Here is a 288,358-nt window from a genome sequence, read left to right on the forward strand (position 1 = left end):
GAGCCATGGCTCTCTTCTCTGGAGTCATGGAAGAGAAAAAAACCCATGGCCTGTTGGACAAAAAACCATATGACAAACTTGTGCGAAATGAAAATTACATGGTAAACAATGAAAGAACCATATGACAAACATTAACAATGATAAACAACAATGGTAAACCATATCACTTTGCACCTGCACTAGTGATTATGACGGTAAACATTAACAATGGTAAACAATGAAAGAACCATATGACAAACATTAACTTCCCTAAACAACAATGGTAAACCATATCACTTTGCACCTTCAATGTCATAAAATCATTACAAATATGTCATAACTATTTGCATAATCATTAAGATACATCATTTTAAAAATCATTGTCTATTCTATCATCCTCATTAAGATCAGTAGCCCCAAAGAGATCTATTTCTATGTACATTTTAGCATCCTCATCATTAAAAGTCCCTTGATGAAGGATGTCCTCATCATCTATGTCTTCTTCCTCAACAGGTTTTCCAGCTTCATTGGTTTGCACCTCTTCATTTGGATCTTGCGCTAGTTGCTCCTCTTCATTTGCTTGCTCCTCTTCATTGTTGATATCGGCTTGTTCTTGTTGCTCCCCACCACCCTGTGAATCCACATCACCATGTTGTAGCTCTAATTCTTCACAAATTTGCTTCTGCGGGGGGCAACTTGAACCACAAATAGCTAGCATGGATCTTTTGGATCCGCTTTAACGATAACCTACTCACAATGCTCTGGGCACACAAAAGTATCTTGTTGATCGGTCCATACCTTTGTGGAGTCCACTTGGATGAGGCCACTCTTGTCTCTACGTACAGTTGCATGTGGCCCATTTGTGATTACCTTGAACCACTTCATATCAAAGATAAACAACTCAAAACTTCTAAAGCCAACCTTTAATATGTCTTGAATGGTTCCAAAGTAATCAAGCATTCCACTAATTGTATTATCATCACTTGCACTTGCACGACTTTCTTGAACAAATTGTGCTGTGACACCACAATCAAAGGTTGCTCTTCTTTGGTCTATTCGTTCTACTCGAAAATGACGTCCATGTGACCAAAACGCCCCATATTTGTGATACTACAAATAGCACATAAAGATTGTTGATGGATAAACAAAAACTGAGACATGTAGAGAAAAAAAAGAGAGACATGTAGCACTTAAACACTTACATGCCAATCGCATCCTTTTGTAAGCTCCTCCTCCTCCTCTGTTATAGTTAAACCAGCACGTTTGGCTTCTAAAATTGTAGCTTCTAGTCATCTACCTATGGGAAAGTTTGGAAGAGCTTGCAGACCTTCTGGATATGGGAGATTTCTTATAGTGCGATTCCTTCTGAAACTTAAACGATCTTGTACTCGCTGTCGCTTGAGAGCTTCATATGTCTCAATCCACTTCTCCATTACATGTGAGTTCAAGATGCAAAATTTGTTGATTTTTTCCCTCAAATTGTTATCCATCTTTCTCTTAATGCCTTGGCCTTGAGGTTCCTCACCAATGACTCGCCTGTTAGACTCTTGAGACCATAGTCGAGGTATCTCTGGATCTGATGAACTTAAATATTCAGTGATGTAAACAAGGGACTCTTGTATTAGCCACCCTTCTGACATACTTCCCTCCGGGCAAGCCATTTGGCGAACAAATCCCTTTAATGTCTTCATAAACCTCTCCAAAAAGAACATCCATCTTGAATGGACTGTTCCAGCAACCTCATCTACAACATGAACTAGCAGATGCATCTGGATTGTTAATAAACTTGTAGGGAAAAACTTCTCTACCATGCAGAGTGCCTCTATGGAGTTTAAACGCGCTGTCTCCAAAGTGTCTCTCTTTATCTCTTTTGAAGAAATCCAACACACCAATGTGCTAATCTTATAGATAGTAGCTCTAATGTCTTCAGTGAGGCAATCCTTTATTGCTATGGGGAGCACAAATTGTAGAAACTTGTGCCAATCATGACTCTTGAGGCCACTAAGATCATCATCCTTTGTAAATGCACTTTTCAAGCAATGCATACAACCTGTAGGAGTCCGAAACTCTGAAATTGTCCTCTTCACTTGTTGTTCCTCCATCTTACTAAAAACCCATGGGGCTCTTGGAAGTAGCACCTTTCCATTGGGTCTAGTGCGAGCCCACAACTCTTGCATGCAACTATCTCTTCTAAGTCGTCCCTTTGGCCTTTAGTCTCCTTTTTTCCTGTCATGGTCTTCCACAGAATGTCAACTACATTCTTGAAAATATGCATAGGGTCAAGCAAATGGTTTATAAGAAGATCACCCCAATAGGGGAGTTGGTGAAAGATAGAGAGCCTCTTCATCCCAGGACATGCCAAGTTGCCACATTCCTCCCATTTGATCTTCCAATCGCTTGCGTGCACTTGGAGGAGGTCTTCCTAGATTACCATCCCACAATTCATGATTTTCTAGAAGATACCTAACATGTCCTTGGTAGACATTCTTTCGTAATGCTTTTGAGTATATTGAATCAAGTCGAGGACCAAATAGAGGACATGCATTATAACCTGATATAGACAAACTTGAGCATTCTCCATAGCCAGGCCAATCATGCATTGTCCACATGAGAATACCTTGCACAGTTGCAAGTCTTTGGCTACTCTGCTGCTTTGACATGTCCTTCACTTCAATTCCATTCCACAAGGTGCGTAACTCATCAATAAGTGGTGCCAAATATACATCCATGTTCTTCACCTTGTACTTTCCTGGAACTATTAATGAGAGCAATAAATGACCTTTCTTTATTGCTAACCATGGTGGAAGATTATAATTCACAAGGCAAACAGGCCATGTGCTCCATGAAGAGCTCCGTAAACCAAAAGGGTTTACACCATCCATTGCTAGGCCAAGACGGAGGGTACGAGGATCTTCCCTAAAAGCCGGCCATTTCTCTTCAATGTGTCTCCATGTAGGTGAATCAGCAGGCACACGCATCACTTCATCTGTGGATCGAGTTGTGGCATGCCATGTCATCAAGCTTGCTATATATTTGCACCTGAACATGCTTTTTATTCTTGGGATGATTGGAAAGTGCCTAAGAACCTTTACTGGGACAGCTTCCCCCTGAACATCTTCTCTATATCTGTTAGAGCCACAATGGGGACATTCTTGCAAATGCTCGTATTCATGGCGGAAGAGAATACAATCATTGCGACAAGCATGAATATTATGGTAATCCATGCCTATGGATTTCAATAACTTCTTAGCATCTGCACGAGATGGAGGCATCTCGTTGCCGTATGGCAATATCTGGTCTTTCAAAAGCCTGCAAGTATGGCATTATCTGATCGTTACTATTAAGATTTAGTCAAATACAAGTTGAAAATTTATCATTTCAACATTAGGTGTAATCTCCATAAATCCCTTACTTGAAGAGTTCAGTGACACTTGTATTAGACCATCCAAAAATTGACTCTGTAAATTTAGCATCGTAAGAGATGCACGCAATACAGATATCTTGGCACCATTGTATAATGGAAGGCGTGCAAGTTTATGCATGGCCTCTTCCTCTGGTTCATAATTTGACCGTTGAGAATGTCATGGTTGATGATCTTCATGTTCATGCTCCTCGAAGACACCTTCTTGTTGCTCGATAAAGGCATCCAACATTTCCTCCATTGGACCTTCTTCCATTCCCTGACCTTCTTCCATTTCCTCGGGTGCTGTTAATTGAGCTCCATCTGTCACTCCCTCCTTCGATATTCTCATCCTTTGTTGGGGACGAGAATTCATAGGCGCAATGTTATCAAGATGCGGTCGCACACTTGCTTGGTTGTACGATTGAAACCGTAAATTTTGTAAGCGCTCCATTGGAAATATGCTAGCGCCATGAATATGCTGGTTGCAAATCCTTCGTTTTCGAAATATTTGGCACTTACATCGCATGCATGGACACGCTATTCTCTCTTCAAGATTGAGAGGCTCCATCTAGCAGGATAACATGTATATGTAGCTCATTAAATGCAAATCATTACGCATTACACAAAGCATTATGTAAACCATAAAACAGGGCTTCTTTTCCCTAGCCGTGAGGGACATTTTAAAAATAACATTTAAAGCATCAAACGGGCTTCTTTTCCCCAGCCGTTGTGAGGGAGATTTTAAAAATAACATTTAAAGCGTCAAAACGGGCTTCTTTTCCCGAGCCGTTGAGGGAGATTTTAAAAATAACTTTTAAAGCGTCAAACGGGCTTCTTTTCCCCAGCCGTTGAGGGAGATCAAGTATACATTAGCGATGTTTAGGCATATACATTAGCTTATGGATATGTGCTTTAGGCAATTACATTAGAGTATATACATATAGACATAGCGTTGACATGCATGTCTTAGACATTAGATTTCAAGTCGAAAAAGAGACCGAAACGCCTTGGGTATGCACCAAAAAGAAAATCTCTCTCTCTCTCTCTCTCTCTTGCAAAGTGTGTGTGTGTGTGTGTAAAGACAAATAAGCACATACATTAATTTCTTATGCACTCACATATATGCTAATATTAGCATATATGTGCATAAAACAACAAGCTTGCATACTCAATTTCAATTAATAATTACAAATTGAGAACAAATTAAAACATAACAAAAAGAGAAGTAATAAAACAACATAATTGGTAATGTGCGTACCTCTCAAATGTGGATTGGATAGTGCGTGTTCGAAGCAGATCTGCAAGCTAGGACACACGTGGGAGAAACAAACCTACACACACATTGCATACATTAGTAATAGATTCACATACACAAGCTCTCTCACTCTCTACATCTCTCACAACACACACATATAAATCTTCTCTCCATACATAATTAAGAAGGTAAGAAGAAGGATGGAGAGAGGGGAATGAGATATACACACACATCACACATTTACCCTAATCTCTCCACACACACACACACACACACACACACACATAAGAAGATGAGGAGAGAGGGAGAGGCAAAATGCCATAAGAAGATGAGGAGATGGGGAGAGGCAAACCGCCCAAGGAGAGAGAGAGAGAGAGGGAGATCTACACACACACTTCACTAATTCTCTCCACACACACACACACACACACTTCACTAATTCTCTCCACACACACACACACACACACTTCACTAATTCTCTCCACACACACACACACACACACACACACAATAAAAGTGGGTTGAATGGAAGAAGGCGAACGCTTGAGGGAGATGGACGCATACCTTGTCTGGATGCAGTTCGACGCCGTGCAAAACAGAGAACAATAGGTTCTCGGCTGTAAAAAAGTTACGGGCGTCGGTATATCTTTCGGTATATCCGTTCGGTATGTGCGTCGGTATATGCGTCAGTATACGCACTTGTGAAAATTACCCGCCCGACTTTTCGCCTCCAAGTTTAGGGCGTACATACCGACGTTCGACATTTGCGTCGGTGTTCTACGTCGGTATGCCCTAAACCTCTAGTAGTGTATGTGGAATTTGTTTTTGAAATTTTATTTGCACATGAAGTCCGGTTTATGCGTGATGGCGTGAAACAGCAGTTCATGCGAAGGGAAAAAAAATCAAAATTTGATTTTCACGTGAAGTCCAGTTCACGCGGGGTAATTCATGTGAAAAAAGAAAAAAGAAAAAAAAAGAAAAAAAGAAAATTTAATTTTCACGTGAAGTTTGGTTCACGGGTGACGGCGTGAAATAGTAGTTCACGTGGGAAAAAAAAATCAAAATTTAATTTCCACATAAAGTCCAGTTTATGCATGACGACGTGAAACAGTAGTTCTTGTGGGAAAAAAATAAAAAAGAAAATTAAAATTTAATTCCTACGTAAAGTCCGGTTCACGCGTGATGGCGTGAAACAGCAGTTCACGTGGAGAAAAAAATAGAAATTTAATTTCCACGTGAACTCCAGTTCACGCGTGGCGTCGTATGAAACAACAATTCACATAGAAAAAGAAAAAAAGAAAAAGAAAAAACAAAATTTAATTTCCACGTGAAGTCTAGTTCACGCATGACGGCGTGAAACAACCGTCCACACAAAAAATTTTTTAAATCAAAATTTAATTTCCACGTGAAATCCGGTTAACGTATGACGGCGTGAAACAGCTGTTCACGTAAAAAAAGAAAAAGAAAAAATCAAAATTTAATTTCCACGTGAAGTCTTGTTCACGTGTGGCGGCGTGAAACAGTAGTTCACAAAGGAAGACGAAAAAAATTCCAAATTTCATTTCCATGCGAAGTCCGGATCACATGTGAGGACGGCATGAAATAATAGTTCATGCGAAGAAAAAAAAAAGTAAAATTTAATTTCCACGTGAAGTCCGATTCATGCTTGACGGCGTGAAACAACAGTTCACATGAAAAAAAGTGAAAGAAAGAAAGAGAAAAAATCAAAATTTAATCTCCACATGAAGTCTAGTTCACGTGTGATGGCGTGAAATAACAGTTCACGCGTGACAGCATGAAACAATAGTTCATGCAAAAAAAAAGGTAAAATTTAATTTTCACGTGAATTTCGGTTCACGCGTGATGGCGCGAAACAACAGTTCACGAGGAAAAAAATAAAAATTTGAAATTTAATTTCAACGTGAAGTTCGGTTCAAGCACGATAGAGTGAAACAGCACTTCATGCGGGAAAAAAAGAAAAAAATTAAAATTTAATTTCCACATGAAGCTTGGTTCACGCGTGATGGCGTGAAAAAGCAGTTCACGTGAAAATTATTTTTTTGAAATTTAATTTCCACGTGAAGTCCGGTTTACGCGTGACGGCATGAAACAACAGTTCACGTGGAGAATAAGAAATTCAAAATTTAATTTCCATGTGAAGTCGTGTTTATGCATGACGGTGTGAAACAATAGTTCACACGAGAAAAAAAAATAAAAATTTAATTTCCATGTTCAGTCCGGTTCACGCGTGGATGACATGAAACATGAGTTCACGCGTAGATAAAAATAAAATTAAAATTAAAATTTTATTTCCACGTGAAGTTCGGTTCATGCATGAGTAACGCATGAAACATTAGTTCACGCGAGAAAAACAAAATCAAAATTTAATTTCCACGTGACAGTTTATGCATGACGTGTGAAACAACAGTTCACGCGAAAAAAATAGAAAAAAGAAGAAAAAGAAAAAATCAAAATTTAATTTTCACATGAAGTTCGATTCATGCGTGATGGAGTGAAACAGCAGTTCACGAGAGAAAACAAATAAAAATCGAAATTTAAATTCGACCTGAAGTCCGGTTCATACATGACGGCTTGAAATAACAGTTCAGGAGGGGAAAAAACATTTTCGAAAGTTAATTTCAACATGAAGTCCGGTTCACGCGTTGTTGCGTAAAACAGCACTTTCACGCGTTGTTGCGTGAAACAGCACTTTGTGAAAAAAAAAATCAAAATTTAATTTTCACGTGAAGTCCGGTTCATGCATGACGGCGTGAAACACCAGTTCACATGGAGAAAAAAGAGAGTGAAATTTAATTTCAATGTGAAGTCCGGCTCACGCATACGACATGAAAGTGCAGTTCACGTGCAAAAAAAAATAAAAAAAAAAATTTAGTTTCCACGTGAAGTCCGGTTGACGCATGACGGCGTGAAACAGCACTTCACGGGGAAAAAAAATGAAAAAGAAAAAAAAATCAAAAATTAATTAACTTGTGAAGTCCGCTTCACGCATGACAGCATGAAAAAGCAGTTCACGAGGGAAAACAAAATAAAAATTGAAATTTAATTTCCACGTGAAGTCCGATTCACGCATGAAGGCATGAAATAGTAGTTCACGCGGAAAAAGAAAATCAAAATTTAATTTCCACGTGAAGTCTGCAGAGTTCACGTGTGACGGCGTGAAACAACAGTTCACGAGGGAAAACAAAATAAAAATCAAATTTTAATTTTCACGTGAAGTCTGGTTTACGCATGACGGCGTGAAACAACAGTTCACGCCGAAAAAAAGAATTAAAAAAATCAAAATTTAATTTCCACGTGTAAAGTCTAGTTCACGTGTGACAACGTGAAACATGAGTTCATGCGTAGAAAAGAAATGCAGACTTTAATTTCACGTAATGTCCGGTTCTCGCGTGACAACGTGAAACAGCAGGTCACACACAGAAAAATAAAAAAAATCGAAATTAAATTTCCACGTGAAGTCTGGTTTACGCATGATGGCGTGAAACAGCAGTTCACGAAGGAAAAAAAATAAAATAATCAAAATTTAATTTTCACGTGAAGTCTGGTTCACGTGTGACGGCGTGAAACAATAGTTCACACTATCGAAATTTAATTTCCACCTGAAGTCCAGTTCACGCGTGTGATGGCCAAAAACATAAGTTTACGCGAAAAAAAATTAAAATTTAATTTCCACGTGAACTTCGCGGAGTTCACGTGTGACGACGTCAATGAAACAGCAGTTCATGATGTTGCGAAGAAAAAAAAAGTAAAATTTAATTTAATATGAGGTCTGATTCACGCGTGTTGGCGTGAAAAAGCAGTTTACGCGAAAAAAAAGCAAGAGAATAAATCAAAATTTAATTTCCACGTGAAGTTCGCGAAATTCACGCGTGAGTGACGGCATAAAACATCTGTTTACGCGAAAAAAAAGGAATCAAAATTTAATTTCCAGGCGAAGTCCGGTTCACATATGATGCATGAAATAGCAGTTCATGCGAAAAAATTAGAAAAAAGAAGAAAAAGAAAAAATTGAAATATAATTTCCACGTGAAGTCCGGTTCATACGTGATGGCGTGAAACAGCAGTTCACGAGGGAAAACAAATAAAAATCGAAATTTAAATTTGATGTGAAGTTCGGTTCACGCGAAATGACGTGAAACAGTAGTTCACGAGGGAAAAAAAACATTTTTAAAATTTAATTTCAACATAAAGTCTAGTTCACGTGTGTGACTGCTTGAAATAATACTTTGCAAAAAAAAAATCACAATTTAATTTTCACGTGAAGTTCGGTTCACGCGTGACGGTGTGAAACACCAGTTCACGCGGAGAAAAAAAACGAAATTTAATTTCAACGTGAAGTCCGGTGCCATGAAACAGCACTTCACGCGAAAAAAAGGGAAAAAAAATTCAAAATTTACTTTCCACGTGAAGTCCGATTCACACGTGACGGCGTGAAACAACGGTTCACGACGAGGGAAAAAAAAATTTAAAATTTAATTTCAACGTGAAGTTCGGTTCATGCATGATGGCGTAAACAGGACTTCACGACACAGAAAAAAAAAGTAAACAAGGAAAAGAAAATTAATTTCCACATAATGTTCGGTTCACGCATGAAAAAGCAGTTCATGCGAAAATTTTCTTTAAAGATTTATTTTCCTTGTGAAGTCCGGTTTACGCATGACGGCATGAAACAGCAGTTCACGTGGAGAAAAAAAATCAAAATTTTATTTCCACATGAAGTTTGTCTGATTTACGCATGACGATGTGAAACATCACTTCACGCAGAAAAAAAAGAAAAAGAAAAAATAAAAATTTAATTTCCATGTGAAGTTCAGTTCACGCTGTGTGATAGTGTGAAACAACAGTTTACGAGAAAAAACAAAAAAAAAATCAAAATTTAATTTCCATGTGAAGTCCACTTCACGCGTGACGACGTGAAACAGTAGTTCATTGGCGGAGAAGAAAAAGGGAAAAAAATAAAAAAATTAAAATTTAATTTTCATGTGAAGTCTGTTGCATGTGTGACAGCGTGAAATAGCAGTTCACATGTAGAAAAAAAAAGCAAAATTTAATTTCAAAGTGAAGTCCGGTTCATGCGTGATAGCTTGAAACCGTAGTTCACGCGAAAAAAAGGAAAAAAATTTGAAGTTTAATTTCCACGTGAAGTCCGGTTCATGCCATGACGGTGTGAAACGGGAGTTCACGCAAAAAAAAAAGAAAACAAAGGAACAAGAAAAAATCCAAATGTAATTTCCACGTGAAGTCTGCTTCACGCGTGACGACGTGAAACAGCACTTCACAAAAAACAAAATAAATATTGAAATTTAAATTCCACGTGAAGTTCGGTTCATGCGTGACGGTGTGAAATACCAGTTTACGCGAAAAAAAGGAATAAAAATTGAAATATAATTTCCACGTGAAGTTCGAAGTTCACGCGTGATGTCGTGAAACAGCAGTTCATGCGAAAAAAAAGTAAAATTTAATTTCAACGTGAAGTCCAGTTCACGTGAGCAGGACGCTGTGAAACATCAGTTCAGCGAAAAAGAAATAAAGAAAAAAAAAGAAAGAGTAAAAATCAAAATTTAATTTTCACATGAAGTCCAATTCACGCGTGACGGCGTGATATAGCAGTTAAAGTGAGAAAAAAAACAAAGAAATTTGAAATTTAATTTTCACGTGAAGTCCGATTCATGCGTGACAGCGTGAAATAGCAGTTCACGAGGGGAAAAAAATATTTTCAAATTTAATTTTCACGTAAATTTTGGTTCACGCGCGTGATGGCATGAAACAACACTTTACGTGGGAAAAATAAAATAAAATTTAATTTCCACGTGAAGTCCGGTTCACGCGTGATGATGGAGTGAAAAAGCAGTTCACGAAGATTTTTTTTTGAGATTTAGTTTCCACTTGAAGTCCGATTCACGCGTGATGGCGTGATAGAGTAGTTCACGTGGGGAAAAAAAGCATGATGGCGTAAAACAGCAGTTCATGCGGAGGAAAAAAAGTGAAATTTAATTTCCACGTGAAGTCCGGTTCACGAGTGATGGCGTGAAACAAAAGTTCACGTGAAGAAAAAACAGTTAGAGAAAAAAAACTAAATTTAATTTCCACGTGAAGTCGGATTCACACGTGACGGCGTGAAACAACAGTTCACACGAAAAAAGAAAAAAAAAGTAATTTAATTTCCACGTGATGTCCGGTTCACGCGTGATGGCATGACATGATAGTTCACGCGAAAAAAAATTTCAAAATTTAAGTTCCACGTGAAGTTTGGTTCACGCATGACGGCGTGAAACAATAGTTCACGTGGAAACAAAAAAAAATAAAAATAAAATTTAATTTCCACGTGAAGTCCGGTTCATGTTGTGTGATGGCGTGAAACAATAGTTCAGGCAAGAAAAAAAATAAAATTTAAATTTAATTTCCACGTGAAGTTCGGTTCACACGTGACGGCATGAAATAGCAGTTCACGAGGGAAAAATATTTTTGAAATTCAATTTCAACGTGAAGTTTGATTCATGACCGAGTGATGGCATAAAACAGCACTTCATGTGGAAAAAAAAAGAAAAAGAAGAAAAAATCAAAATTTAATTTTCACGTGAAGTTCGATTCACGCGTGACGGTGTGAAACAACACTTCATGAGAGAATTTTTTTTTTCAAAATTTAATTTCATCGTGAAGTCCAGTTCACGCGTGACGGCGCGAAAAAAAGAATGGAAAAAAAGAAAAAATCAAAATTTATTTTTAAGTGAAGTCAGGTTCACGCGTGACGGCGTGAAACAGAAGTTCACGAGAGGGGAAAAAAAGTTTCTGAACTTAATTTCAGCGTGAAGTCCGGTTCACATGTGATGGCGTGAAACAGCACTTGATGGAAAAAAAGAAAGGGAAAAAAAGAACAAAATCAAAATTTAATTTCCACATGAAGTCCGGTTCACACGTGAAGGCGTGAAACAGCAGTTCATGAGGGAAAAAAAACATTTCGAAATTTAATTTCAGCGTGAAGTCCAGTTCATGCGTGCAACGTGAAACAGCACTTCACGTAGAAAAAAAAAAGAAAAAAAGGAAAAAAATATCAAAATTTCATTTCCACATGAAGTCCAGTTCATGCGTGACGGCCTGAAAAATCAGTTCACATGGATTTTTTTTAAAAATTTAGTTTCCACGTGAAGTCCCATTTACGCACGACGCCATGAAATAGCAGTTCACGTGGAGGAAAAAAAGTTGAAAATTAAATTTCCACGTGAAGTCCGACTCTGGTTCACGCATGACTGCGTGAAACAGCAGTTCACGCATGACTGCGTGAAACAGCAGTTCACCGTGGGAAAAAAAAGAGAAAAAGGAAAAAAAAATTAATTTCCACCTGAAGTCCGATTCATGCGTGAGCGTGAAACAGTAGTTCACGAGGGAAAACAAAAAAAAAATGAAATGTAATCTACGAACTACCTTTTCATCAAAAAATAAAATCATGCATACTACCATCATCATGCAAAATAGTGAGATCGTTTCCATTAATAGATTCTTTCATACAAAGCAAAGAGTGAGAAGTGATTGAAGTACCTGTCGATCTGCTTTACGTAGCCACTTCTTCATTGTTGATTTGATCTTCCGTCCAATCTAGAGTTGTATCACCATCACCATCGTAGTATGTGTTGTCTTCGATATTGTGAAGTTGTGCCACTTGAGTAGGATAAAAAGTACACTTGTCGGCTCGATGTCCCATTCAATGACACTTGAAGCATGTAGGCACATTACCGCCTTGACGAGGTTGGATAGGGCGAGGAGTGGGTGCATTACTATTGTGACTAGAATTGGGTTTGGGGTGTACATTTCTTGGGGTGACATTAAAATTGTTCTTTACATTTGAATTGGTAAAAGTGTGTGCATTGCTACTACCATTACCAAAATTACCATTATTACCATTCCATAGATGTCGTTGTTATATGAAGGAGATTGATAAAATTGAGGGCATCGAAAAGAAGATTTGAAACCTTGATTCTCCATGAAAGAAGATTGTCGATTGGGTGGAGAAGCATACTGACCATTGCGAGGTAATTGATGACGCAAACCTTTCTTGTGCTCGGAATCATGAGCAAGAGAGATTGCGTCATCAAGAGAAGTTGGCTTGAACATGTTCACATCCACTTGAATAGTTGTCTTAAGACCATCTTCATACTTTTGTTGGAGTGACTCTTCAGGAACATCCTCCAGCATACGAAGAATAAGAATTGATTGCCAAACTCTCTCCGTGTATTGGAAGCAGTATCACGATCTTTCATGCAAAGAAGATTCCATGCTTGATGAGTGTTAAGATGGAATTGTGGACGAAGAAAAGCACATTTGAACTTGTCTTGGAATTGATCCCATGTGAGAGGCTTGGTAGGACCCATATGAAGTACGTTCTGCCACAACGAAGCTCGATCACTCAAATGATTAGTAGCACACTTTATTTTATCTTCCTTGGAGAAGCATTTGCCAGCAAAATAATCATCAAATTGAGTCAACCAAGAAAGAACTAAATGACCATCTTTTTTACCGTCAAATTTAGAGAACATGAATGCATGACGGCTGATCTTGGAGTCCGTTTGCGAGTCGAAAATGGATTTGAGAATCTTGCTTAAGCGATCATCTTCGGAGAGTCATGACATCAGGAGATTGATTCTTCATGAACGCGCTAGCGTTTGCATTGTTCTTCAAGTTCCATTTGGAGTAGAAGAATGTGCTCTTCCAAAGTAGGAGCAGGAAGAGGTGACATTTGAAATCGTTGGTGGTTGAGTGCCATCATCGGCGGAATCCATGGTTGTAGATGCTTGGAAGAAATCGAAGATGTTGAACCAAACAAAGATTCGAAAGATCTTTGAAAAAAAAAGACCCCTTCAAAAAGATGAAAGAGATTTTTTTTCTTCTTCTTCTTCTCTTCTCTCTCTCTTCTTCTTCTCTCTTCTTCCTCTTCTCTTCTCTTTTTTCTTCTTCTCTCTTCTTCTTCTTCTTCTTCTCTTATTTCTTCTTCTCTTTTTCTCTCCTTCTTCTTCTTCTCTTCTCTCACAGCCTTACCAGGGGTTGCCACACAGGTGCCTTATAATCCCACATAGTGTAGGGAATGTGACATGGGTATAAAGGGGAGAAAAGAGAGATATTTACCCTTGTCTCTTAGGAGACATCCACGCTTACCTTGTGGGGGAGGTGAGGTGCACCGGCGGTTTCGTTGCTATCAAATCTGTCGTCGATGCTTGTTGCCGGTGCGTCCACAGGTCTAACATGGCATCATGATGCTCCTCAGTGGTTGAAATCACCTTACATATTGGGGTGATTCTATTCTCTTCCGGCTTATAGCTGTGATTGTTGTATGTTTTTCTCATACTTAATAGAAGTCTCTTTCTGAAAAAAAACCACCCTTCTTCTTCCCAAAACCATCTTCCTAAATTTTAATCCTCTTCAAGATCCATTTGTATGGATGAATCAACAAATTGGGGAAATCAAAGGTTTAATTTCGCTATTGCTAAAGCATGAAGTATGTACAGAATCTATAATGGAGGGCTCTTAACTTTCCTTTCCCCTTCTTCAAAAAAAAAAACCATGTGTGCTAATGGTTTCTTTTTCTTAAGGAACAAAGAAAAATTCCCTTTTCAATGATTTGTCATCCTTGTCTTCCATCCACCACACGGGCGTGGCTGGTAGCAAATTCAGAGAGGGGCGTGGTAAATTTTTCCCCTCTTGGGTGGCGGTAGCAAAACGAATGGCGGCCTTCTTTTTGTTTTCTTTGTTGTTTCTCATTGTTGTGCACCGTGGAGAACTTTATTAAAAGCTTAAGTTTTTTTAAAAAGCTTTGTAATGTTGGAAAGCTTACTAATATAAGCTTAAAAAGCTTATAACTATGCTCAATATATATGTGCATGCCCAATATTATAAGCTTGCTTGTCTTACCTAATGCATAAGCTTCTTATTCTTTTTTAAAGCTTATATTTTTACAAGCCTTAAAGCCCCATATTAACCTAAGTCTTAAAAGTCTGTTAACCACCAAAAAGCCTTTATCAATTTCAAAGCTTTGAGAGCTTCTAATTTCCCTCAATCCCTCAAACCTTACAACATTCATTGGTTTCAAAAGAAAAGAGAGGGAAACTTCCCCAAGCTAAGGTTATTCGCTAATAGAATAGTTATTCCAAGTTATTAAACTTAGCTTCTAGGGTAATAAAATTAAAAAACCTTGTTATTCAAACCGCTCCAAAAGTTTTTAATCTTGCTCGAATTTAACCTTTGTGGAGTCAAAAATTTACGTGGCCTAAAACCTTAAACATATTTTTATGCGAGGGTGTAAAAAGCTTATGTATAGGTATAATATTATTTCCTTTGCGAAAGCATGAATCAAGACCTTTTAAAAACCAAAAGATGGTGGAACAATTGGGATAATTTTCCATCATGGGACATTAGGAGCAAAACTTATTAGAGATTTCTTTTTCAACTTATATGATAATTGGGAAAATATGACTAAAAGGTTGCTTTCCTCAAGTTTGAGAGGAGACACTTGCTATAAATATCTTATGAAGGTATTTATATAAGATTCAACGAAATTTATGCCATAGATTTTATCCATTGCTAAAAAGAATAACATGTATAAGTTTATTCCGTTTGGCCTAGTTTGAATTAGAGACACTAGAAAATGTGTTATAAATTTTTATCTTGTTTGTGTACATATGAGTTCGCATGGAAGTCCACTAACACAAGTGCATGATCACAATGCTTTCATTGAAAGTTTATATAAACCTTAAGTCTTATTTAGTTTAAAGACCTTCTTTATGACCTTAACACGTGCTTGGTGATGAGCAATTGATCTCTCCGACTCAAGGCCAGATGGTACTCCAACCTGAGAAAATCCTTGACATTCGGGAGAAGATTCTCAGAAGTAGAGTCCTTATAGAATTCTTAGTAAAGTGGAAGTTCTTCCCTCTAGAAGACGCCACCTGGGAGAAAGAAGAAGAGTTGGCGAAGGATTACCCTCACTTTGCGAGATGAGGACATCTCGCGTTTTTCAAGTGGGAGAGGATGTAAGATTCCTCCTCAGCCTGAATATCAAATAAGCCTCTACTTCAATCCCTTGTAATCATTCTATGATTCTGAATACAAGAAAATATCATTTTTTCTTGTTTTGCCTAGTGAGATAAAAAATTCTAGAGAGTGGTAAATCAAAATTGGGATATTTTTCGATAAATAAATTCTTCAAATATAAAAAAAATGTTTCCCTGAAACAAAAAATCAAAATAGATTTTCCAAAGTACAATTGAAATTAATTAAAATTGATTTAGAAGACCTTAGCCTAAGGGTCCAGATTTTCGAATTTTTTTTGATTATGGTCTAGTTAAGGTTCCTATGGACCAATAAGATTAATCCAAGTGTTGGGATAAGATAAATCCAAAGAATAAAAGAAAATACCCAAAAATGAGTAAACACCCACATAAGATGAAGAGTTGACCAAGTACTAGGTTTATTAGTTAAAAATTATGGTGTATTAATTAAAAAATGAGATCATTTTTGACACATGTGTAAGGAAAAGGGAGACCTTCAAGGAGGTGCCTATTTCACATGCTTGGATGAGTTTAAAACTCAAAAATAATAAGATATTTTTATCTCTCCTCTCTCCTAAATTAAACCAAATAAAAAAGGGAGCCAAACTGGTCCAAAACTTGTCCAAATTCAGCCAAACTGGTCCAAAACTTGTCCAAATTTAGCCAAATTGAAGCTAGAAAATTCTAGAACTCAGTTGGACTCAGTTAGTGGCCTCCCTCTCCTATAAATAGACCCTCATTCCTTTGTATTATTATCTGTGAACTAAACTATGCCGGTATTACTCTAAACTAAGCTTAATTTCTATTACCCTCTAAAAACCTCTATAAAATTGAAGAGATTGGAGCTTCTATCTCTCTTCAATCTTCGTTGGTGACACTTACGACATACCAAATCAATTGATTGGTTGGGAGCCTCTACAGACTAAAGAATCAAGCATTTTAGGAGGTAAAGAGTGGATTATGGTCTTTTTTCTATAATTTCTAAATGTTTCTTTCTTCTCAAACCCTCTCAAGCTTGAGAAGCTTTAATTTGAATGGCTTTTGAATATTATTGAAATGTTTTAATGTATTGTAATAAAGAAACACAAATTTTTATTTATGCTTAATTTTAATGATTTTTAAGCATTTCTCTCTTTCCTCCCAAGGAAAGGTCATTCCTATGATCTATTCTCAATCCAAATGAAGCTTCTCATGAAGCATTTCTCTAATCCAAAAGTAATTTTTATGCTTGTTTAATTGGAGGCCAAAATAATGGCTTTTTAATGTTATTATGATATTTATTTCATAGAGAAATTATGAATCAATCCATAATTGGATAATGATCAAATTAGTGGTCATTCTAATCATACTAATCATATTAAACTTCATTCTTTCAATTAAATTGAGAATTATTAGTAATAGCAGCGGAGCTATGGTAAAATTTCTGTAAAATAAACACATAAAATATTTTCATTCATAATATGAAAAGAGCACTTCCTACCATATTCTAGGAATTATCATTCTAGATTAATTGAATGATTCTCATTGTAATCACGAAGAAATTTATTTTTATGATTATGCATAAGTAGTAAATTAGAAAAAAGAGAATTTTTTGGTAATTTATTTTTATGTTATAAGAGCAATCCCCAAGACATTGGAAATCCATGTATTTCAATGATTTAGAGAATAAAATTGGAATGCTAAAATAATGTATAATTTATGAAAGATTTTAGTTAAATTTATCTTTTTGTATAGATAAACTTTTATGATGAAAGAGAAATTCCCACCATATTGGAATCCAATTAATTAAATGAAGAAAGTGTAATTCCTAGTGCAAAGTAATTAATGAAGATTTTTATTTAATTTTTAAGAGAAAATATAATCTTTTTGTATAGATAAATTTTTATGATGAAAGAGGAATTCCCACCATATTGGAATCCAATTAATTAAATGAAGAAAGTGTAATTCCTAGTGCAAAGTAATTAATGGAGATTTTTATTTAAATATTAAGAGAAAAATTTAATTAAACTTATCTTTTTGCATAGATAAGTTTAATCGATAAAAGCGGAATTCCTACTATATTGGAATTAAAATGTTTAGATGAGAAAGTGAAATTTTTAGCTTAAAGGAATTAATGGTTATTTTTATGTAATTTTTAAGAAGAATTTTAATAGATATGATTTAGGGAAAAGAGGAATTCCCATGATAATTGGATTGCACTCATTGAAATGAGAAAAAGAAGGATTTCAAGTTTATTCAAAAAAATAGGTATTGATATTTTAGTTAAAAGATGAATTTCCATGATAATTGAGAAAAGATGGATTTGAATTAAATTCTAATTTCAAAAGATGAATTTTCATCATAATTCTACCTAATGAATTAAGGTTGAGAATTTATGTGGAAAAAAGAAAATCTTGGATAATTGAATTGGTAAAATCACTAAATGGATATTTACCCAAAAACCTAGATGTTTAGTTGAAGGGAATCCTGGTAGAACTAAAGTGAATGAATTTAGTTAGACTACGTGAGGTCAGACAGTAAACCTAATTGTACTCTCGAATTAAATCAGACAAAAACTTCATGACCAATTCCAGTTACTAAATCCAAAGAATAGACTACCAGAACTAATCTAGTTTTTCCCTGACCAATCTCACCAAGAATCTAGTTGGATAAATGGATAAAATGACGGGTAGATTACCCTCATGAGAGATCAAGGATCCTTATTATTGAAACTGGGAATTATTGGAAAAAGGGTCTTTGAAACCGATCTCAAACTGGAATCTCACTTGCATTGGAAACTCTGTTTTTCATTCAAAGGACTGTTTTACGCGGAGGAAGCATTTGGCTTATGTTTTTCTAAAGGAGGTTCGTTGGAATAGTTGGCGGGGAGCCGTCAAGGGACGTTGCCCGCGGCAAAGCCTGTCGAGGTCTTGACTAGCCTCGATATGGTTAAAATGGTGCACTTCCGGTACGATGGGCGAGGGCTGACAAAGCGGTCCCTGAGTGAAGTGCTAGGACTCCTAAGGAGGATCCTAGAGGGTTCTGACCAGGCGATGCACGGGCTCGCGGTTGCTAGGACACCCAGGCGTACGTCGAGGAAGATATCTGATGGACAAAAAGGAAAGGTTTTTGGGAACAAAAATTTGATACTAGATCTCGTTGGTTGGCCAGCTGGTCTTCAACGGAGAGTTTAGATGATGCATTTTTGTAATACAATGGACTTGGAATTTTGGAAAACTTGAATCTTGCCATGCAGGCTATTCAAAGCCAAGTGAGAAGGCCGCAACAAAGAAACAGGTTGAAACATGTCCAATGTTATAATTGTGGAGAGAGAGGCCATATAGCACCTCAATGTCCTCAACCAGGAAGAGAACCTGGAGGTATGTATCCTATTATAAAGAGACCCGAGGATAATTGAGATGCAGGAAATAGAGATGGCAATCAAGGACAAGGTCAACCTCGAATTCCGCAAGGTAATGTGGGTATGATTAAGGTAGTTGTAGAAGATGAGGAAGTGGCTGATATACTTGCACAAAAAAGGTCAAGGGTTCAAAGGTCAAATGCTAAGGATGCAGGTAGAGAGATATACTTGCACAAAAAAGGTCAAGGGTTCAAAGGTCAAATGCTGAGGATGCAGGTAGAGAGACTAGGGCCACAAAGAGACAAGAAAAAGGAAAGCAGACTATGGAAGAGGGGGAATCTAGCAAGCAAGGACCAGGGCCAGGAGAAGGAATCAAGCAAGCAAGGACTAGGGCCAGGAGAAGGAAGATTGGTATGGATGGCTTCCTATTGGGCGAAGGGCAACCTCCTTATAGCCTTTTGAATGATGTGAAGCATAAGAAGGCTGATATCACTTATGCTCAACTTTTACAGCAGTTGAGTTCTAGCATGAGGAGACAGTGGCATAAGCTTGCTAGTGTCAAGAGAGTTAGATTCAAATTGCCTCAGGCTAATGTTGTTCAATTGAATAAGGTGTCTGATATATTACCTATTGTTGATGTTTGGATTCATGGCACGAAGGTGAGCAAGGTCTATATTGATGGGGGAGCTCAAGTTTGCATCATCATAACTAAAGAGGCTATGCATGAGCTTGGATTGAAGATCACGAGGAAGTCAATTTTCAGTGTGAAAATGACTAATAGCTCATCGGTGAAGTGTCTTGGTGTGATTAAGGATTTGGAATTGAATGTTCTTGGTCAAAAGGTGGCGATTGATATGCATGTGATGCCAACAGGGGTTGGGGCACACCCCATCATTTTAGGAAGGCCTTGGTTGATTGCTATAAGGTCAAGACAGGATTGGTACAGGGGTTGTATTGACTTGTTTGTTGATAATCCCAAAGAGAACAAGATAATGTTTGATTTGAAGAGTAGAAGGATTTAAGACATGGGAGAAAAGATAGAAACGGACACACGAGTTGATTCGAGCTCTTTTGATCATTATGATTCATATTCTACAGGGTCTTTAGATGTCACTGATAATGACATGGAATTTGACCAAAGATTATTGGAGCTTGATGTGACATCTGTGCAGTGCAAATAAGTGGAGTTAAAGATGGTGATGTGGCTGAAAATTCTCATCTTCATAGTGGTGTGGAGCCAAATGCACCGAAAAGCTGAGTTGATGCAGATGCTAGCTTTAGTGATCTCACTAGTGAGGAGAAAGAACAATATGGAGCTTTGTTTGACAGGTACCCAAAGCTTTTTGCTAAAGATTGCACTCAAATGAGAGGAACATCAAGTGTAGTTCATGAGATAAAGCTGAAGATAGGGGCAAAACCGGTGGCTCAAAAACTGCGAAGACTAGGAACTATTCAGAGACAAGTTTTGGAGGTAGAAATCACCAAGTTATTATAGGTTGGTTTTATATATCATGTTGATGATGCAAAGTGGGTTTCTCCAGTGGTAGTTGTGCCTAAGAAGGGTAATAAGTGGAGGGTTTGTGTGGATTACAAACCTCTTAATGCACCTACAAAAAGACATCACTATCCTCTCCCTTTTTAGGATGACATACTAGACCAAGTTGCAGGACATGAGAGGTATTCGGTATGTGATGGTTTTAGTGGTTATTTTCAAATCAAAATAGCCCCAGAGGATCAGAAAAAGACCAGCTTTATCACTCCTTGGGGGGTGTTTTGCTACAAGGTTATGCCTTTTGGGCTTCTTAATGCATATGCTAGATTTCAGAGTGGGGTTGTCAAGGTTCTTGGCCCTTATCTTGGATCTTTTGTTAGAATATTCATGGATTATTTTTGTGTTTATAGTGATAGGCGGATACATATAGAAAGGTTGGACATGGTCTTCAAGAAGCTTGATGATGATGGTGCTCAACTTAATCCAGCCAAATGTAAACTAGAGCAAGAGTCGGGGTAATACTCTTGGGATGTGAGATTAGTGAGAATGGCATAGCTCCAGATCCTACAAAGGTGGAGAGTTTATTGCTGTGAAGGATAGCCCAAAATAAACAAAGGAGCTCATGAGTTTTGTTCAAAATCTCAGGTATTTATCAAGGTCTTTTTGTATGTTAGTAGAGCAGGTTTATCCTTTGCAAAAAGCTAATCAACAGGATCCATTCATGTGGAGTCAAGTGGAAGAGGATGCTTTTAAGAACATCAAAAATATGCTTTTCATTCTTCCTATCATGATGCCCTCAGATTGGAACCACGTATTCTACTTAAGCCTCAGTGTTGGTGGGAAGCATACAGTAGGAGCGGTGCTTATGTAGAAGGGGAGGAAACAGTCATACATGAGGCCTGTCTACTACATTAGCAAAATGATGGGTGAAGTGGAGAGGTCATGGCATGAGATTGAGTTGCTGATTTGGACTCTTGTTTATGCTACTAAGAGGCTGAAATCATATTTGATTTATAGGCCTTTTGTGGTACTTACTTTTTGTGTTTTGTTGCCTCATGTGTTGAGATTTCCATGTGACAATCCAAAGGTGCAAAAATGGGTTATGTTGCTTCAAGAATTTGATATGAGCTTCATCAAGGAGGATAGTATGAGGGCACATATGGCTGATATGCTCACTTATAAGGAGATACAGATAAAATCCAAGCCTATAAAGGATGTTGAGAAGCAGATTGTTCCCAATTCTACAATGCATGAAGAATTACAGGACATAGATGGTATTTTGTTTTTTGATGAGGAGTATTGGCAAAGGAGGAGCTGGTTTTGTTTTTGTGGATAAGCAGCTTTGGTATGGATGCCAAGAGATAGTGGTGAAGAGCAACAATGAGGCATGTAAAAGAAGAGGAGTTCGGAGGCTGATTGTAAAGGGTGATGCTATGCTCGTTATAAGGCAAGTACAGGGCAGTTGGAAGGTCAACAACAAGCATGAGATGAAGGGCTGGTTCTTCAAGGTAAGGATGCTTCTTAACAGTTTTCAAGCTTACAATGATTTGAAAGTATTGCGCCACAAAAATGATGCGCACTTAATACTGAAGTTGAAAGTTTCCTTGAGATACATGAGTACACACATTGTTGCTTCCCATTGTGGCTCTTTCTTTAGCCATAAGTTGACTTATGCTACTCACAACATAAGTTGATTTGGCTCTTTCAAAACATAGTGAAAATAATTGTCTCCCAACTTTGCAAGACTCTTTCAAACACATGTACATATATTTTTACCCATTGACCATCACATGTATAGACATTAAATCAAGTGATATTACATTTTGGAAAGAGCATTGAGAGAGTATGAAAAATGCTGCCATATGTGCATTAGAAAGGTAAACATCTTGACTACCCTATGCGGCACATAGACTTGATCTACAAGAAAGTGTGACACATATGATAGTACATAGTATATGTTATGTACTAATGTGGGGATTATGTGTCATAGAGAAACATTTGGGTTACCTATGTCATGCACCTTTCCTTTGATGATTCAAAATCCCAATTGCATTTATCACTTTCATGATTGATAAAAACATCTAAAATATTTAAGTATGTGTGATCTCTTATTCCATTTCATGGGAGGTTTTCAACTTCTTGTATGTGCTATATAAGCAAGTTCATGAGGATTTCTCCTTTAAAACTTTTCTTACATATTTTAGTTCTCAAGCAATAAAAGTACTTACTTATTTGGTATTTTCAACCTCTTTATGGTAGTTTTATAATCCAGTCTCAAAGGTTTTATTATTGAGCACATTGCAAATCCTAGTGATGGCATGTAAACCCGAAATTACACGTATGGGATTGTCTATGAAATGATTGCTAGGGTGATGACGTATCCGTGTATCATTCACAACAAAATGGGATGCAACGAGGGTGTGGCATTGTGTATGAAATGATTACTAGGGTGATGACATATCCATGTATCATGTTATAGCACTGTGGGTGCAAACGAGGGTGAATGAGGTGGTGTACGATTTAAACGTAGCCCTATACAAGAGAGAAAAGAGAGACTTGAGAGAAAGACTTGAGAGAATTTAACCCCCATGGAAAGTATCTAAATCTTAACATGAGTGGGTTTCCCCTTGAAACTTTTGTAGGGCACCTTGAATCTTGATGTCAGTGCTTAATAATATATAATGTAGTTTGAAAGGCCATACTTTTCTTTGTATGTCATGTGATTGCAAAAGGCAAGAAAAGTGATGTAAGGATCTTAGCATTTCAAACTTGATCCTTTATAAATATGGGCCATGGAATGAGACATGATGCAAGTCTTTGCCATGAGGTATTTAACAAGTGCCTCTTTCTTTTCTTGTTTTAATTATCTAGTGCAACTACCTTTTTGTTTAAAACTTTGGATTTAGCTACAATACTACCTTTGAAACTTTTGTTTAAAACTTTGGATTTAGCTACAATACTACCTTTGAAACTTTTGTCTTTAATTACTTATTTTGCTTCTTTTTCTTTTCCCAATCTAGAGACTTGTGGCTTGTTGATAAGGAAGTAGATACACACATGCAAATTTCTCAAATCAATAAAGGTAAAATTATACATTATCTTTTGATTTCCACTTGTAAATTTGTATGATGGTGTTTCATATTGTAATAAATAAGTGATAGGATCATTCTCTTGAGACCCTTTTTTGTTGTTGTAAAATGTGCTTGCGTTGAGATTTTTCATGTTTTGATATGTTAGTGTCAAACTTTATTACATTCATTGTGGGATGGTACCACATAAGTGCCATTAATCCAATGTAAGTTAAAAATGATGGGTGGACATGTAGATGGATAAGCACTTAGGGTAATGAAGCCATTTCATCTTCAACATGAAGAATAACACCTTGGTGACTAGGTGTGATAGGTTATATTCAAATCATGAATGTTGCATTGATCATGGCTAGGCAAGGGATAAAAGTTGGTGTACATGAGGGCTACACTCGACCACTAACAGCTAAAGAACAACCACAACCAATAATTGTTGTTATGCCTAGCGTTAAGGTGGGTATTCGAGTAGTCCGATGATTTTCTTGGCATGCATGGGCATATTTCAAGGTTGTGAAGCTGCCCTTTGGCTTTACATTTTTCTTTGAACTTGCATAGATTATTGCAAGGAGGTTTATAAACCCCACACCTTATGGTGTAGGATGGGGACGCTTATGTTTTGGTTTGATTAATCTAGAATGCAAGGAATGAACCCTTTGGATAGGTGTGGTGTTCCTTTGCATAGGTGTTCCTTGGCAAAGGAATGAACCTTGTTAAGCTCCTTGGGTGGCACTTAAAGCATGTGATATGTGATTGCAATATGAATAGCGAGGTGAGTAGTAGTAAGAAGTACTACTTTGTCGCCTATTGTGTAGGGGGTTGGGGTCCGAGGTTAGAGGTCTCAAGTTCGATCCGTGCTTGCTACATAAGAATTGGATGTGGCATCTCAATCCGTAGGGGAAGGGCCCAATAATGGGTGCATGGGCATGTGTGTGAAAACACTATCCAAAATAAAAGTATGCACCCTTGGGTGTGTAAACATCTATCCAAAACAAAAGTATGCACCCATGGTGGTGTAAACATCTATCCAAAACAAAAGTACTGCTTTTAATTAGCCTCAAGAGGTGTCCATTACCATGTGCTTTGGTGCATGGGAATGTGTGTGAAACATCTATCCAAATACTTACTCAAGCTGTAAAAATACTTACTTATTTGGTATTTGCAACCTCTTTATTAGTAGTTTTATAATCGAGTCTTAAAGGTTTTTTTATTGAATATTTTGGAGCACATCGCAGTTAATCCTAGTGATGGCATGCAAATCTAAAATTACATGTATGGGATTGTCTATGAAATGATTGCTAGGGTGATGATGTATCCATGTATCATTCACAACAATATGGGATGCAACAATGAGGGTGTGGCGTTGTGTATGAAATGATTGCTAGGGTGATGACATATCCATGTATCATGTCACAGCACTATGGGTGCAAATGAGGGTGAATGAGGTGGTGTAAGATTCAAAAGTTACCCTATACAAGAGAGAAAAGAGGGTGAATGAGGTGGTGTAAGATTCAAAAGTTACCCTATACAAGAGAGAAAAGAGAGACTCCAGAGAATTTAACGCCCATGGAAAGTATCTAAATCTTAACATGTGTGGGTTTCCCCTTGAAACTTCTGTAGGGCACCTTGAATCTTGATGTCGGTGCTCAATAATATATAATGTAGTTCTAAAGGTCATTTTTTTCTTTGTATCTCATGTGATTGCAAAATTTGACTTAAGGCAAGAAAAGTGATGTAACGATCTTGGCATTTCAAACTTGATCCTTTATAAATACGGGCCATGGAATGAGACATGATGCAAGTCTTTCCATCATGAGGTATTTAATAAGTGTCTCTTTTTTTTCTTGTTTTGAATATCTAGTGCAACTACCTTTTTGTTTAAAACTTTGGATTTAGCTACAATACTACCTTTGAAACTTTTGTCTTTAATTACTTATTTTGCTTCTTTTTCTTTTCCCAATCTAGAGACTTGTGGCTTGTTGATAAGGAAGTAGATACACACATGCAAATTTCTCAAATCAATAAAGGTAAAATTATACATTATCTTTTGATTTCCACTTGTAAAGTTGTATGATGGAGTTTCATATTGTAATAAATAAGTGATAGGATCATTCTCTTGAGACCCTTTTTTGTTGTTGTAAAATGTGCTTGCGTTGAGATTTTTCATGTTTTGATATGTTAGTGTCAAACTTTATTACATTCATCGTGGCATGGTACCACATAAGTGCCATTAATCCAATGTAAGTTAAAAATGATGGGTGGACATGTAGATGGATAAGCACTTAGGGTAATGAAGCCATTTCATCTTCAACATGAAGAATAACACCTTGGTGACTAGGTGTGATAGGTTATATTCAAATCATGAATGTTGCATTGATCATGGCTAGGCAAGGGATAAAAGTTGGTGTACATGAGGGCTACACTCGACCACTAGCAGCTAAAGAACAACCACAACCAATAATTGTTGTTATGCCTAGCGTTAAGGTGGGTATTCGAGTAGTCCGATGATTTTCTTGGCATGCATGGGCATATTTCAAGGTTGTGAAGCTGCCCTTTGGCTTTACATTTTTCTTTGAACTTGCATAGATTATTGCAAGGAGGTTTATAAACCCCACACCTTATGGTGTAGGATGGGGACGCTTATGTTTTGGTTTGATTAATCTAGAATGCAAGGAATGAACCCTTTGGATAGGTGTGGTGTTCCTTTGCATAGGTGTTCCTTGGCAAAGGAATGAACCTTGTTAAGCTCCTTGGGTGGCACTTAAAGCATGTGATATGCGATTGCAATATGAATAGCGAGGTGAGTAGTAGTAAGAAGTACTACTTTGTCACCTATTGTGTAGGGGGTTGGGGTCCGAGGTTAGAGGTCTCAAGTTCGATCCGTGCTTGCTACATAAGAATTGGATGTGGCATCTCAAACCGTAGGGGAAGGGCCCAATAATGGGTGCATGGGCATGTGTGTGAAAACACTATCCAAAATAAAAGTATGCACCCTTGGGTGTGTAAACATCTATCCAAAACAAAAGTATGCACCCATGGTGGTGTAAACATCTATCCAAAACAAAAGTACTGCTTTTAATTAGCCTCAAGAGGTGTCCATTACCATGTGCTTTGGTGCATGGGAATGTGTGTGAAACATCTATCCAAATACTTACTCAAGCTGTAAAAATACTTACTTATTTGGTATTTGCAACCTCTTTATTAGTAGTTTTATAATCGAGTCTTAAAGGTTTTTTTATTGAATATTTTGGAGCACATCGCAGTTAATCCTAGTGATGGCATGCAAATCTAAAATTACATGTATGGGATTGTCTATGAAATGATTGCTAGGGTGATGATGTATCCATGTATCATTCACAACAATATGGGATGCAACAATGAGGGTGTGGCGTTGTGTATGAAATGATTGCTAGGGTGATGACATATCCATGTATCATGTCACAGCACTATGGGTGCAAATGAGGGTGAATGAGGTGGTGTAAGATTCAAAAGTTACCCTATACAAGAGAGAAAAGAGAGACTCCAGAGAATTTAACGCCCATGGAAAGTATCTAAATCTTAACATGTGTGGGTTTCCCCTTGAAACTTCTGTAGGGCACCTTGAATCTTGATGTCGGTGCTCAATAATATATAATGTAGTTCTAAAGGTCATTTTTTTCTTTGTATCTCATGTGATTGCAAAATTTGACTTAAGGCAAGAAAAGTGATGTAACGATCTTGGCATTTCAAACTTGATCCTTTATAAATACGGGCCATGGAATGAGAAATGATGTAAGTCTTTGCCATGAGGTATTTAATAAGTGTCTCTTTTTTTATTCTTGTTTTGAATATCTTGTGCAACTACCTTTTTGTTTAAAACTTTGGATTTAGCTACAATACTACCTTTGAAACTTTTGTCTTTAATTACTTATTTTGCTTCTTTTTCTTTTCCCAATCTAGAGACTTGTGGCTTGTTGATAAGGAAGTAGATACACACGTGCAAATTTCTCAAATCAATAAAGGTAAAATTATACATTATCTTTTGATTTCCACTTGTAAAGTTGTATGATGGAGTATCATATTGTAATAAATAAGTGATAGGATCATTCTCTTGAGACCCCTTTCTTTGTTGTAAAATGTGCGTGTGTTGAGATTTTTCATGTTTTGATATGTTAGTGTCAAACTTTTCTTTGAACTGGCATAGATTATTGCAAGAAGGTTTATAAACCCCACACCTTATGGTGTAGGACGGGGGATGCTTATGTTTTGGTTTGATTAATCTAGAATGCAAGGAAGGAACCCTTTGGATAGGTGCGGTGTTCCTTTACAAGAAATGAACCCTGTTAAGCTCATTGGGTGGGACTTACAGCATGTGATATGTGATTGTAATATGAATAGTGGGGTGAGTAGTAGTAAGAAGTACTACTTTGTCGCCCATTGTGTAGCTTAGTGGTGAGGGGCTTGGGGTCTGAGGTTAGAGGTCTCAAGTTCGATCCCTGCTTGTTGGAAGAACTGGGTGTAACATCTCAAAGCGTAGGGGAAGGGCCCAATAATGGGTGCATGGATGGGCATGTGTGTGAAAACATCTATCCAAAACAAAAGTAGGCACCCTTGGGTGTGTAAACATCTATCCAAAACAAAAGTACTGCTTTTAATTAGCCTCAAGGGGTGTCCATTGTCATGTGCTTTGGTGTATGGGCATGTGTGTGAAAACATCTATCCAAAATAAAATAGCCTCAGGTGGTGTCCATATTCATGTGCTTTGGTGGGACTCAAAGGTGTGTAAATTTCAATGTCTCCAGCCTTCAGGAATAGCTGCTGGCGATTGTGATGTAGTAGAAGTAGTCTTTGGAGGAGCTAGGGACCATCTAAGGTATGGCGGAGTGCCCACAATTACTGTACAACAAGAAGTTCATCATCTACACTTCTCTTGTATAGCATTCTCTGTGTGTGTGTGTGTGTGTGTGTGTGTGTGTCTGCTATGGCTCCTTGCCCTTGTGGTGTCTCTCCTTTAACTCGCTTCTTGTTGCTCAGTATCTCTTTCCTATCATCATCTGTGGCTGTAGCTTTGCCTTTGCCCTTGGTCTACAACACCTCGTCCGGGCCAGTTTCAGACAAGCTCAACGTCCACTTGGTCCCCCACACCCACGATGATGTGGGCTGGCTCAAGACTGTGGATCAATACTACACTGGCTCCAACAATTCCATCCAGGTCTTCTATCTAGGAACAATTAACACAATGCATTGTGCAGAAATTAGCACAATCCATTATTTCAATATCATTTTAATTAATCTTTCCAATTATTTCAATAGGGTAGCAATACTTAACACATTTCACTAACTCTGGGCAGCACTTATTTCATTAAGTTATGGGCAGCAATTGAACTTTTTGATTTTAATTAGAGTGTGGTTCTGCTTTAACCTTATGTTTTGGTTTGATTAATCTAGAATGCAGCTGTGAACTTGATATTGGACAATGTGATAACTGCACTACAGGATAATCCCAACAGGAAGTTCATTTATGTTGAGCAGGTAATTAATTCTAACTTTATATCAATTTACACTAAGGTAAGGTAGGCGGAAGCGGGAAGTTCATTTACGTTGAGCAGGTAACAGATTCTACCGTTATATTAACATACACTAAGGTAGGGAAGGCGGAAGCTTGTAACTTGCTACTGCAGAGAGTAAGCTAAACTAAAGGTTGGTTAGCCACCCTAACTAGCATCAATTAGGACCTTAACAGCTGATCAGTCACCTTAATTGGCTACTCGCTAACTCCCCACTTAGCATCAATCAAGTTCTTAACCACCTTAATTTTGCATCAATCAAGTTCTTAATCACCTTAATTTTGCATCAAAAAATAAGGTAAACATACACCCTCTAATTTGAAAATACAGGCACTATATTTATATTTAACCTGTGTCATTCTGAAGGCCGTCAAAAATCATCCTTGGATGCGGTAAACGCCACGCCCCGTGTAGAAGAGAGACTTCTTCGTCCAAGGCAACTAACTAGCTACAACACCTGTTGTTACTTAGAGCCACGCCCCACGACGACGGAGGAGGTCTATTAAAAAAAAGGAGAAGAAGAAGGTCTTTTGTTTATCCAAAATAGGAGAAGAGGAAGGTCTTTTGTTTTCTCATGTGTCCCATGTGACTGGCATAGAGGTATTTGTCAGGCAAAATTCTGTAAAGGTGTTGTGAGTCCGTGTACATATGGGATGCATGGTGTGCAATAAAACTTTGCCCTGAATGCCCTGGCAAATGTACAGACTGAATGGCTTTGGAGTGAGTTAGTCCATGCATTTTTCTTTGGAGCAGCTGTTGGAGACTTGAAGTTTTTATTGTATGAGCTTTTTATTTGTCAAGAAGGTGTCTTGGATGTGTGTAAATAAGAGGTGGAAGGGCATGACGATGTCAATGATAGGGATGAGCCTCTGGTGAAAATAAATGTAGATATGCTGGTTATGTAGAGAGAGCCTCAGGTTCGGAAGCAAGGTAATGAGAGGGATGGTAGCCATTAGTGAGGCTTTGGAAAATAATTAAAATATATATATACATTAAGTGTGGCCAACTTATGGGCCATGTGGAAGCCTCGGTGGCTGCCACCAGCACGTCGTCTAGAAGCTGGCGAAGAAGCGAGAAGGTGGCCGCCTAGAGATGAAACTGCCGGGGTCCAGAAGGAGAGGTTTTTTTGCTGCTGGGTGTGAGGCGCGAAGACAGAAAAGAGAAGGTGACCGCCTCGTGAGGGACGCTGGTGGAAAAGAGATCGTTTGCTGAGGGTCGTCAGGGTGCAGAAAAAGAAAAGCTAGCCGCCTTGTGTGTGTGAAGCATCGGGGGGAATTTTGCAGCCACGACAGCGTGGAGAAGTTGGTCGCCAGAGCCCGGGTCGCCGAGTAGAAGGTAGGAATGGTCTTGTAGGTGCAAAAGGGACAGAGGAAAGCCTTGTGGAGATAGTCGGGTGGTGCTGCTGACAAGTGCAGAGGGTGACTCTGACGGGCGTGAAGAGTGGACTGGTCGCCGTCCAGAAGGGAGTCGGCCTTGAAAAGGCGCTGCAGCAGACAGCGTAAAGAAGGATAGGAGCCGCTTGGTGCTCAAAGGTGACTCTGCAGAGCTGGCGAGAAGGCGTGGTGGTCGCCAAGGGGACGAGTGTGAAGTGTCGGCTGGTGTGGTTGCTGCTGGGTGCACCGGTGTGGTCAGCGACAGAGAAAGCAGCCGCCTGGTGTGAAGGGAGCGCAGTGCAAATAGCCATTTGGGTACAAGGGCTAGTCGTCAGCAATGGTGGCCGTCAAGGGCTCTGGGCAGCGTAGCGTGGAGCCGCCTTGTGGAAAAAAACAGCCTAGCTGGAGTACAGCAGCAAGGAGAAGGGATATAGCCGCCTTGTGAAAAGAGAGAAAGGTCTCTTGGGTCGTTGAGCAGAGCAAAGGTGAAGAAAGAGAGAGAGAGCCTCGGGATGGGAAGCAAGGAGAGCAGAGGCGAGGGCTGCTGAACATACAGGACAGCAAGCTGGCAGCGAAGTGGAGAGTTTGAAAGTTTTTCTTTTCAGAAGCTTTGGATTGTGAAGGTGCTGTAAAAGGAGAGCCATGGCCGAAAGGAGTGAAGGAAGCCGAGTGGAGCCAGCTGATTTGTGAAAAAGGGATCTTCTTTTTGCATTATTTGTGGATAAGTGTGCGGGTTTTCATTATCTTGTGGAATACAGGGTTTTTTTTGAGGTATCTCTGTGTGGTATTTTGAGAAATTTCTGTCTCCAGCATTGTGCTGGTGGTGCCCCTTATGTTTGTTGTGTCTTCCAAGGCTGCTGGGTAGGTAGCTATAGAGGCATTTCTTCTTTTTCCAGCCTCCCGACAGTTTTCTGGTGCCCCCATTGAGGATAGCTCTAGTATTTTCTTCAGTTTACAAGGGTGTATGCCCTAGGAGTTGAGGGTTTCAGGGAAGGTGTTTTCTTGGGATTTGAGGTGAAGTTTGGAGATTAAAATGATGTCTTATCCAGAGTTTTATGGTGGTCCTAATGAGGATGTGGCAGATTTTCTGGAAAGGATGGAGGTTGCATGCATAAGCAACCACATCAATGAGTCGGTACAGGTGTTGCGGCTACTGAGCATCTGCTTGAAAGGGGATGCAAGGACCTGGTACAGAGCTTATGAGGAGTCATTGAGGGTTGCTGTTCCACGTGCCGATATGACGGAAAATGGATTAAAGACAACACTTAGCAACAGGTTCAAGAAGATAGAAGACCCCGACAAGGTTTGGCATGAGGTGCAAGCTCTGACACAAGGTGAGTTGGAATCAATTGATGATTATGTGAAGAAATTCTCTTTGCTGTGGGAGACCTTATGCAGGGCTTTAGGGGAAGACGAGGTACCTCCTGACATGATGAAGAAAAACAAGTTTGTAGCCGGGCTTAAGAGGAGTATTCGCTGGAAGGTGGAATTGAAGAAGCCCAGGTCTTATGAGGATGCGGTGGAAATTGCCAAATCAAAGGATTGGAAGTTGCAACGGATGAATCAGCTGGGGATGATTCCAGTTGTAGCACAGCCGGAGATTCGTAGAGTGGAGGCTACACCCATGAATGCCGTGATTGAGAGGATGAAGCCCACTGAAGCCCAGACTATGCAGATGGTACCACAAGCTAGTCAAGGAGTACCTATGGTTCCGGTAAGTTCTGATGAGGGATTGCGATAGGATATGAAACAGATGGTTGATCTTATGAAGAATTTGAGCTTAAATTTAATGGAAAGTACAGGTGGTGGACGTGGTAGAGGCAGAGACAATAATCATGAAGGGGGAGATGGACAAGCACGGTATGGACGTGGTCGTGGTAGGGGCCGTCGTTTCATCCCTACATGCTGGAACTGTGGTGAGCTTGGTCATCTAAGTACAGATTGTGATAAGCCTCAGCGAATGGGTGGTGATATGTATCCACTACCTTCACAGTTACCTGACAGGTCAAATGATTATGGTATTAATATTAGGGATCAAGCAGGTCCCAGTGGAATCACAGCTGAGGAGAAGGGGAAGGCAAAGGTCGTGAATGTTGTTACTCCGGAGAATGTTCAGGTGAGAGAAGAAGGGGATGTGATGCCCGTTGGCAAGCGCACAACGGATGAAAGAGAAGGAAAAGGGGTGGCTGGACCCAGCCGTAAGAAGGGGAAGCAGCAGGAAGGAGAAGATGTGAAAGCCAAAAGGAAACGGAAGCCTCGTAGAAGGTTCCAGGTGTCAGACTTCCCATTGGGGGATGGGCAAACCAGCTATGACTTGAAATCTGATTTGGTGAACACGAAGGCCAACATCACCTTTGGGTAGTTAGTGGAGATGGTGCCAAAATTGAGAAGGCAATGGAAGGGACTTGTGAATCCAATGGAAAAGGAGTCAGAGAAGAGGTCAGTCAAAGTACTATCTTTAGAAGAGCTTCCAGATATTTGCCCTATTGTGGAGGTGTGGAGTAAAGGTAGGAACCTTGGTCAGGCCTATATAGATGTAGGAGCTCAAATCTGTGTGATTACCCAGTCATGTGTGGAGCAGTCAGGCTTGAGGGTGTCTGGGGTTTCTGGTTTTCGAATCAGGATGGCTAATCATCAAAAGGTAAAATGTCTTGGTATGGTAAAGGAGTTGGAAATTGAAGCTTTTAATGTCAAAGCTATTGTAGATTTTCATGTGATGCCTGCGGGTCTTGGTGCTTTTCCAATTATTCTTGGACGACCCTGATTGCGAGTGGTGGGTGCAGTACAAGACTGGAGGTATGGGACCATTTCTTTGCATAATAAGCGGGGTAATAAAAAATCTTTTGAGATGCATAGTAGGAGATCTTTGAATGATGTGTGGGAGAGGCCACAGGATTCGAGTGAAGAGGAAACTACCACCAGTACTTCTGAATCGGAGATGGATTCATCGACTACTGCTTCTAGTGAAGAAGAGGCAGATGTGGCTTTCCTAATATCAGAGCAACAAGGTAATGAACATAAAGAAGTGCATGAAGTGGGTGCTGAGGGAGAAGATACCTTGGGGTCGTATGAAGTGATCGAGGAATTACTGCAGCCAAAGATAGAAGTGAAGAAGAAGCAGGAGCTGATTGAAGGAATGCTGAGTCCGGATCTCTCGAGTGGAGAAAAGGTTAGATATGTTAATATGCTGTCTCATTTTCCAGAATTGTTCATCACCTCTTATAGGGAGATTTGAGGATTTAAAGGGCCAGACTTGAGGATTGAATTAAAAGAAGGTGTAAAAACAGTTAGGCAGAAGCTTCGCAGGATGGGACGAGAACAAATGCAAGCCCTGAGAGAGGAAGTTGATAAGCTGTTGAGTGCAGGTTTCATTACACAAGTGGATACAGCTGAGTGGGTAAGTCCTACAGTGGTAAGTCGAAAGAAGGATGGCAGGTGGCGTATATGTGTGGATTTTAAGCCTTTGAATGCTGCTACAAAGAAGGATTCTTACCCCCTACCTTTTTTGGATGAGATCTTGGATACTATAGCTGGATATGAAAGGTATAGCGTTTGTGATGGGTTTTCAGGTTATTTCCAGTTAAAGATTGCAGAAGAAGATCAGCGCAAGACGACTTTCATTACACCGTGGGGTGTTTCTGCTACAAAGTTCTTCCTTTTGGATTGATGAATGGGCCAGCCTACTATCAGAAAAGGGCAAATTGGGTATTATCTCCTTTTTTGAACAAGTTTGTGAAGGATTTTATTGATGATTTTTGTATATACAGCTCCAGGCAAGAGCATTGTGATAGGCTGGCTACAGTTTTTCAGCGTTATGATGAGTGTGGTGGTCAATTAAATCCAAAAAGGTGTTTTTTGGCTCAACCGAGGGTGAAGCCCTTGGGCCATGTTGTTTCAGAGAATGGTATTGATCCAGATCCTAATAAAGTCAAGTCTCTTCTTCTTCTTCCTACACCAATGAATACAAGGCAACTGACTACTTTTGCGCAAAAGGTGAAGTATATGGCTCGATTCATCTCTCTATCTTCACAGTTGTTATATCCTTTGCAGCAAGCAGCAAAACATGATCCTTTACATTGGTCGGAGGAGTGTGAGGTAGTTTTCCAAAAAGTGAAAGAGGTGTTGGGAGCTATTCCTACAATGCAGGCGCCTAACTGGGAACAGGTATTTTATGTCAACCCTTTTGTAGGTGAAGATGCTATTGGAGCTATGTTGTTACAGAAGGGGAGAGAATCACATTATATGCAACCAGTCTACTGTGCTAGCAGAGTAAAACTTGCTAGAGAAAGGTTGTTATCAGAGGTGGAACTTGTTATGGTTAGTGTGATGTATGCATGTAGGCGGTTCCGCCACTACTTGTTGCCTCGCCCCTTTGTGTTTTTGACGAGCTACACTTTTTTGCCTCAGTCGATAAATGGCACAAATTTATCTAAGGCTATGATGAAGTGGGTGATTGAGTTGCAGGAGTTTACTTTCTCATTCTTGGTGGAAGAGAGTACCAGGGCTACCTTAGCTGATCTATTGACATATAGGGAGAGTCCTCTTCTTATTAAGGAGGAGACCATCAAGAAGCCAGTTGAGGATGCGGCTGAATTGGTGAATGCACACTTATTATATTTTGATGGTTCCTACAGGAAAAGCCATGATGCAGCCTCAGGAGGTCTGGTGTTGTATGATCCACAGGGTTGCCTTGTTTTTAAGAAGGGTGTTAAGGTGGATGCACATAGCAACAATGAAGCGGAGTATCTGACTTTGGAAGTTGGATTGCAAATATGTTTGAAGCATGGTGTACACAGGATTCGCATTCGAGGAGATGCATTGCTTGTAGTAAAACAGGTATTGGGAGTTTGGAAGTCAAAGAATATGTCACTCAAAGAGATGTGTTTCAAGATTAAAGGTTTGTTGAAGGAGTTTGAAGCTTGGAGTCTTAAGCATGTGGATCGAGGCCATAATGAGGAGGCTCATGAAGTAGCCCAGGGAATGATTGGTGAAGTTTTTGTTCTTAAAGCTCATGCATCATTTTATTGTGGCAGGGAGAATTTACAGGATATTGAGGAGTTCTTGTTAACAGGGATGATTCCTAATGGTATTGACAAATCAAAAAAATATGGTTTCATCAGGAAAGCTACAAGGTATGTGATGGTTGGTGATGCTTTGTATTTGAAGGGAATTGACTTGATAATGCGACGGGTACCTTGGAAGGAAGAAATCTACAAAATTCTTAAGGAAAACCATGAAGGAGCATGCGGTGGACATTTTGCCTCAAAGATTACTTTGCATAAGGTATTGCAGGAAGGTTATGTATGGCCAAGTGTACATAAGGAGGTTAATCATTGGTGCAAGTCATGCAAACAATGCCAAGCTCATAGTAGACGGATATTAAGGCCTGAAATGAGGAAGACAATTCTTGCTTATGATGTTTTTGAAAAATGGGGAATTGATGCTGTGGGACCATTGCCTATTACCAGCCGAGGGAAGTGCTACATCTTGACTGCAGTTGATTACCTTTCTAGATGGGCGGAAGCAAAGGCAGTGAAACAAATTACTGCTAAGGAAGTAGCAAAGTTTGTATATCAGGATATTTGGTGTGCCATTGGAATTGCTTTCTGATCAGGGTCCAGGTTTCAGAGCAGAGCTTATGGACTATTTGTGTACAAAGATGAAAATCAGTCGTCGCAGTTTTACCACACCTTACTATCCACAGTGTAATGGCCTAAATGAGCGTTTCAATGGTGAATTGATCAAGATTTTATCTAAGATGACAGAACAACAAAGCAAGAATTGGGATCTGGAGTTGCCTGCTGCCTTGTGGGCATACAGGACAACAATTAAGATTGGTACGGGTTTCACTCCATTTCATCTTGTTTATGGGAAGGAAGCCTTATTGCCTATTGAGGTGGAGATACCAGCTGTTAAAATGTTGGAAAAGCTTTTGGAAGAGCCTAAAGATGCCCTTAAAGAACGGCTGTTATATTTACAAGAAGCACAGCTGAACAGGGATAATGCTTTGAAGCATTATGAAGATATGCAGGCAAGGACGTTGGCGAAGATCAACAAGAAAATTAAAAGCAAAGGAATTATGAAGGATGACTTGGTATTACGTTATAATAGCAGGCTGGATAATTCCTTTCATAAGAAGTTTCAAATTAAGTGGGAGGGACCTTTCTTGGTGATGCAAAGATTTGCAAATGGTACCTATCAATTGGCAGATTTAGATGGAACTTTACATGCTTCCAGGGTAAATGGATACAGGCTGAAGAAGTATTATGCACGTTTGATGGTGATTGTACAGGATGCAGTGTTTGAAGATGCGATTTCCAATGAAGGGTAGTTTTTAGATATGGATTTAGGTCTTGATATGCTTTTTACTGCTGATCATGAATGATTCAGCAGGCTGGGGGTTGGGCAAAGTATGTCAGGCAAAATTATGTAAAGGTGTTTTGAGTCCGTGTACATATGGGATGCATGGTGTGCAATAAAACTTTGCCCTGAATGCCCTGGCAAATGTACAGACTGAATGGCTTTGGAGTGAGTTAGTGCATGCATTTTTCTTTGGAGCAGCTGCTGGAGACTTGAAGTTTTTATTGTATGAGCTTTTTATTTGTCAAGAAGGTGTCTTGGATGTGTGTAAATAAGAGGTGGAAGGGCATGAGGATGTCAATGATAGGGTTTTGATGAGCCTCTGGTGGAAATAAATGTAGATATGCTGGTTATGTAGAGAGAGCCTCAGGTTGGGAAGCAAGGTAATGAGAGGGATGGTAGCCATTAGTGAGGCTTTGGAAAATAATTAAAATATATATATACATTAAGTGTGGCCAACTTGTGGGCCATGTGGAAACCTCGGTGGCTGCCAGCACGTCGTCTAGAAGCTGGCGAAGAAGCGAGAAGGTGGCCGCCTAGAGATGAAACTGCCGCCGGGGTCCAGAAGGAGAGGTTTTTTTGCTGCTGGGTGTGGGGCGCGAAGACAGAAAAGAGAAGGTGACCGCCTCGTGAGGGACGCTGGTGGAAAAGAGATCGTTTGCTGAGGGCCGTCAGGGTGCAGAAAAAGAAAAGCTAGCCGCCTTGTGTGTGTGAAGCATCGGGGGGAATTCTGCAGCCACGACAGGGTGGAGAAGTTGGTCGCCAGAGCCCGGGTCGCCGAGTAGAAGGTAGGAATGGTCTTGTAGGTGCAAAAGGGACAGAGGAAAGCCTTGTGGAGATAGTCGGGTGGTGCTGCTGATAAGTGCAGAGGGTGACTCTGACGGGCGTGAAGAGTGGACTGGTCGTCGTCCAGAAGGGAGTCGGCCTTGAAAAGGTGCTGCAGCAGACAGCGTAAAGAAGGATAGGAGCCGCCTGGTGCTCAAAGGTGACTCTGCAGAGCTGGCGAGAAGGCGTGGTGGTCGCCAAGGGGACGAGTGTGAAGTGTCGGCTGGTGTGGTAGCTGCTGGGTGCGCCGGTGTGGTCAGCGACAGAGAAAGCAGCCGCCTGGTGTGAAGGGAGCGCAGTGCAAATAGCCATTTGGGTACAAGGGCTAGTCGTCAGCAACGGTGGCCGTCAAGGGCTCTGGGGAGCGTAGCGTGGAGCCGCCTTGTGGAAAAAAACAGCCTGGCTGGAGTACAGCAGCAAGGAGAAGGGATATAGCCGCCTTGTGAAAAGAGAGAAAGGTCTCTTGGGTCGTTGAGCAGAGCAAAGGTGAAGAAAGAGATGTTGTGGAGAGAAGAAGGCACCAGGTGGTAGACCAAGACTAGGCGTGCAAGGTTGGGGCAATAGAACACAGGCGTGAGCAGAGAAAAGGAGGGGCGTGAGCTATCGAAAATTGAGAGAGGAGAGCAATTCGTAGGTTGGGGGAAATAGCCATACGATTTGTAATGTTGGCCTTTTATTCAAGTGACTTTAAAAATAATGTGGTCATGTCCAATGTGAACATGGCCAAGGCTTTAAATGTTCTAAGCCTTTAAAATACATGTACAATATACACATTGAGGGGTCATTTAGGGCTTTAATCCAACAACCTCCCACTTAAAGGCATAAATGATGCCTTTAAGCTATCCAACTCCCACCATCTGTATGCAATGCTCATGTTGAGCCTTAGCAAGACTCTTGGTGAGAACATCTGCAGGGTTATCCTGTGTGTTGATCTTAGTCAAGGTGACTAGACCATCCTCCAATACCTGTCGTATGAAGTGGTACCGCACATCAATGTGCTTGGTACGAGCATGAAACATGGCATTCTTGGCCAAATAGACAGGACTCTGGCTATCACATCCCAAGACTGGAGTACTCACAAGCATGCCAAGCTCCTTTGCAAGTCTGCCCAGCCATATGGCTTCTTTTGAAGCTTCAGTAGCTGAAATATATTCAGCTTCAGTAGTACTCAATGCCACAATTTTCTGCAACCTAGAACACCAAGAGACTGCACCACCAGCAATAGTAAAGACATAGCCACTGGTAGATTTCCTGGTGTCCAAGTCACCTGCCATGTCTGCATCACAATATCCCTGCAACTTTAGGTCACTTTTGCCATAAGAGATACACTTTGATTGTGTACCTAACAAGTATCTCAAAATGCATTTGACAGCTTCCCAATGTGCTTTGCCAGGATTCGACATGTATCTACTGACAACTCCCACTGCATGAGCAATGTCAGGACGAGTAGCAACCATGGCATACATGAGGGAACCACAAGCTGATGCATAAGGGATTCCCTTCATAGCTTTCACTGCCATATCATCCTTCGGGCAATCTGCTTTGCTAAGCTTAGTGTATGGAGGTAAAGGTACTCCAAGAGGCTTAACATCAGCCATATTAAACCTGTCAAGTACTTTAGCAATGTACTTCTCTTGAGATAAAAACAGCAATTTTAGCTTTCTATCTCTTTTAACACGCATGCCCAAAATATGCTCTGCATCACCTAAATCCTTCATAGCAAAAGCTGAATTCAGCTTGCGTTTGAGAGCATCAAGACTGGTCTTATGTTTCCCAGCAATCAACATATCATCCACATAAAGAACAAGGATAATAGGACTTCCATCCTCATCCTTTTTTGTATACAAACAATGATCTGCATGGCTGCGTTTAAAGCCTTGAGACAGCATAAAAGTGTCAAACTTCTTATACCACTGCCGTGATGACTGTCTCAAACCATACAGTGCTCTTTTCAGCTTGCATACCAATTCCTCTCTTCCAGGAACAACAAAACCCTCAGGTTGCTTCATGTAGATGTCCTCTTCAATGTCACCATGAAGAAAAGCTGTCTTCACATCCATTTGATTCAATTCCAAATCAAGTATTGCAGCGAGAGCAAAAAGGACACGCAATGTGGTAAGCTTCACAACAGGGGAAAAGATTTCTTGAAAATCAATCCCTTCCTTCTGTGCATATCCTTTGGCAACCTTGTACTTGGGTTTTCCATCAACACACTTGACTTTGTACACCCATTTGTTAGGAAGAGCCTTTCTCCCTTTGGGCAATGGTACAAGATCCCAAGTATCATTTGCATGCAAAGATTTCATTTCTTCTTGCATTGCAAGCTCCCACTTGCTACTCAACTCACATGACTTTGCCTCCTTGTAAGTAAGAGGCTCACCCTCATCTGACAACATTATATGATGCAAAGAGGGATCAAAACGTTGCGGTTGCCTTCTCAAACGAGTGGACCTGCGTACCCAATGATCTACATTCTCAGGCAATGGTTCCACATCGAGAGGCAACTCATTTTCAGCTTGTTCATGTTGCTGAAAATCATTTTCAGCCAATGCAGGTGGCTGTCCATCCTCATTCGGAGCATCAATATCATGTCCTACCTCTTCTGGCTCAAGGTTAACCGGCTGATTATCAATTTCAGCCTGTGGTAATGCATCATGAGGCTGTGTTTCAACACCAATGGGTGGCACAAGAGGCTGAAATTTGACTAGATGGAGGAGCTCAAATCTGTGTGATTACCCAGTCATGTGTGGAGCAGTCAGGCTTGAGGGTGTCTGGGGTTTCTGGTTTTCGAATCAGGATGGCTAATCATCAAAAGGTAAAATGTCTTGGTATGGTAAAGGAGTTGGAAATTGAAGCTTTTAATGTCAAAGCTACTGTAGATTTTCATGTGATGCCTGCGGGTCTTGGTGCTTTTCCAATTATTCTTGGACGACCCTGGTTGCGAGTGGTGGGTGCAGTACAAGACTGGAGGTATGGGACCATTTCTTTGCATAATAAGCGGGGTAATAAAAAATCTTTTGAGATGCATAGTAGGAGATCTTTGAATGATGTGTGGGAGAGGCCACAGGATTCGAGTGAAGAGGAAACTACCACCAGTACTTCTGAATCGGAGATGGATTCATCGACTACTGCTTCTAGTGAAGAAGAGGCAGATGTGGCTTTCCTAATATCAGAGCAACAAGGTAATGAACATAAAGAAGTGCATGAAGTGGGTGCTGAGGGAGAAGATACCTTGGGGTCGTATGAAGTGATCGAGGAATTACTGCAGCCAAAGATAGAAGTGAAGAAGAAGCAGGAGCTGATTGAAGGAATGCTGAGTCCGGATCTCTCGAGTGGAGAAAAGGTTAGATATGTTAATATGCTGTCTCATTTTCCAGAATTGTTCATCACCTCTTATAGGGAGATTTGAGGATTTAAAGGGCCAGACTTGAGGATTGAATTGAAAGAAGGTGTAAAAACAGTTAGGCAGAAGCTTCGCAGGATGGGACGAGAACAAATGCAAGCCCTGAGAGAGGAAGTTGATAAGCTGTTGAGTGCAGGTTTCATTACACAAGTGGATACAGCTGAGTGGGTAAGTCCTACAGTGGTAAGTCGAAAGAAGGATGGCAGGTGGCGTATATGTGTGGATTTTAAGCCTTTGAATGCTGCTACAAAGAAGGATTCTTACCCCCTACCTTTTTTGGATGAGATCTTGGATACTATAGCTGGATATGAAAGGTATAGCGTTTGTGATGGGTTTTCAGGTTATTTCCAGTTAAAGATTGCAGAAGAAGATCAGCGCAAGACGACTTTCATTACACCGTGGGGTGTTTCTGCTACAAAGTTCTTCCTTTTGGATTGATGAATGGGCCAGCCTACTATCAGAAAAGGGCAAATTGGGTATTATCTCCTTTTTTGAACAAGTTTGTGAAGGATTTTATTGATGATTTTTGTATATACAGCTCCAGGCAAGAGCATTGTGATAGGCTGGCTACAGTTTTTCAGCGTTATGATGAGTGTGGTGGTCAATTAAATCCAAAAAAGTGTTTTTTGGCTCAACCGAGGGTGAAGCCCTTGGGCCATGTTGTTTCAGAGAATGGTATTGATCCAGATCCTAATAAAGTCAAGTCTCTTCTTCTTCTTCCTACACCAATGAATACAAGGCAACTGACTACTTTTGCGCAAAAGGTGAAGTATATGGCTCGATTCATCTCTCTATCTTCACAGTTGTTATATCCTTTGCGGCAAGCAGCAAAACATGATCCTTTACATTGGTCGGAGGAGTGTGAGGTAGTTTTCCAAAAAGTGAAAGAGGTGTTGGGAGCTATTCCTACAATGCAGGCGCCTAACTGGGAACAGGTATTTTATGTCAACCCTTTTGTAGGTGAAGATGCTATTGGAGCTATGTTGTTACAGAAGGGGAGAGAATCACATTATATGCAACCAGTCTACTGTGCTAGCAGAGTAAAACTTGCTAGAGAAAGGTTGTTATCAGAGGTGGAACTTGTTATGGTTAGTGTGATGTATGCATGTAGGCGGTTCCGCCACTACTTGTTGCCTCGTCCCTTTGTGTTTTTGACGAGCTACACTTTTTTGCCTCAGTTGATAAATGACACAAATTTATCTAAGGCTATGATGAAGTGGGTGATTGAGTTGCAGGAGTTTACTTTCTCATTCTTGGTGGAAGAGAGTACCAGGGCTACCTTAGCTGATCTATTGACATATAGGGAGAGTCCTCTTCTTATTAAGGAGGAGACCATCAAGAAGCCACTTGAGGATGCGGCTGAATTGGTGAATGCACACTTATTATATTTTGATGGTTCCTACAAGAAAAGCCATGATGCAGCCTCAGGAGGTTTGGTGCTGTATGATCCACAGGGTTGCCTTGTTTTTAAGAAGGGTGTTAAGGTGGATGCACATAGCAACAATGAAGCGGAGTATCTGACTTTGGAAGTTGGATTGCAAATATGTTTGAAGCATGGTGTACACAGGATTCACATTCGAGGAGATGCATTGCTTGTAGTAAAACAGGTATTGGGAGTTTGGAAGTCAAAGAATATGTCACTCAAAGAGATGTGTTTCAAGATTAAAGGTTTGTTGAAGGAGTTTGAAGCTTGGAGTCTTAAGCATGTGGATCGAGGCCATAATGAGGAGGCTCATGAAGTAGCCCAGGGAATGATTGGTGAAGTTTTTGTTCTTAAAGCTCATGCATCATTTTATTGTGGCAGGGAGAATTTACAGGATATTGAGGAGTTCTTGTTAACAGGGATGATTCCTAATGGTATTGACAAATCAAAAAAATATGGTTTCATCAGGAAAGCTGCAAGGTATGTGATGGTTGGTGATGCTTTGTATTTGAAGGGAATTGACTTGATAATGCGACTGGTACCTTGGAAGGAAGAAATCTACAAAATTCTTAAGGAAAACCATGAAGGAGCATGCGGTGGACTTTTTGCCTCAAAGATTACTTTGCATAAGGTATTGCAGGAAGGTTATGTATGGCCAAGTGTACATAAGGAGGTTAATCATTGGTGCAGGTCATGCAAACAATGCCAAGCTCATAGTAGACGGATATTAAGGCCTGAAATGAGGAAGACAATTCTTGCTTATGATGTTTTTGAAAAATGGGGAATTGATGCTGTGGGACCATTGCCTATTACCAGCCGAGGGAAGTGCTACATCTTGACTGCAGTTGATTACCTTTCTAGATGGGCGGAAGCAAAGGCAGTGAAACAAATTACTGCTAAGGAAGTAGCAAAGTTTGTATATCAGGATATTTGGTGTGCCATTGGAATTGCTTTCTGATCAGGGTCCAGGTTTCAGAGCAGAGCTTATGGACTATTTGTGTACAAAGATGAAAATCAGTCGTCGCAGTTTTACCACACCTTACTATCCACAATGTAATGGCCTAAATGAGCGTTTCAATGGTGAATTGATCAAGATTTTATCTAAGATGACAGAACAACAAAGCAAGAATTGGGATCTGGAGTTGACTGCTGCCTTGTGGGCATATAGGACAGCAATTAAGATTGGTACGGGTTTCACTCCATTTCATCTTGTTTATGGGAAGGAAGCCTTATTGCCTATTGAGGTGGAGATACCAGCTGTTAAAATGTTGGAAAAGCTTTTGGAAGAGCCTAAAGATGCCCTTAAAGAACGTCTGTTATATTTACAAGAAGCACAGTTGAACAGGGATAATGCTTTGAAGCATTATGAAGATATGCAGGTAAGGACGTTGGCGAAGATCAACAAGAAAATTAAAAGCAAAGGAATTATGAAGAATGACTTGGTATTACGTTATAATAGCAGGCTGGATAATTCCTTTCATAAGAAGTTTCAAATTAAGTGGGAGGGACCTTTCTTGGTGATGCAAAGATTTGCAAATGGTACCTATCAAATTGGCAGATGTAGATGGAACTTTACATGCTTCCAAGGTAAATGGATACAGGCTGAAGAAGTATTATGCACGTTTGATGGTGATTGTACAGGATGCAGTGTTTGAAGATGCGATTTCCAATGAAGGGCAGTTTTTAGATATGGATTTAGGTCTTGAAATGCTTTTTACTGCTAATCATGAATGATTCAGCAGGTTGGGGGTTGGGCAAAGTATGTCAGGCAAAATTCTGTAAAGGTGTTTTGAGTCCGTGTACATATGGGATGCATGGTGTGCAATAAAACTTTGCCCTGAATGCCCTGGCAAATGTACAGACTGAATGGCTTTGGAGTGAGTTAGTGCATGCATTTTTCTTTGGAGCAGCTACTGGAGACTTGAAGTTTTTATTGTATGAGCTTTTTATTTGTTAAGAAGGTGTCTTGGATGTGTGTAAATAAGAGGTGGAAGGGCATGAGGATGTCAATGATAGGGTTTTGATGAGCCTCTGGTGGAAATAAATGTAGATATGCTGGTTATGTAGAGAGAGCCTCAGGTTGGGAAGCAAGGTAATGAGAGGGATGGTAGCCATTAGTGAGGCTTTGGAAAATAATTAAAATATATATATACATTAAGTGTGGCCAACTTGTGGGCCATGTGGAAGCCTCGGTGGCTGCCAGCACGTCGTCTAGAAGCTGGCGAAGAAGCGAGATGGTGGCCGCCTAGAGATGAAACCGCCGGGGTCCAGAAGGAGAGGTTTTTTTGCTGCTGGGTGTGAGGCGCGAAGACAGAAAAGAGAGACGTTGGTGGAAAAGAGATCGTTTGCTGAGGGTCGTCAGGGTGCAGAAAAAGAAAAGCTAGCCGCCTTGTGTGTGTGAAGCATCGGGGGGAATTTTGCAGCCACGACAACGTGGATAAGTTGGTCGCCAGAGCCCGGGTCGCCGAGTAGAAGGTAGGAATGGTCTTGTAGGCGCAAAAGGGACAGAGGAAAGCCTTGTGGAGATAGTCGGGTGGTGCTGCTGACAAGTGCAGAGGGTGACTCTGACGGGCGTGAAGAGTGGACTGGTCGCCGTCCAGAAGGGAGTCGGCCTTGAAAAGGCGCTGCAGCAGACAGCGTAAAGAAGGATAGGAGCCGCCTGGTGCTCAAAGGTGACTCTGCAGAGCTGGCGAGAAGGCGTGGTGGTCGCCAAGGGGACGAGTGTGAAGTGTCGGCTGGTGTGGTAGCTGCTGGGTGCGCTGGTGTGGTCAACGACAGAGAAAGCAACCGCCTGGTGTGAAGGGAGCGCAGTGCAAATAGCCATTTGGGTACAAGGGCTAGTCGTCAACAACGGTGGCCGTCAAGGGCTCTGGGGAGCGTAGCGTGGAGCCGCCTTGTGGAAAGAAACAGCCTGGCTAGAGTACAACAGCAAGGAGAAGGGATATAGCCGCCTTGTGAAAAGAGAGAAAGGTCTCTTGGGTCGTTGAGCAGAGCAAAGGTGAAGAAAGAGAGAGAGAGCCTCGAGATGGGAAGCAAGGAGAGCAGAGGCGAGGACTGCTGAACATATAGGACAGCAAGCTGGCAGCGAAGTGGAGAGTTTGAAAGTTTTTCTTTTTAGAAGCTTTGGATTGTGAAGGTGCTGTAAAAGGAGAGCCATGGCCGAAAGGAGTGAAGGAAGCCGAGTGGAGCTTGCTGATTTGTGAAAAAGGGATCTTCTTTTTGCATTATTTGTGGATAAGTGTGCGGGTTTTCATTATCTTGTGGAATACAGGATTTTTTTTTGAGGTATCTCTGTGTGGTATTTTGAGAAATTTCTGTCTCCAGCATTGTGCTAGTGGTGCCCCTTATGTTTGTTGTGTCTTCCAAGGCTGCTGGGTAGGTAGCTATAGAGGCATTTCTTCTTTTCCTAGCCTCCCGACAGTATTCACCTCAAAATCCATTGGCTACTCAAAGCGATTGTCTCGCATGCAATACAAAGTGCAATATATCATTCATTGTCCCTCCTATTTATTCGTATATGTAGGCATTTTGCAATGGTTTGTAGGGCTTCGAATTTTGTGGAGGAGGGGAGATATTCCCACAAGACTGCCTTTGGGCATTTGTGTAGCAGGAGCAATGAACCTCTGCAACCCTTGCTGTCCCGCCGCACGACGTGGCTCTTAGTCCACTGGTACACATATATTAGTCCACTAGTACACATATATTATGTGAGGAGAGCTTTCATGTTGTACCTAATATGATAATATAATATTATCATATTGCTCTCGGTTGGAGCACAAAGGGAGCCTTGGTGGATAGATCCAAAGCTCCCTAGCTTGTCCTTTGTGACACATCGGATCAGGATAGATATCGAGGGCTTGCTCATATCTATCCCTTTGCTATTGTCTCATTCAAAAAAGTAATGGGGTTAGGGGAAGAATCTCACGAAAAAGTTGTCCAACCAATCGGATCACCACAATCACCCACCTGTTTGACATTTCTTTACAAATTGTGATCACACCCATGCATCCTCAGCACTGATGTGTTTGTTGACTGGAGCCCAGCAACCACCGTTCTAGTTCCGGGCGGAATAGCTTGCCCACAGCTCTCAGTCGTCGCAAGACTCCTTTTCTGTAGGCATGCTCACGGTTTGTAAAGGGTATTGTCGCCCAGCAATTGTTTATCAAAAAGATGCTTTCCCACAGCTCTCAACCTTTTTCGTGGGCAAGTCCATAGTCTGTAAACACCCTTAATGTCATTATTGGCCTTGTTCTTTTCCGACGACCTTCGACAACCCAAGAGCTAGGTCGACAATGAGACTTTTTAAAATTTTTATAAACCCCACGGACAAAGGGCACAAGAATAGCACTTCCATATCATGATACGAGATTCAAACTTGGATGTGTCGCAAATAAAAACCCACTTATGCCTCTTAAAAAAGGACAACTCATTAAATCAACCTTTTTTATTTTAAAAAAAGAATTTTCAAACCAAAACATAAGAAAATCCATCAATTAAACAAGGATTAAGGGAGTCGGTAAAACTATAACTTTCTTGGGAAAAAAATTGTATAATCCTTTTTTTAAAATTTTTTTCTGATGAAGTGGCACTTCAATGTTAACAAACGCAATATGAGGGCAACTCCATCTCTATAGAGAATGTTAGTGGTAGCAAAGGAGCTATGGGCAAGAGATGAGAATACATGCTTAGATTTCTTGAAAAGAGAACCCCTTGTTCTTTTCCTGTGAAAAAGATCCTTCTATTACTTAGCAAGAAAACAACCATAATGGCTAAATACAAACCCCACTCCCCTAGGAAGATTTGAACTGAGGCCGGGCAGGGGGGCCATTGGAGGCTCCTAGGACAAGCTCCAACGAGATATCTCATTGGTCAGCAGATGCAACATTGACCTAGGAGGCCAAAGTACTCAACTCTCGGCAAAATAGGGTCAATATGACATGCTGCATTGACTCCTGAGAGGCAATGCAAATACGAATGGGACGGAATCCCAGCTGTCCGAGCAAGAACCGAAGCAGTGGTGGGAGGGATTTCATCACTCTCCTGATCGCACCACCTATCACTAGGAGGAAGGTGTTCCTTCCGAAGACCTAGAAAGCAAATTGTCATGGGAAACAAATTGTTATGGGAAAGCCTGAGACACCGGTCAATGGATAGCATCGCCTATCACTGGGAGGATCCTTCCGAAGACCTGGATAGCACCACATATCACTAGGAGGAGAGGAAGGTATTCCTTTCCAAGAGCTGGAAAGCAGACCCTCATAGGAAAGCCTGAGATGCCAACAATGGATCGGATGCTGGGTCAAAGCTGTGCTACCACCTTGCTAAGAAGGCCTGGGCCATATCAGACGAATCGAACTCAACGTGATAGTAGCCTTGCAGTGCGACAAGGCTCAGCTGCATGACACTGTTTGAAGGTGCAAGCGAATCGAACTCAACGTGATAGTAGCGGATGAATGTCAGTAATCTTTTCAGGTGCGCCAAAAAGGCTTGCTTGTAACAGATCCCTGAACTGTCCGCGTGCCGGGCAGCTATCCACAATCTTGGTAGAAGCCTCAAAAGAAGCGATAGTTGAAGTGAGAAGTTCTTCTGAAAAGGAGAGGCACGGGACGCTGGCCCTCCTAGGTTCAAGACCAGAAGAAGATGCGGAGTCTTCCAGAAAAAAAAAAAGCCCAGAAGCTAAAAGCACCTGATGGGGAAAAGGGTAGCGGATAGCTGGGCTAGGCGAGGGCAGCTATGGCTATTAGGGGCGGAAATGGGGAGCAAAGACAGAGTTGAGGCGGGGGGGGGACAGCGGGCGGCCGAAGACGAAGAGGGAGCGAGGAAGGTGGAGGCGTAAGGCAGACGAGGTTAGGCGGGCCTAGGGGGCGGGAGGCGAAGGAGAATGCCAAGGGGCACAGGCGGGGAGGGCCAAGGGGCAGGCGGGCGAAGGCAAGGAGCGCAGGCGCGAAGCACACTGTAGCGGGGAGGGCGATGGTGGGTAAGGCACGGACGCGCAGGGGGGAGCTCCAGCTCTCGATGAGAACTCTCCGAGTTCGTGTAGCTGCTCAGAGGGGCGATGGCGGGTCAGGCGCGGACGCATAGGGGGGACCTCCATCTCCCGACGTGAACTGTCCGAGTTCGTGTAGCTGCTCAAGAGCCCTTGTTGGTAACAACTTGGTTGACAATGTTGGAATGTGAACACACGTAGCGTGAACACACACGGTGCATGCCTCCTATTATCAGCGTCTCTATTCGCCTAATTTCTTGTCTCTCATCTCTACGGATCTGTGTGTGTTACCTCTGTGGCTGTCCTTACGTCTGCCTAGAATATGGCATTTCTATGTAATCTAGTGGGCCTATACTTGAATCCCACTTGAATCCCTACATGGTATCAGATATTGCCATCGATCCTTGTGCCTGTGATGAGCTCTCCGCCTCTGCTGTGCTCAAACCTGATGCTGTACTGGCCCTCTTCGATGGTTTCCCTCAGCCGCACAAACCTGCAAACGGTGCCCATCAAATCATGGAAGGCTCTACAGCCTTGTGTGCACCAGGTGAACTAGCAGGGGCTTCCCAAATGGGAGCCGACAAGGCAACAATGGGGCCGTTACAACCTGCTCCTGCATGCGCCTTCCTCTGTTGGACAGACCGGTGATTCAATGCTCATGAGTGATCCTGTGACTGCACCAATGGCCATTGGCTCAACCCTCTGCCGTCGGCACCTAATAGCTCCGATGAGTTTTCAACGAACGGCCACGATGCGCCTGAGATTACCGGTGTACGTGTATCCAAAATGGTCCGGATTCGCCCAAAATTGACAGCCGAGATTATCAAAAAAAGGATGGCCATGATGCACATGTATCCCATGGCCAAGATCAGCCTGGAAGCAACTTGTAATGTGCACGAGCTTGAGGACTACGTCGTCAAGTTGCACGGAGGGCCGTCAAGAGCAGAATCATGACGACCATTGCTGGCGAGCACAACCGGCCACCAAACGGTGCATGCAACCGTCACCTCCTATTTATGAGGATGTAATCTATTCATCTAAATTCTCGTCTCTCATCTCTACGCATGTGTGTGTGTGTTATCTCTGTGGTGGCTGTGCTTATGTCTCTCTAGAATATGGCATTTCTGTGCAATCTACCGAGGCCTCCAGGCCTATACAAATAAGACGTGGCTTGTTTGCAAATTTTAAACATCTACGCTGGTATGCAATTGGGGCATCTTCCTTGCCCAACATGCCACAGGCAAGTGATCATGATGGATGCCTAAGTTGAGTTACTGCTCAGGCGGTCATCCATTCGCAGGTGGTTATTGACTTTGCTAAATACACTCGACCATGACCTCTCCAGTCAAGTCAGGCAGCCGGCGCCTATATGGTTGGCAAAATAGAGAGAAACAACTCAATTCCTCATAGGGCAAGGTGAGTGAGCTCACAATAGGCTGAGGTGTCCCTCCGAATCTTCAGAGACCTATAAATTTCTCATGAGACTCAAAAGAACACTTTGACTCTCTACATCCATCAAGTAGTCCCAAGCAGCGCTGATCCTGATAGTAAATGACCTTGCGACAATGGAAAAATCTTTCCTTGAAGAGACAGTGGAACATCCTAGTACACTGGGCATGTGAAAAAGACATGATACTCTCTCTCAGCCTCCCTAGTGGAGCAGAACCTACAGATTTTGCCCTCTGCTCCCCTAGTCCCCACTCTTAAGATAGTTGGATGAGACTCGAATTTGTTTGAGTGCTATCCGCATGGCTCGTGACATGTGTATATGTATATGCGAGAGTGTGTGTGTGCAGAGAGAGAAAAATCATTGCATTACTTAATTGACAGGGAATGCGTGGCACATTTCCAATTAGTTTTTGCTACACCACGTCACTTCTCGCGAGAAAAGAGTTGAAAGTGAAATCCAGGATGCTAATAAATGTGACACCAATTCTTAATCAACAAGCAGCTGCACAAAGGGAATCCCCTTTCACAAATATGGAATTGTAAAGTGCTCTTGCCAAACTGGGTAAGTGGAAGTTATCACGATGGGATGGATTGATTGTGGAAATTTTTCAACATTTTTGAGAGGAATCGGAAGACATTCTATTGGCAATGATAAATGTTACATGGTTACAAAGAGTGAGGCCTACTTCCTAGCAAGGCCTTGTGAAATTGGTTCAAAAAAAGAATGTATGCATAAATTTGGATGATTGGAGATCTATAACTTTAATGCCAATGCTATACAAATTGGTGACAAAGATCATCTCCAATAGAATAGCCAATGTGCTTGACAAAGGGTTACATTTTTCCCAATACGGGTTCATTCCTAGACGCATATGCAATGCTTATGTGGGAATGGAGTATGCCAAATATGCTGGTCGGGAGGTGTTGCTATTACAGGTAGACATTGCCAAAGCATTTGATACGGTGCATTGGGACTTTATTGCTACCACAATGAAACGCCCGGGGTTTGGTCTGAAAATGACAGAAGTTATCTACTGGTTGTATGCACGTAGCACAATTAGATGTGTCATTGGGAAAGGATTATCATCACCTTGGACTTTGGGAAAATCTGTTAGGCAGGGCTGCCTACTAAGTGTGATGTTGTATGCAATTAGCACTTATCCTCTGCTGATGTATATGGATATTCTTACTCAGGAAGGAGAATTACATGGACTGGTGTAGCGAAGCACAATGTTGTATGCAATTGCCACTCATCCTTTGCTAATGTATATGGATATTCTTACTCAGGAAGGAGAATTACATGGATTGGTGTAGTGAGATGGGTCATCAATGGTTGCACATGCATATGCTGGTGACTCTTTTTTCTTCCCGGTAGATACTCCAAGGGATTTGACAATGATTATGAATGTTTTACAATTGTTTGGGACAATAGCATCGGGGGGCTGAAAATCAACTTTAGAAAGTTGAAATTTCTACCACTAAAACAAGCTGGTTGCAAGACTTGAAGTCTGTGCTCATACATTTGCATTGGGCACATAGGCCAATGCCTCCTGGAAACACATTGGTAGCTGAAAATGTTCATTGGAGTAGAGCATTTAATACACCATTGGTTGTGGCTGAGCCAAGAAAATCTTATTTTTTAGCACAAAAAGGAATTTTCAGGGGGAGAGATGTTATATTAGCTGAAGGCAGACCATTATTGTTTCCACAAGCACGATGACGGTGGAAATTGGGAGTCCATTACCACACTGTATAGAGAGTTGTTGCTGCTCAGCTAGCAGGACATGGTGATATGTCCTATATATCGATTGGTCAATGACAGGATGATTGGCTGCTAAAGAACAGCCGACTACGTTATATTACTTAGTTTCCATTTTATGGAATGACAGTGGCAAGGGCATATAGATTATTGCTTCCATAGCCATGGATAAAGGAACATGCGTATTGGGTGTGGCATATGAACAAGTCCTCAGGTTGGGGGAAAAGTAATTTGGAAATGATATGGCAAATCAAATTGCCTTTAAAACAGATTTTTTTTTAATGGAGATGCCTCATGGGAATGCTCCCAGTATGAGAGAATTTGGCAAAGCAGAAAATTGCGACCCCAAATTGTTTGTGGTGCCATCATCACATGGAGAGTACTTATCATTTGTTATGGGCATGCACTAACACAAGGGATTTTCTGAATCATCTATTCTTGGATATGTGAATAAGATTCCTTAGGAGTGATTTGGGAAAGTGTTTTGAATGTTTGGAAGATATCTTGCCAGACTATAGGAATATGCCCTTTTCTTTGCTTGAGCGAGATATTGGGCTATATGGACAATATGGCTGTATCGTAATTATGAGGTGTTTGCACCACCTCGGATCGACAAGTATATATACTTGCGTCGTTCATTATGTCAGTCATTGCATGACAATTTTGAGCTGCAATAGAGTGATCAGTAGAATTATGAAGTGTTTTTCCACTATTTTTAGATGTACTTTGATGAGAGCCTCTCACTTTGAGGGTTCTCGAATATAAAATAAAATAGTGAAAGAAAGTTATATTAATGTCTACAGAAGACCCCAAGGGCCTATGAGACCAAAAGTAATACAATGGTACCATGGATATATAGAGCCATGGAAAATTGAAAGAAAAAGCACAATGAAAACATCTGACATTACATGTGATCAACAGATGATCTTGTGTAGAGTGAGATATGCTGTTATCAGTTAATGACGATACCCGCCTCGGCCAGGACTGATCTGATGGTGGAGTGAATGTCAGACCTCTATGACGGGAGAGTGTCGTGTCTACGGAGAACCTCACGAATCTCTCTGTGTGTGGTGGAGGGACCTGATGCTCTGAGTGGGGGATGTCTGGCTCGTAGAATGGGTCGAGCTCTCTCGGTAAGAACTCCTCTGGGGCGTGGATTTGCAGCGTGATGTCGTAGTAGAAAAACTGTTGTGGGCAGTGGATTCCGATGTGGATGTGTGTACCACAAAGAAATCTGTGATGGCTCTTTGTGAGGTGTCCTGACGGAGCTGGGGCTCTCTCTCAGCATGCTGCCTCAACACTACATCCCTGTGTCGTCTGAGCTCCATCAAGTACCTCAAACTGAATTACCCGTGTGAGTGGTCCAAATCCCTCTCGGAAGAGGCAGTGGAATCTCCCCCGTATCTCGTGGGTAAGCCGGGAAACTGAACATATAATGGGCCTCATCCTCTGATCCTCAAACTGTATTACCCGTGTGAGTGGTCTAAATCCCTCTCGGAAGAGGCAGTGGAATCTCCCCCGTATCTCGTGGGTAAGCCGGGCAACTGAACATATAATGGGCCTCATCCTATACTACTCCTGTGGTGCATATTGTGCATGTCCTCTCCTCATGTGGGATATCCTATACTACTCCTGTGGTGCATATTGTGCATGTCCTCTCCTCATGTGGAGTACTAGCTGTGCCATTGGTTGTACTAGAGTATCAAAGAGCCAACACTTAGTTTGAGGCTCTTGGAAATGTGCCTGGAAACACTGTCTCTCCATACGGGCTAGGGAGGCATGCCCCCTCGCAAGTCGGTCAGTGGTGGCAGCTATGGTCATGAAGAACAAAGGGCCTGTAAAAGTGACTCCTAGATACACATACTTCTACACAATCTCCACTGGGGCATCTCTGTATATGAAAGAAAATCGTGAAGTGACTGCATAAGATGTGTTGAAGACCATAACCTTGGTTTTGCCCAAATTGATCGTAAGGTCTCTCTCCCTGCAAAATCTATCCAATGCATTTAAGTGTTTCTGTAAACCCTCGTTTGAATCTGAGATGTGTTGCATCTTATGTGTTGAAATCAGCCCATGTTCCCGCTCGCGTAAGAGGCGAAGCCTGGTGGTTTTGCACTCTTCATCATACCATCCATTCTGGGGTTGGGATCCCACTGGCAAACTTGCTGTGGAGCATGTGGTGTAGGGGAAGCTGGCATTGCCGGAGTCATGCATGATGGAGGAGAGCTGGGATGTAATGGTGGAGATAGGGAGGGATAAGTTGAGAGCTGAAATGTGGCGGGAGAGGTAGTCCTCATAGATGTGGTCAAGATCATGATGGAAATGAATCTAGGTGAAGGTGGTGGCACGGGGTGTGGGTGTGGGCGGTAAGGTGGGGCATGAGATCGTGAAAGAAAGTAATGAGTGGTCAGCTAGTATGGGGGGAGGAGGGATGGTGAAGTGTGGGATGTGCGGTATAAGAGCGGGAGACCCCATGAGGTAATCCACCGTACTAGTGCCTCCCCCATGCGGAAAAGATATAAGGCTGTCTGCGACTATGGCCATCTGGACAGCCCATTATATAAAACCAGCTCATGCATAGCCCCCATCTCCAAGAAGTGTCTACCATATGGTGTTGCGTTCCCCATATCCTGGTTGGCCCTCTGGAGGCCCATCTCAGCCAAGTCAATTTGTGACAACATAATGGCATCTCCCTAGCAGTCATATGTCTACACTTGCTCCCCTTTTGTCCGTACATTAAAATCTCCTAATAGGAGGACCTCTCCTTGTTGGGAGAACTCTGCAAATAATGGCGTATATGGAGTCTCCCCTTTCTCTGTCAACCTGCATGCATATTCTGATTTCTCTGGTGGGAAGTAGCATACTGCAATATGCATCACTCTCAAGCTAGGTCTGGCTAATTGCATCCACATAAAGCAAGCCTCCTCATTGTGTCTAACCATTGTGAGCATGCCTCTCAAATGAGGGCGAAACAAGCATGCCACTCCTCCCGAGCCATGCACGTCCCCAATGGTGCGTGTTTGTCCTCTGAAAGCTGACTCCCATGCCTCCCTGCTTGAAAAGGTCTTCTCCATCTCTACCATGGATCCCTCAAACCCTTTCCCAAACAGCATAAGGGCTGTACCAAACCATATGTCCTTCCCTATAGTCACAGCTTGCATGTAACCTCGAGAAAACTACAACCTGTTCACATGAATCCAAAGACATGCTTTCCACATGAAACTAAAGACCTGTATCTGATAAACCAAAGACCTGTATCCCATAAACCATAGGCCTGTTTCCTCAATACCAAAGTCCTGTATCCTCTCGAAAAACCAATGTCCTGTCTCCATAATAGATATACCATCAAATCACGGTTGCCAAAACCTAGAGAGAGAAAGATAGAGGACGTGTCAAGCAATCCCTGAATACACATAAGTCCAAGATGAAGAGCAACACACATCTCTTCCAAGAACATCATCTTGTGCATCTTAACTTGATCCTTTGTATCCCAATCTCGTAAACAAGGCCTGCATTCCACGATGAGAGAGAGAGAGAGAAAAAGGTCTCTCAGCTGTGTATTTCCTGCAACCCCACCTGCTCGCGAAAAGAGAGAGAGAAAACCCCTTGGCTGTTAGCCCCTCGGCGCCTCCTTCAACTCGCCTCCTTCCAAGAGAGAGATAGAGTCGTGCTGTTCAGCCCTTGCGCCTCTGTGGCTGCCCGTTGTTGCCCGCCTAGTCGCTTGTTGTTGCTGGTTGTAGCCCATATGCGCAGCCTGTCTGGCGCCCTCTGCTAGCTGCAGCCCGCCTGGCTGTAGCCCATGTGCAGCCTGCCTAGCGCTCCTTGCTGGCTGTAGCCCATGTGCAGCCTGCCTGGCGCTCCTGGCTGCATCCCGCCTGGCTGTAGCCCAAGCAGAGCATGCATGGCGCTAAGGTGAGGCGCACATGACCTGCTCTCGAAGTGATGCGCCCGCATGAACAACCTGACGACCACACCACCATGGCCCACCATAGTCACGACCACAAACCGAGAGGTGTGCCTAAAGCCACTCGACGACTCAACGATGACCACCCAGCGACCTGCCCTCGAATCCGCCACCCTTCGCCCTTTATAGAGAGGCGATTCGCTTTTCTCAAAAACGCCAAAAGCAAAAGCAGATACCAAGAATGCATGCTTCCAATAAAATAATATTTTTAAGTCATCAAAGGTTTTAAAAACCTTATAAACTTAAAAATCCTTTTGTCCCTTTCTTTAAAACCTTTTGTCCCCTTCACACTTGGGCTGGCCACATACATGGGACACCCTTTCATATCCAAACTGATGCCTTTCACACTGTCCATCGCGTGCCCGTGCCCACCTGCTTGTTATCCAGAGGGAAAAACACAGGGTCGTAACATACCCTTCTCTTGAAAAAAATAGCAAGCGTCCTCGATTGCACTCAATAACACAGTAGGCATCCAATGAAGAAAGGGTCCTCGAAAGCAATGTCCCTCCAGTGCATCTGGGTGATGAAACAATCATCCTGGACAATAAGGCCACACTTTCACATCGAAGTGACAAACAACTCTTGCTTGTTCCTTTAGAACCTAGAGCAAAAGTCTAAAACCAAGTGGAAACACGTAACCTGTGTTAGCCAAAAACAAAACCATGCATCATTCTACACATGACAAACATATGCATGACACATATATGCATTCGCAAACAATATGCTCGTGAAGATGCTCTACCCACTCCAAAATATCAGTCTCAGGGTTGCTCGCAAGCCTTACACCCATGGATATCCACGACTGATGGTACAACATGAGCATATGAAAGCACTCAATGCATCCAAACAGTACATCCACTAAGTACTTCCCACATATGTCCCTCTTGATGCTTTACCCACTCTGCACAGTGCACATGGCCATCCCGCAGGAGAACACTCAGTGATGCATCCATGAACATAATAAAGTACTTGATGTATCATATCAATATACATGCATCTCATCCTGACGCATCCAGAGTATTACCCATGTATTCCCAAGGGTACGAGGATCCAATGGCACCAGAATAAAATAATACCTCGGAAAGTGTATAAATACATGCATAGATAGAGTTCAATCCATATATGAACCAAACCAACTCTAGGACTGCTCGCAAGACTTATGCCCTTCATAGAGTCTCGAAGTGTTAGCTCAGGTTGCTGCAGACTTTGAACTAAACCAAACCATGTCATTCCAAAGGAAACCAACTCTAGAAATAGCATCATCTCATGTGACTAGTACACAATATCATAGAAGTCCCATAAGCAGATGTACTGTCGGTCTCAGTACCTTTGGATGAATACAAAGATGTCACCAAGCGACTCCTAGATGATAAACTGAGCGTGTCTATAACAAGGGAGCGGAGGTGCTACCCCCCTCTTGAGCATCAGGCAATGCTCTAGACCGATGCTCCAGACCGATGCTCTGCTGAATGAGCCGTAGCAAGAGTCGGCTCCAACTCAACGGCATCAAGATAAAGCTACAATACCTTAGGTGAATCTGCTAAGTCACCCTCCTCCATCCACTTCGCATCCATCAGTGAACAGTTCTTGAACTTCAGAAGATAGCGACGGGAAACTTTACCTTGTACCTTTCTTTCCTTGTGTGCCAGTATCTGCTCGGGAATAAGAACCTCATCAAGTTCCTCCGCTTCCGTCTGAGCCTCATCTGATACATCCTCAGGCACCCAAAACTTGATTGCACTCCACCCAAGTGGTAAGCACAAGTTCCTGAAAAGCATAGTAGACCACCACTGCTAAACATCGAAAGAAGCTGCCTTCCGAATCCATGAAGCCTCCGTGAAGATACCACTGGTGACAAAGTGTCAAAAGCCATAACCTTCAACCCATCTCTTGCACCATAACACTTCAACTGCTTCTTGTTCCTGGCCGACTACTTCCTGTCCTTGGTGTCTTTTCTTCTGAGCCTCATCTTTAGCTTTTGCTCTTCACCTCATATAGGCAAAGACTGCACTGTCTCCTGCACTTCCTTTTCACCTTCCACATGTTGAAGCTTTTGATATGACAACCACAGGCTCGCCTCCTTGAGAAAGTCGACGATATCCCGGCAATGGAACCATGAAATTGGCCTTCAAAAATCTAACGGGCGGTGAAACAGACACTCGCACACAAAACACTTCATCACCCATGGGGACCTGGAAAAGGAAACAAACAGGGGGAGCTAGAGTGCTCTTGCAAATAGTACGAGGACACCGATTGGCCCCAAAATGCAGTGGCGCCCCTTGCAGTATTTCTTTACTTGATAAAAATTTGAGTACAAAGTACAACTTGTAGAATCCTCTACCAATAGGATCCCTTGAAGCTTTCACCCAGGACTTCCAAATAAGAACTCTTGTTATTACAACACTTCATTCCATGGAGAAGGCACACCTGTACAACACCTCCCTTCTTGAAAAGGTCTTCTCCATCTCTACCATGGATCCCTCAAACCCTTTCCCAAACAGCAGTAGGGCTGTACCAAACCATATGTCCTTCCCTATAGTCACAGTTTGCATGTAACCTCGAGAAAACGACAACCTGTTCACATGAATCCAAAGACATGCTTTCCACATGAAACCAAAGACCTGTGTCCGATAAACCAAAGACCTATATCCCATAAACCATAGGCCTGTTTCCTCGATACCAAAGTCCTGTATCCTCTCGAAAAACCAATGTCCTGTCTCCATGACAGATATACCATCAAATCACGGCTGCCAAAACCTAGAGAGAGAAAGATAGAGAGGACGTGTCAAGCAATCCCTGAATACACATAAGTCCAAGATGAGAGCAACACACATCTCTTCCAAGAACATCATCCTGTGCATCTTAACTTGATCCTCTGTATCCCAATCTCGTAAACAAGGCCTGCAATCCACGATGAGAGAAAGAGAGAGAAAAAGGTCTCTCGGCTGTGTATTTCCTGCAACCCCACCTGCTCGCGAAGAGAGAGAGAGAGAAACCCCTTGGCTGTTAGCCCCTTGGCGCCTCCTTCAGCTCGCCTCCTTCCAAGAGAGAGATAGAGTCGTGCTATTCAGCCCTTGCACCTCTGTGTGTGGCCGCCTGCAGTCCTCCTGGCTGCCCGTTGCTGCCCGCCTGGTCGCCTGTTGCTGGCTGTAGCCCATATGTGCAGCCCATCTAGCGCCCTTTGCTGGTTGCAGCCCGCTTGGCTGTAGCCCATGTGCAGCCTGCCTAGCGCTCCTTGCTGGCTGCCTGCCTGGCTGTATGCGCAGCCTGCCTGGCGCTCCTTGCTGGCTGCCTTTGGCTATAGCCCAAGCGCAGCCTGCCTGGCGCTAAGGTGATGCGCCCGCATGAACCACCTGATGACCACACCACCATGGCCCACCATAGTCACGACCACAAACCGAGAGAAGCACCTAAAGCCACTCGATGACTCAACGATGACCACCCGGCGACCTGCCCTCGCATCTGCCACCCTTCGCCCTTTATAAAGAGGCGATTCGCTTTTCTCCAAAACGCCAAAAGCAAAAGCAAATACCAAGAACGCATGCTTCCAATAAAATAATATTTTTAAGTCATCAAAGGTTTTAAAAACCGTATAAACTTAAAAATCCTTTTGTCCCTTTCTTTAAAACCTTTTGTCCCCTTCACACTTGGGCTGGCCACATACATGGGACACCCATTCATATCCAAACTGATGCCTTTCACACTGTCCATCCTGTGCCCATGCCACCTGCTTGTTGTCCCCAGAGGGAAAAACACAGGGTCGTAATAGAGAGAGAGAGTCATTAACGTCTATGGAAGACCCCAAGGGTCTATGAGACCATAAGTAATACAATAGTACCATGGATATACTGAGATCATAAGTAATACAATAGTACCTTGGATATACAAGCCATCGAAGAACTGGAAAAGGAAATGAAAAAATGGAAAAAACACCAATGTGTGTATACATCTAGATAGCAAATGGTTATCCTATGATCCTTCCTCAGCCAGTACCAATCTCATGGCAGAAAGAGGGTCAGGCCTTTGTGATGGGAGCATGTCATGTTGGCAGACAACCTCCCGAATCTTTCTCTTTGTTGTGGAGGGTCCTGATGCTCTACGTTGGGGGAGTCTGGCTTGTAGAATGGATTGGGCTCTCTTGCTAAGAACTCCTTTGGGGTGTGGAGCTGGAGCGCGGGTATGGGTGAAAGGTTGTGAAGTTGGAGCAGAGGCACTAATATGGGTGGTGGACTCTGATGTGGATGCGTGTATCACAAAGAAATCTCATGGTGTGCTAGTTGAGTGTTTCCATCTATGACCTGTTGGAAGAAACTTGTGCTAGGGGACTGTGAGGTGTCCTAGGCTTGGGCCCTACAGAGAGTTTCTAGTTTGGTGCAGATCCATCTAGTAGTCCCAAGCAGTGGTGGTTCTAATAGGTAATGCCTTGCGACAATTCTTTCCTTTAAGGGACAGTGCAATATCTCATAGTACAGTGGGCATCTGAAAAAGTAGTGCTCCTCTATCTCAACCTTCCCTATGGAGCAGTGCCTACAGATTTTGTCCTCCCTTGCAATGTTGTTTGCTTCCCTAGTCTCCACTACAAGACGATGGGACGAGACTCAAATTTGTTCGAGTGCTATCTGCATGGCTTGTGACATGTGCCTGCATAGATAGCTGAGCTTTTAAAAGAAGCCATCATCTTTTTTGTGTGTAAAAAGTGTGTACGTTAAATTGGGGAACAAAAGATGTGGAAGAAGTTCACAGGAGATTGGCTGGTGGCGTTCCACAAGACCCAAGGGGAATGGCGGTCCTGTGAGTCGGGTGCCACTGGGGGCACACTAGGAAAGGCTTTTAGCAGGCAATGGTTCCAAGGGAGGATGATCCTCCAAGGGGTGGAGTGAGAGTAACAGACTCAATACTTAGGAAAAGAAGACCAGAGAAAGTGTTCAGGGACAGGGCATGAAGGGATAGGGGACAGGATGGAACAAATGCATAGATCTTCATCAGAGTTGGAGTGGATTTGGAGACCGGGCAGGGTTTTCAGTGAAAAGGTTGCCATGAAGGGAAGGATGACAGGTTTGGGACTCTAGGAATGGACAAAGGGATGATGACAGTCATCCAAGAATAGAAGTTGGAATCCCGTCATCAAGTTTAGCAGAGGGGGATGTCATGTGCATGCACATGTACATGTTGATCCCAAGGTTGATTCTTGAAGGGCAACAAGATAAAGAACCAGAGTAGAACGAGATTTTGGAGCATATACTACTAATATTGGTAGGAGTACCTTGTGGAGGGGCACAGGCGGCTTTCGGCTAGTTTATGAATGAGTATATCTCTGTCGGCTGCAGCATGTTGTGGAATATTTTTGTCCAAGATCTGGCTGACAGCAGGTCGGCCAGTCCATAAGGTATTCAAGGGCCTATATAAGGCATGTTTGCTCATTGTTAGTCATTTAGTTCCCAATGGACTGAGTCATAGAATAGGAACTAGGTTAGGTTTCTACCTTTTTGATGGGGGAGCCATGGGCTAGCCAAGACTTGTACACCTTTTTGTACATTATGAATATACGGAATACTCAGCTATCTCGCTCTCTTCTCTCCTTCTTCTGTATTTGTTTTGCATCAAGCATGTTCCAGGATGGTGTTTAGGGCTGAAAGAAAACTCCTAGAGCTTCCGCATGTGACATTAATGTACAAACAATGTTTTGCAGGCCATGTATTACCTGATAGCCACCCTAAAGTGACCTGTCTTCCCACCTGTGCAACACTTTGAACAGGGTGCGCTTGCTGCTCTTTGCACACCCACTATGTAGGCTGGAAAACAGCCGTCATCAGTCTTCCTGCCCACTCTTTGCCACCCCTTCATACTTACGTATCAAACATACGCAAAGGGCAGGTACCTAAGTAGAGGTTCACAAGGCAAGAGAGAACTTCGGGTTGCCTCTCTACCCATCGGCTCAGCTCCGACTTCAATATAGAGCCATATAATTTGGCCAAGTAATGACCGATCATGATTGTCCTGTAGTTGCCTGGTATCATGGGGTCCCCACTCTTAAAGAGTGGTACAATGATATGCTCTGTCCAGCTTGTTGGGAAACCCTCGCAAATGGCACGATTAAACACATGTACGATGAGCGGAGGCAAAGTGTCTCGTGCATATGAGAAGTGCTCTCCAACTAGCCCATCATGATCCTGTGCCTTTCCATTCTGTAACCTGTCTATCGCACCATCCGCATAGTAAAAAAGGTGCTGCTAGCCAGTCTAGCTCCCAGTGGAGGGGGGGTGGGGGCTGTCCTGGTGCATCATATAGCTCTCTAGCATAAGTATGCCATGCCTCAGGTGCAGTAATCGGAGTACCAGGCTATCTCTCCTGAAACATCTTCCATGCCCTCTTGCAGTCCTTCCCTAGGAAGAGTTGGTAGATCTCCTCCTCTAGCTTAGCCAAAGAGGCTCGTTTCTTCTTGCACACAAGGTGCCGAAAGATCATCCTGGTCTGTCTATGCGTGTGAGACCCAATGGCAATCTCATGCTGTAGCTGTGCTCGTGTCTCACGACACTCATCATCATACCAATTGTTCTGTGGGGCAGTGCTGCGGGGGTGGGTAGAAGGGATCATAGTGCAGGGAAACGCATATGAGGCGGAGGGGAGAGAGAAATGAAATGAAATGAAATGTTATATTAACGTCTTCAAAAGGCCATAATGACCTATGAGACCAAAAGTTACATCATGGTGGATCTGATACAATGTCTGGATAAAAAACCCAGAAAATGAAAAATAAAGATGATACTACTGGCACCTAGAAAATGAAACTGGAAATGGAAGGTAAACAGAAACCCTTATAGGGTGTGAATATAGTGAGGGGGGGGGGTACGCTATGGAGGTGAGTGGAATATAGTGAGGGGATACAATATCATGTGGCACGGAGGGGTACACTATGGAGGTGCCTCCATCTCATAATATCTGCCGCATCGGACGCTGGCGGATCTCCTCAATATCCTCTGTGGTCAGCACCCTGACTGGGTGTCTCGCATGCCTCGCAAGAATAATCCGAATCCGCCGCTGCAACCTCCGTCTATGCTGGGATGCCCTCCTCCGTAGTCGTGGGCGTCTGGACCACCCAAGCTCAATCGCACGATCAATTAGTGTATCTCTGGTGTGGGCGGTATCCATGTCCTGCTACTGCTGTGGTCCATCTGGCGCAGTGATGGCTGGACTAAAGAAATCTGTAATGTGCCTCTGAGTTTGGCTCTCTGTGCGCCTAAGCAGGCTATCTCTATGTCTCCGCAACTCAAGCAAGAACAATCCCAAACATCTCTGGTCCTGGTACCCCATGACTTTGGAAAGTGGTCCAAAACCCTCTCTGAATAAACAGTGGAAACGACCCGGTATCTCATAGTATGCAGTACAATGGCATATATAATGCAGCTCTGTCTCTGGCTCCCCATGGCATACTCGGCATATCTTGGCCTCAGCTGGTATACCTCTATATCGGCCAATCTCAATCTCAAGCTGGTGTGAGGATGTGCGAATCTGACCAATAGCACATCGTACTGCATGAGGCAAGTGTACATGCATGTAACTGGGTCTGATCACAAAACCATCTGCTGTGAGCTGAAGAAAATGCTCTCTGTAGAAAGCCATCTTCGTGCCCAGCTCCTCAGTCGGCTGTATCCATGTCCTCCTAATGTCCAGCTGAACTAAATCCTGACGGATGAGTCTGGTATACTCTGTCCGTGTGAGAGTGAGAGAGGGTGCCTCCAGAGAATACTCGAAGGGAGGCAATCTGTCCATGCTAAAACCATGTGCCTGGAACCAAGATGTCATCTGTCCATACCAACAAGCCGTGTCTCCTTGTAAAGCTAACTGTCGGGAGGACTCCAGGGCGAGGCGTGCATATCTGTCTCGGGGGAGATCCCACAAGCCATGTATGTAGGAGACTGATCTCGTAAGAGCCTCAATCACCAGAGGGGCAGCCGCCAGCTCTGCTCGAATAATCTCATGAGGTACCACGGCCTTGGCTCTAATAATCCTAGCAATCATAGATACCAAAGGCCTCTCCATACCTCTCCACCCGCCTGCGCTGTGATGGCCCACTGAAGGTCCCCATATCTGCACTCCATAAAGCATAGCTGATGTCACTAGAGTGTCAAAAAGCCAAAGTTTCGTTCGAGGTTCCTGAAACTGAACCTGCGAACACATCCTCTCCAAACCACCCAGGGCTGCATGTGCTCTAGTCAATCTAGTCTCTGCTGCTCTCCTCATCGAAAACACTGGCCCACTGAATACTACCCCAAGATATGTATATGCATCTGTATACTCCACAATCTCCTGCCCATATGTAAATGTGGAAGCTGATCGCCTAACCCACTTTGGCGTGGTGTTAAACACCATAACCTTGGTTTTGCCAAGGTTGAGAGACAATCCACTATCATGTGCAAACTCATGTAAAGCATCCAGATGAGAGAGAGAGAGAGAGAGAGAGAGAGAGAGAACGGAGGGAGGCGAAACGTTCGAAACAGCAGGCGGGAGGGAGGCGACACGTTCGAAACAGCGAGGCGACACGTTCGAAACAGCAAGCAGGAGAGGGAGGCGACAGAGGTCAGCAGGCGGGAGGGAGGTGACACACGTTCGATAGAGGTCAGCGGGAGAGGGAGGCGACAGAGGTCAGCAGGGTTCCGGCTCTAGGGTTTCAGGCAGCAGTGGAAGAAAAAAAAATAAAAAATAAAAAAAAAATAAAAAAAATAAAAAAAAATCAGGTTTGCAGGTTTTCTCAAGGGTGCAGCAATGGTTCAAGCAACTATTTAAGGGTTTGCAGGTGCTGAATTAGGGTTTTCAGGTGCTGAATTAGGGTTTTTGAGAAAGGGTTTTCTTTGCTTTTGTACATGGATTTGGATGACCCGGCTGCTGCTGTTGGTGGCATGGCTGCCAATAGCCTTAACATGGATCTTATTAAGGAGATGATCGAGAAGGATGTGGGTTATGCTTCAGATGCCTCGGAGCAACAAAAACGTCAAAGGCTTGATGTTGATGCAAGTTACACTCTGGTGAATGTTGGAGAGAATGCAGAGGAAAGTTCTCAGGTACCTTCTCCGGAGTTTGCACGTTTGCTGCAGATCACTGGTGAGCTTCTGCAAGAATATGTGAAGGCAAATAGCGTGCAAATGGCTGCAGTAGATAATGATGGTGTGGCTGATGTATGCATGGAGACTCCTTTGTTGCTACAACAGCTAGCAGATTTTCATGATCGTGCTGCTATCTTCTTCTTTACTGGGCGTATTCTGTTGTTGCCTCGTCTTAGAGCATGGTTGGGCCGCTTGGTGTCGCCTGAGGCACTTGAGGAGATTTATGATGGTCCGAGAGGCTTTTATGAAATACTTTTTCGCACTTCGGAAGCCTGTACGGCAGTCTTGGAGCAGGTGCCACTCTTTTTGGATGGGCAGTTGGTTCATGTGGTTCCGTGGAAGCCTATGGCAGAGTACCAAGATATGTTGCGCCAGGCTTGCCCAGTTTGGGTTGAAGTGAAACAATTCCCACCAATGTTTTGGCGTGTTTTACCAGATCTCATGCGAGGTATCGGTGATGTCTTGGTGGTACCTCAAATGACATCTAGAAACCGAAATCGTCTATGCATGTTATGGGATACTGGGAGACCTAGGCCGACACATTTGCGTGTCAATATGGCTGGGCTGCAACCTTTAATGTATGAATTGAGGTGGGATACATTTGCTGGCCACTGTTTCAAATGTGGTAAGATGGGCCACTTTGTCTCCGAATGTCCTAAGAAAGAACAAGTTGTTGCTACCAAGGATATCGTTGATGGGCAGTTGCCCGTGGAAGATGAGCATGATGCTCCTTTACATGATGCACAGCACATGGATGTACATGCGGATGTTCAGAATGAGGTTGAGCAGCCATGGGTGGAAGTACGTGGTAAAAAGACACGATTTATTGCCCCGCGGGGGGATTTCTCAGATGCTGTTTGGCGGGGGCCTTTGCGTACTCATCAGGGGCCCTTACATACATATGCTCGTTGCCCTTTGGGTTCAGGTGCCCAGCAACAGACCAGGATTGAGAGGCCGGGAGGCCAACTTTCTCAGAGTTCAGGGGCTCTTGGGGTGGATAGAGTAGAACACTATCCTATTAGAAGTCGCCTAACAAAAGAAGCACAACAACAATTGCCTCGTATGTTTGGTTCGAAGGGTGAGGTAATCTCACCATGGGATGGTCATTACCCTTTGGCTCGTGCTCAGGAACTCCAAGGGCAGTCTGAGATCACAAATACCATGTCTAAAAATGCAATGCTTCAAAAGGTTCGTGATTTGGCAGATTGTCTTGGGCCTAGTACACGGCCTTGTTGATTCCTTTTCTGGGAAGGCTTATGAAAATTGTACAATGGAATGTAAAGGGCATTTCTTTGCGCCAAAAGCAGTTTAGGCTTTGGCGTACAACTTTTTATCATGGTTGGGATGTTTTGTGTGCAGTTGAACATAAGCAGCATAAGTTGGCTGGCAAAGCCTATGTATATAAGGGGTTTCATGTTTTCTACAGCGGACATCCTGCTTTGCAGTCAGGTGTTATGTTTGCTGTTCGTTCGCAGTGTCAGCCTTCTCTTGTGATTCAAGATGTTCATGGAAGATTTCTAGTGATACAAATTGTTTGGGATGATACGCCTTTATGGTTATTAGGGGTGTATGCTCCAAATAATGCTCGTGCACGCCGTTTGCTGTGGAATGACTTGTGTGCTCTTTCAATCTCTCATCCTGGCTTTGTGATGGGAGACTTTAATACGTGTGTCTCCGGGGAGCAAGCCACGTCGCCTCATTCTGTAATGGATGGCCTGGAGAGAATGGCGTGGGAAGCTTTTGCAGCAAGGTCGCTAAAACAAGACATGTCGTCTTGGTTGCATCCAGATGAAAGGGGTTACACTTATGCCTCACAACAGTTTCGGGACACTTATGCTAGATTGGATAGGATGTATATTTTACATTAAGATCTCTTTTTGCCAGAGGTTCTTACTATGATGGTTGATCAGCAACAGGTTTTGTCGGATCATTGGCCGCTTGTGTTTTAAATGGTCTATCATCCTGTGGATGCATATAAAGGCTTGTTGGGATGCTTGCCTTTGCGCTTAAATCACACTTTTTTGGAGCATGAAGTTTTTGATGTTTATATGCGTCAGTTGATACGACATTTCTCCACAAGAGTGTCCATGGCTGATTATCATGCTTGGCTAGTGTTCCTTACCAACACTCGAAAATTGGCGCGGCATTATGGTCTTGCTAATGCCTCTATACAAAAACAGCATGTGGCTCTTCTTGAGTCGCTTTTAAAGGGCTTGCAGGCGTTCATGTTTACTGACTCTATGGATGCTGAAGTTGTGGATGCCATAGAATGGCTGAAAAAGGAGCTATCTAGGGTGCAGGAAGCACAATATGTTCGCTTTAAACTACTTGCACGTCTTGATGCTTTGCGGGATGCTAACTGTCAATCTCATCGCTTCTATGATAAGTTGCATCAAAAACATATGCATGAGAATATTGTTAGGCTGTGATGGATGCGCAAGGCAACCTTGTTACTCAACCTTCTGAGGTTATTCAGCATTGCATCAGGTTTTATGAAGATTTGCTTGCCCCTCGAGAGGATGTCTCGCCGGCTGTCCTGGCTGCAAGGGAGTCATTGTTTGCTGAAGTACGATATCAAGTTGACCCTGATGTGGTGGTTCAGCTTGATGCTCCTGTTACTCAAGGGGAAGTGGAAGCTGTTCTCTCCAAACTTCCCATGGGAAAGAGCCCTGGTTGGGATGGTTTGACAAATGAGTTTTTCTGAAAATATGCTAATCAGCTTGCAGAGCCTTTGACACTTATTTGTCAAAGGGTTTGGGATGAGGGATATATGCCTGCCGATTGGAAGTTGGGCATACTTCGTTTGTTGCCCAAAGTCCCTTCGCCTACTTCTTTGGCTCAATGGCGCCCAATCTCACTTATGGGTATTATGTATAAAATCTTTACAAAGATTTTTGCCAATCGCTTGCAGAAGGTGCTTCCTACTCTTATTCATCCATATCAATATGGATTTGTGCATGGCAGGAATATTTTGCATAATATTCTTAATGTTCAAATTTAAGTGGATTATGCCAAGGCAAAGAAGCAAGAGATTGTGATGGTGCAGTTGGATCTTGAAAAAGCTTTTGATCATGTCAGCTGGTCTTTCCTTTCTTAGTTAATGACAGCCATGGGCTTTGGTCCCAAAATGGCTAATTTGGTGCATTGACTTGGCTCTGGCTCTATCACGCAGATTATGCTCAACGGAGGACTTTCGGATGGTATTTCTCTCACTCGTTCTCTCCGGCAGGGCTGTCCTCTTAGCCCTCTTTTCTTTGCCATTGCCACTCATCCTATGTTATCTCGCCTAGATGCTATGGCATCGCATGGTGAAGTGGTTGGTTTGCTCAAGCCCTTGCGGATGACACTTTTATGTTTCTCAGGGCCGAAAAAGCCAATATAGATCGAGCAATGGAAGCTTGGAATAATTTTGCATTGGCTTCTGGGCTGAAAATAAATTCAACAAAATCAGCCCTCATTATATGCACGGAATTTGATCTTGAGGCATTAGGGTGGCAAGGCCGTGTGGTGCATACAGGAGACATTGTTCGTCATATTGGGTATCCGGTGGGTGTGGATGTGGACTACCAAGCGCTTCTTGCTTGGATTTCTACTCGGATCTCGGATAAATTTATGTATTGGAAAGCTCAAGGGTGGCCTATGCACGTGAGGGTTAAGGTAGCTCAGGTTATTATGCTTAGCATGATTTCCTATTTTTTGCCTTTGCTACCTTGGACGCACAAATCTCTTCTCCGTTTGGTTGCTCCCATTCGGTTTATGCTCTGGAAGAGGCAAGGAAATGTTATGGGTCAAACATGGATAGCTTGGAATCACATTACGACGCCCAAAAGAATGGGTGGGGCTGCTTTACTGGATGTCCGCTTGCATATGGTGGCGCGTAGGTGGGCGCTTTTTCAGAATATGTGTTTGCAGGAGCAGCCTTGGGTATTCATGGCTCGTCACTTGATTGAGTTGGAGGGATTGTCACATGGACGGACACGTGTGCAGGCTTCATGGTGGGACATTGTGAATGCTGTCCGTATTCGCTCATCTCACATTTTATCGCATATTCTCCTTTCTTGGCATGAAGTTCTACTATTGGCTCAGTGGGATCCTGGTCATGAAAGACTACTTTTGAACTCTTTGCAGTTCGAAACATTTGTGGAGTCGCGTGTCATTGTTTGGCCAGACAGAGATGCTTCACGCATACGACTCAACCGCATAGTCAGGTTAGGCTTGGTTAGAATCCGAGATGCTGTGATACCTAGTCGTGACAGGCCATATTCGTTTCGTCGTATTCGGCAGCACTTTAGGGTTCCTCGGACATTTCAGCCACTATGGGTTGACATCATGCATGCAGTTGAGCCTTTTACTCCATTGCCTCGGCCATCTGCAGATCAGCCTTGGCTTGATTGGGCACTATGTAAATCTGGTGACTTGATATCACTTTCAGCTAACCAGGTCTATCATAAGCTCGTATCAGAGAAAGATTGGGTTTCAGCCAAGGCCAATAAGGTGTGGGGATTGCACAAGTCTAAATCATGGTGGCAGAAAACTCTTATGCGTGGTTGGCAGTCTAAACTCCCTTACAAAGGTAAGGTTTTCATTTGGAGGATGTTGGTGGGAGGGTTACCTACACGGGATCAGCTCAGCCGTCGTAAAATTACATTGGCCTCTTGCTTCTTCTGCACGACATGCACTGAAACAGTTATGCATCTGTTCATGAGTTGTCCAGTGGCCCGTCAGATTTGGTCTTTTGTCTCTCGCGTTTGGGAGGTAGTAGAGAGGTCTACTGTTTCGGCTCATCAGTGGATATTTGGGATTTGTCCTCAAGCCATTACTTCGGACAGTCACCTTCTGATATTCCATTTCCTTAGATGGACAGGACTTTGGCATATTTGGTCTACACGGAATGGGTTCATCTTTGATTCCTTGTTTGGAATACATGGGCACGTTCTACGTATCCGCGGTTTGCTGCTTTGGTAGTTTTCTTCACTTCTCTCAGCTCAGCTACTGGATGCAGATGCTATTTCGTTATGGTCTACGGCGGCTCGGCTGGCTCATCTTTGATGCTTTTATCTGGGATGCTTATTTGGCTAGGAGGCTTTCTTATTAGTGTACAGGTTAGAGGATCTTTTGTGGGGGGTTTTTTGGGGCCATAGGTTCTGTGTGAGCCATGTGGCTGATGTACATTTTTACATATAATATAAAACACCATTTCACGAAAAAAAAAAAGAGAGAGAGAGAGATGCAATGGAAGACTCACTAACACATTCGCACAAGTAACCTAACTTAATCCTTGTATTATATTTGTACAACCAAATGTTATGAAGTACAATGGTTGATCAGACTTTTCTAGTCCCAATCTAAGTTGTGGTAGTAATCCAGCTGGTCCTTTTCACATGTTGGTTCCACATGTGCTTCCCAGCTCTCCCAATTGCTAGATCGCTGCTTGCTAGGGATGGAAACTTGCAATACTTTGTTGATTAAAGCTGGAGGTTTGGGTGCCTATTTATAGGCCCCTATGGATCCCATGTGGGTGAGAGTACAAGCCTTTCTCAGGATTGTGCTTTCCATGGCTAAGGATACTCAACGGACTCCAATGTTTTTTCTTGTACCGTTGGACAGATAGAAAGTGCTGGATTAGGCACGAGTTGGTTATCTACAGGTTTATTTGCATGTCGGGAACTTTATATGGACACCGTATAGCTGAGGGGTGTGCAGCTGAGGGCAGCTGCAATGCAAGTGGGGGAGAATGTGACACACCTCACCTATTATACAGGTCGGCCAGCCTTGGGCAGAGGCGGACAACGCAGGTGCCATGTCGCAGGCATGATGTGGCAGCAATGGCATGGTGATGACACATGGCAGGTCGGGCAGAGCAGGCCAACAAAGGTAGTCCAATACATATATATATATATGAGTAGCAAAATCTTCATATACATCGGCATTCCTTAGCGGTCAAGCCTACAGAGAGCGCCTCTCTACAGCACAGGCTGATCAAGGACATCTCAGGCAGTGTGGGGGTGCGTTTTGACGTCTTCATTCTGAGCCACATCATTTGTACTTGAATTTCAGTTGAAAATACTTTTTTCTTATACATAATACAGAGCAGTAGTTTTGGCCTCTTGTGTATGCTGTATGTTTGATTCTGCCTCAGTCTTTTCTATCTCTAAAAACCCTAGCACATAGGCACGAGTGTTCTACATGATCATTGAGGGAGAAGGTTTCTTATAAGATTTATTTTCAATAAACTTCAAATATTTTCGACACATTATACTAATTGTTTTTACATGTTGTGAAGTGATGTTAATTAGTTTGTCTCTGATTTTTTTTTTGGTCAGGCATTTTTTCAGCGTTGGTGGAGAGAGCAGACATCAAAGAAACAGAAAGCTGTGAAGAAGCTTGTTAAGGCAGGCCAGCTTGAATTTATGTAAGTCATGATAGCTTGTTATTTAAAAGCTTAAAACAATGAAAATAAACTGATTATTATGGCATGTGGTGTTGAGATTTCAGAAATGGAGGATGGTGTATGCATGATGAGGCCACAACACACTATATTGATATGATAGACCAGACAACTCTTGGGCACAGATACATCAAAGAACAATTTGGAAAAGTTCCACGAATGGGATGGCAAATAGATCCTTTTGGGCACTCTGCAGTTCAAGGATACCTGCTTAGTGCAGAGGTTGGTTTAACATTTTCTACTACATTTTTAAAAAACCTCTTGCTTCTACATTGCCTACTTTCACAAAAGTTTTTCAGATTACTCTTGATTCTCCCCTTTTGTGCGTCTGTGATTTCTTGTAATTCCTATTTAGATCAAGCTGTTCATGCCAAGGCATCCCAAGAATTACAACACTACTCAATATTGCTATAAGGAAGTCTTCATTGTCCAAATACGGCTGTATATTAATGTGAAGCTTCCCTATCACACCATATCTCTTCCTTACTTTTTGAAATCCACTCTAGGTTCCCTAGGCAATCCCATTCTTCAAGACATGTCAAGCCCAAGGGCGCAGTTACCATTGCCATAGATATGAAATTGTAGAGGCTGCATCACCATCAAGTTTGGATTGTTATGACAGCCTTACTTTTTTTCTGCATGATTTTGTTAGAGGCTTTCGTAGGAGTTTATCCTGGATTCTTTTGTAATTTTGTGATAGAAGTTCATTATCTCGCGTAAGAAAGATTGATTTTGGACCTGTCCTCAGGACTTTATCCTGGATTCTTTTGTAATTTTGTGATAGAAGTTCATTATCTCGCTAAGAAAGATTGATTTTGGACTTGTCCTCAAGTCTTGTAGACTCTGTGAAATTCCTTGGATTGTCATATATCCTTGTACCTCTGCTTTCTACTCTTCACCTTGTGGACACTTAGTATATACATGAATCTTGCTTCCATACTTGCTCATTGCTCTTGGGAAAGACTTGGCAGAAAAGACATAGCCCTCTTCTTCTCTTTCTTACCATCCCCCGAAGGGCTGGCCTCTTGTCATTTATTGCTTTTATATTTTCACTTTTGAGCATTGGAGGTTGATTTAAACTGGTTAGTCCTTTTGTGAAGTCTCTTCGCTGTCTTGGCTGTCATGAATGCAATAAAGTACACTTTAGTCCAACTTGAATGGTTCTATGTAGTCTGGTCTCATATTTTCTCTTCTCTTCTCTTCCATAGACACAAGAAGGAAAAAATCCACTTTAACCAAGACTCTTCAAAATTTTCCATTGTAGTTACAAACACTTAAAGCTCTCAGTCTTCATCTTCTCTTCTCTTCTCTTAGTCCTTTTGTGAAGTCTCTTCGCTGTCTTGGCTGTCATGAATGCAATAAAGTACACTTTAGTCCAACTTGGATGGTTCTATGTAGTCTGGTCTCATATTTTCTCTTCTCTTCTCTTCCATAGACACAAGAAGGAAAAAATCCACTTTAACCAAGACTCTTCAAAATTTTCCATTGTAGTTACAAACACTTAAAGATCTCAGTCTTCATCTTTGTAACTCTTTGTCTCTTTGATCTCCAAGAAGGGCTTTGTGGACTCTTAGAAAGGAGGAGGAGCAGGGCTTCTGGAGCGATGAGCTGGAGCAATCCCGCCTGTTCATGAACCTGCGTCCCTTCCCTCAGTCTTTCATCATGCTGCCCCCGCCTCCCTTCTCTGTTCGTTGCCGCCACCCTGCGCCATCTCCCTCCCTCCCCTTCCCGTGGGCAGCGGTTCTCTCAGCCTCTTGCCCACCTGTCTCTAAGTGCACCCCCACCTCAGCATAGATCGGCATGCCAAAGGCCTTTATGGGGTAGGCTGGGATGGATTTGTGGGAGCCATACCTTGGCCCTTGGCTTGGGGGTGGTTCGAAGCATAGAACCTACGGTTGGGAGGTGAGCTAGCCTGCACCTGGTAACACCCTCATGACTTTCTTCATGGGGCCACAAGGCAGATTGAGCCGATCCCCCCCCTCGACAGATGACCTCAGCAGCTGCACTTTACAGAGAGTGAGATTGATTGGGTTTCATGACCACAAGGGGCATGTTGACCCTCCCTGAGCCAAAGTGGCCAGAGAGAGTTTGTGGATGTTATGGTTATGAAGGGCCAACCACTGATGCGTGTGCAATGGGATCCAGGTTAGTGGTAGTGGCATGATCCCTTCGCCCCTGAGGAGGCCTGCATCATCCCATCTTTGAGTACACAGTCGGCTTGGGCCGCAGGATTCAGATGCCAAAGGTTGCTAATACCATAGTCACCAGAAACGAGAAATGGGAATGGAAACGTTCGAGGAATGGAAATGGGGAAACGAGTTTTGAGGGGTGGAAACGGCCATTTCCTGTGACAATATCACTTCAGAAACGAGAAACGGCCATGGAAACGGATGAGGTCCAAAGAAACACGTTTCTCGGGGCTGAAACGGCCCTTTCTTGTGGCTATGGATAATACGCGAATGGCAACAGTACATTGGCATACTCAGGGCATTCCCATGCATTTTCTCCATGATTCTTGGAAATGGTTGTGGGTTAGCTTCCGGTCACGAATGATTACTCTTTTCCTTTGGCAGACAGCTCATAGGACCTTGGCAGTGGGCATTTGGCTAGTAGTTGGAGGTCAGCCAGCCCTCTGCTCTAGGTGTGGACACCCCTAGGAGTCACAGCGGCATTGCCTTTGGGATTGTCCCAAGGTGCCGATTTGGTTGCGGATCCTCCATATATTAACCATGGACATCTACCCGCACCATCACTTGGGAAAGGTAGCATTGGTTTGTGAGTCAGCACCAGCCCTAGCATACTACTAGCATATGAGGAGACGGGATAGGACCTTACCCTTCTCCTTGCTCACCACAATATCATGGCAGCCTTGCTATCAGCAACCCCAATTGGGAGCAGGACCACAGTCCCCTGTCAAAGGTGGGAGATCATCAATAGTATAGCAACACGGCACATTTGGCATGTTGTTGCAGCGAGGCCATAGAGGGGCACAACCATGCCACCCGCTGAGTCCATCCAGAGCATATGGGACATCATACACACCCACCGGTGCAGTGGGAGAATCTGTGAGGTAGCTTTGAGCGTATGTCAATAGGCTTTTCTATGGATTTGGATCAGCGGTCCTTTCCTTAGGGTCAGAGACAGCAAGGCTACTTGGCATTATAGGCCACGTGTCCCCCCCCCCCATCCCACAATTGTATGAGATAGCCTTCCTCCTTGAGTGGCCAGCTGAAGCGGAAGAGCCCTTCTCTGTCTCCAACTGTTTTTTTTCATCTCCCTTGATTGAGACTTGGTCATGTACTTAGCTATTTTGGCTGTATTTTTGGTAACGAATGGAAGAATCTTTTCTTTGAAAAAGAAAAAAAGAAACGAATAAAGGAGAAGGAGCTATTATAACCATACCATGGCAAGTTTTGTCCTTTTGTTGAGTAGGACAAATTGTATGCCAACTGTATCGTCATTTACTAGGGGCTTTGGCCTTCCCCTTGGGTTTGGCGTATGATTTGCCTTTTTTTTTTCTCTCTCTTTTTTTTTTTTTTTCCCCCAGAAAGAGACTTCTATTAAGTATGAGAAAAACATAGAACAATCACAGCTATAAGCCAGAAAAGAATAGAATCCCCCAATATGTAAGGTGATTTCAACCACTGAGGAGCATCATGATGCCATGTAAGACTTGTGGTACTAGAGGAAAAGAAGATGCCATGGTCCCACTCCCGCATAAATATCACGCGCTTTGCCTGCGCAGAACGAGAGGGCCCCTAAATGCGAGCCCAAGTAGCCATAAGAGTATGGATGATATCACCCCATATAGTACTAATGCACTGAGACCCAAAAATCTGGACACCCTCAATAGCCTCCGTGCATCTAGCTCTCCAGATCCGCGATGCTGTAATACTGGCAGCAATCTCCCAATTAGTGTCAATCCTCTGTCTGGGGCGTGTATAATCAGAGTGAGGAACATCCTGCAATAAATCATGCTGGGCAATACCTCTACGAATGAAAATAGCAGAATATGTACCATTGCCCTCATAAAAAAGCTGCGGACGGCGGACTGGGAGAGCCAAGCAACTACCCCCCAAGTCACATGCATGGTTCGGCCACTCAATTTTCCTTTTCTTCTTTTGAGGAGTGATTCTGGCAAAACTGTGTGTGTCTCATCTCCTCTCAAAACCCCTTGAGAGAACATGTATGACATAGCAAGATCTATCAAGTTTACTTCTGTTTCCTCCACATGCTTCACAAAAGCACTATTGCTTGTTGTCTTCTTTTTCTCCAACAAGTACCTTTAATATCCTAGGTTGGCTTCATGACTCATTGGTTGATAAATTTTGGCATGGATTTCTACTTATCGAGGCAAACTTTTCTTGTCTTCCTCAAGGCTGTGACCTGATTCTTTTCTACGTTACTCTGGCTGTGTGACTCTACTGTTGTGCGAGGTAGTCATGTGTTGGGCAGCAAAAACTTGGATGTAGTCATTTATGAAGTTGTAAGTAGAAATGATGATGAAGCAGGAAAAAGAATGATTAAAGTGATGATCTGAACACAAACTGGAACCTCTCCCCCATTCTCCTCCTCTCCTAGGTGATCTTTTTGGGTGATTGCATAGGTTATTTGTCATGAGAAATCTTCAAAAGAGAAAGGTTTTAATCCTTGCATATATTGACATGTTTTGCAGATGGGATTTGATGCTCTTTACTTTGCAAGGATTGATTATCAAGACAAAATGAAGCGTCTTAATGAGAAGACATTGGAGATGGTTTGGCAGGCTTCTAAAACTCTGGGCAGCTCTGCTCAGGTGGTTATGTTGGTCTTACTATTCATCTTATGAAGTTTTTGTCATGAATAGATAGTGTTCATATAGATGCACTATGATATGTTATTATATGCACAACTTACAGCTATAGGTTGATATGCATCTTTGGCAGTTTAGATTTTTACAGGTGCTTTGTATGACGGTTATGGGCCACCCACTGGATTTGACTTTGACATGGATTCTACAGACACACCTATCCAGGTACTCATCTACACACACACACACACACACACTTACTTTTTTTTTTTTGAGTGAAATCATTCATTGATAAAAGTAATGTACAATCATGGCTGTCCCAGAGTAGGACAGCCAGGGCTTAGATCAGAAACAGTGGGAAAACACCTCAAGCTACTGAAAAGCAAGCTCTCCAAGATCATAAGAATCTATGAGAGATTGGTGAAGAGATCTATGGAAGAAGGAAAAAGGGTCGACATGAACAACAGAAAAAAGCAGCTGATTCCAGACATGATAGATAGTCCAGAAAGCCTAGAATCTCATCCAATCCAAGAAGACTACATAAGCTGGCAATGTAGGAGAGAGTCCACCAAAAAGCCAAACTGTCTCCCAAAAAGTCTGCTTGGAAATCGTACCCGCAGGCCCCCTGACAATCTGTCCAGGAGAGCTCGAGACTGGGAGTAGTACCACCACAGAAGATGGGGCACCGTCTCATATGGGTGAGAGCATCGCCTACAAGAGGCTGAAGCAATGTGTCTATGTGCCAAAAGAACCCCCACCGGAAAAACACCCATAATATATCTCCATAGAAACAGGCGTTGCTTCAAAGGCAATTTGCTCATCCATATCCTTCCCAATGTTGCTCTCCACCAAGGCAAGGATTTAGACATCCTCCAAAGATGATTCTCATGCTCATGAATCCATGGAGGGGGGGGGGGGGGGGGGGGAGGTGGGGATGCAAAAGGAACTTGTATGCCCTAGAATTTGAGAGCTGATGAAAAGGGAGAGGTGTATATCCAAGAAGCTGCCTGTCAAAAAGCCATCCCCCCCCTCCCCCCCCCCCACACACACACACATTTTTTTTTTGGGGGTAAAAACCAGTGTTCTATTACTTCATTGTACAAGGAAAGAAGCCCTCAAAAGTGAGGAAAACTATTAAGATCACAAAATACGAGTACTTGTCAATCTGTGTAGAGTGAAAGATCACATGATTGCGGCCAATCCTGAGTGTCCAAAGTGCCCAAAAGCAAGGAAATGTGCATACTCAGCTAGTCTTCGATGATCTCTCCCAAAGATCCGACCTCCTAGAAATGTGGCAGCCAAAGAAAGAGATAATCTATGCAAGCAGTCTCTGGTATCAAAACAAGCCCATAGTAAATGAGACACGGTCTCATTTACAATGGGCATCTAGAGGCAGATGCTATCCTTCTTTTAGCTAGAGTTTCACCGACAAGTAGCACTCCAACCAGGCAGTCCAACCAGGCATCGACAAAGAAAACTCTCTGCTTTAAAATGGCAATTTATTTTTTGGAGATTTTATTTCCACCACTTGGCTGTCTTATCCATATTCCAAAGCCTGTTCGATTGAGCTCCACGGCTCGAGAAAAATCAATTCGTGCAACAGTGAGCTGTGACATAGGTACTTTGGAAAAACCGGCTTCATCTCTCTGCAACATCCAATGCAACAATCTGTTCTCTTGAATAATAAGTGTAGTCACTTCAAATTGCTACAACAAAGCTCTAATTTTTTGCAAGACGGGCCTGTAATGCATGCCCAAATTCTATATCCTCTACGCTTGTGACATGTGGAAGCTCTAGGTAGTCTTCTTTTAGCCCTAAATACTGCATAGGAACTCTTGATGCAAGAACAACTCAAATTAGATAGAGAATTGAGAGAGAGTACTGTAATTTCAGCATATTTCTGTGGTACAAAAAGGTACATCATTCTGTGGGCTTTGGCCTTCCCTACAAAAAGTTACTCTCCCAAACATGTTATTGGTGCTTGCCTAGCATGCCCTAGATGTGTAGGAGTTTCGGAGTCAGTTTACCATTGTTTATGGGAATGCAGGGAAGCACAGAGGGTTTGGTCTGCGATTGCACACCTCTTTGGTAGGACTAAGAGGGATGCTATCATTTCTTTTGGTTCTATCATTTGGTTGACACAGTCTGGGCCTCAGCTGAGATTCGAGGGGACTGACAGGAGCTTGGCCATTATGGTTAGGCAAGGAGTTGCTCGGCAGTGTTGTCTTCAAGATTTGCCACTTCACACTTTGTCCCCAGAGGTTAGACAGCTCTTGGGAGATTATTGCTCGCATCTCAGCTTGGAATATCTGGAAGGCTAGATGCACCGAGGCCATTGAGGGTACTCCCGGTCTTGTTTCTCAATGTCTTTGCAGGATTTGGAGTGATATTATTCACACCATTATGGCTACCTGGGCCAAAATCCAGGGATCTTCGAGGGCTGCGGAGAGGAAGCGCGTCCAGTTTATGAGAGAGTGGGACATTGGTATCTTTTTCACATCCTCTCATTCGGGACCCTATTGGCAGCACAGGGCTCCTGATTGGTTGAGATCTCCACCTTGCTTGGTGTGAACTCTCCACTTTGTAAAAATTTTTCATACGTAATAGAAGTTTCCTTTCTGAAAAAAAAAAAAGGAAACATAATACCTAATCTATGACCTTCTCCACCTTGCGGGGAGATAACAAACAATGCCCAAGGTTATGCCTTTTATAGGCTCTCGGCACACAAAATCAACTGGCTGACCTGCTGCTGTCGGCCAATACCATGGACAACAAAATTAATATATGTTGCCGACTTCATCTGTAGGCTGTCCTCCACTTGGCCAACCACTGTTCTTGCTCATGTGGAGGTATTCTGCATAAATCTAAGCCCTAATCTAATGTTTAGCTACTACAAAGTAGGGATTAGCTTGGGGTTAAGCATGTCCATGTGCATGCACATGGCAACGCCTACGTGAATGTAAGTATTCTGCCATCCAGAGAAACGACATCCTAGATTAGACATATGTTTTTAGTGGAAGGAAAATAGACTTTCCTTGGCTCCTGAGTGAACAACTAGATGTTCGAGAAAAACTCTGCTCCAGTGAATGCTCTCCAATCTAAGTGAGCTACCTATCTCTGAAGGTATTCAAGACCAATGCAAGTACAGGGAGGACTTTTTTCTCATCAGCTATTAGTCTAGTAGTGAAAGGACAACATGGTATCTTCCCTTGCAGCTTTCCAAGTAGCAAATCCCAATGTGTACATTGCCACATGCCAAAAGAATCTGTTTTTAAGTGTATTACACATAGTGGCAATCATCACTGTCCAAGACTGCTCTTGGCAAAAAAGGTGGACAATAGAGTTGCTTTTCTTGCCAAAACATGATAATGAATATTGAGAATATTCAGCCCTCCATGCATCTTGAACAAATCCATTCACATCTCAAGAGCCTAAGAGCTTTCTGTAGGAGATGGACTCAAGATAAGCCCATCTTCAAAGAACTTTAGAAGCAGTGGAAAAACACCTCGAACTAGCTAAAAGCAATGTCCTCCAACTATAATCAATCATGGAGGCATTGTCGCAAATTCATCTTAAAGTAAGCATATGCCTCTAGAGGCGTTTGTCCAAACATAGAATTGTTTCTCGTCTTCCATATTGTCCATAGAGCTCAATATCTAGTCCATAGAAAGAAAACATCAAAATCAGAAGAGTTGGGCACACCAGTCCCAAATATCCAGAATTGCTTTCCATATCGTCTGCCTCTGGAAAGTGTCCTGTGATATCATCGGCCAATTGTGGAAGAAACTCCCTTGTCTGCAAACAATGCCATAACACATGGGGTACATTTTCAGAATGAGCTCCACATCTGCAGTAAGTGGCTCCAGCTATTCCATTTTTAGTGAGCATCTCCGCAATAGGGAGGACACCCGCTATACAACGCCAAAGAAATAATCTTTTCTTTTAAGGCAGCTTACTTTTCCATATACTCCGGAGGTGTTTTTTCCACCATCTTTCACTCTTTTGCATACCCCATAGAGTGTTGCCATGTGCATGAATCCAAGGTGGTGAAAGCAAATGGTTATACATGCTAGCTGTAGTTATCTTATCCAAATGTAATCCCCGAGCATTGTCGGTTTGCCCTTTCACTTTCCAGTCATGTAGCCTATCATTTTTAGCAAGCGGAGGCAATGGTTCATATGGTTGCAATAACCTTTTAATCTTCCTCCAAATCGGTCTATGATGCAAATCCAAGTTATGCTCACTGCACACCTACAGATATGATAGCACATTCCTTGTATCATCCACAACATCCTATAGCATGCATATATCCAAGGATGCCAAAAAGCATGCTTTACCTGGCTCTTGCATAGCTAGTAGTTCCGCAAACAAAGAGGACTAGTGCAGACTTTCTAATCTCATAGGGTTACCGATAGTTGCCCCAACATGGAGCAGCTACTACGGGAAAACTAGAAACAGTGATAAAACACGTCCAACTGGGCCGTGGAAAGGTCTCCAAGAAAGTGGGTATCTTGGAGAGACTGGAGCAAGGAGAATCTGAAAAAGGCGAAGACATCCACCGAAGTGTGCCCAAACAACTGAGTGTTGCGGGCATGGTATAAACTCCATAAGGCCCAATAACGGCACCACGAAAAAAAGAGAGCATAATCGGGGGTAGAGGGATATCTACCAAACAGGCAAAATTTCCTGCCAAAGGAAAGGCTGGGAAACCAGACATGGAGAAGAACTGTCAAACGAGCAAGGAAATCTCGAGTGGCAGGACAAGCCCAGAGAAGATGCAGGACTGTCTTGCGCGGATGCGAACAAGTAGGGCAAAGTGAGGAGGCAATACGTCGGGCAGCCCTTCCAGAGCAGATCTCCTTGCCACATCCTCATCGAGCTCATCGTATCGTTTGGAGTCTCGACAACCTCTCGGCTGATCTTCGTATCTACTCTGCATACCTCACCGACTACATTTTTGAGCACTCCAATGATCACTGCCACTAGAGGGATCGCATTCGCCAGGCTGCGGACACCATCCGTAGTCTCTAAGTTCAGGTGTGCACATTAGAGCAACACTTGCAGGACACAGAGTGCAAGCTCACCCACCTCCACTCTTGATCTTCCCACAGCACTCAAGAGGCGGTGGGATTACGTGATCTTGTGGAGTAGCAGAATTGGGAGCTGGTCTCTTTATGGGCCCAAGCAACTGAGTTGGATACCCTTCAAGCATCCCTCGGCCCTTTCCAGTGTTGAGAAATGTGGTGCCAAAGAGCACAAGGAAGAGGTAGGGAGTGAGTTGAGCAACCCAAGAAAGTGCAAAGCCTAGCATGAAGCCGAGAAAATGGATTTATCCCACATTGATGTACAAGCCCAAGGGTTTACCTCATATAAAAGGGGGCTATTTCAAGCAATGAATCATATCACTTGCACACATCTCAAGACGGAGGATCGGAGAGCTGCATCCATTTAGCATCTTAGGGGCTCTCGCATTCATATTGATCAGATTGATGTAGCTATTCCGCATGAGTGGCTTTCTGGGACCTTTCACGGAGACTATCATCCAAGTTGGCTGGGAGGTTTTTCGAGGATAGGCATACCTCTGCAGGTCATTGCTCTCCCGGGCCAGGAGGCTACAGATTGCATCATTTACTCTATCATGCCCAGAGGGAGATTTGAGGAGATGTGGTATGGAGGAGATCATCCTAGATACTAGGCTTAGTCCAGTGAGGATTGTTGGTCCGTTAGGGGAAGCATTGGTTCATTGACCCTTCTCCTCAGATAGTGACTCATGGCTCTTGGTGTTTGTGGCTATATGGTGGTAGTCCTATCAGATATCTTCAGTGGGATCTAGGAGAGTGGAAGTGGATTGATGCCTTTGATCCTTTGAAAAGCCTTCCTTTTTTCAGTTTCACTGTCCTGAATGCCAGGCTTGTCCTCACTCGACAGATCCATAGGATCCCTACTCTTAGGCCTCATTGGGAGAGCTATGATATTTCTCCAGTGATACAGCGCAGATATTCGCATAGACTTTGGCACTCATACAGAAGGAGCCAGATCTCTCATTTCTTTTGGTTATTCTTACATGGTGGTCTCCCCACCAATCAGTGGAGATCGGTTTTTGGTGTAGCACCTTCCTGTCCTAGGTGTGCGGCAGATTCTGAGACTGTACAACATTTTTTATAGGGATGTAGCACTGCACATCAGATTTGGGGTTCTGTGGCCCAACTTATGGGCAAATTGAGTGGCTGAGCCATGCATGTGACTTGGGAGGCATTTGCTTGGCTCTCCCAGTCCGGTCCGCAGCTTTTTTATGAGGGTAGTGGTATAGATTTTGCTATTTTCATTTGTAGAGGTATTGCCTAGCATGATTTATTGCAGGATGTTCCTCACTTTGATTATACACCCCCCAGACAGAGGATTGACACCAATTGGGAGATTGTTGCCAGTATTATAGCATGGCAGATTTGGAGAGCTAGATGCACGGAGGCTATTGAGGGTGTCCAGATTTTTGGGTCTCAGTGCATTAGTACTATATGGGGTGATATCATCCATACTCTTATGGCTACTTGGGCTCGCATTCAGGGGCCCTCTCGTTCTGTGTAGGCGAAGCACGTGATATTTATGCGGGAGTGGCACCATGGCATCTTCTTTTCTCTAGTACCACAGGTCTTACATGGCATCATGATGCTCCTGAGTGGTTGAAATCACCTTACATATTGGGGTGATTCTATTCTTTTCCGGCTTATAGTTATGATTGTTGTATGCTTTTCTCATACTTAATAGAAGTCTCTTTCTGAAAAAAATAATAATCTTAATCTTATAACTTAATTGTGATGGAGTCTATTTCACATACTCATCATCACATGAGTAAACTTAGATTACATCCACCTTAGATTAATCATCTTAATCATGTTTAATCTTAATCTTATAACTTAATTGTGCTGGAGTCTATTTCACATACTCATCATCACATGAGTAAACTTAGATTACATCCACCTTAGATTAATCATCTTAATCATGTTTAATTAGTATAGGATCAGGTTTGATTAGGTAGATTTTTTGCTAGTAGGAGAGTTTGATCCATAGTTTTTAACATGGTATCAGAGCCTAGGTCTAGCTCTCCTTGCTTAGCTTAGTTGTAGTTTTCTAGCAAATGATTATCTTATGTGATTAGAGAATGATTAGTATTAATAGTATGCTCTAGATTTGAGACACTCCTCACTCCTTTCCTTCATTCCCACATTACTTCCAGATAGAGAGGGTAGCCCAAGCAAAGAGAGGAGGGATGCATAACCCCTTGTGCAGACCAAGATAAGAGATTGGTTAACCCTGTGGAGACCTAGCAAAAGAAAGGTGCTGCCTCGTGTGTGCTGCCAGCCCAAAGCAAGGAGAAGAGAGAGGCCAGCTTGGTATAGCTAGCTAAGCAAGCGAACTCGCCTGTCAGTTGGCAACCTAAAAATGAGAGAAGCCCACGTTTAGAAACTCAATGCAGAAAGCCATGAAAGGAAAAAGAAGATTTTTGGTGTCTAAAGTTTCAAAGAGAAAGGCAATGTGAGATTTGCAGAGGGTTCAAAGGGATTGTGTGTTTGAAGAGCTTGCGCACAACGAGTGTTTTCTGATCAGACGGAGTAGTCAGGTGAGCTGGTTGCAGTGACTGCGTCTGCCTTCTCCACCTTTGTCGTGGCCCTAACCTAGCTGGTGGCTCCTTGAAATCAGAGTTGTTGCACTACATGGTGTGCCGGCCGTGGTCGTCAAGGGCCCATCTCACGTAGAGGCTAGTGGTACCAAGAACATCCGTGTCAACAAGGGTCACCAGCAGCCATAGAATAGCCATCGAGATATTCACCAGGCATCACTGACCAGACACCAGGCAACAATTGCATCATCGCTAGCAAGCAACCACCGCTGATCTAACAATATTAGAAAAGCTTTATTTTTATTGTCTTTTTTTGTATGGTGCAAGTCTTATCTTCTCCTAAGGGTGTGTTCACACCAAAGGAAAGGGGATCACTACAAAATCCTAAAAATTGGGTGTAAAATATCTCATGTAAGAGGTATTCATACGCTTTGCAAAGCCAAGACAAAAATGCACTCCTTCATGGGCATCAACACCGTATTTAATGGTTGGATTATCAACGACAAAACTCGTTCATCAAACCAAAATTACACTAAACCTTTCGTGTTAAACCATAAGTCAAAGGTGGATGTAAAATGCGGCCAAATGAGCATGCTTACATGTGTTTGTGTAAAAAAGAAGACAGCAACTCCTGTAAAGATGCTGCAATCAAATGAGTATGCAAGTGTAGGTGTGCACAAGCAAAGACCAAAGAGACGACAAGAAGGAGACATGGTGGGGGAAAAAATGGACGGGATGGCCTCTACACCCTAGCCACCTCCCTGACTCACTAAGGGCTACTAGGGGAAGGGCTTCCCTAGCAACCAAGGAAAAAGGAGGCACCACCTAGCCAAAGGAAGGTGGGCTAGGACACCTACACAAGGACGTGATTACTCATAACGAGAAAAAATGAGCAATAAGATGGGACATGATCTCAAATGACATCAACTCTAATACATAACTCAAATTTCTCCCAACAAAGAAAAAAGAATGCTAAGAACAGATGAGAGTCATGAAGAGGAAAGGAGTGATCTCATTAAAAAGGATTCCTCATGTACAAAGGTTATCATAGGAGAAAGAGGATGGGAGAGAGTGAGGTTTTTTTTTTTTTTTTTCCAGAAAGGAGACTTCTATTAAGTATGAAAAAATTTTACAAAATGGAGATTTCACACCAAGTAAGGTGGAGATCTCAACCAATCTGGAGCCCTGTGCTGCCAATAGGGTCCCGAATGATAGGACGTGAAAAAGATACCAATGTCCCACTCTCTCATAATCTGGCCGTGCTTTCTTTCCGCAGCCCTCGAAGATCCCTGGATTCTGGCCCAGGTAGCCATGATGGTGTGAATAATATCACTCCAAATCCTGCAAAGACACTGAGAAACAAGAACAGGAGTATCCTCAATGGCCTCGGTGCATCTAGCCTTCCAGATATTCCAGGCTGAGATGCTAGCAATAATCTCCCAAGAGCTGTCTAACCTCTGTGCCGGAGGGACAAAGTGTGAAAGTGGCAAATCCTGAAGACAACACTACCGAGCAACTCCTTGCCTAACCATAATGGCCAAGCTTCTGTCAGTCCCCTCAGATCTCAGCTGAGGCCCAGAGTGTGTCAACCAAATTATAGAACCAAAAGAAATGATAGCATCCCTCTTAATCCTACCAAAAAGGTGTGCAATCGCAGACCAAACCCTCTGCACTTCCCTGCATACCCATAAACAATGGTAAACTGACTCGGAAACTCCTGCACATCTAGGGCATGCTGGGCAAGCACCAATAACAGACCTCCACTGATTGGTGGCCAGACCACCATGAAGAGAAACCCAGATAAAGGAGGAAATCTGTGGCTGCCTATAAGAATGCCACAATCTCCGCCAAAAAACCCTCTGAATGTCAGTCGAAATGCCGTAAGATTCCCAATGAGCGTGAGCTGAGAGTCCAGTCACCTCCGCGAACAGGGACACTTCGTGATCTGATGCATGAGAAAGTCCTTCCATGGCTGAGTGCCTAGAAGAAAGCCCCTAACAACCAGCTTACAAAGCAAAGCCTTACATTGCACCTCAGGGTCAATGATATTCAATCCCCCTTCATGCTTAGGCCCGATAATGGTTTCCCAAGCAACTCTAGCCCTGGTGTGTGCATTTCCATCAAGCCCTGACCAAAGAAATTTCCGAATAAGGCGACGAGGCTGGTCATTGCAGCCCTTATAAAAAATCCAACATGAAGCGATAAACCAAGTCGTGGCTAGTGAAACTTGGTTAACCACCAAATCTCTAGAGGCCAAGTCGAGCTTCCTCCTACTCTAGTGATGAAGTTTGCTTTTGATGCTTAAGAGTAGTGGAGCAAAGTGTTGTGCGGGGGAGATGTCAATGCCCACCTGACAACCAAGGTATCTGGCAGAGCATCCTCTCTCAATGCAAGTAAAACCAACATCTATACCCCAATCTGCAAGAGGAGAATCATTGATCCAAAAACCAACTGACTTATCTCAATTGATAATAGCTCCTGCTGCCAAACAAAAGGCCTCCAAGGCTGTCCGGAAAGAACATAAACAAGCATTTGAAGCCTCAAGGAACAACGCCGTATCATCTGCTAACTCAGAGTCCAAAAACTCTTCCTCTGTGCATAAAGGCAGCCTGAGACCCACAACACTAGGGGAAGCCCGATGCCTCACTGAACGGGAAATCTGAAAACGCTCACCGTGCCCCCCACAGGCTAAAACAGTGCTATGAGCCTCCCTGTATAGGCAAGACACCCCTTTGATCCAGTTTTGGGAAAACCCCATGTGTGCCATAGTGCCCTCCAAAAAATCCCAATCCACTCTGTCATAAGCTTTTTCAAAATCAAGCAAAAGAATGGCAAGAGGCTGTTGACTAGACTTTGCCCACTCGACAGCTTCCCAGAAAGAGAAAATGTTATCAATTATACTCCTTCCTTGGAGGAAACCATTCTGGGTATCATGGATAGTCCTTTGGAGAATCGGCTGCAACCTTATATTGAAGGCTTTAGCTAAGATTTTATATGTAGATCCAAGGAGGGTGATGGGCCTCCATTGCTTGATGTCAGTCTTGTCCCCACTCTTGGGGATAAGGTGAATCAGCCCCTCCGTGAGGTATGGAGGCATCATACCTGACAACCACATTTCCTGAAGGGTAACAGTGATAGCATCTCCAATATGATCCCAAAAAAGAATAAAGAAGGCGGGAGAAAGACCATCATCCCCTGGGCATGAACCACTGGAAAGAGCATGCAGTGTGTGTGAAGGAATTCATCCTTCGAGAAAGGGGCATCCAAGGAAGAACACATAGCATCTGTAATGAGCCTGGGCATGCACTCCCAAACTTTCTTCCGGGCCACATCTTTCTGAGGAGAGGGCACCTCTGCAGTCAACAAAGACCGATAAGATTCTGAAGCAATACCCCTCACCTTATCAGGCTCAATTTGAACCTCACCCTATAAGTCCTACAAGTACCTCACAGAATCCCTGTTATGGGAAGGCCTGTGTGCTGAAAAAAACTTTTTGTTGCATCTGCCACCCATATGAGTCCAAAACGCCTCGTTCACATGAAAGGTGAACTCAGCCCTCCTGTCCATGCCTAACTGCAGCTCTGCTCTAACTGTGGTCAAGAGGTCTGTAATCCAAGTCGCATATGGATGCTTTTCATATTCCCTCTGAAGAGCAACAATCCTATGCCTAATAGCTCTCTCCTTGTCCAGAGCCTCCTTCTTCTTAGACAAGGCAGTGCTATGATAATGATGGCTGGTCCTCTCAAGAGCTAGCGCAATATTATGACGAGGATGAGGACCATCACAAGATCTTCATATCTCTATGATCTCAAGGGAAATGTTAGCATCAAGATAAAGAGAGTCAGGGATACGGACATGGGGAGAGGCCGAGCGAGCCCCAGGCTCCCTGAGAGAAAACGACGGGGCAATGATCGGATTTGTTGGTGCTAGGCATAATAGCAATGGTGTCTCCTCTATCCAAGGACCAATCATCCACATAAAACCTGTCCAGACGTGCAGAGATGCTCTCATCCCCGCTCCTGCGGTTATGCCAAGAGAAAGATAAGGAATTTGGCCTTCTCTGGAAATCATCCTCAGTCTAGCAATCCCTGCCAAAAAAGGAAAGCGTGAACCTCTGCCATGAGGTTCGCTCCAAAGGGTGTAAACCCCCTTCGCGTCCACCCTTCTTGTCAGAAGGTTGCTCAACCATATTAAAATCTCCTCCCACTATCCAATGATCAACCTAGGGAATGACATTTGTAATAGTGTCCCAAAAGGCCACCCTTTCACCTCTCACGTTAGGTGCATAGATATTCAAGATTCCCAATTTCTAACCTTCATGCATGATCAAGATCCAGTGGGCTCTAGCAGGGATGATAACACCGTGCCCAATAACATGAGGTATAATAGATGCTGCCACTGAAATACAAACACCCCCTCTAGTCCCAATTGCCGAGGACCAGAAGGTGTGGCCAGAAAGCATCTTACCTGTTTTGCCACACTGAGATCTATCCAATTTGTGTTCCTGCAACAAAAGCACATCCATAGACCCTCCTGTAACAGTAGGGTGCAGCTGGTCCTTCAGAAGGCGCTTCCTACCATGATACGAAGGCCCTGAACATTCCATGATACGATTCTCATGGAAGAGAAGAGGGTTTGACCCCCGATCTAAGAAGAACATGGGCAGAGTGTGAGGACGCCTCTCATAATGCTGGAGAACGGGAAAATCCACAGGGCAAAGTCCACTGACATGCCCTTGTCTGAGGCCCTGCACAGTACCTGCATATGTACGAGAAACTTGTTCGCCCTGCGGAGCATCAAGGGCAATGGCATCATGCTGAAAATCCTGCAATACATGATGCCCACTGTGCTAAACATCCTGCAGATCACCCCCTCCACAAGTAGAGAGGACTCAACAAAATCATCTTGATCTGAGATATCATCTCTCTACAAAGATGCATTAGCTGACACATCCCTCTGACCAGAAACATCATCTATCTGTACATGATCCGAGGAGGCCTTACCATCAATCGCACCAGGGGAGCGGGCATGAGAGACAGCTCGCCACACCTGGCGGATTGAAGGACGGGAAGGAACCAAGGGAGGCGCCTGGGAAGCACGCTTACGAGGCCTCCTGCGACCTCGAGCTCGAGGACAATCTCGAGCAAAGTGACCCTGTTGGTGACAAACCCGGCACTGATCGGGTTTACCTGCAATCTCCATACGTTGCTTCAAAGGGCCACAAGGACCCAAAAGCAAAACATAGTCCTCAAAGAGCTCAATGTCACGGGCAAGCACCATTACCCTAGGGACGGCATCCGCCGAGGCAGTGACCACTTGGGCAGAAGATGTCGGCAAGGCGTGAAGTGGGGGACACTTGAAGAACCAGCCCAAAGGCAGACCCGATGGCCTCTAACATAGGCCAATATGCGCGAGGAAGACCTGGGAATCTGAGAGTAATCGGGAAACGGTTCCGGTCTTCCTCAACAGGATCAAAATACCTGGAGTAGGGAAGAAAGAATATCTTCCTCGGGTCCAATGGCAAAGGGCTGCCCTTCAAAACCTCAGAGGCTACGTAATCAGAATCAAAATCCACTTGGAAGAAACCTCTTCTAAGCAACCTAACATCTTGAAAGTGTAGAGCGAGGTCGGAGGGCAGAGCTGCCAGGACCGAATCCCGAGCCTGGAGATGGGATGGGTGAGGTCCAAAGATTCTGGCAATGAGGGTCGTTTTGGAGTCTTTCTCTATTTCGGCGTAGAGGACCGCAAGCTCGGCTTCGGAAAAAACAATGGTTCGCCCGGCCGAGGGAGAATGATTAGCCATGATGCTAATTGAAGAAAAAGGCCGACTTGAACCTGGATGAGGAGCAATCCGAACCAAGGGGAAGAGGTAGGAAAGGAGGCGGAGGAAAGGAAGGGAGGGTGGAAAAGGGAAAAGCAAAGAGGAAAGGGAAGCAAGGGGAAGATGGCTAGACGCAAAGGCGAAGAAGGGCGGGGGAAGGGCAGCATAACAGGGCTGCACAGAGGGAAGGGGTGGAGGAAGGAGGGGAGGCCGGGAGAGGAGGGGAGGCGAAACAGCGCGAACTGGAGGGCGAAGAAGGGCGGGCAGAGGTAGGGGCGAACAGGGGAAAGGATGAGGCAAAGAAGGGCGGGCAGAGGCAGGGGCAAATGGCGATGGAGGAAGGATGGGAGGTGGAGTGTGGATGTGGGCAAAGCAGGCACAGAGGCGGAGGGGTGCAGTGATGGAGAAACGAAGGGAGGCGGAGGAAGGAGGGGACGAAGTAGCCACAGAGGCGGAGGGGCGCAGGTCAGGGTTCGGGGAGCTAGGCGGTCCTCTCTCAGTTTATCGGCTTATTAAAAAATAGAGTGAGGTTATTCACATCCTACCGAACCATTTGATGACTCCATAGTTGATGGATGCTCCATGATGTGCAAAATGCAAAAGAGTAGTGGATACTTGGATGTACTAGGGATTGTATTGGGTAAGAGGGATGTGACTTGGGGGTGGTATTGGGAGTGGGATTTGGTTCTTGAGGACTACTTTTGGGTGTGCTCATGGGGGGAAAGGGGGGCGGTGGTGGCTTTGTTGAGATTATGGGATATGGGGTGTACTTGAGAGGGAAAGAGGGGGGGTATTTATAGCTCCATGAAGCCATGGGTTGGGGCTTGGGTTGAGCTTCTAACCATGTTGGGGAAGTTATGAAGGGGGCCATGGAAGTGGACCTTTAGGATGAGTACAAGTCCCACCCAAAGTTCTCATGATAGAGCTAAGGGTGGTGAGGAAGAAGCTAGAGAGGAGTGAAATGTTATTTACAAAGGTGATGTCATAGGCATAAAATTGACTAGACATGAAATTTATACAGGTGGATTTACAAGGCTCTTAAGAGGGGAAAAGTCGATGTGAGGATACCATGCCATCCTCAACGCCGAGAGCTTCCAAATGGAAGAGACTCCTAGTCCGTGGTTGTGATGCTGCTTCACTTGTTAAAAAAAAAAAACTGTTGGAGAGTATTCATTCACCATGACCTAACCGTGCACTGGAGCACATCACCATTTTATGCATGGGTGGATGGATGCCTCAAAAGCATAGGAGTAGCATGCATCATAGCTCATATATATATATATACAACTATGGATTGCATGAGAACAATGTTACTCTTAGCATAGTTAGCACTTATCATCATATGCACATGCTATAGAATTGGTAGGCATGGACGGTTTTGCTTTACTCCACTTGTTTTGTGCCAATTCGTAATCTTTGTAAACTTCATATGGAAATTGAATTTCCAGATTCTATGCAAGTTTGGCTCGTTTCGCTTCTGTTTCCTTGGGATCAAAGTGGTGGCTAGTATATACATTATGAATCTGCTCAACAGAACCCATCTCTATATAGTCACTAGAAAATAAACATTGATTGCTGTAGAATTGTTGTACCCGCTTGCTCAGCCCACCTGCCTGCTTGACAAGCGCTGATTATTTAGCTGGTTTTAATTGAGATACTCTGCTCGTTGCCTGACCACCTATTGTTCATTGCTGCTTGATGCTGCTAGTGCTCATAGTCTTGCTGCCTATGGTGCTGCCTTGTCGACTCCAACAACCACGTGAATAGTAAGGCGCTACCCGCCACCTCACAACCACATAGAAGAAGAAACATTGATGATCGCTCTCCTTTATGCACAACGCACACGACTACACACACATGACGAAAACACACACACGTGCATGTGGGTGACGCGTGCACAGGGCACATACGACACAGGACTTCGCTTGAGACTCCTCGCCAACGCTCCGCTATGCACAGTCAGCACACACTGTTCTTCCACAGACCACACACACACACACATCAGAAAAATGATAATTAATGCTCACCACACACACACACACATTTTTTTTTGTGAAAACCACTATTTCATATACTTTTTTTTTTTTGGTGAAACCATTGTTTCATACACACATTTTTTTTTTTTTTGGGTGAAACCACTCTTTATATTAAATAGTAAACTGTATAGTCATAGTCACCCGAAGCGGGTGGAACTATGAGAACGAACAAAAAAAATTGGGAAAATTCTTCAAACTGCTAGAGAGAAAACTCACCAAGATCATAACAATATTGAAGAGACTAGAGTAGGGTAGCACGAAAATAGGGGAAGGGATGAACAACATCACCAGAAAAGTGCAGATGATTTCTGGTGGAATAGATGGTCCAAAGAGCCCAGAAGCACACCCATGCGAAGAAATCATCATACCCTGGTAAGGCTGGGGACAATCTGCCAAAAATCCAAAAAAGTCGCCCAAAGCGTTGTCGAGGGAATCTATAGTGTAGCAGTGCTGTCAAGTGTTGAAGAAAATCGTGGGAATGCAAGCATTTCCACAATAAGTGAGGTACGGTCGCGGGCATAAGGCGGCAGCACCGACATAAAGCTGGAGCAATACGCCTTTGAGCCAGTAGAGTATCAACTGGTAGCGTGCCCGTAATGCATCGCCAAAAAAAGACCCGCTGCTTAAGTGGCAACTTTGACTTCCACACCTTTTTTAAAGTCAATTTCCACCAGGGCAAAGGCTTATCCAAGTGCCATAGCCCGTTCCCATGTTCCACTATCCAAGGCTGAGGAATAAGGAAACGGTAGGCCTTGGAAGCAGTGAGGAGATGGAATGAGGAATGACGATCAAAATGCCAATCCTGTAACGAATCCTCCTCCTCAAGAGGGGGTACTGGCTGAAATGGAGCTAGAAGTTCAGCTATGGCATGCCATATTGGCCTATGATGCATGCCCAGATGCCATTGCCTGGTGGGCCGGTGGCCCTAGGGAAAGAACGAACCATACCATGCTCATCAATCACATCCTGCACCATACGTATTCCCAAAGTCGATAGATGATAAACCTTTACCATGCTCATCAACCACATGCTGTACCATACGTATTCCCAAAGTCGATAGATGATAAGCCTTTCTTGGGTGATCCAGCTCTAAAGGCCAAGGAAAGGCTCGACTCCAATGAATGCTCTGAGATCAGAGTGAGTTCCCTGTATGTGGAGGTCTACCTGACCAATGAATGAAACATAAGATCTGCTGCCAAGCTGTCATCAAAGAAGTGGCATAAGGGCAACCTGGTATGCGCCCAGTAAGATGACCAAAAATGACATCCGAGTGATCCAAAACCCAATGACCATAAGCATCTACTTTCACGTCTGGACACATTTCACACACACACACACACACACACACACACACACACACACAAAAACACGCACACGTGCATGCACACACACACACACATGCTTTTACATATGCATGCATCGATGTATTTATGTAAATACATCTGTCTGTTTGTGAATTGTGTAGTTTTGTTTTTGACTTGATGGTTGTTTTTTTCTGCAATAAAACAGGATGATCCCCTGCTCTTTGACTACAATGTCCAAGACAGGATTGATGCATTTGTACTATCTGCACAAACTCAAGTATGATTTCTTGAACCATACGACACTGGCATACTATTCAACATTCGTAATTCGGATCTGAATCCCCTGCTTTACATCATGTCAGGCTAGCTCTATCCGGACAAACCATATCATGTGGACTATGGGGAGTGATTTCAACTACCAAAATGCACATGGCTGGTTCAAACAGATGGACAAGTTTATCAACTGGGTAAACCAGGCAAGTATTTTCTCTGTGAGGCATCAAGCTTTCTGTGTTGGGATTGCATGCATCTTGTAGAGCGTCAATTCTGTTTTTTGGTGGGCTGGCTGAACCTGAGAGTGTTTTCGTATGCTGGTTTTAGTTGATACTTTATTGCTAATGAGATTTCTATATGTCAGTTGATAAAGATTCACAATTGATTATGTTTCTATTCCTTTTTGCGACAATGTGGTATTCTTTTCTCTGCCTAATGATATTGTTCCCCCCAAACTGATTGAAAGATGGGGCTGTTCCACATGGCCTGGATTTGAGGAGGAGTTGTCAAACTCTCAATAATCTTTGAAGCTGAGTCTACTGCCAAGTGATGCGCTTTGAAGAGAATCAGAAGCTGCCCCCGCTTCCCTGCTGCCCCCCTCACCCCCCCCCCCGCCCCCACGGCCAAAAAAAAACCCAGCGGCCCCACTTACCTGCCCTCGCTTCCCTACTGCCCCCATTTTCCTGCTGCCCCCGCTTTCCTCTGCTGCCGCGATGCCTGGTCTCCTCTTCTGCCCCTGCTTTCCTCTGCTGCCCATGCTGCCTGGCCTCCTCTTCTGCCCTCGCCCGATATATGCAGTAAAGAAATTTTGTCACTACTTGTTAGCAAAGAAATTTTGTCACTACTTGTTAGCAAACAAGTTCGTTTTCTTTATAGACCACCAAGCATTGCTATATTTGGTCAATAAACCATGTAGTACAGGACGTATAGTGAGATGGTTTATCATCTTACTAGAGTTTGACTTCATAGTTGTTGTAAAGAAAGGGACTACACACCAAAGGGCAGACCATTTGTCTCGCTTATTGAGTGGTGAAGTGCCAACAGAAGTGGATGATGATTTGCTAGATGCATATCTGTTCAACATCAAAATGGTTCCACGCTGGAGCGAGGACTATGTCCCGCTAATGACTATTGGATAGCTAGATATTCCTCTACCGCTTAAAGAGAAGCAAGCCTTAGTTCAAAGAACAACACCTTTCACTATGCTTGCTGGACTAATGTATCACATGGGAAATGATGGGGTTTTACGCTTATGTATTGAACCGTCAGAAAAGTCTCCATACTTAGAGAGCGCTCATGTAACCACTGGTGATATCCACATGGCTGGAAACCAAACTTTAAAGAGAGTGCTATGGGCAGGAGTATGGTGGCCTACTATGAACCTGCCCTTCCCTTCCTGCTTTCCCCTCTGCCTCCCTTTTCTTCGCTGCACTTTCCTCTGCATCGCTCAAGAACGGATTACTCTTAAAAAGTTGGCCTTTCTCTTCGATTAGCATCATGGCTAATGAACCCCCTCTGGCCAGGCGAACCATCGAGTTTTCACAACAAGAGCTTGCGACCCTCTTCACCGAAATTGAGAAAGACTCCAAGAGGACACTTATTGGAAAAATCTTTGGCTCTCACCCCTCTTCTATTCAGGCCCTGTGATTGGGTACTAGTGGCGTTGCCTTCCAACTCGGTACTCCATTTTAGAGATGTAAGGCTACTTGGGAGAGGATTCTTCCAAGTAGACTTTCAAGCAGAGGAGGCAGCCTTAGAAGTGCTCAAGGGCAGTCCCTTCCCTTTGGAAGATTTTCTTCCTACCCTACACTAGATACTTCGGCCCTATCGCGGAAGACTGGAACCGTTACCCTATTACACTCAGATTCCCAGGTCTTCCTTATGCTTACTGGCCATTGTTGGAGGCATTGGGGCAGCCTTTGGGCTGGTCCTACAGGTGCCCACCATCCCGGCTTTTTCCACTTCTACTGCCCATGCCGAGGTAGTCACTACCTCGGGCTGATGCTGTTCCCATGGTTATGTTGGCACAGTGGTTATGATAGGCCACTTTGCGCGGGATGGCCCAAGGGCTAGGGATCATAGGAGGCGGCACAAATGCCCTCCCCAAGCGACACAGCCTAATGCTCCACCTTGGCCAGCCTTTTGCTAGGAGTGGCAGGTCATCTTTCATGGCCGCCCTCTAGCAAGGAACGTTGGGGCACAAGATGAGGCCTTACCAAAGACAATGTACACATGATTATGTATTGGGTCAAAGAGATGAGTTTGTAGATTCATCCTCACAGAAGGATGTTACATCACGGCATAATGACTATGTTGAGTTCTCCTTGCTTGGGATGGACAATATGCAGGATGCACTTGGTGGATGCATAGGACACGTTGCCAGCTTATGAGGCCTTACAAGATGTGCAGCAAGATATATGCCATGGTGTCTTGCAGGGCGCCCATGAATTGCGCACGTATGGAGAGACTGTGTAGACTCCAGGATAGGGTGAGCATGTTGACATTGGAATTCGCTCCAAGGATTACTCCCTTCTACAACATTATGAGAGGCGGGGCTAGACTCTGGCCAAGTGGTTGCTCAAGTCCGGAATCAAAACCTCCTCTTTACCATGAGGATTATCTCATGGAATGTGTAGGGTTTATGGAGGCTTCCCACACGTTTTAGGAAGCGCCTTGTCAAGGATCAACTCCACCTTGCCATTACAGGTGGACCTATGGATGTGTTGCTTTTGTAGGAGCACAAATTGGATATGTTTTAGTGTGGTAAAGCTGGTAAGATCCTTTCTGGGCACACTTTTTGGTCCTGTGCACAAGGGACCAAAGGTAGGGTATGCATTTCAGTTTCAGCATCACTTTTGCCTCATGTTATTGGCCATGGTGTTATCATACCTGCTAGAGTACAGTGGATTATGGTTATGTAGGAGAGACAGAAGTTGGGTATGTTGAATATCTATGTGCCTAATGTATAGGGAGAGAGGGTGGCCCTCTGTGGCAACATCACATAACTGCTACCCCTGGCTGATCATTGGATTGTTGGAGGAGACTTCAACATGGATTGTTGTAGGTTCAACAAACCATTTTTTTCATCACATGGACCTATGCATAGTAAGGACAGTTTGGGATGCCGTATGGCTGAGACAGCCGTATGCGAAGGCCTGCCGTATGGCTGAGACAGCCTCCACCTCAGCAGGTCATCCATGAGGATCATCTCATGGAATGTACAGGGCCTTGGCGGTGCACACTATGTACGTTATCGTGGTTGCTTGAGGCAGGAGCTTCAGAGATGCCTGGTTGGGGGCAGTATTGATATTCTGATGATGCAGGAACACCATTTGAGTGAGAGTAGAATTCGGAGATATGGTTTGGTGACGCCTGGTAGATGGGACACATTTTGGTCTGCAGGTTTTGGCCCCTTGGGTGGGCAGGGAGGAGTATGTATGGTCATTGCGGATGTATGGCGGCGGCAGGCCATTGTGGATCGCGGAGTCATTGTGCCTGGTAGAGCACAGTATGTTATTCTGAGGATGCACGATGAGCACTTTGGTGTGCTCAATGTCTATGCGCCCAACCATGCTAGTTCCAGAGCAGAGTTCTGGACCCTTGTTACAGATGCATTGCCCGAGGCCGCACATTGGTGTGTCGGGGGAGACTTCAACATGCTTGAGGACTTGGCGGATAGGGTGGGAGGCAGTCATGTTACAGTGCACGGCACGGAGCTTGCAGCTTGGGAGCGATTTTGTATGACACTGCCGATCATTGATGCATGGCAGCATGAGGCTTTCTCCCATTCTCAGGACAGTCTTAGTTTTTCTCGGTCGGATCGCCGACAGGGAGGGACTAATCTATCACGGATTGATCGCTTCTATGTGGGCGACAGGTTCGGGGAACGTGGTGGCTCCGTTGGCATTCTCGCTGGCACCTCTTTTTCAGACCATGCGCCAGTTATTTTGTCACTTGAGGAGAGGACACGGGAGACCAGCTTGCAGTTGAGGATCCCAGAGAGGATACTTACAGATCCCAGTCTTTGTGAGTACATTGAGAGGATATGGCATGATAGCCAAAGCTCTCACTTGGATGCAGCAGGCCAGTAGTGTGCCCAGGGACTCATCGAGCTCAGCTCTTTTTTGCACGCTACAGCCTGTTGGAAATAAGTGCACACTAGGTGTACTATTTCTCTAGTCTAGTTTCAGTCTTTGTGTCTTGAGTCTAGTGCCATGTGGCACCTCTACATTTATCCCATAAGTCAGTCTACTCAATCTTGTACTTCTCACCTATATATTGTAGGTGTCACATCAATGAAAGTATCAATCTTGTGTCTTGTCTACACTCATCTCAAGGTAACTCTTTGTCTTTCATTTTTGTTCTTGTTTCATTTCTAGTCTGCTCTAGCTTTCATATTTTCTACATGGTATCAGAGCCATGGTTTTAGGGTTTCCCTGTTTTTCCTATGAGCTTTCGCCATTCTCTCCAAGTTGTCCCACTCAATTCAGCGCAGCCGCCGCTGGTGTTTGCTTGGTTCAATACTCTCTCTCTCTCTCTCTCTCTCTCTCTCTCTCTCTCTCTCTCGTCTGAGCTCCTCGTTGCCATGGTGGGATACACGCTCACGACAGCCACCTTGCCGCAGAAGCCAGAGTGGCTAGAAGCTTTGCTTTCCGAGAAGTTCTTTGCAGCTTGCGCTAACGATCACCTTCATCTCAAGAAAAATAAGAGGAATATCTTCTGCGTGGATTGCAGCGTGGGCATCTGCCAACACTGCCTTCCAAACCACCCGCCGCCTGCACACCGCCTTCTGCAGATCCGCCGCTACGTATACCACGATGTCATCAGATTGCACGATATAGAGAAGCTCGTGGACCGCTCATCCTTCGCCAAGCCAGACTCTCTGGCCGAAGCAAGCAGCCGGACACGCAAGAACGGAGCCTACTTCCGCCTCAATTATTACGCCCTTCTCTTCACTGCGGTACTCGCCTTAACCCTAATCTCTAATCCTGTCTCTCTTTTCTTGCTCTGTGGCCTCCTTCAGCTTGGGTCTTCGCCTACCTCATCAGAACCACTCCCCTCATCCTCTTCAACAGAACTTTCAGTGAAAGGGAAGTCAATGTCGGATCTGTTCTCATCTCTGCTGCCATGTTAGGGTTTGCAATCATCTGCATCCATGCCACTCTCTTCTTCATCAACATGTGGGTTAGCTGTCCATTGGACCAGCCAGACCTACAGCAGCAAATTTAAAGCAGAAATCAAGTGTCTGTTGTGTTCTATTTTCAGTCTACTCTCTATCTCTTGAAAAATTAAAAATTAAAAATAAAAATCTCAATACTGAATTTCATTTACTTCTCTATCTTGTACGAGATTAGACACTGCCAAATCTGGTAAGACCTTCCCATCTCTCTCATAATTATCTATGTTTTTCATGCTATCTACCACCATTGATCACCAATGAAGTAGATCATGGGGTAATGTCATGTCTACATGGACTTATCTTTGTCCCTATCCAAGAGGCATCCCTGCATTACTCACTCTAGCAGGAGGATTGACCTTGAGGAGGGATTATCTATCAAGGTCCATCTCTCTGTCTATCTACAGTCAGTCAGTTTCTCTGTCTATGTGTCTAATCTTGTGTGATCTTACAGTCATATATCTCTGACACTCTGTCTATCAGTCTATATGCCTATCTTTTGTGGATTAGCTACCCACATTCTCTTGGCATTTTCTGTCTATGTCCCCATTTATCTTCTATCTGTCAGACTCTCTCATGTCTATCTGACATTCTCCTCTCTGTGGGACCACTCTACTGGTTGATTGTCTCTCTCTCTGTCTGTCTATGATCCACTCTTGTCCCTACCCTTGTGGACCCATATGAGGATATCACTTGAGGAGGGGTGTCTCAGGATCTTTTGTCTCTCTGTCTTGGTCTTATCTTTTGTCATGTCATAGTCTTGTCTTTTGTCTTCCTCCTAGTGTCCACTTAAGGAGGGTGTTGGAAATAAGTGCACACTAGGTGTACTATTTCTCTAGTCTAGTTTCAGTCTTTGTGTCTTGAGTCTAGTGCTATGTGGCACCTCTACATTTATCCCATAAGTCAGTCTACTCAATCTTGTACTTCTCACCTATATATTGTAGGTGTCACATCAATGAAAGTATCAATCTTGTGTCTTGTCTACACTCATCTCAAGGTAACTCTTTGTCTTTCATTTTTGTTCTTGTTTCATTTCTAGTCTGCTCTAGCTTTCATATTTTCTACACAGCCTTGACACGGCTGGGAGAGACACGAGAGCGGGAGCGTCGCTTGAGACGTAGCCTTGCTTCGCTCTAGCGTCTTGAGGAGCAGCTGCCTACATGTGAGTGGGTGGAGTCCTAGCTGAGCCAGGCACGCCAGGAGGTTAGAGAGGTAGAGGAGCAGAGACATGAGTTCTACTATCATCGCCAGGCCTCTCAGTGGACGCAGCTTAGTGATAGTGTGATTGGGGAGTTTTTTGAGATCACCGGACCCCGCCATGCTCGAGCAGGGGTACGCCAGCTCAGGAGGCAGGATGGATCGCAGCCACTGAGCGCGGGGAGATTAGAGCCATTGCCACTGAGTTCTATAGAGACCTGCTTTCAGCGGAGCCAGCCACGGAGGCACGTGATGCTTGCAGACAGACTGTGTGGGCCCATGTGCAGAGGAGGGTCACAGATCGTATGCGCACAGTTTTGGGTGAGCCCCTTTCAGAGGATGAGCTTGTTGAGGCTTTGAGGTCCTTCCGCGTCATAGTTGCCCTGGGGAGGACAGATTGACGCCTGCCTTTTTTATGCGCTATTGGGACCTTTTGGGGTCAGGCCTCCGCAGGGGCTTTTTGTATGTTTTGGACACTGGGGTGATGCCACAGAGCTTTTCAGAGGGCTTGATCTTTCTTATCCCCACCAAGGGGGAGGGAGTGTCAGATGATATTCGGCATTGGAGGCCTATTATGATCCTCAATACTGTCTACAAGGTCCTAGCAAAGGCCTTGAGTTTGAGGATCCAGCCCTTCCTTGGGGAGTTGATTCATGCTACCCAGACAGGATTCGTCAAGGAGCGCAATATCCTTGACAACATTTTCACCTTCTGGGAGGCGACGGCCCGAGCTAGATTTCTCGGTGAGGACTTGGTCGTGATGCTTCTCGATTTTGAGAAGGCATACGATAGAGTCGATTGGGGTTTCCTAGAGGGCACTATGCTTCGCTTGGGTTTTGAGCCAGACTGGATTATTCGAGGAGCGGCGGCTCTATATTCCATAGCTCGTAGCCAGGTGTTGATGGCAGGGGGACGGGGGCCGAGTTTTGAGTTGACTAGATCAGTCCGTCAGGGATGCCCTCTCGCCCCGTTCCTTTTTCTCTTCTTTGTAGAGGCTATGAGCATGTATCTAACAGCAGAGGAGGTTGGTTTGAGAGGACTCCAGCTTCCAGTCGGGGGTGAGGACCTGCTCGATTCTGAGTTTGCTGATGACATGGGATTGTTTCTGCATGGCCAGGAGGCCAATCTACAGAGGGCAGAGCAATCGCTACAGGTTTTTGGTGTGGCTTCCGGAGCATTGATCAATTGGCACAAGACAGTGGCTTTTTGGATCAGTAGCGCTCCTGCTCCGGCATGGAGCCCATACCCGGGTTTTAGATGGATTCCTCCTGGCACAGCAGTGCGGTATTTGGGATGCCAGATTGGACTTGATTTGTCACCTGAGCAGCAGATAGCCCCGCTTCTTCTGAGCATTCGGAAGAAGCTTTTATATTGGAGTACAGCTCGGCTATCCTTGGCTGGGAGGGTGGTGGTGACAAATCAGGTGCTTTTAGCGACTATGTGGTACATCACGTCTTGCTGGATCTTCTCGAGCTCTTGCATCAGCCAGGTACAGAGGCTAATCAGGAACTTTCTTTGGTCTGGGCAGGATGGTTAGCCGGCCCGGGCTAAGGTTGCTTGGGCAGTTATTACTCTTCCGCTGGCCCAGGGGGGCTTGGGCATTATAGATCCAGCTGATCAGAGTAGAGCCTTGTTGGGGAAGCTTATTGTTCGGGGGTTGCTTCCAGGCGCTGAGCCTTGGAAGGAGCTTCTTTTTCAGCGGCTGCAGGCTAGAGCTCCCCCAGCAGGGGGCACTTGGGCACCACAGATATGGTGGATCTTCATAGAGATGAGGAGGATAGGCCTCAGTAGAGGATGGGAGGACAGATTTGCCTTGAGCATCCTGCGAGCTTGGGAGCGGGGTTTTCTGAGAGACCTCCCACTTGTGATGAGGAGCGGGCTAGACAGCCGCTCATCTGGAGCCCCGCGGTACGCACAGAGCAGGGTCATATGTTGGGTTCTCGGCCTCGTCTAGCCTGGGGACCATTGGCAGCAGGCCCTGCACGCAGTTTTGGAGATTGGCAGGCCTTTTGCAGTCTCCCAGAGGAGATCCAGGCCGAGAGGCTGAGTCACTTCAGAGGGGGGCTGATTATGAGGGATGACATTCAGGAGGCACTCACTGAGGAGTGGTTCACGCCTTTCGAGCCAGCGGCTCCACGGTGGATGGGAGCCTTTACACAGTTGGAGATCCTGATTGCTGTCAGAGCTTGCACTGAGGATGGTAGATGCCTCTACTATGAGATACAGGATGAAGGCAGACTTCAGAGAGTGGAGGCGGAGTCGCCTTTGGTTGCAGAGAGCATCTTTCAGAGGATACGGGTAGTGGCCGTCGCTTCTCGGAAGTGGCATATTGATCCAGACCCTGCAGATGTGGACTCTGATTGGCGCATATGGGCATTACGCGCCCCTTGGCGCGGCTCTAGTGGGACCCTGGCGAGTACGAGTGGCATGATCCTTATGCGTCCCCCGAGGCCACAGAGATCACCTTTTGCCAGTACACTTCGGTTGGGGAGGCATATTTTGACTACGAGGAGGATGGTCTCTCCAGCTGCATCGGAGCATTGGCAGCTACAGGGACTCTCACAAGAGTTCCTGGAGGATTTTTGGACTAGGCTCTGGGCTAGCCGACAGGCACGCAGGATCTCGACTTTCCAGTGGCTGGTTGCCCACAGGGGCTCTGCAGTTGGCACCTGGCTTGTCTACAGTGGCCTTCCGTCGGCCTGCGTCCGATGCGGCCACCCATTGGAGACACAGAGACATTGCCTATGGGACTGTCCACAGGCGCAGCAGATTTGGCTGAGGATGCTGCGCATTTTGGCCCCCCTCTCTCCAGAGGGCATGTATACGTGGGGAGCCGCTGCTTGGTTGCCTTCGTCAGGGCCTGCTCTGGGATACGAGACGGAGCAGGACAGCCAGGCCATCAGATTCATTAGGGGCCAGCCTTGCCTTGTTCCTTCACCGGATTTCTCGTCCGCCGGCTGGACACAGGAGAGGGATCTACGATGGGAGCTCCTCAGCAGCCTCACCATATGGTTCACTTGGAGAGCCCGTTGTTTCAGGGTCTTCGAGGGGAGACTGGAGCCACCAGCAGAGACTGTTCGGGGTATATGGCAGGAGTTGATTGACACCCTGTGAGGACAGTATGACCGCATCCGCCGGGGTGACTCGGATCGAGCGATCTTGCGGCGCCAGGCCTTCCACACCACTTGGCGCAGTGGCCCCTTCTATACTCTACACGCGGGTACCCCCCGCTAGCACTACAAGCCACCTGTTTGGATTTTCCCCCCTCCTATTGTATGATATAGCCTCTCAGTTATTTGTACTTTTATTTGTACTTTTTTGCACCTAGGGAGAGTCTCCCTAGCTGCCTTGATTGGATCTCTGCTCTGCCTTCTTATGAGTAGGAGAGGGTTTTGTAGCCCAGTGGGCGTTTTTCATAACTAATGAAAGGATCTTTTCTCGGAAAAAAAAAGGAGCGAGGTATCAGACGCAGGTTGGTTGTGCTTGAGAGGGAACATGAGAAGCATCCTGTGTCCTCTTGGATCTGAGATCTCTTGTCCATTGTTAGAGCTGAGTTACAACAGGTGGCCATGGATAGGTAGCTGAGTTTGCATTTCATGATAATCAGGCATTTTGGACACACATGGGTGGTAGGTGCAACAAACCATTTTTTTCATCACATGGACCTATGCATAGTAAGGACAGTTTCTTAGGGAGAATTTCGTATTAATCCAAGTAAGGTGAGGAGTATTTCCTCAGATTTTTGTCAAACCTTGCTCTCTGCAGAGGCCCACTCTTTGGATAGAGATGGTGCACAACAGAAAGTCTGGGAGCGCATGCCTAGGCTTATTACAGATGATATGTGCACTTCTTTCGATGCCCCCTTTTCGAAGGATGAGCTGAGACATGCTTTGCACATCCTTTCGAAAGGCAAATGCCTAGGGGATGATGGCCTTTCTCCACCCTTCATTTTTTGCAGTTTTGGGATTACATTGGTGATGATGTTACTATTGCTCTGCAGGAGATGTGGTGTATTGGTATGATGCTCCCTTTATCATGGAGGGGCTTATCCACCTTGTCCCGAAAGGTGGGGACAAGACCAATATTAGAAAATGGAGGCCCATAACTTTGCTTGGATCTATCCCTTGAGGCCACAGAGATTACCTTTTTCCAGTATACTGTTCGGCTGGGGCGGCATATTTTGACGGCGAGGAGGACGGTCTCTCCATCGGCAGCGGGCATTGGCGTCTACAGGGACTCTCACAGGAGTTCCTGGAGGATTTTTGGGCTCGGCTCTGGGCTAGTCGACAGGTCCGCAGGATCTCGACTTTTCAGTGGTGGCTGGTCGCCCACAGGGGCTCAGCAGTTAGCACTTGGCTTGTTTACAGCGGTCTTCCGGCGGCCTGCATCCGATGCGGCCACCCTATGGAGACACAGAGACACTGCCTTTGGGATTGCCCTCAGGCGCAGCAGATTTGGCTGCGGATGCTGCGTATTTCTGGCTCCCCTCTCTCCAGAGGGTATGTTTACGTGGGGTGCCGCTGCTTGGTCGACTTCGTCAGGGCCTGCTATGGGCTATGAGATGGAGCAGGGCAGTCAGGCCATCAGATTTATTAGGGGCCAGCCTCGCCTGGTTCCGGCACCGGATTTCTCGTCCGCCAGTTGGACACAGGAGCGGGGTTTACGATGGGAGCTTCTCAGCAGCCTCACCATCTGGTTCACCTGGAGGGCCCGGTGCGTTACGGCCTTTGAGGGGAGATTGGAGCCACCAGCAGAGACTGTACGTGGGATTTGGCAGGAGTTGATCCACACCCTGCGAGGACAGTACGACCACATCCGGGGAGACTCGGATGAGGCGATCTTGCGGCGCCAGGCCTTTCACACCACTTGGCGTTGTGGCCCCTTCTACACCTTACACACGGGATCCCCCCGTTGGCACTATAGGCCACCTGTTTGGCTCTTCCCCCCCCCTATTGTATGATTTAGCCTCTCAGTCCTTTGTACTGATGCTTGTATTTTGCAGCACCTAGGGAGAGTCTCCCGGGCTGCCATGCTGTATTCACTGCTCTGTTTCTCTTATGAGCAGGAGAGATCTTTTGTAGCCCTACGGGCGTTTTTTCTATAACTAATGAAGGATCTTTTCTCTGAAAAAAAAAAAAAACTTTGCTTGGATCTGCTTACAAATCTTAGCGAAGGCAATGAGTGTGAGCTGCTCTTTAGAAAGTTATTCATGATGCACAAAATGGCTTCCTCCAAGGAAGGAGTATTTTTTGATAACATCTTTTCATTCTGGGAAGCTGTGGAGTGGGATAAATCTAGCCAAAAACCCCTTGCCATTCTCTTGCTAGACTTTGAAAAAGCTTATGACTGAGTGGATTGAGACTTCTTTGAAGGCACGATGGCATGGATGGATTTTTCCCAGGAGTGGATCAGAGTGGTCTCTTGCATGTATAGGGAGGCCCACAACACAATTTTTTTTTTCAGAAAGGAGACTTCTATTAAGTATGAAAAAATTTAAAAAAATGGAAATTTCACACCAAGCAAGGTGGAGATCTCAACCAATCAGGAGCCTTGTGCTGCCAATAGGGTCCGGAATGAGAGGATGTGAAAAAGATACCAATGTCCCACTCTCTCATAAACTAGCCGCACTTCTTCTCCGCAGCCCTCGAAGATTCCTCGATTCTGGCCCAGGTAGCCATAATGGTGTGAATAATATCTCTCCAAATTCTGCAAAGACACTGAGAAACAAGAACGGGAGTACCCTCAATGGCCTCGGTGCATCTAGCCTTCCAGATACTCCAGGCTGAGATGCTAGCAGTAATCTCCCAAGACCTGTCTAACCTTTGTGTTGGAGGGACAAAGTGTGAAAGTGGCAAATCCTGAAAACAACACTGCCGAGCAACTCCTTGCCCAACCATAATGGCCAAGCTTGTGTCAGTCCCCTCGAATCTCAGCTGAGGCCCAGACTGTGTCAACCAAATGATAGAACCAAAAGAAATGATACCATCCCTCTTAATCCTAACAAAGAGGTGTGCAATCACAGACCAAACCCTCTGTGCTTCCCTGCATTCCCATAAACAATGGTAAACTGACTCGGAAACTCCTGCACATCTAGGGCATGCTGGGCAAGCACTAGTAACAAACCTCCACTGATTGGTGGCCAGACCACCATGAAGAGAAACCTAGATAAAGGAGGAAATCTGTGGCTTCCTATAAGAATGCCACAATCTCCGCCAAAATACCCTATGAATGTCAGTCGAAATGCCATAAGATTCCCAATGGGGACAAAGAGTAGGGACACTCTGAATGTGTCCCAAGATAAGATGTCTTGCATTCCGCACCGTATAACTGAAAAAAGGCATGCTTTTCAAAGGGTTACAAGGATCCTTCCACTCCCATTCACCGGGGTCCCAATGCAAATGTCTGATAGGGCAGCCACCATAGAACCAAAGGCTAACACTCTCTGTGATCATCTCTGGGGGGGGGGGGGGGGGTGTCAACAAAGACGTGCTTCCCTAACCTGCCAACAACTTTGACTGCACGAATCTGGGGGCCCTCAACAAGGTCCTACACGTCACATCTCTCCAGCTGCCATCCACCTGTATAGAAAAAAAGACCGGTACATCATCCTCCCTAGGCAAGGGGAGACCCATAACCTGAAGAGGAACACCTGCCCCAGAAAAAAACCCCAAACCAAGAATGATGACGGCCTTGCAAGAAAGATCCACTAAACTAGTGGTTGGGAATGGCTGCATCAATGTGTGCAATCCTCCGGCTAGAACCTCTCAAATGCTACATGAAATCCAATCTCTATACCTCGGTGAGGCTTTGAAGCCTCTTCCAAGCCAGCACTGTGGGGCATAGGGTCTCCCAACCAGCCCAAAGAATATGCATAGCTGCCCCAAGAGGCCTACCATGCACATCTAAGATCAAATCATTCCACAGAATGGGCTGCCGGTTAACTTCCTCCGCTGAACGCGGGGGGATGTGTATTAAAAAACTCCTCAAGCAGTCCCAGGCCCATAGGAGGGACCTAACTAGGGGGTATGAAGGGGAGCGGTGAACTGCATCCGAAAAATAAAGCGTGAGCTGAGAGTCCAGTCACCTCCGCGAACAGGGACACACTTCGTGATTTGTTGCATGAGAAAGTCCTTCCACGGCTCAGTGCCTAGAAGAAAGCCCCTAACAACAAGCTTACAAAGCAAAGCCTTACATTGCACCTCGGGGTCAATGGTATTCAATCCCCTGCCTGCTTAGGCCTGATAATGGTTTCCCAAGCAACTCTAGCCCTGGTGTGTGCATTTCCATCAAGCCCTGACCAAAGAAAGTTCGGAATAAGGCGACGAAGCTGTCCAATGCAGCCCTTATGAAAAATCCAGCACGAAGCAATAAACCAAGTCGTGGCTAGCAAAACTTGGTTAACCACCAAAGCTCTAGATGCCAAGTCGAGCTTCCTCCTACTCCAGTGATGAAGTTTGCTTTTTATGCTTAAGAGCACTGGAGCAAACTGTTGTGCAGGGGAGATGTCAACACCCACCCGGACAACCAAGGTATCTAGCAGAGCATCCTCTCTCAATCCAACTAAAACCAACATCTGTACCCCAATCTGCAAGAGAAGAATCACTGATCCAAAAACCAACTGACTTATGCCAATTGATAGTAGCTCATGCTGCCAACAAACAAAAGGCCTCCAAGGCTGTCCGGAAAGCACATAAACAAGCATGTGAACCCTCAAGGAACAACGTCGTATCATCTGCTAACTCAGAGTCTAATAACTCTTCCTCCGTACATAAAGGTAGCCTGACACCCACAACACAAGGGGCAGCCCGAAGAATCCTGCTCATAGCCTCAGCTACAATGAGATACAGTAAAGGGGCGAGGGGACAGCCGTGCCTCACTGAATGGGAAATCTGAAAACGCTCACCACGCCCCCCATGGGCTAAAATAGTGCTATGAGCCTCCCTGTATAGGCAAGACACACCTCTGATCCAGTTTTGGGAAAACCCCCATGTGTGCCATAGTGCCCTCCAAAAAATCCCAATCCACTCTGTCATAAGCTTTTTCAAAATCAAGCAAAAGAATGGCAAGAGGCTGCTGACTAGCCTTTGCCCACTCGACAGCTTCCCAGAAAGAAAAGATGTTATCAAATATACTCCTTCCTTGGAGGAACCCATTCTGGGTATCATGGATAGTCCTTTGGAGAATCGGCTGCAACCTTATATTGAAGGCTTTAGCTAAGATTTTATATGCAGATCCAAGGAGGGTGATGGGCCTCCATTCCTTGATGTCAGTCTTGTCCCCACTCTTGGGGATAAGGTGAATCAGCCCTCTGTGAGGTATGGAGGCATCATACCCGACACCCACATTTTTTGAAGGGCAACAGTGATAGCATCTCCAATATGATCCCAAAAAAGAATAAAGAAGGCGGGAGAAAGACCATCATCCCCGGGGCATGAACCACTGGAAAGATCATGCAGTGCGTGAAGGAATTCATCCTTCGAGAAATGGGCATCCAGGGAAGAACACATAGCATCTGTAATGAGCCTGGGCATGCACTCCCAAACTTTCTGCCATGCCACATCTCTCTGAGGGGAGGGCACCTCTGCAGTCAACAAAGACAGATAAAAATTTGAAGCAATATCCCTCACCTTATCAGGCTCAATCTTAACCTCACCCTATGAATCGTGCAAGTATCTCATAGAGTCCCTGCTAAGGGAAGGCCTGTGTGGTGAAAAAAACTCTTTGTTGCATCTGCCACCCATCTGAGTCCAAAAGGTCTCATTCGCATGAAAGGCGAACTCAGCCCTCCTGTTCATGGCCAACTGCAGCTCTGCTCTAACTGTGGTCAAGAGATCTGTAATCCAAGTCACATGTGGATGCTTTTCATGTTCCCTCTGAAGAGCTGCAATCCTACACCTAATAGCTCTCTCCTTGTCCAGAGCCTCTTGCTTTTTAGACAAGGCAATGCCATGATAATGATGGCTGGTCCTCTCAAGAGCTAGCGCAATATTATGACGAGGATCAAGACCGTCACAAGATCTCCATATCTCTATGATCTCAAGGGAAATGTCAGCATCTAGATAAAGAGAGTCAGGGATACGGATACGAGGAGAGGCCGAGCGAGCCTAGGCTCCCTGAGACACAAAACGACGGAGAAAGGATCGGATTTGGTGGTGCCAGGCACAATAGCAATTGTGCCTCCTCTGTCTAAGAACCAATCATCCACATAAACCTGTCCAGGCGTGCAAAGATGCTCTCATCCCCGCTCGTGCGGTTATGCCAAAAGAAAGATAAGGAATTTGGCCTTCTCTAGAAGTCATCCTCACTCAGTCCAGCAATCCCTGCGAAAAAAGGAAAGCGTGAACCTCTCCCATGAGGCTGGCTCCAAAGGGTGTAAACCCCCTTCGCGTCCACCCTTCTTGTCAGAAGGTTTGCTCAACCATATTAAAATCTCCTCACACTATCCAATGATCAACCTGGGGAATGACATTTGTAATGGTGTCCCAAAAGGCCACCCTTTCACCTCTCACGTTAGGTGCATAGATATTCAAGATTCCCAATTTCTGACCCTCATACATGATCTAGATCTACTGCGCTCTAGCAGGGATGATAACACGGTGCCCAATTACATGAGAGGTATAATAGATGCTTCCACTGAAATACAAACACCCCCTCTAGTCCCAATTGCCGAGGACCAGAAGGTGTGGCCAGAAAGCATCTTACCAGTTTTGCCACACTGAGATCTATCCAATTTGTGTTCCTGCCAACAAAAGCACATCCAAAGACCCTCCTGTAACAGCAGGGTGAAGCTGGTCCTTCAGAAGGCACTTCCTGCCACGGGTGGGAAGCCCTCAAGGCCCTGAACATTCCATGAGACGATTCTCATGGAAGAGAAGAGGGTTTGTCCCCCGATCTAAGAAGACGATGGGCAGCCTAAGGACGCCTCTCATAATGCTGGAGGACGGGAAAATCCACAGGGCAAAGTCCACTGACATGCGCTTGTCCGAGGCTTGCACCGTGCCTGCATATGTACGAGAAACGTGTTCGCCCTGCAGGGCATCAAGGGCAATGGCATCATGCTGAAAATCTTGCAATATTTGATCCCCAGTGTGCTCAACATCCTGCATATCGCCCCCTCCAAGTTGAGAGGACTCCACAAAGTTTTCCTGATCTGAAATATCATCTCTCTGCAAAGATGCATAAGCTGACACATCCCTCTGACCAGAACCATCATCTATCTGTACATGATCCGAGGAAGCCTTCCCATCAATCGCACTAGGGGGGCGGGCGTGAGAGACAGCACGCGACAGTTGGCGGACTGAAGGATGGGAAGGAACCAAGGGATGTGGCGCCTGAGAGGCACGCTTACGAGGCCTCCTGCGACCTCGAGCCTGAGGAGAATCTCGAGCAAAGTGACCATGTTGGTGACAAACCCGGCACTGATTGGGTTTACCTGCAATCTCCATACGTTGCTTCAAAGGGCCACAAGGGCCCGGAAGCAAAACATAGTCCTCAAAGAGCTCAATGTCACGGGCAAGCACCATTACCCTGGGGACAGCATCCGCCGAGGCAGTGACCACGTGGGTAGAAGATGTTGGCAAGGGTGAAGGGGGGGCACTTGAAGGACAAGCCCAAAGGCAGACCCGATGGCCTCTAACATAGGCCAATATGCGCGGAATGTAGGAGAAATGGGGTAGAGACAAAACTGAAACTGAAACTGAAATGAAAGCAAGACTAAAAAGGAAACACAAAGCTTAGACATACCTTGAGATGAGTGTAGACAAGACACAAGATTGATACTTTCATTGATGTGACACCCACAATATATAGGTGAGAAGTACAAGATAGAGTAGACTGACTTATGGGACAATTATAGAGGTGCCACGTGGCACACACTCAAGACAAAACTCAAACTAGACAAATGTAGGCTAGAGAAATAGTACACCTAGTGTGCACTTATTTCCAACACCCTCCTTAAGTGGACACTAGGAGGAAGACAAAAAGACAAGACTATGACATGACAAAAGATAAGACCAAGACAGAGAGACTAGACAAGGATTGAGAGACAAGCTAGAAGACAAGATGGACAAGACTAGAAGACAGACATAAAGACTGATAGACTGTGAAACAAGACATGAGAGACAAAAGATCCTAAGACACCCCTCCTCAAGTGATATCCTCATATGGGTCCACAAGGGTAGGGACAAGAGTGGATCATAGACAGATAGAGAGAGAGACAATCAGCCAGTAGAGTGGTCCCACAGAGAGAGAGACTTTCAGATAGACGTGAGAGAGACTGACAAATAGAAGATAAATGGGGACATAGACAAAAAATGCCAAGAGAATGTGGGTAGCTAATCCACAAAAGAGAGGCATATAGACTGATAGATAGAGTGTCAAGGACATGTGACAGGATAGACACATAGACAGAGAGACTGACTGATTGTAGATAGATAGAGAGATTGACCTAGATAGATAATCCCTCCTCAAGGGCAATCCTCTTGCTAGAGTGGGTAATGCAGGGGTGCCTCTTGGATAGGGACAAGATAAGTCCATGTAGACAAATAGACATGATATTACCCCATGATCTACATCATTGGTGATCAATGGTGGTAGATAGCATGAAAGCATAGACAAATGAGAGAGATGGGAAGGTCTTACCATATTTGGCAGTGTCTAATCCCGTACAAGATAAGAGATAAATGAATTTCAGAACCTTTTATTTATTTATTTATTTATTTATTTTTTATAAGAAATAGAGAGTAGACTGAAAATACTTCTTAGATGGAGAGCGCCTTGAGCTGCTGCTGTAGAGGTTGCTGGAGTAGAAGATGGAGACATGGAAGTTGGAGTGGAGGCCGGAGGAGAAGATGATGAGGCACAAACTGACTGAACAGCAGCACCCGGCCTGGTATAGACAGCAGCTCCACGAACACATAGCAACGAGAGAATGACGTGGCAGATAGGAGCGGCCAGAGGCTGAGGAGACAAGCGGGCAGTTCCAGCAGATGCAGATGTCGGAGCAGATGGGGAAGCTCAAGTAGAGAGACGACAGCACCATGATGAACCCCCGCAGCAGCAAGAAGGAGAAGACGGGCAGTTGTTGGCGCAGATCTTGAGTTGCAAGCTGGAGCAGAATCAATAGGCGGAGCAGAGGCAAACAGGGCAGCGATGAGGGTAGGGGCAGCACGGGCTGCACCTAGAGAGATGCCATCGAGAGAAAGAGTCGCCCAGCTGAAGGAAAAGATTCGCACCATAATGAAGAGCCTTATGCTGATGGAGTAGATGAAGAACATCATCAGGAAGAAACAGGAACCCTTCAATTGGAGTATGGCGAGGCAGAACTTGATGAAAACAGGGGCGGTCAGAATTCTGTGGCGGGCAGAAAAAAAAACGCAGCTATGGCTGCAGCAGACTGAGGCAAGGATGAGGGGAGCCAGGATAAACCTGCTCTGATACCATGTAGGAGAAATGGGGTAGAGACAAAACTGAAACTGAAACTGAAATGAAAGCAAGACTAAAAAGGAAACGCAAAGCTTAGACATACCTTGAGATGAGTGTAGACAAGACACAAGATTGATACTTTCATTGATGTGACACCCACAATATATAGGTGAGAAGTACAAGATAGAGTAGACTGACTTATGGGACAATTATAGAGGTGCCATGTGGCACACACTCAAGACAAAACTCAAACTAGACAAATGTAGGCTAGAGAAATAGTACACCTAGTGTGCACTTATTTCCAACACGGAAGGAAATCCGAGAGTAATCCGGAAACGGTTCCGGTCTTCCTCAACAGGGTCAAAATAGCTGGAGTAGGGAAGAAAGAATATCTTCCTTAGGCCCAATGGCAAAGGGCTGCCCTTCAAAACCTCTGAGGCTTCGTCCTTAGAATCAAAATCCACCCGGAAGAAACCTCTTCCACGCAACTTGACATCTTGAAAGTGTAGAGCGAGGTCAGAGGGCAGAGCCGCCAGGACCCAATCCCAAGCCTGGAGACAGGACAGGTGAGATCCAAAGATTCTCGCAATGAGGGTCGTTTTGGAGTCTTTCTCTATATCGGCGTAGAGGACCGCGAGCTCGGCTTCGGAGAAAACAATGGTTCGCCCGGCCGAGGGAGAATGATTAGCCATGATGCTAATCGAAGAAAAAGGCCAACTTGAACCCGGATGAGGAGCAATCCGAACCAAGGGGAAGAGGAAGGCGATGAGGCGGAGGAAAGGAAAGGAGGGTGGAAAAGGGAACAGCAAAGAAAAAGGGAAGAAAGGGGGAGAGGCTGGACACAAAGGCGAAGAGGGGTGGGGGAGGGGCAGCACAACAGCGCTACGCTGAGGGAAGAGGCAGAGGAAGGAAGGGAGGCGATTAGAGGAGGGGAGGCGAAATGATCAACAGGAGGGCTAGGGCGGGAAAAGGCAAGGAGGGGAGGCGGAGGAGGAAAGGGGGCGAAGCAAGAAGAAAAGCGAATGGGCGCAACGAAGGAGGAAGGAAACGAGGAAGGAGGGGGCAGCGATGAAGGAAGGAAGCGAAGGCAGAGAGGATCAGAGGCGGAAGGGAACGATTCAGGCAGCGATGGAGGAAGGAGGGGCGCAGCGAGGGAGGAATAAGGGGCGCAGCGATGGAGGAAAGAAGCGATTCAGGGTTCGGGGAGCTCGTGGTCATTCATCTTACGAGTTTTGCCACACTGAGATCTATCCAATTTTTGTTCCTACAACAAAAGTACATCCATAGACCCTCCTGTAACAGTAAGGTGAAGTTGTGGTCCTTCAGAAGGCGCTTGCTACCACGGGTGGAAAGCCTTGCAAGGCCCTGAATATTCCATGAGACGATTCTCATGGAAGAGAAGAGGGTTTGACCCCCGATCTAAGAAGACGATTGGCAGCTTGAGGATGCCTCTCATAATGCTGGAGGATGGGAAAATCCTCGGGGAAAAGTCCACTGACATGCCCTTGTCCGAGGCCCTGCATAGTACCTGCATATGTTCGAGAAACCTGTTCGCCCTGCGGGGCATCAAGGGCAATGGCATCATGCTGAAAATCCTACAATACATGATCCCCACTGCGCTGAACATCCTCCATATCGCCCCCTCCAAGTAGAGAGGACTCAACAAAATCATGCTGATCTGAGATATCATCTCTCTGCAAAGATGCATCAGCTGATACATCCCTCTGACCAGAAACATCATCTATCTGTACATGATCCGAGGAGGCCTTCCCATCAATCGCAACAGGGTGCGGGCGTGAGAGACAGCTCGCCACACCTGGCGGATTGAAGGAGGGGGAGGAACCAAGGGAGGTGGCGCCTGAGAAGCACGTTTACGAGGCCTCCTGCGACCTCGAGCTCGAGGGCAATCTCGAGCAAAGTGACCCTGTTGGTGACAAACCCGGCACTGATCGGGTTTACCTGCAATCTCCATATGTTGCTTCAAAGGGCCACAAGGGCCCGGAAGCAAAACATAGTCCTCAAAGAGCTCAATGTCACGGGCAAGAACCATGACCCTGGGGAAAGCCTCCGCCAAGGCACAGTGACCACCTGGGCAGAAGATGTCGGCAAGGCGTGGAGGGGGGGCACTTGAAGCAAAGAAAACATGAAGCCACTAGTAGATCTTCTATCTGAGATACAACTAGCCCAATCAGCATCTGTGTACCCATGTACACATATCTCTGTCCCAGTTTCATAAAATAGTCCACAATGCAAAGTAAACCTCACATATCTCAGTATGCATCTCAATGCATCCAAATGCGGCTTCCGAGGAACCTACATAAACTGACTCACCAACCCAACAGCATAGCTCAAATTTGGCCTGGTGATCGTCATGTAGATCAAGCTTCCTACTATGTGCCTATATATAGTAGGATCCTCCAAAATCTCTCCTGAATCTGCACACTCAACTTGCCATTTTGATCCAATGGCACTGAGATAGGCTTACAGCCTGTCATACCATACTTGGACAACATGTCCAAGCCATACTGTCTCTGCAAAAGCAGTAATCCAATACCATTTGGTGACCTAATCACCTCAATGCCCAAGAAATATTTGAGCTCCCCCAGATCCTTCATCTCAAACTTCTGTCTAAGCAAGATCTTTACATCAAAGATCTCTGCATCATGGCCTGCAGTCAACTTGTCCTTCTAGGCTTTGCGTGCACTTATAGAAGAGAGTGGGTCTCTATCCCATCTATACTGGAATTAATTCGTGCAATCCTCCTCTAGACATTACACAGTCCTGTAGTCAACCTGTCCCTTAGTTTTTAAGGGCTTTCCATACACTCATAGAAGAGATTTGCTCTCTATCCCATCTGGGCTCACTGCATATATCCACACTAGTTTCTAAGGTTCACCCCATCTCATCACGAAAAAAGTCATTCCACATAATCAGCTGCTCATCTAGGTCATCATGGGAGAACCCTTGCAGACCAACTGTGAATCTGTACCATGCCCTGATGATAAGCCAGGAAAACAGAGGAGACCATCCTACCTTGGTGAAGATTCATCTCAAATGGGGTTCCCACTGCCCACACTGGCTAGGTGTGCTTTGCATAAGGTGCTAAGAGAGTGCATTCTTTCATGGCTGATCCCCTAGAAAAAGGCCATTTCTCTTCTCTGTACATCAGTATCAATGATTCCAAAACCTCCTTTATACTTGGGTAGCTGTGCCAAATATGTCACAACCTCATAGGATAATGAAATCTCTTTGAGGGATCAACAATATCCCACTTTTTGCATGTCGAATGCAATACCTTAATCATGTTGTATGTTGAACTTAATTACAGTTTTCTTCTTTCTTCACAAATTTCTGCACAAGAATTTATCATAAGCTACATGGAATTGATGTTTTTGAACCTGCAGGATGGTCGTGTAAACACTTTCTATTCTACTCCATCTATTTACACTGATGCAAAGTTTGCAGCAAATGAATCATGGCCTTTGAAGCAAGACGACTTTTTCCCGTGAGTAGAAAAAGCATGTACTGAAGTCTGCCAATAAATAAGCTTTCGAATCTGGTTAAACCTTCGCATTGTAAAAGTCCAACCTACGTTTTAGGTATGCAGAGTGCCCACACTGTTACTATACTGGATACTACACTAGTCGGCCGGCTTTGAAAGGCTATGTAAGAATGTTGAGCAACTACTATTTGGTGAGGCTTTGCAACCCTCCTATGCTGGACAAAAGATGGTTTACCTGTCTTTAGGGTGAGGTCTCAAAGTCAAGTCACATCAAATCTTATGGTCAGATGGCAAGGCAGCTGGAGGTTCTAGTGGGAAGAAGGTCGTCTGGTCCCAATACAGATTCTTTAGGGGAGGCCATGGCTATTTCCCAACATCACGATGCAGTCAGTGGAACAGAGAAACAACACACGGCGAATGATTATGCTAAAAGGCTTTCTATAGGAGCCTCAGAGGTAAGCACTCCTTGTGTAAAAATCCTTAAAAACCTATTTATTCTTATGACAGTAAGAAAAGAAGGTTAAAAAAAACTCTGAAAAACACTAAAATTCCTTGCTTTAGAAGTCATTGTGGTAAAGGAGTATTAACAAAGGCAGCACATGTCCAGATTTCTTAAGCCCAGGTTTTGATATCTCAGGCAATAAAGGTGGTGAACTTTGCCCTTGGATGTTTGGTTGAGATGTCCAAGAGCAGCAATTGTCAGAACACAAACACATTTTTGTTTCAGGTATGTGCCACACAATTCTTAGTTTTGGAAAGTTTATGAACTTTGCTTCTGCAGGATATAAGGAAGCAGGCGAGTAGCCATGCCCAGAGATAGCATTTATGGGTTCTTCACACCAGTTGGAATCAAATATAGTTGGCAGGTCTTGAATTGCCAACCATGTATCCATAACCATCTGCCCATCTGTAATCCACTGGAGGAATAATGCCTTCTTGGAATGGGTGCATGATGCTTGTGAGGAAGCTGAATCTACTGTGGATTGTGGAAGGGGCATACATGATTTTCTCACTCATGCATGGGTCAGTTGATGAGGCTTATTAGGAATCGCCTCTAGTTGGAGCTCAATGATTTTGCTTATGCTAGAGCAAGAGTGGCTTGGAGCTTTCAAAACATGAGCCATGCCTGGGCATGCAGTATTGAGCTTTATTCTCAAAGTTGATAGTTTGAGGATACCTTCCAGGAGAGTAGCTCTAGAAAATATTTGGATAAATCAATTTACGAAATGTATTCCTTTGCATGGTACTGGCTGGATGCCCAGTTCCATTCAGTTTAGACAGGTAAAACATCAAAATGCCATCTCCCTTTCTATCTCTCGAGTGTGACGTGGACATGCTTCTACCCATTGGCCAGCTCGAAGGTCGAGTACGTGGCTTATTGTAGAAGGAATCTTGTGAAATCAACAATGCGTTCATTTGAATTTGAACTTTCTATTTAAAACAAATGGAGATGCATGTGGGGATACTAGGGCCTCTTGTTATGCATGTTATTTGGATTTTGGGGTACATTTATGTAAATCTAATTTAGACAAAATGTTTTTTGGGCTGTTTTAATGAGTACGTGCAAGAGGGTCTATGGACATTTTATGCATCCTTAGGTGACCTATTGATTCTCATGGGCAAGGTATGTATGTGATCCAGGCTTCAGCCATGTGATGTGCAGATTTGAGTATGGAATGAATATGCTCAGATGCTTGAAGCTTTTGACACATAACAGGGTCCTGCAAGTACATGATGACTCACTTTTTTTTCCAAAGAAAGATCCTACTATTAGTTATAAAGAAAAACCAGATGTACGGCTGAATACAACACTTCTAAAAAGTACTCCAAATATACATATGAGATAAGGAAGGGGGGGCTCCGTCCTCGGCTGGCCGCTCTATAGGAGGGAGGCTACAACTGGAGGCAGAGGGAAAAGACATGGGGGGCACGTAGTGTCAAGAAGCTTCACCGTTCTCTCTGGATAGGAAGGGTCCGGGAGGTCAAGGCATGGAAGAAAGCCTTACGCTGCTGTTGCAAGTGCTCAAAACACCTTCGGAGGGTGTGTTTGAGATCCACCGAAATGTAACGGATGATCTCAGCTGGGTGTGGGGAGGGATCAAGCCATCAATTATCGGGCTCGCCATATGTGCCAAGCTGCTATGATGCTGATGATCTCCCATTGCGAACTAGTGTGTGACTTTTAAGTCCAGGGCCGTATTGGAATTGCTGCTATGGTTGTCACAGAGATGCGCATGTGAGTGAGACTCAATGCAAGGCCTCATCCATCATCCTTGTAAATAAAGGCCTCACTCGCCTCTGCAACCCAAGCTACAACCCCCCATGTGACGGTGCGGGCAGTGCTCGGATCGGAGGTGAATAGGCAGAGGATGTGCTGCCATACCTGTTGTGCCTAGGGCCAGCCTCACAGGCAATGTCTCTGGCTCTCCGCAGGGCTGCCACAACGGTACCAGCTCGCTGGTCTACCTACGATCGCCAGCCATATGCCAAGAACTACGCTTGGATGGGCTAAGAGCCAGAGAAAGTATATCTTCCTGTTGGGACGAAAGCGGCTCTAAAGTCTGCACCAAAAATCCTTGATGAAAGTAGCCGGCCGAGACTCCCATGGCCTGCCAACTTCGCCGCGATGCCTGGGTGCCATATGTGGTCTCGATTAGGATCCGATGGTCGATACGGGCGGAGTAATCAAAGAATGGGATGGCCTCCTCGGGATCCTGAATCAATGGGTCTCTCCACTGCTACTCTTCGGTGTCCCACTGTTGTATGTGAACCAACGGGCTGTTCTCCCAAAGCCATAAGTGCCAGGATGTGATGCCTCTAACCTGAAGAGGAGGGGGGGGATCTTTGGTCCAGCTCCACCCCTTGCAGCCCACAGTGTAGACCCGCTGAGGAGGGGAGGGGAGGTCATCACCGATCTGCCACTGGGACACTGTCAGGAGGCTGCCCGGTCCGACCTCACGAGTGTTGATGAGGCGCCAGCAGGTGTGGAAGAGGCTCGCTGCAAACGGGTGTGTCCAGGGGCCTCCGCAAGTAGGAAGGCGATGAATTGCGGCTGATCAACAAATCATTCCATGGCTCCTCCCTGGGTTGCAGACCTCGCACAATCAGCTTTGCCCGAAAGGGCCTTACTCTGGGTTGTGGGATCTATCAAGTCCAGGCCTCCCTAAGCCCGAGGCTGAATAGGTGTGGAAGAGGTTCATTGCAAACTGGTCCTCAAAGCTAGTGCCGAGATCGTCCAGGGGGGCCTCTGAGAAGATACATTGAGTCCCCGGTGTCCAGGGGCTTCCGTGGGTAGGAAGGTGCAAGGAAATGCGGCTGATCAAGAAATCATCCATGACTCCTCCACGGTCTGCACGCCTCGCACAATCAGCTTGCCCAAAAGTACCCTGCTCTGGGTCGTGGGATCTATCAATTTCCGGCCTCCCTAAGGCAGAGGCTGAATCAATACATGACAGGCCACCTTTGCCCGAGCTGGGCGACCATCTCCTCCTGACCAAAGAAAGTTCGGATCAAATGCTACACCTGCCCAATGCGAGAACGATGGAAGGTCCATCATGAAGTGATGTACCACATGGTAACCAGAAGAACCTGGTTGGCTACCACCACTCACCCTACAAGTGATAACTGGGCACAACTTTAATAAAAGGTTCCTCCGAATGCTCAGGAGGAGCGGGGCTATCTGCTGCTTTGCTGAACCACCTCGCATCCAAGATACCACACAGCCATGCCATGAGGGATCCATCTCAACTCATCAACTGGGCATGCCAAGTCGGGATGGGAGTGTTAGCCACTTGATCCTCCTCCTGAAGCTAGGTAGAATTCCTCAACTGCTGATGCAAAGCGGTGGAGGTTCCCTTCTGACCCTGTGAGGTATGTAGCAGTATCATCTGCAAACTCTGTATCCAGCAACTCTTTCATGGTGCGAATGGACAACGCAACCCCTTGAGGCCTGTATCCTATGCTCGATGAAAGGAACTCATGGCCTCAGGCAGGAAAAAGAAGAGGAATGGTGCAGGCAAGCAGTCCTGGTGCACCGAGTGGGAAATGGCAAAACACTGTCCTCGGCTGCCCTGAAGGACCTGGCTGTGGGCTCCCATGTAGAGGGCTGCAAGTCTCCGGATCCAGGAGGCAAAAATCCAAGTCTCAGCATTAACCCCTCAAAAAATGGCAAATCAACTCTGTCATATGCCTTCTCGAAGTTGAGAGGCAAAATGGCCATGTCCTCCCCCCTAAGTTTGGCTGTGGGGTTGTCACCTCCCAAAAGGTGAAGATGTTATCCACTAGGATGTTGCAGTCCTGGATGAAGCCAGTCTGAGTAGCATGGTTCAAATTTGGGAGGGAAGGCTGAAGGCACTGGCTGATCGCCTTGGCTGAATCTTGTACGCTGTCCCTAAGAGGGTAATGGGTCTCCACTGTTGGATCTCAAGGCGATCGTACCTGACTCTTCCACCAAGGGGCCAAGAGTTCAACTCACAGAGATGCATACTGCTCCCTAGTTCCCCTGGGGCCCAAAAGTTGGGGACCAAACTGTGTGGCTCCTGCCAGGAAGGATCTTCCCGCGCCTGCTGTGAGATGATGCTCCCGAACGATGAGTGCTCTCTGAGCTCCTCTCAGATCCTCTGTGTGCCTCGTCAAAAGTAGGCACTGCCCAGGCCCTGGATGTTCTATGAGGCAACCTTCATGACGGGACGCTGAGGTGGTGTGCAACAGCTAGAGACTCTATCAGCCACTGCACCTAGGGGGGTAGTAGTGGGTGTCCTCCCATGGGCGAAGCCGCTCCAAGTAACCTTGAACAGTGGTGGCTAGCTGGCTCCACAGCATAAGGGCTTATGCTCGTGCCTTCTCAGTCGAGATCTCGGGCAGTGAAGGTGCTTGTATGTGCCCTTCTCAGTAAGAAAGGTGAGGTGAAAGTAGATGAATAGATGAAGCCCCTTCCACTTCACGAGAAGGCACTGAAGCTCCATCCTAGCCATAGGTCAGGCCGCCCGGGGCTGGTCCCACACTGGCAAGCATATCGATCCCCCTACTACTTTATGCACATGACAATGTCCTCCTTTCAGATTCAGCCGAGGGGCTTCAGAGATATTTGGATGCCTTACATGACTTTTTTTTTTCCCCCTGAAAGGAGACTTCTATTAAGTATGAAAAATTTTACAAAATGGAGGAAATTTTACAAAATGGAGATTTCACACCAAGCAAGGTGGAGATCTCAACAAATCAGGAGCCCTGTTCTGCCAATAGGGTCCCGAATGAGAGAATGTGAAAAAGATACCAATGTCCCACTCTCTCATAAATTGTGCGTGCTTCCTAGACCTCGAAGATCCCTGGATTCTAGCCCAGGTAGCCATAATGGTGTGAATAATATCACTCCAAATCCTGCAAAGACACTGAGAAACAAGAACGGGAGTACCCTCAATGGCCTCAGTGCATCTAGCCTTCCAGATATTCCAAGCTGAGATGCTAGCAATAATCTCCCAAGACCTGTCTAACCTCTATGCCGGAGGGACAAAGTGCAAATCCTGAAGACAACACTGCCGAGCAATTCCTTGCCTAACCATAATGGCCGAGCTCCTGCCAGTCCCCTCGAACCTCAGCTGAGGCCCAGACTATGTCAACCAAATGATAGAGCCAAAAGAAATGATAGCATCCCTCTTAATCCTACCAAAGAGGTGTGCAATCGCTGACCAAACCCTCTATGCTTCCCTGCATTCCCATAAACAATGGTAAACTGACTCCGAAACTCCTGCACATCTACGGCATGCTAGGCAAGCACTAGTAACAAACCTCCACTGGTTGGTGGCCAGACCACCATGAAGGGAAACCCAGATAAAGGAGGAAATCTGTGGCTTCCTATAAGAATGCCACAATCTCCGCTAAAATACCCTCTGAATGTCAATCGAAATGCCGTAAGACTCCCAATGGGGTCTAAGAGTAGGGACACTCTGAATGTGTCCCAAGATAAGATGTCTCGCATTCCGCACCGTATAACTCAAGAAAGGCATGCTTTTCAAAGGGTTACAAGCATCCTTCCACTCCCACTCACCAGGGTCCCAATGCAAATGTCTGATAGGGCAGCCAACAAACAACCAAAGGCTAATACTCTTTGTGATCATCCCTGGGGGGGTGGGGGGAGTCAACAAAGACGTGCTTCCCTGACGTGCCAACAACTCTGACTGGAGGAATCTGGGGGCCCTCAATAAGGTCTTGCACATCACATCTCTCCAACTGCCATTTCTTGTAGAGAAAAAAAGACCGGTACATCATCCTCCCTAGGCAAGGGGAGACCCATCACTCGAAGAGGAACACCTGTCCCAAAGAAAACCCCAAACCAAGAATGATGATGACCTTCCAAAAAAGATCCAGTAATCCTGTGGTTGGGAATGGCTGCATCAATCTGTGCAATCCTCCGGCTAGAGCCTCTCAAATGCTGCGTGAAATCCAATCTTTGCACCTCGGTATGGCTCTGAAACCTCTTCCAAGCCAGCACTGTGGGGCATAGGGTCTCCCAGCCAGCCTAGAGAAGATGCATAGCTGCCCCAACCATGCACATCTAAGATCAAATCATTCCACAGAATGGGCTGCCTGTTAACTTCCTCCACTGAAGAACGCGGGGGGATGTGTACCAAAAAACTCCTCAGGCACTCCTAGGCCCGTAGGAGGGACCTAACCAGGGGGGACGAAGAGGAGTGGTGAACTGCATCTCAAAAAATAAAACGTGAGCTGAAACTCCAGTCACCTCCGCGAATAGGGACACACTGCGTGATCTGCTGCATGAGAAAGTCCTTCCACGGCTCAGTGCTTGGAAGAAAGCCCCTAACCACAAGCTTACAGAGCAAAGCCTTACATTGCACCTTGGGGTCAATGATATTCAATCCCCCTTCCTGCTTAGGCCTGATAATGGTTTCCCAAGCAACTCTGGCCCTCGTGTGTGCATTTCCATCAAGCCTTGACCAAAGAAAGTTCCGAATAAGGCGACGAAGCTGGCCAATGCAGCCCTTATGAAAAAACTAGCACGAAGCGATAAACCAAGCCATGGCTAGCAAAACTTGGTTAACCACCAAAGCTCTAGAGGACAAGTCGAGCTTCCTCCTACTCCAGTGATGAAATTTTCTTTTAATACTTTAAGAGCACTGGAGCAAATTGTTGTGCAGGGGAGATGTCAATGCCCAACTGACAACCAAGGTATCTGGCAGAGCATCCTCTCTCAATCCAAGTAAAACCAACATCTGTACCCCAATCTGCAAGAGGAGAATCACTGCTCCAAAAATTGACTGACTTATGCCAATTGATAGTAGCTCCTGTTGCCAAACAAAAGGCTTCCAAGGCTGTCCGGAGGAAAGCACATAAACAAGCATGTGAAGCCTCAAGGATTAACGCCGTATCATATGCTAACTCAGAGTCCAAAAACTCTTCCTCCGTGCATAAAGGGAGCCTGAGACCCACAACACTAGGTGCAGCCTGAAGAAACCTACTCATAGCTTCAGCTACAATGAGGTAAAGTAAAGGGGCGAGGGGATAGCCCTGTCTCACAGAAAGGGAAATCTAAAAACGCACACCGCGCCCCCCACCACAGGCTAAAACAGTGCTATGGGCCTCCTTGTATAGGCATAACACCCCTCTAATCCAGTTTTGGGAAAACCCCATGTGTGCCATAGTGCCCTCCAAAAAATCCCAATCCACTTTGTCATAAGCTTTTTCAAAATCAAGCAAAAGAATGGCAAGAGGCTGCTGACTAGACTTTGCCCACTCTCGACAACTTCCCAGAAAGAAAGGATGTTATCAAATATACTCCTTCCTTGGAGGAACCCATTATGGGTATCATGGATAGTTCTTCGAAGAATTGGCCGCAACCTTATACTCAAGGCTTTAGCTAAGATTTTATATGCAGATCCGAGGGTGATGGGCCTCCATCGCTTGACGTCAGTCTTGTCCCCACTCTTGGGGATAAGGTGAATCAGCCCCTCCATGAGGTATGGAGGCTTCATACCCGACAACCACATTTCCTGAAGGGCAACAGTGATAGCATCTCCAATATGATCCCAAAAAAGAATAAAGAAGGCGGGAGAAAGACCATCATCCCCTGGGCATGAACCACTGGAAAGAGCATCCAGTGCGTGAAGTAATTCATCCTTCGAGAAAGGGGAATCCAAGGAAGAACACACAGCATCTGGAATGAGCCTGGGCATGCACTCCCAAACTTTCTGCCGTGCCACGTCTCTCTGAGGAGAGGGCACCTCTGTAGTCAACAAAGACCGATAAAAATCTGAAGCAATACCCCTCACCTTATCAGGCTCAATCTGAACCTCATCCTGTGAATCCTGCAAGTACCTCATAGAATCCTTGCTATGGGAAGGCCTGTGTGCCGAAAAAATTTCTTTGTTGCATCTGCACCCATCTGAGTCCAAAAAGTCTCATTCGCATGAAACACGAACTCGGCCCTCCTGTCCATGGCCAACTGCAGCTCTGCTCTAACTGTGGTCAAGAGGTCTGTAATCCAAGACGCATGCGGATGCTTTTCATGTTCCCTCTGAAGAGCAGCAATCCTACGCCTAATAGCTCTCCTTGTCTAGAGCCTCCTTCTTCTTGGACAAGGCAGTTCTATGATAATGATGGCTGGTCCTCTCAAGAGCTAGCGCAATATTATGACGAGGATCAGGACCGTCACAAGATCTCCATATCTCTCTGATCTCAAGGGAGATGTCAGCATCTAGATAAAGAGAGTCAGGGATACGGACATGGGGAGAGGCCGAGCGAGCCCTAGGCTCCCTGAGACACAAAACGACGGGGAGAGGCCGAGCGAGCCCCAGGCTCCCTGAGACACAAAACGACGGGGAGAGGCCGAGCGAGCCCCAGGCTCCCTTTAGTAATTTTGACTCCACTTTTCTCCGGCTCTCTCATGAGGACACCAACCAGATTATCGGGTTAGATCTTTTGAGCCTCTACACCTAGTACACATGGATCACACCTTTGGAGCTCCCACCGAAGATGCACTTTACAAAGATAACTTTCTCACGCTCATTGAGGATGGATTCATCAATAGATGGGCTACCTGAGTGTTCACATGTCCCATGCCATGCGGATTACGATTGGCTAGATACGGATTTCATTCCCCGCCTCACAGTGGAGACAGGAAGAGCTGAACGCGTCTTCAGAGCCGGGGAGCTCATACGGAGACATACAGAAGAGGAGAGGATCTGGCGATTATGCCACATAGAGGTTGAGACAGAGGAGCATTACATATGTTGCTGCCTAGATGACTATGAGATCCGTGGGAGGTTTCATTGTCTGTTCCATTAGGGATTTGGCCCACTCTCTAGGATCATTGACTTTCCGGACTAGCGTTGCCTAGGGATCTCCCTGCTCGAGCTCCACAGACACAGGGACACTTTCTTGAGAGATCTTCGTCCCTAGCTACCCCGACCCCTCCCTCGCCAACCAACCATCACTAGATTCTTCCAAACCCAGGAGGAGGAGGAGGAGGAGGAGGACACCCATACAGTGGACCCACCTCGGGCTACTTTGGACCCCCCTCACCCCAGAGAAGTTACCTCGGACTAGGCCTCCTCGTTCCAGTGTGCCTGAAGCCCCCGGCCCTTTGGACATCGGCCACGACACCCTCATTAGCTCGAGATCTAGAACATGCTCCATCACAATCGAGCTACCTTCCCATGTGATGTAGGTGAGGGAGACCTCTTCGCGATACTCATTAGTCCCATGCTTGATATTTTAGAGAGTGGTATACCATCTATTGGGGGCTGATGCTCCTATCATGTTTTGTGTTCCTGGTATTCCATGATGAGATTTCCATGGACAGTTTTGTATCACTCCAATGAGATAGTTTTGTTTTGTTTCTTTTTTATTTTCCGTTCCATGATGAGAGATACCATGGACATCATTGTACCACTTTGGTCTCACACGCCCGTTGGGTCTTTAGTAGATGTTTAATATATCTTTCTTTTCACTCAAGTGGTGAAGTGTTTGTTTTGGGACTAGGCTAGATTGGACAGATGGTACATGCTGAATGTTTACCAATATGACATATGTATGTGTAAAATGTGGGTGGATCATTCTTCTTTGATGTCAGATCATGCTCTTGTACGGCTGGGCATTTACTTCTATGATCCATCGTTTGATGTATTAATGCCTCAAACGAGTGGTGACACTCAACAATTTGTATCTCTCACATGCAATGTTCAAGCAAATGATGAAAACTGCAATTATGCCTCTCAAGCTGCAAATGATGGATGATATAAACGTTTCTTGGTTCCGTTTTGTCATGAGAATGCAAGCGGTAATTCCAGATTATGGTCGATGGTATATGTGCAAAGCTAAACAAGCCATCCAACTGGCTAGAGATACTTTACAAAACTTGCAAGAAATGTTGCAAAATGGCCCCCTCTCTGACCAACAACAAATGCTACTGGTTCAAGTTAAAACAACTATTACCATGCATGAGGAACGTAAAGTAGAAAAATGGAAAGTGAGGTCCAAGTACAAATAGTTACAAGACAAGGGCTGTTCTTCTAAAGCGTTCTTTACAGCTTTACATGCAAAGAAATGTAAAGACAACATAGTATGCACCAAACAACCTGATGGTTCATGGACCTCGACTAAGATAGAATTGGCAGGTACTTGTGTGCAATACTTTGTACGTATCTTTTAGAGTTCCCCCCCTCCTAATAGGAGAGGCCTTTGGTATCTATGATTGCTAGGATTATTAGAGCCAAGGCCTTGGTACCTCATGAGATTATTCGACCAGAGCTGGCGGCTGCCCCTCTGGTGATTGAGGCTCTTACGAGATCAGTCTCCTACATACATGGCTTGTGGGATCTCCCCCGAGACAGATATGCATGCCTCGCCCTTGAGTCCTCCCGACAGTTAGCTTTACAGGGAGACACGGCTTGTTGGTATGGACAGATGACATCTTGGTTCCAGGCACATGGTTTTAGCATGGACAGATTGCCTCCCTTCCAGTATTCTCTGGAGGCACCCTCTCTCACTCTCACACGGACAGAGATTACCAGACTCATCCGTTAGGATTTAGTTCAGCTGAACATTAGGAGGACATGGATACAGCCGACTGAGGAGCTGGGCACGAAGATGGCTTTCTACAGAGAGCATTTTCTTCAGCTCACAGCAGATGGTTTTGTGATCAGACCCAGTTACATGGATGTACACTTGTCTCATGCAGTACGATGTGCTATTGGTCAGATTCGCACATCCTCACACCAGCTTGAGATTGAGATTGGCCGATATAGAGGTATACCAGCTGAGGCCAGGATATGTCGAGTATGCCATGGGGAGCCAGAGACAGAGCTGCATTATATATGCCATTGTACTGTATACTATGAGATACGTGGTTGTTTCCACTGTTTATTTAGAGAGGGATTTGGACCACTTTCCAGAGTCATGGGGTACATCTTTTCCGCATGGGGGAGGCACTAGTACAGTGGGTTACCTCATGGGATCTCCCACTTTTATACCACACATCCTAGACTTCACCATCCCTCCTCCCCCCATACTAGCTGACCACGCATTACTTTCTTTCATGATCTCATGCCCAATCTTACCGCCCATACCCACAGTCCCTATCACCACCTTCACCCGGATTCATTTCCATTATGATCTTGACCACATCTATGAGGACCACCTCTCCCGCCACATTTCAGCTCTCGACTTATCCCTCCCTATCTCCACCATTACATTCCAACTTTCCTCCATCATCCATGACTCTGACCACGCCAGCTTCCCCTACACCACATGCTCCACAACAAGTTTGCGAGTGGGATCCCAACCCCAGAATGGATGGTATGACGAAGAGTGCAAAAGTATCAGGCTTCAGCACATAAGATGCAACGCAACTTCCGTACATTCACTCGCCGAAAGAAACATGCATTTCTCGCCAGACGAGAACAAGAGTTATACCACCTCGGACTTTCGCTCGCTGAAGCTTCCGCTCCCCCCCCCCCTTGCTCGCGCTGCAGCCTGCACGCTCCCCCCTTCCCCGCCTCCTATCTGCTCTCGCCTCTGCTCTTTAGCGCCCCCCCGCCTCTGTTCATTGCCGCCTGTGCCCCCCCGCCTGTGCTCATTCGCGCCTGCCCCCCCCCCCCTCCCCCCTCCGCTTGTGCTCTTTCGCGCCCCCCCCGCTCGCCTGTGCTCGCTCGCGCCAGCCCCCCCCCCCCTTGCTTCGTCTCTCTTCCGCCCCCCCTGCCCTTGCCGCCTTTGTTTGTAATCCCCTCCCCTCACTTTCTTTCCGCCCCCCTTTGTTCTCCCCCTCCTCCGCCGTTCCTCGCTCTGCCGTTTGTGCAGCTCGGTTCCTGCAGGGCTTTCCGTTTATGCTTCGCCTTCGACAAAGCTTCAGACACTGATGGAGGCTCCTCCCGCCCCACCTCAGAGGGACTCTTCCGCAGCCCCCTCGCCCGCCCCGCTGAGGATACCGCCATCAGGCTTTCTCTTTCGCCGGAAGAGGAAGCGAGCCTCGCCGCAGAGGTGGAACGCCTCCAGGCACATTCCACCATCTGCCGTATAGTCGGACTCGCCCCAGCAGAGGGGAGATCCGGGATCTTCTCCAGGCCCGCCTTCTCGCAAATGTGGGCAAGATCCTGGACGTTCAGCTACTGGGCCGCGGACACTACCAGATCGAGTTCGAGACAGCCCAGAGCGCGGCCTAGGTCCTAGCCATGAGTGCCCTGGACATCAGGGGCGCTCGGGCCTTCTTCAGACCTTGGCAGCATGGCTTCGACCCAGCAGCGGCCGAGCAGGGAGAGCGCCTTTTTCATGTCACAGTTTGCTTCCCTGGACTCCGCCGCGAGTACCTTCCGCTCCTTTCTAGGATAGGGGCATTGGTGGGCTCAGTGCTTGAGACTGGCCCCACAACAGTTTCAGTGGTGGCTAGAGCAGTTGGCCTGCCTACAGTCAGGGTTTTGGTTCCTGACATCTCCTCCCTTCCGAAGGTCATTCAGCTACCTAGGAAAAGGGGGGATGGATTGATCAGAGAGTGGAGTTCTCGGGGCTCCCGAACCAGTGCTTTATATGGAGGCAGGTCGGTCACCTCGCCAAGGCCTCCCCTCGCAGGAGACCCCGACCTTTACCACAGCAGCAGGCCCGCGATGGCCCGCCCACAGATGCGGCTCGGCAGGCAGCCTCCGGGACACCTGCTCAGCCCACGGAGACCTCTTATTGGCAGCCTGGACAGGGGCGCCGTAGAGGGAGACAGCCCAGCAGCAGGCCCAGAGGCCGATGCAGCAGCAGTCACAGTCTCAGCATCACTGGGTTCCAGTGAGGAACAGCTTTGCTCCCCTCCAGGGGGAGACCCCAGCGCAGACTGAGGATCTGGAGATGCCAGCACCCCCTCCTTCACCCCCACCCCCCCTCCCCCCTCCCCCCCTCCCGCCTCCCTTCCGCCTTCGCCTCCTCCCCTTCCCACCCCCCTTCCCCCCCCCCCCTCCCCCTCCGCTCGCCTCAGCTCCCCGGGAGGCCCTGGCAGTACCCTGGCGCTCACCTGCTGTCCGGCGGGCACTGAGCACCGACCCTGCTCGAGCTCCGCAGAGGAGACCTACCATGCCGATTCGGGCTTCACGGATATCTTCTATCCGCAGTTGGCTGAGTAGGCTCGACGCTCGATAGCGCTCGGAGGCTTTTGACTACTCCTTCACACGTCTTTTTGGAGCGGAGGGCCCTCATGAGCCAGCACCCATGAGAGTGCATGTGGTGATACCTCCGGCCCGAGGGGAGGAGGCACTTGATTCAGCGGTGGCCTTCTCCTTCCCTCTTTGCGGCACTAGTGACCGGGAGTGGACTCTGGATCTTGCTCTTAGCATTCTGAAGACTCAGGTAGTTGAGTTTTCTCACCATATGAGCGATCTGGAGGTGACAGACGTGATAGGCCGACTCTGGGAGCTGGCTCACTTCTTTGATTCCGGGAGTGCGGATGCCTCCGGGGTTTGCCACTTAGTGGTTCGCATAGTGTGAGACGTAGCACGCGACCCTGGATATGTATGTATACACGAGGTTGCTCTCTCTGAGCGGGAGGCTCTGGGTCTTTTGAGCCGTTAATCGCTTCAGTAGAGTCTGGACTCCCCTTTTCTTCGGCTCTCTCATGAGGACACCAACCGGATTATCTGGTTAGATCTTCTCAGCCTCTACACCCACTGCACATGGATCACACCTTCAGAGCTCTCGGAGCTCCCAACCAAAATGCACTTCTACAAAGATGACTTCCTCACTCACTGAGGATGGATTCATCTAGTAGGTGGGCTACCTGGGTCTTGTGTATTCACATGTCCCATGCCATGCAGATTGCGAATGGCTAGATACAGGTTTCATCCCATCACCTTAGAGGTGGAGGCAGGTAGAGCTGAACACATTTTCAGAGGTAGGGAGCTCATACGGAGACCCATAGAGGAGAGGATCTGCCAATTATGCCACACAGAGTTTGAGACCAAGGAGCATTACATATGCCGGTGCTGAGTATACTATGAGATCCGTGGGCGGTTTCATTGTCTGTTTCGTGAGGGATTTGGTTCACTCTGTAGGATCTTTGACTTCCCTGACCGGCATTGCCTAGGCGTCTTCCTGCTTGAGCTTCGCAGACACAGGGACACTTTCTTGAGAGAGCTTCGGCCCCAGCAACCCTGACCCCTCCCTCGTGAGTCAACCATCACTAGTTTCTTCCAGACCTAGGAGTGGAGGACACCCATACAGTGGATGTTGTGGATCCACCTCAGGCTACTCCGGATCCACCTCGCCCGAGAGGAGTTACCTCGGATTGGGCCTCTGCATTCCAGAGTGCCCGACGCCCCCGTCCCCTTGGACCCCCGGATGTCGGCCATGATCCCCTCATCAACTCTAGATCTAGGACATACTGCACTGGCATCAAGCTACCTTTCCATGTGACATAGCTGAGGGAGACCTCTCGGCCATACGCCCCATGCTTTATATATATATATATATTTTTCCAGAAAAGAGACTTCTATTAAGTATGAATTTTTTTTTACAAAATGGAGATTTCACACCAAGTAAGGTGGAGATCTCAACCAATCAGGAGCCCTATGCTGCCAATAGGGTCCCGAATGAGAGGACGTGAAAAAGATACCAATGTCCCACTCTCTCAAAAACTCGCCGCGCTTCCTCTCCGCAACCCTCGAAGATCCCTGGATTCTGGCCCAGGTAGCCATGATGGTGGGAATAATAGCACTCCAAATCTTGCAAAGACACTGAGAAACAAGAACCGGAGTACCTTCAATGGCCTCGGTGCATCTAGCCTTCTAGATATTCCAGGCTGAGATGTTAGCAATAATCTCCCAAGAGCTGTCTAACCTCTGTGCCGGAGGGACAAAGTGTGAAAGTGGCAAATCCTGAAGACAACACTGCCGAGCAACTCCTTGCCCTACCATAATGGCCAAGCTCCTGTAAGTCCCCTCGAATCTCAGCTGAGGCCCAGACTGTGTCAACCAAATGATAGAACCAAAAGAAATGATAGCATCCCTCTTAATCCTACCAAAGAGGTGTGCAATCGCAGACCAAACCGTCTGTGCTTCCTTCCATTCCCATAAACAATGGTAAACTGACTCCGAAACTCTTGCACATCTAGGGCATGCTATGCAAGCACCAGTAACAGAACTCCACTGATTGGTGGCCAGACCACCATGAAGAGAAACCCAGATAAAATAGGAAATCTGTGGCTTCCTATAAGAATGCCGTAAGATTCCCAATGGGGTCTAAGAGTAGGGACACTCTGAAAGTGTCCCAAGATAAGATGTCTGGCATTCCGCACCGTATAACTGAAAAAAGGCATGCTTTTCAAAGGGTTACAAGCATCCTTCCACTCCCACTCACCGGGGTCCCAATGCAAATGTCTGATAGGGCAGCCACCATACAATCAAAGGCTAACACTCTTTGTGATCATCCCTGGGGAGGGGGGGGGGTTAACAAAGACGTGCTTCCCTAACCTGCCACCAACAACGCTGACTGGACCAATCTGGGGGCCCTCAATAAGGTCCTACATGTCACATCTCTCCAGCTGCCATCTATCCTATACAGAAAAAAAAACCGGTACATCATCCTCCCTAGGCAAGGGGAGACCCATAACCTGAAGAGGAACACCTGTCCCAGAAAAAACCCCAAACCAAGAATGATGACGGCCTTCCAAGAAAGATCTAGTAATCCAGTGGTTGGGAATGGCTGCATCAATCTGTGCAATCCTTCGGCTAGAGCCTCTCAAATGCGGCTCTGAAACCTCTTCCAAGCCAGCACTGTGGGGCATAGGGTCTCCCAGCCAGCCCAAAGAATATGCATAGCTGCCCCAAGAGGCCTACCATGCACATCTAAGATCAAATCATTCCACAAAATGGGCTGCCGGTTAACTTCCTCCGCTGAATGCGGGTAGATGTGTACCAAAAAGCTCCTCAGGCAGTCCCAGGCCCATAGGAGGGACTTAACCAGGGGGGATGAAGGGGAGCGTTGAATTGCATCCGAAAAAATAAAGCATGAGCTGAGAGTCCAGTCACCTCTGCGAACAGGGACACACTTCGTGATTTGCTGCATGAGAAAGTCCTTCCACGGCTCAGTGCCTGGAAGAAAGCCCCTAACAACCAGCTTACAAAGCAAAGCCTTACATTTCACCTCAGGGTCAATCATATTCAATCCCCCTTCCTGCTTAGGCCTAATAATGGTTTCCCAAGCTACTCTAGCCCTGGTGTGTGCATTTCCATCAAGCCTTGACCAAACAAAGTTCAGAATAAGGCGACAAAGCTGGCGAATGCAGCCCTTATGAAAAATCCAGCATGAAGCGATAAACCAAGTCGTGGCTAGCAAAACTTGGTTAAACCACCAAAGCTCTAGAGGCCAAGTTGAGCTTCCTCCTACTCCAGTGATGAAGTTTGCTTTTAATGCTTAAGAGCAGTGGAGCAAACTGTTGTACAGGGAAGATGTCAACGCCCACCTGAGAACCAAGGTATCTGGCAGAGCATCCTCTCTCAATCCAAGTAAAACCAACATCTGTACCCCAATCTGCAAGAGGAGAATCACTGATCCAAAAACCAACTGACTTATGCCAATTGATAGTAGCTCCTGCTGCCAAACAAAAGGCCTCCAAGGCTGTCTGGTAAACAACCTCAAGGAACAACGCCGTATCATCTGCTAACTCAGAGTCCAAAAACTCTTTCTTGGTGCATAAAGGCAGCCTGAGACCCACAACACCAAGGGCAGCCCGAAGAAACCTGCTCATAGCCGCAGCTACAATGAGGTACAGTAAAGGGGCGAGAGGACAACCCTGCCTCACTGAACGCGAAATCAGAAAATGCTCACCATGCCCCCCACAGGCTAAAACAGTGCTATGAGCCTCCCTATATAGGCAAGACACACCTCTGATCCAGTTTTGGGAAAACCCCATGTGTGCCATAGTGCCCTCCAAAAAATCCCAATCCACTTTGTCACATAAGCTTTTTCAAAATCAAGCAAAACAATGTCAAGAGGCTGCTGACTAGACTTTGCCCACTCGACAGCTTCCCAGAAAGAAAAAATGTTATCAAATATACTCCTTGGAGGAAACCATTTTGGGTTTCATGGATAGTCTTTTGGACAATCGGCTGCAACCTTATACTCAAGGCTTTAGCTAAGATTTTTTATGCAGATCCGAGGAGGGTGATGGGTGTCCATTGCTTGATGTCAGTCTTGTCCCCACTCTTGGGGATAAGGTGAATCAGCCCCTCCGTGAGGTATGGAGGCATCATACCCGACAACCACATTTCCTAAAGGGCAACAGTGAGATCTGTACACCTTACCCTGCTCGCTGAAGCTCACGCTCCCCCCTCCTGCTCGCGCTGCTGCCTGCACGCCCTCCCCCCCTTCCCACCCACGCGTCTGCTCCCCCCCCCGCCTACCCTCGCGTGTGTTCCGCCTCCCTCGCTTGGTTTGCTTGCGCGCCCCAGCGCTGTAGCGGCCGCCGTCCCCCCTGCTCCTCTCCTTCGCGGCCCCCCTCCCTTCTTCAGCGCCCCGCCCCCCCTCCGCCAGCCACCGTCGCCCTCTCTTTCCCCCCCACCCCCCCCTTTTTCACGTTGCTTCCGCCCCCCCCCCCCCCCCCCCCCCCCCCCCCCCCCCCCCCCCCGGGGTCTTTTTTTTGTCTTCGCCGCCTTACCCCCCCCCCCCCCCCCTCCCCTTCTTTCTGTTTTTTCTGTCCCCTGGGGTTTTTTTTGCCTTCCGCCTTCCCCCTCCACCCTTTGTGTGCAGCTCGGTTTTTGCAGGACTCTCCGCATTCGCTCCGCCTTCGACATAGCTTCAGACTCTGATGGAGGCTCCTCCCGCCCCACCTCAGAGGGACCCTCCCGTAGCCTCCTCGCCCGCCCCTGAGGATACCCCCATCAGGCTTTCTCTTTCGCCAGAAGAGGAAGCGAGCCTCGCCGTAGAGGTGGAACGCCTCCAGGCACATTCCACCATCTACCGTATAGTCGGCACTCGCCCTAGCAGAGGGGAGATCCGAGATCTTCTCCAGGCCCGCCTTCTTGCAGATGTGGGCAAGATCGTGGACGTTCAGCTACTGGGCCGTAGACACTACCAGATCGAGTTCGAGACAGCCTAGAAGGTGGCCAAGGTCCTAGCCATGAGTCCCCTTGACATCAGGGGTGCTCGGGCATTCTTCAGACCTTGGTAGCATGGCTTTGACCCAGCAGCGGCCGAGCAGGGAGAGCGCCTTTTCCATGTTACAGTTTGCTTCCCTGGGCTCTGCCGTGAGTACCTTCCGCTCCTTTCTAGGCTAGGAGCATTGGTAGGTTCGGTGCTTGAGACTGGCCCCACAGCAGCTTTAGTGGTGGCCAGAGCCGCTGGGCTACCTTTGGTCAGAGTTTTGGTTCCGAACATCTCCTCCCTTCCGAAGGTCATTCAGCTACCTAGGATAGGGGGGGGATGGATTGATCAGAGAGTGGAGTTTTCGGGGCTCCTGAACCAGTGCTTTATCTGCAGGCAGGTCGGCCACCTGGCCAAGGCCTGCCCTCGCATGAGACCCCGACCTCCACCGCAGCAGCAGGCCCCCGATGGCCCGCCCACAGATGCGGCTCGGCATGCAGCCTTCGAGACACCTGCTCAGCCCACAGAGACCTCGGAGTGGCAGCGTGGACAGGGGCGCCGTCGAGGGAGACAGCCCCAGCAGCACGCCCAGAGACCGATGCAGCAGCAGCCACAGTCTCAGCATCACTGGTTCCCGTGAGGAACAGCTTTGCTCCCCTACAGGAGGAGACCCCAGCACCGACTGAGGACCAGGAGATGCCAGCACCCCCTCCTTCGCCCCCACCCCCTCCTCCCCCATCTCCAATATGATCCCAAAAAAGAATAAAGAAGGCGGGAGAAAGACCATCATCCCCTAGGCATGAACCACTAGAAAGAGTATGCAGTGCGTGAAGGAATTCATCCTTCGAGAAAGGGGTAGAACACATAGCATCTGTAATGAGCCTGGGCATGCACTCCCAATCTTTCTGCTGTGCCACATCTCTCTGAGGAGAGGGCACCTCTGCAGCCAACAAAGACCGATAAAATTTTGAAGCAATACCCCTCACCTCACCCTATGAGTCCTGCAAGTACCTCACAGAATGCTGCTATGGGAAGGCCTGTTGTTGCTGAAAAAAACTCTTTGTTGTATCTGCCACCCATCTAAGTCCAAAAGGCCTCCTTCGCATGAAAGGCGAACTCAACCCTCCTGTCCATGGCTAACTGCAGCTCTGCTCTAACTATGGTCAAGAGGTCTGTAATCCAAGTCGCATGTGGATGCTTTTCATGTTCCCTCTGGAGAGCAGCAATCCTAAGCCTAATAGCTCTCTCCTTGTCCAGAGCCTCCTTCTTCTTAGACAAGGCAGTGCTATGATAATGATGGCTGGTCCTCTCAAGAGCTAGCGCAATATTATGACGAGGATCAGGACCGTCACAAGATCTCCATATCTCTCTGATCTCAAGGAAAATGTCAGCATCAAGATAAAGAGAGTCAGGGATACGGACACGGGGAGAGGCCGAGCGAGCCCAGGCTCCCTGAGACACAAAACAACGGGGCAATGATTGGATTTGGTGGTGCCAGCCATAATAGCAATGGTGCCTCCTCTGTCCAAGGACCAATCATCCACATAAAACCTGTCCAGATGTGCAAAGATGCTCTCATCCCCGCTCCTACGGTTATGCCAAGAGAAAGATAAGGAATTTGGCCTTCTCTGGAAATGATCCTCAGTCTAGCAATCCCTGCCAAAAAAGGAAAGCGTGAACCTCTCCCATGAGGTTCGCTCCAGAGGGTGTAAATCCCCTTCCCGTCCACCCTTCTTGTCAGAAGGTTGCTCAACCATATTAAAATCTCCTCCCACTATCCAATGATCAACCTGGGGAATGACATTTGTAATGGTGTCCCAAAAGGCCACCCTTTCACCTCTTACGTTAGGTGCATAGATATTCAAGATTCCCAATTTCTGACCCTCATGCATGATCAAGATCCACTGCGCTCTAGCAGGGATGATAACACCATGCCCAATAACATGAGGTATGATAGATGCTGCCACTGAAGTACAAACACCCCCTCTAGACCCAACTGCCAAGGACCAGAAGGTGTGGCCAGAAAGCATCTTACCAGTTTTGCCACACTGAGATCTATCCAATTTGTGTTCCTACAACAAAAGCACATCCATAGACCCTTCTGTAACAAAAGGGTAAAGCTGGTCCTTCAGAAGGCGCTTCCTACCACGGGTGGGAAGCCCTCCAAGGCCCTGAACATTCCATGAGATGATTCTCATGGAAGAGAAGAGGGTTTGACCCCCGATCTAAGAAGACGATGGGCAGCCTGAGGACGCCTCTCATAATGCTAGAGGACGGGAAAATCAACGGGGCAAAGTCCGTTGACATGCCCTTGTCCGAGGCCCTGCACAGTACCTGCATATGTACGAGAAACTTGTTCGCCCTGCGGGGCATCAAGGGCAATGCCATCAAGCTCTGCCCGCCATTCTCCTCTAAATCTGCCCACCATTGCTACAGTTCTACCCCGTCATTCTGCTCCTGGTTCTGCCCGACATTCTGCATCAGATCTGCCGCTCTTCTGGTCCAGATCTGCCCGCCATTACATGCTGAAAATTTGCTCCATGTTATGCTGAATATGTGCGCCACTTTGTGCCCACTATTTTCTCCTGGAAGTTCGCATCCATGTTTTTTTTGCTACTGTTTGCATCGATTGTATGGCTAGAAATTACTGTCACAAATCTGTGTGCTATTGTTGATGATTGGGGTTATCTTCAATGATATTTCCAGCCTTGATCATTCATGATATTGTTGTACAAGAATAGACATTGCCCTTGAATCCAAAAAAAAAAAGATCAAGTGGTAAGACCTTCTCCAGCCATGAATACCCAAACGGTCATTGACAAGTTCAATGGCCAAGGTTTTTACACCTAGCAAATGAAAATCAAGTTTCATTTAATGAAACACAACCTGTGGAGCTTGGTCAAGCAAAGTGATACCCCTTTCTCAACATCAAAGACGGTCGCTCCAGAACCTCATCGACTCGAGCAGGCTATGCAATCATTGCACTAGGTCTTGGAGATAATTATCTCCATCATATCTCGGATCTCAAATGTCCTGCTGAAGCATGGGCTAAACTCAACCATTTATTTGGTGCAAGTAGCAAAAACTCAAAGTTATCATTGAAAATTCAACTCTTTGAGTTGGAATTAAAATATGGAGAATCTCTTGTTGTTCACATCAATAAGATGAGAAGCCTAATGAATCAATTGGCTTCAATTCACTCACCCGTGACAGAAGATGATGCTATGGCTGTGCTTCTCAAAAGCATGCTAGAGGAATATGACAACTTGGTCACCACTTTTAAATATGGTTCACATCCAACATTTGAAAGCATCATCAGTGCATTGCAGGAAGAAGAAAGGAAGAAGGAGAAAAGGAAGGATGACAATATGGTAGAAGAACAAGCTTTAGCAACCAAGTTCAAAAGGATTGCTTTTAAGGCTTGCAAACATTGTGGCAAAAACAATCATGATGAAAAGGATTGTTTTCACATCAAACCATGTGGGATATGTGGGAAAAACAATCACTCAAAAAAGAATTGTTTTTCCAAGAAGAATTCAGCAAATATGACAGAAGTCACAGAGAATGCATTTCTGGTAGATAATGATTATGTTTTCTAGTGAGCCCTTCCTAGATCATGTTTCCAAAGGGTTGTAAACCTTTTTTTGAGGTATCTATGATATTTTGTGTGTGTGTTCTTTCTTTGTAAACACCTCTAACCACCATATGATGTAGGCCAAGTGTATGTTGTTCCTCCATGTTACCTTTTGCAGACATGAGACACTAGGTCCACATATGGCCTAAGATTTATCCTTGTACATGCAGGAGAGAGAACCATTGGAAGGGGTTTTGAGTGTTTGTCCTGGTATCTGCCACATTTTGTCTCTACCCAAGGGAAGCCCATAACTGACATGAGAAACTAGGGCCTTGGATTTATCCTTGTCTAGAAAAACTGGCATGAGAAACCATGAGCCTATGATTTATCCTTGATACAGTATGATGCCTTTTCTTGAGGGGGGTTTGTTTGGAATATCAAGGAACTGCCTCTTTTATGTATGCACCTAGGAGTGCTAGTATTGTAGGAGTTTGAGGGTGTTGCCATGTGGCATTTCATATTGTCCCATATAGAAGGATGACGTTGTACCTTGTGTACCTCACTTCTGTATAAGTGAGGTCTCTATCATGAATAGATCATCCAGCAAGCTCTCAAGTCTTTTCATGAGTACAAGTCTCAATCTTGTAACCTAACTGAACTTGAGTCTATGCTGAGTAGTTAGCTCCTTCATTATGTTTGTCTTGGAGTTCTTTCCTCCATAGCTTTGTCTTAGTTTAGTTGCTCCTGCTTTCTAGTCTAGTTGTAGCTCTGTTGTTCCTTCATATATGTCGTTGTACTGTCTACTATGAGATCCGAGGGAGGTAGTACCATTGCCTGTTCCGTGAAGATTTTGGACCTTTGCGTCGGATCATGGACTTTGAGGACCAAAGGTGCTTAGGGCTCGTCATACTTGAGCTTAGACGCCACAGAGAGAGCCTATTGAGGGACAGGAGGGTAGTGGGACCAAAGCCGCCTAGACAGAGAGACCTCAGATTTTTTCAGAGCCAGCATTGTAACCCCACCAGCCTCTACTCCCCCATCTACAGGCCTACCTGGCAGACCACCCTCTAGAGGAGTCACCCTGGACAGAGCCATTGCCACCTGTAGAGCGAGACGCCCATGACCACGATGATTGCGTCCATGACTCCCTCACCATCGGCAGATTCGAGCCATCATTGCCCGCCATCGGATGAGTTTACCGCGACGATTCAGCGGTTCAGCTTTCAGCTTTTAGTTCTCTTAGGATGTTACTATTTTCATTCTTTCTTTCAGATTTGTTATGATGAGACATCATCATCATCAGTTGTACCTTGTTTTGGTCTCATGGGCCATTTCGGCCTTTAGGAGAATTTAATATCTCTTTCTTTCTTTCTTTCTTTCTCGCCACTTGTTCTTGCCTTGGGATTTGTGGGCTTGTGCTCCCTTTTGATGGTCTCATGGGCCATTTTGGCTTTTAGGCGACGTTAATATATCTTTCTTTCTTGCCACTTGTTCTTGCCTTGGGATTTGTGGGCTTGTGCTCCCTTTTGATGCTTTTTAAATGGAGGAGATGTCACCAAGTCTGGACTCTAGGACACCCAAATATTTGGAAAGTACAAGCTTTGGGAATGGGGGACTATCCAATACAAAGACCCATGTGTCCGAAGCTTGGTCTAGGAGCTCGAAACAGTTCCTGGCCACAATTATGGTCATTCGAGCCCAAGTGTCGCGTGGGAAACCATCCTTTTGCGCGTAGATAGAGTCTTTGCATGGTTAATCCAGGTTGGAGACCATGGATAACGAGCTTCCTAAGCAAAGAGGGGCTCTGGGTCACAGGATGAATGATGCCTAGACCTTCCTTGTGAGGAGGCTGTACGATGTCTCTCCAAGCCATGTTGGTGCAAGCAGCCCACCCATTGCCGCTTGCACCTTTTCTCTATATAGGGCTGTAATACGATAACATGCATTTCTACAGATTTTACTAGTAGAAGGATCTATTCTCTTGGGCAAAAGAAACATATAACACACACAGAAACAAAGTTTAGAAGTCATCTTGAAGCTGCCTCTGTTTGCCTGTACAAGCCAGATTTGTTGCTGAGTGCTTAGTACCACCTCACACTAGCACCTAGAGAGCAAGACCCAAATAATACTAATGTATAGCATTGGAAATCCGCTAATATGGACTCACCATGTACAAACACTAAAGGGATGACACTGAGATTCGTCCAAGAGCATTTCACGAGCATAATCCTTTAGCTTGTGGCTCACTTTTAGACAGGTACCTTGGGAGGTAGAACACGCAATATTGGCTTGCTGGAAAATATCTTGTGCCTTATTGAAGGTGATTTAACATGATCTTAGTACTTATTTGTAGAGTAGAAACATCTGATTCTGTAGATGGCCCTTTTTACCCACATTGTCTTCTGATTTCATCCTTTGGATTTAGCTGCAAAAGAATATAAACGACACATGCATGGTAGCAGCATCGCTTTGTTTGCATTCAAATAATAAATGGCATTAAAAGAAACTCTGTGTTAAATGGCATTAAAAAATGCCATTTAATCTTCACTAAAAAAAAAAGCTATTTAAATGGCCTTTTAATAGAATGCTTTACATGTTTTTGTATGAGCTTATTAAAGAATGATAAACACCATCTTTATATTTTCTTTGCAACAGTGCCCTCTTCTAAATGTGAGCTACTGCCCATCCTCTGAATCTAGTATTGGAACAAATCAAAGCCTGGTGAGCCAACTCATGCTGTATTTAGATTGTTATAATGTTTGCAAGACTTGTACACAATGAGGTTCTACATCTAAATACGTGAATTTTACCATGCATTTTTTAAATTGATTTTGATGCCAATGTGCTGCTATGTGGATGTGCTAGGTGGTGGTAGTATACAATGCCCTAGGATGGAACCACACAGATTATATCCGCATGTTTAAAATTGACTTTGATGCCATTTTTAAAATTGATTTTGATGCCAATGTGCTGCTATATGGATGTCCTAGGTGGTGATAGTATACAATGCCCTAGGATGGAACCGTACAGATTATATCCGCATTCCGGTAACTTCTCCAGGATAATGCTTCATACCTCTCATGTTTTTGAGCTACATTAATGATATGTCCTATTCCAACACTCCACATATGTTTCAGGTAAATAGCAAATCTGTTCAAGTCACCGACTCTACAGGGACTGCAGTTTCTTCTCAGCTTGTACCCATGAGCAACATAACTAAAGAACTGCGAAGAAAATATGTAAAGGCATATCTAGGGGTGTCACCAGGAGCAGCACCCGCTTACTCACTTGTATTTCCTGCCACGGTGCCTGCCCTCGGATACAATACTTACATTGTGTCAGCTTCTGATGGAAAAGGTTTGTAATGAGGATCCCTGATGTGGAAGCAAGAAAGTTTCTGTGACTGGAAAGATGGAATTGTGAGCTCCCTGTACTGCTGATTGTGCCCTCTGTATGTGCTCTTCACCCGCCTTCTTCCTAACCCACTTCTCCTTCTGCTTGCTCCCCTCCTGGCCTTCCCTTCCTGCCCCACCTGCCCGCTTTTTCCAGCCTGCCCCCTGTGTGTACCCTTCACCTGCCTCCCTCCAACCTGCTTCTCCTTCTGCTGCCCCCCTCCTGCTGCGCCTCCCATCCTGCCCCCTCCTGCCGCCTTTCCTGCTGGCCCTCCGCAGTCCTCCCGTCATCCACATCTCCCCTCCTGCTGCACGCCTTCCATTAGCCTTTCGCCCTTGCTCCTCCACCCGCCGTTCTCTCTCCTGCCTGTCCTCGTCAATGTACATAAAGTTATTTTGTTCAAGTTGGCCTTCCGTAATTGATTGGCATTATAGCCTCGGCCGAAACCAATCCTTAACTACCCCCATCGGCAGGGCGAACAATTAATTTTTCCCAAGACGAGCTCCGAACTCTCCCGCAAGACACTGAGAATGAGGTACAGAAAGCCCTCATTGGTCGAATTTATGGTTCTCGCCTTGCCAGCTCTCAAGTATGGGACTAGCTCATGGCAGCTCTTCACTTCTAGGACACCTGCCTGCTTGGTAGAGGAAGTAGATTTTTTACTCCCTGGAAGCCACGTCCCAGGCACTTTCCTGCAGCCCTATCCCCCTCGGCTCGAAGAAAATTTTCTTCTTCAAATATTATCCAGACTTTGATCCAGTGTCAGAGGACCAGCTACTTACCCCTATCTTATTCAGATCTCCGCCAGCTTCTGCTTGGGAGAGATTCATCCTATCTGTCCGTGGCAGGGATTGTTGGATTGAGGATAACATACACAGGAAGCCCTCCTCCCTCCTTTACACTTGGTCTAATAGACGTAGAGATGCAGGATGTATCTATGCCCACCTAGACTGCTTCTATGTTGATGATTGGGTTCTTGACAGGGGAGGATGTATATGCATTACAGCTGGCACTTCTAAGTCTGATCACCAGTGGTTTTGAGCATCAGAAAGCTAGGGCAACATGGCTCTTCGCCCTGCATGAACATTCCTGACCACTTTTACTTGGATGTCAAGCTCTCCTACTAGGTGATCGACATTTGGAGATCTCAGGACTTTTCTGATGGCCCACAAAGTGTGGTTTATCTGATCAATGACTTCTATCACCGGGTGTGCTACTCCTGGTCCTTCTCTCAGCAAACAAGGTGTTAGATAGTTGCAGGATACTCATGGGCCTTCTCTTAGCAAAGGTGTCAGATAGTTGCAGGATTCTCATGGTACTATTCACTCGGATATTGTGGTTATGGTCAGACAGATTGCCTCCAACTTTTACTGTCAGCTTTCCACTGTCAAGCCCCTTTCTCCTTAGAGAGATAGAGCACATTAGAAAGCTTTGGCGACATTACTACATGTGATCACAGATGAAATGACGATCTCTTGATGCCTTGTTTTCTGTTGATGAGAGGAGACAAGCGCTTCTTGCACTCCCCTGTGGTAAGTGTCCCGGTTATCGCCCTCCTTCTTGACCTTTTGGGATGATTTCGGGGCACAAATCACTATGGCACTCCAGGATATATGGAGCATAGGGAATATGCATGTCTTCTTCATGGAGGGTCTTATACATCTCATCCCAAAAGGGGGGGAGTAAGGCCAATATCAGCCAATGGCGGCCAATGATTGCATATAAAATTCTTGCTAAAGCAGTTAGCATGAGCTTGCAACCGATCCTACAGAATGTGTTCTCCATGAAGCTTAGACTGGGTTTCTTCAAGGGAGGAGCATCTTTGATAACATTTTTCATTTTGGGAGTGTTACGTGCAGAAGCTCTGAGAGTCTGGAAATTCAGTATATCATATGGTACAAAAAGGTACATGAATCCTTGCAGCCATGGGGTGCCTTTTGGAAAAGGTAGAAAACCCTAACTCCAGTCCTATATCTAGACCCACACCCAAGAGGGAGTGAATGGTCAAAATGATGAGCCAAAAGTGCCTTTTATAGGCCTTGGAAAAACTACGAGACCTGGCCAACTGCTGGTTGGCCAGCCGCTTGGACACCAATTTCTTTAATGAAACACCCGGCCTGTTTACTGCAGCCGACACACATTCCGCTCAGCTGACAGGTCCTCATGTCCACTCCAGTCCATCCATTGCCATAACGTGCACCTCCATGCTCCAAAATCCTGGTTCTATCTGGTTCTTAATCCTTCTTATCTGGCTGCACTCTTGGATTGGCATGTACATGTGTATGCACATGACATCCCCCTCTGCTAAACTTGATGATGGGACTCCAATCTGTTTTTCTTGGATGGCTGTCATCATCCCATTCTATTCCCGGAGTCCCCTCTTGTCATCCTTCGTACTCTGGCAGCCTTTTCATTTTATACCCGGCCTGGTCTCCAAATCCACTCTAACTTTGAAGATCTATGCATCTGTTCTATCCAGTTCCCATTCTGTTCCTTTCTTGTCTCTGAACACTGTCTTGGTCTTCATTCCTGAGAAATGAGTCTGGCACTCTCACTCCACCGCGTGGAGAATCATCCTCCCTTGGAACCGTTGCCTGAAAGCCTCTCTTGACTCACAGGGTTGCCATCCCCTTTGGGTTTTGTGGAACAAACCAACCTCCTGGGAGTTCTTCCCAGTCTTGTGTTCCTTGCCTTGGGCCTCGTACTTGTGCACTTTTTTTTTTCCCAAAAAAAGATCCTTTCATTAGTTATATAAAAACATAAAAACGCTCGCAAGGCTACAAAAGATCCCCTCTTGCTCATACGAAAACAAAGCAGAGATCCAAGCAAGGCAGCTAGGGAGACTCTCCCTAGGTGCAGAAAAATACAAATATCAGTACACAGACTGAGGGACTATATCATACTAGGAGGGCGGGAAAGCCAAACAAGTGGCCTGTAGTGCCAGCGGGGGGAGCCCGCGTGTAGGGTATAGAAGGGACAGCTGCGCCAAGTGGTGTGGAAGGCCTGGCATCGCAAGATCGCCTCATCCGAGTCGCCCCGAATGCGGTCATACTGTCCTCGCAGAGTGTGGATCAACTCCTGCCAAATCCCCCGAACAGTCTCTGCTGGTGGCTCCAGTCTCCCCTCAAAGGCCCTGAAATACCGGGCTCTCTAGGTGAACCATATGGTGAGGCTGCTGAGGAGCTCCCATCGTAGATCCCTCTCCTAAGTCCAGCCGGCGGACGAGAAATCCGGTGAAGGAACCAAGCGAGCCTGGCCCCTAATGAATCTGATGGCCTTGCTATCCTGCTCCGTTTCATAGCCCATAGCAGGCCCTGACGAAGTCGACCAAGCAGCGGCACCCCACGTATATATACCCTCTGGAGAGACGGGGGCCAGAATGCGCAGCATCCGCAGCCAAATCTGCTGTGTTTGGGGACAGTCCCATAGGCAATGCCTCTGTGTCTCCATAGGGTGGCCGCATCGGACGCAGGCCGCCGGAAGCCCGCTGTAGACAAGCCAGGTGCCAACTGCAGAGCCACTGGAAAGTCGAGATCCTGCGTGCCTGTCGACTAGCCCAGAGCCTGGTCCAAAAATCCTCCGGGAACTCCTGTGAGAGTTCCTGTAGTCGCCAATGCTCCAATGCAGCTGGAGAGGTCATCCTCCTCGCCGTCAAAATATGTCGTCCCAACCGAATAGTATACTGGAAAAAGGAGATCTATGTGGCCTCGGGGGATGCATAAGGATCATGCCACTCGTACTCGCCAGGGTCCCACTGGAGCCAGGTCAAGGGGCGCGCTGCATAAGCCCATATGCGCCAATCAGAGTCCACATCTGCAGGGTCTGGGTCAATATGCCACTTCCGAGAAGTGGCGGCCACTACCCGTATCCTTTGAAAAATGCACTCTGCAACCAAAGGCGACTCCACCTCCACTCTCTGAAGTTTGCCCTCATCCTGGATCTCATAGTAGAGGCATCTACCATCCTCAGTGCAAGCTCTGACAGCAATCAAGATCTCCAACTGTGTAAAGGCTCCCATCCACCGTGGGGCCACTGGCTCGAGAGGCGTGAACCACTCCTCTGTGAGTGCCTCCTGAATGTCATCCCTCATAATCAGTCCCCCTCTGAAGTGACTCAGCCTCTCCACCTGGATCTCTTCTGGGAGACTGCAGAAGGCTTGCCAGTCTCCAAAACTACATGCTGGGCCTGCCACCAATGGTCCCCAGGCTAGACAAGGCCGAGAACCCAGCATATGACCCTGCTCTGTGCGAACCGCTGGGCTCCAGATGAGCGGCTGTCTGGCCCGCTCCTCATCACAAGAAGGAGATCTCTGAGAGAGTCCCGGTCTCAGCAACTCCCAAGCTCCCAGGATGCTCAAGGCAAATCTGTCCTCCCATCCTCTACTGAGGCCTGTCCTCCTCATCTCTATGAAGATCCATCGTATCTCCGGTGCCCAAGTGCCCCCTGTTGGAGGAGCCCGAGCCTGCTGCAGCCGCTGCAAAAGAAGCTCTTTCCAAGGCTCAGCGCCTGGAAGCAGCCCCCGAACAATAAGCTTCCCCAATCATAGTTGTTTCTCGTACGCGTACGAACCTGTTCGTACGTACGAGTCGTACGGCACGATACCATACGAATTCGTACGATATCGTACGGTACGAGTTAGTTTTTTTTTTTTTTTCCCCAAATTTTTTTTTTCCTTGACAAAAAAATTCCAAATGCTAAAAAAAAATAGAAACCCTGCTTTACGAAGATCCCAAATGCTCGCAATACTTCGCAACTTTCGTGTCCACTCAGTATTCCATATGGGGTTGTGGAGAGACCTAAAAAATCTGGCGAGGTAGACTGGTAGTGTACACTGAACATTTGGACATGGCCATTTTGATCTAGAGAGGAGTCCCTAAACTTATCACCCTAGATGCACTCCTCGTATTTGTGCAAGGACGGTCCCTTAGTCATAAACGCTACACTGGGAGACCTTTGGTATTGCATTACCCATCCAGGTTCTTTTTTGGAGACAATCGGGAGATCCAACCGGGAGAGACACATATCCATGTACTGGTTTCTCAAGCACTGTAGACTCCTCCCCTCCCAACCTTCCCTCACATTCAAGCTTGAAGCTCCATAGGTTGTAAGTGTAAAAAATAAAAACCGTATTTTATCGTACCGTATCCCAAAATTTCATATCGTACCGAATATTCCCGTACGGTATCGTACCGTACGGTATCGTATTTTCGTACCGTGACAACTATGTCCCCAATAAGGCTCTACTCTGATCAACTAGATCTATAATGCCCAAGCCCCCCAGGGCCAGCGGAAGTGTAATAACTGCCCAAGCGACCTTAGCCCGGGCTGACTGACCGTCCCGCCCAGACCAAAGAAAGTTCCTGATCAGCCTCTGTACCTGGCTGATGCAAGAGCTCGAGAAGATCCAGCAAGACGTGATGTACCACATGGTCGGTAAAAGCACCTGATTCGCCACCACCACCCTCCCAGCCAAGGATAGCCCAGCTGTACTCCAATACAAAAACTTCCTCCGAATGCTCAGCAGAAGCGGGGCAATCTGCTGCTCAGGTGACCAATCTAGTCCAATCTGGCATCCCAAATACCGCACTGCTTTGCCAGGAGGAATCCATCGAAAGCCTGGGTCTGGGCTCCATGCCGGAGTGGGAGCGCTACTGATCCAAAAGGCCACTGTCTTGCGCCAATTGATCAATGCTCCCGAGGCTGCACTAAAAACCTGAAGCGACTGCTCTGCCCTTTGAAGATTGGCCTCCTAGCCATGCAAAAATAAACCCGTGTCATCAGCAAACTCAGCATCGAGCAGGTCCTCCCCCCGGACTGGGAGCTGGAGTCCTCTCAAACCAACCTCCTCTGCCGTCAGATACATGCTCATAGCCTCTGCAAAGAAGAGAAAAAGAAACGGGGCGAGAGGACACCTCTGACGGACTGATCTGGTCAACTCAAAACTCGGCCCCCGTCCGCCTGCCATCAGCACCTGGCTACGAGCTGTGGAATATAGAGCCGCCACTCCTCGAATCCAAACTGGCTCAAAGCCCAGGCGAAGCATCGTGCCCTCTAAGAAACTCCAATCGACTCGATCGTATGCCTTCTCAAAATCGAGAAGCATCACGACGAGGTCCTCACCGAGAAATCTAGCTCGGGCCGTCGCCTCCCAGAAGGTGAAAATGTTGTCAAGGATACTACTCTCCTTGACGAATCCTGTCTAGGTAGCATGAATCAACTCCCCCAGGAAGGGCTGGATCCTCAAACTCAAGGCCTTTGCTAAGACCTTGTAGACAGTATTGAGGATCGTAATAGGTCTCCAATGCCGAATATCATCTGATACTCCCTCCCCCTTGGGGATAAGAAAGATCAAGCCCTCTGAAAAGCTCGGTGGCATCACCCCAGTGTCCAAAACATACTGAAAGCCCCTGCGGAGGCTTGGCCCCAAAAGGTCCAAATAGCGCATAAAAAAGGCAGGCGTCAATCCGTCCTCCCCAGGGCAACTGTGGCGCGGAAGGACTCTCAAGGCCTCAGCTAGCTCAACCTCTGAAAGAGCCTGACCCAGAACTGTACGCATACGATCTGTGACCCTCCTCTACACATGGGCCCACACAGTCTGTCTGCAAGCATCCCGAGCCTCAGTGGCTGGCTCCGCTAAAAGCAGGTCTCTATAGAACTCAGTTGGCAATGGCTCTGATCTCCTTGGGCTCAGTGGCTACCGATCCAACCTGCCTCCTGAGCTGGCGAACTCCTGCTCAAGCATGGCGAGGTCCAGTAATCTCAAAAAACTCCCCAGTCGCTCTATCACCAAGCTGCGTCCACTGAGAGGCCTGGCGGTGATAGTAAAACTCATGTCTCTGCTCCTCTGTCTCTCTAACCTCCTGGCGTGCCTGGCTCAGCTGGGACGCCACCCACTCACATGTAGGTTGCTGCTCCTGAAGGCGCTGAAGCGAAGCAAGGCTACGTCTCAACTGCTGCTCCCGCTTTTGCGTCTCTCCCAGCCGTGTCAAGGCTGCAGTGTGCAAAAAAGAGCTGAGCTCGATGAGTCCCTGGGCACACTGGCCTGCTGCATCCTGGTCAGAGCTCTGGCTATCATGCCATATCCTCTCAATGTCCTCAGCGAGACTAGGATCGGTAAGTATCCTCTCTGGGATCCTCAACTGCAAGCTGGTCTCCCGTGTCCTCTCCTCAAGTGTCAAAATAACTGGCGCAAGGTCTAAAAAAGAGGTGCCAGCGAGAATGCCAACGGAGCCCCCTCGCTCTCCTAACCTGTCGCCCACATAGAAGCGATCAATCCGTGATAGATTAGTCCCTCCTTGCCGGCGATCCGACCGAGAGAAACTAAGACTGTCCTGAGAGCGGGAGAAAGCCTCATGCTGCCATGCATCAGTGATCCTCAGTGTCATGCAAAGTCGCTCCCAAGCTGCAAGCTCCGTGCCGTGCACTGTAACATGACTGCCTCCCACCCTATCGGCCAGGTCCTCAAGCATGTTGAAGTCTCCCCCGACACACCAATGTGCGGCCTCTGGCAATGCATCCGTAACCTGGGTCCAGAACTCTGCTGTGGCACTAGCATGGTTGGGGGCATAGACATTGAGCACGCCAAAGAGCTCATCATGCATCCTCAGAATAACACACTGTGCTCTACCAGGCACAATGATCCCACGATCCACAATGGCCTGCCGCCATACATCCGCAATGACCATACATACTCCCTGCCCACCCAAGGGGCCAAACCCTGCAGACCAAAAGGTGTCCCATCTTACAGGCATCACCGAACCGTATCTCCGGATCCTGCTCTCACCCAAATGGTGCTCCTGCATCATCAAAATGTCAATACTGCCCCCAACCAGGCATCTCTGAAGCTCCTGCCTCAAGCAACCACGGTAACGTATATAGTGTGCGCCACCAAGGCCCTGTACATTCCATGAGATGATCCTCATGGATGAACTGCTGAGGTGGATGCTGTCTCAGCCGTACGGCGGGCCTTCACAAGCGGCTTGGATGGAGAATAATCCCCATCCGAGCGGCTACGAATTTGCCCACACGGTGTGCTGCAAGAATCTCGGACCAGGCGCCAGTGGCTGTGTCCCATGGCGACTGCCTCCCGCTCAAACAGAGCAACCTCGTGTATGCATACATATCCAGGGTCGCGTGCTAAGTCTGCCACTATGCGAACCACCAAATGCCGAATGCCGGAGGTATCCACACTTCCGGGATCAAAGAAAAAATGAGCCAACTCCCATAGTCGGCCTATCACATCTGTCACCTCCAGATCGCTCACATGGTGGGAAAACTCAACTGCTTGAGTCTTCAAAGTGCTAAGAGCGAGATCCATAGTCCACTCCCGGTCGCTAGGGCCACAGAGAGGGAATGAGAAGGCCACCGCTGAATCAAGTGCCTCCTCCCCTCGGGCCGGAGGCATCACTACATGAACTCTGGTGGGTGCTGGCTCATGGGGGCCCTCCGCTCCAAAAAGCCGTGCGAAGGAATAATCAAAAGCCTCCGAGCGCTGTCTAGTGTCGAGACGACTCAGCCGACTGCGGATAGAGCATATCCGTGAAGCCCGAATCGGCATGGTAAGTCTCCTCTGCGGTGCTCGAGCAAGGTCGGTGCTTAGTGTCCGCCGGACTGCAGGTGAACGCCAGGGAACTGCCAGGGCCTCCCGGGGAGCTGAGGCGAGCGGGGGGGGGGGGGGGGGGGGGAGGGGGTGGAGAAGGAGCTGATGCCCAAACCGGAGCGGGCACAGGAGGAGGCGAAGGTGGTAGCGAGGCGGGAGGGGGGGTGGGGGCGAAGGAGGGGGTGCTGGCATCTCTTGGTCCTCAGTCGGCGCTGGGGTCTCCTCCTGTAAGGGAGCAAAGCTGTTCCTCACGGGAACCCAGTGATGCTGAGACTGTGGCTGCTGCTGCATCGGTCTCTGGGCGTGCTGCTGGGGCTGTCTCCCTCGATGGCGCCCCTGACGAGGCTGCCACTCCGAGGTCTCTGTGGGCTGAGCAGGTGTCCCGGAGGCTGCCTGCCGAGCCGCATCTGTGGGCCGGCCATCGGGGGCCTGTTGGTGCGGTGAAGGTCGGGGTCTCCTGCGAGGGCAGGCCTTGGCCAGGTGGCCGACCTCCCTGTAGATAAAGCACTGGTTCGGGAGCCCCGAAACCTCCACTCTCTGATCAATCCATCCCCCCCCTATCCTAGGTAGCTGAATGACCTTCGGAAGGGAGATGTCAGGAACCAAAACTCTCACCGAAGGTAGTCTAGCTGCTCTGGCCACCAGGGAAGCAAACTGTAACATGGAAAAGGCGCTCTCCCTGCTCGGCCGTTGTTTGGTCAAAGCCATGCTGCCAAGGTCTGAAGAATGCCCGAGCGCCCCTGATGTCAAGGGGACTCATGGCAAGGACCTTGGCCACGCTCGTGGGCTGTCTCGAACTCGATCTGGTAGTGTCCACGGCCCAGTAGCTGAACGTCCAGGATCTTGCCCACATCTGCAAGAAGGCGGGCCTAGAGAAGTTCCCGGATCTCCCCTCTGCTGGGGCGAGTGCCGACTGTACGACAGATGGTGGAATGTGCTTGGAGGCGTTCCACCTCTGCGGCGAGGCTCGCTTCCTCTTCTGTCGAAAGAGAAAGCCTGATGGGGGTATCCTTAGGGGCGGCGGGCGAGGGGGCTGCAGGAGAGTCCCTCTGAGGTGGGGCGGGAGGAGCCTCCATCAGAGTCTGAAGCTATGTCGAAGGCGGAGCGAATGCGGAGAGTCCTGCAAGAACCGAGCTGCACACAAAAGGCGGAGGGGGAAGGCGGAAGGCAAAAAAACCCCAGGGGACGAAAAAAAACCCAGAAAGAAGGGGAGGGGGGGATAAGGCGGCGAGGACAGAAAAAAAACCAAACAGAAACCCAAAAACCCGCGAGGGGGGGGGGGGGGGGGGGCGAGCAAAAAGGGGGGGGGTGGGGGGGGGAAGAGAGGGCGACGGCTGGCGGAGGGGGGGGGCGAAGGAGAGGAGCAGGGGGCGGGCGCGCTGGGGCGTGCAAGAGAGCCAGGCGGAGGAGGGGGAGCTTGCGTGAGGGCAGGTGGGGGGGGGGAGCAGCCGCGTGGGCGGGAAGGGGGGGGAGTGTGCGCAGACAGCAGCGCGAGCAGGGGGGGGAGCGTGAGAGCTTCAGAAGCGACCAGGTCTGTCCTAGGCAAGTTCGTACTTGTGCACTTTCTTGTACCTTGGACCTGTACACCTTCATATGGGACTGAATCAGTGTTTAGCCTTGCTGATCCTGATGCTCTGATACCATTGTTACGTGTGGAAGCTCTAAGAGTCTTCTTGCAGTCCTAAACACCATCTAGAACATGCTGATGCAAAAACGCAAACAGAATAGAGAGTAGAGAGAGAGAGAACTAGAAATTCAGTATATCATATGGTACCAAAAGGTACATGAATACTTGCAGCCATGGGCTGCCTTCTGGAAAAGGTAGAAAACCCTAACTCTAGTCCTATATCTAGATCCACACCCAAGAGGGAGTGAATGGTTGAAACGATGAGCCAAAAGTGCCTTTTATAGGCCTTGAAAAAACTAGAGACCTAGCCGACTGGACACCAATTTCTTTAATGAAGCACCTGACCTGTTTATTGCAGTCGACACAGCTTCTTCGTGCATTCCACTCAGCCAATAGGTCCTCATGTTCACTCCAGTCCATCCCTTGCCATAACATGCACATCCATGCTCCAAAATCCTAGTTCTATCTGGTTCTTAATCCTTCTTTATCTAGCTACACTCTAGGATTACTCTTGAGATTAGCATGTACTTGTGCATGCACATGATAGGGAGTGAGATGGGAAAGTACACGGGACCTCGAGAAGCGTGTCAATAGAAAAATAGAGACGCGAGATAACACGAGATTGGGTCCGAACTGCCCCCCCAAGCGTGTGTCAAAAGCATCCCCGCTTGAATATTGTTATAGATTTTATTCCATCAAAAATAGGTTACATGGCTATTTTGGCCCGAGCTTGATCTACAAGCTTTCTTTTTACAAAAATAGCTCAAACACTAGAGCTTGTCCACACACTAGGTAATAAAAATTACAACTCTTCTAGCATATGTGCTAGGAATATAACAATGCCATGCACAAGCGTGCATAAATAATTTGTACAAACATTTGACATGTGGCCAACAAAAATAACTCATAAAATAACCTTGTGCATATTCGCACATATAATAACCTTGTGCATGTTCGCACATTCCATTAAGCTGATTTCTACACATTAAATCAAGCATATGTTTCTACAATTCATAGTCACATGGAATGGGAACGGACAGATGGAACAGGGGTTTTTTCTGGAACGGGAACGTGAACTCGGAAAGAAAATGGGAACGACATGTCATCAGCATATGGCTACCATTTGCAACTAAGGAGATGCAAGGGCATATATTGCCAAGCCTTTCAGATGCAAGGTCTTACACCACTCTCATATGATCTGATATGATCATAAAAAAATGAAAAATTTCTCACTTACTAAAAAATTAGACCCAAAATGCCTTTAGCCAAGGATGCACGTTTTCGAAACAGGAACGACACAGGTTATGGAACGTGTTCCCTCATTCCCAAGTCTATCGAACGGCATTCCATGTTACTATGCTACGATTATTATGCATCAAAAATATGATAAAATATATACCTATAATAGTCCTCCCGCTTGAGGAAGCAATTGTCTTCAGTTGTGTAGAGAAAAATGCTCCAACATTAACATCATGCTCGTTGCTATCGACATCTTACCCTGCAAGGTAAACGCAAAGGTCCGAACATGGCTTAGAGGCTGATCATGCATGGCTTAGAGGTTCTTATGGACATGGAATACCACAAACAGACTTAGAGGTTCATTGACCGAGCATGGCTCAGAGGCACAAAGGCATGGCTCAAAGGCTCGGGTGAACATGGACTGCAACAATAAAACTCGTGCGATACCTAAATTGGTGACCCTCACACTTATCATTAATTCACAAATAATATTTCGAAATAATATGATATAGACAAGATCCCTTATGTGCGACACACGCATTGCTCATCACCTATCTCTCAAACGTAAACATATTAGTTGTTCCAATTAATTGCCCTTCTCTCCAATTAATCCCAATATGAAACGTTGATAGGCACAAACACAACATATACTTACCACTTGTTTCACTACAATGAGAGTATCATTATACACATCATCTAGCATGGAGTGTTGCCACTTGTTACACTTTCAATTAGCATGGCACATCTATTGCATAAACTACTTATTACGCTTCGACCGTGTTCAGTTGTCTAGCATAGTCCACTTGTTTCACTTGACCACAATACAGTTGTCAAGCATGGCACTACTTGTTACACCTCAACAAACATACATCCGTCAAGCATGGTCTCAAGCTATGCCAATAACACTAGGTAAGTAGTATTTAATGTGGGGTTACCCACAATATCAATTCACTAGGATAGCACACTAGTGTCCGGGCGTCCCTGTACGCTAAAGGGTGGACATTCTGTAAAATCCCTCCTACTTGGATAAGCAATTGACCTCAGTTGTGTGTTTACTTATTGCGAGCAAAGGAGATCGATTGTCTTAATATATAAATTCAAGTATCTTCTCTAATTTATAACAAAAGACATTGTATCAAGGACTTCTATATGTAATAAATTCTAGTGTCCTATACCACTAGAAATTATCCCACACAGATCTAGAGATAAGTATGCATCGCAATACTTCATACAAGATTAATCTTGTGTCCCATACCACAAGACTAATACATGGTGAAATATTCAGAAAATATAGTTCAAGATGGAAGGGCCAATTCCTCCAAGAAGTTCTACTTTTGATGCATAAGAACTCTCCTTGAATTTCACAAAAAGTCTTAAATAAAATTTATTGTAGAGATAAGCAAATGAATATGTTACCCTAAGAGTCGGAGTGCTAGTCGTCATGGTAGTCTTTTTTTTTTTCCGAGAAAAGATCCTTTCATTAGTTATGTAAAAAAAAAAACGCCCGTAGGGCTACAAAAGAGATCTCTCCTGCTCCTAACAGAGAGAAGAGCAGTGAATACATCATGGCAGCCCGGGAGACTCTCCCTAGGTGCTGCAAAATACAAGCATCAGTCTAAAGGACTGAGCGGCTAAATCATACAATGGGGGGGGGGAAGAGCCAAACAGGTGGCCTGTAGTGCCAACGGGGGGATCCCGTGTGTAGGGTGTAGAACGGGCCGCAGCGCCAAGTGGTATGAAAGGCCTGGCGCCGTAAAATCGCCTCATCCGAGTCTCCCCGGATGCGGTCGTACTGTCCTCGCAGGGTGTGGATCAACTCCTGCCAAATCCCCCGAACAGTCTCTGCTGGTGGCTCTAATCTCCCCTCAAAGGCCGTGAAGCACCGGGCCCTCCAGGTGAACCAGATGGTGAGGCTGCTGAGGAGCTCCCATCGTAAATCCCTCTCCTGTGTCCAGCTGTCGGACGAGAAATCCGGTGCCGGAACCAGGCGAGGCTGGCCCCTAATAAATCTGATGACCTGACTGCCCTGCTCCATCTCATAGCCCATAGCAGGCCCTGACGAAGTCGACCAAGCAGCGGCACCCCACGTAAACATACCCTCTGGAGAGAGGGGGGCTAGAATACGCAGCATCCGCAGCCAAATCTGCTGTGCCTGAGGGCAGTCCCAAAGGCAATGTCTCTGTGTCTCCATAGGGTGGCCGCATCGGACGCAGGCCGCCGGAAGACCGCTATAAACAAGCCAAGTGCCAACTGCTGAGCCCCTGTGGGCGACCAGCCACTGAAAAGCCGAGATCCTGCGGGCCTGTCGACTAGCCCAGAGTCGAGCCCAGAAATCCTCCAGGAACTCCTGTGATAGTCCCTGCAATCGCCAATGCCCCGCTGCCGCAGGAGAAACCGTCCTCCTCGCCGTCAAAATATGCCGTCCCAGCCGAACAGTATACTGGAAAAATGTGATCTCTGTGGCCTCAAGGGATGCATAAGGATCATGCCACTCGTACTCTCCGGGGTCCCACTGTAGCCGGGCCAAGGGGCGCGCTGCATATGCCCATATACGCCAATCCGGGAGCACGTCAGCAGGGTCGGGGTCAATATGCCACTTCCGAGAAGCGGCAGCCACTACCCGAATCCTCTGAAAGGTGCACTCTGCAACCAAAGGCGACTCCACCTCCACTCTCTGGAGTCGGCCCTCATCCTGAATCTCATAATAGAGGCATCTGCCATCCTCAGTGCTAGCTCTGACAGCAATCAGGATCTCCAACTGTGTGAAGGCACCCATCCACCGTGGGGCCACTGGCTCGAGAGGTGTGAACCACTCCTCTGAAAGTGCCTCCTGAATATCATCCCTCATAATCAACCCCCCTCTGAAGTGCTGCACTAAAAACCTGGAGCGACTGCTCTGCCCGAATAAGATTGGCCTCTTGGCCATGCAAAAATAAGCCCGTGTCGTCTGCAAACTCAGCATCAAGCAAATCCTCCCCCCGGACTGGGAGCTGAAGTCCTCTCAAACCAACCTCCTCTGCCGTCAAATACATACTCATAGCCTCCGCAAAGAAGAGAAAAAGGAAAGGGGCGAGAGGACACCCCTGACGGACTGATCTGGTCAGCTCAAAACTCGGCCCCCGACCTCCTGCAATCAGCACCTGGCTGCGAGCTGTGGAATACAAAGCTGCCACCCCTCTGATCCATCCTGGCTCAAAGCCCAGGCGTAGCATAGTGCCCTCTAAGAATCCCCAATCAACTCTATCGTATGCCTTCTCAAAATCGAGAAGCATCACGACCAAGTCCTCGCCAAGAAACCTAGCTCGGGCCGTCGCCTCCCAGAAAGTAAAGATGTTGTCAAGGATACTGCGCTCCTTGACAAATCCTGTCTGAGTAGCATGAATCAACTCCCCCAGGAAAGGCTGGATCCTCAAACTCAAGGCCTTTGCCAAGACCTTGTATACAGTATTGAGGATCGTAATAGGCCTCCAATGCCGAATGTCATCCGATACTCCCTCCCCCTTGGGGATAAGATAGATCAAGCCCTCTGAAAAGCTCTGCGGCATCACCCCAGTGTCCAAAACATGCTGAAAGCCCCTGCGGAGGCCTGGCCCCAAAAGGTCCCAATAGCGCATAAAAAAGGCCGGCGTCAGTCCGTCCTCCCCTGGGCAACTATGTCGCGGCAGGACCCTCAAGGCCTCGGCAAGCTCAATCTCTGACAGAGGCGCACCTAGAACTGTGCGCATATGGTCTGTGACCCTCCTCTGCACATGGGCCCACACAGTCTGTCTGCATACATCTCGATCCTCAGTGGCTGGCTCCGCTGAAAGCAAGTCACGATAAAAAGCAGTGGCAATGGCTCTGATCTCCCCGAGCTCAGTAGCTATCGATCCATCCGGTCTAGCAAGCTGGCGAACCCCTGCTCGCGCATGACGGGGTCCAGTGATCTCAAAAAACTCCCCAGTCACTCTATCACCAAGCTGCGTCCACTGAGAGGCCTGACGACGATAGTAAAACTCATGTCTCTGCTCCTCTGCCTCTCTAACCTCCTGGCGTGCCTGGCTCAGCTGGGACGCCACCCACTCACATGCAGGCTGCTGCTCCTGAAGGCGCTGTAGCGAAGCAAGGCTGCGTCTCAGCCGTTGCTCCCGCTCGCGAATCTCTCCCAGTCGTGTCAAAGCTGCAGCGTGTAGAAAAGAGCTAAGATCAATGAGTCCCTGGGCACACTGGCCCGCTGCATCCTGGTCTGAGCACTGACTATCATGCCAGATCCTCTCAATGTCCTCAGCGAGACTGGGGTCTGCAAGTACCCTCTCTGGGATCCTCAACTGCAAGCTGGGCTCCCGTGTCCCCTCCTCCAAAGTCAGTATAACTGGCGCATGATCTGAAAATGAGGTGCCAGCAAGAATGCCGACGGAGCCCCCTCGCTCCCCCAACCAATCGCCCACATAAAAGCGATCAATCCGAGATAGATTAGTCCCTCCCTGCCGGCGATCCGACCGAGAGAAACTAAGACTGTCCTGAGACCGGGAAAAAGCCCCATGCTGCCATGCATCAGTGATCCTCAGTGTCATACAAAACCGGTCCCAAGCTGCAAGCTCCGTGCCGTGCACTGTAACATGACTGCCTCCCACCCTATCTGCCGGGTCCTCAAGCATGTTGAAGTCTCCCCCAACACACCAATGTGCGGCCTCTGGCAATGCATCTGTAACCTGAGTCCAGAACTCTGCTCTGGCACTAGCATGATTGGGCGCATAGATGTTGAGCACACCCAATAGCTCATCATGCATCCTCAGAATGACATACTGTGCTCTACCAGGCACAATGATCCCTCGGTCCACAATGGCCTGCCGCCATGCATCTGCAATAACCATGCATACTCCTCCCTGTCCACCCAACGGACCAAACCCTGCAGACCAGAAAGTGTCCCATCTACCAGGCATCACCGAACCATATCTCCGGATCCTGCTCTCACCCAAGTGGTGCTCCTGCATCATCAGAATGTCAATGCTGCCACCAACCAGACATCTCTGTAGCTCCTGCCTCAAGCAGCCTCGATAGCGTATAAAGTGTGCTCCGCCAAGGCCCTGTACATTCCATGAGATGATCCTCATGGATGTCCTACTGAGGTGGATGCTGTCTCAGCCGTACGGCGGGCCTTCGCAAGCGGCTTGGATGGAGAGTAGTCCCCATCCGAACGGCTGCGAGTCTGCCCACCCGGTGTACTGCAAGAATCCCGGATCAGGCGCCAGTGGCTGTGACCCATGGCGACTGCCTCCTGCTCTGACATAGTAACCTCGTGAATGCTCACATATCCTGGGTCGCGCGCCAAATCTGCAACTATGCGCACGACCAAATGCCGAATCCCGGATGTATCCACACCCCCGGGATCCAAGACAAAATGAGCCAACTCCCAAAGTCGTCCTAGCACATCTGTAACCTCCAAATCGCTCATGTGATGTGAAAACTCAACTGCCTGAGTCTTCAACGTGCTGAGAGCGAGCTCTAGAGTCCACTCCCGGTCACAAGGTCCACATAGAGGGAACGAGAAGGCCACTGCTGAGTCTAGTGCCTCCTCCCCGCGGGCCGGAGGTATCACTACATGCACTCGGATGGGTGCTGGCTCATGGGGGCCCTCTGCTCCAAAAAGCCGTGTGAAGGTATAATCAAACGCCGCCGAGCGCTGTCGAATGCCGAGGCGACTCAGCCGACTACGAATAGATGAAATCCGTGAGGCCCTAATCGGCATAGGTCTCCTCTGTGATGCTCGAGCGAGGTCAGTGCTCAGCGCCCTCCGGACTGCAGGTGAGCGCCAGGGAGCTGCCAGGACCTCCCGGGAAGGCGAGGCGGGCGGAGGGGGAGGAGGGGGAGGCGAGGGAGGAGGAGAGGGAGCCGCTGCCGAGACCGGAGCGGGGGCGGGAGGAGGCGATGGTGGAAGCGAGGCGGTGGGAGGGGATGGGTGTGGGGGAGGTGAAGGAGGGGGAGCTGGCATCTCCTGGTCCTCGGTCGCTGCAGGGGTCTCCTCCTGAAGGGGAGCAAATCTGTTCCTCACGGGAACCCAGTGAGGCTGAGACTGTGGCTGCTGCTGCAGCGGTACCTGGGCGTGCTGCTGTGGCTGTCTCCCTCGACGGCGCCCCTGTCCAGGCTGCCACTCCGAGGTCTCTGTGGCCTGAGCAGGTGTCCCTGAGGCAGCCTGCCGAGCCGAATCTGTGGGCGGGCCATCCGTGGCCTGCTGCTGTGGTGAGGGCCGAGGTCTCCTGCGAGGGCAGGCCTTGGCCAAATGACCGACCTGCCTGCAAATGAAGCACTGGTTCGGGAGCCCCGAGAACTCCACTCTCTGATCAATCCACCCCCCCCCTATCCTAGGTAGCTGAATGACCTTAGGAAGGGAGGAGATGTCAGATACTAACACTCTGACCGAAGGTAGCCCAGCTGCTCTGGCCACCACTGAAGCTGCTGAGGGGCCCGTCTCAAGAACCGAGCCCACCAGTGCTCCGAGCCTGGATAGGAGCGGAAGATACTCCCGGCGGAGACCAGGGAAACAAACTGTAATATGGAAGAGGCGCTCTCCCTGCTCCGCCGCAACTGGGTCAAATCCATGCTGCCAAGGCCTGAAGAAAGCCCGAGCACCCCTGATATCCAGAGGACTCATGGCAAGGACCTTGGCAACGCTCTGGGCGGCCTCGAACTCGATCTGATAATGTCCCCGGCCCAAGAGCTGTACATCAAGGATCTTGCCCACATCTGCAAGAAGGCGAGCCTGAAGTAGATCCCTGATCTCCCCTCTGCTGGGGCGAGTGCCGACTATACGGCAGATGGTGGAGTGAGCCTGAAGGCGTTCCACCTCTGCGGTGAGGCTCGCTTCCTCTTCCGGCGAAAGAGAAAGCCTGATGGGGAGGACCTCGGTGGCGGGCGAGGGGGCTGCGGAAGAGTCCCTCTGAGACGAGGCGGGAGGAGTCTCCATCAGAGTCTGAAGCTCAAGCGAAGGCGAGGCGAAAGCGGAAAACCTGCAAGAAGCGGGCTGCACACCAAGAGGCGGAAGGACGGAAGACGAAGAGGGAAAAAAAACAAAAACCCCCAAGGGGTGAAAAGCAGCACGACAAAGGAGGGAAGGGGGGGGCGGCGAAAAGAGGAGAGGCCCAGAGGGGGTGGGGCGGCGACAACGCGAGGAGGAGGGAGGCGGGGCGCTGCTGAATGGAGGCGGCGATAGCAGGCGAAGAGGCGGGGGGGCGACCAGGCGGCAGCGGGGGGGGGGATGACAACAGGCGGCAGCGGGGGGGGGATGGCGAACAGGCGGCAGCGGGGGGGAACAGGCGGCAGCGGGGGGGTGATGGCGAACAGGCGGCAGCGGGGGGGGGGAAGGCGAAATGGCGAAGAGGGGGGCGCAGCAGCGAGGAAGGAGAGGGGGGGTGCAGCGGCGAGCAGAGGGAAGCAAGCGGGGGGCGGAAGGAAACAGGCGCGAGGAGGGGGGGGGAGCGAGGGTGCGCAGCGCAGGGTGAGGCGGGGAGCTTCAGCGAGCAGATCCAGCTCGTCATGGTAGTCTTGTTCTTCTTCATTGTTGATCATGTCGAGTCCAAATATTAAATATAGTAAGAAGGTGTTACCTCGATGTATTGTTGGCTACAAAATAAAAAGGTTAAGAGAAATAGAGAATTTAGAACAATTCATTAATAACTGAAAATATAATTATTCGGTAAGGATGAGGACTTATCGTGTGTAATAACTCAATATGATCCCATGGTAGAGATCATTGGTATAACCTAAGTCGAGAGTCCCTGTAAAGCTGAGAAAATGTCTAAAACGATTAAGTCCAAACAATGTAAGTACAACAATAATCACCTTTTAAAATAAAATAAAAAAATAAATTTCTTTCTTTCTTTTCTTCTTCTTCTTCTCTTCCTTCTCTCTCTTCTTCTTCTTCTCCTCTTCTCTTTCTTTCTCTCTCCTCTTCTTCTTCTTTTTCTTCTTGTTCTTGTTCTTCTTCTCTCTCCTCTTCTTCTTCTTCTTGCACCTCGCGTGGCACTACCACACAGCTTCTAGACTATCCCATATGGCGTCGAGTTGAATTTCGAAGAGGATATAAAGGTAAGAACGAGCAGGCGATTGTATTTTTCCCTTAGAAGACACGCGCACTGGTCGCTCTCTCCAGTCAGTGGAGTGCTGCCCGTCGTTCCGTTGGTTGATGATGGTGGTTGTGCTTGTTGGGGTTGGTTTGCGCTATTGTGGGTGGGCGGTCATTGCCGACGTCCGTCTCTGTATGTCGGACAGCTCTTGCAAGTGCCTCTCTTGTTGGGACATGTGTCCACGTGGCTATTGCTGGCGTGATGGCCACCGGGGATCCTTAGGTTTCGTGCTGCTCTCGGCACATGAACACATAGGACCTGCCGGTCCCGGGCCGTCTGAGTGTCCCAAACACACACCTTTTTACGGATTGGAGCGTAGCCAAGCTCTGATACCATTGAAACAGTTATGTATGCCGGACCTCGAGAAGCGTATAGATTTTATTCCATCAAAAATAGGTTACATGGCTATTTTAGCCCGAGCTTGCTCTACAAGCTTTCTTTTTACAAAAATAGCTTAAACACTAGAGCTTGTTCACACACTAAGTGTGAATAATTACAACTGTTCTAGCATATGTGCTAGGAATATAGCAACGCCATGCAAAAGTGTGAATAAATAATTTGTACAAACATTTGGTACGTGGCCAACAAAAATAACCTTGTGCACATTCACACATATAATAACCTTGTGCACATTCGCACATTCCATTAAGCTCATTTCTACACACATTAAATCAAGCATATTTTTCTATGATTATTATGCATCAAAATAATAATAAAATATATACCTTTAACAGGGAGGTGGTTGAATGGGATAAGGCGAGCAACTAGACCTTAGCCATTCTACTGCTTGGTTTTGAGAAAGCATATGGTAGAGTTGATTGGGGCTTTCTTGAAGGAACCCTTAGACGCATGGGTTTCTCTCAGGTTTGGATCAGAGGTGTATCATGCTTATTTAGAGATACTCATAGCCATATACTTACATGTGGTGAAGGAGAGCACTTCTAGTTCACTCGGTCTGTATGGCAGGGATGTCCCTGGCCCCTTTGCTATATCTCATAGTCGTTGAGGCTATGAGCATATATCTTCGCTCCAATGCCAGAGTTTCTGGTTTGAGTCTGCCCTTATGCAGTGAGGAGGAGCTGTTAGACTCTTAGCTTGCAGATTGCACTATATGTATTTAGAGGCCTCACACACGTGTCTATGCTCTTTTCGGACTGCCTTGGAGGAGTTTTGTTTAGCTGTCTGTGTGGGAGAGAGAATTAGGGTTAGGTTAAGAGTTCATGTGTGGGAGACATACACAGAGAAGAACAAGGGAGAGAGAGAGAGAGTTGTGGGGATAAGTCAACTCATGAATGATATGAGTGTGTGACTCCCCTATCACACATGTATATTGCACTAGTACACATAGTGCACTTAGTACATTAAAAGTACTAAGTGTACTATGTACTATAACTTATGGGCTTGTACACACTATAAGGGTGGGCATAACGCCTTTACCCCAACAACCTCCCACTTAAAGGCAAAGTGCCCTTAAGTAAAGGAAAAGAAAAATCAGCATGTACATGATAATATACAAGGCCATATCAAGGCTGAAACTGGCCTCATCCAATGCCCATCAAGTGTCTGCAATGAGCAAACCGCTCCGGAGGCAAACTCTTTGTCAACAGATCAGCCGGGTTGTCATCCGTATGAATCTTAACAAGCTGAATTTGCTTGTTCTCTATCACCTCTCTGATGAATTTTTACTTCACATCCACATGCTTCGTCTTTCCATGAAAGACAGGGTTCTTTGCCAACTGGATGGCACTCTGACTGTCACAATGCAACAATGGAATATCCCCTGTATAACCCAAATCAACCACTAACCGAGATAGCCATAATGCCTCCTTGCAAGCCTCTGTGGCTGCAATATACTCGGCCTCTGTAGTAGATAAGGCTGTGCACTTCTGCATCCTGGATATCCATGACACAGCACCTCCTGTGAATGTAAACACATAACCGGTAGTAGACTTCCGGTTATCTGGATGACCGGCATACTCCGAATCCATGTAACCATGCACTAATGCATCCTGTTTGCCAAAACATATGCACATATCCTGTGTGCCCTTCAGGTATCTCATGACACCTTTCACTGCTTCCCAATGCTTCTTGCCAGGGTTGGCCATGTATCTAGAAACCACTCCCACTGCAAATGCAATGTCCGGCCTAGTAGCAACCATGGCATACATGAGACTGCCACAAGCTGAAGCATACGGAATCTTGGCCATATCAGCCCTGTCTCTATCTGACTGTGGGCTGTCCATAGCACTGAGTTTCACATATGGAGGCAAAGGAGTACTAGTCTTCTTCCCCCCGTCCATATTGAACCTCTGCAAGACTTTGCCAATGTATTCCTTCTGAGACAAATACAACACATGCTGATTTCTGTCCCGAAGTATCCGCATACCCAAAATGTGATTTGCATCACCCAATCCTTCATATCAAAGGTTTGATGCAGCCTCTGCTTCAAGGCATCCATGTCCTTACAAGATTTCCCGGCAATCAACATATCATCAACATACAAGATGAGGATCAATAGACTGCCATCCAAAGCTTTCTTGGTGTACAAGCAGTGATCTATGTCACTTCTCCTGAATTTCTGAGATTTCATGAATGTATCAAATTTATGATACCATTCTCTTGGTGCCTGTTTGAGCCCATAAAGACTCTTTTTCAGCTTGCATACAAGCTTCTCCTTTCCACTCATTGCATAACCCTCTGGCTGCTCCATATATATCTCCTCATGGAGATCACCGTGAAGAAAAGCAATCTTCACATCCATCTGAATCAAGTCCAGATCATCATGCGCAACCAAAGCTAACACAACTCTAAGTGTGGTCATTTTGACCACTGGAGAGAAGATCTCATCAAAGTCCACACCATATTCCTGCTTGAAGCCCTTAGCCACTAACCTGGCTTTGTATCTTGGCTTTGCATTAGGTGCAACTTTGAGCCTGTAAACCCACTTACATGGCAAAACCTTCTTGCCTGCAGGCAAATGCATCAACTTCCATGTTCCATTTTTGTGTAGAGAATCCATCTCTGACTTCATGGCACGCTCCCAAAGAGCCTTGTCTGCCCTCTGTAAAGCCTCCTTATAACATGAGGGCTCCCCACAATCAATAAGCATCAAGTAGTCAACCCCTGGAACAAACCTGTCAGGGGCTCTGGAGGGTCTAGTGGACCTCCATACCCAATGACCATCATTTGCAGGTTGCTGTCCAGCCTGCATATCACCCATTGGTGGCTCCTGTTCCATGCCATAAGGCTGAAATATCATGCCCGGTATCTCCTCCAACTGTGGTATATCCATAGGGATATCTTCTACCATCTCTGGCTGTCCATTTGGACCATTTTCAGCACCATTTAAGGGCTGGTTTTCCTGCTGTAATGGCTGGTTTACAGCCCTTGGTTGTTGTCCATGATGTCCATCATCATCAAAGATGACTCTGCCAGGCTCCTGTTGCCTTGCAGGCTCCTTATACATGCATGTTTCATCAAAAATGACATCATTGCTGCGTATGATCTTTCTATTCATGGGATCCCAAAGTCTATACCCCATTTCACCTCTGTCACCATATCCTAGGAATATGCATTTGTGAGACTTAGGATCAAGTTTGGTGTGCATTTCCCTGCGTATGTGCACGTACGCAACGCAACCAAACACTCTCAAGTGCTTGTATGACGGAGGCTTCCCTGTCCATACTTCTTCTGGCACTTTCCCACCAAGCCTCGTGTTAGGTGACCTGTTTATAAGGTGAACGGCTGTCATAACAGCTTCAGCCCAAAAACCATGAGGTAATGCAGCATGTGACAACATAGAACGGACCTTTTCCTGAATGGTCCTGTTCATCCTCTCTGCTGTCCCGTTTTGTGGAGGATCATAAGGAGTAGAGAGCTCCCTCTTGATGCCTTTAGCATCACAAAAGTCCTCAAACTGTTTGGACATATACTCTCCACCATTGTCGGAACGCAAAGCCTTCAGTGTTTTGCCAGTTTGATTCTCAACATGAGCAACAAACTTCTGAAACACTGAGAATGTATCACTCTTCAAACGAAGAGGATAGACCCACACCTTGCGTGTGGCATCATCAATAAAAGACACAAAATATTTTGCCCCTCCCAAAGAAAGCTGAGGCATCTCACATACATCTGTATGCACAAGCTCTAACTGAGCATCTTTCTGTCCAAGAGCTTTCTTGTGGGGGCACTGTAGTTGCCTACCATATATACAATGCTCACAAAACTGAAAACTTGAAAACTTTAGAGAAGGCAAGTAACCCAAACGAGACAATTGCTCCATTCCTTTGACACTCATGTGTCCCAACCGGCTATGCCACAGAAATTTCCGGCAGCTCGGTTGCATTTACATTAGCATGGTGACAAACACCTGCATGCATGAAGTAAAGAGTGTCCACCTTAGAGCCTCTGGCAACAACCAGTGAGCCCTTACTAATTTTCCACTTTCCACTACCAAATGTGGTAACATAATCAGCATCATCAAGCTGTCCAGTAGAAAGCAGATTCTTCTTGATCTCAGGCACATGCCTGATATCATGGAGCATAAGCTGTGAGCCATCTGAAAATACAAGCCTCACATCACCTCTGCCAAGAATCTTGCATGCATGGTTATCACCCAAATAAACCACTCCTTCATTGCCAGCAGTATACTTGACAAACAAGTCTCTGCAACCTGTGACATGAAAGGAGGCACCCGAATCAATGATCCATGAGTGCATACCATGACCACCTGTAAGAAGTGAATGGGCATCAAGTGAAGACGTAAAGAGGACCTCATCCTCACTGCCACCTGCATGTGACACATTGATTTCTTCAATCTTGACTCCACTTTTGCCCTTTGGCTTTACATCTTTGGCTTCATCTTTCTCTTTGTCTTTGCCTTTTCCCTTTTCTTTTTGATCATTTTTCCATTTGTAGCATTGCTTTTTAATGTGTCCCTTCTTGCCACAATAATGGCATTTCAAATCCTTTTTGGAGCGAGACTTGCTCCTTCCCCGTTCTTGGCTTTTTCCCCTTTGTTGGGATCTCCCACGTGCATTCATTGCATTGGACTTTCCAACAGAGTTGTTTTTCCTCTTCATCTCTTCTTGAAGAAGAGCACCCTCAACATCTGCATATGACAGCATAGCATTCGAATTGCTAGTGGCTGTCCTGAATGTGTCCCAACTCTCTGGCAAAGTGCATAACAAAAAAGTGGCTTTGAACTCATCGTCCATTGCCAACTTTTGATTAATGACCTGGCTGACAATACCATTAAACTCATTTAGATGGGCTGTCATAGACGCCCCTTCCTTCATCTGAAGACCTATGAGTTTCTTCAACCAATACACTTTGCTTGAGGCACTTTGTTGGGCATACAAGTCCTGCAATCTCTGCCACATTCCCCAAGCTGTCTTCTCTTCACGAATGCTGAAAAGTAATAAGTCTGACACAGACAACATGATAGTAGATCTTGCCAGCTCATCCATATCTTCCCACTCTTCAGCAGTAAGAGAAGCGGGCATTACACCCCTTTCTTTGATAGGCTTGTGCTGCTTTTTCTGGAGCAACACATTGTAGCACTGGGTTTGCCAAATATCATAATTATGCGAGCCTTCAAGCTTCTTGATGTGAAGCAATGAAGAGCTCTCACCTGTGGTTGCCATAGCAATATGCAACCTGTCAATGCCTGACTCCCTGCAAAATGTGCAAACACTGCACCAAAAGCACACAAAGTGCTCACAGTTTTTCTCCCAAGCTTTATCTCCCATTGCGGAAGCACAAATGCAACTTTTCTCCCACTGTTTGTGATGAAATCACCAAAATCTGGTTGCTGCAGATTTTGGACAGCACCTTAAATGTGCTCTGTTGCCCTTCCAAAGTACTGTACAGCAGTACCAAGTGCTCACCAATGATGTACCAAACCTGTACCGGCAAGTACAGCAGCTGAAATTGAACCTTTTCCTCACTCAAATCAGTGTACAGCCATGCCAAAACATGCACAAAGCTGTGCCAAATCTGTACCAGCAGGTACAGTAGCAATAAATGCTCTCCTGGCTGTCCAAATGAGTGAAAATCAGACTTTTACAGTCCCGTACACTGCATACAACAGTCCCGAACAGAAATTGGGCAAAAGCCCCTTGACTGCAAGGTGATTTTTGAGGATTCAAGGCATAAATGTCTTGCCTGCTGCTTTGCCAAGCTCAACAAGCATACGAACTTGAAAAGCCCCTTGATTTAAGATCAATTTCTGATCATACATGGTACATTGACGCACATGAAGGCATCCAGAGTGTTCACGATGCTTCCCCCTGGCCACATATACATCAAATACATGAAAGCCCCTTGATTTACAGGCACATTGAGTGCTTGTAAGGCATCAACACATTATCCACAACATCAAATGCAATTGCCTGCATGCAAATCAACCAAATCGGCACAAAAGCCCCTTGATTTGCACTGCAATTTGCTGCAATGTGCTGCAATTTTGCCCAAATGTGCGATTTTTCACATCATACAGCATGTATGAGTGCTTAATTGCACAATTACATCAAAAGCCCCAAATTTCGACATCCAATTTCTTGCAAATTGATCCTGATTGTGACCAATTTCCTGCAAATTGATCCTGATTGTGACCAATGTCACCTAATTTTGCCAATTTTGCTCAAAAATTGAGCAATTGGGCACCTGTACCTGCTCAATTGATTGAATTGATAAGAAATTCCCAAAATTGAAGGCAAATACCTCTTAATTTTTTTGAATTTCTCTGATCTGCAGGCTGAATTTTACTTGTTGCAGGAAGGGGGGGCATCTTCTTCCCACTTTCAAGGAAGCATGCCTGATGCAAGAAAAGCTTCTCGTTTTCCTTGGGCAGAAGCTTCATGGTTGTCCTTTACCCTCTTGTTGTTGGAGGCTCTTGTGCAGCACAAGGGCAACAACACGCATACCTGGCTGCCTTCGCCTATTCACAAGCAACTCGAAAAAAAAAAAGGAAGTGTATTAGCGCTGGGCGTCTATTTGTTGGCTATGCGGCCAGTTGACGGGCGCCGAGAGTTGTGCGCGCTGGCCTAGTAGCCTTCGCTTCGCGTGTTTTCGCTCGGTGACCAGTGGTCGACTAAAGCCTTCGCCGCCTCCGCCTAGTAGCGCTACGAGTGTTTTCGCTAAAATGCGAATGCGCTCGCTTACGCCCAGTTGCCGCCTTCGCTTGATTAGCTGCGCCTGACTCCTTGTCTGCCTGGCTGCTGTGACCCTGATGCAAGCTGCTCACGCTGAAGGGCCTTTTGGTCGCTTCTGGCCTCTTCACACACAGGCTGCGCCCAGCCCTAGACCACGTGCTCGTCCAGCCCTAGACGCCTTGCCTCTATTCGGCTGTGGTCATCGCTTCTACCATGCCGTGCGCTGCTTCCCTTACGGCTTCGCCGTGCTGCTAGGTGGCCTCGCGTGTTGGTTCAATGCCCGCAATTAGGGTTAGGTTAAGAGTTCATGTGTGGGAGACATACACAGAGAAGAACAAGGGAGAGAGAGAGAGAGAGTTGTGGGGATAAGTCAACTCATGAATGATATGAGTGTGTGACTCCCCTATCACACATGTATATTGCACTAGTACACATAGTGCACTTAGTACATTAAAAGTACTAAGTGTACTATGTACTATAACTTATGGGCTTGTACACACTATAAGGGTGGGCATAACGCCTTTACCCCAACACTGTCAGAGCTCTTATCAATTGGCATAAGTCCGTGGGCTTTTTGATTAGTGACTCGTAGAGAGTCAACTGGGGTATAGAGCTTGGATTTACTTGGATTTGAAAGAGGCAGCACTGCAAGACACTTGGGATGTCAAGTTGGGATTGATATTTCCCTACACAATAGTTCGTGCTAGTACTTATGCGTATTAGAAGCTACTTCATTGGAGCTCTAGAAAACTAGACTTGGTCTCCAAAGCTTTGGTGGTTAACCAAGTACTACTTGCCTCTGTTTGGTTTCTTGCCTCCTCTTGGTGCTTTTCATGAGGATGCATTAGTTAGCTGTGGAGACAGGTCACTTTCCTTTAATCAGGTTTGATGCCACAATTGACATAGGAGCCAAACTTGCATGGCACACTATGGTTCACCCCAAGTCGGAAGGAAGGGTGAATATTATAGACATGGATATCTAGTGCAGAGTCTTGCTTTGCAAGTTAGTGGTCAGAGGCTTTCTCTCTGCAGGCACTGAGCCGGAGAAGAACTTTCTTTATGATGGCACAATTGACACAGGAGCCAAATCTGCATGGCACACTACCATTCGCCCCAACCTCGGAAGGAGGGATGAATATTATAGATCTGGATATCTAGTGCAGAGTCTTGCTTTGCAAGTTAGTGGTCAGAGGCTCTCTCTCCGTAGGCACTGAACCGTGGAAGCACTTCTTCTTTATGAGATCTCAGGGGTGTATGCCCCATGTTGGTAGAGATTGGATTCCTAGTGCATGCTTTATTTTCACAGAGGCTATCTACAGAGCAACCTCTTCCCTGCTTCTTTGAGATATTACCAGAGCTTGGAGCTGGATGAGACCTTTCTTGAGGCATAGGCTTCCAAAATTAGAGGAAGAGGCCGATAGTCAACCTATCATGCGGAATGATCCTATTAGAGATAGCCTTGATCGTCCCTGGGTGCTTCTGGTTACATGTAGTGTCCAGAGATGCGCACAGACAGTTGGATCTTGGAAGACTCTTAAAAGTCTTCATATGGATCAAAGAGAGGCCTCCACTCAGCATCTAAGCGGAAGTCACAGGAGGATTGAGCAGACTGATGTAGCTATCCCTCATGAGTGGCTTATTGCCACATTCCATGATGAGTATCATGCCAGATGGGTGGGTGCTTTCTCTACAACAGGTGTACTATGATAGGCACTAGCCATGCCAGACGAGGAGCAGGAGGGAGATTGTGTATTCTATATTATCCTGACAAGATGGAGGTTTATGAGATGCGTGACTTGAGAGTATATTCCAGATACTGCCATCCTGACAGGATGGAGGTTTATGATATGCGTGACTCAGGAGTACATTCCAAACAGTGCCATCTGTCGTGTGAGAGTAGGAGGTCGCTCACGGGAGCATTGGTCTATTGACCCTCTCCTTGAGTACCACTCAATGACAGTGTGCCATATCCAGTGCTCACAAATGTGGTCACATAGCCTGCACTAGCATGAATCCTACTTGGCAGGAGTGCCAAGCCTACATAAGCTGTGTCCTAAACATCTTTCTACATTTGGCCGCCATCCAATGTCGAAACTGGGAGCTGCCAAGTGCTGGATGCTCCATCAAATTTTTCCATTGGGATCCTAGTTGGTTTGATTCAGACACAACTCTTTGCAGAGTTTGCCTTTCTTTAGCTACACTGTATGGAATGCCAGATTGTTGCTTTTTGGGCAGATTCAGGGAATTCGTACCCTCAGGCCACACTGGGAAAGCTTTTGGATTTTTCCATTGATTCAGAAGAGATTTTGGCTCTCTTATAGGAGGAATCAGATATCCCATTTTATCTTCTTGTTTTTACATGGTGGACTTCTTGTTCAGTGGAGAGCTGTGGACCCATCATCCCTAGATGATCGATAGCCTCTGAGACTGTACAACATTGTTTTCGGGGATACAAAGCTGCTCAGAGTATCTGGAGCTCTATAGTTCAGCTTATAGGAAGATTGAGGAGAGGCACTATCTACATTACTTGGGGCTCTTGCGTGGCTTGTTTAGTTCGAACCGCATATTTTCTTTGGGGGAAGGGACCATGACTCTGCCATTATGATTGATAGAGAATTGGCCCAGAAAATGATTGACAGAGATCTGGCCCAGAAGTGAACACTACAGGATATTCCTGTATCTCACTACACACCACCCGTGGGGAGGCTTGACACCACTTGGGAGATTATCGCCAGCATTATAGCCTGACAGATCTAGAAAGCCAGATGCACGGAGGTGATTGAGGGTATGACACCCAATGCATCTGTACTATTGAGGGTATGCACAGAGGTGATTGAGGATATGCACGGAGGTGATTGAGGGTATGACACCCAATGCATCTGTACTATTTGGGGAGATATGGTCCATACTCTTATGGCCACTTGGGTTCGTATACAGTGGCCGTTTAGATCAGCGCAAGCAAAGCGCACATCTTCATGAGAGAGTGAGATCATGGGATCTTCTTCTCATTGACTCCCACTGCACTTTCTTGGCATCATTGTGCCCCTGATTGTGGGTGCGGCTATCTTACACTCTATGATGATGATCTCTGGCTTTCAGCCATGATTTTGTACTTGTCCTTTCTTTCTTTAATAGAGGTCTCTTTTTTGCCAAAAAAAAAAAGAGAAAGGTTTATAATTGAAGTGTTTGAACAATTCTTGCTCAAGAATATGATTAAAGTGTTAACAATCAAATGGGTTTGTAACCAGGCTCTGCATCATTGTCCCTTGTTGAGGTGTCAAAGAGGGGTACGATGACTTCTGGGCTTGGCAATTTACAGCTGAGGTTTTCTGCTGAAAATGGCCATTTAAGTGAAACGATCCACACAAAAACTCAAGTAAGTCACAAAGATTGCAGGCTATCAAAGAATTGCAGAATCTTTGGCAGTTCTCTCTCTCTCTCTCTCTCTCTCTCTCTCTACTTATAGTTATAGGGTGCACTGCAAGCGTAGACCGGGGAGGGTATTGGATTTGGGTTCCCTGCCTTGGGAGCGCTCATTCCTCACAACCAGGCTATGGGACCTGGCTGCATATGAAGGTTCAAAAAATACAGTCCTTTTCTTTTAAAGCTTTCTCTGCTTGTCTGATCGAAAGGAAGGTTGGATGGTGTTGGTGGACAGGCTAATGTTAGTGTGCAAGTATCATATATCTATTATGGAGGTAATACGGGTGCTGATGGACAGGTATGCTTTATTGAGCCATTTTTGGGTTTTCCTATATTTTCCAGTAATTAATCATCCTCACTTCTATTTTTGGGTTTTCCTATATTTTCCAGTAACTAATCATCCTCACTTCTATTTTATCCCTTTTAAAGGGTACGGATGGTGCATACTTGTTTCGACCAGTTTCCAACTCTCCAACAGTTGTCAATACCTCTGTGAGTGAGCTGATTCAAAAATTTGCATGTTGTTTTACTATCTTCGAGCAAGAGATCAGCCTGTAAGGGATTTCATTGGTAACAGACGTACACGATGGTTGTGAGCGGTCCATTAGTACAAGAGGTTTGGCAAGATTTCAGCCCTTGGATTCACCAGGTATTAGCTTTTTCCAACAATGGATTTGTTTCCTTCATTGAAATTGCCCTCACTGCCTCGCCTCTGTTCCCCCGCTTCCCTGCTGCCCGCATTTCCCTGTTGCCCACGCTTCTCTCCTTTCCGTGCTGCCCTTTTCTCTGCTGCCCACATTGCCCTTCTCACTCCTGCCCCGCTGCCCGGCCTCCACTTCCACGCCCATTTTTTCCTGCTGCTTGCCCCATTGCCCGCCCCTTCCTTCTTGCCTTCCCTGCTTCTATCCCTCCTCCCCTGAAATCTTCAGCATGGAACACTTTCCGTCAGGGTTCAAGTGGGCCTTTTTTCCATCAGATTGCATCATGGCTAATCATCCTCCCCCGGCTGCACAAACCATTAATTTTACAGAAGCCAAGCTTGCGACCCTTTTCGCCGAGATCGAAAAAGACGTCAAGACGAACCTTATTGCCAAAATCTTTGGGCATCATCCGTCCCATGTCCAGGCCTGTGATTGGGTACTCGCAGTAGGATTTCCCTCCGACTTTGCACTCCACTAGATGTGAGGTTACTTGGGAGAGGTTTCTTTCAAGTGGACTTCGATGCTGAGGAAGCAGCCTTAGAGGTGCTGAAGGGCAGCCCATTCCCATTGGGACCGAGGAAGATGTTCTTCTTACCCTACACCAGCTATTTTGTCCTTGTTGAGAAGAAGACCGGAACCACTTACACTCAGATTTGCAGGCCTTCCACACGCGTATTGGCTGTTGGGCCAGCTTTTGGGTTGGTCCAACAAGTGCACTGTGCTCCCTATCCTTGCCTTGCTGACATCTACCGCCTCGGTGGTCACTGCCTATGGTGCTTGCTCATGACAGTGGACTTTGTGTTTCTTCCAGAACCTAACGGGCCGTTGAAGCAACGTATGAAGATTGCAGGTAGGCCTCATCAGCAGGGGCACTATGCCAGGGATTGCTCTAGGGCCAGGGATCGTAGGAGATGGCGGGAATGTGCCTCTCAGGTGAGAGGGATTGCTCTAGGGCCAGGGATCGTAGGAGATGGCCTCTCATGTGACACAGCTTAAGCCTCCATCTCTGTTAGCATTTTGCCAGGATTGGTGAGTTGTCTCTCATGGCCATTGCCTTCTTGGTGAGAATGCTAGGACATAAAATCATGCGTCACCCACAATGTATTGCAAAATGATGATTTATTGGGTCAGAGTAATGAAGGATGATGCATCTGTTAGCAGTCATCTCCTGTCTGTACACTATGTCAGGGCCTTTGTTGTGGGTGTGCTCGCCCAGTTTTGATGTACCCCCATTTTTCCTCACTTCCATGTATTATTTCCCATTTTTTGCTTGGTGTGGGAGGTTGTTTTGTACCTGTCGGCTGTATCAAATACTGGCCAACTAGACACTGCTGACCCGACCTGATGTGCTGACTTGGCTGACTTGTAGATACACTGGCCGACAACCCATTTGCTGGCCAACTGGTTGGGACAGGTCGTGGGCTGCTGTCGACCTGTTTTGTGCTGGCCGACCAGCAGCTTGGGGCCATATAAAACGGCCCCTTGCCCCCCCACATTGTTCATTGTATATTCCGAGATTTCTTTGGTGTATATAGCAGAGTTACACTAGCTTCTCCCTCTCTTGCATCTGTGTATTGCTCTCTACAGCAGTTGTCTTCATTTCTGCTCTGCATTCTGACATGGTATCAGAGCCCCAGGTGGCTTGAAGCTTGGAGACACTCGGACGTCGAGGGTTTGCTGATTTAGGTGCTGATTGGAGACTGTTTTGGGCTGTACGGGACTTGGAGATCGGGTAGAAGGCGGCCATTATCGTTGGACAACCACCTTGCATTCTATTTGCAGCCTCTTCTTCTTCTTCTTTTTTCCCAACCACCCTCCCTTCACAAGACCTTGAACCCTTGAGATGGCAGATTTGCTTGAGATGGCTGAGAAGCACGTGAAGATCCTGACACTCAAGCCTCTTTGCACGTCTGGACAGATTTTGTGTGGATGATTTGTCCCTGGAGAGAGGAGGCACCATTGCTATTATGCCTGGCACCACCAAATCCGATCATTGCCCCATCGTTTTGTGTCTCAGGGAGCATGGGGCTCGCTCGGCCTCTCCCCATGTCCGTATCCCTGACTCTCTTTATCTAGATGCTGACATATCCCTTGAGATCAGAGAAAGATGCGGATCTTGTGAGACAGTCCTGATCCTCGTTCATAATATTGCGCTGGCTCTTGAGAGGACCAATGATCATTATCATAGCGCTGCCTTATACAAGAAGAAGGAGGGTCTAGACAAGGACAGAGCTATTAGGCGTAGGATTGCTGCTCTTCAGAGGGAACATGAAAAGCATCCACATGCGTCTTGGATTACAAACCTCTTGATCACAGTTAGAGCAGAGCTGCAGTTGGCCATGGACAGGAGGGCTGAGTTCGCATTTCATGCGAACAAGGGTTTTTGGACTCAGATGGGTGGCAGATGCAACAAAGAGTTTTTTTCAGCACACAGGCCTTCCCATAACAGGGATTCTGTGAGGTACTTGCAGGATTCACAGGGTGAGGTTTTGGAGATTATTGCTAGCATCTCAGCCTGGAATATCTGGAAGGCTAGATGCACTGAGGCCATTGAAGGTACTCCCGTTCTTGTTTCTCAGTGTCTTTGCAGGATTTGGAGTGATATTATTCACACCATTATGGCTACCTAGGCCAGAATCCAGGGATCTTCGAGGGCTGCGGAGAGTACGACCAGTTTATGAGAGAGTGGGACATTGGTATCTTTTTCACATCCTCTCATTCGGGACCCTATCCGCAGCACAAGATTGCTGATTGGTTGAGATCTCCACCTTGCTTGGTGTGAAATCTCCATTTTGTAAAAAAAATTCATACTTAATAGAAGTCTCCTTTTTGAAAAAAAAAAACCCATATTGCTATAAGTGTCTCTTGAAGATTTTTTGAAGAAGATTTGTGGAATGGCTTCAATTTTTGAAAGCTCCAAGTTGCCTCTTATTTTGCACTACAAACAGTGAATTGCCTCTACTAATCAGTGATTAATCGGCACTAATCCTTGTGTTCTTGGACCATTGAGGGTTCAACCCTACCATTGGGAACTTGCTATTGCTTGCCAAAGCTTCATATTGAGAAAGCCCCTTGATTTTCCTTTCTAATGGTGCTCTCCAAATCAGGGTATTTTTTGCTTAACTAACAGAAAATTGCTTTCACTAATACCTTGATTAGTGCTAATCATCTGAGGTTTTTACGGCCATTAATGATTCATATCTCACACTCAAGTGTTGCTAAACAATGTACATTCATAGCTGTCCCAAAGTGGGGCAGCTACTACTTAGTTCAGAAACAGTGGGAATTGGGAAAACACTTCTAGTTGCTTACACACTCGGACACACACACACACACACACACACACACACATACACACAAATGAGAGCAATGAACAAGAAGAGGCAAAGGTTAGCAAGAGACACCAAGCAGACGGGAAGGGAGCAAGCAAGGGCGACAACAACAAGAGGAGAATATGCCTAGCAGGAACAAATGATAGACAGCAAGAAAACATGGCAGCCCACTGTAGGACCACGTCATAGCCCACAGCAAAAACAGACGGGAGAAAAGGACACCTAGCAGAAGCAGACAACAGTCAGCAAAGAAACGCAGACTCTCTCTGAAGACAAAGGTGACAGCCTGCAGCAAAGAGTGACGATGACCTAAAGACTGGTAGGAAGAGGCGAGCAGACTCAGCTACATAGGAGCAGAGAAAGGCGAAACACCAGCAGAAGCAGGCGATGAACCTCTGTGCAGCTTCTCTCTCTCTCATGCACACCAAAACACACACACACGACTCTCACATGCACACATGCATACATATTGCATACATACTTTTTTTTTTGGTAAAACCAGTTGAAATTGCAGTATATCATAAATGTACAAAGGGGTTTGACATAAAGAGGATGTCTAAACCCTAGAACTTAAAAACAGTAGTAAAAAAGTTCTATGCAAGAGACATGAAGATCACCCTCGTGACAGGCATCATACAAAGATTGCCTCAGTGAGGATCTAAAGGACTCATATGAATGAGACAGTGGCTGACCCAAGAAAGCATAATTATGCTGCATCCATATAATCCATAGTGCCCAATATCGAACCAAAGAGAGGAACAAGCAAAACTTTGACAGGGAATGTGAAGATCTGCCAAATAGCCAAAAGAATTTCCCAAATCTCTGTCCCGGAAAGAGAAGATGCAAATAACCTGAAATTCTGTCCAAAAGTAACTTTGAGTGAGGACATAGCCATAGCAAGTGAGGAATTGTCTCAAACTGATACGAACATCGGAGACAAGCAGAGGACGCTATCCCTCTTTTGACTAATTTAACTCCCACCGAAAGCGCACCAACCATGCATCTCCATAAAAATAACCTTTGTTGTAAAGGTAATTTACTTGCCCATAGTAGTTTAAGATTACACCTCCACCAAGAAAGAGATTTGTGCAGATGCCAAAGGGAGTTGGCATGAGTTGCAATCCAAGGGCATGGCAAAATAGACCTGGAGACCTTCATAGAAGCCAAAGCGTGAAGAGGGAGAGGATGATTAGCAGAAACTGAAGATTGCAAAGTCCAATCCCTTAGTTTGTCCCTTTGAGCAAGAGGAGGAACAGGGAGGAACGGATGTAACAAATGACCAAGCTTCCTCCAGATGAATCTATGATGCATACCCAGTGAGTATCTACGAGATGCCTCCGGGAATGATAAAAAATGTCCCTGATCATTGATCACATCTTCCACCTTCCTTATGCCCAGCTTCATAAGATTGTAAGCTCTGATGGGCTCCTGAAGAGCTAATGGAGTGATAAAAACAGCACCCCAATGGAGACTTTCCTGCCGTAAAGAGTTGGGAAGAATGCTCATTATCAAGAGACCATTTAAGTGAGGATAAAACCTATTTCCAATCTTGCAACAAAGAAGTGGAAAGGGGACAGCCTGGAATTCTCCCTTGAAATTTTCCCGAGACTACCTCCCAAAGATCAGTGATCCAGTTGCCATACACCGATGATTTCATAGTAGAGCACATGGTTGCTAACATAATGGCCCAGGGCTGTTGTTGGGAAAAAAAAGTAGTAAGCAGAGTTGCCTTACGGGCAAGCATGTGATACCTGAGATTGAGAATGTTAAGACCACCATGCATCTTGGGGGAGCATACAAAATCCATTTTCAGTAATCGCGAAGCTTTCACATGTGACTTAGTCTTCCATAACAATTCCATTGCCTGGGACATGAAGGCTGAAATATCCCTGGGAGACCAGTGAAGTAGGTAAGTAAAACTGGACATATGCCATGAGAATAGATTGGACTATCCGAAGTCTAACATGTAACGGCCATGTGGGAATTTTCCAATATTGCAACTTGTCATGAAGCTTCCGGAAAATCCATTCCATTTGTTGTTTCCTTGTGATATTCCAGCCAATTGGATACCCTAAATGACGCACCACCTCATGACATTGCACAATGTCTCCAGGCCATAAAAGGGCATGCCAATCACAGCTCTTTAAGGGAATGAGCTTGGATTTTCCAAAATTGACCGTCAAACCAGCTGCAATGCCATAAAGAGAAAGAGTATCCATGAGAGTCCGAAGATCTTGCTGAGTATTCTTTGGCATGAAATATGAGTCATCGGCATATGCCATAAAGAGAAAGAGTATCCATGAGAGTCCGAAGATCTTGCTGAGTATTCTTTGGCATGAAATATGAGTCATCGGCATATGCCTGTGCTATAAGAGGGGTAGACCCAGGAATGCTCAATCCATGAATATGTCCATGCGTTGTAAGAGAGTCCATATGCAAGAGCAATGGGTGAGTAGCAATTGCATATAATAGAGCACTGAGAGGACAGCCTTGACGCACGGATCTGGTCAACTTCCAAGCCTGTGATTGATAAATGATTACCAAGGATGCATTGAGAAGTGGACTGAGAATATAACCAATATATGATGTGTACCAACTTGGGACCAAAGCCCATCTTGGACATGATGAGAGAAATAAAATCCCAATGAACCGTGTCAAGGGCTTTGGCCACATCCACTTGCATAATCAACACATCTTGTTGAGTATATTTTGCATATTCAATGGCAATCAATGCATTGGAAATGTTATCCTGTATTTGCCGTCTGGGCAAAAAACCATATTGATGAGGATGGAGTGCATGACTCAATGCTCCATATATCCGGTGAACAATCATCTTTGCAACAAGTTTATAAATAACCGGCATGAGTGTGATTGGCCTCGAGTCAGACATATGTTGGCATAGACTTTTCTTAGGGATTAGTTGAACAATGCCATGCTTCCATGAAGAAGGAAGACAGCCTTCCTGCCATTCCATGTTAATCATCTGCAAGAGGACATCCTTGAGGTCTTCCCAAAAACCCAGGTAAAATTCCACTGAAAGACCATCCCAACCCGGAGACTTGGATTTACCAAGATGATGCAAGGCCTCCTCCAATTCTATGTATGTGTATGTATGTATGCAATACTACTGAAACATATTGCATACATACATACACATACACCTTAGCAACCTTGCATTTTTTTAAGTCTTGCACACTCTTTTTTTTTTTTTGGGATGAAAACCACTCTTTCATTATGGAAATGCAATGTACATTCATAGCTGCCCCAACATGGAGCAGCTACTACGGAAAACTAGAAACAGTGATAAAACACTTCCAACTGGGCTATGGAAAGGTCTCCAGAAAGTGGGCATCTTGGAGAGACTGGAGCAAGGAGAATCTGAAAAACGCAAAGACATCCGCCGAAGTGTGCCCAAACAACTAAGTGTTGTGGGCATGGTATAAACTCCATAAGGCCCAATAACGGCACCACGAAAAAAGAGAGCATAATCGGGGGTGGAGGGATATCTACCAAAAAGCCAAAAGTACATGCCAAAGGAAAGGATGGGAAACCGGGCATGGAGAAGAGTTGTCAAATGAGCCAAGAAATCCGGAGCGGTAGGATAAGCCCTGAGAAGATGCAGGACCGTCTCGTGCAGATGTGAACAAGTAGGGCAAACTGAGGAGACAATACGGCAACCAGAAGGACACTCACTGGAAGGGCCCCCATCAGACATCGCCATAGAAAGACCCGCTGCTTGAGGAGAAGCTTACTTTTCCATATACGATGAAGACATGTTTTCCACCACCCAGGCGGCCTATCCAAATGCTAGAAATGATTGCCATGCTCCTGAATCCATGGTTGCGGAAGAAGAAGACGATAGGCTTTTTTGGGAGACAGATCGGCAAAAGAGAGAGTGGAATAACCTGATAGCCCCCGATCAAACATCCAATCCAGCAGTGGAAGAGGAGAAAACAGGTGTGGCACCGGCTAGAAAGGCTGTAGCAACTCAGCGATAGCATGCCATATAGGCCGGTGATGCATCCCCAGATGAAACCGTGTACATGCCTGTGGAAAAGAGTGTGCAGCCATTGTCATCCACTACATCATCCACCAAAGAAATGCCCAAGTGATGCAGAAAATAAGCCTTACAAGGCTGAAAAAGCACCAAAGGGAATCAAAGACCGGATTCCAGTGTAGACTCTACTGACGAAGCGAGTTGCCCGGATCCGGAGGGCGGCCAGACCAAGACACACATACATACATAGACAAACATGCATACCTACTGCACATATTGATTGTATGTATGTGTGTGTGTGTGTGTGCATGTGTGTACATAAGTACAGGCATACACCCATATTCTTTGCATGTTTCTGAAGGTTTTGACAACCCTGGTGGCTGCCATGGGTTCCTCCTAAGGGTCATTTGAAATGTTGTTGAGTGGTCTTCATTTTTCTGATGCAATGCTTGAATTCATTTCATCGGAGTGTCTGAAGGGTTTGAGGGTCAGAATTTTGTGCATTAAGATTTTTCTAACCAAATGGAACGCTGTGTTTGTACAATTAAGGTAACCAGGTTATACAAGGGGAAAGAACATATTGAGGTGGAATTTGTGGTAACTTTACATTCAGACACCTTTGTCCTTCCAAAATTTGGGTCTTATTGAGAGACATACTATAAATAAAATCATTCTACTTGTTAACAGGTGCTCATGTATCTCTGCAGATAGGTCCGATCCCCATTGAAGATGCTGTTGGGAAAGATGTAATTGTACGCTTTACAACCGATGTTGAGAGCAAAGACATATTTTACACAGATTCGAATGGCCGGGATTTTATTAAGAGAGTAAGTCAAGACCAAGAAAAGGTGGAAGGGCATGCACAATGGTTGAGCCACTAACAATGTTCCATGTGTTTGGTCTTTGTAGGTTAGAAACTATAGAACAGACTGGAACCTGCAAGTTAATGAGCCTGTGGCTGGCAACTACTACCCTGTGAGCATTTGTAACCATTGATATGCTTGGATAGGAGTCTTTGTTTCTCCTAAACGTTAAACCCTGCAAGTTAATGAGCCAGTGGCTGGCAACTACTACCCTGTGAGCATTTGTAACCATTGATATGCTTGGATAGGAGTCTTTGTTTCTCCTAAACCCTAAACCCTAAACTTTTTAAGCCTCACATTTTTATCGTTTTCCTTCCAATGTCCATGTGCAGATAACCCTTGGAATGTTCTTAAAAGATTCAAAAAGCGAGTTCTCAGTGTTAGTAGATCGTGCTGTAGGTGGCACAAGCATTGAGAATGGGCAACTAGCGCTCATGCTTCACAGGTTTACAGTGTAGCTTGCAGCGTTTTGAGTTTTGTTGTTCCTAATTTAAGAGAAAGCACTAAACATCAAGATCTGGACTTTTTTTGTGAAGCAGGCGTTTGCTGAATGATGATGGGAGGGGCGAAGCTCTAAACGAGACTGTTTGTTTGAAAACCAATTGTGAGGGCTTGACTGTAAGTGACTACCTTGGAATACTATCATGGGTAGATCTTATCTAGCTGCCTGCTTTTTTCTGTCTTGTCTTGGATCCTTAGTGATACTCCTTGAGTTAAGGTCCTTTTTAGCATGGTCAAGTGTATTTTTTTGAATTCAAAATAAAGTAATGAAACTTATAGGAGGCTCCTCCCCTTCTCTCTCTCTCTCTCTCTCTCTCTCTCTCTCTCTCTCTCTCTCTCTGGAGGCACCTCCATAGTGTACCCCTCCGTCCCACATGATATTGTATCCCCTCACTATATTCCACTCACCTCCATAGCGTACCCTCCCCTCACTATATTCCAGTTCCAGTTTCATTTTCTAGGTGCCAGTAGTATCATCTTTATTTTTCATTTTCTGGGTTTTTTTATCCAGACATTGTATCAGATCCACCATGATGTAACTTTTGGTCTCATAGGTCATTATGGCCTTTTGAAGACGTTAATATAACATTTCATTTCTCTCTCTCCCTCCTCTCCCGCTGCGCCCCCCCCCCTTCCTGCTGTGCCCCCCCCCCCTCTCTCTCTCTCTCTCTCTCTCTCTCTCTCTCTCGCTCTCTCTCCCGCTGCGCCCCCCCCTCCCACTGCCCCTTTCTCTCTCCTCTCCCGCTGCGCCCCCCTCCTCCCGCTACGTCCACCCCTCCCGCTGCCTGCCTCGCCCCCCTTCGCTCTCTCTCCTGCTGCCTGCCTTCCGACATCGCTCCACACTTTCGGGATGTCAGGTTGCTTGGAAGAGGTTTCTTCCAAGTGGATTTTGATTCCGAGGACGCAGTCTTAGAGGTTTTGAAGGGCAGCCCTTTGCCATTGGGCCCGAGGAAGGTTTTTTTTCTTCCCTACTCCCGCTATTTTGACCCTGTTGAGGAAGACCAAAACCATTTCCCGATTACTCTGAGATTCCCAGGTCCCCTCGTGCGTATCGGGGCCTATGCTAGAGGCCATCGGGTCCACCTTTGGGCTGGTTCTTCAAGTGCCTCCCCTCCACGCTTTGCCGACATCTTCTGCCCAGGTGGTTACTTCCTCGACGGATGCTGTCCCCAGGGTCATGGTACTTGCCCGTGACTGTGAGCTTTTTGAGGACTGTGTTTTGCTTCCGGGCCCTAGTGGTCTTTTGAAGCAACGTATGGAGATTGCAGGTAAACCCGATTAGTGTCGGGTTTGTCACCAACAGGGTCACTTTGCTCGAGATTGCCCTCGGGCTCAGGGTCGCAGGAGGCCTTGCAAGCGTGCTTCTCAGGCGCTACCTCCCTTGGATCCTTCCCGTTCTATAGTCCGCCAAGTGTGGCGAGCTGTCTCTCATGCCCGCCCCCTTGGTGCGATTGATGGGAAGACCTCGGATCTTGCACCTCAGATAGATGATGTTTTTGGGCAGAGGGATGTATCAGCTCATGCTTCTTTGCAGGGAGATTGTATATCAAATCAGGATGATTTTGTTGAGTCCTCTCTACTTGGAGGGGCGATATGCAGGATGCTCAGCGGAGTGGGGATCATGTATTGCAGGATTTTGAGCATGATGCCATTGCCCTTGATGCTCCGCAAGGCGCACAAGTTTCTCATACATATGCAGGTACTATGCAGGGCCCCGGACAAGGGCATGTCAGTGGACTTTCCCTGGTGGATTATCCTGTCCTCCAGCATTATGAGAGGCGTCCTCAAGCTACCCATCGTCTTCTTAGATCGGGGCTCAAACCCTCTTCTCTTCCATGAGAATCATCTCATGGAATGTTCAGGGCCTTGGGTTTCCCGCCCGTGGTAGGAAGTGCCTTCTGAAGGATGAACTTCACGCTGCTGTTACAGGAGGGTCTGTGGATATACTTTTGTTGCACGAACACAAATTGGATAGATCTCAGTGTGGCAAAACTGGTAAGATGCTTTCTGGCCACACCTTCTGGTCCTCGGCTGTTGGGACAAGAGGGGGTGTTTGCATTTCAGTGGCAGCATCTGTTATGCCTCATGTTATTAGGCATGGTGTTATCATCCCTGCTAGAGCGTAGTGGATCTTGATCATGCATGAGGGTCAGAAATTGGGAATCTTGAATATTTATGCACCTAACGTCAAAGGTGAAAGGCTGACAAGAAGGGTGGACGCGAAGGGGGTTTACACCCTTTGGAGCAAGCCTCATGGGAGAGGTTCACACTCTCTTTCTTTGGCAAGGATTGCTGACTGAGGATGACTTCTAGAGAAGGCCAAATTCCTTATCTTTCTCTTGGCATAACCGCCCGCAGGAGCGGGGTTGAGAGCATCTTTGCACGTCTGGACAGATTTTATGTGGATGATTGGTCCCTGGACAGAGGAGGCACCACTGCTATTATGCCTGGCACCACCAAATCCAATCATTTCCCCGTCATTTTGTGTCTTAGGGAGCCTGTGGCTCACTCGGCCTCTCCCCGTCATTTTGTGTCTTAGGGAGCCTGTGGCTCACTCGGCCTCTCTCCACGTGTCCGTATCCCTGACTCTCTTTATCTAGATGCTGACATCTCCCTTGAAATCAAAGAGATATGGAGATCTTGTGATGGTCCTGATCCTCGTCATAATATTCCGTTGGCTCTTGAGAGGACCAGCCATCGTTATCATAGCGCTACCTTGTCCAAGAAGAAGGAGGCTCTGGACAAGGAGAGAGCTATTAGGCATAGGATTGTTGCTCTTCAGAAGGAACGTGAAAAGCATCCACATGCGTCTTGGATTACAGACCTCTTGACCATAGTTAGAGCAGAGCTGCAGTTGGCCATGGACAGGAGGGCTGAGTTCGCGTTTCATGTGAACGAGGCTTTTTGGACTCAGATGGGTGGCAGATGCAACAAAGAGTTTTTTTCAGCACATAGGCCTTCCCATAGCAGGGATTATGTGAGGTATTTGCAGGATTCACAAGGTGAGGTTCAGATTGAGCCTGACAAGGTAAGGGTAATTGCTTCAGATTTTTATCGGTCTTTGCTGACTGCAGAGGTGCCCTCTCCTCCAAGAGATGTGGCACGGCAGAAAGTCTAGGAGTGCATGCCCAAGCTCATTACAGATGCTGTGTGTTCTTCCCTGGATGCCCCTTTCTCGAAGGATGAATTCCTTCACGCTCTACATGCTCTTTCCAGTGGTTCATTCCCAAGGGATGATGGTCTTTCTCCCGCTTTCTTTATTCTTTTTTGGGATCATATTGGAGATGCTATCATTGTTGCCCTTCAGGAAATGTGGTTGTCGGGCATGATGCCGCCTTACCTCGCGGAGGGGTTGATTCACCTTATCCCCAAGAGTGGGGACAAGACTGACATTAAAAAATGGAGGCCGATCACTCTTCCTTGAATTTGCATATAAGATCTTAGCTAAAGCCTTGAGTATAAGGTTGCAACCGATTCTCCAAAGGACTATCCATGATACACAGAATGGGTTCCTCCAAGGAAAGAGTATATTTGATAACATCTTTTCTTTCTAGCAAGCTATCAAGTGGGCAAAGTCTAGTCAGCAAGCCTCTTGCCATTCTTTCGCTTGATTTTGAAAAAGCTTATGACAGAGTGGATTGGGATTTTTTGGAGGGCACTATGGCACATATGGGGTTTTCCCAAAACTAGATCAGAGAGGTGTCCTTCCTATACAGGGAGGCTCATAGCGCTGTCTTAGCTTGTGGGGGGCGTGGGGAGCGTTTTCGGATTTCCCGTTCGGTGAGGCAGGGCTGTCCCCTCTCCCCTTTACTTTACCTCATTGTAGCTGAGGCTATGAGCAGATTTCTTCGGGCTGCCCCCCCCCCCCCCCCCCCCCCCCCCCCCCCCCCGGTGTTGTGGGTCTCAGCTGCCTTTATGCACGAAGGAAGAGTTTTTGGACTCTGAGTTAGCAGATGATACGGCATTGTTCCTTGAGGCTTCACATGCTTGTTTATGTGCTTTCCAGACAGCCTTGGAGGCCTTTTGTTTGGCAGCAGGAGCTACTATCAATTGGCATAAATCAGTTGCCTTTTGGATTAGTGATTCTGCTCTTGCAGATTGGGATACAGATGTTGGTTTTACTTGGATTGAGAGAGGATTGCCAGATACCTTGGTTGTCAGGTGGGCGTTGACATCTCCCCTGCACAACAGTTTGTTCCAGTGCTCTTAAGCATTAAAAGCAAACTTCATCACTGGAGTAGGAGGAAGCTCGACTTGGCCTCTAGAGCTTTGGTGGTTAACCAAGTTTTGCTAGCCACATCTTGGTTTATTGCTTCATGTTGGATTTTTCATAAGGGCTGCATTGGCCAGCTTCGTCGCCTTATTCGAAACTTTCTTTGGTCAGGGCTTGATGGAAATGCACACACCAGGGCCAGAATTACTTGGGAAACCATTATCAGGCCTAAGAAGGAAGGGGGATTGAATATCATTGACCCCGAGGTGCAATGTAAGGCTTTGCTCTGGAAGCTTGTGGTTAGGGGCTTTCCTCCAGGCACAAGCACTGAGCCGTGGAAGGACTTTCTCATGCAGCAGATCACGAAGTGTGTCCCTGTTCGCGGAGGTGACTGAACTCTCAGCTCACGCTTTATTTTTTCAGATGCAGTTCACCGCTCCCTTCGTCCCCACTGGTTGGGTCCCTCCTACGGGCTTGGGACAGCCTGAGGAGTTTTTTGGTACACATCCCCCCGCGTTCAACAGAGGAATCTAACCGGCAGCCCATTCTATGGAATCATTTGATCTTAGATGTGCATGGTAGGCCTCTTGGGGCAGCTATGCATATTCTTTGGGCCGGCTGGGAGACCCTATGCCCCACTGTGCTGGCTTGGAAGAGGTTTCAGAGCCTTACCGAGGTGCAGAGATTGGATATCACGCAACATTTGAGAGGTTCTAGCGGGAGGATTGCAGAGATTGATGAATCCATTCCCAACCACTGGATTACTCGATCTTTTTTGGAAGGTTGTCATCATTCTTGGTTTGGGGTTTTCTCTGGGACAGGTGTTCCTCTTCAGGTTATGGGTATCTCCTTGCCTAGGGAGGATGATGTACCGGTCTTTTTTTCTATACAGGATGGATGGCAGCTAGAGAGATGTGATGTGCAGGACCTTATTGAGGCCCCCCAGCTTCGTCCAGTCAGAGTTGTTGGCAGGTTAGGGAAGCATGTCTTTGTTGACCCCCCCCTCAGGGATGATCACAGACAGTATTAGCCTTTGGTTGTATGGTGGCTGTCCTATCAGACATTTGCCTTGGGACCCCGGTGAGTGGGAGTGGAAGGATGCTTGTAATCCTTTGAAAAGCATGCCTTATTTCAGTTATACGTTGCGGAAAGCCTGACATCTTATCTTGGGACACATTCAGAGTGTCCCTACTCTTAGACCCCATTAGGAGTCTTACGGCATTTCGATTGACATTCAGAGGACATTTTGGCGGAGATTGTGGCACTCTTATAGGAAGCCACATATTTCCTCCTTTATCTGGGTTTCCCTTCATGGTGGTCTGGCCACCAATCAATGGAGGTCTGTTACTGGTGCTTGCCCAGCATGCCCTAGATGTGCAGGAGTTTTGGAGTCAGTTTACCATTGTTTATGGGAATGCAGGGAAGCACAGAGGGTTTGGTCTACAATTGCATACCTCTTTGGTAGGATTAAGAGAGATGCTATCATTTCTTTTGGTTCTATCATTTGGTTGACATAGTCTGGGCCTCAGCTGAGGATCGAGGGGACTGACAGGAGCTTGGGCATTATGGTTAGGCAAGGAGTTGCTCGGCTGTGTTGTCTTCAGGATTTGCCACTTTCACACTTTGTCCCTCCAGCACAGAGGTTAGACAGTTCTTGGGAGATTATTGCTAACTTCTCAGCCTGGAATATCTGTAAGGCTAGATGCATTGAGGCCATTGAGGGCACTCCCATTCTTGTTTTGTAGAAAATATGAAAGCAAGAGCAGACTAGAAATGAAACAAGAACACAAATCAAAGACAAAGAGTTACCTTGAGATGAGTGTAGACAAGCCACAAGATTGATTGATTATTGATGTGACACCTACAATTTATAGGTGAGAAGTACAAGATTGAGTAGACTCACTTATGGGATAAATGTGGAGGTACCACATGGCACTAGACTCAAGACACAAAGACTTATCTGAAACTAGACTAGAGAAATAGTACACTTAGTGTGCACTTATTTCCAACACCCTCCTTAAGTGGACACTAGGAGGAAGACAAAATACAAGACTATGACATGACAAAAGATAAGACCAAGACAGAGAGACTAGACAAGGATTGAGAGACAAGCTAGAAGACAAGATGGACAAGACTAGAAGACAGACATAAAGACTGATAGACTGAGAGACAAGACATGAGAGACAAAAGATCCTGGGACACCCCTCCTCAAGTGATATCCTCATATGGGTCCACAAGGGTAGGGACAAGAGTGGATCATAGACAGACAGAGAGAGAGACAATCAGCCAGTAGAGTGGTCCCACAGAGAGAGAGAATGTCAGATAGACATGAGAGAGTCTGGCAGATAGAAGATAAATGGGGACATAGACAGAAAATGCCAAGAGAAATGTGGGTAGCTAATCCACAAAAGAGAGGCATATAGACTGATAGATAGAGTGTCAAAGACATGTGACAGGATAGACACACAGGATAGATACATAGACAGAGAGACTGACTGATTGTAGATAGATAGAGAGATGGACCTAGATAGATAATCCACAAAAAGAGAGGCATATAGACTGATAGATAGAGTGTCAAAGACATGTGACAGGATAGACACACAGGATAGACACATAGACAGAGAGACTGACTGATTGTAGATAGATAGAGAGATGGACCTAGATAGATAATCCCTCCTCAAGGGCAATCCTCCTGCTAGAGTGGGTAATGCAGGGGTGCCTCTTGGATAGGGACAAGATAAGTCCATGTAGACAAATAAACATGACATTACCCCATGATCTACATCATTGGTGATCAATGGTGGTAGATCAATAGGGACAAGATAAGTCCATGTAGACAAATAAACATGACATTACCCCATGATCTACATCATTGGTGATCAATGGTGGTAGATAGCATGAAAGCATAGACAAATATGAGAGAGAGATGGGAAGGTCTTACCATATTTGGCAATGTCTAATCCCGTACAAGATAGAGAGATACTTGATTTTTGCTTTAGATTTGCTGCTGCAGGTCTGGCTGGTCCAATGGACAGCTAACCCACATGTTGATGAAGAAGAGAGTGGCGTGGATGCAGATGATTGCAAACCCTAACATGGCAGCAGAGATGAGAACAGATCCGACATTGACTTCCCTTTCACTGAAAGTTCTGTTGAAGAGGATGAGGGGAGTGGTTCTGATGAGGTAGGCGAAGACCCAAGCTGCAAGGAGGCCACAGAGCAGGAAAAGAGAGACAGGATTAGAGATTAGGGTTAAGGCGAGTACCGCAGTAAAGAGAAGGGCGTAATTGAGGCGGAAGTGGGCGCCGTTCTTGCGGATCCGGCTGCCTGCTTCGGCCTGAGAGTTTGGCTTGGTGAAGGATGAGCGGTCCACGAGCTCCCGCCATGGCCGGCTCTGCGAGACGGTGTGCTGCCAAGTCTCTGAGATGCGGCCCAGAAAGGCGCCAGCAGCTGCCCGTGAGGACGCTAACGCTGATGTCGGAGCTCCTCCTTCCACTGTCCCGACAGTAGTAGGGGTTTCTTGATTCGCCATCGCTTGATAGAGAGAGAGAGAGGTTGGTGCATGCCACAGAGAGAGGCCCATGTGTTTGAGCGCGTGCCTTCCGTGTCCTGAGGTCCATGGCGATGGAGGCTTTGCACCGAACAGATCAAAACGAGAGAGAGAATTGAACCAAGCAAACACCAGCGGGCTGCGCTGAATTGAGTGGGACAGCTTGGAGAGAATGGCGAAAGCTCATAGGAAAAACAGGGAAACCCTAAAACCATGGCTCTGATACCATGTAGAAAATATGAAAGCAAGAGCAGACTAGAAATGAAACAAGAACACAAATGAAAGACAAAGAGTTACCTTGAGATGAGTGTAGACAAGCCACAAGATTGATTGATTATTGATGTGACACCTACAATTTATAGGTGAGAAGTACAAGATTGAGTAGACTCACTTATGGGATAAATGTAGAGGTACCACATGGCACTAGACTCAAGACACAAAGACTCATCTGAAACTCGACTAGAGAAATAGTACACTTAGTGTGCACTTATTTCCAACATGTTTCTCATTGTCTTTGCAGGATTTGGAGTGATATTATTCACACCATTATGGCTACCTGGGCCCGAATCTAGGGATCTTCGAGGGCTGCGAGAAGAGGAAGTGCGCCCAGTTTATGAGAGAGTGGGACATTGGTATCTTTTTCACATCCTCTCATTCGGGACCCTATTGGCAGCACAGGTTCCTGATTGGTTGAGATCTCCACCTTGCTTGGTGTGAAATCTCCATTTTGTAAAACTTTTTCATACTTAATAGAAGTCTCCTTTCTGAAAAAAAAAATCTCCATTTTGTAAAAATTTTCATACTTTATAGAAGTCTCCTTTCTGAAAAAAAAGAAAAAAAGGAAAAAAAAAGAAAAGCATTTTCTCAATGCTCCACCCTCGTGTTGTTTTTGTGGGTGACAGATGTGCTCTATTTTGTAAGGCTCCCTTTATGAAGAGTAGCCATTGTGGTGAGCACCGGGCACCCGACAGTTTCCAGTTTTTTTTTTTTTTCAGAAAGAGACTTCTATTAAGTATGAGAAAAACATACAACAATCACAGCTATAAGCCGGAAAAGAATAGAATCACCACAATATGTAAGGTGATTTCAACCAGTGAAGAGCATCATGATGTCATATAAGACCTGTGGTACTAGAGGAAAAGAAGATGCCATGGTCCCACTCCCACATAAATATCACGCGCTTCGCCTGCGCAGAACGAGAGGGCCCCTGAATGTGAGCCCAAGTAGCCGTAAGAGTATGGATGATATCACCCCATTTTGTACTAATGCACTGAGACCCAAAAATTTGGACACCCTCAATAGCCTCCGTGCATCTAGCTCTCCAGATCTGCCATGCTGTAATATTGGCAACAATCTCCCAACTGGTGTGAATCCTCTGTCTGGGGAGTGTATAATCAAAGTGAGGAACATCCTGCAATAAACCATGCTGGGCAATATCTCTATGAATGAAAATAGCAGAATCTGTACCACTACCCTCATAAAAAAGCTACGGACCGAACTGGGAGAGCCAAGCAATTGCCCCCCAAGTCACATGCATGGCTCGGCCACTCAATTTGCCCATAAGTTGGGCTACAGAACCCCAAATTTGCTGTGCAGTGCTGCATCCCCATAAACAATGTTGTACAGTCTTAGAATCTGCTACACACCTAGGACAGGAAGGTGCTACACCGAAAACCGATCTCCACTGATTGGTGGGGAGACCACCGTGTAAGAATAACCAAAAGAAATGAGAGATCTGGCTCCTTCTATATGAGTGCCAAAGTCTATGCCAATATCTGCGCAGTTCCCAGTTTAGACACTGGATAGTGGCCAAATGGTTAGGATATGGCTTATGTAGACACTGGATAGTGGCCAAATGGTTAGGATATGGCTTATGTAGACTTGGCACTCTGCCAAGTAGGATGCATGCTTGTGCGGGCTATGTGACCGCCACATTAGTGAGTACTGGAGACAACAAATTGAGGACACGCTATTCTCAGGTCGCGGGGCTTGTTTGAGGGTCCAGATGGTCTGATATGGCCATGGGAGTTGGGCATAAGTACCTACGGGACTTGGTTGTAGTCTAATATAGTCCTAGTTGGATGATGTGGTTGGTTGGTCATTTTGGACCAAGTCGTGGGTTGGCTAACATGGCCAACGTGGCCGACCTATGTCCATGCTGACCTTGGGTGCTATATGTAGACTAGTTTGGTAGACTTAGTTCATTATCGAGTTCATTGTGTTCAAGCACTCTTGTAATCAAGACATCCTCCATCCACATTTCCAGATCGCCATCAAAGCTCCGTACCCAGAGCACACGGGTTAGAAGATGCAAGGAGTTTGTAATCAAGTTTTTGCAAGCTGTAATATTGTGTACTCTTTACTTCTTTTTGCAATTCAGTGCTTTGTTTTGTGTTGATCCAACTTCCACTATTGTGTATTCTTACATGGTATCACAACATAGGCTCTGGGCAAAGCTTGTTTTTGGCAGTTTGCTATTTGAAGGCAAATTTGGAGAGGTGGCCCAACCTGCAAATAACGCAATCGCTCGTGCCGGCCCTCCATCTTTTGGTGATGGGAAGTTGGATGGGACAAATTACACTCTTTGAAAGTTCAAGATTAGGTCCATTCTTGATTCATATGAGTAAAACCACAACAAGGGTTGATGCAAAGCTGCGCCCTACTCCTGATCCAACGGACCCACTATAGACCATACCGCCAAATCTTGTTCTCGCTTTTGGCATGGAGAGCCGAAGGAATGCAGATACACTTTGTGCCATCATCACAAGTGTCACTGATTCGGTGATGACCCTAATTCAACATACTGCCACAGCTTCCAAAGCATGGCAAGTTCTAAAGAACCAGTATGAAATAGGGAATTAGAGACAAGGATTCAAAACCTTGAGAACGGTCTTGTAATAGAAAGGCATTTTGATGGAGAAGCAGAAGAGCACTTTATATCGCAGATTAAGAGTGTGCAAGATCAGATGGCGGCAATGGGAATCACTAATACCAATAAAGAACTGGTACACAGGTGCATCAGAGTGTTGCCCCTAAAGTATGATAGCTTGGTGACCACACAGAGCACTCAAGTGCGCAACCTGCCTCTTACCTTTGAGGAGTTCGATGCAATGCTAGTGAAGGAGATACGTTTGAGAGCCATAGATGGTAGCAACACGGCATTCTCCGCAAATGCAAAAAAAAGTCAAGGGGAAGGGCTCCAGTAACCTCAGTGCATCTAAAAAGAACAAGAAATCTAAGGCAAAGTGTTTCTACTACGACAAGCTTGGTCACGTGGTCAAAGCATGTAGACTAAAGAAGGCAGATGAGAAGAATGGCACTTTGAAGCCTGGGAAGGAGTCCGGGAACAGTGCTGAAGTGGAATTGGAGCTATTTGTGGCAATAGAAGAAATCTGTGCAAAAACAGAACATTCTTTAGCATCTGATAGTTCATGGATCATCAAGACAATGGAGCATCCCGACATATGACCAGCCATAAAGGCTGGTATACCACCCTCAAGCCTGTGGGGGAGTCCATTCTGGTAGCGGTCGAAAACAACACCAAATATCCAACCAAGGGTTCAAGTATCATTTCTTTTGTTTCTAGCAATGGTATCGGATGCCCTTTATGTGTCAGACATCAAGAGGAATATAATGTCTATTGCGGCCATAGTTGAGTGTGACTTGAAGGTTCTCTTCGATAAGGCTGGTGTAGTCATCACAGATGCTAGCGGCAATGTCATTGTTGGGAAAGGAATCCGGTGCAACAACTTGTATGAGTTTTCGGCTTTTATAGACCGAGCTGATGTCGGGACAAGAAGGCTATGGTATGAGATATTTGGGCATCCAAGCTTTGTAGTCTTAAAAGAGATGCAAAGGTCTAGGATTGTGGCACATCTACCAGCATCTTCAAAGATGTTAGATGTGTGTGAAACTTGTATGATGGTGGGCAAGCAGCATTGGCATGCATTTCCACAGGAAAGCAAGAATCATGCAAATACTCCTCTAGAGATTGTACATGCAAATCACTGTGGTGAAATACCAACCACTGCATTGGGTGGTTCTTCCTGCTTCTTGTTACTGATCGATAATTTTAGTAGGAAGATGTGGGTGTATTTTCTTTAGGATAAGGTTGAAGCTTTTGGAAAGTTCAAAATATTGCAGAACTTGGAAAGTTCAAAATATTGTAGAACTTGGTAGAGAATGAGATAGGAAAGATTCTAAAGAAGTCTTGAATAGATCGAGGAGGAGAATTCACACCAAGTGAGTTCAATGCCTACTACAAGGAGCATGGGATCAAGAGAGATTTGACAGTTGCTCATACTCCAGAACAAAATGAGGTTGTAGAGCACAAGAATTGCAGAGTTTTGGAGATGGCATAGAGTATGTTCAAAGGCAAAGGATTACAATTTTTTTTTAGGCTGAGGTAGTTAACACTGAAGTGCATATCCTTAACAAGAGTTACACAAAGGCGGTGAAGGGCATGACACCTCAAGAAGCATGTTCAGGTAAGAAACGCTCGGTTGCGTATTTCAAGACATTTGGTTGTGAATTGTTTTGTGCATGTTCCAAACTCGTCTAGAACCAAGTGGGATAGCAGAAAGTGTATCTTCTTGGGGTACAGTATGGAGTCAAAGGGTTATTGACTATACGACCCGGAGGCAAAGAAGATAATTGTCAGCCCGTGACGTGGTGTTTCGAGGAACAGCCTCACCAAGTGGAGGAGAGGACTCCGTTCACACTATCCTTCAACAAAGAAGTAGCTGAGTAGACAACCACGAGGGGCAGTACCAACTCCACTAGAGGTGGATTCATCAAATGATGAAGAAGAGAAGCCTTTAACATCTTGTAAGGGGCCATATTCTAAATGGGTGAAGTAGCTCGTGGGATGGATGGGAAAGCTCTGTCCGGAAATCATAGAAGAGCTAGCGATTGTCATTCTTGGTGCGTGTTGGACAACAGCTCTGAAGCGCACAAAAGCTACGCTTTTTTCCTTGTGTAGGTTAGGGTTAGGGCTTCGCTGGGATGTGGGGACATAGAGGGTCTACATGTGAGCTAACGGCGCTAGTAGGATGAAGTCTAGATTGGCTAAGAGCTTATAGTTAATATCCTAGGGCTAATAATGCCCTAGCTTATAAATATAGCAAGAAAGCTTATAAATCAAGAAAGGGAAAATAATAGCCTGGTTATTGCTATATGAGTGACTTTGGATCACCATTGTTGTATGAGGTAGCCTTCCTCTAAGTGCGGCCAGCTAGAGAGGAAGAGCACATCCCTCCCTGTTTTCTATGTTCTACTCCCACCATGGGACAGGGCCCGTTTGTAGCCATCTTTGGCGTTTTCAGTAATGAATAGAATGATCATTTTTTCGGGAAAAGAAAAAGTGACTTTGGGGTCACTTACGAGTTATTGAGGTATCCACGGGATAGATAGGAGGGCTACCGGGGGCGTGCAAGACCTCTGCAAGGTGGGTGGTTCGGCCTAGTGGTATGGGATGCTAGCTTACTAAGAAGGCTCGGGGGTGAGTTTGGAGGGCTCAATGGTTGGGTGGCGAGTTGCTAGCCACAATCTATCACGGTCATGTGATGCATACGATGTCGGGTCTATGAAACCTCATTAGGGTTTTGGTTCTAGGTCGAATGATCCTTGGGCGTGGTTTGTGTGGAGATCTTACATTGGTATGAGAGCCTAGATCTGATAAGTGCTAGAACCAGAGGCATGGAGGATGTACAAGATAGTACCCTCATACAGGCTGAATTTGGCAAGACAGCCATGGGACGATAGCATGGATGTGCAAAGGTCAGAGAAAGGGAGAAAAAGAACCCTTGGTGCGTGGTGGACAGCAGATCTAAATTCCACAAAAGCTATGCTTTTTTCCTTGTGATGTTTCTGCAGACCTGCAAGATAAGGAGGCAATGGTTTGTAGTGCTGGAATTTACTACGAGTAACATATCTATGGCTAGGAACCTCTAAGCAGAGGACCGGCAAGCATAGACAGGCTCACCCGAGATGGGGGCAGGCTCAAGGGTGAACAACAGAGGGAGAAGCAGGGCAATGGTGTGCATAGAAGTTGGAGCAGCCATGGTGTAGCGCTGACAGAGGCAGCTTAGCGTGAGGGTTAGGGTGGCCTGGGACCAGCCCATAGCCAACCCTAAGACCAGCCATGAGTGGCTTGAATAACCAAGGCAAGTGCAGCCATGGGGTACCTACCCAAAGCGGCCAACCCAGACCAGCCAAGAGTGGCCGGCAAGCATAGCCAAAGCGGCACCCAGGCCTGGAGGGCGAGAAGGCCTTCCAATGGGCGGCCAGACCCTAGCATATAGGGCACCTCCGCAATGCGGCAAGGGCCTGGGTAAGAAGCAGAGGGGGCAAGGCAGTGCAGGTTGGCTGGACAGGTCGCTTAGGTGATCTGGAAAGTGAATAGAGAATCAGACGCAGAGTAATGGGCTGCGCAGTACGTACAGGTATGGTTGCACACATGTGATGTACAAATGTGATTGTGGTGGGCCGTCTGGAGAAGGAAGGTTCAAATGGGGAAAAAAAGCATGAGTTAAAAAAAAAGCATAAGTGGAAAGGCAGTGAGCTCCCCGTACCTCAGCGCTATGCACCTCTGTGCGTTTACACCCCCCCCCCCCCGGCCCCCGCCTCTATTTCCCGCGCTTCCTCCCCGCTACCCTGCTGCGCCCACTTTCCTCTGCTGCCTGCGCTGTCGGGCCTCCTCTTTTGCCCCCACCCTCTTCCTGCTTTCCCCTCCGCCTCCCTTCTCTTCGCTGCACTTTCCTCCACCTCACTCAAGAACGGATTACTCTTAAACAAGTTTCAAGTCAGCCTCTCTCTTCGATTAACATCATGGCTAATCAACCCGCTTCGGCCAGCCAGGCGAACCATCCAGTTCTCACAAGACGAGCTTGTGACCCTCTTCGCCGAAATTGAGAAAGACTCAAAGATGACACTCATTGGAAAAACATTTGGCTCTCACCCCTCCTGTATCTAGGCCATGATTGGGTACTAGCAGTGTTGCCTTCCTACTCCACAAAGATGTAAGGCTACTTTGGCAAAGGATTCCTCCAACTAGACTTTGACGCAAAGGGGCAGCCTCAGAAGTGCTCAAGGGCAGTCCCTTCCCTTGGGCCTAAGGAAGATTTTCTTTCTACCCTACACTAGCTACTTCGACTGTGTCGAAGAAGACCGGAACCGTTTACCCTATTACACTCAGATTCCCAAGTCTTCCTCATGCTTATTGACCATTGTTGGAGGCCATTAGGGCAGCCTTTGGGCTGGTCCTACAGGTGACCACCATCCCAGCACTGCTCAGGTAGTCATTGCCTCGGCTGATGCTGTTCCCAGAGTTATGGTGTTTGCTTGTGACAGTGAGCCCTTTGAGGATTTTGTGCTACTTTCGGGACCTAATGGTCCCTTGAAGCAATGTATGGAGACGTCAAGGCGGACCTGACTAGTGCCGGGTCTATCACTAGATGGGCCACTTTGTGTGGGATTGCACCAGGGCTAGGGGTTGTAGGAGGCGGTGCAAACGCGCTCCCCAAGTGACACAACCTAATGCTCTACCTTGGCCAGCCTTTCCCTAGGAGTGGTGGGTCATCTCTCATGGCCACGCTTAAGGTGGGAAGGCTAGGGCACATGATGAGGTCCTTCCCAAAGACAATGTACGCAGTGATGATGTATTGGGTCAGAGTGATGAGTTTGGAGAGTCATCCTCACGAAAGGATGTTGCATCAAGGCAGAATGATTAGGTTGAGTTCTCCTTGCTTGGTATGGACAATATGCAAGATGCACTTGGTATGGATGCATAGGACACGTTGCCATCTTATGAGGCCTTGTAAGATGTGCAGCAAGATATATGCCATGGTGTCCTGCAGGGCACCCATGCATCGTGCACGTATATAGAGACTATGCAGAGTCCAAGACAGAGTGCAAACATGCTGACATTGGACTTTGCTCCACGATTACCCCCTTCTGTAGCATAATGAGAGGCAGGGCTAGACTCTGGCCAACAAGCGGTTGTTTCGGTCTGAAATCAAAGCCTCCTCTTTACCATGAGGATTATCTCATGGAATGTCCAGGGTCTAGGGAGGCTTCCCACGCGCAAAAGGAAGCGTGTTGTTAAGGATCAGCTCCACCCTACCATTACAGGTGGACCCATATGGATGTGTTGCTTCTGCAAGAGCACAAATTGGATATGTTTCAGTGTGGTAAAATCGGTACATAAAGAAAAATTCTCAATCCATGAGTTATCATGTGCTTAATGAATCCAATACATCCCAGGAAAGGGATCTATAAATCTGTATGATAATCATGTATACCATAGATACCATGCTTTTCATCCATTAGCAATGTCTCCCTGAAACAACTAAAGCCAAACAATTCACTCTTCTCCTTGTATACACCTACACGGGTAAGCACCTATCGAAAAAATATATTTGCTAAACACAAAACAAACAACAATGGAAGAGTACTTATCCTTGTTTGTCAAGTTGTTCATAAGTTCGATAGAGATTGTTATCGTCTTCGAAAGAATAATAAATTGGTCTTGGAACAAAAGCAAAGTTTGTGCTTCGAAAATAAATACACAAACTCATATACCCATACATTCTTCTGGACACACTTTTTGGTCTTGTGCACAAGGGACCAAAGGTGGAGTATTCCTTTTAGTGTCAACATCACTTTTGCCTCATGTTATTGGCCATGGTGTTATCATACCTACTAGACTAGAGTGGATTAAGGTTATGCAAGAGGGACGGAAGTTGGGTATCTTGAATATCTATGCGCCTAATGTAGGGGGAGCAACCGCTTGGCTTTGCTTTGTAAGCTGGTTGTTAGGGGCTTTCTTCCAAGCACTGAGCCGTGGAAGGACTTTCTCATGCAGCAAAGCACGAAGTGTGTCTCTGTTCGCGGAGGTGACTAGACTCTCAGCTCACGCTTTATTTTTTCGGATGCATTTCACCGCTCCCCTTCATCCCCCTTGGTTAGGTCCCTCCTACGGGCCTGGGACTGCCTGAGGAGTTTTTTGGTACACATCTCCCCGCGTTCGGCGGAGGAAGTTAACCGGCAACCCATTCTGTGGAATGATTTGATCTTAGATGTGCATGGTAGGCCTCTTGGGGCAGCTATGCATATTCTTTGGGCAGGCTAGGAGACCCTATGCCCCACAGTGCTGGCTTGGAAGAGGTTTCAAAGCCTCACCGAGGTACAGAGATTGGATTTCACGCAGCATTTGAGAGGCTCTAGCCGGAGGATTGCACAGATTGATGCAGCCATTCCCAACCACTGGATTACTGGATCTTTCTTGGAAGGCCGTCATCATTCTTGGTTTGGGGTTTTTGTGGGGGACAAGTGTTCCTCTTGAGGTTATGGGTCTCCCCTTGCCTAGGGAGGATGATATACCGGTCTTTTTTTCTGTACAGGATGGATGGCAGCTGGAGAGATGTGACGTGCAGGACCTTATTGAGGGCCCCCAGATTCGTCCACTCAGAGTTGTTGGCAGGTTAGGGAAGCACGTCTTTGTTGACCCCCCCCCCCGGGATGATCAAAGAGAGTGTTAGCCTTTGGTTGTATGGTGGCTGCCCTATCAGACATTTGCATTGGGACCCCGGTGAGTGGCAGTGGAAGGATGCTTGTAACCCTTTGAAAAGCATGCCTTTTTTCAGTTATACGGTGCCGAATACCAGACATCTTATCTTGGGACACATTCAGAGTGTCCCTACTCTTAGACCCCATTGGGAATCTTACGGCATGTCGACTGACATTCAGAGGTTTTTTTGGCGGAGATTGTGGCATTCTTATAGGAAGCCACAGATTTCCTCCTTTATTTGGGTTTCTCTTCATGGTGGTCTGGCCACCAAATAGTGGAGGTCTGTTACTGGTGCTTGCCCAGCATGCCCTAGATGTGTAGGAATTTCGAAACAACCACACAGGTGGTTTGTAGTGCCAAATGGGGTCACCGTCTCTATCTGTGAGGAAAGGGCTAGGCGTCCTAAGTCTCAAGAAGGCTTCCCGCCACTTGTGCATGCGGTTAGAACCTCCGTGTAGCTTCCCCCACTTACCACGGAGGGTGTGAATAATATGAAGCCATATGCTCCTGGTGGTCCCAGTTGGCGGAGTGTGGGTACCCTCGATGGCCTCACTGCATCTAGCACGCCAAATGTGCCAGGTTGCGATGCTACTGTAAATCTCCCACCTCTGGCATGAGCCTGGCTGCGAGTCACCTGTAGGAGGGGCTGTGATTGGTATTTTTGCAATACGATGGTGAGAGACCTGAAGGGCTAGCCCCCCATCCTCCTCATAAGCCCTGATCGCTCTAGCCTTTGTGGCCCAAGTGACACTGCCCCAAGTGATGATCCGGGTCGATGCCCTATCCATAGCAAAGATGTGGAGAATCCGCCGTTGCCAAATCTGCTGAGCCTTCGGGCAATCCCAGAGGCAATGTCGCTGAGACTCCGGCCGCACCCGGACAAGCCACTAACCAACCTCCAACTGCCAGCCAAGTACCAACCGCCAAACTCCTTTGTGCCATCAACCAAAGAAAGAGTGTGATCTTTCTAGGCAGAAAGCTGTCCAAGAGCCTCTTCCAAAAATCTGAAAGGAAACATTGTGATAGGCCCTGTGACTACCAATGTGCTGTTGTTGCTAGTGTGCCATCTAGCTCAAGCATCTTGATCTTGCGGCCTGGCCGCGTTGTATATGCAAAGAAGGGAGCATCCAAAGTCTCCTCCTGATCCGCAAGATCATGCCAAGTCCACTCTCCTAGGTCCCACCATAGCCGCATGAGAGGTGGGCACTCCCAAATCCATAGCCGCCACCACAGTCTCTCCCTGACTACCTTGGTCGGTGCTGAATCTATGTCCCATTCCCATGCCCGAAAACCGATCACCCTCACCCTCTACAAGGTTCAGCCTCTAGAATCTTCCAAGGGACGCTTTGATCTCTCTAGTCTGCCCAATAGAAAAAGTGAGCAAACCACTATCTTCATCTGCTCCGTGGACCACCACAAGGATATTGTGTCTAGTAAACACTCCTAACCACACTAGGGGGGTTGGGTGTGGAATAGGCATCAGCCACTCCTAAGGGATAGCTGAGTCAATGTCGATGCTGAGTCTATCTCGACCCAGGATCCCTGTCAGGCCTCTCTTCTACTCCTCCAAGGCTAACTTCCTATGTGCAATCCAATCTCCAAGAGACGTGGCTGGTCCTGTGCTCAAGGCTCCCCAAGATACATGTGACCGAGCCCCTAACATGTGGCCACTGGGTAAACGGATCAAGGGGTTCACGACCAAAGGCTGTCAGAGCCGCTCCTCTGAGGCAACCGAAACTATCTGTCTGAGGGCTGGCCTAAGATGATCCCTAGCCCGAAGTAAAATGGCTGCAAATCTGTCCTCAAAAGCTAGGCTAAAACCACAGGCTCTCATCTCTATGAAGATCCATCAGGTACTCTGCGGCCACGGGCCCCCAAGGCTTGGAGTGCGGGCTGAAATCCGGGCCAATAAGAAATACTTCCAGGGCTCACCACTGGGAAGGAGTCCTCTGACAATCAACTTGCCCAGCAGGGCACGGCTCTGAATAGCAGGATCAATGAGGCCATGCCCCCCTCTGCTACGTGGTTGAATGATCACTCGCCATGCCACCTTGGCCCTGGCTGGCCTCCCATCACTTCTGGCCACCTGCCCCATATGCCGCCAAACCCTCTCGCGTGCTTCCACCACCTGTGGAGATATTGGGGCACCAGTGAGGAGGGATCGAAAAAGTCCATGTGGGGGGGGGGGGGTCTGAAACAAAAGCTCCATGTTGGCCACGCAACCTGTGAATATTGTCTCTCCTCCTGTGGGGGCCGGCTATCTCAATGAAATCCCCTATGACTCTATCGCCTGCCTGAGTCCAGAGAGGCCGTGGCATGATACTTGTACTCCACGCTCCTCTCCTCTATGGATCTAATCTCTGTGCTGCCAGTGGCAGCAAGCACTAGCTCTCGATCCACTGACTATCCGGGGACCTCTCCTGAAGCCGCTGTAGAGAGGCAAGACTCCTCCGCAAACTCCTCTCCTGTTCTCGGAAACCCTCTAATTGTCTCTGGGCTGCCTCTTGCAAGAAATAGGTGATCTCCCCTAAGCCCTCATCCACTGTGCGCACAGCAGAACCTGAAAGAAAATCCAATTCCGCCCAAATCTACTCTATCCTATTGCAAATCTCTAGGTCCTGAATGAGGCTGTCTGGGATCCTCGAGCTCATCTTCCTGTCATGCCTCCAAGGGTCCTCTAAGGACAAAATAACGAGGGCGTGGTCAGAAAATGTAGTGCCTGCCAAAATATCAATCATATCCTCTCGGCTGCAAGCCCACTCATCCACGTAAAATCTGTCAAGTCTAGAGGTTGGGGCCGGTGTTCCTCCTATCCAATCTCGAGAAGCAAAGGCTCCCAGGGCTACACCCAAACTCTACAAGATGCCAAGGATTCTGTCCCCTGACTGCAAGAACCATCTCCTCCCAAGCTGACTACTCTGCTCCTGAAACTGTGGTCGTGCCACCCCCAAGTCTGTCCTCTGTTGCCTCTATCATGTTGAATTCACCACCCAAGCACCAAAAGTCAGCCTGAGAGGGAGGGTCTGCCGTACTGAGCTCAGAAATACACCCCCCTCCCTGCGTCCCACAGGGGCTAAAAGATGGGGACCAGAAAGTGTGACTCCTTCCTGAAAGAATCTTCCCGCATTTGCAGGTGTGCCCCTCTGAGAGGTGATGCTCCTAGAGGAATAAAATGTCTATGGGTCCCCCAACCATGGCTCTCTGGAGCTCGCCTCGTAGGACACCTCGTCTCTGAAAGCACTGAGGGCCCCCTAAGCCGTGAATGCTCCATGTAACAATCCGCATGTCAGTCTCTATATGATGCCACACTAGCAAAACTTCCCTCCACTTGAAGAGCCTTGGGTGAGGGTTTAGACGGGGAATAATCACAATCCATGCGGGGGCAAAGGCGCGCTAGGTGGGCACTAATCCTGTCCTCCATGTGATGCCACTCTGTACGAGCGCGAGCGTATGCATGCTCTAGACTCCATCTATCACAATAGAGGTATCTGTAAGAGGGGGAAAGAGGTACCACGTGACAGAAGTATGCATGAAGACAAAAAGCAGCACCCCCAAGCTGGAGACTACCATCTCCCCGTCCTATCCTCGATGAGCAGAACCTCTAAGCTCCATCCTATCCAAGGACCAGAAATGGGTGAGAATGTTGGTGATGCGAAGATCTTGGAGGTGTTGGGAGAGCTCGACTGCCTGGCCTTAGATGGTAACTACCACCATCTCAGGATCCCACTCTGTCCCCGGGGCTGCACTGAAGGGGAAAGAGAAGATCATCGCACCATTATCTGGCGCAGAGAGCCTAGAGTGGTGAAAAACCACACATACCCGAACAAGGGCTACTGTCTCCTCGAAAATGTCGGTCCCTTCCGCCGGTAGACATCAAAAGAAACTATAATCCATTGGCTGTCCCAGGATCCTAGGAGCCCCACTTGGGGACTCTGGTGGAAGAGCCCTCACGGGGGAAGCGACAATGGTCATCTCTATCAGCTCAGAGAACCGATGAAGCAGGGAGAGGAGAGGGGGGGGGGTGAGGAGGTGAGGGAGGGCGGAGGGGTGGAGGCGTGGGGGAGGGGTGCTGCTGGGAGATATCCATCGGAGAGGACGGTTGTGGGGATGGGCTCACTGGGGGCTTAGAGAGGTTGGTCAGCCTCTCAGAACGTTGGGAGTTTTTTTTTTCTTGGGGGGGAGGGGGGGGATTTCAACGAGGGATCGGTCGCCATACCAGTGGGGTCAGAGGGACTGGCAAGGGCGCGTCACCAACAGAAAAATCTAGAGATAAATTCTCATAATGTTTCTTTGACAAAACCGAATCCTCCTGTATGCTTGTATGCTGCCAACCTGACGCACACGGCGGTGACGCTCAGCTCTAGTGCTCGATTGGCGACTCAAGCAGGGACCGTTCACCACTCTCCGGCTCGTGGGTCATCCATGGTGGGTACTTGCTACTCCGTTGTGCCTAGGAATCTGCTCCTCCCTCAGCCCCCTAGTGCGGATCTAAGCAGGAAGCCATGTGGCGGGGGACCACCGGGGGCAGTCTCCTAGACTGACTTCGAGGGCAAGCTCTGGCCAGATGACCCATGTGCCTGCAAATGAAGCATTGGCCCGGAAGGCCGGAATACTCCACTTGCTACATAATGGGGTCGCCCCCGAAGGCTGGGAATAGATATCATGTGAGGCACATAATTCGGCTAGGCAACACAGAGGCAGAGAGTTGGAATCCGGGCTGCTCCTACGAGGGCCGAGGCAACGGGGTGGGGGGGGGGGGGGGATTCCATCACTCTCCTGATGGCACCACCAATCACCAGGAGAAGAGGAAGGTATTCCTTCTCAAGGCTTGGAAAGCAAACTGTCACGGGAAAGCTTGAAACTCCAGCTAGGGGGTCGGATGCCCGGTCGAAGCCATGCTACCACCGTGGCAAAGAAGGCCTGAGCCGTATGCAGTGCAACAGGTCCTCAGCTACATGAAAAGATCAGACGCCGTTGGTGAGTCCGAACTCACCTCGTAGAAGCCACACCCCGAAGGATGAATATCTGAGATCTTTGTAGGCACACCTAAGAGGCTAGCCTGAAAAGATCTCTGATTTGGCCATGCGCGAGCGGCTACCGACAGTCTTGCATACCAAAGTGGAGGCCTCTAGGGATCTGATAGTCGTAGTGAGAAGCTGCAGGTCCGCTTCAGAAAACGAAAAGCAGGCGGCCTCGGTCGGGGGAGACAAAGCAACTGCCATGGAGTCCTCTGGGGCAATACTACAAGAGGCCGAAACTTGCCGAAATAAAGAAAAGCCCACAAGCTAAGGGCGCTATCGACGATGATGGAAAGAAGGGAGGCGACAAGACAAGAGGCACGAGCCGGGGAGGGGGGTGTGGAATAGCGGCACTGGCAAGCAGGACTGAGGGGGGCCAGACGACTGGAAAAGGGGATGGGGGGGACGTAGGGTAGGCACAGGCGGAAGCAGGGGAGGCACAAGCGGGAGCAGGAGGGCGAAGGCGGAGGTAGGGCGAGAGAAGGGGTGCAGGTGGGCAGGAGCATAGGCGAAGGCAAGAGCAAGGGGAGAGAAGGGGGGCGCAAGTGGGCAGGGCAGAGGGGGGAGGGCAGACATGCGGCAAAGGGGAAGCGGTGCATGCACATGTCTGCCCTCCCCCCTAGTGCGGATCTAAGCAGGAAGCCATTGTGGCGGGGGACCACCGGGGGCAGTCTCCCTAGACTGACTTCGAGGCAAGCTCTGGCCAGATGACCCATGTGCCTGCAAATGAAGCATTGGCCCAGAAGGCCGGAATACTCCACTTGCTACATAATGGGGTCGCCCCGAAGGCTGGGAATAGATATCATGTGAGGCACATAATTCGGCTAGGCAACACAGATGCAGAGAGTTGGAATCCTGGCTACTCCTACGAGGGCCGAGGCAACAGTGGGGGGGGGGGGGATTCCATCACTCTCTTGATGGCACCACCAATCACTAGGAGAAGAGGAAGGTATTCCTTCTCAAGGCATGGAAAGCAAACTCTCACGGGAAAGCCTGAAACTCCAGCTAGGGGGTCGGATGCCAGGTCGAAGCCATGCTACCACCGTGCAAAGAAGGCCTGAGCCGTATGCAGTGCAACAGGTCTCAGCTACATGAAAAGATCAGACGCCGCTGGTGAGTCGAACTCCAACCTCGTAGAAGCCACACCCCGAAGGATGAATATCTGAGATCTTTGTAGGCACACCCAAAAGGCTAGCCTGAAGAAGATCTCTGATTTGGCCATGCGCGAGCGGCTACCGATAGTCCTTGCATACCAAAGTGGAGGCCTCTAGGGATGTGATAGTCGTAGTGAGAAGCTCCAGGTCCGCTTCAGAAAACGAAAGGCAGGTAACAGCGGCCTCGGTCGGGGGAGACAGAGCAACTGCCATGGAGTCCTTCTGGGGGCGAAGACTACAAGAGGCCGAACTTGCCAAAAAATAAAGAAAAGCCCACAAGCTAAGGGCGCTATCGACAATGATGGAAGAAGGGGAGGCGACAAGACAAGAGGCACGACCCGCGGGGGGGGGGGGGGGGGGGGGGGGTGTGGGCTAGCGACACTGGCAGGCAGGACAAAGGGGGGGCCAGACGACTGGAAAAGGGGATGGGGGGACGTAGGGGAGGCACAGGCGGGGAGCAGGGGAGGCACAGGCGGGAGCAGGGAGGGCGAAGGCGGAGGCAGGGCGAGAGAAGGGGGTGCAGGTGGGCAGGAGCATAGGCGAAGGCAGGAAGCAAGGGGAGAGAAGGGGGGCGCAACTGGGCAGGGCAGAGGGGGGAGGGCAGACATGCGGCAAAGGGGAAGCGGCGCATGCGCAAGCAGGGTGGTGAAGAGGGGCGCAGGCAGCAACGACGGGGGGGGGGGGGGGGGGGGCAAGCGCAACTTTGCTCATGTCCGACTACAGCAGTACCGAGAGATGTTCCAGCACATGGAACGATGCACAATAGGGATAGTTTGAGATGCCTTGCATGAATCTCAGGGAGATCTCAGGGAGAGTTTCATACTGATCCAAATAAGGTGAGGAGTTTTGCCTCAGATTTTTATTAGACCTTGCTCTCTGTAGAGGCCCACTCTTCTAATAGAGATAATGCACAACAGAAAGTCTGGGAGGGCATGTCCAAGCTTATTACAGATGATATGTGCACCTCTTTGGATGCCCCCTTTTCGAAGGTTGAGCTAAGACATGCTTTGCACGCCCTCTCAAAAGGCAAATGCTCAGGGGATAGTGGCCTCTCTCCATCCTTCTTTTTGCAATTTTGGGATTACATTGGTGATGATGTTGCTACTGCTCTCCTGGAGATGTGTACTGGTATGATGCTCCCTTTTAACACGGAGGGTCTTATCCACCTTGTCCCAAAAGGTGGGGACAAGACCAATATTAGATAGTGGAGGCCCTCTACTTGGATATGCGTACAAAATCTTAGTGAAGACAATGAGTGTGAGGCTTCAGCATGTTCTTCAGAGAATTATTCATGATGCACAAAATGGCTTTTTCCAAGGAAGGAGTATTTTCGATAACATCTTTTCATTATGGGAAGTTGTGGAGTGGGCTAAATCTAGCCAACAACCCCTTGTCGTTCTCTTGCTAGACTTTGAAAAAGATTATGACAGACTTCTTGGAAGGCACAACGGCATGGATGGGTTTCTCCTAGGAATGGATCAGAGGGGTCTCTTGCATGTATAGGGAGGCCCATAGCACAGTCTCGGTCTGTGGGGGGCGTGGTGAGCACTTTCAGATCTCTCATTCCGTGACGCAGGGATCCCCTTAGCTCCACTACTCTACCTTATAGCAGCGGAGGCTATGAGCAAGTTTCTCAGGGTTACCCTTGGGGTCTTGGGCCTCAGGATGCCTCCTGGCAAAGAGGAAGAATTGCTCGACTCAAAGTTAGCAGATGATGCTACTATTCTTTTGGAGGCTTCGGAGGCATGCCTCCGTGCTTTCCACATTGATCAATATCATTGACCTAGAGTTGCACTATAAGGCTTTACTCTGTAGACCTCTTGGAGCAGCAGTCAGAGGATTATGCAGATGAATGTAGCCATACCTAACCATTGGATCATAGGGAACTTCATGGAAGGGCCTCGTCACTTATGGTTTGGGGTATTTTCAGGGATAGGGGTACCTCTTCAGGTCATGTGTCTTCCCACTTCGGGTGAGGACGATGTACCAGTCTTTTACTCCATTTAGGATAGATGGCTTTGGAGAGAAGTTTTGGGCAAGAGACCATTGAGAGTCCATCGGTCTGGCCAGTGAGAGTGGTGGGTAGGACAGGGAAGCACATCTATATTGATCCCCCTCAAGGGATGATTGTAGACTCTTGGAGCCTCTGGTTATATGATGGGTGTCTTATCAAATACTTGCATTGGGACCTTGGTGAATGGAAGTGGAGGGATGCTTTTAACCCCATGAAAAGTATGCCTTTCTTCAGTTACACTAGGCACACACTTGGTTCCGGACAAATCCGGAGGTCCCTTCTTCTAGACCGCATTGGGAGGCTTATGGAATTACCCTAGACATTCAGGGAGCTTTTTGGCGAGGTTGTGGCGCTTGTACAAGGAAACGAAGATTTCCTCTTTTATTTGGCTTTCTTACATGGTGGCCTTATCACCAACCAGTAGAGATCAGTCATTGGCGCTAGCCCAATTTGTCCAAGATGTGGAGGAGCTTCAAAGATTGTCTACCATTGCTCATGGGAGTGTAGGGAGACAAAGGATTTGGATCGCAACAGCACACCTTTTTGGAAGGATGAGGAGGGATGCCTACAGTTGTTTTGGTGCTATTGCTTGGTTGACACAGTCAGGCGCGCAAATCAGGCTTGAAGGGAACAATAGAGATATGATCATGCGGGTTACCTAGGGAGTGGGTTGGCAGTTCTGTCTTCAAGACATGCCAGAGTCAGGCTACGTACCTCTAGCACAGAGATTTGACATTGCATGGGAGATCATTGCTAGCATCATAGCTTGGCACATCTAGAAGGCTAGATGCACTGAGGCCATGGAGGGCACTTTGGTTTATGATACACAGTGCATTTGCAGGATCTAGTGTGATATTATCCGCACACTCATGGCCACTTGGGCCAGGATTCAAGGATCTTCGAGGGTTGTAGAGAGAAAACGTGGCCAATTCATGAGAGAATGGGATCATAGATATTTTTTCACTCTCACATGGGGCCTTGCTGGCAACGCAAGGCATGGAGATTCCCCCCTTGCTTCGTCTGAAATCTCCCTTCTCGTAAAACTTTTTCATACTTAATAATATAAGTCTCTTTTTTTTGGGGGAAAAAAAGCAGAAGGCATCAATGGATCGGAGGCATCAATCCACTCCCACTCACCTAGATCCCACTGAAGATATGTAATAGGACTGCCACCATACAGCCACAAACACCAAGAGCCATGAGTCACTATCTGAGGAGAAGGATCAATGAGCCAGTGCTTCCCTAAATGACCAACAATCCTTACTGGACTAAGCCTGGTATCTAGGATGATCCCCTCCATGCTACATCTCCTCAAACTCCATTCAAGCATGATAGAATAGATGATGCAATCTATAGCCTCCTGGCTCGGGAGAGCAATGACCTGCAGAGGTACCTCTATCCTAGAAAAAACTCCCAGCCATCTCGGATGATAATCTCCATGAAAGGTCCCAGAGGGCCAGTCATGCGGTATAGTTGCATCAATCTGATCAATACGTATGCGAGAGCCCCCTCTCCGATCCACCAGAAGACTCTTAAAGGTCTTCCAAGCAAGAACTATACATGCACATCTCTCCCATCTTGACCACTGCATGTAACAAGATGCACCAAGTGGCCGAACGGCCACTTGGTGGACTGTATATGCACATCTCTCCCATCCTGACCACTACATGTAACGAGATGCACTAAGTGGCCGACCAGCCTCATCCCTAATGAACTCGTTCCACATAATAGGTTGTCGGTAAGCCTCATCCAAAGACCTAGGAAGCCTTTGTCGCAAGAATGGTCCCACACTTCTCCTTGTTGCTGGACTGTATATGCACATCTCTCCCATCCTGACCAATGCATGTAACGAGATGCACCAAGTGGCCAACCAGCCTCATCCCTAATGAACTTGTTCCACATAATAGGTTGTCGGTCAACCTCATCCAAAGACCTAGGAAGCCTCTGTCACAAGAATGGTCTCATACTTCTCCTTGCTCTGACAATGGTTACAATAAGAGGGAAAGATGGTGTCCTGATATCTGCCTCCGTGAACAAAAACCGTGTTGGGTAGCCAATCTCTCCGAACACGGGATGTACATCGAGCTTGTGTTAGGACATTGAGTGGTGTGATCTTCCCAGATTGTACACTAATGGTCAGATGGTGGCCTGATTTAGTAGTAGAAGTAGAACCACTTGCTCAGTAGGGACAATCTTTGATCAAATGATCAATTCCACATTTAGTGCAAGTGAGCACTGGCATGTCATTGGGCATGGTCGCCACTTGTTGTGGTTGGTGTGTATGATTCATATTCTTGTTTGGGCACTCGGCTACTCGATGTGGTCCACTGCTCTGCAGAGCCATAGCATTGTAAGGTCCTCTTCTCATATTTGAGTTTATTCCCTTACCCTTCCATTGTACCGTGGTTTGAAACACAGGTACTTGCGTATTATTCTATAGGACATAATATTCTGGCGTGACCTCACCCATGTCCTCGTAGTATTCCCCACTCTAAGTTCTAATTCTCGCACCAACTCAACATCTTCTGATGGCTCTTCAATCACTACTTGATTGATCTTAGCCTGTGGTGGTTGTGGGGCGGTAGAACTGGTGGTGGCAAGGGCGAAGCGTCTTCTACCCAGAACATCGCCCTAGGTAAGTAGGAAGAGTTGGGAAAAATCCTTCCAAGGCTCAGTGCTTGGTAGAAAACCTCTAACCCCAAGTTTACAAAGCAACGCCTTGCACTGAACATCTGGATCAATAATATTCAGCCCCCCCTCTCGTCTTGGCTAAATAACTGAGAGCCAAGTTACTCTGGCACATGTGTCTGTGGTGCCACCCAAACCTGACCAAAGGAAATTGCGGATCAACCTCGGCAATTGACCAATGCACGCACAAGAGAAGCACCAACAAGAGGCAATAAACCAAGCCGAGGCAAGAATTACCTGATTAGCCATCGATACTCTGGAGGCTAAATCCAATCTCCTGGAGCTCCAATAAAGAAGCTTCTTCCATATATCACAAGCACTGAAGCAAACTACTTTGCAAGAGAAATATCAACCCCAACCTAGCATCCCAAATATCTAGTAGTGCATCCTCTATTGATCCAAGTAAAACCAAGCTCTGCACCCCAAGCAACTCTCGGTGAGTCGCTTATCCAAAAACCAACAGGTGCCAATTAATGAGGGCCCCTACTGCCAAATAAAACTTTTCTAGTGCCACCGAGAACGAACATCAACATATGTGTGAGGCCTCCAAGAACATGGTTGTGTCATCAGCTAACTCAGAGTCAACCAGCTCCTCTTGACTACGAAGAGGCAACCTCAATGTAGAAATACCAATAGTGGAGCGGAGAAAGATGCTCATGGCCTCTACAACTATGATATATAATAATGGGGCTAAAGGGCATCCCTAGCGTACTGAGAGAGATCTGAACCCACTCTCCTCTATCACCGCAAGCGAGCACACTACTGTGGGCATCACGATACATGCCTAAAACTCCCCTGATCCATCTCTGAGAGAAACCCATATGGCTAAGAGTACCCTCAAGGAAGTCCCACTCCACTCTATCATAAGCCTTCTCAAAATTCAAAAGCAGAAGGCTAAAGGCTAATTACTCGGTTTGGCCTATTCCATGGCCTCCCAAAACGAGAAAATGTTATCAAAGATGCTCCTTCCATGTCAGAATCCATTCTGAGTATCATGAATGACATCCTGCAAAATTGGTTGCAATCTAATGCTCACTACCTTATCCATCTCTGAGAAAAAACCATATGGCTAAGAGTACCCTCAAGGAAGTCCCACTCCACTCTATCATAAGCCTTCTCAAAATCCAAAAGCAGAAGGCTAAAGGCTGATTACTCGCTTTGGCCTATTCCATGGCGTGCCAAAACGACAAAATGTTATCAAAGATGCTCCTTCCGTGTAAGAATCCATTCTAAGTATCATGAATGACATCATGCAAAATTAGCTGCAATCTAATGCTCACTGCCTTAGCAAGAATCTTATATGCAGTCCCAAGTAAGGTGATAGGTCTCCACTGTCCAATCAAGGTCTTATCCACACTCTTAGGGATAAGGAAGATAAGCCCCTCAGTGAGAGAAGAAGGCATAGAACCTGTGTCCCACATCTCCTGGAGAGCCAATTTGATCTCTGCCCCAATCTCATCCCAAAAAGTAATGAAAAAAACAAGGGAGACCATCCTCCCCTGGACACTTACCATGAGGTAAGGCATGAAGAGCATGACCAAACTCTTGCATAGAAAAAGGGACATCCAGAACGGCACACATCTCCTCAGTAATCAAATGTGGCAATGCATTCCAAACCTTCCTCTATGACTTGCGTCTCAAGTTAGAATGAGGCTCATCACTAAGAAGCTGGCAATAGAAATCAGTGGCAATCTGTCTAACCATAAGAGGATCTGAATGAAGAGTGCCATGTGAATCCTGCAGTAACTACCTGACACTATCTCTGGCATGAGATGGGTCGTGAGTAGCAAAGAAGTGTTTGTTGCATCTGCTACCCATTTGGGTCCAAAAGGATTTCTGGACATGGTAGCGGTACTCTGCACGCTGCTCAAGAGAGTGATGAAGCTCTACCTTAACAGTACGTAAAGAGTCTACAACCCAGTGACCATGAGGATGTTTCTACTCTTGCCTCTTAGAAAGGGCACACATGTGATAAAAGTCGCTAATATCACAGAGAGCAGAGGCTAGGCTTTGTGAGGCCTTCGAGAAATCATGAGATCTCCAAATATCAAGCGTTTGACGTGATAGCTTTGCATCTGAGAACAAATCATCAGGGATGTGTACATGAGGTGCTGATCCATGGTGACTCAGATCTCTAATGCATAAAACCACTAGGCAATGATCCGATTTTAAAGTGCTTGCAGCAATAAAAGTATGGCCCCTTGTATCAAGCACCCAATCATCCACATAAAATCATCCTCATGCCAACAATCTTTGCCATGAATGGAGAGTATCAACCTCTCCCAAGGCACTCTCTCAAGAGGAAGCACCAAGCCCTCATGTCCACCTCTTTTATCCATTGGCATCTCAACCATGTTAAAATCCCCACAAATAATCCAATGGTCAGCATGAGGCATAAACGTAGTGAGAGATTTCCAAAAGACAATCCTCTCACCTCTATGGTTAGGAGCATAGAGGCCCCCTTTTTGCATACAAGGCACTGCTAGGCCGCAGGATTCAGATGTCGCAGGTTGATGGCACCCTAGCAGCAGCACTACATTGGCAGTCAACAGGGCCTCTCACAGTGTTTTCTCTTAGATTTTTGGAAGAGGCTTTGGGATAGTTTTCGGCCTCTAAAGATCACCCTCTTTCTTTGGTTGACGGCACACAGGAGTTTGGCGGTTGGTACGTTGTTGGCCATTGGTGGTCAACTAACAGCTTGTCCGAGGTGCGGCCACCCTCGGGAGTCTCAGCGACACTGAGTTTGGGATTGCCCGAAGGCTCAGCAAGTTTGGCAGTGGATCCTTTGCATCTTCACGATGGAGAGGACCTCAACCCGTACCATTACATGGGGCATTGTCACTTGGGCCACAGAGGCTAAGGTCACCAAGGCTTACGAGGAGGAAGGTGGAGGGCTAGCCCTTCAAGTCTCTCACCTTCGTATTTCGGCAGTACCAGTCCCAGTCTCATCTACTCATCACTGGAGACCAGGCTTATGCCAGAGATGGGAAATTTGTAGTAGCAGTCTGGCACATATGCAGAGCTAGATGCAGCGAAGCTATCAAGGGTACCCACACTCCGCCTGCGGAGTCCATCGAGAGCATTTGGCTCGACATCATCCATACTCTCCACGGTCAGTAGGAGAAGTTGCAGGGAGGCTCTAACAGCATGCAGAAGCGGCGGGAAGCTTTCTTGAGGCTCTAGCGGCCTAGCCCATTTCTCACTGATAGAGGTGGTAATCCCACTTGGCAATAAAGACCACCAGAGGGAAAGTGCATCTTTCTCCACCTTTTGATTATTTGATCCTCGCCTTGACATGGAGGCGAGTTTGTATCTAGCCCTTCGTGGTTGTACTTAGCCCTTCGTGGCTGTTTTTTCTTTAACTAATAGAAGGATCTTTGGATGAAAATAAAAATAAAAAAATTCAGATGTATAGTTCGGCTTAACATCATCAATTTGGTACATTTCATTTCCATCGTGACATATCGTACGATACAGTTTATCGTACAACAGAGTCTATTGTATGATAAAATTTTAGGATAGCTATTTAAACAACTGGTTTTGTAGTGTGGCCGTGTATTCTTCTCTGCATTGAGAAGAGAGGTAAGTCCCAAGGAGGATAAAAAATTTGTTTACGTGTGCTGACAAAATTTTACATTTGTAAGTAATTTTGTTGTAAAACTGTTGTTCATGATGAAGTATTTTTTTATGAGCAACATAAATGAACTACTAGGCAATTTACATCCCCTTTCATACTTTTCAAAAAGTGTTTAAGAGTGAAAATTTGATTGAAATAATAATTGTTTTTTAATTATGTTACATTTCATTAAATTTATATATAACGTTTTCATTTATTACTTGGATACTTCATTGATTTTTTTTGCTCTTTGATTTTTTCACTCCTAGAAGTTTCGAAACATTCCAGAATGTTCTCCCACAAGGAATGGCCAAAGGAAACGTTCCCCCTGGAAGTTTTAGCCTATCCTACTTAAAATTCATCATTTAAAATGACATTTTTCAAAATTCCATTAGTTTTGTTTGCTGACGTGGCGTTCCCCCGTTCCAGGGGCTCAAAACGTTCCCGTTCCCAGGGGTCCAAACATTCCACCGTTCCCGTTCCTTGGTAACTATGCATCAAACCTCATGACCAAGCTTCCTTGCTTGAGTTATGGCTTCTTTTTCTTCTTTGTGAGAGAATTATGCCTTGCCTTCCACTGTTCTTGTGTTGTCTCTAAATTTTGAAGTGCTATCATCCAAGGTCTCAAGTTGTACTAGGCATTGCTAGCCACAATCCATCGCAGTCACGATGTCGGGTCTATGAAACCTTGCTAGGGTTTTGGTTCTAGGTCAAATGATCCTTGGGCGTGGTCTATGGAGATCTTACACTCTTCCTCGACTCCGTTGCCATAGGCAACCCCTACCCCCCTACTCTAGCTTCCTCCTAGCAAAGTGATGATTGTGGCCGCCTGTAGTCCCTAAAACAGCATGGCCCATGTACAAGTCTTGGCAGCAATATTCAAACCCGGTGGAGACCTTCATATTTTCCTCACCTATTTCAGCCCTCTCCCTGGAGTCTCTGTTGGAGGCCTTTTTCAGGTGCCTCCTTGACACCAGTCCCATAGTGGAGATGGTGGGGCTACTCCATGTGTGTATCATTCACTGCTATCCCCCCCACCCCCCCCCCCCCACCCGCCCGCCCCCCCAGTTGTCGGAGCGGCGGTCTTTTTCCTTCTCCCTGAGTGTTGTCCCCAAGCAGGAATGGGACATCACCTTAATGGACAAGGCCCTCAGAAGACAGCGGGCTATTGGCTTCTCACACTCCCTGGTGACCTTAGGATCCCAGAGGCCATTGGCCAAGCTGGGTCGAGAGTTCCCGACTTCTAGGAGAAGGCCCAACAGGTTCATTTGTTCATCTTCTTCCATCTCAGCTTTGCCGCCAACAGGAACATACATGGCGAATTGGTAGCAAGTGCCAAGTGGACCTTCATGTCTTCAAGTATTGGTGCTCATCTCAACCGGTTGCAGCCTTGGACAGATTGCAATTACTCTTCAAACCGACTCCCAAAACCTCGCACGCTCGAGGAGAGGCCCTCTAGGGCCCGCAGCCTCTTCTCTTAGCCATGTGGATTGTCTCATGGAAAGTATGTGTTCTCGGACATGCCATTTTCATTCGGCGCAAGATGGTAGTGAGTGAAGAACTTCAATGAGTCCTTATGATTCAGGAGCATCATTTGACAGTAGGCAGGAAGGTGCATTGCAAGAAGCTTCTCCCGGGCTGCAATCATAATGGTCCCTCCCTTGCATTTGGTCCTGTGGAGGAACCAGGAAGAGGTTTGCGTCTTCTCTGCAGCAGCCAGCTTGTTACTCAGGTGGTCGGTTCTGGGACCGAGAGCCCAGTGGGTGTTGCTTTGTCTTGGGAAGGACCATGTGGGTCCCCTCAACATTAGACCGTGCCTACCTTTGGATACAGGTGCAGCAGGGCCTTCCCCCTGCGGATCACTGGTGAATGGGGGCTGACTTTGACATGATTGAGGCTCCGGAGAACGACAATGGTGGGAGTACTGATGCCACAGGTACTTGGGCTGAGGGTGCTGTGTGGGAGGAACTGCTTGAGGACGATGATAAAGGGAGATGATGATGATGATAATGATACTGACGACGACAATGATGATGATTAAGGGCAGTAGGCAAAGCTTTAAGCGGCACTTTTGATGTGGGAAGCTATTATGAGGCCTCACTATCTGTCACTCACCATGAGAGCTTATAAGTTTTTTGGATCCTCTCTACGTGCACGTGGAAAGGTCAATATATAAACCACTTAATACCATTTTTGTAGGGAATTTCAGAATTTGTTAATAATATCATTGCCTGGTGCAAATTTTTTGTGTAATAGTGAGTGCACCCGCAGACTTTATCATGTATTTCTGCAAATGAACAAAGGATCAGGAAGGTATTTTTCAACTTCTTTTAAAAGAAAAATGGATCTGGTAATCCAAATTAATAGTTAGGCTAGGGTATGAGAAAAAGTGTGCTCATATATTAACAAGGATTATAGTTCCATGGGTGTGTGTAGCCTGGTGAGTGCACCCGCAGACTTTATCATGTATTTCTGCAAATGAACAAAGGATCAGGAAGGTATTTTTCAACTTCTTTTAAAAGAAAAATGGATCTGGTAATCCAAATTAATAGTTAGGCTAGGGTATGAGAAAAAGTGTGCTCATATATTAACAAGGATTATAGTTCCATGGGTGTGTGTAGCCTGGTGGTTAAGGGTTTCACCTCTTAGGGCAAGGATCTGGGTTCAATATCTACCAAGCTACACCCCACTGGTGGAGGCACCACACATTTATTTCATTATAATTATTGTGTGTACATGTTGAAGGTCCAAGGAACTATATATATGCATTTTCTTCACGTTGAAAATTCACCATTTTAATATTGTGTGTAAGGTCCAAGGAAAGTTGTTCTTACATGTGGACCCTACAAATGAGGGCTCCAGGTGGCGCCGCTCCATGGGACAAGAAGTGTACTCTCCTTTGCAGCTTGCTTTCACAACTCTGGTGGGAAGACAAAGGAAAAAAAATCCTCAAGAACAAGTCATGTTTGGTTTTCTAGTGCTTTTAGAGTCCTCTGATTTTATTATTTTTTAAATCTCTACTTTGGGGACAGGATGAAGGAGAAAGCTGGACTCCTTCACACATCCCTGCATTCTCAGCAATGAACAATGACTATAACTTGCCTGAGAATGTTGCACTCATAACTCTTCAGGTATTTGGCTTGTGAAAATATGAACTGATTTACTTTCCATGATTAAAAGTCTAAATTTTATGACCCTCAAACAGGAGCTTGAGGATGGGCACACTCTTCTCCGCCTCGCCCACCTTTATGCGGTAAAAACTCATAGTTGCATAAACTCTCTGCATTGACAATCAAAACTTTGTACATGTAAATACGTGTAGTGACACGTGTGTTTTGGAACCTAGTCATTTTTTTCATTACCTAACCTTGTTGACAAAATGGGTGTATGATTTGATGATGTGGCATTGCGGCATAGCATTGAGATTCAATGACATGGCATCGTGATGTGGCAGTATAGTATGATTTGATGGTGTGGCATTGCTTATAACAGAGTATGATTTGGTGATGTGGCATTATGACTACGCATGACAGAGTATTGTGGCATTGTGACACGGTTTGTAGATTATGATTTGATTATGTGGCATTGAGACAGCATGTAGCACTCAGTTGACATTGAGAATGAAATGATGAATGAATAAATCCTCCAACATTAAGAAAATATGTACTGTTCTGATTCTTAAATTATAACAACATTGTTATTTTCAGGTAGATGAAGACAAGGAGCTTTCCTCAAAAGCATATGTGGATTTGAAGAAAGTTTTTCCAGACCAAGAGGTGACTTCTCCTTTAAGAGGCTTGTTTGAGTTGATGAAGTGTATTAAAGTATAATAGCAGGGGATTAGTAGATGAACTGGCATTTTTGGGGTTGCTTTCTGTGTAATTATTTTCTGTAGTTGCTGTGTGAGCTTGATCCAAAATGTGGTCTTTACAGATAAAAAGCATTACAGAGATGAGTCTTTCGGCCAATCAACAGAAGTCCGCCATGAAAGCACGTTTGAATTGGAAAGTAGATGGAAGTGGTGATCAAGTGCAGCAGGCAATAAGGGGTGGCCCTGTTGATCCGGATGAACTCATGGTTGAATTGGGACCTATGGAAATACGCACTTTTGTGCTGAGCTTCACTTGAGCATCTGCACATAGAGCTCTTATTTGATCACAGCAGCTTCTATTGGATAACAGCAGCATGTAGAACCCATAACACATGGAATGCTGAGTAGTGCAAAAGTACAATAGAAGTTAATTGGTCAAAATTGCTCAATAATCTTTCGAGTGTCTTGAATGGAAGCTACGGCGGTCCAACTTCTAACTAAGTTTATCAAGGATGTATGATTCCCTAGGCACCTTGCATCTACATGTTTTGGAGTAGAGAGGTGCATCCTCTCTCCATAGAATTTTAGCAATGCCACCACCTTGCAATAGTGCTCTCATGTATTTTGATGTTTAGTTTATCGAATTTTAAGTGTTTGCCTTTCTACAAGCAAGGCCTCCGGGATATTCGTCGAGACCAATGTATAATTCATTGTTGGAAATCAATGCCCCACCCTTGTCATTGTAACTGTGTGGGTGACGGGTTGCTCTATTTTGTAAGGCCCCCTGTATGAGTAGCTGATGTGTTGAGCACCCAGGCGCCTGCCAATCCTTAGTTTGGACATTGCATGTTGGCCATCTGTGGCCGGATGGTTATGTAGACTTGGCACCATGCCAAGTAGGACACATGCAAGTACGGGTCAATGGACCGCACTCTAGGGTAGAAGGATATCTGCCTGGGACACCTTATCCTTGGGTTGTAGAGTTGGTTCATGTACTCACGTACCTATGTACATACCCAGTTGGGGTATGGTCAGTCACAGTATGGTCGGCTGCAATTTGTTGGTCCAACAATAGTCGACTGATACATAGTCTAGTGGTGGCTCCTATCTTGCATATCTTATCTTGTAGATATCGAGATCTATCTTCACTAGAGTAGTGCACCCTTGTATGTGCATGACATCCTATGTCTAGAGTATACCTAGATCACCATCAAAGCTCCTTGCTAGAGCACATGGGTGAGCAGATGTCATCAGGTTGTGACTTTGGTCTGCAACTGTAATTCAGCGTTATTCACCACTTCTCTTGCTTCAAGTACTTCGTCTTAAGGTTAGGTCCAGCTTAGTGTGTTTTCTTACATGGTATCTTAGCTCATGCTCTAGACAAGCTTGGGGGCAAGTGGTTCTTTTGAGAGAAGATTTGGAGAAATGGCACAACCTACTGCAGTCACAGGGCTCAACCACCACCGTTTGGCAGTGGGATGTGAAGCCATGTCCAACTGCAGATCCGATAGATCCACCAAATCCCACTCTTGCTTTGGCATGGAGGAGAAACACAGATAATCTATGTGCCATCATCACTAGCATCACTGATTTTGTGATGACATTGATTCAGCATACGATTAACCGTGGCAAAGACCTAGGTGGTTCTATGAAACTAGTATGAAACAGTGAATCAGACGAAGCCTTGAGAATTAGCTAGCAGTATAGAGGCTCTCTGATGGAGAAGTAGTCAACAATTCGCTACTCGAAAAAAAGGATTTGTGAGATCTGATGGCGGCAGTTGGTATCAACAAATCAAGTGAAGCTATGGCATGATGGTGCATCAAGGTCTTGCTGCAGAAGAATGATAGCTTGATCCCCTCATTGAACACTCAAGTAAGGAATGCTCTAACTTTTGAAGAGTTTAGTGCCATGAGGAGGAAATGCATAAGAAGAGTAGGAATGGTGGCGATTCTGCTTTCTGTAGTAGCACAAAGAAAGGTAAGGGGAAGGACTCAGGTAACCCATCTTCAAGAAAAAACAAGAATTGGTGAAATGCTTCTACTATGACAAGCTCGGCTATATGTTGAAGACATGCAGGCAGTGGAAGACAGATGAGAAGAATTGTACTTTGAAGCCATCAAGTCAAGAACTGTGCCAAAGTAAGAATTGGAGCTCTTTGTGGTGATTTAAAGAAATCTGTGCAAAGTCAAAGTATCCTACAACACCCAATGGTTCGTGGATCATTGACAATGGAGCATCTCGAAGGATTGGTATAGCTCCCTACAGCTAGTAGGGGAGTCCCTTGTGGTAGCGGAATGATGCCAAATCTCCAACAAAAGGCACAAGTACTATCTCTTTTGTGTCAAGTAACGGTGATACTAAGTTGTCACAAATGTCCTCTATTATGTACCAAATATTAAGAGGAACATGCTCTCTATTTGCGGCCATAATGGATTGTGACTTGAGGGTTCACTTTGATCAGGCTCGTGCATTCATCATCTTGGATGCCAGTGGCAATGTCATTCAGAGGTACAAGGTGCAACGATCTGTATGAGTTATTAGCTTTGTTTGCACAGGCCGATGTGGGCACTAGCAGGCTGTAGTACGAGAGATTAGGGCACTTGAGCTATGTGGTCTTGAAAGAGATGCATAAGTGTGAGATTCTGGCACACCTACCAACTTATTTAGAGATGTCAGATGCATGTGAAGCTTGTATAATGGGCAAGCAACATAAACAACCTTTTCCACCTAGTGCAAGGGGTTCGGAAGCATGCTCTTACGTTTTGATTTTTTAAAATTAATGTGTATCTAATTAAAAGAAATGGAAAAAAAAATAAGAGGAAAAAAAATAAGAGGGGTGGCGTAAGGCGGAGGGACGAAGGCTATGTGTTTTTTAAATAACAATAAATAAATAAGAGAAAGAAAAAAGAAAGAGAAAAAGGGGAGTTTATTAGGTTTTTTTGTAAATATTGAAAAATGAAAAGGAAAATGGGAGAGGGGGGCTTTTTTTTTGGTTTGTTTTTTCTTACAAACAAAATAAAAAATTAAAAAAAGAGGGTGTTATTAATTGAAAAATAAAAAGAGGGGAAGAAAGAGAAAAGAAAGTTTTTTTTTGTTTTTGAATTTTTTTAAAAAAAGAGGAGGGGTAAAAAAGGAAAAACATAAGGCATTATATATATATATATATATATATATATATATATATGGAAAAATGTCAAAAGTAAATTTTTAAAAAAAAAGAGATTTTTTAGTAAATAAAAAATTAAAAAGGAAAGGGGGGTAAAACTATTAAAAGGAGGGGGGGGGATTTAAAAGTAGTGGGGGTCGCAAAATTTTAAAAACAAATTTGGGGGGAGGGGGGGTTTAAGAAAAGGGAGGCTTTGTCATTGTGCGAGGGATACATGCATGCACATGTGCGTGCAGGTGGGGTGCAAGAAGTGAAAATGTGAGTGTAGTGCACATGCACAGGCAGTGCATGTGCATGTGTATTGTTCACGAGTGCGCAAGTATTGGATGGTAGTGCAACCAAACACAGGTGAGGTGTGTGGGGGGGGGGGGGGGCAGGGGGCGATTTAGGATTGGAATCTACATTCCAAAACACTTGGAACAGGTGAAAGTTTGTAGTTTGAAGTCATAATGAAAGAAAAGACTTGCATTGCCCAAAACCTGCAAGTTGTCGGGTTCTAACTTGATGCTTTGCATTGCCATTGATGCATTTTCTTGGCTCAATCTTTTCTATGCATTGTCAGGAATTGGGATCAATTTGAGATCAACAAAACTTTGTTTGGTGTTGAAAGCACATTTGATGAGGAACTATACACCACAAAGCTAGAGAGGGGTCCTCAAATGCGAGAACGGGAGAGAGAAGCGCGACGGATTGCCCGCGAGATTGAAGGGCAGAGTACGAAGAATCTTCATGTGGGGTGCACATGCGGGCGTGTGAGAAAATGGGTGCACACGTTTGCAGAAGATGCAAGTGTGAGTGCATTTGCAATGTGAATGTGTAAATGGACGTGCGATGTGCAAAGATGTGTGCACAAAGTGCAAAGGTGCATGCACGTGCGTAAATGTGTGGGTGCGTGACGAGCAGTGGTGTGAGCGTGTGCATGCACAAATGAATGTGCACATAAAATGTGTGAGTGTGTGCATCCACGAATGAGTGTGCTATGCAAACGCACGTGCACAAAGGTGGGTGCATGTGTGTGCACACATGAGGATGTGTGTACAGTGCATGCTAATGTGCACGTGTGGGCAAGTATGCATGCACAAGTGGGAATGTGTGGGCTGCTCATGTGTGTATGAGCAAATGTATGCAAACGGATGCATGCATGTGCTAGTGCGAATGTGTGTCCACATGCACTTGGTGGATGTAAGGGGTGTGCATAAGCGCATGCATGCAAGTGTCCATGCGGGTGTGATTGAATGTGCACAGGCAAGTGTGTATGCACGTATGTAAAGGTGGATATGCCATTGTGTAAGAGTGTGTGCATGCGCCGGTGTGCGATGAGTGTGAAGGTGCGAGTGCAAGTGAACGTGCACCCACATGTGCATGTGAGTGTACATACATACACGTGTAGGTGAAAATGTTAGTTTAGTGCACATGCGAGTAAAAAGGTGTGCGCACGAGCGAATATGTAAGTGTACACATACGTGCAAATGTGTGTGCATGTGGTGAAAATTTGTGTGTTTCTAGTTGTTTTTTTGAACATATGTAAATGTAAGGTGTGTGGATATGAGTGTGTTCATGCATGCATGAGTAAATGTGCACGAGAAAGTGCCTGTGTGCGTACATGAAGGCGGATGCATAATTGTGTAAGAATATGAACACATGCTTGTGTGATAAGCATGAAGGTGCGAGTGCAAGTGAATGTGCAAGTGTGGGTGTGCATTGTGAAAACGTATGTAGTGTACGTGCGAGTAAAAAGGTGTGTGCACTAGCAAATATGTAAGACTGTGCATGCATGTGATGTTTTTTTTCAACATTTCTTGTTATGTTTTTGGGTTTTTGTGTTTTTTATTAGTCCTGAGGAAGGTAAAGCATTGTACACTTGACTACATTGCATATGTACATATGGGCTAGGATTCAAGGCTTGCACTCCAACACGGGCAAGGGTGGAGAATCGTTTGCCCATCCATGACGAAACCTTGGACGTCGTCATGGTCAACTTTGTTGGCATGCCTAATTGAGTTGTCTTTCCAGTTCCAGTTTGCAAGTTGGTGTCACGATGTGGCACACACAGGTGTTATGGGGCCATGGGGATCCTCTAGTACGATTTTGATGCAAAATATATGTACATCTATTTGAAAGAGTCTTGGAAGTTAGGAGACAATTATTTTCACTATGTTTTGAAAGAGCCAAATCAACTTATGTTGTGAGTACCGTAAGTCAACATATGGCTAAAGAAAGAGCCAATTGGGAAGCAGCAATGTGCGTACTCATGTATCTCTCAAATGAAATTTAATTTCAGTATTGAGTACACATCATCTTTGTGGGTTGATACTTTCACATCATTGTGATGCAAATTGGGAAAGCAATATTGATGATCAAAATTCAATATCTGTATATGTATTTTCTCTTAGTTCTAGATCTATTTCATGGAAAAGCAAAAACAAAACAATTGTGGATATGTCTCCTACTGAAGCTGATAATAATTCAGCTAAGAATGTAGTGTGAAAATGTTTTGGTTGAGGAGACTACTTGGAGAGATCATGAAGCATTGAGAAAGCTTCAATATTTTGTGCCAACTAGAGTTGTATTCAGCTTAGAAAGAACCTAGTTTTTCATGTAAGGACAAAGCATATTGATGTTCATTATCCATTTTTTCATGAAAGATCTCAAGAAAAATGAGTGAAACTTGTCCACAGTTGTAAAGTTGGGGACTATAAAAGAAAAGAAAAAACTCATGCACATGTAAATCGAGAACACCATAGCCATAGCATGTGTATCTCCATCATGTATCATATGAAAGTAACAAACAATATAGTAAAAGGGGCATACATCTAAGCTATACCCAAGGAATCCATGTGATAACCATCACATGAATGGTCATGAGCTAGCTCCCATGAAAGCCCAAGTGTGGTAGTACACAAGTGCTCCAACAAGTGACACGAGGTCAAATGTAAAATGATCCAAAAGTTCCCTTCCATGGACCACCACCCTTATTTATAGTCCTACCCCAAAACTACTCATAATCCCAATATTTACAACTTTAGGGTATTAAAATAACCCTTTATTACAATGCATCCCGTCCTATAAGATTTTTTCCCCAAAATCACTAATCTCGCAAAAATGTAGTCCTCCTCCTTAGCTTGAATCTCCATGAGTAGGTCTTCAAAGCTTCATATTCTATCACCTTTGGCCTCTTCTTTTGCTGCAATTTCCTGCACATACTCCAAAATAACCTACATACTCATGTCCTCTCAACATGTACTTATCCCCATACATCATCATAAAATTGAGTCCTATGAGCATGTAATAGGCTGAAAGCTACATGTGTACCAACTAGGCATCGTGCTAAACCATCCGATCATTGAAGACTCCCCAAATGTAGGTGTGAAGGCCACCAAAAGTGAAATTATCAAAAATTTCAGCAAGCTACAAATTTCTGAAAATCCCCACAAATCACTCAATATCATCAAGAATAAGCCCATGCTCATGCACAAAATCTAAGGGCTTCCACATAGACTCATCTTCAAGCATCATTTTCCACTTAATAAGGAATTCTTCAATGGTTTGATTCCTTAAAATTCTATGCCTTTTCCCCAACACTTTTTCGGGAATGTATTGTGTCTCCCCTCTTCATCCAAAGGGGGCAACTCTTCCACCACTTGAAGATCTTGTCCCACATACCTCTTGAGGTTGGATACATGAAACACATCATGAATTCTTGTAGTGTTGGGTAATTGAAGCTGGTAGGCTACCTCTCCCACTCTCTTGATGATCATAAAAGGCCCATAGTATCTATGTGCCAACTTGTTGCTAAGTCCACCTCACCATCGTCACAAGAAGGACCAAAAAGCCCCTGACCCTAGTAGTTTTGGAATAACCCTTTGAAAAATTGGATTTAGATTTTGTTGGTGGTCCCATTACCCGCTCTGCCCCTGACCCTAGTAGTTTTGGAATAACCCTTTGAAAAATTGGATTTAGATTTTGTTGGTGGTCCCATTACCCGCTCTGCTGCTAAGGAAACCCATGCGAGAACCTAGGTGCCCTATCATCTCCCGTAGTCTATTTCACAAAATGGGCTGAGCACCTTATATTGAGGAAAATCTTCATTGTTACCTTGTTGTAATTTCTGAAAAAGTGGGGCGGCCGCATGATCAAGCGAGTTTTCCTCTTGTATATCCTCAATCGAATCCTTGTACACCTCCGATATGGAGAAAGAGTGCATGCCCACATACGAGAGAGAGCATCAGCTCGCCACATTGTCTTTTCTTGCTGTATAAGATATCTCAAAGTCATAACTTTGGAGAGTGGCCAACCACCTTCTTTGCTTGGGAGAAAGATTGGGTTGAGACATGAAATACTTGAGAATCCTAAGATTACTTCTCACCTTGAAATGACTCCCACAGATGTAGTGATGCCACTTCTTGATTGCATGTATGATGGCCAACATCTCTTGCTCATAAATGTGCAAAGCCCTTTCCTTGTCCATGAGCATCCTACTCTCATATGAAACTACACGATGCTTTCGATCCTAAACAACCTCAATGCCACTCCCACATGTATCCTCTCTTATGGTAAAAGGTAGAGAAAAATCCGGACACAATAAGATAAGGGATGAAGTAAGGATTTCCTTAAGCTCTTGGAAGCTCTTCTCTGCTATGGCATCCCAAAAGAAGGCCTCTTTCTTGAGCCTATCGGTGAGAGGAGCGGCAATGGATGCATAATGCTCAATGAAACTTATATAAAATGAAGAGAGTCCCAAGAATCCCCTCGATTGAGTGGTGTTAGTTAGAGTAGGCCACTCTTTGACACATTGCACCTTCTTTGAGTCCACTTTGATGCTTTCTTGGCTCACAATGTGCGCCAATACTCTACCTCATGCTCCATAAAAGAACACTTGTTTCTCTCCTTGGCACATACAATTTGTGCTTCCTCAAGGCATTGTATCCCCATCAAGGGTGCCCACACTACATCGGGCCGGACCACCAGTCAATCGTACCACCATCACACCGTAACAATGGATCAACCTTGACTATCCAAAAACGGAGGCGCACCACCAATGGATACATGTGAGGTGCATGCATCAACATTGAAGGCACTGAATTGACACACCAATGGAATCTTAGAGATAGAACATTCTGCCAAAGGCCTTTGCTCTTCGAGGGCATCTTCTAAAGATAGGGGATGCCACCACCACTGACTCTACCTCATGCATAATGGTTCTTTGACTCATCCTAAAGGACATCCTTCATCCCTTACCCATCGTCCTTTATCCTTTATTAGACATCTTTTCCATCCTTTATCCTTCCTACTACATTGTAGCCTTAGCCTGGGGCACTATAGTCACTTGTCATTAGCTTGAGCCTATGTATCGTCCTCTTCACTGACACAATATGGTGAAGGACATGTAACAGTTTTTTGGAGTAGTGAAATTGTTGTCCAACTTCTTGTTCCTCTTGCAATCTTGTTCTCTTGTGTTGTGTTCCGCTCCATAGTGTCTACTAGGTATGTGTGTTGTGTGTCGGTTGTGAGCATCGAGGACTCTAGACATACTATTCTAGACATACTATCCAGAGAAGAGCAACCAACCCTGCTCTACAGGTACATGAAAATTTGGCATGCCCACTCGAACTCTCAAAACTCTGAGTCCTATTCCCTCACCCTTATCTTTGTGTCATCTTTGTATGCCCAATACACGCTCCCATGTTCAGCCCACCATCCCGGAGTCCTCTCTCAATATGCTACCATAGTAGGAAGAGGTTGAATTACGTACCACCTAGGTACCCCCTTCCTCCTCTTCCTGAGGTAACTAACCTTGGTAATCCCACTCTCAATAACAATTTTAGAGGCTAAGCCAACCTCTTGGGTCCAACCAATCCTCCTGGCATAGGACCCCTTTCTACGGTGTTGGGTCAAGACAATGTCAAGATCCCAACCTTCTACGGTGTTGGGTCAAGACAATGTCACAATCCCAACCTTCATAGGTTCTTCCACTAGAGATGTGGATGACCACATTTAGCAGTTCATCTCCATATGCAAGAGCCAGGGCCTTGGGCGCGAGGATGCCTTCTATGGCAGCATATTGAGAGAGGACTCTTGGATGGGCTGGACCACGAGAGCATGTATTGGGCATACAAAGATGACACAGATAAGGGTGAGTGAATAGGACTCCAAGTTTTGAGAGTTCCATTGGGTGTGCCAAATTTTCATGTACCTATAGAGCAGGGTTGGTTTCCCGGCACACTAAGTGGTGGCTCTTCTCTGGATAGTATGTCCAGAGTCCTCAATGCTCACATCTGACATAGAGCACACATACCCGTAGACACTATGGAGTAGAACACAATACAAGAGAACAAGATTACAAGAGGAACAAGAAGCTGGACGACAATCACACTACTCCAAACGCTGTTACATGTCCTTCACCATATTGTGCACACTAAGCAGAGGTCAGTGAAGAGGACGATACATAGGCTCAAGCTAATGACAAGTGACTATAGCACCCCAGGCTGAGGCTACAATCTAGTATGAAGGATAAAGGATGGAAAAGATGTAGAATAAAGGACAAAGGATGATGAGTAAGGGATCATAAGTGGTTCAGTCAATTTTCAACTGACCACTTTGCGGAATGGGCCGCTATGAAGAACACCTTCCTTTGCACCTTCTATCCTGGTAACTATGAGGACTACATTCTCCAAGAGCTAGGGAAGCTACAATTGCTACCAAGGGTGAGGGTGTTGAAACTCATGACATGAGCCATAGTGTTGATGGTCTACTTTTACCGACTTACCCTTGTGACTTCATGGTGTGTTAGTGGGTGACACAGGCCTTGCCCAGGCCCCTTGGCCAAGCCCACCCAACAAAAGTTTCAAGAGAGTCGGCCCCCACCAACTACATTGTTGGAATTCCAAGAGCTAGCCTCTCAACTTGAAAATTCATGACTTATGTTTCAACGTGATGTGGGCTCTATACATCCAACGGTGACATCACTAGATGACTCAATGGGTCAGCTGAAGAAGGAGCTAGAGGCACTCAAAGTGAGCCAAAAAAATTTCGAGCAAGGAAAGTACCATGCTCCAAATCAAAAGGGAGATTAAGGAATTCAAGACTCAAAAAGAAGGCAAGGAGGACCCCTATGGTGTGCTATATGCCAGTCACTTGGACACACCATCCAAGAATGCCCAAAGAGGAGGTACTACTCATTGGCGAAAAAGGAGGACATGAAGACAAAGCTGCTACTATCTCAAGGGGCTTCGTTAGCTTCATCCACAAACAACAAACCCCTCACCCCGCCTTGACACCCCTAGCCCATTATGCCATAGCTGCTCTTGTCATTCCACAAACCTTCCACTGTGCTCCACCTCCCTCTTTCCAACCTACTCCTTAGGTGGCGTACCTTCCACCACTCATTCCTAATCCCCCTGCACTAGCCACCATGGTAGCAACCCCCATGAACCGTCCTACATACCCTCCCCAACCTCAAAATTGCTCCATCCTCTACTACTATGGGGGATGTGGGGAATATGGCCACCAAATTCGTGTCATTAGCTTGAGCCTGTGTATCATCCTCTTCACTATACTTCTGCTCAATGTGCATGGTAGAGTGAAGGACATTTAATAGTGTTTGGAGTAGTGCAAGTGTCGTTCAACTTCTTTTTCCTCTTGCAATATTTTTCTCTTGTGTTGTTTTCTGCTCCATAGTGTCTACTAGTACATGTTTTGTGTGTCACGTTGTGAGCATTGAGGACTCTGGACATACTGTCCAGAGAAGAGCCACCACGTAGTGTGTTGGGAAACCAACCTTACTCTACAGGCATCCAAGACTTGCCTCTCACATGCAACAAATGATCCCCTTTAATCTTGCTATAGATGAGGATATCATAAAAAACACCAATACCAATTTATAAAGGAAGGGCTAAAGCACCTTGTTCATGAGTGCTTGAAAAGTGGCATTTGACAATCCAAAGGGCATAACCATGAAGTGAAAAATCCCTCTATTGGTGTAAAAAGCCTTTTTGAACTCATCCCCTTCCTTCATTCTTATTTGATGATACCCCGATTTGAGATCTATCTTAGAAAAGAACTTGGCTCCCTTAAGCTCATCAAGTAGATCATCAATCATAGGTATGGGATAGCGGTTCTTGATGGTAAGCTTGTTGAGGTCTCTATAAATGCACATCGTATATGTGTCATCCTTCTTCTTGACCACTAGAATGGGAGAAGCAAAAAGAGATTGGTAGCGGTTCTTGATGGTAAGCCCGTTGAGGTCTCTATAAATGCACATTTTATATGTGCCATTCTTCTTCTTGACCACTAGAACGGGAGAAGCAAAAGGAGATTGGTTTGGTTGTACAAATCCCATGTCCATGAGCTCTTGCACTTTCTTGGCAGCCTTCTCTCTCTCAAACTTAGAGAGTCTATAGGATGGCTTATTGATTAGTTTAGTATTTGGCTCAGGGTCTACCACATGATCCACTTCCCGCTTTGGTGGTAGACACTTCGGGGGCTGAAATACATATTTGTACTCCTTTAAACTATGAGCCATAGTGTTGTCAAGGGGCTGTCCACCTTGATTTTCAGCATCCTTTATGAGTTGCAACACATAGATAGAACTGAAATTCTTCATTCCCTCTTTAATTGCTTGGAGGTGATGAGGGAAATCTTGGAAAATCTAATGCCGTTGAGGGTTACAAATTGTGCATCATGCCTAAACCTCATATACTTGTGACCAAGATCCAATGAGAACTCACCCAAAGTGCTCAACCAATCACATCCCAATAAATAGGTCCCAACTCTAGCATAATGAGATTGCCTTACATCAAGTAATCGGGTCCAAGGCTTATGGTAGTGGATGGGCAAAACATAGAAGAAACCTCATTCTCCCTTTTTGCCACTTGAACTCCGATGGCATGTAAAAGCCCTATGGGCTGTAATTTCACATTTTGGATAGATTTGGAGTTGAATCCAACAAAATATGAGCCATGCTTCCATTGATAGTGCCTTAGAGTCTCAAAGTGGTGGCTTCCTTATATCTCATAAGCAAATCATGAGTTATAACACACACATGGGCTCTTTTGCCACTAGGATGGAATGGAAACTCATGATCATCCATAGAGGAAGGCTCTTCTACCATTTCCTCATGACAATCCACATAAGCATCCTCTACCCCATCATCATTTTCAGCTATGTCATTCTCTTCCACAATAATCATGCTCACATTAGATTTCTTGCCCTTGCAAACATGCTCCTTGCTCCACATATAAAGCATAGCTATTTTCTCTTGAATTCTTGAATCCTTGAAGAGTCCAATTGCCTTGACTTGTTGAGAGTTAATGTGGGCTTCTTATCTTGATCAAGGGGCTTCTTTTGACCATTAAATTGAGCATGAAAGTTGCTAACCCTTGGCTTTCCATCCCCAACATTGTAAATTTGGGTATGGAAGAGGGTGTTGTGGGAAAAGAGGTGTTGCCATTATTCCATGTGGCAGTGGATGGTTTTTAGAAGCTCTTATTGGCTGAAAATTGTGGATACCTATTGTACTTTAGCTCATATAGTTCCACAAGTCTCATTTCTTCCTTCAAGTGAGAGGTGTTTGATAAGAGGATCCAACCAATGATGAACGTCCTTAATCTCATGCCATCATTAAGCCCCTCCACATACATTAAAATCTTCATCAAGCTCTTGATTTTGTCTTTGACCATTTCACCCTTTTAAGAAATCCCACACCATTGTTCCATGTACCTATCAAGCACTAAGGGTGAAGTGAATGCCATGTTCATCTCTCTTTTTACCAAGTGTCTCCACCATTGGTGTGCATAGTCTTCCATATGCAATGAGGTAAATTTCACCTTATCCTCTTCACTCTTTGGGTAAAGCTAAAGAGAAGTGTCCATCTTCTTAGTTCACTTGTCCAACTCATTAAGGGCTGAACCATTTCCCTTGAATTTGGATAGAGTGACCTTGTCTTTCATATCCTTTGGAGTGTTGAAGGATGGATCATCTTTGTTTTTGGCCATTGGTTATAAGAGGATAGTAAGTGAGCAAAATCCTTGTATTCCCTCTTGATGTAAGGGAGAAGCTCCACCCAACGAGCATAAGCCACTCTTTGCATGTGAATATGTTCAATTATATTGCAACACATCACTCCCCATAGCATCTTCTTCTACATGTATAGGCTGAATTGGGTTGGGTGGCATTATTGTTGGGATCACCAAAACCCATGCTTATTGATTCATTGGAAACAATATGAGGTCTCCCATGCATGTGTGAAGAATCGGGTTGAATTGGATAGTTTATGGTACTTCCCCATAAGGTTGTCTTGCATCCACCATAAAGCTCACATGTGGTGTAGTTTTCATGGTGGCTTCATGAGGTTCCTTCATTGCTTGCTTGATTGCCCTCTCTATGAGTAGATGGACCTCCTTCTTCTGCGTTCAATTTGCTCTCCATAGCATCAAAATTTGGTCACAATGTTGGCACCCATGGACTGAATGCTTTGAGTAAGGGGATCGAATTTATCCACAAGCATGTGAAAAAGCATGTCATTGGAAATGGTTGGGAGAGAATTTGCCCCATGAGAAGTGGATTTTTGAGAATATCATGCTCCCCCACAGTGCATCCATAGTGCCTAGGTCTTGCTTCTGCAATCCTTCACCTTCAACTTCATCCATGGAAAGAAGAGACTTTCTTGGACTCCCTAGGCTATAGAAGTGTTTTGAAGCTAGGGTTGTTGGATTTGAATAAGCTAAGGCTCTTTAGAAAGGTAATGAGATGAGGAATAAGCCTATGTGATTAGTTTAGGCTCAGTTTGGGCCCTAGTATTCTCTATTTTTAGTTTTTATAAAGAAGGCTTTCACCAAAAAAGGGTCATAAATCCCTACTCAAGAGTTTGATTTGGGAATTATTTAGCTTATTAGAATCCTCTTGGGGGTACTACACACCCATCAAGTTCAGTCTTGAGATCACTTTTAGTGTACAAACTACCAAAACAGGGCTGCTCCACAAAATAGGGTGTATCCACTTAACAATAGCTCCGAATAGTATGTCGCTTGGCTTTTTTGGAAGGTGTAGAATGGGTAATAAATCCTAGGTTTAGATTTAGGTTCAATCCTAAGTCGTTGGGATTGAATCAAGGTTTAAGATTTTAGTAAAAGTGGCAAAATGTTTCCCATAGTTTCGCTTGTTTGCCATTGGGCAGGTATCCTTGTACCACCCCAATTAACATTAGGAGATCAATTCCACATGCTAAGCCTCATGTGAATAGCATTTTACCATGTGCATAGGTCTCCTAAATTTTTTTTGCCATAGTAACCTTTGTTTTTAATGACAATTTCATTTCAAGATGATGTTTATTCTATTTCTTGTTTTTATTTTAATTTATGCTCATCTTGTCGATTTAAATTTAATTCTATGATTTAGCTCTTGATGTTTATGTGAGTTTTGTTTTATTATTCATAAAGTATTTTAAGATCCTATGTCAAAATGATATGGTTTGTCTGTCCGTCCTTGTGTGGTTAATTGGGGATGTTGCATGGACGGTTTGTCTGTCCGTCCCTCTATGGCTAATTGGGGATGTTGCATGGACCTATTAATTTTGTTGCACGTGAATTAGCCCTTGGGGTTATTTATGTATTTTTCCTTTAGACTTGGTTTAGATAGGAAGAATTTATCTATCAATGTACATTGAAACTAGCCCCCTCACTTGCAAATTTTTTGTGGTTGAGTATGTGTTGGAAGAAGATTTGATCTTGGGGCATAAATGGAATGTTGTTGCTACCCAAGTACCACTGTGTTTTGCTAGCGATAGAGTCATCATGATGGTCAACGAAAAAAAATTGACAATACCATACTGCCAGGAAGAGGATCCAACTTTAATGGATATCTATGATGCTGAACGAAAAAGGATACAAGCCTCTTCCACAAAAGCCTCTCTACACAAGGACCTACCATCTGTGTCAATAACCAACTCCGATAAAGCCTCTACTCCTTCAACCCCGTCCTCACCTATGAAGTTCGATGCCAAAACCTCGCAATCCACAGGTATTCTTGAAGAATTTCCCAGATCCCAACCAACTATCTCTAATAGGGAACTCAAAGGAAAGGCCCTGGATCCTATGCATCTTCATCGACAAACCTCATCAAAGGAGACAACCACATGCTCAAAGGCCTCGCTATCAACAGCTACTCAACAAGAGACTCTAACCTCAACAATGCCCATGAGTCTCAAACCTACAGTCTCAGTGCCAACCAAAGTTAAGGAGGGTCCCAAACCTTCCACATCACCCCAAAAGAAAACTCCACCACGATAACCACAATCAATATATCTTAATAGTATCAAAATGTGGGTGGAAAAGCAACTACTTGTTGTAGCTCAAGGCAACTATGAAGGTGCCAATCAAATTTGGGTGCCTCGATAGTCAAAACCTCTTCCTCTCAACGTAGCACTCGAAAGCCAAGGAAGAAGAAAAGTAATCCACAACAGCATCCACAAAAGCCTATGCGAGTTCCTCAAAGAACTCCACCAATGCAACAAGTGTGGGTACCAAAAACATTGCTGCAAGCACAAGGATACTACCAAAGAAATACCAAAGCTTGGGTCCCCAAGTGCATCACAAATTCCCCTAAGCTTACACAAAGAAAGCCTCAACACCAAGCACCTTGGCAAACAAATTACAGTGTTCATCAAATATGGGTACCTGTGCATGCCCTTCAACAACAACAAGGATACTATGATGGTAATTCCATCATATGGTTGCCAAAATCGAACAATGTGAAGAAAACCTCACCACCGACTTCAACCCCAACAACTTCACCCATAGTTCGACAAGAATGGAGGCCTAAGAAATAGCAAGCAAATCCCTCAACCACTCTCGTGCATCCACCACCAACACAAGAACTTGTCTATTCAAGCAAACAATTAGCAGTCTTCCCTACTACCTCAACCTCATTTCAGCAGCAAATTCAGGATCAAATATGGAGACTTAAGAGCACATCAAGAGTAAAATAACAATTCTCTTGTCACCCCTCTGGAAACGATAAATGATCCATCCTAAGCATGTGCAAACACAGTTGTAAAGTCATGGCCCATGTCAGTCCCTGCAGTTTCACGTCATGACTTTCACGTCTACAGATTCACGTCTTGGACTTTCACATCTATAGATTCACGTCTATACTTTCACGTCTTGGATCTTCACGTCATGACTTTCACGTCTGTAGATTCACGTCTTGGACTTTCACGTCTGTACATTCACGTCTTGGACTTTCACGTCTGCACATTCACATCTTGGATCTTCATGTCCTGACTTTCATGTCTGGTCTTTCATGCCTCAGTGTTTCACATCTTAGAAGTTCACGTGGAGGAAAAAAATCGAAGTCAAAATTTACAAATTCAAGGAGTTCCATCTCAAGGCTTAAGAGCCTGCACTTTCACGATTTAAGTCTCATCATGGATTAAGCCATATCACATAATAGCCACTATATATTTGTTAAGCTCATCGCTTACTATTATTTTGGCTAAATTAATGTAGCAGTTCTCCATGAGTACGAATCCATACTCATGCACTGGAGAACATTTGTACCAATGCCTCACCATCAACAACTTCCAAGTACATCTCTGGTGGATGGGAGGGCTATGGTGGACGAAAGCCTAGTCAATGGTACAACCCATCGCTTGGAATTTTCCTTCAAATTACAGACCTCTCCAAACGATACTTATCGACAAAGCTTGTTCATTCTTCCCACACAAAGGTCTTCAACACGATCACGAGGACGCGATCGTCATCAGGAAGGGGGAATGTTAATCCCATTCTAGGATTAACAAGAGCTACCACCATTATCTTACATCAAGGAGTCATGGTAGATACACCAAAGGGTCATACATTCAAGATATGAAGCAATGTTGTCCAAAGCTACAACTTGGACGAGCGCCCGTAATGGTGTGATGGAGTATTTATGGCAATTCCCACTTTAAGAGCATGTGGTAGCAAGTTAGGATGAAGTCCTAAGTGATGTACTTCATGGATATATTATGAGAGTAGTCATTGTAATAGTATTAGGCCTCTTATGAGCCTAAAGTGCCCTGTCGGCTATAGTTTAAGTGAGTGTGAATACTTATGGCCATGTATATAAGTGAATTTCTCTCATAATACAACATACTCTCCCATTGTGCAATTGAGTCTTGCTCTTGCTAATCTCTCTCCTTAATGCATGCTAGTGAGTGTGTGTGAGTGAAGTGAGGTGAGAGGAGGGACGAGGACCCGTAGTGCAACGCGGGCAGTGTGACAACGCTCGTGTGGGAGACGCGGTGGAATTGCTTCTCAAGGAGTTGTAGAGCTTGGAGACCTCAAGGATTACGAGCTTGGCCATTGGAAAGATCCTCCACGACAGTTGCGGTTCACCAAGTAATCTCTTTTCGGATGTGTTTCAAAGAGGGTTAGGGTGAGCCTTAATAGCTATGTTGGCATGTTTCATTATCTTTGGACGAACACCAATGTTCGCATGTGTGCCTTTGCTTAAAGATCAAACAAGGGTTCTCATTCTCGATATGATTGGAATACTTCTTGAATCATTTGAGCTAGACCATGTTGATGACATGCCATATTGGACTAAGCATATGCAAATAGTTCAAGAAAGCAATGAACTGTACCATGCTGTACGTTTGGATGCATAAAATTTCTTAGACTTTTGCTTTAATTGGTTGGAGGTTTGGATTTGGACTATAGAGTAGATGTAAATTAGATGATATTCTTTGCATCCTCAATTTATGTCTTCCAAAACATCATATGAAATTCAAGTATATGCTGAGCCAAGAGATGTGCCAAGAAACTGCGATGTTCTTTAAAAGCCCTATGTTCTTTGGCTATGAGCATGCTTACCACAAGAACCTACCAGCAATCTGGACATATTTTCAAGACTTGGATGGAGACAACACTTTGATTTTTAATGAGACACCGTATCAAATTATGTGGAACATGCCAGGTTCCTATCTTGTATTTCCAAAGCTGTGGAATCAGACATCGAAGGAACTTCAAGACTTCTTAAAAACCACAACTATCCATTGGTTGTGTCAATGGTTATATGCTCATAATAAGAGATGCTACACATAGAATAATGTCTTTCAGACTAATATTAATCTTGAAACAAAGATTGTACTAGAGAAATATTTATGGAGGCGATGTCATTAAATGAATAATGTCTTTCAGACTAATATTAATCTTGAAACAAAGATTGTACTAGAGAAATATTTATGGAGGCGATGTCATTAAATGAAAGGTGCTTTGGACACAAAAGCAATCTTCATTCATGTATGTTATCACAAATCTTGTAAATATTTCAATCCAAAAGACCCATCTTGACATACAAAATCTCAATGGGTATCCCTTCACTTGTATAACAGAAATGTAATTCTACTATGTACTCTCCTATGAGACAATGTACATTTCTCACCAGAAAAAAAAAATTAATGTTATTTGCTAGAGCCTCAAGTCTTATGTATCTTGTTTATTGGTCTTCCTCTTTTCTCTATTATTCATGTAGAAGTCTCAAATTTGATTACAAATGCAAGTTATTTGAATCATTCTAGTTCATACCAATTCAAGTGTCAAGATCTAGTTCATACCAATTCAAGTGTCAAGATCAGTAACTATCATGCATGGCCTATTGTTATTTGAATCATTCTAGTTTATACCAATTTAAGTGTCAAGATCAGTAGCCATCATGCATGGTGTATCGTTTGTTGGTGTCTCCTTTCACATTATTTTATATTTTTATATTTTTATATTTTTCTCATCTTGTACCACTCCCATTATAAACAATTAGAGGTACAAAATGGTCCTAGGGCCATTCCTCTATTAATACACATTTTTGTTCTTAAATTTAAGAGAGTCTCGATCATACATGCACTCATATTTACCTCTTCTAATGCCAGATAAGGCACATGGTTTAAGGGACCTATGTAGCAGCGTCTAGAGTAAAACTTATTCTGTTATTCAAACTAAAACTTTACTTATTATTTGAAGGTGCACATTAGTGCTAGAATGGTTGATTGCCCACAAACTCCCATCTAACTTCAATGTGGTGCATATAAGGTTTGTTCTACTTTTATTTTAAAGCACCAAATTACAGGAGTTTCTCTTTACTCTACAGCCTTAAAATGGCCCTAAGATCATTCTTTTATCTTGTTCTTGGACTACTAAAATAATAATGTGGCACATGGGGGCTCCTAATTTCATAGGATAAATCATATATTTCCTAACAAGTTTGCACAGTCTTTTAATAAATTTTCACACAGAAAGCACACAAAAATGAAAAACACGACCAACCTGGGAATGGGATTTTTCCCACTTTATCTAATATAGTGTTTAGGAGGCTCATAACCTTTGTTTGCAGCATGATTGTTTTGTCTCCTCTAGGTGATCTCTTATAAACCATCGTTCTCTTGCAGTTCTTGACTTTAAAAATGTGATATGAAGAGTTGGTCAAAATTAATATCCTCAAATTTTAACTTTGAAGTGTATTGGTAATAAAGTGGAAGCTTGTTCAAGAAGCTTGTGACCACTTATGTTTTGCATTCTTTATCGTTTTAATGAATCAAAGTAAGGAAGGTTTAAAAGTTGTTGATCTCCTTGAAAGAGTGGCTGATTTCCTTGAAGTAAGGAAGATTTAGAAGTCAATAAAATATTAGATAATTTGGGAAAAATCTCTCTTTGGGAGTCAACTTTTCAATGTAGTTTTGACCATATCTTGAGCACACTAACTCCAAATTTGTCAGAGATTTTAGATTTAGATTCTACTCTTAAAGATCTTTCCAAATGATATGTCACATGAGGGGGTTTTGATAGAATCTTGGATAGGTTTACCACCATAATCTCATTTTTCAAAAGGGAATGAGATTTTTCCCAAATCGTCTATTATGGTGTTAGTCATTGATCTCCTTGAAGTAAGGAGAAGGATGACTTAGAAGTCGTCGATCTTCTTGAAAGACTAGTGACCTCATAAGGGACTGCTTGAGGTAGCCCTTGGCTTATTACGGCCCTCCTTTAGAGATACCAATGGTTTTAGTGTGGTAGAGAGCATGTGGAAAGATCTTGTCTATTAGGGGCATTGGTATCATACCCTTGCTCTCTTTCTGAATCACTAAGAAGCCACAAGGCTAGCAGGCTAAAGTGTAATTTTCTTGTTCCTTCATTTTCGTCCACAAGGTTAGAAGGATTAAATTATAAGTTTTCTTGTTCCTTCATTTTCTTCCTCAAAAGAACATGCTATTTTTCACTTTTTCTATAGTCTAATTACCTATAATGAAGCACCAATCTTGTTAAAGAGCAATCCTTTCCATAGGTACTTCCAAAAACCCACAAGGTTGTTTTGAATAAACTCTTTGCAAGATCAAAATAAATCTCATGCGTGCAGAAAGAGGCTATTCACTTTGGACAACTTTACCACCATGCATCAATATGGCCATGATAACCCTGTTGTAGGAAAAGAATTCCTCAATGCTCCACCCTCATGTTGTTTCTACTACAAGTGACAGATGTGCTCTGTTTTTATAAGGCCCCCTTAATGAGGAGTAGCCATCGTGGTGAGCACCCGATATTTTCAATTTAGATACTAGATAATGGCCAATTGTGGCTGGATGGTTAGGAGAGAAATTATGCAGATTTGGCACTATGCCAAGTAGGATGCATGCTTGTGTGATCTATGTGACCACATTGGTGAGTGTTGGACAACAAATCAAGGACACATTTTTCTCGGTTTACGAGGCTCACTTAAGGGTCCAAACAGTTTCAAATGGCCGATGTAGTCTAACGTGGTCCCATTCGAATAATGTGGTCAATTGGTCATTTTGGACCAAGTCGTGTGTTGGCCGATGTGGTTGACCTACATCCATGCCATCCCCTAGGTAAATATAGACTAATTTGGCAGAAACCTTATTAGATTATCAAGTTCATTGTGTTCAAGCACTCTTATAAGCAAGACATCCTCCGTCTCTAGAGTCTGTCTAGATCACCATCAAAATTCCTTACTCAGAGCACATAGGTGGGCGAACGGCATCAATTTGTAATCAAGTTTTATTCAAGAAATAATAATATTGTTTACTCTTCATTTCTTTCTACAATTTAGTGTACCTCCAATTTTATTACACATTTTATTTACACACCTCCAATTTCATTATGTTTTTACAAATGATTCCTTGGTAACTCCATTTGGGAAATTTTAGTATATCGGGTGATTCCATAAATCTAACAAAACTAGTGAAGATTGACATGCTAAAATATGGTAAAGGATAAGATCTTTAAGCGTATATTTAAGATTGCTTAAGGTTACTACCATTCTAGTAAAAAAACCATAAAAATACTTCCAGACTTTCTAGAAGAGATTACATTAAGTGGTATGCGTCCCTCGCAAAGGAGATCAAGGGTGATTGGGAACAAGTTGGTTGCATTAAATAATGGAGAGGTTTGTATTGATGGTGTCCACAAACACCTTATTATTTGCAATTAGAGAAGTTCAATAGACTTGATAATGAATATATTTGTGAATTGGCACTTAGGTATGAAGCTTTATGGCTTAGATATATGAGCAAGCTAACTTGAAGATTATAGAAAATGAAACCATTGAAGGACCCCAAAACTTGGAACACCTAAAGAATAGGTTTGTATATCTTTGGATCCTTGCATGAGAAGTTTCCTTTTTATCCCACGATCCTAGAATTCCAAGAAGATCATGGAAAAAAATTTAGGACACACATCTCTAATTAGAGCTGCCACCAGAGATAGGTGCACACCCCATTTTTGGGATCAATTGATATGATTTTTTAGTTATATAGTTTAATGAATATGTGTTTTTTAAAATGTTATATGAATTTTTAGTATAGACAGAATAGAAAAATACATTCGTTTATCTTATTAAAAAGCTAGAGAGAAAGTTACGCTTGGAAAAAGTGTTTGAATAGAAAGTTACAAGTTGGTTCTTAGACTCTGTGTATCAAAAATGGATCTCAGTTTGGAGTTCAAATGAGTAATACTTTTAAAAAGCAAGTTTGCGACACCACTTGAAAAGTAAGTGAGGAAGGTGAAAAGTCAAAAGATGACCATCATCCAAAACACATAACCTCTCGACTTTTACTATGTAGATATTTTAAGAATTTTGGGTGCATTCCCAACATGAGAAGCCACCGACATATATTATGCCCCAAATTAAGCACTCAGTGTGCGCGTGTACCTCCAAAACACAAAGTGGCCAAAAATTGGGTTCAAGCCAAGGTCATGTGTAGTCCCAAGACAAAATGAAAGTGATCCACAAAAGTAATAAGCAAAAGGAACCTTAGGCAAAGAATTCCCCCAAAAACTTAGCAAAAATCAAAAGGTTAAAACCTTATCTTGATAAGTCTTCTAGTAAATGCACTTGGAAGTTTATGAAATGCATAAAAAGGGTAAGAAACCCATGAGTCATTCTATCTAGCTTTAGGCCATGTGATTCTTTATTCACGTGTGAAGATTTAGCACTTTACTTATATAATAAACATGAAGCCTTTGTTAAATATTAAAGTATTCTCACTTTTGCAAAAAATTTAAGCTTTCCATAATAGTGAGAACATTGAAAAGCTTTGACCACCCTTCAAGCTTCACTACAATACGTCGGGGGCATAGCAGCGTTTTCTAGCAGCGTCCCAACAGTGTTTTTGCCTATACTATAATTTTGTTGCTGGGTAGAAAAATAACAGTGAAATTTCGCTGCTATTCTCATTGCATAAAATTTCGAGAGTTGTTTAGTGCTGAATTTAAGTTATACATGTCACATACATAAAGAAATTGATTATAGTTTTACAAGTGTTGCTTTATCAATATCTATATCTAATGGAAGCTCAATGAAAAGATGGGGTTTCATATCAATATCACTATCATTATCTAATGAAGTATTATCATGATTGATAGGTGACTCATCATCTTCTTTGGATTGATGTTCCTTATGCTCTTGATCGGCCCCCTCTAAAATGTTTTCTTTGTCTTCGTCTTCCAATGAGCCGATTTGAGATAGTACTTACACCTCATCTAGAGATTCAGCCTCAACATCTTGATCTTGAAAGATATGTTTTGAACAAGGGGAAACTTGTATAACATACCACCACTTTGGATCAATTTGATCGGCGTGAAACACAACCTAATATCACAAAGAAAAGGGGTTACACTTTTATTATAGTACATCAAGATTTACCGATGAGATTGGTGGGTTACTAACCTGTGACAGTGTTGAGGTAGTACGAAAGTATCTTTCTCATCATTTCAAAACTTGGTGGAATCAATTTGAAATAACCCATTTGGATGTTTCTTCACGATTTCTTAAGCACCACTGTATATCACCTTGAACCATTTGATATCAAAGATGAATAGACTAAATGCTCTAAACCCAACCTCAAGAATATCTTGAATAGTTCCACAATACTGAAGATTGTCCTCTATGACATTGGTATCATGTCTACTAGCTCAACTTTCTTGCTTAAAATTTGCCATCACACTACAATCAAATGTGTTTCTTTTAGAATCGATACGCTCCATGTGAAAGTGCCTTCCCTCTGACCATATTACATTATTTAGTTATACTAACATTAAACAAAAACATGACATTTAGTATAGTGCATTAAACAAGGTATATACCAATCGAAGCATGAGTCAGAGATGAAGAATGTACTTACTTGAGGGTCACATTATCTTGCATACTCATGCTCTTCTCTTGTGATCATCTCTCCATTTTTTGATGTCATCAATATTGCCATACAAAGCCATTCTATATTATTGATCACATTTGGTAGAGGTTCCAAGCCGGGTGGGAATGGCATGCATCTATTTGCTCTTTCGAAATCTCTTTGCTCATCCTTTTGTCTATTGAATACTTGTATCTCCCAATCCACTTCTCCATCATCATGGGACTATTTAGAATGCAAAATGTATTCACCTTTTGGCATACGAATGGTCCATCCACCAGTCTTTGTTGCCTTCCTTTTCCTTATGGCACATTAGTGATTAGTTGGTCATTCTCCTCATTGCTCAACAATCATGGCATGAAAGGATCTATGAGAGAGATGTTTTGAGATATATATAGTAGACTCTTGCATAAACCATCCCTCTGCCATGCTTACTTCTGGCCTTTCTCTTTGTCTCACAAAGTCCTTTAAGGTTTTCATGAACCTTTAAAGGAAAAACATCCATCAAACATGAACAACATCACAAAGCACCACTTCATCAACCAAATGCACCACAAAGCACCACTTCATCAACCAAATGCACCACAAGATGTACTAAGAATTGTTCTAGGAAAGTTGTCCTCGATCATACACACTGTCTAAATAGCATTGAGAGACGAGCCATCTCAATGGATGTAGGATCTATCTCCTTTAAGGATATGCACTTATATACATAGCAATCATGTGTACTATTTATTATACATAATTTGTCAGCGCATGAGAATGCCAAATATGCAATATAACTTAGCTAGTGAATTGAAGAGAAGATTCATATCTCACCAAGATTCCCATTTTGTAAAGAGCCTCTCTTACCTTCTTGTCTCCACAACAAACTATAGAAATTGGAAGAATAAACTATTCATAGAAAAAAATGAAAGTTAGTATATGAGCCTACAAATTATATACCATACAGAGAAAATGAATCAGTGAATATTTATATACCTATAATATCTTGTGCCAATCATGTGTCTTGAGGCCATATAATTGCATCTCTCTTTTCTTTTTGGCCTTTGTGAAGGCACCCTTCGATGAATGCATTACTCCTGTTGGTATACAGAAAGACACAATCACACTTTTCACCTTATTGTGCTCCTTCTCGTTCAGTACCCATGGTGCCTTTGGTAGGACCATGTTACCACTCTCACTTTCAAATTGGCCATGCACTTTGAAGGCATCCAATATTTTTGTAAGTCATTCCTTGTACCCTTTGTGTCTCTTTTACCAATTAAATGGTCCCAAATATTTGTTGCCACATTCTTGCTTCAACTCATACCAATATAGAAGTCGAAATAAGATTGAGTGTCTAGACATCCCATCGAGTGTTGGATTGGGGGTGCTTCTCCATACCTCAAACCAATCTCTACCTCTCATCCTCACAAGTGGTGAGACATTATGTGGCATATACTTGGGATGTGAAGGAGGGAGAAATCAATGATGTTTGTTATACACCACCTTCTTAAGTGTAGAGGGTCCCCGAAACAAGTGATGGTCCATAAATCGGACATGCATGATGTCCTAAGGTTGCCAAACCTATTTTAAAATTGAGATGATTGAGAGGTAGAGATATAAACTTAAAGTTTAAAGCTTTAAGTTATCTAGTTCAGTATGTACTTGAGCACTCTGAGATCCTGAGATAGTCATGCATCGTCTAAAGAAAAACTCCTTTCACCTTCACCTTATGCCTATTTATTAGCCTTGAGACATCATGAACTTTGATACCTCACCATAGTGTCTCAAGATCCTCAATCAAACACATGATGTACACATCCATGTTTGCCACCTTATACTTGCCTGATACAAGGAGAGCAAGCATGATATGATCTTTCTTGATTGCCACTCACCATGGAGGGAGGTTGCAATTCACCAATATAATAGGCCAAGTAGACCATGATGTGGAATTGAAGCCAAATGGGTTAACACCATCCATGCCCAAGCCAAGACATAAGTGACGGGGCTCATCTTTAAACTCTGGCGATTCATGCTCCACATGTTGCCATGCCGGTGAATCAGCTATGATCCTTATGATGCCATCGGTTGAACGATGAGAGTAGCATGCCATGTCATGAGTTCTACAATCCCCTTACATCTAAACGTGTGTTAGATGCGATAAATGAAAGGGAAGTGTCTCAACACCTTCCGAGAATTTTGTATCCGTGCAAATTATCCCGATAGAGGCTCTCTCCACATTGTAGACACTGTGTTGCATCTTTATTAACCCCTCTAAATAGGATGTAATCATTGGAACATGCATGCATTTTTGTGTAATCCTCACCTAGCATAGAGTCTCAGAGCATTTTATGACACCCATCTCGTGATTCGATAATAGATTTTGAAGGGAAAGAATCTTCTTGAGAAGCCTACCTACAACATAACATAAGAAATTATATGTCAAAATATCTACAAGGAGAATATAAAACATGAGACATTTTCTATTTAAGAGAATAGAATGAGATGATCTTACCTAAGCAGACTTGTGACACTTGCATCACTCCATCTCTATAAGTTGTTTACAAGTTTAATATCTCCAAGTTTTCTCACAATATGGAGTACAAACATCCCTCATACAAAGGGGTCCTTGTCTCTCTATGCAAGGTTTCCTCCTCTTGTGACATTGCTATATGTAAACCCTGTATATCACGTGCGTTCAAGGCCTATTTAAAAACCCCTTATCTATGAATTTTTATGAATAAAACACACCCTTTTTCTATTCAATCTGTGAATACCCCCTTTAAATGGTACCCTTCTGTATGTATTTTTTTTTAATAAGGATTTTAAAAATCCCTTTTGTTGAACCCACGTGCTATGCTTACATATTTATGAGTGACCTCCTCGAGTGACATTGGAGCTTGCTCTCTATCATCTATGATCTCTCGCTCAAAGAAGTAATTCACCATGTCTTCCATGATGAGATTCTTTTCCTCCTCATGTGGAAATGGTGAAGGCTCCCCTCATTCATTGATTGGCGAAGATGAGTCTCAGCCATGCTTTCCCTATGAAACCTTGCCACCTTTCGAAATCCAACTGATGTCATTGAATGGTACGGCATGTTATTTCTGAGAATAGGTTGATCTACATCCATCACTTAATACATTTATGGGTTTAATACATTTATGGGTTTAATACATTTATGCTAAGGGTATGGGAAAAGGTGTAAACCATGGGTTAGCTTCTAACCCATGGTTATTGACTAGCATTCAAGGCACCTCCTCTAAGTGGCATGAGAGGGGCAAGTGGGCAAGTGGGCAAGTGGGTGTGAGCTAGGCGCCTCCCTTCACTGAGCCTATAAAAGCATGGTCTCTACACCTTCATTGGTTGAATTCTTTGTGACAAATTAACCATAACTTCATTGTATCTTGAGTAGAACAAGAAGCAGAGAGAGGGATGGTTTCTTTGTGAGTATTTTTCTAATGTGAATATTATCTTAACTATGTGAGTGAGAGGAGAGAAATTTTGAGTGAAAGTGAAACTCTTTGTGAGAGGAAGGGAGATAGAGAGTCATCTATGTAAGAGAGGGAGTGGGAGAGCATTTTACTGTGTGGAATTGCTTCAAGTAACACTCACCACCTCTACTCAATGAGGAGGTACCTTCTAAAGGGAAACAATCGGCTCCTGTCATCACCACCAAACAAAGAGCAAGAAGGAGCAATGGGGCATGTAGCTTGAGTAGCATCAGCTCCCTAGGCATTTCTCATCACCAACAGCATAGCATCGGCTCCCTGCATAGCATCTCTCATCATCACAGCACTGTAGGCTTGAGTAGCATCTCCTTGTGTATCTCTGAGGTGACTATAGAGAGGGGTTAGGTGGCCTAAGTTAAGATGGGATAGGCGAAGATAAGGTGGCATGGACAACAGGATATCAACGGCGCCAACATCTCCATGTGGCCACCAACACATTACACTCTTAAATGCAACCACATTGCATGCTTGAAATAGCAAGGACATCCACGACTCTCCATTTTTGGGCTTCAAAAGGTTAATAATCTTAAAAATCTAACAAGAAGGGGTTCACATGCTTTTGTGAACACACTAGTTTAAGTGATAACATCAATGCTAAGTTATCTAGCAAACCTTCATGTGAGGCACTCTTCACTTAGTGGTATGAAAAACATTTAGAAACATTATGGCTTTGTGAGAAAATCTCTTTTGTAAGTCCTATCACTACTATAAAGGACTCCTTGCCATTGTGTATGTCATGCTAGTTCTTGTGAGTCAAGCACCTTTAAGCCACAAAAAATAAAACTAAAAATCCAAAAAGTCAAAATAAAAAAATCAAACAAAACCTTACTATTAGCACAAAGTATGGGATTTTCATCTTTTCTATGTGAAAATATGCATTTGTATGGAGAAGGCGCTTGGTAAACTTGGGTGAAAACAACATCTTTTATACTTACCCTCCACCTATAAAGGGTGTTTTAACCAGAGAGGGACTTTGTGGTAAAATGTCAAAGTCACTAGGGACGGTTCTTTGATAGAAATGACTGTTTTGATGGCACAAAATATCACACTTGGGCCATCAAAATGCAAATGGCCTTAATAGATAAAGATCTATGGGGTCTTGCAAAGTGGTACTGAAAGGAAACCGACAGCACAAAATCTGGAGGCAGTTCAAAAATGGGAAGAAAGTGATGCAAAGGCCTTATCATTCATCATAAGTGGTCTTAGTGGTGATAATCAAATGCATCAGGTCATCTGGTGCTCAATCATGAAGGTTAGCTTATGACTTAAAGCAATTTTTGGTCAGACCAATGGCAATAGCACAACTGTTTCTCAGGAAGCATCTCTATAGGTTAGAGAAAGCTGAAAAGACATCCATTGCCACTCATATGAATGATCTTAGGTGTCTCATCGACCAGCTCTCTGGAGCAGGTGTTACCATCTCAAAAGAAGAAGAAGCTATTTTTGTGCTTCTATGCAGCATGCCTCCAATATTTGAACAGTGCGTTTTTGTCATTTCAAATCAACCTAACCTCACAATTGTCTCAGTAGCACCATCTTTAATCTTAGAAAAAACAAGAATGGAGGCAAGTTCATCATATTCAGCTTTATGTCATCTCTTGGGCGACTAGGCTTTGATTACATATCAAGACAAAAAAAAGGCTCCAAGAACCTGCTATTACTGCAGAAAAAAGGGGCATATGATCAAATATTGCAAGAAAAAGAAGAAAGATGAAGAGAAAGGAAACTCCATTGACAAAGAAAAAGACAAAGACAAAGACAAAAGAAAAAGAGAAATATGAGGTAGAAGCTAATATTGTTGATTCAGATTGGTTCTTTTAGTTTCTTTGTAAAGAATTTTCTTTTTGGTACTAAGTGCCGTGATTCCTTGATCTACACACCCTATGCGATATGCATGTAGATCAAGAGAGGGTTTTGAGAATAGGTTGATCTACATCCATCACTTAGTGTGTGTAAGATTCCTCCTCAGCAACCTGAATAATGAATAAGCCTTTACTTCAATCCCCGGTAATCATTCCCTGTTTTTGAATACAAGAAAATATTATTTTTCCTTGTTTTGCTTAGTGAGATAAAAATTTCTAGAGAGTGGTAAATTAATATTGAAATACATTTGGATATATAAATTCTACAGATATCAAAAATATATTTTCCTAAAATAAAAAATAAAAAAAATTTTTCTAAGGTGCAATTGGAATTAATTAAAAATGATTTAAAAGACCTTAGCCTAAGGGTCAAGATTTTCTAAAAATTTTAGATTATGGTCCAATTAAGGTTCCTATGGACCAATAAGATTAATCCAAGTGTTGGGGATGAGATAAATCCAATGAATAAAAGAAAGTACCCAAAAATGAGTAAATGCCCACATAAGATGAAGAGTTGACTGAGTACAAGATTTATTAGTTAAAAATTATGAAATATTATAAAAAAATGAGATATTTTGGAGTAATCATTCATTTTTGACACCTTGGTAAGGCAAGGGGGAGACTTCAAGAAGGCACCTATTTCACATGTGTGGAGGAGTTTTAAACTCAAAAATAATAAGATATTTTTTTATCTCTCCTCTCTCCTGGATCAAACCAAATAAAAAAGGGAGCCAAACTGGTCCAAATCTTATCCAAATTCAGTCCAACTGAAGCTAAAAAATTCTAGAACTTAGTTGGATCAGTTCGTGGCCTCCCTCACCTATAAATAGACCCTCATTCTTTTGTATTCTCATCTGTGAACTAGACCATACCAATATCACTCTAAAATAAGCATATTTTCTATTATCCTCTATAAATTGGAGAGATTGGAGCTTCTCTCTCTCTTCAACCTTCTTTGGAGTCTTCATCAACATACTAAACCAATTGATTGGTTGGGGGCCTCTCCTTAGACTAAAGAATCAAGCAAAATAAGAGGTAAAGTGTGACTTTATGGTCTTTTTCTTAATCTCTAAATGTTTCTCACTTCTCAACCCCTCTCAAGCTTGAGAAGTATTCAACTGAATGGCTCTTTAATGCAATTGAAGCTCTCTAATTAATTTTAGTGATAAATCTTATAAAGTTTCCATTTTTTTATGCTTAAATTAAAGTATTTTTTAAGCATATCTCTCCTCCCCAAAGAATGGTCATTCCCATGACCTATTCTATATTCAAATGATGCTTCTCATAAAGCAATCCTCAAATCTAAAAGTAAATTCTATGCTTGTCTAGAAGACAAAGAAGTGACCTTTCAATACTTTTGTGCTACTTAATTTATGAAAAAATTAGGAATCAAGTCCATAATTGGATATTGATCCAAATGATAGTTATTCTATCATACTGTATTACTAAAACTTTATGCCTTCAAAATTATTAAAAATTATGAGTAATAGCAGCCGAGCTATGGTAAAATTTTTATAAAATTAACACATAAATCATTTTCATACATAATATGAAAAGAGGACTTCCTACCATATTCTAGGATTAATCATCCTAAGTTAATTGAATAATTCTCATCATAACCACTAGAAAAAATTAATTTTTATGTTTATACATAAATAGTTAATTAGAAAAAAGAAGAATTTCTAGTAATTCATTTTTATGATAAAAGAGAAATTCCCATGACAATAGAAATCCATGTATTCCAATGAGGAAAGAGAAAAATTTGGAATACTAAAATAATGGATATTTTATTTAAAAATTAAAGAATAATTTTAGCTAAATTTATTTTTATGCATAGATAAATTTAAATGATGAAAGTGAAATTTCCACCATAATTGAAATTCAACCATTTAAATGAAAAAAATGGAATTTCTAGTGTAAAGGATTTAATGGAGATTTTTATTTAATTTTTAAGAGAAAATTTAGTTAAATTTATCTTTTTGCATAGATAAATTTAAATGATGAAAGAGGAATTCCCACCATATTTGGAATTCAATCATTTGAATGAGAAAAGTGAAATTTCTAGTTTAATGGAATTAATGGATATGTAATTTTTAAGAGAAATTTTAGATAGATTTAAATTATGATAAAAGAGGAATTCCCATGATATTTGGATTGCACTCATTAAATGAGAAAAAGAGGGATTTCAAGTTTATTAAAAAATAGATATTGGTATTTAGTGAAAAGAAGAATTTTTATGATATTTAAGAAAAGATGGATTTGAATTAAATCTTAGTGTCAAAAGATGAATTTCCACCATAATTCTACCTAATGAATTAAGGTCGAGAAATTATGTGGCATAAAGAATATCTTTGGATATTTTAATTAGAAAAATCACTAAATTGATATTTACCCAAAATTAGATGTTTATCTGAAGGGAATCCTTTTTAAAACTAAACCGAATAAATTTGGTTAGACTACGAGAGGGACAGACAGTAACCCTACTTGTCCACCTCTCGATCTAAAACTTAGTGTGACCAATTCCAGTTCCTAAGTACAAAGAATAGACTACCGAAACTAAACTAGTTTTTCCTTTGACCGAATTCACCAAGAATCTAGTTGGACAAACAAACAAAATGATGTAGATTACCCTCATGAGAGATCAAGGATCCTCATTATGAAACCGGGAATTATGGAGAAAGGGGTTCTGTGGAACTAATCTCAAACTGGGAATTTTACTTACATTGGAACCTCTGTTTTTCATTCAAAGGACTGTTTTATGCCAGAATGCTGGGAGGAAGCATTTGGTATATGTTTTACTAAGAGGAGGTTTGTTGGAACAGCTACTAGTAGGGAGTCGTCAAGTTACGTCGTTCACGGCAAAGCCTGACGAGGTCTTGACCAGCCTCGGTACGGTTAAAATGGAGCGCTTTCGGTACGATGGGCGAGGACCGACGAAGCGGTCCCTAAGTGAAGTACTAGGACACCTAAGGAGGTTCCTAGGTGATGCATGGGCTTGCGGTTTTTGCAAGGACACCCATGCGTACGTCGAGGAAGATTTGGATGGACTAAAGGAAAGCTTTTTGGAAACCAAATTTGATAGTGGATCTTGTTTTGGTTGGCCAGCTGGTCTTCAACGGAGAGTCCAGAGGACACATTTTGTAACATAATGGACTCAAAATAATGGAGAATGATGAGATCAATAAAATTATGATTTCTATTGAAGGATTGTTTTAAAGCCAACCAAATCTGTTATAAATGGTAATTTCATATTGGGTGTGTATATGGTATGCCTACCTTAATTTTTGCATGAAACGCCGGCAACAAGGAGACTTGGGAACTCTTTTCCTCGGTACCCAGGCAAAAACACAACCAAATCTTATAAAGGAATCCCACCAATACAGTGGTCGGGTGGTTGGCTAACCCATGGGCCGGATGGGGTTAGGCTGGATTCCTGTGAAACAATGAGATACGATTAGTTACGTTAATTAGATTAAATCCTGAGAAGACCTTGTTCTGTGGGAGGGGATTAGTGGCTGTGCCTCTGAGGAAAAAAGTAGTGATTCCATGGACCAAGTGCAAGTCTCTTCTTGATCTGACCATGTGACTTCAGGTTCGGTCAAATCAGTTTAACTAGTTAAGATTTGGACTCGTTAGAATAATTCCCCGTTAGAAGATTTTTCCCATGGTGGAATCGCCTGTGCCTTCCAGGCGAGGGGAGTTTTTCTGGGCTCAGTTTTGGAGGAACCGGCTGGGCTAGCCTCTCATCTAGACATCCGCGGGCAAGGCCCCGAGTGTGGATCCCCGCCCCGCGCGGGAGAGGCCGACACTGCTTCCGCCGCGAACCTCGGAGGGGGGATCTCACAAGTTGGTATCAGAGCTTTGTTGAAAGCTAATAAGGATAAGCGAATTCTTATCAAAAACTGATAAGAATTATAAAAACTCTGAAAAAGCATTTACATATTGTATTTTCATTCCATAAGCTTCATTAATGGAAGAATTTTTAATCAAAGAAATTGTTTTTATAGATAAAAGTTCCACACTTATCTGGTGTTCCCAACCTCACCCAGTCACAAGACATGACTGTGTTTGCCTTTGAGCATCTCATCTCTTCCGCTATAACTTGAACGAGCCGAGCAAGACTCGCATGCCATTTCGATGATCTATATTTCCTGACCCCACAGCGGAGAGACGGTGGCACAAGTGGTTTGCAGGGCAGTATGTCCACGCCTCTTGCGACCAGCATGCGATGCTGAGGCAGAACCTCTCATTGGCCCCATGATTCTGATGAAGCTGAAAGTGATATATGGTGTCATTTTATATCACTCGAGACCTCAAAATTTCAGACTTTCCTGCCAAATCTACAGACTCCTTAGTCACTTTATTCCTAAGGAGAAGACATTAGCTCCCTTGGCAGTAAGGGAACATCTGTATGAGGGCATGTCTATATCCTAGTACCGTTGTCTCATGCGTCTCCCGAGGAGATTTCGACTTCTAGAGCCGAGCTGCTCTATGTACATATTGCAACTTTTATATAAATAAAGAAATGTTTTTTGGAGAAAAAATCCCTGATTTTATAAGTGATTGTTTATTGAAACGAATTGATGAAGTAAAATCTATTATCGGACATATGTCACAGATCTCCAATAAGATCATTTATCTTGTTTAAGATATTATTTTTTTTGAACCTCTTAAGTCTTAGGATCTTGTGGACGATATCAAAATAAAAATTTAATAATATATCATTTTTGGCAAAATCATGAGACGAGGAAATCGTGACCGTCAGCCATACCCTCTCTCTGACGACGATGAAGAGCTTGACCCCGACGTTCACAAGGCTCTTCATAGAACTTAGCCAAGACCCTTCAAAGGTGAAGGGGAGAACTTGGGGGATTTTGTCCCCTCAGATTCTTAGAAACCAAAATGAATGAATTCTTAGAGCTAAATCAGGGGAGCAAAACTATCGAAGAATATCACCAGGCATTCGCTCTTCTACTCAAATATTCACCACCTCTAGATGAAGAGCAACTCATGGCCATGTTCATTTGGAGAATGATTGAACCCTTAGACACACTGGTCAAGAATGCCAAGTCAGTATCCACGGCAGAAGCTATCAGAATGCTGAAGGACTTTGCCAAAGCCTTCATTGTGAAAGTCCTGCCGCCAAAGCCAGCTCCCTCATCCTTCAAAAGATTTCAGACATTGGGAAGTTCTTCCAACCTTCCGCCTCCAAAGACACACCAAGGTCCCAACTAGAATCTGAAGACGTGAAGCTTCAGGAATGAAGGAAGACCTTTTCCTCGAAGTACATTCTCAGGAACTCCGGCTCTTTCAAAAATGCAAAGGGAAGAGCCAGCTCAAGGATTGCCCATCTCCTTCAACGGGCCAAGGAAGCCAGGGACCCAGAATTCAGAGACAGAATCCTTCATATCAGCCCAATCAGGGTCCCCCATGCCAGAATCAGGGTAACCCCAGAAGAGTGCCAGCTCAGCTTGCAGCCTCCATGCAAAAGTAGTCTTCGAACTCCCTCCTAGAATTGGAGTAACAAAGAGAGAGAGTTCCACCTCAGACACTGGAGAGCAACCAGAGCAGTCACTATAGCTGAAGAAGTGGAGGAAGAGAAAGGTCATATCTATGCAGCAATAGAGCATTAGGGGAATAACAGTCAATTCTCAGTCCTCCAGACTAGAGTACCAGGGTAAGCAATTCAAGCTTTTGATTGATTCATGCAGTACTCATTCTCATAGCTCTACTGCACTTGTAACCTCTTCCCTCCTGAGTCCCTATTGATCTTCTGACTGGATACACTACTGTCCAAATTTTGACGTAGAATGTTGACATTGATCCCCAGTCAAGCAATTTTCCTCCAAGTTCTTCTGCCGTCCTGTACCATTAGTTGACCCCTTTGTCACAAATCCAAGAACTCCACGGACCCTCTTCTGACCCTCTTCCTTGGTCTTCACCTACTAAGAAATGCCTCAGAAATCTGATGTAGAACCGATTGATTCAGAAGTCTTCAATTAAAATAAACTTTCTTCAGGTATCCTCCAACATCCGCCGACTCTCAAGCTATATTTATCTGATCAAGATATCACCCTAGAGTATCTCAGTTGCCCATGACTGACGCAATAGCCTCCAACCTGTATGTCCCCAAAACTTGAGTTGGCTGAGACATAATTAGCTGTTCGAAATAGTCCTAACTGATCCAAGTGTCACAACTAAAGCTAAATTCTTCACTAATGGGTCCTTTGACCTTCCTTGACTCTCAAGGTGCTTAAATTTCAAAGAGTTACCACACCATAGACTCACTACTGAGCCCAACATAATGTATTCTGACTTTTGGCTAGTCTAACCCAATAGACCCAACTGGAGCAGAATTTCTCCCCTCTATGTTCATTGTCCCTTTTAAGTCTTCAAGACACTTAAACCCCATAAGGATCTAACACACAATTAAACATTTGCTTGCTGACAGCAGTTGACTCTACCCCAGAAACAACTGTCCAATAGCCCTTCTGATTTTTGATACTGACAGTCAAACCTAACTTGAAAATTTCCTCTTCAATACAGAGAGACCAAAACCACCCTTGAAGAGACACAACTAACCCCTATTGGGCCTCAGCTGATATAGGTCAATTCCCTTCTGACCTGACATAGTCTATAACTGGCACCTAACCACTAGCAATACAAAACCTATCAGACTGACTACTAATTGCTTCATATCGTTAGCCCATACCACACAAATGTTAAACAAGACTAGACCAATACTCAAAAAACCTCAATTGGTCTATGCTGACATAGAGCTGATCAAGTTGCCTCTTCTAGTACTTGTTGGCTCAAACATAAGCTAGTTTTAACACAGATCTGATTTAACAAAAGTCAAAACATAAGTTAGTTTTAACATAGATCTGATTTAACAAAAGTCAAAACTTGACCCATAGTTTTTTCTTCTCAACAAACTCCATTAAAACATCATAAAACTAATACCAAAACATAAGATTTCATAGATCCAGCATTAATTGACTTCCGTGTGTACATACAACAAAGAAAATCTCAACACCCCTGAGATTTTGGGAATAAAACAGGAAAAAAGAGAACACAATGAAACCAAGAAACCTCTGTACTATTATCCCAATAAAACCATGTATTGTGACTTCATAAAAAACAAGAAAGAACCACCATAACTGCAAAAACACACTACAGTCAGCCCCACCAACATACATTGTAGAGGATTGTTGTGATGAAGACTTGAGCTATCCAAGTTCTAACAAAATTGCAACCACAAAGGTCTTAGAGAACCCACCTCCTACAAGACCCACTCACCTTTTGTAACTTCTGCTTTGGACAAACGCAAATCAACTCAAACAAAGCCTGTGTTGTCTTCTGTTCACATTAAACAGTCGCATCAAACATCTCTAGAACTACTTCACCCCAAAAAAACGTACCTCTTTTGCTCCTCACAATTCTTTTTCTCTCTATGCCCCTTTGACCTTCTTCTCAATTTCTCTTCTCTACTCCCTTCTTCACATACAACTCACACAAAATTCAATCTTCACTGTCTACAGTCTTCTTCCAAGTGTCTCCTATTCCAATCTTCTCTCCATAGCCTCCCACAACTTTTGCCTTTCTTTCGCATTCTCCCCTCTCTACTACATACAAATGTACTTTTCCACTATTGGCTAAGGAGATAACAAACAACTTTTTTTTTGGGGAAAATGGCCACATAGAAATTACCCTTTCTAAGGTTTTTAACCATACATCCATGATTTGTTGTGTTTTTTCTTGGGTGGGATGCACATTTTATTTGGGAATTTTCTTTGAGCTCAAAAAACCTATCAATGTTTTCTCCCCTAGGCTGAAAAATGCACCAACTCTTCTTCCCCTTGCCTTAGCTTGATGATGAGCTTGAGCATGTTTATATGCTTAGTTGGTTAATTCACACCATATACTAGGGTTTAGGTAACACATATTTCGGCAACAATGAAATCTGTGTGAGCAGTGGGGATTGAAGCTTCCAAAAGAGGCTAATTTCTACAAATTTCAAATTTTGGGTAGTTAATCCTCCTTAATCATTTATTAAGCAGTATTTGCTTGTGTCTGTGTCTAGCTTGCTTTGAGATGAATCTAAGACTTATATGTAGAAGTATATTTTTTATTTTTTTTCTTCTTAAAACACAAACAGTAATCTTTCTTGATTAAGATGACAAATCATTAAGCTAATCTCATAATCCTTTATGCTTAAGACAAGGCTTATGTGATCACTTGGGAAGTGGAGAAAGGGTTAGTAATGATTTTGTTTAATCCATGGCTTTCACAAAAATATTATCATAAAAAGGAGTTGTTCATGTTTATGTTTAAGAAATACGGTATGTGTAAGCATTGGACTTAGCACTTGAATCAGATTAGGGTAAGATTAGCAAGGGATCAATGCACACTTTTCATTTTTTTAAGTGGTGGTTTTGAAGCACCATGATTCACCACAATGGCCAAGGAGAGCTTCCAAAAGCTATCCATTATTTCATTAAGTAACTCTTAATTCATGTTCTATAGTTTTGCATACTAATGCCCCTTTTAGCTTATGAGCTAATGAAAATAACATGCGAATCTTCTTTTGTTATCCATGTGTTTACTAGTCTTACTAGTCTGAGTATTGGATTTTATTATTAAGATAACCATGTTCTTTAATCTTGATCAAAATGGTTTGGCATAAGTCTACTAATCTCATTTAAATAATGAATTGACTTGAGCAAAGATATAAATCTTATGGGGACTTGGGTATTTGATCACATTAATCCCTTCTCAAAAGTGATCTCTAATGTTAGTTTGGATTATAAGTTGGCAAAGTTTATCAACCCTTGATTAGAAAGGTTTTGGTATTTCTTACTAAACTTAATTAAAGAATGGTTTTGGTGACATTCACTAACATTCGATGATTTAGTATTGTTTACTAAATTTAATTAAAGAATGGTTTTGGTGATATTCACTAACCTTTGATGATTTAGTATTGTTTACTAATCTTCTAATAGAAACAACTTGGGCTTAATTCACTAAACCTTATTTGGGGAATGGATTAACCACCATCAAGGAAATTAATCTTAAAAAAATATTAGGAGTGATTTATTTTGAGCTTATGGATAAGTGGTTCATTTTGATCTTAGTAGTGATTCATTTTGAGCTTATGCATAAGTGATTCATTTGATCTTAGTAGTGATTCATTTTGAGCTTATGCATAAGTGATTCATTTGATCTTAGCAGTGATTCATTTTGATATTATGCATAATTCCATTGACCCCTTGGTCTTGTGGAAAGATAGATCTACACTTTAATCTTCTTAATCATTATTGATAACCACAATACAATGATGAAGACAAGTTTTAGGAATCGTCTAAACAAGATCAAAGTGTCATAAGTACTTCAAATATTTTTTAGAATATTGACATCTTTCTATTATGCTCATACTAGGACTACTAATCAACAAAAGGGTAAGAATTGTTAACCTTGTTTGTTAATTTTCTTTCTCCTTTGAGATAATGACTTGCTTTCCTTTCTATAATCAGGGTTGTGAAATTGTAGGATAATATGATTACCTTTTTAGTATAAAAAGCTTATGGATCATGTTAGGATCTTAAATATATATTGTTAAGTATTAAATCATGGTGACACTCTCAAGGTTAAATATTCTTTAATGAAGTACCAAAGACATGATTAGCGAACAATTTCTAAGACTGAGCATAAGTGAGTTGTGCATAGTAGCTTATTAAGTACCATGTCATCTAAGTTGGGATTGGATTGTGAAGAAGTCTAGTGGAGCAAAGCTCAAAGACTCTCCTACTACCAACACGGACCCCACCAAAGCTTCATGGATTGTGAAGAAGTCTCGTGGAGGAAAGCCTCGGAGACTCTCCTATCTTATCACTAACCACCACCAAACTAGCTACAAGATCTAGGTTTGTTCCCAACTAATTGAATTGCTATTTCATTCTTAAATAGTGGGAATAGAAAGAGAAGGTTTCAATGAGGCTTCAATAGAGGTCTAATGATCCACTTGAAAAGTTTTGGAAGTTGGAGAATCCAACTAAGCCTTAAAAAGGATTAGCTTGGGTAAACAAACCGTGTGATTTCAGGAATCCATATAATGACTGTGAATTGTAGACAGTCCTTTGTCATCGGTAGAGTTTTTTCTTGGGGACTAGCAATAAGGTGCTTGGTACTCTTACAATGTTTGCTCGAGGATTAGCTCTACTCTTCTCTTTGGAAATCACATATGGACTTTTTGATGGTGACGTTTTCCTTATGGATGCTTGGTTAATTGACCTCTGCCTTGTTGTGTAGCCTTTTTGTGCTTTTGGGTGTTTGTACGAAGTTAGAAGATGCATAGGAGGCTTGGGCCCCAAATTCTTGCCTCTCACACAAGCTCTCCAGGATGAGGATGAAGAGAGAGAGAGAGAGAGAGAGAGAGAGAGAGAGGGGAGGTAAACATTAAGCACCTCTAAAGATTCAAAATTTTTAAATTTCCATTTGAGCCTTGGGAGCCACTAGGATAGCTAACCATATTTACATTGTAAGGTGAGGTCTTAAGTGTGGGTTAGTTACCCATTAGATATAAGGGGTAGGGATCCCATAGGCAATATGCGATATTGCTTGTGAACTACAGACCTTGTTATCTAAATAAAAATTACCCCAACAATGAATATTCTCTAATAGCAGCAACATGTGCTTTATGAGTGGTATATCATTCAAGGGAAACTAAGAAGTATATAGATACCAGATAGAACAACACCCTCATAAGAGAAACTACAAGTGGCTACACAACTGGTAAATAGACTCAAAGCTTTATTGAGGGTTACATTGTTAAAAAATGAAGTTTTAGCTCGTCATTAACAAGTTACCATAACCCCAAAAACATTTGTATTGTATGGGACCCCAGGAAGATAGTTTTTCCCATTTCTTCCCAGTGCTATTCCTAATCAAGCAAGAGCCAATTGATGCTAGAGCCTATGTGCAGATAGTGGAGTGGCTAAAGAAGTGGAGGTCCATAGTCACTAGCCAACACACATGCAAGGTTTTCGCATGTAGACACTCTCTGCAAAAGTGTCAACAATGATAGTTTTTAACTATGCCAATGTTTATGAACATGTGTTTTTAAGTTGTGCTAGCGTTTTTGTGCATGTTTTGCATAGATTGTTGTGTAGAATGATTGATTTGAAGTGCCTACATAGATTTTGAGTTGTGTACATATATGGTAGATATATGTTGATGTGATTGGTTCAAATAAAGTGGCTGCAAAACATGTTTACATAATAACATATTAGGTGGAGGTAATAGTTATTACACATAACAATGTCTGACAGAAGATTGACAATAATAACTTCCAAGCATGGAAGTTTAGGATGAAAAAATTCCTAATGGGAAAAGGACATTGGCAATTTATTATAAGTAGCAAGAAGGAGCTCAAGCTTATGGAAAAAAATCCCACTCCACCACAACTAGTATTGGGGCTTTTAAGGCATGGCATGAGAGGGCCAGCAAGGTTATGTATTGGCTCTCTATTAATGTATCTGATTCTATGTTTGGTCATATATAGGATGCAATGATACCTAAATATGCATGGAATACATTGGTTATAGCACAAGTACTAAAGCTAGGAAGATGTAGTTAAAGCAAGAGCTACATAATCTATAAATGATTAATATATATATCAATGATTACTCATTGACAAAAGGGCTTGTAGATGCCCTCACCTCCTCTATTGGAGCATCAGTTGATGATGATGACTTGGTGTCAATCACTTTGAATAGACTTGGAAAAGACTATGATCAGTTTCGAACATCTATCTAAACTCGGAAAAATTTCCAAACATTTAGGACCTTATAGCCCTTTTGATTAGCGAAGAGCTTAATGTTGGAAATAAATAATCCTCCAGTAATATGCAAGATCATGCTTTTTACATAGATACAGGTAGAGGTAGAGACATATCTTATTCACAAGAATCATGGATAGCAACAACAATAAGATTCTAATCCATAAACAAGTGGAAGAGGCCATTCTAGAGGCAGAGGGAGCTAGAGAGGCCAAGATGGATGGCAAAGAAATCAGGATAGCATGGAGTGCTATTACTATGCAAACCACGCTATATAGCAAAGGACCACTATAAAAAACAAAATGACATAAAAAGACTCAAGATAAAAGTGGGAAACTTTTTATGAGGCAGTGCCATATGCTTAGTTCCACGACTATGGTATTTGATTCGGGTGCCTTTGACCACGTGACCAACCTCCGATGCATGGCTCATATGCCTAGTGAGTAACTTTTTATGAGGTAGCATCATATGCTTAGTTTCAAGACTATGGTATGTTGATTCGGGTGCCTTTGACCACATGACTAGCCTTGGAGCTAGAGAGGCCGAGATGGATGGCAACGAAATTAGAATGGAAATAGCATAGAGTGCTATTACTATGCAAACCATGTCATATACCAAAGGATTGTTATAAAAAAACAAAATGGCATAAAAATGCTAAAGATAAAAGTGAACAACTTTTTATGAGGTAGCATCATATACTTAGTTTCAATTACTATGGTATGTTAACAGATTTGGGTGCCTCTGACCACATGACCAACCTTGGTGTGTGGCTTAAAGAATTAAGAGATTTAAAAAACCTAAGTTATTTAGAAATAGGTGATGATACAAGGCACTCTACTGTGCATGCTAGAAGAGTCTCTTTGTCTATGTAGGATGAAAATTTAAGTATCTTACTAATGTTGTTGATGTGCTTCATGTGCTAAACATAACAAAGAATCTAGTTTCCACTGGGAAAATGATTGAGCAGGCTCTACAAGTGAGGTTTAACCTTCTATCATGGATTGTTAGCCCTCATTGGACACCTCTCTAGCGCATCGATGCCATCCATTGGCAAATTGTCACTTCATTGGCCGTTGACATTAAAAAGGCTAACATTGTATATTTTACATGTGCGATCACTGCTTGTCTATAAAAAGCATGCCACGGGATTAATTATGGAGATTGCATGCTTAGATAAAGTGTTTGCACAAGTCTAGGTGGCCCTGGATAGCCATGGACCTATATTTTAAGTATGGCCGACCAAGGTGTGAAGGCTGAGGGGCCAAGATAAGGGTCAATTTGTGTTCTCACGATTCATTCTCTTATCCAACTAATAGAGTACTCTTCTTCTCTACTCTCTTGCTCTCTCGTGTGTCTCGCTTGCTTGCCTAATTCAATTAGAGCTATTATATGCTTATTGTGTATGTGTGAGTGCATATAAGAGAGGGAGATTGAATGAGAGGAGGCGAGCTTCCTTTGGAGTGCGATAGTTGCATTGGAGTGGAGCTTTGGAGTGTGGTTGCATGGCAACATCGTCTTCTATGAGAATCCGAGCACAAGCGTCATGAGGTGAGTGACACACCTTGCCCATGAAATTGGAAGCTAGGTTATGGAAGATTAGCTTCTCAATTGAGCTATTTAATGCTCCCAAGTGTGGTTGGGCAAAGCCCCACAACCTTGGTTAGTTCGTGCACTCTTTTTATGGTGCAAGGCCCCCCATAAATGACACCGCTGCCGGGGAATAGCCCACCACATAGCCACAGTGCATTTTGAATGTGTGTGTGCATATGATTAATTTCTGTTATCTATTTTTTTAAGAATGGTAGAAATGAATTGTTGGAAATCTGTTCATTTTGTGTTCATTTTGTGGCATTGTTGTAGAAATGAATTGTTGGAAATCTGTTCATTTTGTGGCATTGTTGTTGAAATTTGTAATTTCTACATGTTCAATTTCTGTAATTTCTACATGTTTCTCAATTTTTGCATGTTTTACATTTTCTGTGAGTTCTGCAATTTTCGCATTTAGGTTAATTCTACTTCCACTTATCATTTACATTCAATTTGTGCATTTTGTGGATTTCTACATTTTCTATTTTTTCTATTTTTTCTATTTTTTAATTTTAAAATAAAAAAACATCCAATTGAATATTAAATTGAAAGAATTGGGTTAAATAGACCATAAAATCGGTTTCCTAAATAGTGTTTATCCCAATTTCAACTCCTTACATGGAGAAATTGGGATAAAAACATAAATTTGAGGAGGATTTGCAAGGTGGATTAAATTTTATGTTTTATAGGTTTTTTGTATTTTTGCATTAGTGTAATTAATGCGACTTAATTATGCTTAATCCTCTCTCTAATTGGGGACATCTTGATTGGCTCAATATATTTAATGTGTGTAAGCTTTTAGGCCACTAGTCCCAAAAGTCCGATTCTGTTCTGAGTGGCTGGACACATTTAATGTATGTAGGTCCCAAGTAAAAGATTCTAAGAAAACCCCTTTTCAGTAAAACCGAATATTGAAACTATAAACAGTAAAACAAAAATGTAAAAAAATTAAAATTATTATTTTTTAAAGTGAAAAGGTAAAAGGGAAAGGGAAATGGTAAAAGGTCTTGGGGAAAAAAAAAAGAATTTTTTCGAAAAGTGCTCACACAAACTTGCCTAATATATGTTTTAGGCTGTGCGATTGTGTTGATGCAACTTGTGTGACACCCGAAAAAAACATTTTTACATAGTTAAGGAGCTTAACTATGGGAGCCAGTGCCCATAGCCCTTGTGTGAGACTCCACTACCCCCTCTGCGTATCGGGATTCCCGATTGATAGCAGCGGAAGTAACTTCCTCTTGCACGAGTCAGGGTTTCCCACTCAGGGCCTCGCCCTCGAATGTCCAGACACAAGACTAATGTGGTGGTCATTCCGAAACCGAAACCGAAAAATTTTCCTTGTCTAAAAAACGGTGACGATTCTACCTTTTTTATTTTCTTAACGAATTTTCTAACGGGGTTAAGAGACTAAACTATCCTTCACCTGATTAAACCAGATAGAAGGAAAACTATTACAGACTTAACTTGAAGAAATCAATGCTTTTTTCTTAACCAAATTAGGCACAGCCGTTGATCTAATCATTGGAGAAGTCTTTAGGTTTTTATTTAATTACTCGAGTTCTAAGCGTATTCTTAATTATTTAATTTCATTATTAAAACTCCACTGATTCCAGCCTATCCAACCCATGGGTTAGCCACCAACCACTGGAATCGGTAGAACCAGACAATTACTCACCTACATATAATTGAATGCCTTTCTTAACTTTTGCTTTCGAATACATATACGCACACACTCCTCTTTAAAACTTAACTTATAAAACAATCCATTGACAAACAATTATTAGTTACAGATGTCATAACTCAAAATTTTCATCCAATCCTTGTTTCTTAAAAAAAAAAAGTATCACTCTAGACTCTCGGTTGAGACCAGCAGGTCACCAACGAGATCTAGTAATAGATTACAATAATCATTGGTCCATCATACAATCTTCCACGACATACGCATGGGTGTCCTAGGCACCGCGAGCTCGTGCATCAGCTGGTCAGAACCCTCCAAGATCCTCCTTATGGACTTCTTCGTCGGCCCTCGTCCATCATACCGAAAGCGCACCATTTTAACCGTACCGAGGAGGCTGGTCAAGACTTGGGCAAGTTTTGCCACGTGAGCTGTCCTTTGAACACTCCTCTCCAGCTGCTGCAACCGAGCTTCCCTTAGAAAAACATATACCAAATGCTCCCTCCAGCATTCTGGCGCGTAAGACAGTCCTTTGAGAAAACATGGTTTCTATGCAAGTTTTCAGTTTGATTTTCTTTTGAATACAATGAGCATATCTTAAATCAGTATCCCTAAAACTTTATGATCGAATTACTGAATTTCATAACAGAATTTCTCGAATTCTGTAACCTTGATCCACAGATCAATTCGAAGGGTCTCAAACTTAGTTTCAGATTTGGTGAGAGATTTGAGTGTATTTTTTGGAATTGGTCACATCTTCTTTCCTCAAAATTGATGAAAGAGTTTGGTCTTGGTCATAGTTTGATTCAGGGTTCGAGTCTGATAAGGTTTTTCCTGAACTATCTTTCTCGAAAAGGGGGTGATATTTCAGTTTCTATTTTACTGAATTTCATTCATTGAATATTCACTTAACTGATTTCTAAATTAATCACGAATTCCGATGAGGAATAAATTAATCATTTATCTGAGTATTTTGACTTCGATAGATTTTTTCAATTTTTTCTTTGCAATCCGAGTGAATATAAAACGATAGAAATTTCTCTCTCAGAGTATTTACTTATTCATTTATCAAATACTCATAGAAATTAAACATAGAATTAAAGAGAATTCTAATTTTGATATAAAAATTCTTTATGCATCTATTTATGCATAAAAATCAATTTTAATAGGAATAACACTTTTAAAATAAAAAGAATTTCTCTATGCATCTATTTATGCATAAAAATCAAATTTTACAAGAATAACGCTTTTATAATAAAATTTTCTTTATGCATCTTTCTATGCATAAAATTTAAATTCAATGAAAACAACACTTTTATAATAAAAATTTTCATTATGCATCTTTCTATGCATAGAAATTAAATTCAATGAAAATAACACTTTTATAATAAAAAAAATTATATTATGCATCTTTCTATGCATAGAAATTAAACTCAATGAAAATAACACTTTTATAATAAAAAAATTTCCATTATGCATCTTTCTATGCATAGAAATTAAATTCAATGAAAATAACCTTTTTATAATAAAAACATTTTCATTATGCATCTTTCTATGCATAGAAATTAAATATGAAAATAACACTTTTATACTTAAAAAAATTCCATTATGCATCTTTCCATGCATATAAATTTAATTTAATGAAAATAACAATTTTATAATAAAAAAAAATTCAATTATGGATCTTTCTATGCATATAAATTAAATTCAATGAAAATAACACTTTTACAATAAAAAAATCCATTATGCATCTTTCTATGCATAGAAATTAAATTCAATAAAAATAACACTTTTATAATTAAAAACAATTTCCATTATGCATCTTTTTATGCATAGAATTTAAATTCAATGAAAGTAACACTTTTATAATAAAAAAATTTCCATTATGCATCTTTCTATGCATAGAAATTAAATTCAATGAAAATAACACTTTTATAATAAAAATTTTTTATTATGCATAGAAATTAATTTTAATAATTAATATCAGTGATATCCATGCATATTCATAGGTGAATATGTACATAGAGTAAATAAGGATATTCCTTTTAGAATGCATAAACGGTGGGAATTACTCTTTTAGAATAACATAAAAATAAATTTTCTTTTCCACAAAATTCAAGAAAATTTTGCCATAACCTCCTTTGAATGTTTGACCATTTCTCAATTTTTAACATTCTATTTTCTAGTTAAATTAACCCCAATAAGATATAAAGGACTCTAATCTACACAATTTTCAATTTCAAGAGAGTAAACAATAAGAAAAGTTTAATCAATCTATTTGTTAATCATTCTAGGATAAAGAAAGGCTGAATTTTCAAGGAAGAGAAGGGGATGGCCTTTTCATCAAGGCATAGCATCAGAATTCACTTTGATCAACTAAAAAAACAAGAAAATAAAAAAACCATAGATTTGAAATTAAAAAGTAGAAATTTTAGCTTACTTGGAGTTTTGTAAGCTTTCCTTTGGCATGAGGGATTGAGGGTTCTACTCTTGTTTGGATCAAGAGTGGCCACCAATTTCTTTGGAGAGGATTTAGTCAAAAACAATTGAATTATCAAGAGAATTCAATGTAATTGGCTGTGGGGGTAAGAGTAGAGTAACATTGAATAAACACTATTAAGCTTTTACAAAGGGGGATGCTTCTATTTATAGGAAAAAGTGAGCCTCTAACCAAGCAAACTAATTCTAGAATTTTTTCGATTAGTTTAGTCAAATTTTGACCATTTTTGGGTCAGTTTAGCTTACTTTTTGGAACTAGACTTGAAATAGGAGAGAGGAGAGATGAAATATCTCACTTAATTGATTTAAAATTGGGGAGTAATGATGAGAAAAAAGGCACCTCCATGAGGGGGAATCCCCACTCCTCCTCTGAGGTATCAAAATTTTATTTTTTTAATGTTTCCTTTGGTCCTTAGTCCACTCTTCATCTTATGTGAGTATTTACTCATTTTTGGGGGATTTTTCTTTATTTCTTCAATTTATCTCCTCCCTACATTTGGATTAATCTTATTGGTCCCTCAGAACCTTAATCCAAAATTTTCAAAAAATCTGGACCCTTAGGCTAAGGTCTTTTGAGCAGATTATAATTTATTTCTAATGCACCTTAGGAATTTCTTTTTAAACTTTTGTTTCGGGTGAATTTATTTTAATAAGAAAGGATATTTTTCCATCCAAAGATATCTAAAAACTAAATTATCTCTCTCTAGAATATTTTCTCTCTCTAGGCCAAAACATGTAAAAACAAGATCTTTTATTATTCTGAAAAGGGGGATTGATTACAGGGGAAGAAATTGGACATCTTCAGGGACTGGGGAGGAATCTTTCTCCCACGTAGTGTCTTCAAAAGGATAGAACTTTCATTTGACTAATAATTCTCTTAGAATTCTGTTCCTGAGAACCCTCTCTCAAACATCAAGGATTTCTTCAGGTTGGAGTTCCATCAGTCCTTGGGTTGAAGAAGTTAAGAGTTCATCATTAAGCACATGATTTGGGCTCGGTACATGCTTCTTAAGTAAGCTGACATGAAATACATTATGTACTTTGAGATGAGGAGGCAGAAGAAGTTCATAGGCTAAGTCACCTACTTAAGTAAGCTGATATGAAATACATTATGTACTTTGAGATGAGGAGGCAGAAGAAGTTCATAGGCTAAGTCACCTACTTTCTTTGTAATCAGATATGGTCCACAATATCTGGGGGGGATAACTTCTTGTACTTCCCAAGAGATAGAGAACTTCTTTTGGGGCGTACTCGAATGAAGACCATATATGCTTCTTTAAATTTTCTGTCTGACCTCTTCTTATATGCATAGTGCTTCTGTCTATCCTTGGGCAGCTTTTATATCTTTGCGAATTGACTACATCTGCTGCTCCATGTCATCAAGCATCTGTCTGGACATCTCGACCCTAATCAATGGGTCGGACCAAGTTAATGGTGTTAGGCAGTCTTGTCCGTACAGAGCTTTGAAAGGGCTCATCTCGATGCTTTGGTGATAAGAGGCATTGTAGGCGAACTCGACTAGGTGCAGATAGCTTAGCCACTTCTTGGGTTCCCTGCCACCACAGCATGACTGAAGTATATCTTCGATTACTTGGTTCACCCTTTCTGTTTGACCATCGGTCTTGAAGCTATGCTGAGATCCAAGAAAGTTCCTACTGCTTCAAAAAATGCAGTCCAGAATCTTGACGTGAACTTGGGATCTCGATCACTTACTATTCTCCTAGGTAGGCCATGTAATCTGAAGGTTTCCTTGAGGAACACTCTTGCCACATCCATTGCAGTGTAGGTTTCTTTTATTGGAATTAGATGGGCTAGGCATTTTTACTCTCTCAGCTTTGACTTTCTGAGAAATCAGGCATTGACGTACATGGTTAAGTACATCCTTTTTTAGTCTAGGCCAAAAGAAACTTTTCTTTACAGACATGTAGGTCTTGATGAAACCTGGATGTCCTGCTATAAGGCTTTATGGGCTTCATTCAGAATTTGACCCTTAGTTCCCTCATCATTGGGAATGCATAGCCTGCTATTGTAATACACAACTCCTTCATCCAAGCTGTACCCTTGAACTCGGTTCAACTCTTGAGGAGTTTTGCTTTCCTACATAAGTAGGGTAGCAATAGGGCCAAAGAATCTATCTTGCAAGATCTTCTCTCTTGCTTCATTAATCAATGGATTTGATACCACTGTGATAAGCAAGGAAGATTTTCTGCTGAGGGCATCTGCTACCACATTTTCTTTGCCTGGGTGGTACTTGATTTTAAAATCAAATTCCTACAGGGTCTGCATCCAATACTGTACCCTAATAAGAAGATACCCTTCTTGCTCATGGAATCCCACTTAGTTTTGGATGAGTCTAGAATATACACAATCACAACCAAATGTCCTAAAATATGCACTAAGGGTTTCTTACCTAGAGAAGCTTCTCGAGGTGACATGCCCTTCACAACCTTTGTAACTCCTGTTAAAGATATGCACATCAGTGTTAAGTGCCTTGGACAAAAAATGAATTCTGTTAACCTTTGCCTTTGAGCATACTCTATACCATCTCTATAATTGTACGATTCTTGCACTTTATAACACCATTTCATTACAAAGTACGACAACTATCAAATCCCTCTTAACCCCATGCTCCTTGTAGTAGGCAAGAAATGACTTGGCACTAGATTCATTGGATTCGAGCATAGAGTTTGGACACTTGGTGTGCGATAGCCTTATAAGGGAACTCACTTGATGTGAATTCTCCTCCTCGATCTATTTGAAACTTTTTCAACATCTTTTCTATCTTATTCTCTACCAAGTTATGCTATATTTTGAATTTTCCAAAAGCTTCATCCTTATCTTGAAAAATACACTCACATCTTCCACCAATCTGTTTGAAACTTCTTAAGAATCTTTCTTATCTTATTCTCTACCAAGATATGCCATATTTTGAATCCCAAAAAAAAATCACCCACATCTTCTTGGGCCTATTTGAAACTTCTTTAGGATCTTTCCTATCTCATTCTCTGCCAAGATATGCCATATTTTAAATTTTCCAAAAGCTTCATCCTTATCCCAAAATACACCCACATCTTCCTACTAAATTAATCAATTAGTAATAAGTAGGAATGTAGTGGTCAACATGTATAAGCTCTAGAAGAGCCTTTGCACGATTCTTGCTTTCTTTTTGAAATGCATGTTGATGCTCCTTAACCATCATACAAGCTTCACACACATTTGACATCTCTAAAAATGTTTGCTGATGTGCCATTATCCCATAACTTTGCATCTTTTTTAAGACTACAAAGATCAGATGCCCAAATATTTCATGTCATAGCTTGCTTGTCCCAAAATTAGCTCAAGCTATAAAAGCCAATAGCTCATACAAGTTGTTGTGTTGGATTTCTCTTTCAATGACATTATTGTTGAAATTTGTTATGACTGCACCAACCTTATTAAAGAGAACCTTCAAGTCACGGTCAATTAATCAATAGGAGATTCCTCTTGATGTCTCGCACATAAAGGAACTTAGACAACTTCTTAGTATCACCATTTCTCTAATAAAGGAAATGGTACACATGATCCCATGGCTAGGCATTTGGCATCATTAGCGACCTCTACTAGGATGGACTCCCCCACCATAAGATTGAGAGAGGTATACAAGCCCTTTTGATGACATATGACTAATCATATATCAAGATTCTCCACTGTCAATGATCCATGAACCATCGGATACTGAGGAATGTTATGCCTTTACACATATTTATTCTATTGCCACAAATAGCTCTAATTTTTCTTCAGCACTATTCGCCTTAATCTTATCAATTAGGATTTTTTTGATGGAGAGAAGGTTATCTCAAGGAATTTTTATAGTTGTGCTGCTCATTTCTTGTTCGTTTCATTCATTAGGGTGTTAGGTAGTGTATGTTTTGTCACCCACCACCCATGTACTACCTTCCCTTGATCCCCAAATTAACATTATGCTCCTAGCACAACCTATAGGAAGGGGAGTGGCACAACAATTACACCCATAGACATCACATACACAACATATGTGGGTGAAAATCTTTAAACTCATGCCGAAATTCCAAGGAGTTGGAGACCCCGTATCCCACCTTGAGGTCTTTAACCAAATCTATTAGGCATTTGAAATTTTTGATGATGCAACAAAGGTCCATATCTTCAGACTAAGCCTTGAAGGCTAGGCGGTGCAATGGTTCTGATCCTTGGACCCTTGACACAAAGGCACTTTCAAAGCAGTGGAAGAGGCCTTCACTCTTGGATTTGCACCATACGGGTCCAAATGGAGCCCCGTTATCCAATTGTCTCACATGGAACAACATAGCCAAAAGAAACCTTACGTGACTACATTGCACACATTAAGTACCTTGATGCGTGTTGCGAAGAAAGGGAAAATTTGAGTGACAAGCAATTAATGGATTGTTTCCTCTTGGGTTTGCACAATCCAAAGCTTTACGACTAGCTATTATAGTGAAGTACCCCTTAACCTTTGATCAAGCCTAAAAATGGGAGATCTTTCTCGATGAAAATATGCAAGAAATTTATTCCACGCAATTGGCCACCGAGCCAATGACAACCCAAATCCCATTTGTAACATTACCTTCATCTCCTCCCAAAAAATATTTTAACTCATGAACAATAACATTCTCTTGCTACTATCATAGGCATCCAATGCTCAGAGCTTGGGCAATCCCATTGTTCCCTTAGTGCTATGGTATAGTGTGTTTATGAAATTTTCTCGCATTGCAATATTCTTAAGTATTAGAGCATTTTCATAGACACAAATACAAAATGTTACATTTGTAAAGACTTAAGGATCTCTTTCAAGTAAACACAAGAGAAGCTTGTGTCATATTTGAGCATAATTGGGATTGATGGGAGGAAAGACAACACAAACAAGTGCTCTAGAGTAGTGCCATGTTGAAAATAGCCATAAAAGGTCATAATATCTTCAATACAATTTTGGGTTGAATTGTTCAAAATTGCCTCATTAAATGCATGGTTCTTATTGCCATTTTTTAAACCTTGACATTGCTCTAGGGTGCTCAATTGCATAAAAAACACTCTAAGGTGCTTCCCCAATGGTTGTTTTCTACACTCACAATGTGTAGGGCCACCTTGGGCTAAGTGAATATTCCTGGCTCACACATCTCCCTCCCTTTACCAAGGATAGAGGAGATCTCTCTTTTAGCACTATCTACCTCTCCTTGATGGACTCTAGATCTTGGGATAACTTTCTTGTTATCATGATGGGTGTGGATATTGAGGTAGCCTCTGACAAAGAGGCATAACTTGGAGGATTATAAACTATATGGAGTGCATAGTGTGTGTATTGAGTGTATGGACTATAGAGTTGCATACAATGGGGTGTACACAACTATGTAAACTATTTGGAGTGTATAGAGTTGCATACACTGGGGTGTACGCAACGGTGTGATAAGAGTTGGATACAATGGGGTGTATAGAGTTGCATACACTAGGGTGTACGCAACCGTGTGATAAGAGTTGGATACAATGGGGTGTACGCAACCATGTAATAAGAGTTGGATACAATGGGGTGTACGCAACCGTGTAATAAGAGTTGCATACAATGGGGTGTACACAACCGTGTGTAATAAGAGTTAGATCTCCTCTTGATCCATGGCCAAATCCATGGCCATATATACCTTCTCCTTCAAGTAGTCAAGGTAACAATTGCATTTAGTCATGCCTAATGCTGAGAGATGAAAATGTTATGTGGCTTCTACCAAAACTTAATCCCAAAAACAATCCTAATTCCAAGATTAATCATGTCCAAATTTGTACTAAGCATCTAATGTGTCTATGAGATCTTTTTCTAGTGATCCCTTCTAAAGGTGAGGTCATCTATATATACATTTTTTGCTCTTAAAAGACATAGAAATTTGCATTCAAAGGATTACATAAGAGACTGACAAAGTAAGCATCAACCCCTTTGGTACCATAATCATGGCCTATTTTTAGCCACCATAGAGTGTCTTATACTATGCAACTTGTAAAATTTTTAGCCACCATAGAGTGTCTTATACTATGCAACTTGTAAAATTTACTTTCAAAATTGAGAACCACAAATTTTGGTGGTTGCTCCACATATACCTCTTCCTTGAGGTTCCTATTGAGATAAAGAGATTTTACATTGGTTTAGAGCACATGCCTCCCCCCTTGCATTGTCAATGCAAGGACAAGATAGATCATGCTCTGGGAGTAAAGGTTCCCTAAAAATAAAAAACTTTAACATGTGAAACACATTTATCAATTAATCATACCTTATAATTTTCCAAAGTACCATCAAACATATATTTTGCTTTGTAAAACTACTTAGTGCCAAACAATGACCTTGCATCTCAGAGAGCAAGCCACAAGATCCCAATTGTAATTTTTGAGAATGAAGTCATATTTCTTGCTTGTATTGTTTTCCATTTGGGTCCCCTTGTGCTTCAGCAAGGATGTTGGGCTTCTGATTCTTTAGTACCTCTAACATAAGAGAATAGTTCACAGGATTCTCTTGAGCATTGTTTTTCTCTGCTAACCTTCTAGATCTAAGAGCATCTTGAGGTACATAGTCATTAGGGGTGTTTTGAGGTCTCAAAAGGGCTCTCTAAGAAAAGTGGAGTAAATTGGAAAAAAGGCAGTATGGACCAATGAGAGACATGCCTATGAGACATACACGTCATCAAAATTGAATTTGAGATTTGAAGGGAAAACACCAAAACCCCCCTCATGTGGGATATCATTCGAAGAGTAGATTTCCAGCCTTCTTCAATAAAATTAGAATTTTATATGCTCAAGATATATGAAGTTGTTTATTCTTAAGAAAGGTAGCATGGCATCTCTTAGAGGACCTTTTTGTGACCTCGCAAATCCCCTAATGATACTCAAGTTCTTCATCTTTAAAATTAAAAAATGGTACGAGATGAAAAGGAGATAAGTAATAATGAAGTCATTCCTTTGATGAACTTTATTACACTCTCCATTGGCTCCATTGGAATGCAAGGTAGCTTGTATTACTAGCAAAGGTTATGTTGCTTTGATGATTTCCTTATTGCATGATGTAAAAGAGGTATGTAATAATGGAGTCATTCCCTTAACAACCTTTGTTACACTCCTATTGAGAATGTACATAGCTATGTTATGCCCCGTCCCTTTCCTTACAGAAACCTAAGAACTTATTAGCAACATAAATTCTCCTCTTTGGTTTGTCCATGAACTGCTTCAAGCTGATTCATGTCTCATTCTCATTTTCCTTAAAATTTTAGAAAGTGTGAGACTTTCTCAAGAAGGTATAGTCAAATCTTCCTTTGTAATCATCAATTAACATGAAAAAAATGGGAAGAACCTCCAAATGCAGGTGTATTAATCTTTCCACAAAGATAGTGAGCGAGCTAAGTGTATAAGATAAAGAAAAGATTTGGCCCCAAAACTAGCTTCTTTTGCAACAAAAAGGTTTTTTCATGCTACTTATCCATCATCATGCAAGCTTCACATATATCCAGATTGTCAAAATTTGGTGGCAACACTCATTTAGATTACCTTTCTTTATCTTTAAAAGAGTATGTATATTGAGATGTTCGTATCTCTCATGCCATAGTTTGTTGTTACATCTAAATTAGCTAGGACTACGAACACGAAGATACCATACAAGTTATGCCTTTGAATATGTTTTGTAATGACCTTGTTATCTCCATCAAGAGTAAGTGCCCAATCCTTGTCAAATTAAACCCACAAGTCACATTCCGTGATGGTCAAGAGTGACCAAGAGAGAGAAGGTTTCTGTTTGTATATGGACCTAAAGACCATTTGAAAGAGTTTTTGCACAACCTTCTTTAAACATGGAATGGTACCTTTACCTTTGATTGGGAACTTTACATCATTGCCTATTGCTATCGTGATGGTATCTCCCATAGGCTTAATTAATGGAGGAACACCAATACTTTGTGACTGATCATGTGCCATTGTCAAGTATCCAAAAATTATCACATATTATAACATTGGTTGTTTTATTGCACACTTCTTTAATGGCAACAAACAACAGTTTAGCATAATGACTAGATTCTTCTTTGGTCTTGAGAGTGTCATTCTTGGCATCTACCTTTGTCCTTTCATGTTATAATAAAAAGTATTAATCTTTTTCTTATAATTTAAAGATCTGAATCCTTACTTTAAAAAAGAATGAAAAAAAAGGAGAAATGTTGGTTGCCACCATTACGACTTTGCATCTGCATTTGCTCATCTCCAAGTAATGAGCTAAACTCTTCAAGGTGAGAGAAGTCTGCTTGATGCTAACATTCAAAGATTTAACAAAAATAACATATTTAAGTGGCAATACCCTTAGACAATGAGAAAAAGATCCAAGGAGAGAACACCCATACCGATTGGCAATCATAATTCTCATGAAAAATAGCTCCACCTTTTTACCTTCATTTAATTTCTCTTCTTGAAGTTTATTTTTGAGATTCTAAAATCCTTGAGAGATTTGAGGTGTCATACTAGCATTGAAACATAACCTATGCTTCCATATTTGTGAGAAGAATAATTGTTATTAGGACACTATCCTTCATGTTAGTGTCAATAGCATAGAGAGCATCTGCATCTCTTTATAATATCGAGCTTGGACAAGGTTGACATTATGTGGTATACATGGTTGCCTTCTACATGCCTTGTTGGTGGGGGATGAATATCAAAGGATGTTTGTGTCTCAAAGCTCATTTGAGGATAGGATAACCTTGAGCCTAAACTTCCAGAGATGATCTATGGTGCAATTAAGCTTTCCCATCAACATTGTATGGTGGTGGACAAAATCTTATAAAAGTTATTATTTCTCCTAAGAGATTGCTAGACATGAAATATAATTTATACCAAGCCAAAGCTGTGATACGATGTAAGTATATATATAGGCTCGCATACACAGGGTGACCATGACATGAACACCTAGGTCTATAGATATAGTCAATGCCATTATCTAACCCATAAAGATGTACTAGAGGCTACATATAGTCGATGCCATGTAGTCATGTGGTATAAACTTCACTCATAAAGATATACTAGAGGCTTCATATAGCAATTCCTCCCCCTCCCACATCATCTGAGCTCATCTTGAGTCATGTTTGGGTCCAATAATATCAGTAGTGAAGTTTGCCTACTCCATGTGTGGACTATTATGAGATAACAATCCACTACAATATGTAGCCTATTTAGCAATGTGTCAAATCTAATTTAAGCTAGGTCTAAATGATTTAGCCTCCTAGATCAACGTTCCTCCATGTGAATATGAAGATGTTAAATGCTAGAGCTACTTAACCATGCCTACTCCTTATAATTGGGACTATACAAATATAAGCTAGCCGATGCCTAGACAAATACAATATGAGGTTGGAGTATTGATGCCCAAGAACCTCCACCAACTTGTTTATGATGCACTTTTCGAACTACAATATGAGGTTGGAGCATTGATGTCCAAGAACCTCCACCAACTTGTTTATGATATGCTTTTCCAACTACTTAATTATAAGAAATTAAATTTACTTTGCCATTTTTTTGGTTTATAAATTTTGACCAAATTAGCATTAGACAATGTAATCATAGCACAAGGCTATGCTAATCTTTTTTATGTGAACACAACTTTATCAAACATCCCATGCTCTCTTTGAAGATAAAAAATTGATCACTCATACTCACTATGCTCTTTCCTTGTGATCAATTTGTACATATGAGATGAGGTTTCTTGATTAAAAGACAAAAAACAAGGACAATTACTGACAAGAAAATTGTGGTATGGAATAATGCATCATTATTGAGTATACATTGCATGAGAACTTCATAGCCAATTTTAATGGCAATGTGAAGCATTTAGGAGACAGAAATGGCCCAAATTCCTTCACAATTGCACTTCTTACTACTTTTGAGATAATTAATAAATCATATGATTCCTAGGAGCATTAAGTTGCTCAATTTGTTGAAGTGGACTCACCCATTGGTAGTACTCTCTTTATGTTGTGTTGTTCCTTTACACTCTTTGTAAATTTTTCAAAGTTATGTGAATAAATATCATATATATTGCACAAATCATATGCACTTAAGGCTATTGTATCAATTCCATCCATTAATTCCATAATCACGATTCATCGATTTCGACCATCTAACAAAGATTGAATTTTAGATCTTTTTCTATAAATTGTATGCATGTATAAGTACTTGTATCAATTCCATCCATGAATGTTATAGTCAATTTCCACCAATTTATGCATCCAACAAAGCCTACATTGTTTCTATTTTTCCTTTTAGGTGGTTTGCTACGTTGACCTTAGGCTAAGGGGATAGGCCAAAGTGTTAGTATAGGATCAAAGCTTGTCATGAGACTGACATGAAGAAGCAATTTGTAAGAAAATACACTAAGCAAAACTTGATGTTAATATACAGAACTTGAAGCAAGAGATATAGAGAATAACATTGAATAACTTTTGGTTGCAAACCAAAGTTACAACAACCTGATGATGTCTATCCCCTTGTGTGCACTTCAACAAAGGAGTTTTGATGGCAATCTAGGTAGACTCTAGATAGAGGATATCATGCACATACAAGGGTGCATTACTACAATGAAGATAGATCTCAATATCTATAAGTTAAGATATGCAAAATTGAAGCCACTATTAGACTATACATAGTCTCCTAGGCAACAATGTACCAGTCGACTACTATTGTTAGGACTAACAAATCACGGTCGACCATATCTCGACTGACCATACTATAGAAATGTATTGGTCTACTAATATTGTTGGAGACTGAAAAATCGCAGATGACCATACCCTAATTGGGTACATGGGTACATAGGTACATGAACCAATACCATAATCCGAGAATAAGGTGTCCTAGGAAGATATCCTTATACCATAAAGTGTGGTCCATTGACATGTTCTTGTGTATGTCCTAATTGACATGGTGCTAAGTATACATAATAAGATATCTTCTAACCATCCGATCACACATGGCCAACATCCAATGTCTAAAGTAGGGGGGCTTGCGGGCGCTTAGGTGGTCAACATAATGAATACTTCTCATATAGAGGGCCTTAAAAAATAGAGCAACCTGTCACCCACACAGTGATAATAATAAGAATGGATTATTGATTCTCAACACCCCCTCCACCTATAGGTGTCCACCTATAGGTGAACTACCTCTTCAGTCCATCAATGGTGAGTTGATGAAGATGTCGCTCTAGCAGATCCCTACCAAGAGACTTTGTGAAGATAATTGTTAACCACTTTGTTGGTTTAACATAGCTACCTGACCTATTGTAAGGAACTTTACCATCTTACCCCACAAGAACGGACACTTAACTTTTGTAAGACGTCACTAGAACATATAAAGCATCCTTACCATGCACTTAATGTTAATTAGGGAAAGTCTACAAACTTAGTGTAATAGTTGCTTAAGACTAATAATAGAGACTAGACTATTTTGGTCGGCCTAGTGCAAAAACTAGTCATTTGTATATGAGTCATTTTTTACAATAAGAACTAGCCATTTGTATACGAGTCATTTAGGTTCACGTATACATGCTTATGCTTGCAGGTTCACGCCTCTAGGCTCATGTCTCCAGGATCACATTTGTAGGCTTACGTATGGAGGCTCACAAATTATATGTAGGTTCATGACTTTAGACTCATGTTTGTAGGCTCACGTCTTTTTTGTATTAATAACTGAGCTCCTCACATACTTCTCTTGTATGAAATAAGCTTACCCATAGCACATAAATCTAGAAACTAGGCCTATGATAGGGTTGGTGTATAATTATTGGTAGGGTAATAAGTGTACTTAATTCTCCAATACGAAGAACAAAAATTTTCCTTTGAATTTATAGCTAGGACAGATAGTATGATAAGAAAAACTTGAAAGGACATAGGTAGGTGTGTGTATACGAGTCTTTATGGTAGTAATAATTAGTCCGTATTATTTTAAGTATACCTATCCCCAGACTCACGTTTACAGGTTCATGTATCTAGGCTCAAAGCTCACATGTCCAAACTTACGTGTCCAAGCCCTTGTCTACAAGCTCACATGTTTAGACACATTTTTTCACGGGACTATGGGTTCACATCTCCTACCTGAGAGCTGGTTTGGCATGGTTTTTATGATTTTTTTAGATTTGATAAGATGTAATTAATGGTCCTAATCCTACTTAATGATTTTGGTGCAACTAATTAGTGTTTTTAATTATTTTTTTAAATGGTTTATCATGCTTCTACTCTACCAATTCCAATAATTCTTGAAAATTTATGAAATTAGGATATTGTGATATGAGGCCTCGAGTGATTCTCTCTACTCTTAGTATGAGTTACAGCCAACAGAGCACCTAGAGGCAACCACCTCCTTATGTTCCATCACCCACATGAATATGTAGAAGACATGCTAAGGATGTTGTTTTGAAATGCAAAGGGATTTACAACTACAATATCCCCTAAAAAAAGGGGATGAACTAGAACAAGAGGTTCAGAAGAAGGAAACCTCAAAAATCACGTAGAAATGCAACACAAAATTAGTTGTCAAGGATAACAACATCATGACCATTGAAAGTGTTTCAGATGATAGCTCCGAAGCTGCCTCCGTCATGGAGACAATGAGTGATCTCTTGTTTAAACCAACTCTTCCCAAAGAGAAGAAACCCATTAACTATGTAAACCTTCCAAAGAAACTCAAAGAGAACCCCAACCCTGTGTTGGAAAAAGAGCAAATGAAATAAGCCCAAGAGCTTGCAGGTTGAACACTAGAGCTAAAACTTGAGCAAGTGGTCGAGTACGAACCACTTGAGACCATGCCTAAAGAGATCCATGACCTCATTACAGAGCCAATCATAGAATCATCGGCCTTGACCAAAATCGTAACCATTCTTAAGAGTCTGCAAAAAGACCTAATTCTGGAGCCTCTGCTCTGGAACTAATCTAACTAGCTTCTGCCAAGACTCTTTCAATCAAACAGATGTACATATATTTTTACCCATTGACAATCATATGTATAGACATTCAATCAAGCGATAATTACATTTTGGAAAGAGGATTGAGAGAGTATGAAAAGTGTTCCCCACCTGCCACATGTGCATTAGAAAGGTAAACATCTTGACTACCCTATGTGGCACATAGAGTTAATCTACAAGAAAGTGTGACACATATGATAGTACACAGGATATGTTATGTACTAATGTGTGGAATGTGTCATAGAGCACCATTTGGGTCACCTATGGCATGCACCTTTCCTTTGTTGATTCAAAATCCCAATTGCATTTATCACTTTCATGATTGATAGAAACATCCAAAAAATTTAAGTATGCGTCATGGAGGATGTATGTGTTAGGAAATATGACATAAGCAAGCTCTTGTTTCATGTAAAAGTTTTCTTACATATTTTTGTGCTCAAGGTGTAAAAATACTTACTTATTTAGTATTTGCAACCTCTTTATGGTAGTTTTACAATCCAATCTCAAAGGTTTTATCGCTGAATATTTTGGAGCACATTGAAAATCCTAGTGATGGCATGTAAAGCCAAAACTACACGCATGGGATTGTCTATGAAATGATTGCTAGGGTGATGACATATCCATGTATCATTCACAACACTATGGGATGCAAACGAGGGTGAATTAGGTGGTGTAAGATTCAAATGTTTCCCTATACAAGAGAGAAAAGAGAGACTCTAGAGAATTTAACCCCATGGAAAGTATCTAAATCTTAACATGAGTAGGTTTCCCCTTGAAACTTCTATAGGGCACCTTGAATCTTGATGTGGGTGCTTAATAATATATAATGTAGTTCTAAAGGACATACTTTTCTTTAGATGCCATGTGATTGCAAAATTTGACTTAAGGCAAGAAAAAGCGATGTAAGGATCTTGGCATTTCAAACTTGATCCTTCACAAATATGGGCCATGGAATGAGAAATGATCCAAGTCTTTGCCATGAGAAAAATTTTGCAATCACATGACATATAAAGAAAAGTATGGCCTTTAGTTCTAAAGAACATACTTTTCTTTATATGTAATGTAGTTCTAAAGGCCATGCTTTTCTTTATATGTCATGTGATTATGTAAGCAATCACATGACATATAAAGAAAAGCATGGCCTTTAGAACTACATTACATATAAAGAAAAGCATGGCCTTTAGAACTACATTACAAAAAGTAATGTAGTTCTAAAGGCCATACTTTTCTTTATATGTAATGTAGTTCTAAAGGCCATGCTTTTCTTTATATGTCATGTGATTGCAAAATTTGACTTAAGGCAAGAAAAAGTGATGTAAGGATCTTGGCATTTCAAACTTGATCCTTCACAAATATGGGCCATGGAATGAGAAATGATCCAAGTCTTTGCCATGAGGTATTTAATAAGAGCCTCTTCTTTTCCTGTTTTGAATATCTTGTGCAACTACCTTTCTATTTAAAATTTTGGATTTAGCTACAATCCCACCTTTTTGGCTTTGAAACTTTTGTCTTTAATTATTGATTTTGCCTTTTTTTTTCTTTTCCCAATCTAGAGACTTGTGCTTGTTGATAAGAACGTTAATACACACGTGCAAATTTCTCAAATGAATAAGGGTAAAATTATACAGTATCTTTTGATTTCCATTTGTAAAGTTGTATGATGGAGTTTCATATTGTCATAAATAAGTGATAGGGTCATTCTCTTGAGACCTTTTTTTTTTTTTCAAAATGTGCTTATGTTGAGATATTTTGCATGTTTTAATATGTTAGTGTCAAACTTTATTACATTCATTGTGGCATGGTACCACATAAGTGCCATTAATAAAATGTAAATTAAAAATGACAGGTGGACATCTAGACGGATAAGCGCTTAGGGTTTCATTCTAGACAGATAAGCACTTAGGGCAATGAAGCCATCTAATCTTCAATAGGAAGAGTGACACCTTGGTGACTAGGTATGATAGGGTTACTTCAAATCATGAATGTTGCATTGATCATGGTTAGGCAAGGAATACAAGGTGGTGTACATGCTCAACCACACCCTCTTCGCAGCTAAAGAGAAACCACAACCAACAATTGTTGTTGTGCCTAGAGTTAAGGTGGGTATTGGAGTCCACTGATTGTCTTGGCATGCATGGACATGCTTCAAGGTTGTGAAGCTACCTTTGGCTTTGCATTTTATGGTGTAGGAGGGGGGATGCTTATGTTTTGGTTTGGTTAATCTAGAATGCAAGAAATGAACCCTTTGAATAGGTGCGGTGTTCCTTTGCAAGGAATGAACCTTGGTAAGCTCCTTGGGTGGCACTTACAGCATGTGATATGTGATGGTAATATGAATAGTGGGGTGAGGGGGTTGAGGTTTGACGCTAGAGGTCTCAAGTTCGATCTGGGTGTGACATCTCAAAGAGTAGGGAATTAGTGGTGAGGGGGTTGGGGTTTCACATTAGAGGTCTCAAGTTCGATCCCCACGTGCTGCAAGAACTAGGTGTGACATCTCAAAGGGTAGGGGGAGGGCCCCATTATTGGGTGCATGAGCATGTGTGTGAAAACATCTATCCAAAACAAAAGTATGCACCCATGGGTGTGTAAACATCTATCCAAAACAAAAGTACTACTTTTCATTAGCCTCAAGTGGTGTCCATTGTCATCTGCTTTGGTGCATGGGCATGTGTGTGAAAACATCTATCCAAAACAAAAGTCTTCACCCATGAGTGTGTGAAAACATCCAAAACAAAAGTATTCAGCCATGGGTGTGTGAAAACATCTATCCAAAACAAAAGAATGCAGCCATGGGTGTGTGAAAACATCTATCCAAAACAAAAGAATGCAGCCATGGGTGATGGGTGTGTGAACATCTTTCCAAAACAAAAGTAGTGCCTTAGCGTCAAGTGGTGTCCATTGTCAAGTGCTTTGGTGGGACTCAAAGGTGTGTAAATTTCAATGTCTCCGGCCTTCTGGAAAAGCTGCTGATGTAGTCTTTGGAGGCGCTAGGGACCATCTAAAGTATGGCGGAGTGCCCACAATTACTGTACAACGAGAAGTTCATCATCTACACTTCAATTGCATAGCATTCTCATTCTCTCTAACTGTGTGTGTGTGCCTGCTATGGCTCCTTGCCCTCGTCGTGTTTCCCCTTTGATTCGCTTCTTGTTGCTCAGTTTCTCTTTCCTATCATCATCTGTGGCTGTAGCTTTGCCTTTGCCCCTGGTCTACAACACCTCGTCCGGGCCAGTTTCAGACAAGCTCAACGTCCACTTGGTCCCCCACACCCACGATGATGTGGGCTGGCTCAAGACTGTGGATGAATACTACACCGGCTCCAACAACTCCATCCAGGTCTTCTACCTAGGAACAATTCACACAATGCATTGGGCAACCATTAGCACAATCCATTAGGCAAATCCATAGTAGCAATATATATTTAGCACATTTTAATTAATCTTTCCAATTATTTCAATAGGGTAGCAATACTTCACACATTTCACTACATTGAAGCCTGGGCAGCACTTGAGATAATTCGATTCTATTAAGTTATGGGCAGCAATTGAAGTTACTGATTTTAATTAGAGGGTGGTTCCACTTTAACCTTATGTTTTGGTTTGATTAATCTAGAATGCAGCTGTGAACTTGATATTGGACAATGTGATAACTGCACTACAGGATAATCCCAACAGGAAGTTCATTTATGTTGAGCAGGTAATTAATTCTACCTTTACATTAATTTACACTAAGGTAAGGTAGGCGGAAGCATGTGCAGGAAGTTCATTTACGTTGAGCAGGTAACAGATTCTACCGTTATATTAACATACACTAAGGTAAGGTAGGCGGAAGCATGTACCTTGCCACTGCAGAGAGTAAGCTAAACTAAAGGCTGATTAGCCACCCTAACTAGCATCAATTAGGACCTTAACAGCTGATCAGTCACCTTAATTGGCTACTCGCTAACTCCCTACTTAGCATCAATCAGGTTCTTAACCATTTTAATTTAAACATCAACTTGATACTTGCTTTACGTTCTTAACCAACTTAATAAGCATCAGCTTGATTACCTGCTAGCCACCTTAATTATACTTGCGTCCAGGCCGCGACCTGCTGCCGTGTTACGAGAGGGAAGCTGGCACACATCTGCATATATAATACACACGTGCCTGTACACGCATCCCTTCACTAACTAGCCACAACGCTCGCTGTTACTTAGTCCTATTATGTGAGGAGAGCTCTCATGTAGCTAATATTACTATCATATTGCTCTCAGTTGGAGCACAAAGGGAGCCTTGGTGGATAGATCCAAAGCTCCTTCGTTTGTCCTTTGTGACACATGGGACTTAGGATAGATATTGAGGGCTTGCTCATATCTATCCCTTGCTCTTGTCTCGTTCAAAAAAAGTAATGGGGTTAGTGTCGGTACTGGCCCCCTTCTTGCTAGTGACCTTGGACAACCTTTGGAGCTAGGTCCTCTGGATATGGATAAAGGGACTTTGAATTTTTTATAAGCCTCGTGCACAAAGGACACAAAAGTGCACATCAACGGAGAGTATGAATGACGTCGAGCCAGATGTCCCGGATTGACTCCGTTGGCGGGGTGATGGTGCTTTCGATTGGCCGACTTTTGTCATTTTTGGACCAAATCCCAGACGTTCCATGGTGGCAACAATAAAGTCCCAAGGCACTACATCAAATGCTTTGGCAATGTCTACCTGCGGTAGCAACACCTCCCGACTGGTATATTTAGCATACTCCATTCCCACATAAGCATTGCATATGTTGTATGTTATTTGTCGTCTAAGAATGAATCCATATTGGGCAAAATGCAACCCTTTGTCAAGCACATTGGCTATTCTATTGGAGATCATCTTTGTCACCAATTTGTATAGCATTGGCATTAAAGTTATAAGTTCCCAATCAGCCAAATTTATGCTTCTTTTTTTGAATTTCACAAGGCCTTCTTGCTAGGAAGGAGGCATCACTCTTTGTAACCATTCAACATTTATCATTGCCAATAGAATGTCTTCCAATTCCTCTCGAAAATGTTGAAAAAATTCCATAGTCAATCCATCCCATCCTAGTGACTTCCACTTACCCAGTTTGGTAAGAGCACTTTGCAATTCCATATTCGTGAAAGGGGACTCCATCTATGCAGCTTCCTGCTGATTAAGAATTGGTGTCACATTTATAAGCATCCTCGCTTTTGCGCTTTCAACTCTTCTTGTGAGAAGTGACGTGGTGTAACAAAAACTGATTGAAAATGTGCCATGCATTCCTTTTCAAGATCATCTACATCATTGGTCCACTAACCATCAAGCTTCTGCACACGATGTATGATTTGTTTTTGTCTCTTAGCATGCAAGCTTTTGAAAAACCGTATCGACAAGCAGCCTTTGCCTCACTTGTATTTGCTATTTTTTCAATTTCCTCTGATTGTTGCAATCTATCATATATTGTGCATTTAACAACTTTTCTTCTTCCACTGGATTCAACTGCCTTGTTTGTGCAACCTCATGCAATGCCTACACATCGACTTTGCAACGGTTTATTTGCTCTCTTTTCCACCCCATATACTATCCACCATATTCTATAATGATAGATTGCATCCTTCTTGCAAAGTTTCTCCATGCTAAGTCCAGTTCATAGCAAGCATCTTCTCTAAGTAATGCAATGATTTTTCACTCTCTGCACACACACACTCACATATACATATACACATGTCACAAGCCATGTGGATAGCGCTCGAACAAATTCGAGTCTTATCCCACTATCTTAAGAGTGGGGACTAGGGGAGTAGAGGGAACTGCAAGTAAGGACAAAATCTGTAGGTTGTACTCCAGTAGGGAGGCTGAGGTAGAGGATCATTTTTTTTCACATGCCCAATGTACTAGGAGGTTCTAATGTCTATTCAAGGAAAGATTTTTCCAATGTCTCAGGTCATTTACTATCAGGATCAGCGCTGCTTGGGACTACTTGATGGATGTAGAGAGTCTTAAGTGTTCTTTTGAGTCTCCTGAGAAATCCATAGGCTCTCTCCATTAGAGATTCGGAGGGACACCTCCACCTATTGTGAGCTCACTCACCTTGCGCTATGAGGAATTGAGTTTTTTCTCTCTATCTTGCCTACCATATGCAGTAACTCAACTTAGGCATCCATCACGATCACTTGCCTGTGGCATGTTGGGCAAGGAAGATGCCCCAATTGCACACTAGCATAGATGTTTAAAATTTTCAAACAAGCCACTTCTTATCTGTAGGAATTCAAGTATAGGCCTGGAGGCCTCAGTAGATCAGATCCATCAAGTAGTCCCAAGCAGTGTTGGTTCTAATTAAATGACTTGCGACAATTCTTTCCTTGAAGGGATAGTGGAACCTCCCTCATATCTCATAGTACAGTGAGCATTTGAAAAAGTAGTGCTCCTCTGTCTAACCTTCCCAATGGAGCAAAGCCTACAGATGTCCTCCTCCCTTGCAATGTTGTTTTCTCCCCTGGTCTCCACTACTATAAGATGATAGGATGAGACTCAAATTTGTTCGAGTGCTATGTGCATGGCTTGTGACATGTGCCGATAGCTAGGCTTTTAAAAGAAGCCATCATTTTTTTTGTGTGTAAAAATTGGAGCTTCATGGGAAGCTCTAATGGGTCTAGCCATGTGTTCAAGATATGTAGTTGGAGTAGGTCAAAGTGCTAAAGTAAGGAGTAGTAGTAGTGCATCTAGATTGTAATTGAATGGTGGTAAATGATCCATGCGGAGTCCATGTGAGAGGAATCGTTGTATAATCCTAGCATACCATGCTCTATCCTGTGCTTGCTCTCCTAGTTGCCTAGATTACTCCAAAATGGCATTACAAGAACAATGCCTAGAGCTAAAAAAATGAAAATGAATTATATTTGTTCAGCTCAAACGTTACAACGGGGGGAAGAGAGAGAGAGAGAGAGAAAGAGAGGGCAATGGAAGACTTCGCACAAGTAACCTAACCTACCAACAATGGTTGATTAGACTTTGCTAGTCCCAATCCAAGTAGTGGTAGTAACCCAGGTGGACCTGTGCATATGTTGGTTCCACACGTGCTTCCTAGGTCTCCCAATTGCTGCTTGCTGAGATGGAAACTCGCAATACTTTGATGATTAAAGCCGGAGGTTTGGGTGCCTATTTATAGGTCCCTACGGATCCCATGTGAGCGAGAGTACAAGCCTTTCTCAGGATTGTGCTTTCCATGGCTAAGGATACTCAGTGGCTTCCAATGTTTTTTCTTGTACGGTTGGACAGAGAAAGTGCTAGATTGGGCACGAGTTGGTCGTCCACAGATTTCTTTGTATGTCTTTGTGCTGATGCGGTGAGGATGGATTGTGAGCCTTCGCACTGGGTGCAAAGTGGTCTTGCAGTGTTCGGGATCTTGGGTACCATGGATGAGCTTTGCTTGGATCTTTTCCTTTTTATGAAAGGGAACTTTATATGGACACTGTCTAGCTGTGGGGCGTGCACCCTCAACTGCAATGCAAGTGGGGGAGAATGTGAGACACCACACCTATTATACAGGTCAGCCAGCACCCTCAGCTGCAATGCAAGTGGGGGAGAATGTGACACGCCTCACCTATTATACAGGTCGGCCAGCCTTGGGCACAGGTGGACAGTGCAGGTGCCATGTTGCAGGCATGATGTGGCAGCAATGACATGGCAATGACACATGGCAGGTCGACAGAGCAGGTCAACAGAGGTATTCCAATACGTGAGTAGCAAAATCGTCACATACATCAGCATTCCTTAGCGGTCAAGCCTATAGAGAGCGCCTCTCTACAGCACAGGCTGATCAAGGAGATCTCAGGCAATGTGGGAGTGTGTTTTGACTCTTCATTCTCACCCACATCATTTGTACTTGAATTTTAGTTGTAAATACTTCTTTCTTGTACATAATACATAGCAGTAGTTTAGGTCTCTTGTGTGTGCTGTAAGTGTGATTCTGCCTCACTCTTTTCTATCTCTAAAAACCCTAGCACATAGGCACGAGTGTTCTACACGATCATTGAGGGCGAAGGTTTCTTATAAGATTTAATGTGGACCTCCTTATTTTCAATAAACTTCAAATATTTTTAACACATTATACTAATTATTTTTACGTGTTGTAAAGTGATGTTAATTATTTTGTCTTTGATTATTTTTGGTCAGGCATTCTTTCAGCGTTGGTGGAGAGAGCAGACAGCAAAGAAACAGAAAGCCGTGAAGAAGCTTGTTAAGGCAGGCCAGCTTGAATTTATGTAAGTTCATGATAGCTTGTTATTTGAAAGCTTAAAACAATGGAAATAAACTGATTATTATGGCATGTGGTGTTGAGATTTCAGAAATGGAGGATGGTGTATGCATGACGAGGCCACAACACACTATATTGATATGATAGACCAGACAACTCTTGGGCACAGATACATCAAAGAACAATTCGGAATAGTTCCACGAATGGGATGGCAAATAGATCCTTTTGGGCACTCTGCAGTTCAAGGATACCTGCTTAGTGCGGAGGTTGGTTTAACATTTTCTACTACATAAAAAAAAACCTTTTGCTTCTTCTACATTGCCTACTTTCACAAAAGTTTCTCAGATTACTCTTGGTTCTTGTATGTTTTGTTACAGTTAATCCTATAATTGTTTTGGATGATAACAACTTATGTGAACCTATTTTTCTCTTCTAAATTTTCTTGCCAAAAGACAAAGCATTGCTGCTATCATGTAATAGAAGAAAGAAAGAAAGATATATTAACGTCTCCTAAAGGCCGAAATGGCCTGGGTGGAGCAGATCAGTTAGTTACTTCTCAAGAAATTATAGATGTCGAGGACATGACATTTGTTCCGCACGAACCTGAAAAGATTCTTGGATTTCGTGAACGAAGATTGCGTAATATGCTTATCACGGAATACAAGATCAAGTGGAAGGATCGTGTTGAGGAGAATGCTACATGGGAGACATTGACTACTCTTTAGAGAGATTACCCTGGCTTTTTAGTGAGCTCAGGAGTGAGCTCTTAGAGGAAGGGGAGTATGTCATGTGCACAGTGTGTATCTACCGTGTGCTACACGCATGCAAGACTAGTTTCGAGGCTTGGGGAAGCTTGGAACTAGGCAGGCTGATTGACGAGCTGAGTTAGGGAAATATTAACGGGGGGCACCCAAGTATGGACAGGCGGGCGGCCAAGTGTGGATGCCCGATGACCGGCCAAGAGCCTATAAAAGGGTGGCCAAGGTTAGTTATTGAATTATAGAGAGTCTCGCGAGTTTGTGAGAGCTCTATGGTCTTGGAGCCTTGATCTAGTGCAGACGTGCACCTGCTTTATGCAGCCGAGGCCGACAGCAGTCTCGAGGCCCGCGAAGGGCAGCTTCGTGGCGGTATGGGACGTCGCGAGGAGGAGATTGGTCGGTACGTCATCCTAGTTAGCTCAGCTCGTGGCTCGATGGGGACAGCCAAGACTGTGGGCTTACCCACGGCTGTCATGGTTGGGAGGTGAGTCAGGCCTGCACCCCCTTTGCTTGTTTGTTTGTTGGTTTGTTTGCAGGATTCGAGTTTCGAACCAAGATCGATCACGAGGGGATCCGTGGGGATTTGACAGCGTCCCTCACAAGGGACGGTGAAGGGGACGGCAATAGGAACAGGGACGGCTCTGGGGGACGGCAGTAGGAACGGGGACGGCAAGGAGCCATTCTAGTCATGGGCCTTTAGCCTTGGCCCATAGGCCTTGAGCCTTTGAGGCTTTGGGCCTTGGCCTCTCTCTTGCCTCCCTGAGTCCTCCCTATAAGAAGACACACACACACACTCCCTCTCACACTTCAAGCTTTATCTTCACACACACTTTTTTTTGTAAAGCTTCATGTCATTAATTACAGGTGGGAAACCTCAAAACGAGGAAAACCCACCAAAAAGACCATATACAAAGGAGACTACTAGAGTGTTCACTATGTTCAGTGTGAACATAGTTAAACATCTAAAAGCAATCTATAAAAACAGCATACAGAGATGAGTCAATCTCATGAAGAGAGAGACAGTCATATAAAGATTGCTGAAGAGAGGAACGGAAGAATGAGTAAGCATCCAAATGAGGCCCAGCAAAAACTATCCTGTTGCGAGACTGCGAGGTAGTCCATAAAGCCCAGTAGCGAACCCAATCAAAGAAGACTTTATAGGATCTAAGGGGTGAAGGGAGAAGACCGAAGATCCAAAAGTATTTCCCAAAGGGTGCCTGTCGAAAGCGGGCTCTCAAACGTGCAGCAATCCGATCCAATAAAGTCCTAGTCAGAGGACAACTCCACAAAAGATGAAAGACTGTCTCTCGAGAAGCACCACAACTATGACAAGTTGAAGGTGCCAAAAGTCGCCTAGCCAAGAAAAGGCCGACTGGCAAGACTCCAATCAAGCATCTCCATAAAAAAATTCTACTTTTCAAAGGAAGACTGCATTTCCAAAGAGAATGAAGCCGCTGTTTCCACCAAGCCTGACTTTTATGAAGATGCCAAATCTGATTCGCATGTTCTTGAACCCAAGAGGCAGGCAACAAGAGATGATATGTCGAATGAACCGAAAGTTTAGTCATTGATAAAGGGCCTCGTGCAGGTTGTTCTCTTCTAAGGCTCCAATCAACCAAACGATCAGAATGATCCAAATCTGCAATTGGTTCAAAAGGAGCAAGAAGCTCTCGAATAAGCTGCCAGATTGATCTATAATGCATCCCCAGACCAAATTTTCTGGCGGCAACCACAAAAGAAAGCACATGGCCACCAGCATCCAAAACATCATCAATAAGATAAACTCCTTTCTTTGAAAGGAAATATACCTTCCTAGGCTCACGTAGAGGCAGCCTTTGACCAATGAATACTCTCAAGGCGAAGCGAAGAGGATTGTGCATTAAGCCTAGGATTCCCAAAAAGATATTGCGTAACCTGTTTCCAGGCAAAAATTAACTTAGATGAAAGAGGGCAGCCGACAATTTTTCCATCGAAATGGTTGAAAATTGCATCCCAATACGTAACAGTCCACTTTCCAAAAGCCGGTGAAGACATATACATACACATATGACCCAACATAATAGCCCATGGCTGGCGCTGTTGTACAAATTCCAACAGCAAAGTGGATTTACGAGCAAGCACATGAAAATGAATATTCAATATGTTCAAGCCACCATGCATCTTTGGAGAACAAATCTTTGGCATTGACAAAAGACGAAGACCCTTTTTACGATGTTGAGTTTTCCACACAATTGCCATTGCCAGAGACATAAACCGATCTATATCAGCTTTCCTCCACATAATCAATGGAAGAAAGAACTGTATGTAAGCCATTACAATAGCCTGCACTATCCTGAGACGTACATGAAGAGGCCAAGTGGAAAGCTGCCAATAATCAATTTTGCGATTCAATTTTAGTATAACCCATTGAATCATTTGTGAAGATGACAGCTGCCAACCCAAAGGGTAACCCAAATGACGAACGATATGTCCACCAGGAGGTATTCCACCGGGCCACAATACATGATGCCATTGCTGTACGTTAAGCGCAAGCAAGGTAGACTTACGGAAATTCACTTTCAAACCAGCAGCCAGACCAAAAAGTTCCAAAGCCTCCATTAATTTCTGAAGATCTTGTTGCGTATTCGTGGGCATAAAAAAAGAATCATCAGCATAAGCCTGAGCCAGGAAAGTACGCCCAGCAGGAAGCTGTAAGTCATGCAATTCATCAGTGGCTTGCAAAAAATCCAAGTAGCAAAGAAAAGGATGTGTGGCAATAGCAAACAACAAGGAACTAAGCGGACAACCCTGGCGAACTGAACGTCCCAATTTCCAAGAATCGGAAAGAGAAGAGCTCAAAATCAAAGAAGCATCACTGTCATTATAGAGGCAATACACAATATTTTGCCACTTCGTATCGAAACCAAGATAACTCATAGTCATAGCTATATAGTCCCAATGCACGGAATCAAAAGCTTTCTCGATATCAACCTGCAAAATGAGTACATCCTGCTTAGTGTATTTGGCATATTCAATGGCAATATAAGCATTAGCCAAATTATCATTGATTTGCCTCTGAGGCACAAAACCATATTGCGCAGGATGCAAACCATCATGTAAAAATCCTTTAATACGATTTGCCAACATCTTAGTCAGAAGCTTATAGATGACCAGCATAAGAGTACTAGGCCTCCAATCAGAAAAAGCTTCACAAAGATCCCGTTTAGGGAAAAGCTTAACCAATCCTTCTTTCCAAGAAGATGGTAGTACATCATTTGCCCAAGCTTCATTGATCATATACAGCAATGATTGTTCCAGCTGAGGCCAAAAAGCATGGAAAAATTCCACTGTCAATCCATCCCATCCGGGAGATTTCCATCGACCCATTGAACGTAAAGCATCTTTAAGTTCAATATCAGTGAACGGAGATTCTAATTCCAAAGCATCCTGTGGAGAAATAATGGGCCGAACATGATGCAATAAAGCATAACGAGCATTAAATATGTCAGGTGAAGTAGT

General features: G+C 44.4%; 2 protein-coding genes across 8 annotated transcripts in view; both read left to right on the forward strand.

Annotated features, from left to right (window-relative positions):
• Positions 1–28,288: 28,288 nt before the first annotated feature.
• LOC147634561 (alpha-mannosidase At3g26720-like) lies at positions 28,289–216,852 on the forward strand. Its single transcript, XM_086803267.1, has 30 exons — positions 28,289–28,461; positions 28,623–28,800; positions 29,037–29,120; positions 71,122–71,210; positions 71,294–71,468; positions 75,922–76,041; positions 76,177–76,260; positions 93,020–93,091; positions 93,177–93,290; positions 115,288–115,388; positions 115,483–115,576; positions 115,673–115,840; positions 116,023–116,112; positions 140,176–140,241; positions 140,511–140,567; positions 140,658–140,877; positions 170,883–171,010; positions 171,293–171,355; positions 171,487–171,549; positions 171,635–171,706; positions 179,637–179,684; positions 179,795–179,914; positions 179,997–180,062; positions 180,283–180,395; positions 180,490–180,568; positions 215,085–215,195; positions 215,305–215,403; positions 215,478–215,525; positions 215,980–216,048; positions 216,206–216,852. The coding sequence occupies exons 1-30, from the start codon at positions 28,289–28,291 to the stop codon at positions 216,398–216,400; spliced, it is 3,159 nt and encodes a 1,052-aa protein (XP_086659393.1). The 3' UTR covers positions 216,401–216,852.
• Positions 216,853–278,764: 61,912 nt separating this feature from the next.
• The window catches only part of LOC147634562 (alpha-mannosidase At3g26720-like), a 169,805-nt gene continuing 160,211 nt past the window's right edge, over positions 278,765–288,358 (forward strand). For 3 of the 7 annotated variants that reach the window (XM_086803669.1, XM_086803671.1, XM_086803668.1), the window contains exons 1-4: positions 278,765–279,203; positions 279,480–279,563; positions 284,021–284,109; positions 284,194–284,368. In XM_086803669.1, coding sequence (XP_086659795.1) covers positions 278,973–279,203; positions 279,480–279,563; positions 284,021–284,109; positions 284,194–284,368 — 579 coding nt within the window. In that variant the 5' untranslated portion in view covers positions 278,765–278,972. Of the gene's footprint in view, positions 279,204–279,479; positions 279,564–283,526; positions 283,680–284,020; positions 284,110–284,193; positions 284,369–288,358 lie in introns of those variants that run through there. The other 4 variants (XM_086803672.1, XM_086803673.1, XM_086803674.1 and 1 more) reach the window with 4 other exon arrangements.

Source organism: Cibotium barometz, chromosome 10, assembly GCF_041138505.1.
Source record: "Cibotium barometz isolate CiBa-2024 chromosome 10, ASM4113850v1, whole genome shotgun sequence".
Classification (NCBI taxonomy): domain Eukaryota; kingdom Viridiplantae; phylum Streptophyta; class Polypodiopsida; order Cyatheales; family Cibotiaceae; genus Cibotium; species Cibotium barometz.

Excerpts from the sequence above, each read along its gene's own strand:
- LOC147634561 (XM_086803267.1), top strand. The coding sequence starts at position 28,289 with ATGTGTGTGAAAACATCTATCCAAAATAAAATAGCCTCAGGTGGTGTC. Across the intron at positions 115,389-115,482 it reads AAGCAAGACGACTTTTTCCC|GTATGCAGAGTGCCCACACT; the intron begins GTGAGTAGAAAA and ends CCTACGTTTTAG. Across the intron at positions 179,915-179,996 it reads GCCGGGATTTTATTAAGAGA|GTTAGAAACTATAGAACAGA; the intron begins GTAAGTCAAGAC and ends TGGTCTTTGTAG.